This window comes from Homarus americanus, unplaced genomic scaffold, assembly GCF_018991925.1.
Source record: "Homarus americanus isolate GMGI-L3 unplaced genomic scaffold, GMGI_Hamer_2.0 scaffold367, whole genome shotgun sequence".
In the NCBI taxonomy this organism is placed as follows: domain Eukaryota; kingdom Metazoa; phylum Arthropoda; class Malacostraca; order Decapoda; family Nephropidae; genus Homarus; species Homarus americanus.
In genome coordinates this window covers 7,810,606-8,058,297 of record NW_024743709.1, presented here as the reverse complement: position 1 = coordinate 8,058,297, position 247,692 = coordinate 7,810,606, and the positions used below count along the sequence as shown (strand labels likewise).

Here is a 247,692-nt window from a genome sequence, read left to right as displayed (position 1 = left end):
ATAATGTGGTACAGGTGTGGCGTGGTGCAGGTATGGTGTGGTACAGGTGTGTATGGCGGTGCAGGTGTATGGTTTATTAGGTGCGTATGGTGGTGCAAGTGTGTAAATGTAGTACAGGTGTGTATGGCGTGGCAGGTGTAGCATAATGCAGTACAGGTGTGCATGGTGGCAAGTGCAGGTATAATGTGGCATGGTATGGTGTGGTGCAGGTGTGCATAACGTACAGGTGGCGGCACAGGTGTGTACACGTAGTACAGGTATGGCATGGGTGCAGGTGTTTACATGGCAATAGGGGTGCATGGCGTGGTGTAGGTGTGTGCATAATGTAGCACAGGTGTGGTGTGTGTATATGGCAGGTGTGTATAATGGGTACAGGTATGATGTGGCACAGGTGTATAATGTACAGGTGTGTGTATGTGGTGCAGGTGTGTATGGCGGTGTAGGTGTGTATAATGTGGCACAGGTGTGTATGGCGGTGCAGGTGTGTATAATGCAGTAACAGGTGTGGTGCGTATGGCGTGGCAGGTGTGCATAATGTACAGGTATGTCGGCACAGGTGTGTGATGGAATGTGGTACAGGTGTGGTGTGAGTGGTGCAGGTGCAGTATGGCGGTGCAGGTGTAGAGTGCAGCATGGTTAGGGTGACACCCGGAGAAGCCTTTTTGCACCTCAACACCTGGAGAAGCTACCTCAACACCTGGAGACCCCAACACCTGGAGAATTCCACTTCAACACCTGGAGTAGCCTTACCTCAACACCTGGAGACTCCCAACACCTGGAGAAGTATCTCACCACCTGGAGACCCTAACACCTGGAGAGAAGCTTTTACCTCAACACCTAGAGAAGCGACTCAACATCTAGAGAAGCTTTTACCTCAACACCTGGAGAATCTTTACCTTAACACCTGGAGAATCTTTACCTCAACACCTGGAGACCTCAACACCTGGAGAAGCTTTACCTCAACACCTAGAGAAGCTTTACCTCAACACCTGGAGAAGCTTTACCTCAACACCTGGAGAAGCTTTACCTCAACACCTAGAGAAGCTTTATCTCAACACTTGGAGACAACACCTAGAGAAGCTTTACCTTGACACCTAGAGAAGCTTTACCTCAACACCTGGAGAATCTTTACCTCAACACCTAGAGAAGCTTTACCTTAACACCTAGAGAAGCTTTACCTCAACACATAACACAACTCCTATACTTGACTTGGTTCAGTATTATGATAGGAAAGTCTTACACCACTTGGTCTGTCTGTCTGTCTGTCTGTCTGTCTGTCTGTCTGTCTGTCTGTCTGTCTGTCTGTCTCTCTCTCTCTCTCTCTGTCTGTCTGTCTGTCTACCTATTACCATGTCTGTCTGCCTGCACCATTAACTACCAACACCTGAAGAGATATTGAATTCCAACGTTTTTGTAAGATTATTGGTGGTGGAAATGGTGGTGATGGCAGTGGTGGTAGCGATATGTGGTGGTGATAGGATTGGTGATGGTAGCGGTGGTGATGGTAGCGGTGGTGATGGTAGTGTTGGTGATGGTAGTGGTGGTGATGGTAGTGATCGTGATGGTAGTGATGGCAGTGATAGTAGTGGTGGTGATGATGGTAGTGTTAGTGATGGTAGTGGTGGTGGTGATGATAGTGGTGATGATGGTAGTGGTGGTGGTGATTGTTTATGGTTGAAGAAGAAGAGGAGGTAGGAGGAGTTAAGAGGAGCAGCAACGTGACCTGGGCTGGATGGAGGAAGGAGGAGGTGGTGAGGAGGAAGGGTATCTTAGAGATCCTCCTCCTCTTCCTTCTTCTTCTTCTCCTCCTCCTCCTCCTCCTCCTCCTCCTCCTCCTCCTCCAGCGGCTCAGGTCTTCAGTGCTCGTCTCCCTCCCTGCACTAGGACCTGGGCGAAGGTCAGGGGCGACAACGACGACTTTCACCACACACACACACACACACACACACACACAAACTCCTCAGGTCTTGTTCAGAGGGGCACTTTTTCTGCCTCCCCCTGCCTCCTGCCTCCCCCTTGAACCCCACCGTCCTCCTCTCCCTGTCCACCCTGTCTCACAAGCCTCCTCTGTATCCTTCCCCTGCCTCCTCCCCCTGCCTCCTTCCCCTGCCTCCTCCCTGCCTCCTTCCCTGCCCAACTCCCTGCCTCCCTTCCTGCACCTCCCCTGCCTCCTTACACTATCTCCCCTTACTCCCTACTTCTTCCCTGCCTTTTCCCCTGCTTTTCCTCCCCCTGCTTCCCCTGCTGCCCGGCTTCTCCCCATGCCCCACCTGCTTCCTCCCCCTGACTCCCTCCCCTTTCCCCCCACCTGCATCCTTCCCCCTGCCTACACCTGTCTCCCCTACCCCATTCCTGCCTCACCCTCCCTGCCAACGCTACATTGCCTCTCTCGTAATTAGTTTTACATGAGTTTAGCAAGTGTAGGTGTGTTGTTCAGTTGTGGGGCGGGTGTAGGGGAGGTAGTGGGGGTGTGGGGAGAGTGTAGGGGTGTGGGGAGAGTGTAGGGAAGGTCGTGGTGTGTTATCATGTCCGCTGTGGTAACTAGTTCTTTATCTTATCTTCCCTCACTCTTTTCTTCATTCAACTCTCCCAAATCCACTGTTTACTGTATTCAATTTAGCATCCAGGAGAGTTAATGTTCGTTCCATTATTTTTTTGTTTCCGTGTTGACAACCAAGTATTGTCGTTTGTCCTTTATTTCTCGTTTGTTTGATTGTGTAAGTCAAAACAACCTTCACGACTTCTTCAGGAATTCCTAAGGGTTTAGACCACAACTTGACCACCTGTCCTCGTGTTGGAACAGACGACCACAAGAGACTAAACTAACTCACTCAATCACTTGAATTATTTTTTTCCTCTGTCATTTTTATCTTTATTTTCTCATTTATCTTCATAATGAGGTAAGTAGGATTAGGTACTAAGATCAGGTGATGAGATTTGTCGTGACAAAAGTGAGCAATAGCTAACAGCAATAGCTGCAGCTAACAGCAATAGCTGTAGCTAACAGCAATAGCTGTAGCTAACAGCAATAGATGCAGCTAACAGTAATAGCAGCAGTTAACAGCAATGACAACAGTTTACAGCAATAACAGCAGTTACCAGCAATAACAGCAGTTAACAAAAATAGCAGCAGTTTACAGCAACAGCAGCAGTTTACAGCAATAACAGCAGTTAACAGCAGTTAACAACAATAACAGCAGTTTACAGCAATAGTAGCAATGAACAGTATGAAGCAGCAGCAGTAAACAGCAAGAAGTTGCAACAGGGAATAGCAAATAACAGTAGTAGCAGCAGTAAACAGTAAACAGCAAGCATCAACAGCAACAGCAGCAGCAGTAAACAGCAAGTAGCAGCAGCAGCAGTAAACAGTAAACAGCAAGCATCAACAGCAACAGCAGCAGCAGTAAACAGCAAGTAGCAGCAGCAGCAGTAAACAGTAAACAGCAAGCATCAACAGCAGCAGCAGCAGTAAACAGCAAGCAGCAGCAGTATACAGCAGGCAGCAGCAGCAACAGCAGCAGCAGTAAACAGCAAGCAGCAGCAGCAGCAATAAACAGCAAACAGCAGCAGTAAACAGCAAGCAGTAGCAGTAGTAGACCAGTCACAACGCCGTGTCCTCCATAAATCGGAACTATCAATTTCATTTTTTATGGCCGCCTCCTGGTGGTGGTGACCCCTGGCATGGCCCGGGTCTGGCCCCTGCTGTGTGGACCCACCACTGTGTAGCCCCACACACCCATACACAGCCTCACACACTCACACGCACCCTCACACACTCTCATACACCCTCTCACACAGACTCACACCCCATACACAACCTCACTCACAGCCACACAACCCAACGCACTATCTCACCCCCACACATACCCTCACTCACACAGCCACCCCACGCAGGCACACACCTTCACACACCCTCACCCGCCCCCACACACTTATTAATATTGTTATCATATACAACTACAGAATAAGCACTATCATTGTCATTATCATTTTTATCAACGTTTTTACAGCTTAGTACCACGTTTACATAGATTACCTCGTTCACTGGTAGCATCTCTGTATTCTGTAGTACTGTACAATACACAATTACACGTGTCTAAAAATCAGCAATTGAAAGATATGATAAAATCGTATTTATCTAGTTTTAAAACACTTTGCTGAACCACCCTGAGGTATGGCGCCTGACAGAGTTCCAGTAATATCTAGTAGAGTGGTTAGTGCGTCTAGTGATGGAGTGGAGGGCGGAGCTATGTCCCCAGGCTGAATGTCGTGTTCTCCTGCAGGAATGATGGCGCCCAGGGAGACACTGGGGTCCTCACAACACTTAGAGAAGCCAGTAAGAAAATAAAAGTATTGCTTAGTTGAGTACCAAGGAGAGGAAATATGCTGAGTTAGGTAGTGGTAATGTGCGTTTACTTTTGTGTACGGGAAGCAGAGGAGTGAGTGTAGGTGTAGAGGTGTTGTGGTCATGTTTCAGTACTGTGAGAGTCTGAGAAGGACACCACTACATACGGAGAATTCATATTGTCGTTTTACCCTCTGTTGCGGCCTGTACGAAACATGCATGGACATTTTTCATCATTTAATAATTTTTCTTAATGAACATTGTGTGGTCAGGAACATTTTCTTGTGGATTTCGCTTAGTCCATTACGGTGTCAATAGAAAAAGCAAGAAATTTGTTTTCATTGATAAAGTTGATTATTTTATTTTTGAAACAAAACAAAATATGGCTGTAAATCTTCCTATGTGACAACGTGACTCAATGACCAACAACCAGTTAATTTCTCAAGTGTTGTTATAACTGCTAAGGACGCCAAAATTAGTGAACCCATGGATAAGTGAACTCTTACTGCCACACATCAGTTGTACACTGGCAGACCCACTGACCCGCTCTGCCACGCCAGACGCTCGTTCACCAGTGTGGACAAACACACTTCACTGCAGTTAAGAAATTCTGATATCTAGCCACAACAAACTCAATTTTTGCCTTAAGTCACGGCTACATATTTTGGCTGTCTTATAGATTTGTGAATACGAACGCTGACTGACTGAAAAAAACTTATTTACGGTTTAATAAGGCAGACAAAAGTTATTGTGAACATTTTCGGTACTTTTACCCGAACTGATTTATGTTACCAAGGATAAACACGTCTACCCTCAGTACCTCACACACCTAATGATAATCCTTGTTTTTTCAGGTCGAGAGAGAGAGAGAGAGAGAGAGAGAGAGAGTGGTTGTGGACAGCCTGTGTAGAGGACGATCTAATGGCCAGCATGTGTCCAGGACGAGCTAGTGGCCAACGATGCACCTGACCTGTTCACACGAGGCTGGGGTAAAGGTCCTGCAGTCAGAATCATGACCACGGCAGATGAGGCCCATGCTGTTGACATATACAGTACTGCTACAACACTTAACCCCCCCTCCCCCTTCTCTCTCTCTCTCTCTCTCTCTCTCTCTCTCTTTTATTGTTTTTACGAAAAAATGAGTGACAATTATAAGAACGCAAGACACATGAAGGGACGAAACATATAACAATTTGGACGAGAGAGAGAGAGAGAGAGAGAGAGAGTTTCGTCACTTGCAAATGGTAGTAAGAAGCAACACGAGACGGTCGTAACTCTTTACGACACGCGATTATTTTTGCGAGTACCAGTAAGGGTGTGTGACTCAGGCGGTAGATGAGGGTACGCCAGGCGATGGTGTGTGACCCAGGCGGTAGATGAGGGTACGCCAGGCGATGGTGTGTGACCCAGGCGGTAGAGGAGGGTACGCCAGGCGATGGTGTGTGACCCAGGCAGTAGAGGAGGGTACGCCAGGCGATGGTGTGTGACCCAGGCGGTAGAGGAGGGTACGCCAGGCGATGGTGTGTGACCCAGGAGGTGGAAGAGGGTACGCCAGGCGATGGTGTGTGACCCAGGCGGTAGATGAGGGTACGCCAGGCGATGGTGTGTGACCCAGGCGGTAGATGAGGGTACTCCAGGCGATGGTGTGTGACCCAGGCGGTAGATGAGGGTACGCCAGGCGATGTGTGACCCAGGCGGTAGAGGAGGGTGCGCCAGGCGATGGTGTGTGACCCAGGCGGTAGAGGAGGGTACGCCAGGCGATGGTGTGTGACCCAGGCGGTAGAGGAGGGTACGCCAGGCGATGGTGTGTGACCCAGGCGGTAGAGGAGGGTACGCCAGGCGATGGTGTGTGACCCAGGCGGTAGAGGAGGGTGCGCCAGGCAATGGTGTGTGACCCAGGCGGTAGAGGAGGGTACGCCAGGCGATGGTGTGTGACCCAGGAGGTGGAAGAGGGTACGCTAGGCCATAGTAGGAAGGTCAACACTGGCGCAATAAACTTCGCCAGCATTATAAGTGAATTGTGCGATCTACACCTTGAGTATTGCCAAGTGGATAGTAATGATTATACTTGTTATGTTAGTACACCTGTCCTGCTATTACACCTGTCCTGCTATTACACCTGTCCTGCTATTACACCTGTCCTGCTATTGCACCTGTCCTGCTATTGCACCTGTCCTGCTATTACACCTGTCCTGCTATTACACCTGTCCTGCTATTACACCTGTCCTGCTATTACACCTGTCCTGCTATTACACCTGTCCTGCTATTACACCTGTCCTGCTATTGCACCTGTCCTGCTATTACACCTGTTACACCTGTCCTGCTATTACACCTGTCCTGCTATTACACCTGTCCTGTTATTACACCTGTCCTGCTATTACACCTGTCCTGCTATTACACCTGTCCTGCTATTACACCTGTCCTGCTATTACACCTGTCCTGCCATTACATCTCTCTTGTTATTTACACCTGCTCACTTATTACACCATCCTTGTTATTACACCTGCCCCTTTAATGCACCTGCTCTGATGAAGTTGTAACACTCTACCACACCACCACCACCACACCACAACTCTACCACACCACTACTACACCACTACCATACCACAGCTACACCACTACCACAACACCACCACACCACTACCACACTACTACCACACCACTACCACAACACCACTATCACACCACTACAGCACCACCAAACTACCACCACAGACATTACCACACTACTACACCACTACATCACCACTACCACACCACTACATCACCACTACCACACCACTACAGCGCCACTACCACACCACTACAGCGCCACCACAACACTACAGCACCACTACCACATCACTACAGCGCCACCACAACACTACAGCCTAGAAAACAGTACGTTAATGTTCGAAATAAGGCAAACAGAGTATTGGGTTTTATATCTAGAAGTGTAAGTACTAAGAGTGCGGAGGTCTTATTGCAACTATATCTTGCGCTAGTCAGGCCGCACCTCGACTATGCTGTTCAGTTCTGGTGCCCTTATTATAGAATGGATATCAATTCACTGGAGTCGGTGCAGCGAATAATGACGAAAATGATTCCGGGACTTAGAAACCTTCCATATCAAGATATAGATACAGTTCTTATAATATCCGAGCAGGATAGGACTCGTAGCAACGGATTTAAGTTGGATAAGTTTAGGTTTAGGAGGGAGATATGAAGGAACTGGTTCACAAATAGGGTGGTGGACGAGTGGAACAAGCTTAGCAACTTTGTAGTAAGTGCTGGAACGCTGGAAAATTTTAAAAGGAGGCTAGATAGATTCATGGATGATAGAGAGTGGTTGTAACTCTCGACAGGAGCTGCCATGCACAAGCCAACCGGCCTATTGCAGACTCCTTATTTTCTTATGTTATGTTCTACCACACCACTACAGCGCCACAACAACACTACCACCACAACACTACCACACCACTCTAGCGCCACCGCAACACTACCACCACAACACTACCACCACAACACTACCACACCACTACAGCGCCACCACACCACTACAGCGCCACCACAACACTACCACACCACTACAGCGCCACCACACCACACCACTACAGCACCACAACACTACCACACCACAACACTACCACACCACTGCACCACCACACCACTACAGCACCACCACCCACTACAGCACCACCACAACACTACCACACCACAACACTACCACACCACAACACTACCACACCACTACCACACTACTACAGCACCACCACACCACTGCCACACCACTCTAGCACCACCACAACACTACCACACCACTACAGCACCACCACACCGCAAACTCCACACACACACGCCACCACCACATCACCACCACAATACCCCTGTCATCCTGATCTACAACAGCTTGACTTACTGAAGCTGTGAAGTGCGGTAGCAAATTCAAGTGTCGGACGCAAACTTGTTTCTTAAGCTGATGACTCGTGCAGCTTCATCACGTAGATCATCATTATTTTAATTTGCATCATTGTTATCGTCACTATGATCATTTTCACCAATTTACTATCATTAGCGTCGTCTTCATCACCATTATTACCGTTATCACCATCACCACTGCTATTACATTATCATCATCACTATTATTATTATTATTATTATTATTATTATTATTATTATTATTATTATTATTATTATTTCCATCATCATCATCATCATCATCATTATTATTATCATCATCGTCATCATCATCACCACCATCATCCAGGTGACCGTGTGAGGGTTCATCTTCTGCCAAGTGACTGAATCAAATAACTATTATTACTCTTGACAAATTTCTACAGTATCTTATTTTCAAGTTTGTACACAGGGTTAATAGGTGTGTGTGTGTGTGTGTGTGTGTGTGTGTGTGTGTGTGAGACTAGGGATCGCTTGTGTTACATCACTCTCAGCCACAAATACCTACCACAAGTACTTCCCAGTCTTTGCCTCCAGCTAGACCTTGTCAATTCACACAAATGGTGAACTTAAGTGGACACGTCGAGTACTGTCTGGCAAATAACTGGGCAGTCCGCTGTGCAAGTCCTCCTCCGTTCACCACTGGCAGTAATCATACCTCCGCTCGGGGGGGAAGGGAGATTACGGTACCAAAAATGTGAAATATTGTTAGGTTTACTGGGTACACTTTCTGCGAATTCGGTAGAAATTGGACCGGTGGATGTACTGTACTAGGAAGGTGGTGGTTCTAGGTAACCAGTGGGTATACTAGGTTATCAGTTGATGGAGGTAGTTGTCAAGTGAGTGTAAGTACTAGGTAGGTGGGTGTAGGTACTAGACAGGTTAGTTTAGCTATAGGTAGGTGGGTGAGTATAGGTACTAGACAGGTTAGTGTAGGTACTAGGTAGGTGGGTTTAGGTACTAGACAGGTTAGTGTAGGTACTAGACAGGTGTAGATACTAGGTAGGTGAGGTACTAGACAGGTTAGTGTAGATATAGGTAGGTGGGTGTAGGTACTAGATAGATGGATAGGTGTGCGCACAACGCGGCCCCGTCATCAGAGCAGCGCGACGCTACACATAAGCTACCATGCCATCCTCTTTACCCCGCCGTGGATCAGAGCAGATTACCGCCACGGCAGCAGCTCTCGGGTTCGCTAACAACCAAGAGGGGCCAGGAAAAAAAAGGTGTCGGCTCCAGCAGAGTATCTATTATGGCAACAGGGACGGGCGGCAGCGGCTGTCATTAAGTGTGTCATAGTTTGGCAGACAGAACCTGCCACTCCTACTGGAAAGTTGCGGCTGCTCCACACAAAGGCCACGTAATTGTTGCCTCTGTCTTGCTCAACAATTTTTTACCTACCAGCCTCCTCCTCCACCACCGCCCACCACCATTACTACTACTACCAGCCTCCACCATCAGTTCTACCAGCCCCCTTCCACCACCACCAATACTACCAGCCCCCTTCCACCACCACCAATACTACCAGTCCCCTCCATAATCACCACCAGTACTACCAACCTCCAGCAGCAGCACCCACCACTAGCAGCCCCCACCACCTTCACCACTAGTACTACCAGCCCCCTCCACCATCACCACCACTACTACTACCAGCCTCCACCACCACCAGCCTCCACCACCACCAGCCTCCACCATCATCAGCCTCCACCCATCACCACCACTACTACTACCAGCCTCCACCGCCACCAGCCCCCTCCACCACCACCAGTACTACCAGCCCCCTCCACCACCATCACCACTAGTACTACCAGCCTCCACCACCACTACCGTCCTCATCCGTTATATGTGGTAGAACCTTGGTAGAACCTTCCGTTACAGGAAATAGAACCCAAATATACCAGGAAGAACCACTACCGAGTTAAGAGACAGTTAAATGTTAATTTGAGGACAGAACCCAAGTTAATTAGTAGACAGAACCCAGGTTAATTAGTAGACAAAACCCAGGTTAATTAGTAAACAGAACCCCAGGTTAATTAGTAAACACAGGGATACAGGTGAGACGGAAATGATAGGACCTCGTCAGACATTGTAGTGTAGTTATCTTCCTCATTAAGACGTATGACCAAGCACCCCACATTAAGGAAGGGGGGTGAGGGTGAAGGGACCCAAGGGAGGGTGGGAGGGAAAGAGGGATGGAAGGGTGGGGAGGACAGAGAGAAGACACGAGCCTCTCTCACCATGAGAGAGAGAGAGAGAGAGAGAGAGAGAGAGAGGAACCTTCGTCAGTATGTGGGAGGTAGTGAGAGGTCCTTGATGAAGACCCCACACGTCTCTGGAGGAAGCCTGGGGCACCAATCTCCCTCAGCAGACCTTGACAGGAAGCGGGGAGGAAGGGAGAGAGAGAGAGTGTGTGTGGAGAAAGAGAGAGGGGATGTGATGAAGAGTATTTGGGAGATGAGAGCGAGAGATGTGGAGACACAGAGAGATGTGGAGACAGAGAGATGTGGAGACAGAGATGTGGAGACAGAGAGATGTGGAGACAGAGAGAGATGTGGAGACAGAGAGAGATGTGGAGACAGAGAGAGACGTGGAGACAGAGAGATGTGGAGAGAGAGAGAGAGAGAGAGAGAGATGCTGCCGCAGGATAAGATGTTGTCACTCTCGACAGACGAGTCAGGTGTATTCAACAGGTAGAGTAATTTTCCTGTAGTGTGTGTATCATAATGATTGCTCCTTAACCTAGATGCGAATAGAAAAGTTCCCTCAGAATTACTTCGTCATATAGGTATTGTAATGGTGATGCCATAACCTAGATACAAGGACCAGCCAACACGGTTTACAAATTAGCAATGTTCAGTAGGATATAAAGGTAGAAGAACCACATGTGTCGGTATTATCTCCCCTTACTTCAAAATATAATCACTCGTCCTTCAAACACACACACACACACACACACACACACACACACAGTGCCAGTCTTAAGTCTTCCAGGAGGAATGTTTGTCAAGGGTGAATGTGCGTTGGGGGAGGATGTGTGTGGGTGGATGTTAGGTAGAATGTTTGTCAGGAGAGGGAAAGTGTGTGTATGTGTGAGGTTTTTCTGTGTGTAACTCTGCATATCATTAGCAAGTAAAATTCTCACTGATTACCTTCAAAATCGAGGCCAAAAGTAATTAACCTTAATCCATCCATTCTGAAATCATTATGACCTCTAACCTATAACTGTGATGTTAACTCTTAAATCTTCACCCAAAATTAAATGACCTACATCAACCACCCATCAAGACTGGCCCCGTCCATACATTATTTACTATTACGTTCACACTAAGAAGAGAATACCCTCAGATTGGTTAACTGGGATAAAAATATTAGGCCTTAAATTGGGATCATACGGTGAGGTGCTTGAAATAAATAACTGGATTTATCATGCCAAAATCTATTAAATTTATCAGGGAAAGATTCTTGATCAAAATCTAATGACCTGGGGCGTGATTATGTCAAAAGGGGTGGAGAGGGGGGGCGGGGATAACAAGCTGATTCTGTCTTTTCAAAATCTGTTAAACTGGTTGGTAGGAAAAACGTGAAACAAAAACTACACAAAAAGCAAAATATCTGACACAAGGTATGACGCGCGACACGGCAGGTGGAGTTGGACAGTCAATAATGCTTGTGGATTGAAAAGAACTTAAAAAAATATTTATATATATAAAAAATCAATCGATCAATTCCGTACCATCTCCCCCCACCACCAAAAAAAGAAAAATTCCTGACCACAAAAAAATCTGGACACGAGGGAAGAAAACACATCATTACAGCTTAAATAACATTCGTAAATACAGAGTGAAGGAGAATAGTACAGTAGTAGTAGTAGCGGTAGTAGTCAGTCTTCATAAGGGTAGTTCTCTTGTAGTTTATCATCCGTCAAGCGTCTTTGCTCGGCTTCAACTCTCATTACCATCAATCTCTACCTACCTACCCAGCTGCTTCACCTACACAGAAACGCTATAAATGTTTTCATGTGAATTTATCAAAAATTGTCGGTTTTTATTTTATTTAATTTTGGGAGGAGAATCTCATTACCGATTAAGGTTTTCACCCACCGACAATGGCCCTTGTGTGTGTGTCCTGAGCATGCGGATTGCGAATCTATGGTAGACAGTTCGATTGCGGGGTAATTAGTGGCCTTAATATTTAGGAACATTTCTTGAAGAGCATGTTTCTTTTAATTTTGAAAAAGATATTTTTATTTATTAATTTTTTTATTCAAAACATTTTTAATAACGTTTTTGAAGATTTTTCAGAATATTTTAAAGAACATTTTAAAATCATTTATAGAAACATATTAGAATAACTATTTTGATGATTTATTGATGAAATTTTTGAAGAACACCTTTCGAAGAACATTTAGGTTAGGTTAGATTAGATTCTTCAAAAATATTCAAAATTGTTGACAAATATTCTTTAAGAAAATGGTCTTCTAACCCAACCTTACCTAACCCAAATGTTCTTCATAAAGTGTTCAAAATGCTCAAAAATGTTCTCCAATAAATGTTAAAAAATTTTCTTCAGGCACTTCAGGTTTTGAAATAGATGCTGCTTGCTTGGGGTCAGGTCTGGAATGTAGGGAGAGAGATGTGGACCAACACATTGTCACGGACCAGCAGCAGCGGCTCAGCAGCAGTAGTAGCAGTAGTAGCAGCAGCAGTAGCAGTAGTAGCACTCCTCCAGTTAGGACTCCCGTTGTTTCTCTCGGATGACGTCACGCATTTTCGCAGTAGGCAGCAGAAGTGAGTGGTGATCATGGCGGGTAGTGGATCACCAGACTCCCCTTGATATCCCTGAACAACGAGGCCATGATCTTGCCGGCAGATGGTTGACTTTTAAACTTCTTGTAGGCCGCAGTATCCAAGTGCTTCCATTGCATGAATTCTTTTTTTTGACTCTTGAGTCTCGGTGTTACTACCAGGTCTTATCTCCCGCCACCAGACGGGAAAGAAAGTTGGCTGGATTGGCTTCGTGCAGTTCAAGGAGCTCATGACTTGAGGTCATCCACTCTTGTCAATCTGGGCGCTGAGTTTCGGTGAACCAACTTGGAGAAACGTTAACACATCCCTACATGACCACAACATTGCCACGTTCAGTTTATATTTCATCCACTTTCATGCACAAGTCCGTCGTGACCAAGCTCTCGGGTCGGGCACTGTTGCCTCGTGGGTGGCATGTGAAGGCCATCCTAACCCGAGGTCATCCTCAAGGCTCTCACGCCCACACTTGGCTCACCTTACCACAGTCCCACCATTGCTTTAGAAACTTCTTTTGTTCAGTATTATATCAATCACTTCCTCAGTTTTGTCAAATAGGAAATCTTCCCAGACGTTAACTTTAAGCCTTAACTCATTAACAACAAAATGTATCTTATTAGTCTAAACAGCTGAAACATAGACCCGAGTGTATTGCTTAACTCCTCCAGTGCAAAGCCTTCTGATACCTCTTCTTATGAATACAAGAATACATAGTAACTCCTGAACTTAGTCACCTACACGGTATCTTAACTTAGTCACCTACACGGTATCTTAACTTAGTCACCTACACGATGCCTTAACTTAGTCACCTACACAGAGTAATAATAGCACCTCAACCATAGTCCTACCCTCGCGTCACTGTGTCTACCTCACCTTTCATTCACTCAACCTTACTCTATATTCCACCTGGGTTCTCCTCTTAACTGTTTGATATGTAAAGTGTAAAGTATTGGTGTGGGTAGCTCTTAGCATTGGTGAGGGGCCACATCATAATGGTTGTGTAGTGGACCAGGTGTGATGGCAGGTGGTGGGTGAGGGGTATTGTTATGCCAGCTGCCTCTTACTGCTTGATGCTGACCGAATTGTACAGTGAGTTGCCTTACAAGTGCCGCACCAGACCACACTCTGTTGGTGCTCTGATAGAAGGAGACAACTGTATTTATGGGAAGGATTGCTTTATTGCTTGTAATGGTAACAGGTGAATGGTAATGACGTAATTAGGTGACTGGCCAATAGTTATGACGTAATTAAGTGATTGGTGTATAGTTATGACGTGATTAGGTGACTGGTTAGTGGTTGTGGCGTAATTAGGTGACTTGCAAAAAGTTATGATGTAATTAGGTGACTGGCTAATGGTTATAATGTAATTAGATGATTGACCAATGGTTGACTTAATTAGGCGACTTGCCAATAGTTATGACGTAGTTAGGTGACTGGCTAATGGTTATAATGTAATTAGATGACTGGTCAGATAATCTTTCTTGTGAAATGAGGCCTGAAATAACCGTTAGAACTTGGGCTCATTCCTAATGGGGACCGACTCTTATGGAACACACACGAACAATCTCTCTCTCTCTCTCTCTCTCTCTCAAGGAGTCTTCAGTTTTATAATATTGAATATATATTGTAAATCATCCACTGTGTTGCATGACTGAGCAAAACAGTGGGCTGCTGACTGCTGTGAAGATTATATCAGGGTGAGGCACAAACTCGCCTTAAATTAACCAATCAATCAAGCTCCACGTACTTTTGTCTGTCCGTATCATCCATGACGGTTCAGACACGTGATCAGTTGCTCGGGTCATAATGTTCCTCAATAATACCTTTTTTTAAACTATTTTGGCCTCATCTTATTTGTTGTCAAAGTAAAACATAGTGTTACTGTATGTGATAATCCGAGGTAAGTATCGTTATCGTCGTCAGGTTTTGGTTTGAGTCGGGCTCCTGCGGGGAAGGGAGTCTCTGGTGTAAACAATGCATTACATTCATATCTGGATGAAACCAACACTCACAAATGAATTAGAAAAAAAAAAAAATAATCATCGTCCCATGAGCATTGGGGAACTGACATCAAACTAAAAAATAGTTGATTAATTCATAATCTCTAATTTAAACATTAGGAAGAGAAGAGTATCTATGGGGTAATGTACGGCATTAACACTAGGCTTTTGTTTTGACAGTATGTGATGATGTGTTCCTTTGGTGGCAGCGTCACCTTGTGGTCACAGAGAGAACCAGGAAACAGCGGCCTAACAGGTGACCTTACGAGTCGTTCTTTTGTTGGGAAGTATTAATTATCCTTTGATTATCACGGCCAGTCAGTCAAGGGAGGCTTTTACAGATCTCACTAACTTACCTAAATGACTGGTCAAGCTGTATGTGGCTTCCTCATGCTGGACAATGCATCCGAAGGCTTCATTGTGGTGAAGCCTCGACCTGCGGCGAGGTCTCGGAGTCCTGGGGCATCATTGTGTAGTCTCACCCCGGTGATAAACTTACCGGGAAGACGAGGCGCTCCTAGGCTAAGAATAGAACTGGGAAGATTTCATGTACGTGTATAGAGATTAGGGTGTGTGTGGGGTCTGTGTGGAGGAGGATTTGTGGGTGTATGGAGGAGGATTTGTGGGTGTATGGAGGAGGATTTGTGGGTGTATGGAGGAGGGGTTGTGGGTGTGGGAAGGAGGGTGTGTGGGGGCGGGTTGAGGTGGTGCGTCATCTTAACAAGTATTTCCCTTAGTTACTTCCTGTCACCTGCATTAACATTACCGAGTGTAAACATTGCATGGTAGACTCCTGACCAGCTCGAGTCTCAGAGTATGGAGGCTCCCTGTATTATCCTGTTAGGTTAAGTTGCCTCATGAAGTTTTTGACTCGTGTATATTAACTTCACCCGCCTGAGTTACATGTGTATTTAAATATGAGAGTAAATAAAGCGCTGACACCATTCTATTGTCCTCTCTGTTCCCGCCCGTCGGTGAGAGACAACTGGACAAACACTTGGTGGACTGGCACACCATCCCAATAAAAGCAACACAATGCGGCCTTTGTCCATCGCTTCCCTTGGTGATGTTACCATGTCTGTGTGTGAGGTGAGACAATGTGGTGGTCAACAAGTGTTTCTCGTCCTGGCCATCCGTCTCTCTCTACATGGCCACCCGTGTCGCTACCTGGCCACCCGTGTCTCTACCTGGCCACCACTGTCTCTACCTGGCCACCCGTGTCTCTCCTTGGCCACCCATCTCTCTCTCTCTCTCTGCATACTCCAATATCTACTTGCCTCACCCTTCCCCCACCCCCCTTTTCTACCCCTCCCCTCACCCTCCTCCCCCTTCCTCCTTCACCCCCCCCCTCATCTTCCCCCCCCCACCTTCTCCTCAATGGCCTGCCCCTGTAAATGTCAGCCCCCCCCGCCCCCCCCGTATCCCCCACTGGATTAGGACGGTGGTGATGAGAACAGCAGCTTACACCGTGCTCCCACCCTGGCATCTCCCATCCATTTTTTACCTTCTACTCCCTCACTCTCTCCTCCTCACTCCCTACCTCTCCTCTCCCTCCCTCCCTCTCCTCCCCTCCCTCCCTCCCTCCCTCCCTCCTCCCTTTCTCCCTCTCGTTCCTCCCTCTTTCCTCCAGTTCTCCCTTCCTCTCTCCTTCACTCCCTCCTTTCCTCTCTTCGTCTGCATATCCTTCCCTAACCTTCTTCTCTCCCTTCCTCCCTCTCTCCTTTCTCCTTACCCCTCTCTTTTTCCCTCCCTCTTTCCTCCCTCCCCTTTCCTTCTCTCTCACTCTCCCATCCCTATACGAAATCACCTGGAGAAGCACCGATTGATCAATGATTCCCAGCATGGCTTCACAAGCGGACGTTCTTGTCTAACTAATCTATAAACATTCTTTTCATCAGTTTTCGAATCGGTGGACGAGGGGCACAATTATGATGTGGTATATCTCGACTTTAGCAAAGCCTTCGACAGAGTCCCCCACGAAAGACTAATTAGAAAGATAGAAGCACATGGCATCAAAGGTAATATCCTTAAATGGATTAGGGCGTGGTTACAGGACAGGAAACAGCGAGTGAGCATTAACGGCACTAAGTCCCATTAGAGCAACGTCACAAGTGGAGTTCCCAAGGCTCAGTACTTGGACCATTATTATTTATTATATACATAAACGACATAGATATCGGCATAGACAGCAGCATAAGCAAATTTGCTGATGACACTAAAATAGGACGTGTTATTAAATCTGACGAGGACTCCGCAAAACTACAGGAAGATCTAAACAAATTTTTCGAATGGTCTGAAAAATGGCAGATGAAATTCAACGTGGACAAATGTAAAGTACTCGGTATAGGAGATATAAACAGGAAAACCAGATACGAGATGAACAACGATGCCATAGAGAAATCCGACTGCGAGAGAGATTTAGGAGTAATAATAAGTAGGAACCTTAAGCCAAGTAAACAATGTGTTTTTGCTCGTAACAAGGCTAATAAAGTACTTGGGTTCATACAAAGGAGTGTTAGTTACAAGACTAGCGAGGTCATCCTAAAACTGTATCTTGCGCTTGTGAGACCACACCTGGATTACGCAGTTCAGTTCTGGTCACCGTATTACAGGATGGATATAGAATCATTGGAAAGAATTCAGAGGAGAATGACAAGACTAATCCCGGGCATTAGGAACCTTGAGTGTAGAGACAGGTTAAAGCGTCTTAATTTGCACTCCCTCGAGAGACGTAGACCGAGGGGCGACCTGATAGAGGTGTATAAGTGGAAGTCAGGGCTAAACAAAGGGGACATTACAAAGGTACTCAAACTATCCAACCAGGAGCGAACTCGTAACAATGGTTTTAAATTAGACAAATTTAGATTTAGGCGTGAAATTGGTAAACACTGGTTTAGAAACAGAGTAGTGGATGAATGGAACAAGTTACCAAATATCATCATTAACTCGAATACGCTGAATAGCTTCAAACATAGGTTGGATGCTCATATGAGCAATAGGGGTTGGGTGTAAACGGGACTGCCCAGTATGGGCCAATAGGCCCGCTGCAGTTTCCTCCATTCTTATGTTCTCTCTGCCTCACATTCCCCTCACACCTTTACATCCACCTCGCCATAGCCTTACAGGTAGACTCATAGACACGGGTAGACTCACAGACACGGGTAGACTCGCAGACACGGGTAGACTCACAGACACGGGTAGACTCACAGACACGGATAGGCTCGCGGACACGGGTAGACTCGCGGACACGGATAGACTCACGGATACACATACAAATATACTCTTCCAGATGATACTAAATGTTACATAATACTTCCTTGAGATAAATGTATAGTATATATCAGGTGCCTCAAAGAGAGCTCAGGTTCTCAACTGGCTCAGCCATGTTAATATTGTTATTATTATCCACTCTGTATCTGTGTTTTTCTGGCTAAATAAACTGTTTCAATTCAATTCAATCTAAAGAGAGACTCCAAAATAGCCTTAGGCAGACACAGACAGACTCGGGCTAGACTCAGACACATGCGGACTCTGACAGACTTGTGGACCTACAGTTACGTCAGTAAAACAAACACTAACATGGATAATGAAGCAAACAAACACTGATATAGATAGTGAAACAAACAAACAAACACTGATATAGATAGTGAAACAAACAAACAAACACTGATATAGATAGTGAAACAAACAAACACTGATATAGATAGTGAAACAAACAAACAAACACTGATATAGGTAGTGAAACAAACAAACACTGATATAGGTAGTGAAACAAACAAACAAACACTGATATAGGTAGTAAAACAAACAAACACTGATATAGGTAGTGAAACAAACAAACACTGATATAGGTAGTGAAACAAACAAAAACACTGACATAGATAGTGAAACAAACAAACACATACCTGCAGATAGTGAAACAAAAACAAACAGTTGCCTAAATAATTGGAGAAAACAGGTGAAGTCACACAAATGCAGATAAAGCCTCACAAACACAAATAAAGTCACACAAACACAGATAAAGTCACACAAACACAGATAAAGTCACACAAACACAGATAAAGTCACACAAACACAGATAAAGTCACACAAACACAGATAAAGTCACACAAACACAGATAAAGTCACACAAACACAGATAAAGTCACACAAACACAGATAAAGTCACACAAACCCACAGAAAGTCACTCAAACACAAATTAAGTCACACAAACACAGATAAAGTCACACAAACACAGATAAAGTCACTTAAACACAAATAAAGCCTCACAAACACATATAAAGTCACACAAACACAGATAAAGTCACTTAAACACAAATAAAGCCTCACAAACACATATAAAGTCACACAAACACAGATAAAGTCACACAAACACAGATAAAGCCTCACAAACACTAAACCACACAGTCACACAAACAAAGTAGAAGAGGAAAGATTGATTCGTTATTGTGTAAAATAAACAATAAAACACTAAAACTTATTAAAACAAGAGAATAAAACAGAAGACACAAGGACAATAAAACACAGACTAAAACAAGAATATAAATCAAAGTGATAAAACAGTTATGAAGTAAAAATAAAATAAAACATGCGAATAAAACAAGGAAATAAAACACTAAAGCATTAATAAAACAGACTAAAACAAAATATATATGAGACGAAAAAGTACTTAATTAAATAAATAAATTAAACAAAATAAAGAAAATACAACCCCACTAAAACAAAGACAATAAAACCCCATTAAAACATAAGTAAATGAAACTCACTAATCCCATGAAATAAAACACTAAAACAAAAAGACAATAAAACCCACTAAACAAAAAAACAAAACACCACTAAAACAAAAGAAATTAAAAACAACTAAACCCAAGAAATCAAACACTAAAACAAAAACCTAAAACAATAAAACAAGGAGAAAAGAGGAGGGGGGAAAGTGAGGTAGATGACCACCTTGGGGAATGACCTCGTCTGGCTTAACCCGTCTATTTCACAAGAACTATATACTGAAGGCTCCTAGTGACGCTAGTTATAAATATATCTAGGTAAAAACCACACTGACGGGGGTTATATAAATAGAACTAGAGGTTATACTGACGGGGGTTAGCTATATATAGTATTAGAGGTTATACTGACGGTGGTTATATAAATAGTACTAGAGGTTATACTGACGGGGGTTATATAAATAGAACTAGAGGTTATACTGACGGAAGTTATATATAGTACTAGAGGTTATACTGACGGTGGTTAGCTATATATAGTATTAGAGGTTATACTGACGGAGGTTATAGAATATATAGACAGTACTAGACGAGAGTTATACTGACGGAGGTTATAATTAATACTGACAAATTATACTGAAAGTTCTCAATGGCTAACTATAGATTGGGTTCACTCGGTGGGATTTGTTGATGTGGGTTCGATTCCTTTTCGGGTCTTTATTTTATGGGTTTTGTTTCCATTTATATTTTCCTGGGTTCCATTTATATTTTCCTGGGTTCCATTTATATTTTCCTGGGTTCTATTTCGTTATTTTTCCCGGGTTCTATTCCCATATAAAGCTTGGGTTTATTTCCAAATTTTCCCGGTTTCAGTTTCCACGGCAGGTTTTTATTTTTCCCGAGTATAAATTAATTTCTTTTTTTCATACCACAATTTCTTCTGTTTTCTTTCCTTAGATTTATTTCCTCAAAGATTTTTTTTTTTCAAGTATTATTACCATGGTTGGTTTGTTAATGCATGGTAAGGGGTTAACGTTAGGATATTGTAACGTTAACGACATAAGAATACATAACCTAAGCTAATGTACCTTTAACCTTTACTTAGATAAGGAACCTATGTTGCTATGTTAACCACTTCGTATGGCAGTGGTTATTGATATTAAAATTGAGAAAGATGCTAATAGATTTTTATTATGATTAGCACCGCTGTTTATCAATTCTGTTCACTCGTGTGTGTGTGTGTGTGTGTGTGTGTGTCATGTATTGAATAAAGTATTTGCCAATTCCTTTTATCTTTACACAAACATCAAGGGACTCGGTTATCATCAAGAGACTCTTTAGTATGAACACAAACATCAAGGGACTCGGTAAACACAAACATTAAGAGACTCTTTAGTATGAACACAAACATTAAGAGGCTCGGTAAACACAAACATTAAGAGGCTCGGTAAACACAAACATTAAGAGGCTCGGTAAACACAAAACATGAAGGGACTGAAAACACCAGCATCAAGGGACTTTGTAAACAGCAGGTAGGGCTGCTGTGGGTTTGTTGTGTTGGCGGCTCGTGGCGGACAACACAGGAGATAATGACCAGGTGTCCGGGAGAAATGTTCACCCAGAATGTTTTATCTACAGAGCCAGGCTGGAGAGGGACCCCGCGGCCGTGCACGAGAGGAGAGGAGTGTGCCAGCTTAACGACCGGTTGCTGTCGTTCCAGATGGCTTATTGATTCCGTAATTGGCCGGTAACCACCACTTGATGAGCGCCCCATCAACCACCGTGTGAGTAGTTGTGCAATATATATTTTTTGGTTCATTTTATTACTGTGCACACACACACACACACATGTATGCGCGCGTGCGCGCTATATTGTACTTAGTGAAAATCTTTCAATAAAGTTGGATCAAATTAAGTTCGTTTGTTGGGTGTGTTTGGTTCTTGGTGGAATCGTGTGTGTGTAATAATAATAATAATAATTAACGGTTTATTGAAAAAATTCTGTGTGTGTGTGTGTGTGTGTTATGAATGGTTATAACTGGAACTCAGTCTGGATGTACAATTTATGGCAAGTGTTGTACAGTATTTATCAGTCTGCTTCATCACTGGTCAGCGCCACAAAGCTGTGGGATAAATACACAGACACTCTGCTGTACAGTGCAGACCTAACACGTGCTTCGTGATGTTCTTTTGTCTGTCAGCGATATACTCTTCATAATATCCATTACCTGTGTTCTAGATCTGTAAAAATATCTGGCTTCTTGAATGAGTTATCATGATTGATATGGTGAGTGAGAGTCAGGGATGAAAATGTGTACCGCACCATAAGCCTGACACACCACAAAGCCTCAGTGTACACAGTGTAGCCCGGCACACCACAAAGCCTCAGTGTACACAGTGTAGCCCGGCACACCACAAAGCCACAGTATAGCCTGACACATCACAAAGCCACAGTGTAGCCTGACACATCACAAAGCCACAGTGTAGCCTGACACATCACAAAGCCACAGTGTAGCCTGACACATCACAAAGCCACAGTGTGTAGTAGTTGACACATCACAAAGCCACAGTGTAGCCTGACACATCACAAAGCCACAGTGTAGCTCTGACACACACACACAGTGTAGCCTAAACTACACAAGTAAAGCACACAGTAGCCTAGCACACATCACAAAGCCACAGTGTAGCCTGACACATCACAAAGCCACAGTATAGCCTGACACATCACAAAGCCTCAGCGTACAGTGTAGCCCGGCACTGTACTCCACCACCTTCGCTTCCAAAATTAAAGATATTAGTACCCATTCACAGCTGGGTCAGTTGGTAGGTGCCCCGGGCGTGAACCAACGACTTGGGGCCCAGTCTTAATGTGTGGTGGAGGGGTGGGGGAATTTGATCAGGCACTGTCACTGGATGCCTGTCAGTCGTCACTTACCGTCTTAGCAGTCTGTCTGTTTGTCTGTCTATCCAAAACGCCAACCTGAGTGAATCAATTTTCTGAGCCTCATAGTTGGAAACCTTTTTTTTTATCTGGGGGGAGGGACTTTGGTCACGATAGGTCAGAAGTCAAGGTGAGAGGCCAAGATGAGAGGTCATTCGAACTCGACTTGAGGCATCGTGTGAGTGTTTCTTCTGGGTTACAAATGATTTTTTTTCCTCTGTAAGTGTGATCCTTAGGTGGCGCTCCATGAGTTGACAATATCTTAATGAGTGTATCTGTTCGTACATATATATACACACACCTGCACCACAACTATGGCGTTAACACGACCAGTCAATAGCGCTTGGTCCCCCCCCTATGACTCTTTTATCAGCATCGCTAGACAAACAACAGTAATCTCTTTCGCCAACATGTCGCTGAGGCAAATACATATTAACCCTTCAGTGTGCAGAGGAAGGACGCTGGTAGCCGGAGCTCTCAACCTTGACACATCACTCTAAAAAAAACCGTTTATATTTATCCGCCAGTCAATGGTAGAGTGGTAGAGCATAATAAGTATGGTTATGAGGATGACCTAACATTTATGTGTATGTCTTACCACTTTATCTTACGGCTGACTTAAGTTACTGTCTTCAAACTCTCTTACTCTGCGTCCTGGATTAGCTCTCCCTGGATACCTTCAGAGTCAAGGGAACTACTGAGGAAGGGGAAGAGAAGGAGGAGGAGGAAGAAGAAGAGGAAGAACACGTGGATGATGGAAAAATCCCGAGGGACTCTTAACTGCCACACGCTATTTACTATTACCTGTGGTCAAGATTTAGTTAAAGGTTGGTGCCACACGCTCCAAAGATCACTCGTCCATAACTGAGTTCGCGTGTTGGTTGTCTGGTTGGTTGTATCTCTCGGTTGACAGGGGGGGGAAGGGAGGCATCTGTGAGCCTCTTAGCGTAGGGGATCTGTTCCTTGTCTTCAGATTATTATGGTCATCACTTTTGAATAAGATCTGGAGTTAATTTGATTCCTTTGATGGCTTAACCCCTTGTGTACGATGGTTTAACCCCTTGTGTACGATGGTTTAACCCCTTGTGTACGATGGTTTAACCCCTTGTGTACGATGGTTTAACCCCTTTTGTACGATGGTTTAACCCCTTTTGTACGATGGTTTAGCCCCTTTTGTACGATGGTTTAACCCCTTTTGTACGATGGTTTAACCCCTTGTGTACGATGGCTTCATTCCTTGTGTACGATGTTTTAATCCCGAGAGTTAATATTAAAGAGGGTTAAGACATTGCACTCAAGGGTTAAAGTTATTTTCATTCCAACCATCCTGGGGAAAAAAACGCTTTCTGGTGTGTGTGTGTGTGTGTGTGTGTGTGTGTGTGTGTGTGTGTGTGTGTGTGTGTGTGTGTGTTTCCTCTCACGTCTCTCTCTCTCAACGCTCAGACTACCAAACACCCCAGAGCTATTGACCACAGAACTTTCAGATGTTAGTTCAGAACACTCCAAGGTCAATGTCAGGTCAAGAATGTAAATCCTGATCTTGTAGAACAGGTTAATGTAAAGATATATGTTCGTCTTGTTTATATTAGTCAAAGTTCAAGGTCAGAGGTTAAAGTTTGCTGGGTCAAAGGTCACATGATTTGACTGTTTTAAGCCTATGTTATCACAATTACTGATTAGATCTTGATCTTCCGCTGACAACTTGTCTTGATTGAATGGCCAATCATGACTACTAAACTCAGAAACCTTCCTGACCAATTGACGTAGGTTAGGTTAGGTTAGGTTAGGTTAGGTTTGGTTAGGTTAGGTTTGGTTAGGTTTGGTTAGGTTAGGTTTGGTTTGGTTTGGTTTGGTTAGGTTTGGTTAGGTTTGGTTTAGTTTGGTTTGGTTTGGCTTGGTTTGGTTTGGTCTGGTTTGGATTGACTTGACTTGACTTGACTTGACTTGACTTGACTTGGTCACACTTTGAGGGCTACATCTTGAGAGTTCACACCTTACAGTCACACCTTGAGTCACATTTTGAGTCACACCATGAGAGTCACACCTTGAGTCAGCAGGATGTGAACAGGTACAGAGGAAGTGGCAGCCGGATTTTACCGCTGGTCAGTGAGTCAGTGAAATGTCAGGGGAAATTTAATTGATCAGAAGAATGAGGGAAGTGTCAGTGAAGTGTCGGCGGATTGTTAGAGAAGTATCAGGAAAGTGTCAGGAAAGTGTGAGCGGATTGTTAGAGAAATGTCAAGAAAGTGTCAGGAAGTAAGAAGAAATATTAGAGGTTAAAAAGTTAGATAAAGGATAGGAGGAAGTGAATGACAGTGATCAATACAACAACCAGGAAGTGACTGACAGTGACCAACAACCACGAAATGACTGACAGTGACCAACAACTAGGAAGTGAATAACAGTGACCAAAGATCAGGAAGTGACTGACTTAAGTGAACCTTGCACACCAGCTAGGCTAATGTAAGCGTATATTGCAAGTGGAATTAAAATGTTGCAAAGTTTAGAAAATCAATAAATAAAAATTCAGGGCATTTTATTGTATCAGTCAATCCTGGTGCCATCTGAGGGTTGGCGACCACTGCCCACCACCCCAAGGAATTTTCTCCGGACGGTCTTAAACAATCCTCCTAGATGTTCTTTCTCCCCGTGGACCACAACTTGTAATTCTACCTATCCATCCTTGTCTCTGCCTTCCCCTGACCCTCTAACTTGCACCTAACCTTGTATAAGTTATAACCCCCCCCCGTAATATACTACGATAGACACCCATGACTTAGGCTCTGTACTTAGTGATCTAAACCTGTTTATTTAGTTTAAAAACAGTTTCCAAGCTACAGAGTCAATGATACACACATGGCAAGTACCGTGTTGAGGTCCCCTGAAGGTTCATCTCGCACACACAACACACACTTAACTCTTAAATTATAACCAAGGCTATACGGCGCTGCTCCTACACCCAAAACTGTATATTATTATATTATGATTACATACCAGGACCGGACACACACACTTCTACACCCTCGTCCGTCCAGCTCCAGGCCAGGACTTGATGAGAGATTGGACACCCACTGGGCAGACTCAGAAATTAACTGCATTTGAATCATTTTCATGACATCCGAGTGAGGTTAGTTTGATCCCTTGCTTTATTTTGGAGAAATATGTGTATCTCTCTCTCTCTCTCTCTCTCTCTCTCTCTCTCTCTCTCTCTCTCTCTCTGCCTGCTTGTCTCTCTCTCTCTCTCTCTCTCTCGTAGACATCATGATCAACAGTGGCCATCAGACTTACAAAGTGGCAAGATGACTGTAGCCTTAGTAAGCAGGGGTACACTTGTTCCCTCTCATCTGCCTCCTCCTCCTGCTCCTTTTCCTCCTCCTGCTCTTTTTCCTCCTCTTGCTCTTTCTCCTCCTCCTCTTTCTCCTCCTCCTCTTTCTCCTCCTCCTCTTCCTCCATCTCTTGCCTCCTCTTATCGACCTCCTCCTGTACCGGCCCCTCCTCTTTTCCCTCTTCTTCCTACCGGCCTCTTCCTCCTCCTCGCTGGCCTCCTCCTTCTCTTCCTACCGGCCACCTCCTCCTCCTCCATACCTCTTGAATCATCATGGCCCTTCAACACCCTTCTACTTCTTTATATCTCTCCCTCCCTCCCTTTCCTAAATCTCTCCCTTTCACTCCTCCCTTCCCTCCCTCCCTCCCTCTCCTCCCCCCTCCCTCCCTCCTTTCGCGTTAAAATCCTTAGCTCAGAACAAATAGTTGGGAGGACTACAATCGTCTACATCCACCTTTTAACCGAGCCGAGGACTGAGAATAACGACCCGGAAAGTTTTTATTAAGTTTTACGTCTCTGGTAAAGGGACTCCTGTCTTACCCAACACAGTTGTTGAAGGAGAACTGATACTACAAGACAGAAAACATTGATCCTGCGTGACCGTCTTAGTGGTAAACGGGGACGGGACGATAGGACCAAGTGATTCGTTGGCCGCCATGGACCTACGTTGTGCTAACTCACAAGGAACAACTCTGTAAAAAGGGTATTTCTGTAAATCTTTCTCACCGTGTGTTAGCGTCTTGGTCTATACACCTAACACGCGGCCTTCAGCCACTCTGACGAGGGATGGGGCGGTGAGTAGACCCCCTTGGCGGAGTCCTCAAGGTCCCTTGCTGTTAAACCCAAGTTTTATTTACATTTCACACGGGCACACACACACACACACACACACACACACACACACACACACATACATGCACATATACACACGCGCGCGCGCGCAAATATAACAACAATACAGATTCACTTTACGACCACCATTTTCTCAGTTTTGTGTCTTGTTGAATTATTACAATAATACCTGGCAGCTGCTGACCAATGGTTCCACTTGGAGCCTTCCGCTGTTGCTGACAGGGAAGGACTGGCCAAGACGCCAAACTATCTATGTGTGTATGATAAGTATAAGTGTGTATGATAAGTATAAGTGTGCATGATAAGGATAAGTGTGCATGATAAGTATAAGTGTGTATGATAAGTATAAGTGTGTATGATAAGTATAAGTGTGCATGATAAGTATAAGTGTGTATGATAAGTATAAGTGTGCATGATAAGTATAAGTGTGTATGATAAGTATAAGTGTGCATGATAAGTATAAGTGTGTATGATAAGTATAAGTGTGTATGATAAGTATAAGTGTGCATGATAAGTATAAGTGTGTATGATAAGTATAAGTGTGCATGTATAAGTATAAGTGTGTATGATAAGTATAAGTGTGTATGATAAGTATAAGTGTGTATGATAAGTATAAGTGTGCATGATAAGTATAAGTGTGTATGATAAGTATAAGTGTGTATGGTAAGTATAAGTGTGTATGATAAGTATAAGTGTGTATGATAAGTATAAGTATGTGTGGTAAGTATAAGTGTGTATGATAAGTATAAGTGTGTATGATAAATATAAGTGTGCATGATAAGTATAAGTGTGTATGATAAGTATAAGTGTGCATGATAAGTATAAGTGTGCATGATAAGTATAAGTGTGTATGATAAGTATAAGTGTGTATGATAAGTATAAGTGTGTATGATAAGTATAAGTGTATGATAAGTATAAGTGTATCATGCATCGTTAGTCTCGTCTCGTGTACTCTATAAAGTGCCTTTGTCCCCTGAGCAATAATACAACGCCATCGTGGGAGTAAATAGTGGAATATCTGGACACAACTCATCACAACCTTACTGTATCGCTGTGAAGGAATAAAGTCACGTGAATTAAAATTACACTATACCTCTACTGCAACGATTGACACATGATGGAATATTATATCAAGGATGTTTATTAGTATTTATGTATGAATGGTAATATATGAAACATGGTAAAATAAACTAAAAATAGCTTTGTTGATGACAATGTTTATAAATTGTTAGAGAAAATACTAATTTAAGGTTTACACATTTTTTTTTTGGAGAGAACATATTGGTAGTGAACATACTGGCAGTGAACATACTGGTAGTGAACATACTGGGAGTGAACATAACTGATAGTGAACATGACTTTGAAGGTAGAAACAGCGCCATAGCAACAACATTCAAAACATCCCACAAATATTGGTTAAAATCTTCAAGAATGTATAAAGATAATGTTATACACTAGTTGGTACCTATTTTATAACATTCTTGAACACCTTGAACAAAAGTACAATGTTCAGCTGGATGACTTGTAAGAATACACCCTGCAGCAGCACACCCTGGCGACTCGGTTGGAATCCCGCCAAAATGACCTGCTGGTACTGAAGGTGCAGACAAATACTGTGGTTAGTGAGGTGGATTTCTTCTTCTTCGTCTGCCTTGGTACCTGAGGGAGTAACACAGGGCAGTGGTCTGGTTCCTCTGATATTTTTTTTTTCTTGGTAATGCTGCAGAGTCGGGGAACTGGCTCAGTGAGTAATTATGTACTTGAACACCGCAGCAGCTTGAGGCAGGAAGTGTTGGTGGGGAGGTGTTGTAGGAAGTACTGGTGAGCGCCTTACTCTCACACACACTTCCAGGATCTCATGACTCGGGGGAAACAATAATACTAAGGTCAGGGACTATTAGGATTGAGGCCCTTACTGAGGCCCTTTACGACTAACCACCATAATATTAAACAACTATATTTCCCCCTTCAACTAAGAACCCGCAGGTAGGAGTCGTTCTTTCAAGAGGTAGTACCAAACCACCCCCCTCCCTTTCCCCCTCCGTGCTGGGTCGTCGAGGGTAAGATTGGTAAGCCTGTCCCCTTCGCTGATGTATTATGGGTCGTCCTACTCTTGTGGTTGGTATGTTGGAGGTGTGTGTGTTTACAGACGCTGGTGCTAACACGTGGGTCTGGTGAAGATAAAAAAAGCTGAGATGTTGAATAAATTATTTTAAATGTACAGCTTACGTGATTAATAACAGCCTTAGTAAAACGAGACGTCTCCAGTTGCTGAACAGGCATGCCCTTGGCGGTAGACACGACAAAAGTCTCTTGAATAGTTCATAATATTGACCATAAAAACAATATTGTAAAAAAAAAAATATATATATATATAAAACGGGTTTATAAAATTACTGATCTGTTTTTCTTTGCATTAATAGTATGAATTATCACGATCCAAAAAGACAAACAAAAAATTATGATCGGGTTGACTGAGGAGAGCTACCTGCCACTCCTTCAGGCTCTAGTATTATTAGTTCGTTTTACCGCCACACTTCCCCGCGTCCTCCCGGTGACCTTAGCGACTCATTTTTTTTTTAATACTAAGACTGTTAACACGACGACCCCCGATGACAGAGAGGTGTATTTAATAACACTGAGGTGACGGGGGAGGAGGAGTAGAAAGAGGAAGAAGAAACTTAGGAAGATGAAGGGAAGGAAGAGGAGAAAAGGAAGAGGAGAATGAGGAGGAGGAAGAAGAGGAGGTCAGCCATGTAAGGACGGGGTCACACGGTCAGGGTCCAGCGTTATGAAGTGTGAAGGAGGCCACAACGTCACACTCAATCTACCACACCGCTCTTACCTCTGTCACCCTCCGCATGGCACTTGACCCTCCAAATACCCAACATGGCACTTGACCCTCCAAATACCCAACATGGCACTTGACCCTCCAAATACCCAACATGGCACTTGACCCTCCAAATACCCAACATGGCACTTGACCCTCCAAATACCCAACATGACAGGTTAGATTAAGTTAGTGTTTAGGTTAGGTTAGATTATGTGGCATGTGTTTGAGTTATGTTACGTGTCATGTGTCTTTGAGTTATGTTACGTGTCATTTGTCTTTGAGTTGTGTTATGTGTCATGTATTGTGGTAAAGAGTATTCTGGATACATGAAACAAATTCGATTGGTGTTGTGGTGTGTTGCGTTGTACTGTGTGAGGTGTCTCCACTCCTCCTTCCCTCCTTCATCTCACTTTTGTGGCTGTAGTGATTATCCAATTTTCTCTCTCTCTTCAAGGATCAGCGGCGCCTTTCCCATGAGTTACGATGTCTCGGCCGCCGCTGTGATAGCGTGCATGTAGTTAGCGAGCCGATAGCCAGCTCTCTATACGTTGACCTCTAAGTTCCCTCTAAGCTTAACACATCCCTCTAAGCTTAGCACATCCCTCTAAGCTTAGCACATCACTAAGCATAGCACATCCCTCTAAGCTTAACACTTCCCTCTAAGCTTAACACTTCCCTCTAAGCTTAACACATCCCTCTAAGCATAGCACATCTTTCTAAGCTTAACACTTCCCACTTTATTAATTTGTTTGTTTATGATGGTGAGTCACCTAAGCTGTTTTGATAAGCTTAAACTGGGTTTTTTATTTTCTGAGATTAAGGAAACATAACTGAGACACATCGATCTCAAGCTTCCAAACCAAGAGTACCGGTGTGAGTGACGGTGTGAGTGACGGGTGAATGACGGTGTGAGTGACGGATGAGTAACTGAGTGACGGGTGAATCATAGTGAGCGGCGGTATGAGTGACGGGTGAGTGACGGTAAGTGACAATGTGAGTGAAGGGTGAGTTGCAATGTAAGTAACAGTGTGAATGACGATGTGAGTAACAGTGAGTGACGATGTGAGTAATAATGTGAGTGACGATGTGAGTGACGGTGTGAGTGACGGTGGAAAGTGATTGAGATACTTGTCACGTCTTGGGGGGGGGGGGTCCTGTTTGTGATGCCTCGCCTGGCTAGATGGCTCCTTGTGCTGGTGAGGTGACCGGGGTGTTTATAAAGTCCCTTGTTGTTTGTGTTTACTGGGGGACTTAATGTTTGTGCTTATTGACTCCCTTATTGATTTTGTTTACTGATTTCCTTGATATTTGTGTTTACAGAGTCCTTTGATGGTTGTGTTTATAAAGTCCCTTGTTGTTTGTGTTTACAGAGTCCTTTGATGTTTGTGTTTATAAAGTCCCTTGATGTTTGTGTTTATAAAGTCCCCTGGTGGTTGTGTAGAGAGGTCGACCTTTCCCTAACCCGGTCACCTGGTCAGTCTTTTCGTAAATATGGTCGAGTTTGCTGTAAAAAAAGAGAACGTTAGGTTGTATATGCGAGTGGTAGAGACTGTAAATTCGTATATGAATATAAGAGGAGAATCCAGTATGGTATGGCGGGAGAGAGTGGTGTTTGAGGCTCCGTATATGTTGGGATTTATACCCTCCTGCCGACACACTATTAACTCGCCGCCTGATGCTCGCTTGTTTTTTCTTCCTCTGCCTTATAATGTATAGATGACGAGGCCGCCTGATCTTTGCTTGTTTTTGCTTTTTGTCTTGTTCCTTAGAATGCATAGATATAATTTATAGACGATGTTCACTTGTTTTCTTCTACCATATACTGTATATACGATTCGGGCGTCCAGATGCTCACATGTGTTTCTTCCGTATCTTCCTCTACCTTATAATGTATACAGACCATAACTTCTAGATGCGCTTTATTTTCTCATTCTGCTTTAAATTATTTAATTGACGGGGCCTCCTTTTGAATTTTTTATCGTTTTATATCCTATTATCTATAGACGTCAAGGCCTTCAGGTTCTCACTTAGTTACTATTCTATTTTCCTCTACCTTGTAATATATAGACGACTGGAAGCCGCCTGATGTTCACTTTTTGTCTTTACCTGATAATTTATAGACAACGAAGCCTTCAGATTGTCACTTGTTTTCCTTTTTCCTTATACTGTATAGACGACAGACCCTCCGGTTGTTCTTTTTTTTTTCTACTGCTGCTTTATAATATATAGACGCCGCGGGGCCTGCAGATGCTCATTTTTTTTTAATCTACCTCATATAACGTATAGACAACGGAACCTTTTGATGCTCACTTATTTTTGTTATCTCCTCCAGCTTTTAATATATTGACGTCGGGGGGGCCACCATCTTTGGTTATTGTGTATAATTTGGCCCCGGACGCTGCATCTCTCTTCTCTACTTTCTCTAATGCATCACGACGCTGTAGCTCACCTCGCTTGTCGTGCTCGAGGTCTGCTTCTGCCTTCATTGCTTCGCCTGTCTCCTTAACTCCTCTCCTATTGCACTTTCCTTGATGAGATTTGATTAAACCAGCGGGTGAATGGGAGACTGTTGCAATCTCTTTGACTGTCTGTGTGTGTGTATAGGTCTGACAGTTGTGTAATAAGAAAGAACTCGTTTTACGTAAATTTTAATGGTTGTTGTCACCTAATTTGGAGTGCGATAGATAAATAGATAGATAGATAATAGGTAGATAGATAGATAGATAATAGGAAGATAGATAGATAGATAATAGGTAGATAGATAGATAGACATTTGTACAATAAAATAGGTAAACAGTACACATCGATTGGACCAAAGATAGATCATCGTTATTGAAACACAAACATACAGATAAATTACAATAGCATTACCTTAGATGACATTATTTACTAATTATAATGAAAAGATAAGGTTGTAATGTCTTATCGTTGAACAGATTATAAACCAAGTTAATCCTCAAGTCAAAAGTTTAAAAGGTCAAAAGGTCAGTTATGTTGAAGGCCGCAGGAAAGGTCTGATTTTTTTTTTTTTGCTTATGTTGGCGTGAATGATTAAGGTTATGCCCAGGTGAAGTCTTAATTGTGCATGAAGAAACAAAAAGGTAGATTAAGTAAGGTTATCGTGATAGGTCAAGGTCAGGGGTCAGCAGGTGAGGGTGTAGATGTGGGGACTTGTACGGGGCTGTTCTGGGGAGGAGGGGGAGGGAGGGGGTGTGTCTTACTGTGTTTAAAGATGGACTCAGTCTTGGACCCAAAATAGAACCTTACTTAACCTAACCTAACCTGTGTACAATCAGTTTTATTTTTCCCGGCTGAAATTAAGAGGTCATACTTAACTAGTTCACTTAGCCAACGACACGGAGACAATGAACCCAGTGGAGAGAGAGAGAGAGAGAGAGAGAGACTAGTCTAACATGGAGGCGGCTATCTTGCCTGCTTCCCTCGACATGATAAATAGCCCCCTCCCCCCTTCCCTCCGGACAGTCTCTACCGCCAGAGGTCTAACTAAACTCAACCTCCACATAACTAATTACCTCCCGTTGGTCTTCTCCATTAACGTTACTAATGATCTCCGTGTTTAGTCTCACCTCCGCCAGGTATACAATGCGACCCGGACGCCACAGGTAGATGGAGTGTATTCGTGTGTGTGTACTCTGTATTTGTCGTAATTGAAATGAATTTGTTCATGTGTATTTACTATTATTTGTATGTTTTGTGTTTCTTTTTGTAAATGAGATTATGATTCGGGGTTGTGGGGGGAGTTGTTAGGTTATATTTGGTTGAATTAATGTACTGTTTATCATTGTTTGCCTGTATTGTCTATGTATATTGTTTGTATGCCCTCTCTCTCTCTATATATATATACAGCGCCTATATATTAACAAACAGCTTTCTCTAACAGCCATAGTTTAATAGCGGGAGAAAGTAATTAACCTGACCAGATTATAACATGAGAGTAATAACCAGGTTTTTAACGAGGTATTAAACAAGCATCAAGATCATATAATAAACGAAACCCTGACAGTCACATTTTGGCCTCTCTCTCTCTCTCTCTCTCTCTCTCTCTCTCTCTCTCTCTCTGACACGGGTAACTAGGTCCAGTAATTCGTCGTGGCGATATCTTAGTCGGGGAAGACCTCTGGTTCTTGGGGAGACCAACCGAACCCAACCCAACCCAACCCAGCCCAACCCAACCTAACCTAACCTAGCCCAACCCAACCCAACCCAGCCCAACCTAACCCAACCCAGCCCAACCCAACCCACCAACCCAACCCAACCTAACCTAGCCCAACCCAACCCAACCCAACCCAACCTAACCCAACCCAACCCAACCTAGTCCAACCCAACCCAACCCAACCCAACCCAACCTATCCCAACCTGAACCCAACCCAACCCAACTCATCCTAGCCTAACCCAACCCAACCTGTCCCAACCTAACCCAACCCAACCCAACCCAACCCAACCAACTCCAACCCAACCCAACCCAACCCAACCAACCTAGCCCAACCTAACCCAACCCCAACCCAACCCAACCTAACCTAACCCAACCCAACCCAACCCAACCCAACCCAACCTAACCCAACCCAACCTAACCCAACCCAACCCATGTAATGTGTGTGTGTAAAGTTTTAGGTCTTTTAACTGTTTCCGTCTTGGTGATGTGGCTGAAACAGACGGACACACAGACAGACAGTTATTTTATTATTATATTTAGAAGATATTAACAAGTAAAGCTTTTATTAGACATATAATTATTTGTTATTAATTCATTCAGTATTATGGCCGGGGTTTAATGGGGTTAAGGTGTATTAGTTTTTCCCAGGACAGTTTTAATTACCATTGTTGTTGCCGTGGTTTATTGTGAGCCAGTAGGTTAACTAAAGGCCCGTAGTTATGTAAGATAAGGTTAGCAAGAAGCCGTAGTTTTGTTAGGGTAAGTTAACGAGAGGCCGTATTTGGGTTAGGGAGGTTAGTGAGAGGCCGTAGTTAGGTTAGGGAGGTTAGTGACACGCTGTTTTGTGTTGGGTGAGGTTAGTGAGAGGCCGTAGTTAGGTTAGGGAGGTTAGTGAGAGGCCGTAGTTAGGTTAGGGAGGTTAGGTGAGAGGCCGTAGTTAGGTTAGGGAGGTTAGTGAGAGGCCGTAGTTAGGTTAGGGAGGTTAGTGAGAGGCCGTAGTTAGGTTAGGGAGGTTAGTGAGAGGCCGTAGTTAGGTTAGGGAGGTTAGTGAGAGGCCGTAGTTAGGTTATTGTCAGGTAACACGTCCGCTTTACCTGGTCATTGTCAGTAATTTACTCACCTTCAGGTCCACCAATTTTTTTTATCTACCGGTAAATCAGAAAATACCACGAATGATTCTTTTCACCTCTTCCATGAATATTTGAGTGAGAGGCAGTGTGAGAGGTGAGGTATACACTCCCATGACCTACGTGCACCGTTACCTATAATCATTCTGAACTACATAACTGCTAGTTTATAAACATACTTACCCATTTGTAAACCTGTATAACAACTTTACTGAATAATAATAATAATAATAATAATAATAACTTACTATTATTATTAGTAGTAGTAGGTTAAGTTATTTCAATTTATATTACATTAGGTTAAGCTAAGACAAGTCAGATTAGGTTAGGTTATATTAACTCAAGTTAGGTTAGGTTATATTAACTCAAGTTAGGGTAAATTATTTTGAGGTCAAATTAAGTTAGGTTAGGTCAAGGTAGTAACATCAGGTAGGTTATAATCATCAGGTGAAATAAACTGAAGTGAGGAAGGTTAATGTTCAGGTGATCCGATACTTGGATGATTATATGAGTAGACAGAAAACCTATAAAAAACCCGTAAGGTTCTGAAGTGTTCCGAGTATTATTCTTATTACTTATGGCGGGACTCCCAGGAACCAGTCCAAGGTTGTCATAGCAACATCAGAGTGAGAGAGGTTGAAGTTAATGTGAGAGGCGGAAAATCAGAATGAGAAGCGGAACATCAGAATGTGCGACAGAAAAATTAGAATGAGACAGAAAAGCAGAGTGAGTGTCAGAACATCGGAATGAGAGGCAGAAAATCAGTGCGAGTGTTAGAACATCAGAATGAGAGAAAATCAGGACGAGAGGCGGAAAATCGGAGTGAAAAAATCAGTGAGGAAATCAGAGAGAGACGGAATATCAGAGTGAGTGATGGAACGTCAGAATGAGAGAAAATCAGAATGAGAGGCGGAAAATCAGATTGAGAAGCGGTACATCAGAATGAGAGGCAGATAATCAGGATGAGAGGCAGATAATCAGAATGAGTGGCGGAAAATCAGAGACGCGGAAAATCAGAGTGAGAGGCGGGATAGCGTGAGAAAGAGTCCCAAGACAGTGGGCGTTTACTCTAGGGTAGTTAATTAAGGCGGTGGTGGTTAAGTGAGGGGACTGCCCATACTTAAGATGGTATCTTTAACAATTGGGAGAGGCAGAGGTGACATGCTCTCTGATGGTCATATTGTCTCCTTCACTCACCCTCCCCTCACTACTCACTCACCCTCCCCTCACTACTCACTCACCCTCCCCTCACTACTCACTCACTACTCATTCACCCTCCCCTCACCACTCACTCATAAGAACATAAGAAAATAAGGAGTCTGCAATAGGCCGGTTGGCCTGTGCATGGCAGCTCCTGTCGAGAGTTACTACCACTCTCTATCATCCATGAATCTATCTAGCCTCCTTTTGAAACTTTCCAGAGTTCCAGCACTTACTACAAAGTGGCTAAGCTTGTTCCACTCGTCCACCACCCTCTTTGTGAACCAGTTTCTTCCTATCTCCCTCCTAAACCTAAACTTATCCAACTTGAATCCGTTGCTCCGAGTCCTATCCTGCTCGGATATTATAGAACTTTATCTATATACCTTGTTAAGTTCCTTTCACCCACTTAAATACTTCCTATCATATCCCCGCACTCTTCGTCTTTCTAGGGAATGCAAGTTAAGTTCCTTTGTACCCTATCCTGATATGGAAGGTTTCTAAGTCCCGGAATCATTTTTTGTCATTCTTCGCTGCACCGACTCTAGTGAATTTATATCCATTCTATAATAAGGCACCAGAACTGAACCGCATAATCAAGTGCGGCTGACTAGCGCAGATATAGTTGCAATAAGACCTCTGCACTCTTGTTACTTACACTTCTAGATATATTTAATACTCTGTTTGCCTTATTTCGAACTTGTTAACTTGCACTGTTTTCTGGGCGTAGGTCGGAGCTTCTAGAAATGCCCCTAGGTCTCTTTACGATCGACTTCTCTAGGTTGATGTTGTTAAGGCTGTATACAGTAAGTATTTGTTCTTCCAATATTAAGTACGCTGCACTTGTTGGTGTTGAATTTCATTTGCCATTTTCCAGACCACCCCTGCAGTTTATTTAGATCCTCCTGTAATGCATTTGCATCCTGCCCTGAATTAATCTGCCGCCCTATTTTGGTGTCATCCGCAAACTTGCTTATGTCACTGCTGATCCCAGTATCTAGATCGTTTATGTAGATTATGAACAAGAGTGGGCCTAGTACTGACCCTGGGGAACCGCTAGTTGCAGCCCCACTCAGATTCTTTCATCTACGCTGACCCTCTGCGTTCTATCGGTGAAATATGATTTTATCCAATTTAAAACTTCCCTCGATACATGAGCCTTAATTTTTTCTCAGATGCCTCTGATGCGGTACTCTGTCAAATGCTTTGCTAAAGTCTAAGTAAATAACATCGTAATTTTCGTCATTATCTACTACCTCGAAGACTTTCCTAAAAAACGTTAACCCAGATTTGTTAGACAAAATTTTCCCTTTGTAAACCCATGTTGAGAGTCGTAGATTAATTCGTTGTATTGTGTTGTGTTTACTTGTTATTATGATGATGACGATAGATATTATTATTATTATTATTACTATTATTATTATTATTATTATTATTATTATTATTATTATTATTATTATTATTATTATTATTATTATTATTATTATTATTATTATTATTATTATTATTATTATTATTATTATTATTATTATTATTACCCTGCTCGAAAATGCCGTACAGGGTATTATTTTCATCCCTGTCTGTCTATCTCTGTCTGTCTGTCCCCAAAATTACTCAATAACTGGTTTATAAATTTCCCCAAACTTGGCAGGTTTGATCAACATGTGACAAGGTCTACCTGACAGATGTCACTAAGCGTCTCCTCCCTCCCTCCCTCCCACACCTGGTCGACGGGTCACCTGTACACTTAATGATACTGGTAGGATTGTGTAAAGACCAGATTTTTGGTTCATTCATTTAAGCGTGTGGATGACTGTACATTATTAAGTAAGTGAAGTAATATTTACACACACACTTGGGAGTCTTGGTGCTGGTATTGACACACTGTAACTCGCTATTCACTCTTAATATTTCCTCTTAATCAAGTCTACGATATCATTAAAGTTATAGAGAGGATTAAGGTGTGTGTGTGTGTGTGTGTGTGTGAGGGGGGGGGGGCACGGACACATGACATTCCTAGGTGTACATAGGTCTTGAGTCACAGTTAGTATGCAAAACAACACACAATGGATTGTTTAAAACTCTGCTGCGGTCACCCCGTTGTCACTGCTGGTGCTACACGCGGTGGGTAAGTGGCGGGGTGTACGTATGGGTAAGTGACGGAGCGTAGGTATGGGTAAGCGGCTGGGCGTAGGTTTGGGTTAGTGGCGGGGCGTAGGTATGGGTAAGCTGCTGGGCGTAGGTTTGAAGTGGCGGGGCGTAGGAATGGAAGTGGCGGGGTGTACGTATGGGTAAGTGACGGAGCGTAGGTATGGGTAAGCGGCTGGGCGTAGGTTTGGGTTAGTGGCGGGGCGTAGGTATGGGTAAGTGGCGGGGCAGTGGATAGACAGGGAGAGTGTCAGTGAGGAAGAGTGTCAGTGAGGAAGAGTGTCAGTGAGGGAGAGTGTCAGTGAGGGAGAGTGTCAGTGAGAGGGAGGGGCAGCATGAGGGAGAGACAGGCCCTTGTGTCGTGTAGGACCACCAACACAGTCAAGTGTAGGGGAAAGGGAGAACCGAACCTTCTTTGAGGACCCTCTGCCCACCCACCCTCTTTCCGCCCACCCACTTCCCTCACACCCTCTTCCCACCCACTGTCCACCCACCCACCCTCTCCCTGCAGCCATCACCACCCTTACCAACCACCACTACTATTGACCAATGCCCATCACCATTACCACAACCACTACCTGTCATCACGACGACCATTTCCACCACTACCACCGTTAAATGGTTGCCCCTTGTGTACGAGGATGGCCGGCCCAAGGGTCACCTAGGCATGAATTTGTTTAATATGTAGAAGCTGTCGCCAACACAACAACCACACCCTGAGTTAACTAGTTGCAAGACCCAGTATCAAGGAATAGTCCGAGAATACCGGACAACTCGCCAACTGCACTGGCTAACCATTACCCCAGAACACGACCCGCAAATTTTTTAACATCCAGGTTCCCAAATACTGCTGGGTAGACAGAGGCAAATGGCGTAAAGAAATTTGCCCATAGTTACACCTTTCCTGGGAATCGAACCCGGGACCACTCGCTTGAGAGGAGATCATGCTAACCATTACACCACACCACAGGTCGCCACCATTACCACCACTACCACCATCACTACCAACGATTACCAACACAAACGGTGGGGAAATATCACACACTTAACCAATCTCTTGAGCTGACCATGTTAAGTGTTGTTAATTTGGTGGCACTTACTAATGCTCACTTACTCTTACTTAACTGGTGGGGCCACTGACAAGTAGTTAAGTCACACACACACACGCACACGCACGCGAACACACACACACACACACACACACACACGCACGCGAACACACACCCACCAGCATCCTTCAGGGCGGTAATCTCTCCCTCTCCATCTCACATCAACCACACTAATTGAGACCGAACCTTACCTTTAGCCGCCGCTGATTGGTCAACTAATCCCTAATCCTAATGAAACCTTCGTACCATTCACCCCCCAATCTTATCGTACCTAACCTAATCCTGTTCAGCCTCCAGTCCTATTGAAATCCAGTTCCAACCAATGATTATTACTTGAGGGATAGTGACCAACCACAAGTGCTGTAGATAAGTCTGTACCAAGTTAAGGTTCTGTATTGTGGACCGAGTTAAGGTTCTGTATTGTGGACCGAGTTAAGGTTCTGTATTGTGGACCAAGTTAAGGTTCTGTATTGTGGACCGAGTTAAGGTTCTGTATTGTGGACCGAGTTAAGGTTCTGTATTGTGGACCAAGTTAAGGTTCTGTATTGTGGACCAAGTTAAGGTTCTGTATTGTGGACCAAGTTAAGGTTCTGTATTGTGGACCAAGTTAAGGTTCTGTATTGTGGACCGAGTTAAGGTTCTGTATTGTGGACCGAGTTAAGGTTCTGTATTGTGGACCAAGTTAAGGTTGGATTTTATTGTGGACCAAGTTAAGGTTCTGTATTGTGGACCAAGTTAAGGTTCTGTATTGTGGACCGAGTTAAGGTTCTGTATTGTGGACCAAGTTAAGGTTCTGTATTGTCTGTATTGTGGACCAAGTTAAGGTTCTGTATTGTGGACCAAGTTAAGGTTATTTATTGTGGACCAAGTTAAGGTTATTTATTGTGGACCAAGTTAAGGTTCTGTATTGTGGACCAAGTTAAGGTTCTGTATTGTGGACCGAGTTAAGGTTCTGTATTGTGGACCGAATTAAGGGTTCTGTATTGTGGGACCAGGTTAGGTTCTGTATTGTGGACCAAGGTTAAGGTTCTGTATTGTGGACAAGTTGGGTTCTGTGTGGACCAAGTTAAGGTTCTTGTGTGGAACAAGTTAAGGTTCTGTATTTGGACCGAGTTAAGGTTCTGTATTTGTGGACCAGGCCAAAAGTTCTGTTGTGGACCGAGTTAAGGTTCTGTTGGACCGAGTTATTAAGGTTCTGTGGACCAAGTTGGAGTTCACCTTGTGTAGGATAATTCAGGGATGCTGTTGTGGAACAGGATTGAGTTCTGCATTGTGGACCGAGTTGGTTCTGTTCTTGGACCGAAGTTAAGGTTCTGTATTGTGGACCAAGTTAGGGTTCTGTTATGGACCGAGTTAAAGTTGTTGTTATGTGGACCAAGTTAAAGGTTATTTATTGTGGACCAAGTTAAGGTTCTATATTGTGGACCGGTTGGGTTCTGTATTGTGGACCGAGTTAAGGTTCTGTATTGTGGACCGAGTTAAGGTTCTGTATTGTGGACCGAGTTAAGGTTCTGTATTGTGGACCAAGTTAAGGTTCTGTATTGTGGACCGAGTTAAGGTTATTTATTGTGGACCAAGTTAAGGTTATTTATTGTGGACCAAGTTAAGGTTCTGTATTGTGGACCGAGTTAAGGTTCTGTATTGTGGACCGAGTTAAGGTTCTGTATTGTGGACCGAGTTAAGGTTCTGTATTGTGGACCAAGTTAAGGTTCTGTATTGTGGACCAAGTTAAGGTTCTGTATTGGACCAAGTTAAGGTTCTGTATTGTGGACCGAGTTAAGGTTCTGTATTGGACAAGTTAAGGTTCTGTATTGTGGACCGAGTTAAGGTTATTTATTGTGGACCAGATTTGGGTTCTGTATTGTGGACCAAGTTCAGGTTCTGTATTGTGGACCAAGTTAAGGTTCTGTGTGGACAAGTTAAGGTTCTGTGTTATTAAGGACCAGTTGGGTTCTGTATTGTGGACCGGTTAGGTTCTGTATTGTGGACCAAAGTTAAGGTTCTGTATTGTGGACCAAGTTAGGGTTCTGTGTTGTGGACCGAGTTAAGGTTTATTTATTGTGGACCAAGTTAAGGTTATTTATTGTGGACCAAGTTGGTTCTGTATAGTGGACAAGTTAAGGTTGTTGTGGACCAAGTTAAGGGTTCTGTATTGTGGACCAGTTAAGGTTCTGTGTGGACCAAGTTAAGGTTCTGTATTGTGGACCAAGGACAGGGTTCTGTGTGGACCAAGTTAAGGTTCTGTATTGTGGACCAAGTTAAGGTTATTTATTGTGGACAGAAGTTAAGGTTCTGTATTGTGGACCAGGTGGGGTTCTGTATTGTGGACCGAGGATGAGTTCTGTATTGTGGACCAAGTTAAGGTTTCTGTATTGTGGACCGAGTTAAGGTTCTGTGTGTGGACAAGTTAAGGTTCTGTATTGTGAATGAAGTTAAGGTTCTGTATTGTGGACCAAGTTAGGAGTTCTGTATTGTGGACCAAGTTAAGGTTCTCACTGTGTGTGTGGACCGAGTTAGGGTTCTGTATTATGGACAGAGTTAGGTTCTGTATTATGGACCAATTAAGGTTCTGTGTTGTGGACCGAGTTAAGGTTCTGTATTGTGGACCAAGTTAAGGTTCTGTATTTGTGGACCAAGTTAAGGTTCTGTATTGTGGACTGGAATTTGGGTTCTGTATTGTGGACAAGTTAAGGTTTATATTGTGGACCAAGTTAAGGTTCTATATTGTGGACCGAGTTAGGTTCTGTTGTGGACCAAGTTAAGGTTATTTATTGTGGACCAAGTTAAGGTTCTGTATTGTGGACAAGTTAAGGTTCACCAATATTTGCCGTTTATGTCTATTGTAACTGTTGGTCATGTTAGAGGTCAGGGACAGAGGTCAGGCGGTTAGAGGTCAGGCAGTTAGAGGCCAGGGGTTGAGGTCAAGGGTTAGAGGTCAGGGAGTTAGGGTCAGGGTGAGTCAAGGTCAGGGTTGAAGGCGTCAGGCTACCCACTTGTATATCCTGAGGGTGTTAATTTCAGAGACACAATCCCTAAGTTCCCTCCCACCCACCCCACCACCCACCCACCCCCCACCCTCCTTCCCCACCCCCGTCCCGACGCTGAAGGTCAGACAATAACCCGTCATATTTTCACTTAATATATTACATCACCTTTGATCACTGATACCATAAAATTATTGAATTAGACTTGATATTTCTACACCTCTATGATATCAAACTACATAACCTAACATAACATACATAACAACATAAGATAACATAACATACATAACAACATAATGTAAATGACCAAACATAACAACATAATGTAAATGACCAAACATAACATGACCTGACCTAACCTAACATAACATGACCTGACCTAACCTAACATAACATAAGATAACATACATAACAACATAATGTAAATCGACTAAACATAATATGACCTGACCTAACCCTAACATAACATGACCGACCCCTAACCTAACATAACATGACCTGACCTAACCTAACATAACATGACCTGACCTAACCTAACATAACATGATGACCGCTAACCTAACATAACATGACCTGACCTAACCTAACATAACATGACCTGACCTAACCTAACATAACATGACCTGACCTAACCTAACATAACATGACCTGACCCTAACCTAACATAACATAAGATAACATACATAACAACATAATGTAAATCGACCAAACATATGACCTGACCCTAACCTAACATAACATGACCTGACCCTAACCTAACATAACATGACCTGACCCTAACCTAACATAACATAAGATAACATACATAACAACATAATGTAAATCGACCAAACATAACATGACCTGACCTAACCTAACATACTATGACCTGACCTAACCTAACATGACCTGACCCTAACCTAACATAACATGACCTGACTAACCTAACATAACATGACCTGACCTAACCTAACATAACATGACTGACTAACCTAACATAACATAGATAACACCATAACAACATAATGTAAATCGACCAAACATAATATGACTGACCTAACCTAACATAACATGACTGACCTAACCTAACATAACATGACCTGACCCTAACCTAACAACATGACCTGACCTAACCTAACATAACATGACCTGACCTAACCTAACATAACATGACCTGACCCTAACCTAACATAACATGACCTGACCTAACCTAACATAACATGACCTGACCTAACCTAACATAACATGACCTGACCTAACCTAACATAACATGACCTGACCAAACCTAACATAACATGACCTGACCCTAACATAACATAACATGACCTGACCTAACCTAACCTAACATAACATGACCTGACCTAACCTAACATAACATGACCTGACCCTAACCTAACATAACATAAGATAACATACATAACAACATAATGTAAATCGACCTAACATAACATGACCTGACCTAACCTAACATAACATGACCTGACCTAACCTAATATAAAACGATCTAAGTTAACATATCATAACCTAATGTAATCAGACCATGACCATAATTCATATAACTTATTACAGTCATCATCATCATTACTATTATTTTAACTCTGAAACATTTACACAGGTACAGATACAAGTACAGGTTTGTTACACGTACAGCGATATAAATAAGTACAGGTACAGACAAAAGAACACCTGTATAGGATTTTTTTTCGGTTTTATTACAATAATTTCTTTAATTGCGTTGAGCGTTGATTTCGTTTAATGTGAAATCGTTGAGTATAGGTTTCGTTAACAAAGACTTCGTTTAATGTGTGTTTCGTTTAACGGATATTTCGTTTAACTTTGGTTTCGTTGAGCGACTGTATCCTCAACACACTCAGTCAATATACCCTGCCTCCAACACACTCAGTCAATATACCCTGCCTCCAACACACTCGGCCAGTGTACCCTGCCTCCAACACGCTCAAGTAATATACCCTGCCTCCAACACACTCAACCAGTGTACCCTGCCTCCAACACGCTCAACCAGTGTACCCTGCCTCCAACACACTCAGTCAATACCCTGCCTCCAACACTCTGAACAGTGTACCTGCCTCCAACACACTCAGTCAATATACCCTGCCTCCAACACACTCAACCAGTGTGCCTCCATAACGCTCAACCAGTGTACCCTGCCTCCAACACACTCAGTCAACCCTGCCAACATAACCAGTGTACCCTGCCTCACACGCAAATAATATACCTGCCTCAACACACTCAACCAGTGCCTGCCTCCAACACGCTCAACCAGTGTACCCTGCCTCCAACACACTCAGTCAATATACCCTGCCTCCAACACTCTGAACCAGTGTACCCTGCCTCCAACACGCTCAAAATAATACCCTGCCTCCAACACACTCGGCCAGTGTACCCTGCCTCCAACACGCTCAAATAATACCTGCCCCAACACACTCAGCCAGTGCCCTGCCTCCAACACTCTGAACAGTGTACCCTGCCTCCAACACGCTCAAGTAATATACCCTGCCTCCAACACACTCAACCAGTGTACCCTGCCTCCAACACTCTGAACCAGTGTCCCTGCCTCCAACACACTCAGTCATATACTCTGCCTCCAACACACTCAACCAGTGTCCCTGCCTCCAACACGCTCAACCAGTGCCCGCCTCCACACCTCATCAAATACCTGCCTCCAACACACTCAACCAGTGTGCCTGCCTCCAACACGCTCAAATAATATACCCTGCCTCCAACACACTCAACCAGTGTACCCTGCCTCCAACACGCTCAACCAGTGTCCCTGCCTCTAACACTAGTCAATATACCTGCCTCCAACACCTAACCAGTGTACCCTGCCTCCAACACGCTCAAATAATATACCCTGCCTCCAACACCTCGCAGTGTACCCTGCCTCCAACACGCTCAAATAATATACCCTGCCCCCAACACACTCGGCCAGTGTACCCTGCCTCCAACACTCTGAACCAGTGTACCCTGCCTCCAACACGCTCCAAATAGTATACCCTGCCTCCAACACACTCAACTAGTGTACCCTGCCTCCAACATGCTCCAAATAATATACCCTGCCTCCAACACACTCGGCCAGTATACCCTGCCTCTAACACACTCAACCAGTGTACCCTGCCTCCAACATACTCAAATAATATACCCTGCCTCCAACACACTCGGCAGTGTACCCTGCCTCCAACACACTCAACCAGTGTACCCTGCCTCCAACATACTCAAATAATATACCCTGCCTCCAGCACACACTCGGCCAGTGTACCCTGCCTCCAACACACTCAACCAGTGTACCCTGCCTCCAACACACTCAACTAGTGTACCCTGCCTCAAACATGCTCAAATAATATACCCTGCCTCCAACACCTCGGCCAGTGTACCCTGCCTCCAACACACTCAACCAGTGTACCCTGCCTCCAACATGCTCAAATAATATACCCTGCCTCCAACACTCTGAACCAGTGTACCCTGCCTCCAACACACTCGGCCAGTATACCCTGCCTCTAACACACTCAACCAGTATACCTTGCCGCCAACACGCTCAGCTGCCTCCAACACGCTCAGACAGTATACCCTGCCTCCAACACACTCAGTCATTATATCCGGCCTTCAAAGCATACTCAGACATAGCCATAATCTCCCCATTAACACACTTAAGGCAGTTTCATACAGTATAGGTCAACACTGCCCACTTATTTCACAATTCTTCGTGGTACCCCAGGGAGGTATTCTGCAACCCCTGGCTTTCTGTACCGCTGTGTGGGCGGGAGGGGGTGAAGGTGGTGGTGGAGGAAAGAAGGAAGGGGTTGAAGGAGGCGGTGGAAGGGAAGAGGGAGGGGGTTGAAGGAGGCGGTGGAAGGGAAGGAAGGGGTTGAAGGAGGTGGTGGAAGGAAGAGGAAGGGGTTGAAGGAGGTGGTGGGAGGGAAGAGGGAAAGGGGTTGAAGGAGGTGGTGGAAGGAAGAGGAAGGGGTTGAGGAGGTGGTGGAAGGGAAGGGGTTGAAGGTGGTGGAAGGAAGAAGGGAAAGGGGGGTTGAAGGAGGTGGTGGAAGGGGAAGAGGAAGGGGTTGAAGGAGGTGGTGGGGAAAGAAGGGGAGAGGGGTTGAAGGAGGTGGTGGAAGGAAAGAGGGAGGGTTGAAGGAGATGGTGGGAGGGAAGAGGGGTTGAAGAGGTGGTGGGAGAGGAAGAGGGAAGGGGTTGAAGGAGGTGGGAGGAAGAGGGAAGGGGTTGAAGGAGGTGGTGGAAGGGAAGAGGGGAAAGGGGTTGAAGGAGGTGGTGGAAGGGAAGAGGGAAGGGGGTTGAAGGAGGTGGTGGATGGGAAGAGGAAGGGTTGAAGGAGGTGGTGGAGGTAGAATAGGGATGGAGGGGAAGGGGTGGTGTTAGGAGAGGGGTTAGTGTAGAGGGGTTAGTGGGGATTTGAGGGGAGTTACAGGGGAGGGGTGGAGGGGAGACTATGGCACAGGGAGGGTGTTAATGGACCATGGTGGGTAGATGAACCTTAATGGTGGGCCATTGTGGGTAGAACAACATTTTTGGTGGGCCAGGTGGTTAAAAGAATCTTGTTGGTGGGCCATGGTGAGTAAGGGATCAGTCAAAGTGGGTCAATGGAAAGACTATGGGATAAAAGTGGGCCGGCCATAGCATTGAAAATGATAGTGAAACAGTTTACTTAGCCAGAAATAAACAGATACAGAGTGGACAATAACAACAATATTGACATGGCTGAGCCAGTTGAGAATCTGAGCTCCGTTGGTGGCAAAGTGGATGGGCCATGGTGGGTAGCGGACGGGCCATGTTGGGTAGTGGACGGGCCATGGTGGGTAGTGGGTGGGCCATGGAGGGCAGTGGGCGGACCATGGAGGGCAGTGGGCGGGCCATGGAGGACAGTGGGCGGGCCATGATGGGCACTTGGAGGGCCATGGAGGACAGTGGGTGGGTCATGGAGGACAGTAGGTGGGCCATGGAAGACAGTGGGAGGACCATGGAGGACAGTGGGAGGACCATGGAGGACAGTGGGAGGACCATGGAGGACAGTAGACAGGCTATGGAGGGCAGTGGGCGGATCGTGGAGGGCAGGCAGTGGGTGGGCCATGGAGGACAGTGGGCGGCCATGGAGGGTAGTAGGTGGACCATGGGGGGCAATGGGTGGGCCATGGAGGGCAGTGGGCGGGCTATGGAGGGCAGGTGGGTAGGAGGCAGGTGGCCGGGCACAGGGTCAGTGTATATCTAACTAGTGAGCTGTTCACTACCGCGTCGCTCCTCGCTGCCCAGCCTCAGGTGAGTCTCAACCCCACCTCACACACTCTCTCTCACTCACGCACCCTAACTCTCACACTTCCGTATTTGTTACTCTCATACATCTCTATCATTCCTCTCACACCTCTTTTGCTCTCACTTTTAACACACTCTCACGCTCTCACACACTCACCCTTCGCACTCTTTCACCCTCGTTCTTGTATTTTAATATTACACATCTCTCACATATTCGCCCATTTTCATTGACACTATCACACACTCGCCTCACACACACTCACGCACCCCCCCCACTCACTCTTCCACCACTCACACACACCCTCGACCCTCTCTATATCTCTCTCTCTCACACACACACACACACACACACCTTTCATACCTCTCACTCGTTTTTCTCATTTTCACACCTCCCACACACTCACTTTCACACATGTACCTATTAAACACACTCACTCCTTGACACAACCCCATGTGCCTTACAGTATTCTCACACCTTTCACACACTCACTCACACTTATCACACTCACGCCTTTCACACTCACTCTCACCTTTCATTCGCTCGTAACTTTCGCACACCTACACTTCTCACTTCTTGCACTTTCACAGCTCTTACACTCTAACTTCACACTCTCACGCACTCACTCACACCTTTTACACATTATCACCTCCCTCTCATTACGCACTTACATCTTTCGCACACTCATCTAACTTTCCTCACGCACACACTCATATATTCACCTCGCACCACACACACATACACTTTCACACTCACACACTCTCACACTCTCACACTCTCTCACACTCACCTCACGCACTCGCACACTCCCAAACACTCATTCTACTCACACACAAATATCTTTCACTCTCACTTTTCACCCCATCCAGCAATCTCCCGATACCTTCAGTATGTATACACCTTCAGCATAAATACACCTTCAGTATGAATACACAGGTATCAATATACCTTCAGTATGAATACACCTTCAGTATCAATACACCTTCAGTATCAATACACCTTCAGTATCAATACACCGGTATCAATACACCTTCAGTATCAATACACTGGTATCAATACACCTTCAGTATCAATACACCTTCAGTATTAATACACCTTCAGTATCAATACACCTTCAGTATCAATACAAGTTCAGTATCAAAACACCGGTATCAATATACCTTCAGTATCAATACACCTTCAGTATTAATACACCTTCAATATCAATACACCTTCAGTATCAATACACCTTCAGTATCAATACACCTTCAGTATCAATACACCTTCAGTATTAATACACCTTCAGTATTAATACACCTTCAATATCAATACACCTTCAGTATCAATACACCTTCAGTATCAATACACCTTCAGTATTAATACACCTTCAGTATCAATACACCTTCACCATCAATACACCTTCAGTATTAATACACCTTCAGTATTAATACACCTTCAATATCAATACACCTTCAGTATCAATACACCTTCAGTATTAATACACCTTCAATATCAATACACCTTCGGTATCAATACACCTTCAGTATTAATACACCTTCAATATCAATACACCTTCAATATCAATACACCTTCAGTATCAATACACCTTCAGTATCAATACACCTTCAGTATCAATACACCTTCACCATCAATACACCTTCAGTATCAATAGACCTTCAGTATCAATACACCTTAGTATCAATACACCTTCAGTATCAATACACCTTCAGTATCAATACACCTTCAGCATCAATACACCTTCAGTATCAATACACCTTCACCATCAATACACCTTCAATATCAATACACCTTCAGTATCAATACACCTTCACCATCAATACACCTTCAGTATCAATACACCTTCAGTATCAATACACCTTCAGCATCAATACACCTTCAGTATCAATACACCTTCAGTATCAACACACCTCAGCATCAATACACCTTCAGTATCAATACAAGTTCAGTATCAAAACACCGGTATCAATATACCTTCAGTATCAATACACCTTCAGTATTAATACACCTTCACCATCAATACACCTTCAGTATCAATACACCTTCAGTATCAATACACCTTCAGTATTAATACACCTTAGTATCAATACACCTTCAGTATCAATACACCTTCAGTATCAATACACCTTCACCATCAATACACCTTCAGTATCAATACACCTTCACCATCAATACACCTTCAGTATCAATACACCTTTAGTATCAATACACCTTCAGTATCAATATACTGGTATCAATACGCCTTCACCATCAATACGCCTTCAGTATTACTACACCTTCAGTATCAATACACCTTCGGTATCAATACAAGTTCAGTATCAAAACACCGGTATCAATACACCTTCAGTATCAATACACCGGTACTAATATACCTTCAGTATCAATACACCTTCAATATGAATACACCTTCAGTATCAATACACCTTCAGTATTAATACACCTTCAGTATCAATACACCTTCAGTATTAATACACCTTCAGTATCAATACACCTTCAGTATTAATACACCTTCAGTATCAATACACCTTCAGTATCAATACACCTTCAGTATTACTACACCTTCAGTATCAATACACCTTCGGTATCAATACAAGTTCAGTATCAAAACACCGGTATCAATACACCTTCAGTATCAATACACCGGTACTAATATACCTTCAGTATCAATACACTTTCAATATGAATACACCTTCAGTATCAGTACACCTTCAGTATCAATACACCTTCAATATGAATACACCTTCAGTATCAATACACCTTCAGTATTAATACACCTTCAGTATCAATACACCTTCAGTATTAATACACCTTCAGTATCAATACACCTTCAGCATCAATACACCTTCACCATCAATACACCTTCAGCATCAATACACCTTCAGTATCAATACACCTTCACCATCAATACACCTTCAGTATCAACACACCTCAGTATCAACACACCTCAGTATCAATACACCTTCAGTATCAATACACCTTCAGTATCAACACACCTTCAGTATCAATACACCTTCAGTATCAGCACACCTTCAGTATCAATACACCTTCAGTATCAGCACACCTTCAGTATCAACACACCTCAGTATCAATACACCTTCAGTATCAATACACCTTCAGTATCAACACACCTTCAGTATCAATACACCTTCAGTATCAACACACCTCAGTATCAACACACTTCAGTATCAACAGACCTCAGTATCAATACACCTTCAGTATCAACACACCTTCAGTATCAACACACCTTCAGTATCAATACACCTTCAGTATCAATACCACAAGGGCCACCCACACAACAACCACACCCTGAGTTAACGAGGTGTATTACACATTGGCAAAGAATACCGGACAACTCGCAAACTGCACTGGCAAACCATTAACCCAGAGCACGATCCACTAATTGATTAACATTCAGGTTCCCAATTACTGCTGGGTAGACAGAGGCAAATGGCGTAATCACCCTGCCCGGGAATCGAACCCAGGACCCCTCACTTAAGAGACAAGCATGCTGACCTTTACACCATGTATACAGTATGCTCTATTAATACACACTGCATCAGTATACTATTTATTAATACAGCTTTTTTATAATTACACTTCTGTATTAATAGATTGTTTATAAATGCACTTCTAAATGAATACATCCTGTATGCCTACGACCACTATGTCAGTACAGCCTTTTATCATTATACCTTTATGTCACACACACACACACAAGTGGCACAAGATTGGCAGTGACTCATTGTTGGCACCTGATATGGTCATAGGGTCCTATGTGGGTCACTGTTGGCACCTGTTATTATTAGTGCCACCATATGTCAGTTTTGGCACCTGTCATTAATAGCTCCACCATATGGCAGCGTTGGCACTTATTAGAGTCATAGTGCCACCGTGTATGACAATTAGTACTTGTTACAGTCACTGGGGTACCGGATGTCAGTTTTGGCACCGGTGACAACCTCAGTGGCATTGGGTGTTAATGATGGCACAAGTTGGTAATATTAGCGCTTGTTACAATTTTAATGGCACCATATGTCAGTGTTGATACCTAATACAGTGGTACCAGAGACCAGTGTTGTCACCCGGTAAACTGACAATGGCATTAGACCCGTGTTTTTATGAGTGAGCTGTGGAGTGTGCCAGGTTATGTTGTCAAGTAACTCTTTGGTGTGTTGAAAGTAATATATGATTGTTTGAGTGAGTGAGTGAGTGAGTGAGTGAGTGTGCCTCAACATATACCCGCTGTCTATCTATCTATCTGAACAGGAACCTCAAGTAAAGGGCTATAGATAGGCAATGATAAAGAGAATAATGCGAAACAAGTGTAGAAAGTGAGAATAAAAACTGCTAAGACAAAACTAGAAATATCCACATTTACTTATTCATATCAACAACTAACACACACACACACACACACAGAATACAAAGTAAATCTCAATCACCTTCATTTATTCACAACACTTCACACACCAGTTCACTATATTTACTAAGTCGAATCGTCAGGGTGTTAGGTCATGCCAACACAGCAGGTATCAATCGCCTCCACTGTACACGATCAACAGATAGTATTCCAACACTACATGACGCTTCTAGACCTCACTGTGGTATCATGAACTTCTTTTAAAACAGGCTAAACTCTCCAACCAAACCCGACGACAGGTTAGGTTGGTTAGGTTAGGTTGGTTAGGTTAGGTTGGTTAGGTTGGTTAGGTTAGGTTGGTTAGGTTAGGTTGTATTGGTTTGGTTAGGTAGGTTAGATTTGGTTGGTTAGTTGTTTTGATTAAGTTCGATTGGTTAGGTTAGTTAAATGGGCTTGGTTATTTGACGTTACGTTTGGTTGGGTCGGTTTTGGTTAGTTTTGGTTGCGTAAGTAAGCTAGCTAGGTTAATTTATGTTAGGATTGGTTGATTAGGTTAGGTTAAATTGGTTAGGTTAGTTTAAGTAGGTTTGGTTAATTCACGTGAGGTTGGTTGGGCTGGTTTTGGTTAGGTTAGGTTGCGTAGGATAGGTTAGCTTAGGTTGATTGGTTGGTTTGACGGGCAGGTTAGGCTACCTTAAGTTGATTAGCTTATTATCCTGGTTAGAATTGGTTGGGTTAGGTAGGTTAGGTTTGGTTACGTTATGTTGGGTAGATAAGGTAGGGTTAAGTAAGTCTTGGTTAGGTTACGTTAGGTTAGGTTGGTTAGATTTGTGTGGGTTAGGCAGGTTAGGTTTGGTTACGTTAGAATTTTCTTTGGTTCGGTTGGTTGGATTTGGTTAGGTTAAGTATGTTTTGGTTAGATTAAGTTCTTCCGTTGTCTGTCGTTTGGTTAGGTAGGTTAGATTTGGTTGGGTTAAGTAAACATTGGTTAGGTTACACTCTTTCGTTCTGTCTGTCGTAAAAATAAGGTTTTCTAAAGTCTCCTCTAATACCTGGGAAAATATCATCGTTTACGACAGAACCTGATAAGTTCAACAGCAGGTTCTACCTGTTTAAACCTCTCTCTCTCTCTCTCTCTCTCTCTCTCTCTGCATAAAGACCTCAGTTGTCGAAGCAAAGAAATAATAGTAAAATTCCCATCACATATACATATTAATCACATGAATATTCATACACATTTTATACACCTAAATATACTGTATAGATAATAATGGTTGCCCCTTGTGTAACGAGGATGGCCGGCCCAAGGGCCACCTAGGCGTGAATTTGTTTAAGGTGTAGAAGCTGTCGCCAACACCACAACCACACCCTAGTTAACGAGTTGCATGACCCAGTGTCAAGGAATAGTCCGAGAAGACCGGACAACTCGCCAACTGCACTGGCTAACCATTACCCCGGAATACGATCTGCAAATCGATTAACATCCAGGTTCCCAATTACTGCTGGGTAGACAGAGGCAAATGGCGTAAAGAAACTTGCCCATAGTTTCACCCTGCCCGAGGATCGATCCCGGGACCACTCGCTTGCAAAGCGACCATGCTTTCCATTACACCACAGGTCGCCATACTGTACACAGACACATATTTCATTATACTGTATATGTATTTCGGTATGCATATACATATTATCGATATGCATATGTACTAGTCTCCAGCTCACAAGGTACAACAAGCCATATATGTGTGTATACGTCAGGTACTTCATCTATAAGATCGCGTGATACTGTGGGGGCGAGCGTCCGTCCGTCCCCGGGGCGTGGTGAAGGGAGAAAGTGCTCACCCGTTATGGCAAGGGTATACTGTTTACGTAATTATGGTGGGTATGGTGTGATAATGGGAACAATTATATGGTGGGTATGATGTGATGATGCCCATAGGCTGATGTGTTATGGTGGGTATGGTGTGGTAATGGAAATTATGTTATGATTATAATGTTGTGACGGGTATGGTGTTATGGTGGGTATAGTGTTATGAGTAATAGTGTTATGACAACTATAATGTTATGCAGGGTATAGTGTTATTATGGGTATAGTGTTATAATGGGTATAGTGTTAGAGCATGTTTATAAAGAAAAAAAATCGTATCAAATGCTGTATATCTTTCGAGTACAACAGTTATCTAAAAACACATACATACATACACATACATACATACATACATACATACATACATACATACATACATACATACATAGTCTCAAAGAAAATATGTAGTAATTTCTTAAACACCTAATTTCAATACTAAATCAGTGTGAAAGGAAATATTCTTCTTTAATATGTTAGTAACAAACTCCGCCTCCCAGCCACTTGTCTTAAACACAGTCATCGTCTCAGTTCCATATATGTGTACTGTACCCTGCTCGAGGTACCACTGCTAATGAAGTTTGTCCGCTAGATTTATGGTAATAATTGTAAGGAGCTTTGTGTGTGTTGACTGTGGATATGTGCCCCACCCACCCACCCACCTACTCACTCACCTACCCACCAAACCCACCCACCCACCCACCTGTAGTGTACTTAATCTAATCTAATCTAGTCTAATCTAACCTCTGTCCTTCCTCACCCCTCATTACAGTTACACACTCGTACATCGGACACACACACACATACATACACACTCCTACACCCCCCATACACACTCCTACATCCCCCCCCACACACTCCTACATCCCCTCCCACATACACACTCCCACACACCCCCCCACACACACTCCTACACCCCCACACACACCCCACATCCCCCCCCACATACACACTCCTACACCCCACACACACCCCACACCCCCCCCACACACACACCCTACATCCCCCACATACACACTCCCTACACCCCCCCACACACCCCTACACCCTCCCCACACACACCCCACATCCCCACACACACCCCACACCCCCACACACACTCCCTACATCCCCCCCACATACACACTCCTACCCCCCCCACACACACCCACATTCCCCCACATACACACCCACACCCCCCCACACACACTCCTACATCCCCCCACACACACACCTCCCTACACCCCACACACTCCTACACCCTCCCCACATACACACCCCACACCCCACACCCCACACCCTCCCCACATACACACCCCACCCCACACACTCCTACATCCCCACACCCCACACCCCCCACACACACCCCACACCCCCACACACCCCACACCCCCACACACACACTCCTACACCTCCCCACACAGACACCCCACACCCCCACACACACCCTACACCCCCACACACACACTTACCCCCCACACACACACTCCTCCACCCCCACACACACCCCTACACCCCCCCCACACACACACCCCTACACCCCACACACACACCCCACACCCCCCACACACACACTCCTACACCCCCCACACACACACCCTACACCCCCACACACACACTCCTACATCCCCCCACACACACTCCCACACCCCCCCCTCCCCACACACACACACACATAGTCCCTTACACTCCAAAATACCCACTCACCTCCACACACATACACCCACGTACTTTCACACTCCCTCGCACACTGCCTCCCACACTCCACCATACTGCCGCGCACCCCCACACACTCTCACACTCCACCACACTCCACCACACTTGGGTAATTCTAGTCATGATAATCATCCATTAGCCTTCAGAAATACTTATGCGTCATTAGTCATCACCAAGATACTGCAGACAACTTGTACAGCCTCGGGTCCTCTCTCTCTCTCTCTCTCTCTCTCTCTCTTCCATTTTCTTTTCTCAGGTTAATTAAATACATTTTGATAGATAGATAGATAGATAGATAGACTTATAAGTAAAGGAAATAAATGATAGATAAAATGAGACAAAGATTAAAAGAGAAATAAGAGAGAATGACAGAGTGAGATAGAAGGAAATTGAAATATACAGACAGACAGGGAAATAGAGATAGACAGGAAGAAAGACAGACAGAGAGAGAGAGAGAGAGAGTGAAACAAACAGATAGTCATACACACATACAGACAGCCAGATAGGCATACATAAAGACAGATAGACATACATACATACAGACAGATAGACTTACAGATAGACACAGACAGACAGACAGACAAACAGACTGACAGAGAGAGACTTACACAGGCCAGTAAATACGGTTCCTAATATATTTTTTTTCTTATGTTTATTTGTATATTTTTCACGTTTCTTTATTTTATTCTTTATTTTCTTTTTTCTTTTCTTTTTATCTTTGGTTTATTAAATTTTGTATTAATAATTTTTTTTTCACTTTCTTTCATTTTCTTATTTTCTTTATAATTTATTGTGAATTATATTATTCTTTATGTGTTGTGGAAATTGCTATAAAATTATGATGATGGATGGTGGTAGTGATGATTAGAGAATGTATTGATGATGGTAGGATGATGATGGTAGTGATGATGGATGGTAGTGATGATGATGGTAGTGGTGATGATGGTAGTGATGATGATGGTAGTGATGGTGGTGGTAATGATGATGATGGTAGTGGTGATGATGGTAGTGATGGTGGTGGTAGTGATGATGATGGTAGTGATGATGATGGTAGTGATGATGATGGTAATGGTGATGATGATGGAGTGATGATGATGTTAGTGATGATGATGGTAGTGGTGATACAGAAGATAAGACAAAATGGCGTCAGATACAGTTTTAGACTATAAAGAGAGAGGCAGGCAGGCAGGCACCTATTACGTTGTCCTGGGAGGTGTGGAGGCCAGCAAATACCTGACCTCCGGCTACCTCCAGTAATTGGTGTGCCCTAGTGCACAACACCTCCTACAAGCCTCCTCCCCCATCCTCCCCCATCATCTATCTCCCTCCGTCCCTCTCTCCCCATTATCTCCCCCTACCTCACTTTCCCATCTCTCTCACTTCCCCTTCAACTCCTCTCACCCCCTTCACCCTCCCACCTCATCTTCCTTTCTCCTCCTTCACCTCCCTCCCTCTCCCCCTTCACCCTCCCTCCCTCCTTCCCTCACCCCTTCACTTCCCGTTCTTCACTCTTCTCCTCACTTCCTCTACCGCTCTCACCTCCCCTTCACTTTCTCCTCCCCCCTTCCCTCTCCCTTCTCCCCTTACTCCCCCCTTCCTCTCTCCCTTCCCTCTCCCCTCTCCCTTCCCACTCCTTCTCCCTTCACTTCCTCCCCTTCTCTCCCCCTTCTCCCTTCACTTCTCCCCTTCACCCTCCCCTTCTCCCCCTTCACTCCTCCTTCCCTTCTCACCCTCCTCTTCTCCCCTTCTCCTCTCTCTCTCCTTCTCCCCTTCACCCCCTTCCTCTCCCTCACCCTCCCCCTTCTCCTTCCTCTCCTTCTCCCTTACTCCCCCTTCCCTTCACCCCCACTTCCCTTCACCTCTCCCTTCCCTCTCCCCCTCCCCCTTTCCACCCTCCCCTTCTCCCCCTTCACCCTCCCTCTTCACCTCTCCCCTCACCTCCTTTCCCTCCCCTTTCTCTTCACCTCCTTCAACGAAAAACTTGTCGTCCAATTAACTATTGTTCTTGACAGGATGTAGGTGTGGTGTGGGTGGTGGTGTGGGTGTGGTGAGGTGGTGTGGATGTGGTGAGGTGGGTGTGGGGTGTGGTGGGGAGGTGTGGTGGTGTGGGTGTGGTGGTGTGGGTGTGGTGGGTGGGTGTGGTGAGAAGGTGGGGGTGGGGTGAATGTGTGGGGTATGGTGGGAGGAGGTGGTGTGGATGTGGTGAGGTGGTGGTATTGGTGGGTGTGGTGTGGGGAGGTGGTGTGGATGTGTGTGGTGGTGTGGGTGTGGTGAGGAGGTGATGTGGGTATGGTGAGGAGGTGGTGTGGTGGTGAGGAGGTGGGTGAGAGTGGTGAGGAGGTGGTGGTGGTGTAGGTGTGGTGAGGAGGGGAGGATGGGGAGGAAGGTGGGGCAGGAGGGTAGGAAGGGGCAGGAGGGTAGGGAAGGTGGGGCAGGAGGGTTAGGAAGGTGGGGCAGGAGGGGAAGGTGGGCAGGAGGGTTGGAAGAGGCAGGAGGGTAGGAAGGTGGGGCAGGAGGTAGAAGGTGGAGCAGGAGGGTTAGGAAGGTGGGGCAGGAGGGCAGGGAAGATGGGGCAGGAGGAGGAAGGTGGGGCAGGAGGGAAGGTGGGGCAGGAGGGTAGGAAGGTGGGGTGGGAGGGTTAGGAAGGTGGGGCAGGAGGGTAGGAAGGTGGGGTGAGGGAGTTAGGGACAGGCAGGAGGACATGGGGGTTCCATTATGAAGCACTGGCCGCACTGTTAATACCGGGAGATACAAGGTCGCGCTGGAGAAAATTATCTCCCCAGCGAGATTCCTCCCACCTTCATCCTCCCACCTCCTCCACCATCCCTCCTCCCATCCTCCATCTCTCCCACTCTCTCACCCCTGCAACAGTCTCCCAACCTCCACCATCATCCTCCCACCTCCAACAGCTCTCCCACTTTCACCCTCCACCACCCTACACCTCCACTCCACCACCCCTCCCCACCTTCCACTACCCCTCCCACTCTCCCACTACCCCTCCCCACCTCCCCACCCTCCCCACCCCCACATGATTGAGAGATGATCATCAACACCACTGACGAGGTTCGACAATCGGACACGAACCAATTAAAAGCGACGCTGTGAGGGTTGTTGTAGGCGGGAGGTGGTCGGTGGCGGTAGTGTTCCTCACGCTGCGGGAAGATTTACTCACCTGCCCCTAACCTCACTCTGCGGGAAGACTCACTCACCTGCCGCCACCCTCACGTTGCGGGAAGACTCATCTGCCCCCACCCTCACACCTAGTAACCTTTTATACCGACGTGGAGGTGGTGGGGAGGCAGTGGAGGTGGTGGGGAGGTGGTGGGAGGTAGTGAGGATGGGGAGGTAGAGTGAGGTGGTGGGAGGTAGGGAATGGGAGGTGATGGGGAGGTGATGAGGGTGGTGGGGAGGTGTGAGGTGGGGAGGAAGAGTGGAGGTGATGGGGAGGTAAGGATGGATGGTGGAGGGAGGTAGATGTGGAGGAGGAGGGGGAGGTGGAAGATGGGAGGTGGAGGGAGGTAGAAGACTAGGTGGGAGGGTATGATGGGAGGTGGAGGGGAGGTGGTTGATGAGGAGGAGGGGAGGTAAAGATGGGAGGTGGTGGGGGGAGGAAGATGAGGGAGGGGATAAAGATGTGGAGGTGGTGGGGAGGTAAAGATGTGGAGGTGGTGGGGAGTAAAGATGTGAGGTGGGGATAAGGATGTGGGAGGGAGGGGAGGAAGATGTGAGGTGGTGGGGAGGTATGATGGAGGTGGTGGGGAGTGTATGATGAGGTAGGGAGGTAAGGATGTGGAGGTGGAAGGGAGGTAAGATGAGGTGGTGGGAGGTAAAGATGTGAGGTGGTGGGGAGGCAGCGTGTGTATGTGGAAGAAAATAGAGCCTCACCATACAAGAACAACAACCACCTCTTCCCTCACCTCACTCCTCACCACGCATCCCTCTCACCACTAATCCCCCTCACCACTCATACCCGTCACCACCCATCCCCTCACCACTCATCCCCCTCACCACTCATCCCCCTCACCACTCATCCCCCTCACCACTCATCCCCCTCACCACTCAAGAACCAAAGTTTCCTCAGGATGTATTCATAAGAAGTGTTTTTATATGGTGAATAAATTATAATCGCAGTGAATGGTGGTGATGATGATGGTGGTGACTGAGAGGAGAGTGGTGGTGACTGTGCGAGAGTGATGGTGATTGTGCGAGGGGAGAGTGGTGGTGACTGTGAGAGAGAGAGAGAGAGAGGTCAGGTCAGGTCTCGACTAACACAATACATCACACACAAGCAGTTGCCAACCTTCAAGTTATTTATGTTGGTAATAACTTTTATGGCTGCTAGATACGTGACCCTAGTTTGTGGCCCTGCTGTACCCCCGCTGTACCTGTGTTGCTGTACCTGTGTTGCTGTATCCCCACTGTACCTGCGTTGCTGTACCTGCGTTGGCCCTACTGTACCTGTGTTGGTTGCGCTGTACCTGTGTTGGTTGCGCTGTACCTGTGTTTGTCGCGCTGTACCTGTGTTGGTCGCGCTGTACCTGTGTTGGTCGTGCTGTACCTGTGTTGGTCGCTGGTACTTCTTGTGTTTGTCTGCACAGGCCTGTGTTGGCCAGGCCACACCTGTGTTGGTTGCGCTGTACCTGTGTTGCCAGGTTGTTCCGTGTTGGTCGCGCTGTACCTGTGTTGGTCGTGCTGTACCTGTGTTGGTCGTGCTGTGCCTGTGTTGGTCGTGCTGTACCTGTGTTGGTCGTGCTGTGCCTGTGTTTGCCCAAAGCTGTTTTTCTTGCCCATTTGTGTTTTTCATCTACCCATCTCTTGCCCACCATCTACCCACCTCTTGCCCACAATCTACCCACCTATTTCCCATCTACCCACCCCTTGACCACCATCTACCCACCTCTTGCCAACCATCGACTCCACCTTCTTGCCCACATTCATCCACCTCTTGCCCACACACCTACCCACCCCTTGCCCACAATCTACTCCACCCTGCTCCATTATCTACCCACCCTTAGCCCACCACATCTACCAACCCTGCTCACCATCTACTCCACCTCTGCTCCACCACTCACTGTCCTCTGCCCACCTCTGACCACCACTCACCACCTCCTTGCCCACCTCTTGCCCACACATAATTAATGCCATAAGTCTTACCATGATGGGAGTTAATCTTTGAGTGTTTAATTAAGTCATGTTAATTCAATGTTAACTCAGTGATTAACTCTTAAGGTTGTTGCTGTCAGTTGCTGTCTGTTCATAAGGTTGTTCCTGTCTGTTGCTGTCTGTTCATAAGGTTGTTGCTGTCAGTTGCTGTCTGTTCATAAGGTTGTTGCTGTCTGTTGCTGTCTGTTCATGAGGTTGTTGCTGTCAGCTGCTGTCTGCTGCTGTCTGTTCATAAGGTTGTTGCTGTCAGCTGCTGGCTGCTGCTGTCTGTTCATAAGGTTGTTGCTGCCAGCCGCTGTCTGCTGCTGCTCCGCCATTCATAAGGCTGTTGCTGTCAGCTGCTGGGCGTCTGTTGCTGTCTGTTCATAAGGTTGTTGCTGCTTCAGTTGCTGTCTGTTCATGAGGTTGCGCGTCAGCTGCTGTCTGTTGCTGCCGTTCGTTCATATAAGTGTTGTTGCTGTCAGCTGCTGGCTGCTGCCGTCTGTTCATAAGTGTTGTTAAGTGTCAGCTGCTGTCTGCCGCTGTCTGAAACCATAAGGTTGTTGCTGCCAGTTGCTGTCTGTTCATATGTTGTTGCTGCCTGCTGTCAGTCTGCTGCTGTCTGTTCATAAGGTTGTTGCTGTCAGCTGCTGTCTGTCTGTTCATGAGGTTGTTGTTGCCTGTTGCTGTCTGTTCATGAGGTTATTGCTGTCTGTTGCTGTCTGTTCATGAGGTTGTTGTTGCCTGTTGCTGTCTGTTCATGAGGTTATTGCTGTCTGTTGCTGTCTGTTCATTACCTTCTTCCTGTCAGTTGCTGTCCGTTCATAAGATTGCTGTGGTTAGTTGCTGTCAGTTCATGAGGTTGTTGTGGTCAGTTGCTGTCAGTTCATATGGTGGTTGTGGTCAGTTGCTGTCAGTTCATAAGATTGTTGTGATCAGTTGCTGTCAGTCAGTGTCAGGAGGAAACAGGTGAGGTAGGGGGGGGGCAACACTGACTTATCACCTGTTCGTCAAGACTCCTTCCGGGGAGACCAACTTCTGGTCCCCCGCTCCTCCCTACAGGTTGGCTTCCTCCATGCCCGTGCCTGGCCCCTCCATGCCCGTGCCTGGCCCCTCCGTGCCTGGCCCCTCCATGCCTGGTCCCTCCATGCCTGGCCCCTCCATGCCCGTGCCTGGCCCCTCCATGCCTGGCCCCTCCATGCCTGGTCCCTCCATGCCTGGCCCCTCCATGCCCGTGCCTGGCCCCTCCACACCCACGCCTGACCCACTCGTGTTCCCTGGACCCCTGGTTGCCACACCCAGGGAATGTGTGGTCACCAGCACGATGCACGGCCAGCCAGCCCCGCGGCGTGTGGCGCATCACAGACGCCAGGGTGTCTGCTGTGTGAATGACGTCACTATTGTCTGGCTACCACCCCCATGAAGTCTCACGCCTGATCAGGACGGGGCGGGGGCGAGGGAAGGTGGAGCCGGGGGGGAGAGGATGCTGGAAGAGGAAGGTCACGGTTGGGGGCTAGAAGAGGAGTATAGTTGGAAATGGGGGAGTGAGGGTGAGGAGGGGGTGAGAAACAGATGAGAGTGAGGGTGGTGGGAGGAACAGGGAGCACCGGGGTTAAGAATGAACATAAGTCTCGGTGATGTGGGTGTGAGGTGGGGAAGGGGCGGGAGAAGATGCAAGAGTATAGTCTCAACTTAGGGTGGCCAGTCCCCCCTCACATGTAGGTTGGCAGTCTCCCCTCACCTGCAAGGTGATGGCGCCCGCTCATCTGTAGGATGGTAGATCTCCCTTACCTACAGTATAAGATGGCGGGGCCCCTTCACCTGTAAGGTGATACGGCCCTCCTCACCTGTAGGGTGGCAAGCCCCCCCCCCTCGCCTGTAAAGTAACAGGGCCTGTCCCCTCACCTATAAGGTAACAGGGCCTGCCCCCTCACCTGTAAGGCAACAGGGCCTGCCACCTCACCTATAAGGTAACATGACCTGCCCCCTCACCTGTAAGGTAACAGGGCCTATCCCCTCACCTGTAAGGTAACAGGGCCTGTCCCCTCACCTGTAAGTTAACAGGGCCTGCCCCCTCACCTGTAAGGCAACAGGGCCTGCCACCTCACCTGTAAGGTAACAGGGCCTGTCCCCTCACCTGTAAGGTAACAACCTGTCCCCTCACCTGTAAGGTAACAGGGCCTGTCCCCTCACCTGTAAGGTAACAGGGCCTGTCCCCTCACCTGTAAGGTAAGAGGGCCTGCCCCCTCACCTGTAAGGTAACAGAGCCTGTCCCCTCACCTGTAAGGTAACAGAGCCTGTCCCCTCACCTGTAAGGTAACAGGGCCTGTCCCTTCACCTGTAAGGTAACAGGGCCTGTCCCTTCACCTGTAAGGTAACAGAGCCTGTCCCCTCACCTGTAAGGTAACAGGGCCTGTCCCCTCACCTGTAAGGTAACATGACCTGTCCCCTCACCTGTAAGGTAACAGGCCCTGTCCCCTCACCTGTAAGGAGACAGGGCCCGCCCCCTCACCTGTAGCGTGAAGGCCACACAACAGTACAAGGTGGTCATGTAGTGGGTGTACAGTACGTGAGGTTTACGCATGAACAACGTCCAGGTATCTGGTACTGGATCACTGACGGTCGGCGTTATTTACGATTATTAATCCGGCGCGGGCGAGCGGCTGGGCGCTGATGGTATCACAAAAACAACCTTGGTTTGTAATTGAAAGGCGGAAAGGAGAAAAACATTTGCGTACTCTCACGGCAAGATTTGATTGTGTTCTGCCACTCTGGTTCCTGTAGGGATTGTAGAGCAATCCACCCATTAGGTTTAAATATTTTCAAATGACCATCATCGTCTGGATCATCACTCTTAACTACTATTATCACCATCACTTAAGACAAAGATCACACTACCATCATTATCATAAATTGTGTTGCTTTTATCAACAAAACCCACCACTGATGACTCTCACTATATGACACAATTGACTCTCTTGTTCTAAACCAAATGTATATTAATTCACATCTGTTTCCTCCCTCAGGTAAGTACCTTGTACACTCCGTCAGGTTACACTCATCTGCTTCAGGTAGGTCGGTGCTGACCCTCTTAAGACCCACCTGTGATAATAGCAGGTGAGTGAGGGTGTGTCCCCTACTGTCAACACTGCCCACTGTGAAGGACCACTTATGCCTCATGACGCTGGCCGAGTTTTTGAGGTGTGCTGTGTGTCTAACTCACTCTTAACACACACACACACACACACACACACACATACACACATAATGTTCGTTACATAATGTTTCAGAGATAATGAATTTATATGAGGATAAGTATTTACCCAAAACATAAGAAACTTGGTGTGTGTGTGTGTGTGTGTGTGTGTGTGTGTGTGTGTGTGTGTGTGTGTGATGGCCAGACGAGGGCCCAGGAGAGAGTTGAGATGGCCAGACCAGGGCCAGGAGAGAGTGAGGTGGCCAAGGAGATAATGATCGAGGGGAGGGTGTGAGTGGATCATCAGACACAAGGACTCACTCCCTGGCCGACACTTGCTCCTCCTCCGCCAGATATTAATAAACACGATCTTATCTTCTAACTCCTTATTGGTAGTGAACACCACACACCTCCACCCCCCCCCCCCACTCTGTGTGGGAACGTTGACTGCTACTTCTTACACCTCCTCCTCCTCCTGTGTGTGTGTGTGTGTGAACGTTAATCATGTGAACGTTGACCAAAATGAACATTGCCCATTACATACGTTAACAAAGTGAATGTTTTTTTTTCCCTTCTAAGATAAATACGATGTTTTTGTGGGTAGTGTACATATCGTCTCTCTGTCTGTATTAACAATTACATGGTTAAACAGATTAGTATTAGAATTTATAATAAAACAATACCTTGTAACCTGATGTTTTATAATGGTGGTTTAAAGTATATTATTGACATAGAAATTACTGTGGTTTATTGTGTGTGTGTGTACGAGATACATTAATATTGTTTCTATATTTTTATAGGAAATAAACTGTACACACACACACACACACACACACCTTCTTCTATTCGTGTTTATTCATTTTATTCCTTGTGTTCTTTTAATCTTCTCTTCTCTTTTTCGTCTTTCTCCTCCTATATATTTCTCTCTTTCTTCTCTGTTTCTTTCCTTATATTCCTTCTAATCCTCTTCCTTCTCCTCCTCCTCCTCCTCTCTTATCACTTTTATTATGTAATCACAGTCTTGTTCTCTCGTGCGGCGCTGTACAGGCGAGGGAGGTACGTCTAGTAATTACCTTCTAACCTAATGACACCTGCAGCAGCGATAATGACAGGTGAGGTGTGGAATGTCGCCACCTGCCAACACGTATTGCAGGTGACACGCTAAGTAAGGGGTGTCACGTCAAGGGTACAGAGTTAACACGGTGTTTGTTTGTTTGTCGGTGTGTGTCGGTGTGTGTATGTATGTTATATATATTTAGGAGTTTAATGTTGGTATGATACTGAATATTTGGCTCATTCAGATATATATTTTTTTTTCTTGTATATACACACACAACACAACACCAAACCGCAACGCAACGCAACCCAACCCAACCCAACCCAACCCGAACCCAACCCAACCCAACCCAGCACAGCACCATACCCAAAATAGTATCATGTCAAGAGAAAAAAAACAAATTGTGAGCCCCTTAAAAGTATATCTGACTCACAAGTATATGGTTAGCGTTTTCTCTGGTCAACACAAATATTAACGTGTCATAGATCTCTCAAGATTATATTATTCATTACTCATACCATCACACCCAGAGACCTTGAGTGTATCGTCTGAGCTTTACCCCCCCACAACACTTACCATAGGCGATTACCTGAAGAGTCTCCACCCATTTTACCGAAAGATTAACCACCCTGACGCTTAACCTAACCTAACCTAACCTAACCTAACCTAACCTCAGCCCTGTAATAAACCTTAGAGTGGCTAATTTTCACGTGAAATAAGATGGGGTGGTGATGCTTTAGGTGGACTTGTCAAACGAATGAACTGTTACTCACTGCTGTGTTTATTTGGCTTCGTCATACATTGGTAATTGTCTTAGTGTTGTTTCGGTGTGGTGTTATGGTGTTGGTGTGGTGTTATGGTGTTGGTGTTATGGTGTTGGTGTTATGGTGTGGTGTTATGGTGTTGGTGTGGTGTTATGGTGTTGGTGTTATGGTGTTGGTGTTATGGTGTGGTGTTATGGTGTTGGTGTGGTGTTATGGTGTTGGTGTGGTGCTATAGTGTTGGTATGGTGTTATGATGTTGGTGTGGTGCTATAATGTTGGTGTGTTATGGTGGTGGTATTGTGTTATGGTGGTGGTGTGTTGTTATGGGTGGTGGTGTGTTGTGATGGTGTGTGTTATGGTAGTGGTGTGTTGTTATGGTGGTGGTGGTGTGCTATGGTGGTGGTGTGTTGTTATGGTGATGGTGTGTTATTATGGTGGTGGTGTGGTGTTATGGTGATGGGGTGTGTTGTTATGGTGTTGGTGTGGTGTTATGGTGGCGGTGTGTTGTTGGTGGTGTGTTATGGTGGTGGTGTGTTATGGTGTTGGTGGTGTGTTATTGTGCTGATGTATCCCGTTCACTGTAAAGGTTCCTAGGTTGTTTTAGATGGTGAACACCCTTCGTCTCACATTGGCCTCAAAGACATCACTTTTCTCTCTTCACTATCACCCTTCCCTCTCTCCCTCACCTCACCTTCTCACTCTCACCTTCTCACTTCAGCCTGCTCTCCCCTGCCAGTCACTGTTGAACGATACATAATAGGTTGGTATCAGTGGTGACATGTGAGGGTGATGACAGGTGAGGTGTGAAGGTGATGACAGGTGAGGGTGATGGTAGTGACAGGTGAGGGTGATGGTGGTGACAGGTGAGGGTGATGGTGGTGACAGGTGAGGGTAATGGTGGTGACAGGTGAGGGTGATGGTGGTGACAGGTGAGGGTGATGGTGGTGACAGGTGAGGGTGATGGTGGTGACAGGTGAGGGTAATGGTGGTGACAGGTGAGGTTGAAGGCGATGATAGGTGAAGGTGATGATAGGTGAGGGTGAAGGCGATGACAGGTGAGGGCCGAAGGTAATGACTTAAGGGTGAAGGGGTAGAGAGGTAAAGAGGTAGCGAGCGAGAGAGAGAGAGAGAGAGAGAGAGAGAGGGAAGGGCGGGGTCGCGGCTAAGGGTTCAGGAAGACCTACTGAGGGTGATAAATTATATAAGATGGCAGCTGATCACATATTAATTGGCGCAGGTGACCCAGATATTTCACTCTTGTGTTCGTCGAGGTGGAGAGTGCAGCAGCTGAGTGGTTTCACGTCGCTACAGGTACGGCTGCTAGCTAACTCACTCACTCACCCCACTCACTCACCTCACTCACTCACCCCACTCACTCACCCCACTCACTCACCTCACTCACTCACCCCACTCACTCACCTCACTCAACTCACTTACTACTCGATCAATCAATCAATCACTCAATCACTCACTCGTAATCGACTTTTTGGTATCGAACGGGACGAGTATGCTGTGTCATCCATCTTGATCACGTCAGCCACCTGAGAGGAATGTATGAAGGATCAAGGCCTTAGTGGTGAGGTGTGAGGGCAGGTGTGAGGGTAACTGTGAGGGCAGGGGTGAGGGTAACTGTGAGGGCAGGTGTAAGGGTAGGTGTGAGAGTAAGTGTGAGGGACGGTATAAGGGTAGGTGTGAGGGTAACTGTGAGGGCAACTGTGAGGGCAGGTGTGAGGGTAACTGTGAGGGCAGGTGTGAGGTACAGGATGACTCGCACGATCATATCAGCGTTGTGGTGGTGGCCTCCCGGGGTGAACACGACCGCCCACAGCCGCCTGGGTCAACCTCGCGACAAATCATTGAGGGACGACTGTGTTCCCCTTGACACACACACACACACACACACACACACACACACAGCTAGAAGGACTAAGACGACTCACAAAACTCTTAGTCGTGTATAATGTGTGGGACTCAACGTCATACCTGCCATGGGAGAGAGAAAAACCTAATCTAAAACTGTGCGTATGTGTGTTAGGATTTCCCTCACCACTGGTCAACAGCCTCAATCGATGGACCGGAACCAATTTTTCCTTCTTTTTTTTTCACGGCTTTAAAAACACTGGAGGCTGGCAAACGTTCGTCTGGCTCAACTCTCTTAAGTGTGTTATTAACTGGTTACAAATTGAACGCCGGGCGATATTGTTATAGCTCGCACTGACATTGTGTTTAAGGTATAAGGTTCGAGTTATGTATTTACCCATAGGTTGTGACTGTTGATACTGTCCCTATACCGAGCATAGTGAGAACGTGTCTAGTAGGAGTCAGGACGTAATTCTCCTGCGAATTTGGATACTATTTTTATATGCTAGCTTGAGTTAACCGAATAGCTGCTATTTTAAATTGTGTTTTCGTTTTAGCTGGAATTCACAAAGTTACATTTCGTTTGTATCTTCAGCTACGAAACAAAACCCTCACCTTACGAAACTTTCTGAAACAGCAACTGAAGGACATAATATATTTAGCTGATGGTTCTAAATAGCCCGTCAGCTGTCGCTATTAGTTATGCCTTTGTTTATTTTACTAACGCGTGTCTCTTTACTTGGCGTAGATAAGGACCCGGTCAGGTATATATTGTGTGGCCGGGGCCCTCCTAACAGGTACTAGTCCCACACTATATATCAGCCGACGTCGTTAATAGATGTCTCAGGCCTCACTCTTCTGGTCGTGTAGTCATCTGGGCGTCTCTGTATCGTCTGAATCAGTGTTTCTTGTGGGTCGTTGTGCCGACTAGTGTAAGAGTCTCTGGTTGTGTGTTCGTGATGGTCATGGGCGTGAATTAGTGATGGTCGTGTGGTCGTGGGCATGAGATCGTGGTGGTCGTGAATTCGTGGTGATCGTGGGCGTGAATTTGTGATGGTCGTGTGATCGTGGGCGTAAATTGGTGATGGTCGTGTGATCGTGGGCGTGAATTCGTGGTGGTCGTGTGGTCGTAGGCGTGAATTCGTGGTGGACGTGTAATCGTGATCGTGAATTGGTGGTGGTCGTGTCATCGTGGGCATAGGATCATGGTGGTCGTGGGATCGTGTGGTTTTGAGTTCTTGTGGTCGCTGTTGTGTGGTCGTGGTGTCGTGTAGTCGTAAGGTCGTCTCAGTTCCACGTGACCACCACTACTCGAATCTTAAATTAAAAAAAGAAAGGAAGAGTAAAACTGAAATATTTAACTGGAGACGTACAAAATGTGAACCCAATTACCGCCGAAATGAACCCTAGTATCTCCCAAATGAACCCCAGTGGCACCCAAATGAACCCTGGTATCTCCCAAATGAACCCCAGTGGCACCCAAGTGAACCCTAGTATCTCCCAAATGAACCCCAGTGGCACCCAAGTGAACCCTAGTATCTCCCAAATGAACCCCAGTGGCACCCAAATGAACCCTAGTATCTCCCAAATGAACCCCAGTGGCACCTAAATTAATTCCTATGATACCCAAAAGAAACCCATCAGAACCCAATGAAACCCACGTCTGTGCGGGTACAGATTGAGCAGGTGGAGGAATAGGAGGAGGAGGAGGAAGAGGAAAAATGAAAGGAATAGGATAAGGTGGTGAGGATGGGAAAGGAGATGAGGAATAGGAGGATAGGAAAGAGAAACAATGTTAGTATGAGGGAAATATACCGTCAAAAAGTGTCTGACTAGGATTGGGTATGACCGGGTATATGTGACTAGGATTGGGTATGACCGGGTATATGTGACTAGGATTGGGTATGGCCGGGTATATGTGACTAGGATTGGGTATGAACGGGTATATGTGACTAGGATTGGGTATGAACGGGTTATCTGGCTAGGGATTGGGTATGGCCGGGTTTATCTGGCTAGGATTGGGTATGAACGGGTTTATCTGGCTAGGATTGGGTATGAACGGGTTTATCTGGCTAGGATTGGGTATGGCCTGGTATATGTGACTAGGATTGGGTATGGCCGGGTATATGTGACTAGGATTGGGTATGGCCGGGTATATGTGACTAGGATTGGGTATGACCGGGTATATGTGACTAGGATTGGGTATGAACGGGTATATGTGACTAGGATTGGGTATGAACGGGTATATATGGCTCAATCGCGAGACATAAGAGGGTGTTGGTACATCACACACCCATGAGAGAGAGAGAGAGAGAGAGAGAGAGAGAGAGAGAGAGAGAGAGAGAGAGAGAGAGAGCACACACACACTTATACTACATACTAATATTCCAATTCGTTAATACACAAACAACAAGCGTAAAGACAAACTAAATCTTAAAATAAAAACATAAGTAAAAAAAAACACTAATTTTTACACCTGAATATGTAAATAAACAGAAGAGGAGTGAGTTGACCCTGGAGTGGCTAAGGTGTAGGTAAGTATTGTGGTGTGGTAGGTGTAGCGAGGTCTGTGTTTACGGCCGCAGGTGAGCACCGTGTATATGACTCCGTTGATGAAGATGAGATGAGAAGCGAAGGAAGGAGGAAAGAAGAAGAAGAAGAGGAGAGTGGGAGAAGAAGAAACGAGGAGGAGGTAAAAATTATAGGAATACTATCGCCATTACCAGATAACTCCCCCCCCACACACACCTGCCTGCCGCCACTCACCGTCCTACACACCTGCCACACACTCACCTCCACTACCACCTTACTATTAACGTTACCATCACCACCACTAGCACCAGGTGTAGACAGGTGAGTGTAGCCCAATACACAGTGTGGGTCGTCAGCATCTGTGTTCTGCTGGTAAGGGAAGCGAATGTCCAACAGTACCCAGGTGAAGGCAGGTGCGTCCTGTAGGCGTATCATAAATAGACAACAACAATTATTAATGTTGTTGTTGTGTCATTATTATAGGTCATTAAATTGTTTCTCCATGTATATGAGGTTTAATATGTAGTCAAGTATGTTGTAGTACCTGAAGAATACCTATCCCATCTTTCTCATCCTCCCACCCAAACAGGGGAATCGAACCTGGGTCACAGTGGGAGTGAGAGGCGAATAAGCTGCAAAATGTTTCGGTCAAAGGTATACGAAGCTTTATTTATTTACAAGTTATGAATCAACAGAGGGAGAGTACGAGCGTGTAAATATCAAAGCTGTCATGAGTCTACTTCTTGTATAGTTACCACTGCCAACTCTTGTTTTTGTGTGTGTGTGTGTGTGTGTGTGTGTGTGTGTGTGTGTGTACTGTGAATTTCTTGCTGATAGAGTCGTAAATCTTAATCATACACCAAGCAACATCACCCTCACACGCACATAAACACGCAAGGTTAACACAACATCCTGCACTTGTTTTTTTTTCTAATTCAGTTAAATTTTTTGCTTGTTCCGGTGTTACTCAGGAGCTAAGAATAGACATACCTGGAGGCAACACTTACCCAAGCCTATGACGTCACCTCAGACTAGACCCATAAACACAGTTGCTCAGCGTCTAGACACCTTGTTGAGAGACTTGCAATAAGGTAAACAGTTAAGTCGATTTTGTTCCTGCTTAGTAGATGTGTTCCTGCTTTACCTCCTGCTTCCTTGGTCTGCCTGCTACCCCCGAGGTCTGGACAGTGGTGGAGGCAGGGGGAGTTGTAACCTTTAGTCTGCCGGCCACAGCTAAGATGATATATCAAGGTTTTCTGACTGGCATTCTGACTCTTGTGGCTGAGACAGACAGACAGACAGACAGAGGGAGAGACAGACAGACATAGTCAAAGAAACACACACACAGATAGGTAGATAGATAGACACACACACACACACACACACACACACACACACACACACACACACACATATACTACTACTACTACTACTACTTTGCTGTTACTCGGAATCGAGTATTACGATCATCCAGCTATCATACACTGATAGGAGTTATTAAGATTGTCACCTACGTCGGTGAGTTCTGAGGTGACTAAATAGGCCGATACGGGACCGGCAGGGTCGATCACAGATTTTGCACATGTGGGGGGCTACATCTAGTGCGGGAGGGGCGTCGGCAGCGTCTTTCCGGCGTTGGCGCTTGTGTGCCTCGTTATGCAGTCGGCCTAACTCGAAGGTATTGACACCTTCTTGTATGGTGCTCCTCCAAGCGTTACCGTGTAGAGTAATCGTCTCACAGGTGAGGGGGTCGATTTGGCACTTTTTCAGGTTTGTCTTAAGACTATCCTTAAAGCTTTTCAGTTGCCCGCCAGCGTTACGTCTACTATTCGTTAGGTGACTGTAAAGTAGCTGCTTTGGCAGTCTACTGTCGTCCATGCGGGTAACATGGCCAGTCCAGCGTAGTTGTTCGTGGATTATGGTATTCTCGATGCAGTTGGTGTCAGCAAGAATACTAGCATGTGTTCTCTTGTCTTCTCAGCGAACTCGGAGGATGGAACGTAGACTAGGATGGTGAAAGTTTTCAAGTGCCTTGATGTGCCTCTCTGTATATGACCCATGTCTCGCTGCCATACAGAAGGGTGGGAAGGACCACTGCTCGATATATGTGTAACTTTATAGATAATTTTAGCTCCCTACAGCTGAAGACACGGTTTCAAAGTCTGCCAAAGGCTTGAGATGCACATCTGATCCGATGCTGAATCTCTTCGTCGATTTCCGCGGTGGTGGACAGGTGGGAGCCGAGATACCGAAAGTGGGAAACATTAGTGAGGGTAGTACCGTTAAGCTGGATGGATGGTGGAGGTGTGGCTGAACCAGGGGCAGGCTGTAAGAGAATCGGAGTATTACGCACATTCACCTTTTTACGGAAACTGAGCAATGAGGAAGGCAAATGTCTAAAGTTTCCTTACTTTAACTTTTAGTTTTATTATAATCTCAAAATTTAAATGATTCTATGTGTCTCTAGGGGCTTTTTTTTTAATTATTTAGTTATAATACCTTGTAATACTCATGCCCAATTACCGAACAATGACAATGTGTTTGTACTCTGAGTTTTCCAGTTAAGTTTTACTGTGGGTTTAGTTAATTAGAGCATTACTTGGCTTAATTAAATATTTGACACCACACTCATGGTTCACATGACAGCACCCAACACAATATAAACAGTAGGACGTGAAAAATATGCAAGTGATTTTTCTATAATATTCTTAAAACAAAATCAACACAAAACACATACACAAGGGTGAAAAATAATGTACCCAGCTATACTAATACACCTTACAAATAGCTGACCAGTAGATTCTGCGGTACCCAAGTAGTGCAAGTAACAGTTACTTAATCTTCACGATAGAGTAGAGAGTAGGACTGACTTGGTATCCCAGGGTTAGAGTAGACATCACCTGTCATAGATGATGCCCCCAACAGCCGGCGATGGTTTTTCACCAATCAGGAGCCATCTCATGACTCTTGTTCTTACTAGTTGACTGCTAGTTAACTAGTGGTTTGGGTAGTGTGAAGAAAGCCGTGCAGATAAAGGTGACAATGCAGTGTATATACATGGAAGTGTAACCCTTCTATGTTACAACCTCAAGGCCGAAGTTTGCATACGCATCTGCGTAGGTGTTCAGGATCTCCTGTAGGTTGCGTTCAGTGTGAGCAACAAGGGTGAGGCTGTCTGCATACAGAATCTCGGTAATGGAAGCTGCCGACACCTTCGTTCCTGCCTGGAATCGTCTTAGGTTGAAGAGACCTTACATCTGGTACCTGATGTCCACCCCGCCGGCAAAATTTGCACTGGCACGAGTAAGGAAGACAGCCAAGAAAATGGTAAAGAGTGTTGGTGCCAGTAATGCACCCTTGTTTAACCCCAGTTTGGATGAGGAAGAACTCGGACTGGGTGCCATTGTGCAGGACACTGCCGTTCATGCCACCGTGGAACTGCCTCACAATGGCGATGAATTTTGATGGGCAGCCAAAACGGCTGAGGGTCCACCAGAGGGCTTCCATGTTGACCGAGTCGAAGGCCTTGGTTAGGTCGATGAAGGCCATGCACAGTACAGTACAGGTCACGATGTTGTTCTCTGCACTTTTCCTGTATATGACCGGCAGCAAAGATCATGTCAGTGGTGCCACGTGATGGTTTAAAGCCACATTGAAATTCTGGGAGGAAGTTTTCACCCTCAGGGAGAAGTCTGTTTAGGAGGACTCGGGCGATAATCTTGCCTGCTACGGACAACAGCGAGATCCTGCGGTACTTGCCACAGTCTGACCAGTCTCCCTTGTTCTCATAAGAATTGATGATGGAGGCGTCTTTAAGAGCTTGGGGGATTTCCTCCTTTTCCCATATATTCTCCAGGAGAGGTAAGCAGAGGTGCTCCTGCTTTATACACCTCGGTTGGGATTCCATCAGGCCCTGAGGCTTTATTTTTTTTTTCATCTGTTAGATGGCAATAACTACCTCATCCAGGGATGGAGGATAGCTGAGGTGGGTCAGTTCTGGATGCTGAGGCACCTGCTGGGTAGTCAGGACATCCACACCAGTGTTTTGTTAGAGCAATGAATGGTAGTGCTCTTTCCAGCACTGAAGGAGGCCTTCATCGTCTTTAATTATGGAGTTACCGTCGCATGAACAGAGGGGGGTTGCACCACGAATGATTGGCCCAAAAATGTTTTGGTGGAATTTATACATTCACACATCTTGTGCTCATCTGCAAATTTTTGTGTTTCACATGCATTATTTCTAAACCAGTCGTACTTTAGATTGTGAAGTTCCTGCTGGGCCGCCACTTTCTTCTTGCGGAAGGTATCAGCTTTAGTCCGAGACTGAGGGTTGTTCTGCCAGTCAATTAAAGCACCACGTTTATCATTGACGAGTACATTGATTGCCAGGTCATTTTCATGAAACCAGTCTTGGTTTATTCTTTGGATCTGGCTGAAGGTCTCTCTACAGGTTATTGCCATGCCAGTGTTGAGAATATCCCAATCGGCACTGGGATTTGGTTTGATTGTTGTTGGGTTGTTTATCAGTCCATATTCGAGCTGCTCTCCGAAAGCATATGCTACTGCTGGATCCTCCAGACGCTTAGTGTTAAAACCTCTTCTGGAGGCTTGCTGCCTTCGCCGTTTTGGGGTGACGTGAAGTGAAAGTTGGATCTGACGAGCCTATACTCAGTGTCACAGTGGTCTGAGCCAGGCATGGCATGGGTGATGAGGATATCTCGGAGATCTCTTTCTCTGACAATGATGTAGTCAATGAGATGCCAGTGTTTGGATCGTGGGTGTCGCCAATAACCCTTGAACTTGTCGGCCTGCCTAAACAAGGTATTGGTGATAGTGAGGTTGTGTGCAACACACTTGCTGAGGAGGAGTAGGCCGTTGGGATTACACTACCCTCGTCCATTTCTCCCTGTGGTTCTCTGCCAAATGTCAGCATCTCTGCCAACTCTGGCATTGAAGTCCCCAATGAGCACAACCCTATCTTCTCTGATGATAGAGGTTAGCACTCTGTCGAGGTCGGCATAAAAGGTCTCCTTGGTGTCATCCTCTGCATCCAGTGTTGGGGCATATGCACTGATGAAAAAGGCATGACGTGAGTGATTCAGTGGGACTCGGAGCGTCATGGGGGCGCTCGTTGATTCCAATAGGCATTTCAGTTTGCCTGTGTAGGATGTGTTGGCGAATGGTAAAGCCAACAGGCTTACCCTTCCAGAAGAAGGTATAGCCAGATCCCTGTTCTGTGAGTTGACCATTGTCTGGGAGCCGGGACTCACTAATGATTGCTATGTCGATGTTATACCTAGCCAGCTCTTTTGCCACAAGGGCAGTTCTTTCAGGATGCTCATTTGTGCCAGTATCCAGAAGGGTCCTGACATTCCATGCAGCGACCATACAAGGTTGTGTAGTTTATTTTTGTTTGGATATGCAATTTTGATAGTGTTTTCAACTGCGTAAGGATGACCTTCCTGGGTGCGGTTGCCCAGTCAGGTTTTTCTTTTCGGCAGGCTATGTTTAGGGCACCTTTTCTAGCCCCCTCCCCATGTGGGGTGAGCAGATTGGCTACTCGAAAGAGCTACTTAGTCGCACAGACAGGACTGGATTGCACTGCTGCCTAGATCCCAGTGCATAAACGACCATGTTATCTGTGCCGCCCATGTGCCTGTCCCTGTCTCCACTCGTCTGTCGAAGGACTTTTTGGGGTATAGGGGTTTTGATGATGATGAGAGATATGATGAGCTGGATGATGGCTGCGCCTGAGTTGATTTATGTGGTGAGGCAGGAGCGCAGGCTGCAACCACACATCTTGGCTCTCCCTTTTCCTGATCCAGTGGTGCAAGTGTTGCAACGACTGGGGAGAGGGAGAGTTGCAATGGACTGCCGATAGCCCAGTTTGTTGGGTTTCACCTTTGTAACCTGTCCATCTTGTACTGCCCACGTCTGCCAGTGTAGTCGTTGGGTTCCCATGGTGGTCACCTCTTCCGCCTATACTGCCGTTGGGTTCTTGTTGGAGCTCTGTAAGCATGTCTGCCTGATGCAGGGCTCTACCGCAGATTTTTCGTTTGGGGTTTACTCCCGTAGCCTTATACCTACCAAGGTTAATCCACAAGGCAGTGGCGCAATGGTTGGTAGGCGCCAGAATGTGTCCACATGCCAGTGAGCCTAGGCGACGTCCCACTGAGGCCCACTGCTGATCTAGCTTGGGCCCACGAGGCACCCAGTTTCCGTGTGTTGCTACGAGGTGGCACAGCAGGAGTCTTGATGGTGAAGAGGCTGTGTACTTACTGGCAGGGGAAGACTTATGCAAGTTGCTTCCCTGTTCACCACGAGGGCTAGCCAGCAGTGGTAGCTGAAAGCGAGAGGGAGAAACACTGACATAATGCTGCCACTCTAGACGCATTTCACCACCTTTTCACGAACACACACACACACACACACACACACACCAGTACTGTTGAGTGAGTCACCAGTACTGTAGTGTGAGTCACCGGTACTGTAGTGCGAGTCACCAGTACTGTAGTGTGAGTCACCAGCACTGTAGTGTGAGTCACCAGCACTGTAGTGTGTGTCACCAGTACTGTAGTGTGAGTCACCAGTTCTGTTGTGTGAGTCACCTGCATTGTTGGGTGAGTCACCAGTACTGTTGGGTGAGTCACCAGTACTGTTATGCGAGTCACCAGTAATATCACCATTATCCCAAAATCAAATCTTCGAACCCTGAATCTGAATCCTCGAGCCCTGAACCTGACTCCGAACCACCCCTTAAATTCAAATCTCCTAGTCAAATCTCACTTCCCCGAACCCTAGTCCCCGAACCTTGAATCCGAATCCTGAAACACTGAACCCGAATCCCTAAACACTGAGCCCGAATTTCCAAACACTGAACTCAATTCACCGATCTCAAATCTCCGAACCTTAAACCATAACCTTGAACCCGAATCCCCAAACCTTGAACCCGAATCCCCGAACACTGAACCCGAATCCCCGAACACTGAACCCGAATCCCCAAACCTTGAACCCGAATCCCCGAACACTGAACCCGAATCCCCGAACACTGAACCCGAATCCCCGAACACTGAACCCGAATCCCCGAACACTGAACCCGAATCCCCGAACCCAGACGAATTATGAAGAAAACAAAATCATATTTCTTAAAGAGGTGTTGTTACCTGACGTTGATGATAATACTTTACTATCAACTCTGCTTATAAACTTGGTCTTAATTTCTCGGTGGATTTAAAAGACAAGGAACCTGAGTCTTGCCTGATTTTTTTTTTGCCACAGTTTTTGGATCACAAGAAAATTAAACACCCCAGCTTATTTTACCTGAATATTAGACACCCCAGCTTATTTTACCTGAATATTAGACACCCCAGCTTATTTTACCTGAATATTAGACACCCCAGCTTATTTTACCTGAAGATTAGACACCCCAGCTTATTTTACCTGAAGATTAGACACCCCAGCTTATTTTACCTGAATATTAGACACACCAGCTTATTTTACCTGAATATTAGACACCCCAGCTTATTTTACATGAAGATTAACCACAACGCTACCTTGGGGGTTAGGTTAGGTTAGGTCAGGTAAGCGTTAGAGTGGTTAGGTTTACGTTAGTGTTAGGTTAGGTTAGCGTTAATTTTGGTTAGCATTAGGTTAGTTTAGTTTAGGTTAGGTTAGGTTAGTTTAGTTTAAGTTAGGTTTCGTTTGGTTAGGTTAGTTAGGTTAGGTTTCTTTTGGTTAGGTTAGGTTTGGCTAGGTTAGGTTAGGCTAGCATTATTTTAGGTTAGCATTAGGTTGGATTATGTTTGAATTAGGTTAGGTTAGGTTCGGATTCATAGTTCGGGTATTTGGTTTGGAGGACTCAGTGGCGGGTTTTGTTGTGGAGGTGAGCGTGAAATCGTAGCCACCAGAGGATGTGTAGACGCGGCCCTCCTTCCCTGCCACCACACATAAACACACACACACACGAGCCTAACAATGACCTGACCTACCGTGGTATATCCATGAAATTCACTGTATAAGAGACTGGTGACTGGTCGGGAGGTGATGGGGGGGGGGCGGTGCAGTTGTCACCTCCGCACATGATAAAGTGTTATGGGGTGTCGACTCAACATTCCCAGGTCACCACGTCGATTCTTCACCAACCTGAAGGTCTCTCTCTCTCGCTCTCTCTCTCTATAATTACACAATAGAGGAGGTACCAGGAGGAGGTGGCTGTCCCATTGATTGTAAAAGGTTGACCAAGAGAATTTTATACCAGGCTACTCCCTGTCCCCCCCTCGGGCTCTCACCCTACCTCCCAGGCCTCCACCCTATCGTCGTCGACCTCCACCTCCCCCAGAGACTTTCCCACTACCTCCCCCCCACCCCTCCCTAATAGAACTTCCCCCACCCCTCCCTAATAGAACTTCCCCACCCCTCCCAAATAGAACTTCCCCACCCTCCCTAATAGAACTTTCCACCAACACTACCCCCAGAGACCTTCCTCTACTCCCAGATAGGTACCCCCCCGTACACCCCAGGGTGGTTAAGGTAAGCTGGGGGGATCAATTACAGTGGCCAACGAGGTTACTGTCGTGTATAACCCACACCTGACCTTTATATTCAAAGAGCAGCTGATGGCCGCCTCTTGTCCAGGGCTGGTCGACCTATCTGGCTCCCTGGCTGCCTCTTGTCCAGGGCTGGTCAACCTATCTGGCTCCGTGGTCGCCTCTTGCCCGGTCTTCTCGACCCAGAGTGTGGCCAGATCTGAATGACTTTGTTTGTGTAGTTGTGTTCTGATTGTCTCTTGTCGTTGAAGAGCGTAGTAATTATCTCTGATGGGCGATAATTAGCTGTACTGTTGTCCGGAGACAGGTGTCACTTATCTTATTTGGTGTCGCTGGTAGTGAGGACCTGTTCTGATTGGTTGTAATAAATGAGGCTGTCCCGCGGTCTAGATCATGAACCTGTCCCAATGTCCCATGGTCTAGCTCATGATGCTGTCCCTGGGAACATGTCACACTATGATGCGTAACTTGGCCAGGAGCCAACAGGACCAACTGGACCAGTCCACCCAGTGGCTGTCACAACCTGTGGTGACGTGAGGTAATGATGACTGTGGCCCAGAAGGGTGGAGGTAGACGCCAGTGTGTGACCCAGGGTGGAGTGGATTGAAACTAGTGAGTCGTCCACCCCCCTCCCCCATCCCCTTCGCCACCCTCTCCCCCCAACCCCCCACCCCCTCCCTTCTCCTCCACCCCCACTCCCCCCAACCCCACTCCTCCTCCTCCTCCACCCCCCACCCCTCCCCCAACCCCCCACCCCTTCCTCCTCCTCCACCCCCCACCCCTCTCCTCCACCACCCCTACCCTCCTCCTCCCTCCACCCCTCCTCCTCCACCCCCTCCTCCTCCACCTTCCCCACCCCCTCATCTGTTCGTGCCTGCAGTGGGTGTTCAGTTAACTCGGTTGTACCAGAGGGTGATGGCAGGTCACCCTAGCCACCTCACCTCACCTGACCTTATCTTCCCACACTCACATAACGCCCACGTCCTACTGTTGAAGTATTTCTTAATATGTACCGCTCTATTAATACGTTTGTGTTTCACCAGCCAGCGTCTAGAAGACCCGCTCACTGAGTAGAGGTTTCTTCACTAAACAACTTCGTAAGAGTTAAAAAAAATCTTTTTGTCTTTATATGGATGTTTTCCTCTGTATAAACCTTGTCAGAGCAGAAGGGTAACTGTCTGTCACGTAAATTAAGCAGGGAATTGTGTCAGTATTAGCAGTACTGCGTGTGTGTGTGTGTGTGTGTTAACTCTGCTCTTCGCCAACACTATTTGGTGCGTGAGAAAGATCATTACCTCAAATGCTTAACACAAGTCATAGACGCAACCGGAGATTGGCTGATGGAGCACACACACACACACCTCCCAGGAATGATTTAGTACACACCATCACCAACAAAAACAACTTTATCTCTTTTGTAGTAATCGATTTTTTTTTTTTGAGAGAGAAGTTGATAATGAAGGCCGGAGCTGCCTTGTGAATAACAGCGAAGTGTACCTGTCGACGCCAAGGTCTAGTGAGGCCCCGGCCGGCTCCCCAGACGGCGGCTACCTTAACACGCAGCTACACACACACACACACACACACACACACACACACACACCAGCGTGCCTCCACTCGTGTTAGTTGGCGCACTTCCAGCCAATCACGGCCGCCTCGCCTACACCGGAACCACCCCGGGGCATGGTGAAGGAGGGACTGCTGCCTCACAACCATCTCAGCTCCACCTCACAACCATCTCAGTTCCACCTCACAACCATCTCAGCTCCACCCCACAATTATCTCCGCTCCGCCTCACAATTATCTCGGCTCCGCCTCACAATTATCTCAGCTCCGCCTCACAACCCTTTCAGCTCCACCTCACAACCATCTCAGCTCCACCTCACAATTATCTCAGCTCCGCCTCACAACCCTCTCGGAACACTTAGTCCCTCATGAAGGATAGATATACCATATATCCGTGTGCGTGTGCCTGTGTGGGTTCCTCCCTCGCCTCACTCCTCACTGCCTCATGTTGTTGCTGCTTCTGCTTCATGTCAGCGAACGAGTTTTGTCATGGGATTAAATAACTCAATCTCATGCAAGGGAGCGAACCCAGTGTATCACGGGGAGAGGGGTGGAGAGAGGAGGGGGTAGGGGAGGGGGTAGAGGTAGAAGAGGGGAAGGGGTAGAAGAGGGGAAGGGGTAGAAGAGGGGAAGGTGGGTGGCGAGGGGGGAGGAGGGGGAAGTTCTGTCGGTGGCGGTGAAGTGAGGGACGAGACGAAGGGAGGAGGAAGACGGACGAACACCTCTGAGAAGGACTGGTTAGGCAGCCTCCACGGACCGACTCATTCAAAGCCTCGCCTGGCCAACCTTCACCCGCGTACAAGTGCTTTTTACACCACCTCCGTCCTGCCTCTGTGTGTGTGTGTGTGTGTGTGTGTGTTTTACCTGGTCGTTAGGTAGACACACACACACACACACACTGGGTTCATTTGACTGTATAATACACTCAGCGATAATTATAAATGCTGGGAGTTTAACTTGCTGGTAGGAGTGGCAGGGAGTGCCAGGGTGGGGCAGGGAGTGTCAGGGTGGGGGCAGGGAGTGTCAGGGTGGGACAGGGAGTGTCAGGGTAGGGGCAGGGAGGTCAGGGTGGGGGCAGGGAGGTCAGGGGTAGGGGCAGGGAGGCAGGATGGGGGCAGGGAGTGCCAGGATGGGGCAGGGAGGCCAGTGGAGCAGGGAGGTCAAGGTAGGGACAGGGAGGCCAGGGTGGGGCAGGGATTGGCAGGGTGGGAGAGTGAATGGTGGGGTTAGAAAGGGGTGGCAGGAAGAAGGAGGAGTGGCAGGAAGGAGGAGGGAGTAGCAGGAGGGAGGAGGACTGTGAGGGAGGGAGTGGCGGGGAGGGAATGGTAGCTGGTAGGATGAGGGAGGGAGTGGGAGGCAGTATAAACACATAATAGAAACATCAATAATAATAATAAGTCATCTATATATGGTACACAAATACAGAGGAACGTCAGGATAGTACAGACTGTATTATTATTATTATTATTATTATTATTATTATTATTATTATTATTATTATTATTATTATTATTATTATTATTATTATTATTATTATTATTATTATTATTATTATTATTATTATTATTATTATTATTATTATTATTATTATTTAAGATTTAATTGTATTATTAAACTGTATTTAAGTTTGTTAGATTAGACCAACTCGGGTCAAGTTAGGTCAGGTTTGGCTAGGTTAGGTTAGGTTATAAGATTGTAAAAGTGTGCAACGACTTGATCAGATTCCCCGTGGCGCGCAGTAATTCAATGAGACTCCCTGCAGTTCACCTGTGGTAATAAGACTCCCCCAGGGCTTGTGGTCAGGTCATAAGATTCCCAGAAGTAAGGTGAAAAGACAGGGCGGAAAGTGCAATTAGATGATAATGCTCACTGGCCCGTGTAATGAGGCCACAAGACTCCCTGTGGCGGTCAATAGGACTCCCTAGAGCGTGGCGTTGGCTTTTAAAGACCGTTGGATGTGCAGGTAGGGGTAATAAGACTCCAGAGCAAGCAGCGGAATAGCTAATATAAGACTCTTTACGGAGGGGAAGAGTATAGGTACTGAGGCAAGGAATAATACTCTGAAAAATGTATTCAGTGTATAAGAACATAAGAATGGAGGAAACTGCAGCGGGCCTATTGGCCCATACTGGGCAGTCCCGTTTACACCCAACCCCTATTGCTCATATAAGCATCCAACCTATGTTTGAAGCTATTCAGCGTATTCGAGTTAATGATGATATTTGGTAACTTGTTCCATTCATCCACTACTCTGTTTCCAAACCAGTGTTTACCTATTTCACGCCTAAATCTAAATTTGTCTAATTTAAAACCATTGTTACGAGTTCGCTCCAGGTTGGATAGTTTGAGTACCTTGTAATGTCCCCTTTGTTTAGCCCTGACTTCCACTTATACACCTCTATCAGGTCGCCCCTCGCTCTACGTCTCTCGAGGGAGTGCAAATTGAGATGCTTTAACCTGTCTCTATACTCAAGGTTCCTAATGCCCGGGATTAGTCTTGTCATTCTCCTCTGAATTCTTTCCAATGATTCTATATCCATTCTGTAATACGGTGACCAGAACTGAACTGCGTAATCCAGGTGTGGTCTCACAAGAGCAAGATACAGTTTTAGGATGACCTCGCTAGTCTTGTAACTAACACTCCTTTGTATGAACCCAAGTACTTTATTAGCCTTGTTACGAGCAAAAACACATTGTTTACGTGGCTTAAGGTTCCTACTTATCATTACTCCTAAATCTCTCTCGCAGTCGGATTTCTCTATGGCATCGTTGTTCATCTGGTATCTGGTTTCCCTGTATACATCTCCTATACTGAGTACTTTACATTTGTCCACGTTGAATTTCATCTGCCATTTTTCAGACCATTCGAAAAATTTGTTTAGATCTTCCTGTAGTTTTGCTGGAGTCCTCGTCAGATTTAATAACACGTCCTATTTTAGTGTCATCAGCAAATTTGCTTATGTTGCTGTCTATGCCGATATCTATGTCGTTTATGTATATAATAAATAATAATGGTCCAAGTACTGAGCCTTGGGGAACTCCACTTGTGACGTTGCTCCAATGGGACTTAGTGCCATTAATGCTCACTCGCTGTTTCCTGTCCTGTAACCACGCCCTAATCCATTTAAGGATATTACCTTTGATGCCATGTGCTTCTACCTTTCTAATTAGTCTTTCGTGGGGGACTCTGTCGAAGGCTTTGCTAAAGTCGAGATATACCACATCATAATTGTGCCCCTCGTCCACCGATTCGAAAACTGATGAAAAGAATGTTAATAGATTAGTTAGACATGAACGTCCGCTTGTGAAGCCATGCTGGGAATCATTGATCAATCGGTGCTTCTCCAGGTGATTTCGAATAGAGTTTGAAATGATTGCTTCCAGTAATTTGCCTACTATTGATGTTAGACTGGTTGGGCGGTAGTTAGAGGATAGTGATCTATCCCCCTTCTTGAAAATCGGTATTACATTCGCGATCCTCCAGGATTCTGGTACTACACCTGTTTTTAAGGACATGTTAAACAACTTTGCCAAGGGCATACTAAACTCTTCCTTACATTCCTTTAATACTCTGGCAAATATCTCATCGGGACCAGGTGACTTATTAGGCTTTAGTTTGCCTATTTGCTTACTAACATCGTTACTAGTCACTACTATCTCGCTTAATTTGTTTTCTTCACTATCTCTGAATAGAGTCGGTGCGTCGGGTATCATGTTTAAATTTTCGGTGGTGAAAACTGTTGAAAAATATTTATTCAAATTATTGCTCATTTCTCCGTCGTTATCAGTGAGCTCGCCGGTATCTGACCATATTGGTCCAATCTTTTCTCGTGTTTTAGTTTGATACATTTAGTAGAATCCTTTGGGGTTTGTCTTCGCCTCCCTTGCTATCCTTACCTCATTATTCCTCTTGGCTTCCTTATCTCGGTTTTAACCCAACTCGCCAATAATACCGTTTAGAAGCATACTGATGGCAGGAAGTGAGGAAGTCTTGTAATAATAAGACTGAACATTTAACAAGATAAGGACATGAATCAGGGTTTTAACTACGGTATGAAACTTATAAGACTCCCTGAGTGAGTAATGAGGCGATTAAAAAAAATAAGACTAATCACTAAGAAAAAATATACACAACATTTTTTTCGAGCATATAAAAATTTAATAAGACTCCCTGGAACTATTACTAAGGAAATATTACACACTGCGACGTGTAATAAGGCTCTTTCGATAACTCAATAAGCCTGGAGGAAGATATAAGTCTCCCTATCGCTTCATAATACTAAGAGAAACCTGGAGTGTTGACAGAAGTAATTAAAGACTACAAGTTCATTTGGATTTCAAGGAGTCTTTTAAGTCTTCTTACATTAAGTGAATAATCCACACACACACACACACACACACCCCGGTACTCTCATCAGTGTCAATAGCACTACACTGAGACACCTTTACCTGATCTTATTAAACAGGTATGTGCTGCCGTGTGTCCCTACCCAGGTAGATGACCTACAGGTGTGTGTGTGTGTGTGGGGCCATAATATCCTACAGGTGTTATGGCCATAGTATCTTACAGGTGTGTAGAGCCAGGGTACAGTATCTTACTGATGTGTAGAGCCATGGTACAGTATCTTACAGGTGTGTAGAGCCAGGGTACAGTATCTTACAGGTGTGTAGGGCCATGGTACAGTATCTTATATGTGTGTAGGGCCAGAGTACAGTATCTTACAGGTATGTAGGACCAGAGTAGCCTGCAGATGTGTAGACAGAGTATCTCGCAGGTGTATAGGGTGAAATGACTAACCTCGTATAATAATGTCAACATAACCCTCCCTCCCGCCACGTCAGGAGAACGAATCTTGATCACCACACGTTTACCCTCATTCCCGCCGCGTCAGGAGAACGACTCTTGATCACCACACGTTTACCCTCCCTTCCGCCGCGTCAGGAGAACGACTCTTGATCACCACACGTTCACCCTCCCTCCCGCCGCGTCAGGAGAACGACTCTTGATCACCATACGTTCACCCTCCCTCCCGCCGCGTCAGGAGAACGAGCCCTTAATCACCACACGTTCAACAATAAAAATCATTCAAGGTATTTAATTTTGAATGAGTCATTGTGGCCCGTATCTCTCTGCTCGTAAACATGGCCGTCATTGTTTATATCAGCCAATCACAGGTTAGTGTTTAGTTCCTCTCAACCAATAGGGAGAGAGATACATGAGGGTCAGGGTTAGGTTTCGGACCAATAGGGAGAGAGCAAGAGAGGAAGGGGTCCGTGTGCTTTCATTCATAAAGGCTTAGAGGTGAATCGGCGCCATCAAAGACTACGTGTATATAATTAATTCCTAAAAAATATGGGTGATTTTTTTTTATATAATTCATTAATGGGAGGGTAAGAGGAGGTGATCTTAGTGGGTGTTAAGGTCTTTGTCAATCAAGAGGGTGTCTAATGGCGGTCTTAATGGACAAGTAAAACCAGAATATTTTGTCTCTCTATTACTCTTTGTATGTTCATTATAATTAACCCTTATAAATCTCTCTGTAGTGTTGGTGTTTTCATCTCTCTCTCTCTCTCTCTCTCTCTAATACAAGATCAAATTTAAACATTAACCTACTTATTTTTGTTTTAATTTGATGTTAAAGTTTGTGTGTGTGTGTGTGTGTGTGTGTGTGTGTGTGTGTGTGTGTGTGTGTGTGTATGTACGACGTCAAACATATCACTCCCTGTTTTGCCACTCACTATATTTATTACCGTCTCTCCTTCATTCTTCGTGGCTTATCGCGTCTGTGTGTTTCCCGATGTGTTTACAAGACGCGGCCCAGGTTGTCAACACGTGTTTGTCACCGAGTTCACTTTGTCATGGTAATTGACCTCGCCAACACGCACAACTCTTTACAGTGACATCTCTTGGTTTCATTATATTTGGACGGTGATTTATTGTAGCTTAGGGTGATTTATTGTAGCTTATGGTGATTTATTGGATCTTAAGGTGCTTTATAGTGTCTTATGGTGTTTTTTTTTGTGTTATGGTATTTTATAGTGTCTTATGGTGTCTTATGTTTTATATTGTTTTAGGATGTTTTATGGTGTTTAATGTTGTTTTATAGTGTCTTATGGTGTTTTATATTGTTTTATGAGGTTTTATGGTGTTTAATGTTGTTTTATAGTGTCTTATGGTGTTTTATATTGTTTTGTGATGCTTTATGGTGTTTAATGATGTTTTATAGTGTCTTATGGTGTTTAATGTTGTTTAATAGTGTCTTATGATGTTTTATAGTGTTTTATGATGTTTTATGGTGTTTAAAGATGTTTTATAGTGTCTTATGGTGTTTTATGGTTTTATTATAGTGTTTTATAATGATTTGTGGTGTTTATAATATTCAATAGCGATTACTAACTAGTGATATACAGTAAATAGTTTAATGTTGAATTTTCTGTAATGTATTGTGAAGTATTTGCGCTTAGTGAGCTATAGTGTATGGTGTGGATGTACAGTGCAGTATAGTGAATTGTAGTTTATATTGATTCAGTTTTTTGGTGATTAATTTATGGTGTTTCGATGGTGATCAATAGTGATATATAGTGATTTACAGTGTTTCATAATGATTTGCAGTTGCATTATAATAATTACTGTAATAGTGTTTTGCGTCTTTTTCAAAACACACACACACACACACACACACACACACACACACACACACACACACACTAGCATCACCGTGCCATAGTGTGTCCTTAATAATAAGTTGTGAGATATAGTGAGCTTATTAATGACTCTCACCTGGGGAGGGAAGGTCATACTCCACCTCACCTGGGGAAGGAAGGTCATACTCCACCTCACCTGGGGAAGGAAGGTCATACTCCACCTCACCTGGGGAGGGAAGGCTTACTCCACCTCACCTGGGGAGGGAAGGCTACACTCCACCTCACCAGCGGGAAGGCTGCTACCTGACTACCTGGGGAGGGAAGGCTGCACTCCACCTCACCTGGGGAGTGAAGGTCATACTCCACCTCACTTGGGGAAGGAAGGTTATACTCCACCTCACCTGGGGAAGGAAGGTCATACTCCACCTCACTTGGGGAAGGAAGGTCATACTCCACCTCACTTGGGGAAGGAAGGTCATACTCCACCTCACTTGGGGAAGGAAGGTCATACTCCACCTCACTTGGGGAAGGAAGGTCATACTCCACCTCACCTGGGGAGTGAAGGTCATACTCCACCTCACACAGATTTCATTTGCTACTGAGAAATACAATGAATTTTTCGATATCCTGAAGATTAGCTGCAGACTATTTCACCATAAATTAACTACGCAAACGTAACCTAATCTAACCTGGCTTAACGCTAAACTATCGCTAACCTAACCTAACCTAACCTAACCTAACCTAACCTAAAGGTAACATCATCTAACATAGCGTACCCCTCTCTCAGGTAGAGTTAAGGTGTTTAATCAACCAGTTATGATGAGGCTGCTAATCTACAGGTAACTTCGAAAGCCTTTTATTCCCTATTAGTAATAGTTATTGTCTAGCTTAATGACCTAATGAGTCCAGAAACACTTGTGAACAACACACTATTAAAAGAGTTTATTTCTGCGTCTGCCCACTGCTTATGTAGTCGTTTCTCAGCGGGTCTTAATTGTAGAGGCGGGGCGGGGCTGGGCGGGGCGGGACTGGGTGGGGCGGGGCGGGGATGAAGCTTCAGCCCAACCAGCAAGACCCGAATGTTCACACTTAAATCCGCGGTCTTGGTGTAAGTTAAATTAGGTTAGGTTAAATTGTTTAGGACAATTTCACTTCGGTTTAGGTTAATTTTAGGTCAATAACCTTTGATGGCTCATAGATTTGGAAAGCAGGTGGTGATGGTGGTTGTGGTTTTTGTGGTGGTGGTGGTGGTGGTAGTAGTTGTAGTGGTGGTGGTAGTAGTTGTAGTGGTGGTGGTAGTAGTTGTGATAGTGGTGGTAGTAGTTGTGATGGTGGTCGTAGTTTTTGTGGAGGTGGTGATAGTGGTAGTTGGTGGTTGTTGTTGTGTTGTGGTGGTAGTTTTGATAGTGAGACTTGTTACACCAGGATAACACACACACACACACACTCTCTCACCAAACTCGCTTTAATAAGATAATTGTGATGTTGCTCTGGTTATAAGTTGCTCCACTCACAAGAAAATAACACAGTACAGGTGAAGTTATTAGCGACACCTGCCCAGCCTTCTAATACTCCTCCTTTATACCCAACTTAATTTAAACTAACCCAACCCAGCCTAACCTAACTTAAACCCAACGTAACCCAACGTAACCTAACTTAAACCCAACCTAACTTAAACCCAACCTAACCTAACTTAAACCCAACCTAACCCAACCTAACCTAACTTAAACCCAACCTAACTTAAACCCAACCTAACTTAAACCCAACCTAAACTGACCTAACTTAACTTAAACCCAAACCAAACCAAACTAAACCAAGCTAGTCTAACCTAACTTAACCTAACCTAACTCAACCTAAGTTAACTCAACCTAACTTAACTCAACCTAACTTAGCACTCACGAATTATATTGGGTAAAATCGTGTGTGTGTGTGCTTGCGTGTGTGTGTGTGTGTGTGTGTGTGTGTGTGTCGTAGTTAGTTTCGTCAAGGTGAGCTAAGGTGGACGTAGGTTTAATTAGGTCAAGTTGTATCACTGAAACAATTAATGAAAACACCTGATATTACTAAATGAGAAAGTGTGTTAATTAGTGGACATTAAAGGTAAATGGTAATACAAGTGCCGAGTTGAGCAACACATTGACACCGTTCACCTGTACCGTAAGCCCTGTACCACAACACCTGTACCACAACACCTGTACCACAACAGATGTACCACAACACCTGTACCACAACACCTGTACCACAACACCTGTACCACAACACCTGTACCACAACAGATGTACCACAACACCTGTACCACAACAGATGTACCACAACACCTGTACCACAACACCTGTACAACAACACCTGTACCACAACACCTGTACCCACAACACCTGTACCACAACACCTGTACCACAACACCTGCCACAACACCTGTACCACAACACCTGTACCCACAACACCTGTACCACAACACCTGTACCACAACACCTGTACCACAGCACTTGTACCACAACACCTGTACCCAACACCTGTACCACAACACCTGTACCACAATACCTGTACCACAACACCTGTACCACAACACTTGTACCTCAACACTTGTACCACAACACATGTACCGTAACATCTGTACCACACAGCATCAGTACCGTAACATCTATACCACAACACCTGTATCACCTGTGCCACAACACCTGTTCCGTAACATAATACCTGTACCGTAACACATCTACCACAACACCTGTACCTTGATGACGGGAATTTAACAATGGTTAGTTAATTAGTTCTGTGTAAAGGATAATTTAACATTATCTGGGTTAATATCTCAGTGAGGGAGCATTAACAAAATTAACCTGACGATAAATTAACATTAACCTGATCTTAACAAATTGAACATTGCCTGGGTTAATAGTCGAGGCCAGACTAAAGGAGAATTAGGCGCCAGGGAGATAAGCATATAAGGGAGAGTAAGGGAGGAGGGAGGAGGTAACTCTCTCTCTCTCTCTCTCTCTCTCTCTCTCTCTCTCTCTCTCTCTCTCTCTCTCTCTCTCTCTCTCTCTCTCAATGTAAGAGTTACTGTTATTAAGACAACACAGACGTTACCTGGAGCTGTTATATGTTTTTGTTGGAGGTCAAAGGTCAAGGTGATGTGGTCAGGGTGTAGAGGTGAAGGTCAGTGGGTAAAGGTCAGAGGTCAAGGTGATGCAGTCAATGGATAAATGTCAAGGTCAGGAGGTCAAGGTTAGAGGACAAGGTCAGTGGGTAGAGGTCAGGTCAGGATTAGAGGATAAGAACAGAGGTCAGGAGGTCAAAGCTTTGATAATGGCACCACAGGGCGTGAGACGTTGCCTTGCTCGAGTGAATTATGAACTTAGCATGCACCCCTGTTGGGCACTGTAAACGCTTCTGCGCTTCACCTTACACATGTATGTATAAATAAATAAAATAAATAAAAAATGAATAAATAAATAAAATAAATAAAATAATAAATAATAAATTAAATAAATATTGAAGTGATAACCGTGGTAACACTGTGAGATGTTCTTATTACCACCATGCTATTGTACTATTCCAGATGATACTAAAAGTTACATAATACTTCCTTGAGATAAATGTATAGTATATATCAGGTGCCTCAAAGAGAGCTCAGGTTCTCAACTGGCTCAGCCATGTTAATATTGTTATTATTATCCACTCTGTATCTGTGTTTTTCTGGCTAAATAAACTGTTACAATTCAACTAAAATTCAAGGATGTAGGGGGGGGGGAATGCCTAATAAAAAAAAATTATAATATTATTATTATTATTATTATTATTATTATTATTATTATTATTATTATTATACATAATTTTTTTTAAATTACAGTACTTATGCTATTTCCTTTCTTGCAGCAATCCGTCCACTACTTAAACTTTGACCTAAACGTCACGGAACAAGACAACGAAATATAACATAAGGTAAGACTTACACCTTATTGTTTACATCATACAGCTGATCAATGACGTCATTCCGAGAAATTATAAAAGATAATTTAGATTTTACGACCTAGGGAGGAAGGGGTGAAGGCATCTGTCATGATTTTATTAATTAATCTGACACCTCGTGCAGCCACAGGGGAGGGGGAGGAAGGAGGTCATTGGGGTGGTCATAGGGTCAAGAATATTTGTCAGTTGATAAATTACTTCGGTTGTCAACATCACAACTGGCCGAACCAGACGACGCCGCCGCTGAGGGACTGGCGTGGTGTTCACCCTCTGTGTGTGTGTCTATGTGTCTGTCTTGTTCGTCTGTACGTGCGCGTGCGTGTGTTCATTATGTGAGGGTACACGTCACCTCCTTTCCCCCGCCCCCTGTGGTGTGGAGGCGCCGTGGTGGTGATGGTGACGAAGCCTTCACCACACTGTCACTCCCGGAGTTGATGAAGTCACCAGGAGTGGCCACTAGGAGACGCCGCTCATCACACCACCAGACAGGGAGGAACCGGGTAGAGACCTGACGTGCTTGCGTGTGTGTGAGGCAAACCGGAGGCGGGAGAAGTAGGATATATATTAGTACATTAAGGCATTATACATGAGGGTAGGAGTGGAGGAGGTGTGTGTGTGCGTGCGCGGGCCAACAGGAGTCATGACTTGGGGCGACCGCCTGACGAATACTAACAACGGGCGCGCGCTTTGATCCTGGTCAGAAAAGCTCCACTCACGCCGAGCCAAGGATGTCGGCCGGCCAGCCCTCCCACCCGGCCACCACACGGCCGAGAATCCTGCAGCAGCATCAACAGATCCTCGACCTAACCTTCAGCACACTTTCTTTTCTCGCGTCTTTTTTTCATTCGCCATCATCTTTGGAAGAAGAGGAAGAGCGGGAGCAAGGAAGGAGGAGGAAAGAGTAGGAGAGGAGAAACAGAGGAAGGATGATGAACAGGAAGAGGAGGAGAAACAAAGGAAGGATGAGGAGTAACAACAGCAACAGCAAAGAGAAGATGAGAAGGAACAGGGAGCAAGGAAAGGAGGAGGAGGAGGAAAACAAGAAAAGCAAGAGAGGAGGAGGAGGAGGGAGCCATGTTTTGAGGTTAAGCAAAGATAATGTATCGTCATCTCCTCACCCCCTTACTGATCATCATCCCAGGCTGTGATGAGAGATATGTGGGGCCGGCCAGACGTTAAGCAGGACCTTAGATTGGCCAGGCGTCAAGGTGGACCTTAGATTGGCCAGGCGTCAAGGAGGAACTCAGATGGACCAGACGTCAAGTTGGACCTCTGGTTGGTTAGGTGTCGTAAGGAAGGAAGAGAGAGAGAGAAGGTGCTCTGTCAGCCACAGAAGGTAGAGTCATATACAAATATTTATATAATATTTTAATGACGTGTCTACCAGTGCATTAATGTCTACAAGTCCTATTATTGTATACACCACCTGACACTACACATACACCACCTCACACTGCACATACACCACCTCACACCACACATACACCACCTCACACTACACATACACCACCCTCACACTACACATACACCACCTCACACTACACATACACCACCTGACACTACACATATACACCACCTGTCACACACATATACACCACACCTGTCACTACACATATACACCACCTGACACTACACATATACACCACCTGACACTACACATATATACCACCTCACCAACACCACACCACACTACACATACACCACCACACCACACATATACACCACCTCACACTACACATACACCACCTCACACTACACATACACCACCTCACACTACACATACACCACCCCACACTACACATACACCACCTCACACTACACATACACCACCTGACACTACACATATACACCACCTGTCACTACACATATACACCACCTGACACTACACATACACCACCTGACACCACACATATATACCACCTCACACTACACATACACCACCTCACACCACACATATACACCACCTCACACCACACACACCACCCCACACTACACATATACACACCTCACACTACACACACCACCTCACACTACACATACACACCACCTCACACTACACATATACACCACCTGACACACACATATACACCACCTGACACTACACATATACACCACCTGACACTACACATATACACCACCTGACACTACACATATACACCCACCTGACACTACACATATACACCACCTGACACTACACATACACCACCTGACACTACACATATACACCACCTGACACTCTACACACCACCTACTACACATACACCACCACACTACACACACACCACCCACACATATACACCACCACACTACACATATACACCACCTCACACATACACCACCTGACACTACACATATACACCACCTGACACTACACATATACACCACCTGACACTACATATACACCACCTGACACTACACATATATACCACCTGACACTACAATACACCACCACCACACATATACACCACCTGACACTACACATACACCACTCACACTACACAAACATCACCTGACACTACACATACACCACCCCACACACATACACCACCTGACACACACACCACCCCACACACATATACATCACCACACATACACCACCTGCACTATACACTTTCAGAGGTACAAATTTTCACCTGCTTCTTACCTGTCTAGTCTAACTCAGTTGATTAAAGTTACGCTCAAGATAGCTTTGCTTCTCTCTCTCTCTCTCTCTCTCTCTCTCTCTCTCTCTTACACCACATGAGAACATAATGAGATTCATAATATACAGGTACATACATATATACACACATACGTACGCACATGCACAAATTAATTGATGTGTGTGTGTCTGTGTGTGTGTGTGTGTGTGTGTGTGTGTCTGTCTGTGTGTGTGTGAGTCATGTGTGTGTGGTCATGGTCACTGTCGCCACGCATTGTACACCATTTCCTATGTACTTGTCCTTATCCTTCTCCTCTTCCCCTAACTCCCCCTCCTCCCCCTCCCCTCCCCCCTCCCTCCACCCCCCACACACACACTTAAGTCAACAAACAAACATGGAGAGATCGTCACCCAGGTATATCTTAGTTAAGTTTGGTCACGTTCTGTTCAGATGCTCCTAAGACCCTCCAGGTGTTGTGGTGGTGATAGTTGTTGTTGTTGTTTTGTTGTAGGTGGTAGTGGTGGTGATAGTTGTTGTTGTTAGTTTTTGTTGTAGGTGGTAGTGGTGGTGATAGTTGTTGTTGTTGTTAGTTTTTTGTTGTAGGTGGTAGTGGTGGTGATAGTTATTGTTGTTAGTTGATGTTGTTGTAATATTTTTATTGTTGTCGTAGGGGTTGTGTACAAGTGCTGTAGTTCCCATAGTAGTACAAATAGTAGTAGTAACAATTATTAGTAGTAGTCCCTCTCGGTGTCGGGGGTGGGGGAATTAGGGGCTCACTAATATTAATACAGAGAAGCTTTCACCAGGAGACCAATTTGTGTTATGGTGACCGTGTTGGTGAATGGGTGTCCTCTGTCCAATCACTCACTCACTCATGGATGATAACGCACTCACTTCCAACATTACTCACCCAGTACGGATCTCTACGTTTTTATTTCACCACACTGATATCTAATCATTCACCTCAATAAACTCGTCTGGACACACTCATTTCAACATACTCACTTCAAAACACTCACCTCAGCGCACCCACCTCAACACACTTACTTCAACGCACTCACTTCAATACACTCCACAGAGCACATCATTGGTCGTCATTCCTAGTACATCTGGCCCCCAAAGCTAATTGTGTCTGTCTGTCTGTCTGTCTGTCTGTCTGTCTCAATGGTTATAGCTTAACTTGCCCAGGTGATGATTTAACCACATGACGATGATAGTGTACCCAATGGAATAGGTCATCGTACTCTAGGAACTAAGACATCGTACTCAAGGAACTAAAACATCGTACTCAAGGGGTTAAGACATCGTACTCTAGGAACTAAGACATCGTACTCAAGGGTTTCATCGTACTCTAGGAGACATCGTACTCAAGGAACTAAAACATCGTACTCAGGGTTAAGTCATCTTCTGGAAAAATCGTACCAGGGGTTAAGTCATGCTCTAGGAACTAAGACATCGTACTCAAGGGTTAAGTCATCGTACTCAGAACAGACATCGTACTCAAGGGTTAAGTCATCGTACTCAAGGAACTTCATCAAGGGTTAAGTCATCGTACTCTAGGAACTAAGACATCGTACTCAAGGGGTTAAGTCATCGTACTCTAGGAACTAAAACATCGTACTCAGGGTTAAGTCATCTACTAGGAACTAAGACATCGTAATAAAGGTTAGTCATTACTCTAGGAACTAAAACATCGTACTCAAGGGGTTAAGTCATCGTACTCTAGGAACTAAAACATCGTACTCTAGGCTAAACATCGTACTCAAGGGGTTAAGTCATCGTACTCTAGGAACTAAGACATCGTACTCAAAGGGTTAAGTCATCGTACTCAAGGGATTAAGTCATTGTACTCAAGATGTAAAGTCAAGACAAGCGTAGAAAGTAACAGTTAAGTGCTAAGACAACAAGTAAAAATATCCACAACACTTCTTCAAATCCTTAACATAATGGTTAGGTTAGGCTTTGGTTAGGTTAGGTTAGATTACATTAAGTTTGGTTAGGTTACGGTAAATTAGGTTAGATTACGTTAAGTTTGGTTAGGTTACGGTAAATTAGGTTAGATTACGTTAAGTTTGGTTAGGTTACGGCAAATTAGGTTAGATTACGTTAAGTTTGGTTTAGGTTACGGTAAATTGGGTTAGATTACGTTAAGTTTGGTTGAGTTACGGTAAATTAGGTTAGATTACGTTAAGTTTGGTTGGTTTACGGTAAAATTAGGTTAGATTACATTAAGTTTGGTTGGGTTACGGTAAATTAGGTTAGATCATTATTTACCAGTTAGACTATATAGGGATTAGGTAACGTTAAATTAGATAAGATTAGGTCAGTTAGTTGAGCGTGGCTTTGAAGTTAGCTGTGGAAAGAGTATTGTTACAGTTCTCACATACTGGTCCCACACACACACACACACACACACACACACACACACAAACCAGCTACCAACCTTGAGTTCTAATAATACTTGTGATATTATTGGCAGTATTTTATGCGGGCTAAAAATAATGAATGTGCCGGGTTACTGTGAGAGAGTGTGAAAATGCCAGTAGTTGACCGTAATTATTTTCCTCCATCCTTCCTCCCGCCCACATCAGCTACTTTTCCATCCTTTGCTCCACCAGCTACTTCTTTCATCCTCTCCGCCCACCAGCTACCTCCTTCATCCTCCTGCCACAACAATCCTCCATCCATCATCCACTTCTACTCTTTCTTCTTTCTCTCCTCCACTCGTCCCTACTTCTTTCATCCTTCCTCCCGCCCACATCAACTTCCTTTTCATCCTCCACCCAGCTACCTCCTTCATCCTTCCTCCCGCCCACCAACTGCCTGCCGCCCACCCAACTACACTCCTCTACCCAAGTCTTTACCACTCACTCCATCAAAGTAGTTGCCGTTCCCTAGTGGTCAACTGTGGTAGTTGCGTCTAGTGGTCAACAATAGCAGTTGACGTTCTAGTGGTCAACTGTGAGTAGTTGCCGTGCCCAGTGGTCAATGTGTGGCAGTTGCCGTGCCCCTAGTGGTCAACAATGGCAGTTGACGTGCCCTAGTGGTCCTTTCTGTGGTACGGTTTGCGTGGCAGTTGACGTGCCTCAGTGGTCAACTGTGGTAGTTGCCGTGCCTGGTGTCAATGGCAGTTGACGTGCCTCCGTGGTCAACTGTGGTACCGTGCCCTGGCCAGTGCAATGGCGTTGACGGCCCTGGTGGTCAACTGTGGTGCGCGTGCCTAGTGGTCAATGGCAGTTGACGCGCTAGTGGTCAACTGTGGTAGTGTGACGCGTGCCCCTGTCAACTGTGGTTTCAGTGAGTGGTTGGGCGTGCTGGTGGTCAACTGTGGTAGTTGCCGTGCCTAGTGGTCAGCACTGTGGTAGTTGCCGTGCCTTAGTGGTCAACTGTGGTAGTTGCCGTTCCCTGAGTGGTCAGCATGGTAGTTGCCGTGCCCTAGTGGTCATTTGTGGCAGTTGACGTGCCCTAGTGGTCAACTGTGGTAGTTGCCGTGCCCTAGTGGTCAACTGTGGTAGTTGCCGTGCCCTAGTGGTCAACAATGGCAGTTGACGTGCCCTAGTGGTCAACAATGGCAGTTGACGTGCCCTAGTGGTCAACTGTGGTAGCGGCCGTGCCTATACACGAGCTCTATATAGTAAACACTACCTGAGCTTACCAAATATACCGATTGACAAGGTGAACATGAATCTCGTCTTTGATTGGCTGGGGAAGCAGGCATTTTGAAGTCTATTGGCTGAGTAAACAATCTTACCGCTCATTGGATGAAGGTAGAATGTTCTTATCAACCAGAAAACTAAGTGAGACTGTGACTGATGTGGTTATTATTGGAGGATTATGGGAAAACGTTAACCAATTAAATTCTGACCACCTAAGAGTTTATTTTGAAGATTAGTTACTAAACTTTCATCACAATTAAAAGGCAAAATAGAGAAGGTAATTTGCTTACAGTGTTAATGTTTACCGAGACAGACAAACGGTTCTCTACACAGAACCGAACAACACCTGGAGGAGGTTGTGTGCCTCACCTGACGTAGTACTAAAGTTTGTTAAACAAATATTAAGACAATATATTACACCAGGATCTGTGGTGTGTCGCCGTCAAACAAGAAGATTTAAAAAGCTATAGACCAGCTAACCTTGTGCCAATTATATATTTTTTCCGTAAATTCTTACCAACATATTTGAAACAAAAAGTAACTTTCACTCGGCCGAGAGTTAAGGCTGAGGCTGGTAATAAGAGTAATTATAACAGCTTAGATCATTACCAGGGTGGTCAGGCTGTGCTAGTTATCACAACACTTGAGGTTCCTTAGACAAAAATAATAGTTAATGTGGATCCCATGGGCATTACTGCCCGTTAGGGACAGTGTGGATACAACACACTGTACACTAAGCCTTCGGTACACAAGCAGGCAGTGTGGTCGGCACTACACTCCACCACCTTTACTTCCCACACTGTAAAGTTATGCACCATTAATAGCTGTGTGGACTGGACGTGTCCCAGGATCGAACCAGCGACCCTTAGGACAGGAAGCAAGCGCTGTGTCAACTCGGCCACCACACCCCTCAATGCCAGTTACTTCGGTAAATCCCCCGAGAAACAGTGACCCGAAGGCACTCAGTGTGTGTTTTAATGACACAAGAATGACACTTACCAACACATTACTCTGAGGTGTCTGAAAAGGGACGTACCTCCTCCCCTCACCTCCCTCACTAGTGTTGGAGGACGTCATCACCTCCTCCCCTCACCTCCCTCACTAGTGTTGGAGGACGTCATCACCTCCTCCCCTCACCTCCCTCACTAGTGTTGGAGGACGTCATCCCCTCTCCTCCCTCACTAGTGTTGGAGGACGTCATCACCTCCTCCCCTCACCTCCCTCACTAGTGTTGGAGGACATCATCACTTCCTCCCCTCACCTCCCTCACTAGTGTTGGAGGACATCATCACCTCCTCCCCTCACCTCCCTCACTAGTGTTGGAGGACATCATCAACTCTTCTCACCTCAACTCAAAATATAACTGACCAGAAAATGTTGGACAAATAGAATACCAAATGAACTCGACTCAAGAAATCCTGATCCAGTTCTCACACTCCCAACTTATGGTCGTCGACTATTTACACCCAGACGGACTCAGGGACCAAACATCGTTAAGACAGATACCATCACCAGTTGAGGATCCATCGAGTGAAATACGAGACATCACAATAGCCCGAGGATACAACAGAAACATTTTGACCAGCGTGTGTGAACCGTTGACTCCTGTATCTGTGACATTAATACTGAATACAGAAGTAATACAGGATCCTATATGTGAGTACAACAGCAGCTGGAAACAGCAGATACAGCGTGAGTACAGCAGGAGACAACACACACAGCTTGAGAGGAATATAAACAGAAGAGTTAGCCAACACGTGAAATACCTCAACAGAAAGTCGACATACCTCCACCTTCCTCCTCCAGGCAGTACCACCTCACTTCACCTCAAGGGGAAACCTAACCAGTTCTTCCACTTTCATCGGTGTGGGGAGGTAGGGATGGGGAGGAGGGTGACGGAATCTGAGTATACCTCCTCCCTAAAAGCCCTCCACAACTCCCCCTCACAACCCCTCTCACAACCCCCAACCCTTGAACCTAGCCAATCATATAACAATATAAGATAGATATGGTTTAAAGACTCGAATCTAAGAGAAGTGGTGAGGGAAGTTTGGGGGGGAGGGGGAGGAGGGGAAATAGGTAAAGGGAGGGGGACGGGGTGAGGAGTGGAAGTAGTTTATGGTAAGGAAATGGGGAGGGTGAGGAGGGGGAAGTAGGTAAAGAGAGAATGAGGAAGAGGATGGGGTGAGGGGAGGGGGGAATTAGGTAGGGGGTGAGGAGAGGAAGTAGGTAAAGAGAGGTTCCTCTTATTTGTCTCTAAACCTCTCGACAAGATTCTGGGGAGAAAAATTAGTCAGAACACTTCCTGGGATCTCATTATTTTTATACCTCTTCTCCATCTCACCCCCAGAGAAATACTTTACGTACCTGAGAACACGGTTGGGGGGATTGGGGAACGGGGCAGGTTGGGGGATCTAGGGAGTTGGGCTATAGGGGCAGACTAGGGTACAAACACATGGGGCCTGTTGGGGTACAGACATGGGGGCAGGCTGGGGTACAGACACATGGGGCAGGTTGGGGTACAGGGCATGGTTGTATTAATAACCAGATTGTCCCCTTGGCCCTGATTGCTGGGGGGTCGTGTCTCTACTAGTGATGATCCCTGAGGCTACACCACGACCACACACGACTTGTTTCTTTCTGTCTACAATGGCTATTACTACTACTACTTCTACTACAGTACTCCTATTATTATTATTTTTTAAACGTGGCCTCCAGCCTCCCCCAATAGCCACACCTTCGCCGCCATTTTATTACCTTAAAATCAAATATCCTAATACATAAGTAGCTATCCTAGCTGTGTTGAATTAGTTGAGCCCCAGATATATGCGGCATTCAGTGACTGTAGCCTCATAGTCAATATCTGCAGCTGTTGTCGGCTTACTGCTACTACTGCTATTAGAAGTAATAATAATAATAATAATAATAATAGTCTTCTTTCAAGTAACTGGTGACGTAAACACGCAAAAAAAAATTGCTACAAAACGTAAATTTCATAGTTGGTGTAGCGGAGATCCATATTGCTGGGATGATAAGTTATATCTCATTAAGTTAATGTACTCGTGGGCCTGACCCGAGGGTGGGGGAGGGAGGTTTTCTCTCTCAGATTGTCAGTCGGAAAAGGTGCGCGCACACACACACACACACACACATATTTCAGAAGTATCTCTCTGGATGGATCCGATGAATTTCAAAATGAACACTGCGACTCCTGTTGTCATGGTAGGGTTGTCAAAAATCCTTCGTCCATTTTGTCATATTGTCTAACGCAAAATTATAAAGATACTTTGTTTTACTGTGTATATGGTCTTTGTGCCCGGGACACTTGTGTGTATACATACACTTTCTACAAAAAGTATCTGCAAACTTTTTTGCTAGACAATGTAACACAATGGACCTAGGATTTTGACATCCATCGGACCCCACCTTGCCGATACTTTCCGTAGCGTTTGTACACCCACCAAAAAAGTATCGTGACCTTTACCGTACTTTGCATTCTGGAACACAGGAAGAAGTATTTTGATATCCCGAGTTTGATGGTGTGTTGGCATGCCTGCTGTCCTTACCCGACACTTCCTTTTGTTCGAGAAGCGAGTCATTTATTGGTTAAATATAGAGGATGTAATTGTTGGTGTGTGTCCGAGCAACAGTATCGAGCTGCTGTATCTCCATTACTTGCTGACGTCTGTGCGCCAATGATCTTCACTTTGTGTATTTTGTTTCCCCAGTGTATTATATTTTATCATCACAGCGTTATGAGTAACATCATCATCCTCACCACAACCACAATCATCACCACCACCACCACAATCATCACCACCATCACCACTATAACCAACACCATCACCACTATAACCACCACCATCACTATGACCACCACCATCACTATGACCACCACCATCACTATGACCACCACCATCACTATGACCACCACCATCACTATGACCACCACCATCATCACCATCACCAAGATAGACCTTTCTACCTATGACAGATTTCTAATTAAGGAAGGTCAACCTTGTGTCAAGTTCCTTCAGTATTTTTTTCCACCTCCCAGACGAACATTTAAATGCACAAGAACAATCCAGGAATCCTAATGAAGTGGTAATATATTTTAATAATAATAATAATAATAATAATTGGAGGGGATTATCTATTGGTCAAGAGAATCACCCAGGACAAAAAGTGGTTTGAAGGAGATTAGTTCATGGCCTGGGTCTCTGGCTACCACACTAATGATGATCAATAGTGTGAATGATAAACAATAATGATAATGATAAGATTAATTAATTATGATACTTGGTAATAGTGAGGAGGAGGAGGATAATATTGATAATGATAAAATATTAGCAAATACTACTAACAACAACATCATTAATAGTAAAAATAACAACAATAATAATAATAATAGGTACAGTATAATATTTAACCACCATCCAACATGAGTGACCGACACACACACACAATCACAAGAGGTCGTGGTCTGTGAAGGCGTGAAGCTGTCATAAGAAACCTTGGTGTGTCCGACCTCCCACTGTTTCTTATGCTTAACACGAGTGATTTCAACACCTATTTTCCTCTCTGTAACATTTATCGGTGCGCTTTCTAATAGTTATCCCTTGAAAGTTAGAGAGAAAACGAGGACAACGGGAGGGGGCACTGTGGTATTTGTGGGTTAGTGTTGTGCTTTGGATTTCTTATGTGACGTGGTGTAATGATGTGATGTGGTGATGTCTGCTGCTGTGTTGATGTTGATGTTTTCTATGGTAATGAAAATTGTTACTTGGGTGTTTCCTACGATCCATGTTAAATATCATTCGGGTATGTTAACTAATATGTTAACTAAGTCTTTTAAATATATTATGTGTATGTTAACTGTGTCCCAAGTTAACTCACAGGCCAGAGTCGATTATTATGATACTGTGAGGGAGTGTTGGTGAGGTGTGAGGGAGTGTTGGTGAGGTGTGAGGGAGTGTTGGTGAGGTGTGAGGGAGTGTTGGTGAGGTGTGAGGGAGTGTTGGTGAGGTGTGAGGGAGTGTTGGTGAGGTGTGAGGGAGTGTTGGTGAGGTGTGAAAGTGTTGGTGGGGGTGTGTGAGGAGTGTTGGTCCAGGTGTGAGGTGTTGGTGAGGTGTGGGGAGTGTTGGTGAGTGTGAGAGTGTTGGTGAGGTGTGGGGAGTGTTGGTCAGAGTGTGAGGGAGTGTTTGTCAGGTGTGAGGTGTTGGTCAGGTGTGAGGTGTTGGTGAGGTGTGAGGTGTTGGTGAGGTGTGAGAGTGTTGGTGAGGTGTGAGGTGTTGGTGAGGTGTGAGGGTGTTGGTGCAGTGTGAGGAGTGTTGGTGAGGTGTGAGGTGTTGGTGAGGTGTGAGTGTTGGTGAGGTGTGAGGAGTGTTGGTGAGGTGTGGGAGTGTTGGTGAGGTGTGTGGTGTTGGTGAGTGTGTGAGGTGTTTGGTGAGTGTGAGAGTGTTGGTGAGTGTGAGGAGTGTTGGCTGAGGTGTGAGGAGTGTTGGTGAGAGTGTGAGAGTGTTGGTGAGTGTGAGAGTGTTGGTGGGGTGTGAGTGTTGGTCAGGTGTGAGAGTGTTGGTCAGGTGTGAGGAGTGTTGGTCAGGTGTATGAGGAGTGTTGGTGGAGTGTGAGGAGTGTTGGTGAGGTGTGAGGTGTTGGTGAGAGTGTGAGGGAGTGTTGGTGAGTGTGAGAGTGTTGGTGAGGTGTGGTGTTGGTGCAGTGTGAGAGTGTTGGTGCAGTGTGGGGTGTTGGTGAGTGTGAGGAGTGTTGGTGGTGTGTGGTGTTGGTGAGGTGTGAGGCGTGTTGGTGAGGTGTGAGGAGTGTTGGTGAGGTGTGAGGTGTTGGTGAGGTGTGAGGAGTGTTGGTGAGTGTGTTGGTGTGAACAGCTACTATTTACCACAACAAACGTCTCTTCCTTCTGAGTAATATTATATTATTTTGTATATCATTCTATTTGGTTAGAGTTAGGTTAACACAGGTTAGATTAGTCAGGCAGGGTTAGATTAATTTATATAGAGACTAAATTAGTGGCTAGGTTAGGTTAGGTTAACACAGAGTTAGATTAGTCAGGCGGGGTTAGATTAATTTAGACGAGGATAGATTAGTCAGGCTGGGTTAGATTAGTCAGGCGGGGTTAGTTTAATTTATGGGAGGTTAGATTAGTCAGGCTAGGTTAGGTTAGGTTAACACAGGGTTAGATTAGTCAGGCGGGGTTAGTTTAATTTAGACGAAGATAGATTAGTCAGGTTAGGTTAACGCAGGGTTAGATTAGTCAGGCGGGGTTAGTTTAGTTTAGACGAGGATAGATTAGTCAGGTTAGGTTAGGTTAGGGGATATGTTATATCTGGTATACGTTTATTAAGCTGAATTAAGTAAATCAATCCCTGTTTTTAAGAATGAATTGATAGTGTTTAACTGCCGCCCATTATAATATTGTTCCCCGTGTATCATTGCTCCAGTGGTGGCACAGTGCCAACAAGGAGTGCTGTAGGTTGTAGTTCATGGACCTGTTTCACGGTGGTTGGCTGGCGGGGGTCGTCAGTAGCCAATCATGTTAGAGGCGGTGACCTGAGATGACCTTCCACTACACTCTCTTGTTTAACACCGGGAGATGTGATGTGGTTGAGGTGATTATACACGCTTGAGCTCTCTCTCTCTCTCTCTCTCTCTCTCTCTCTCTCTCTCTCTCTCTCTCTCTCTCTCTCTCTCTCATCTTCCCTCCTCTCTGCCCATCTCCCCCCCGCTCTCTCCCCCCGTCCCAGATGTCACACAACTAACCGCGTGTGTTGTGTATACCTGTCTGTGTCTGTGTGTGTGTGTGAGGGCACCAACACCTGCCAGAGACACTTGTCCAGGTATTCAAACGTGATTACCTCGACACCTGTGTAGCTGAGAGAGACACTTGCCCAGGTGCTCTTGCAGGTGTTTTGTCATTACAGGTGTGCTTCCATATTCGGGAATTACGGTGTTTTATCTTGGGATTATTATACTCCAACTTCCTCACTCCCTCCATCATCCATTACCTCACTCCCTCCATCATCCATTACCTCACTTCCTCCATCATCCATTACCTCACTCCCTCCATCATCCATTACCTCACTCCCTCCATCATCCATTACCTCACTCCCTCCATCATCCATTACCTCACTCCCTCCATCATCCATTACCTCACTCCCTCCATCATCCATTACCTCACTCCCTCCATCATCCATTACCTCTCTCCCTCCATCATCCATTACCTCCTCCCCTCCATCATCCGTACCTCCTCCCCCATCATCGTTACCTCCTCCCTCCATCATCCATTACCTCCTCCCTCCATCATCATTTCCTCCCCTCCATCATCCATTACCTCACTCCTCCATCATCCATTACCTCCTCCCTCCATCATCCATTACCTCACTCCCTCCATCATCCATTACTCACTCCTCCATCATCATTACCTCCCTCCCATCCATCATCCATTACCTCCTCCCTCCATCATCCATTTCTCCACTCCCTCCATCATCCATTACCCCTCCCTCCATCATCCATTACACCTCCTCCCTCCATCATCCATTCACCCCTCCTCCATCATCCATTACCTCCTCCCTCCATCATCCATTACCTCCTCCATCCATCATCCATTACCTCCCTCCCCCTCATCATCCATTACCTCACTCCCTCCATCATCCATTACCTCACTCCCTCCATCATCCATTACCTCACTCCCTCCATCATCCATTACCTCACTCCCTCCATCATCCATTACCTCACTCCCTCCATCATCCATTACCTCACTTCCTCCATCATCCATTACCTCACTCCATCCATCATCCATTACCTCACTCCCTCCATCATCCATTACCTCACTCCCTCCATCATCCATTACCCCACTCCCTGCCTCACTCACACACTCCCTCACTTACTCCCACAACCGCTTCCTCCATCACTTACTCTCCCAGTCATTCCCTCATTCACTCCCATAGTCACCCCGCCATTCCCCCAATTACTCTACTCCTGCACTTCCACAGCCACTTCCTTACTCCCACAGTCACTCTTCATTCCCCCAGTTACTCCTTCACTCCCCCGGTCACCTACACACTCCCCAGGATAATAGAGTGCCTATGATGCCTCTAAATGTATGGTAGAGTGCACATGACTGCTCAGACTGTATGGTAGAGTGCACATGACTGCTCAGACTGTATGGTAGAGTGCACATGGTAGCTCAGACTGTAGGGTAGATTGCACATGGTAGCTCAGACTGTATGGTAGAGTGCACATGGTAGCTCAGACTGTAGGGTATTGTGGAGTGCTCTATTGTAAGGCTTCCAGTCGCAGTCATGATGTCATAGGGAAGGAGAGAAGTGGCAGGAGCCTCTAGTGATGGTATCGTCCAGAATGACTCCGCGAAGAACCTCATTACCTGTCTGCCGCTTATCTCCAGCCGTTTTCGTGAGGTATGGGTGAGCGGCTCACTACGCCCATCCGCCCGCCCGCCCGCCTACCTGTCCGCCCGCCTACCTGTCCGCCCGCCCGGCACCGTCGCCCGCCACCTGTCGCCCCGCCCCACCTGTCACTAGCAATAACCGCCCACCCACCTCCCCCCTCCTCCTGGCCTTATTCATGTTAGTTATCTTGTGGGTATCTGGGGCATGTTGTACCCACGGTGAGGAGGAGGAGGGGAGGGGAGGCCTGGGGCTAAGTTGAAGGATAGGCTAGGGAAGGAAATGGTGTAAGGTGAAGAGAGTTTATAGAGGCAATTTGCTGGGGGAGTAGTGAAGGGAAGAGTGTGGTGGCCACCCTCGCCGGTCGTCTCTCTCTCACCTAGAATCCTAGATGATGCTGATCTACCCAGGGGAGGGATGAGGGGGGGGGGGGGAGGCGGTAAAGGGGCAGAGATCACCACCTTGATAACATCTAGTATCAGGGCAGTATCTGACCTCGGCCTCCGCCCACTGCACCAGCCACACTCACACTTTCCCGCCAACAGTGCCGTCACTGCTATGACCTGGCACCGTAGCCTCCCTCACTCACCCTCGTCATCTGCTTCCTGCCCAACACTCACCTTGTGTCTTATCCTCCTGTCCTAATTACACTGTTTCTCTCCATTTTTTCACGTTTCCTTATTGTTTTGTTTATCGTGAGAAGCTCCTCTAGATGGGCTGTCGTCATCATCATCTCACCACCTTGTGTACACACGTCATCAGCCTCCTCCTTCCCTACGTGCATGTCCCTGCGTGTGGCTCTTGTGGCCCATGAATCCTTGTCACATCTTGGTAAATGTCTTCTAATAAGAATAAATATTTAACCTGATATCTTACTCGCTACAAATAGTCGTCCAATATTTATGAAGAGGTCGCAGCCATCACCAGCTACCATGTTGTTATCGGGAGGAACGGTGACCTGGACACGAGTCCACCCTCACAAACAATGATTTTGTCACAAACAACAGCAACAAGCAATAAAACCCGACCTGCCGACAGAGGCTTGATCTGTCTGTCCTTCTGTCGGGCGAAAGTCGAGCGGGCTGTCGGGTGTTTCATTGTGCGTCAGCTCGGTGATCAGTGCTTGACTATGCATCAAGGCTCTCTCTAATTATCGTAGACAATAGACGGCGGCCAGGGGTAATGTCAGGATGGTCAGAGCCGCTTCCTCCCTCCCTCACCACCATGCTAACTTACCTCCCTCCCTCACTCACCACCAATCTTACTTACCTCACTCCCTCCCTCACCACCATTCTTACTCCCTCCATCCCTAACTCCCTCACCACCACTTTTACTTACCTTCCTCCATCCCTCCTTCACTCACCACCACCATTTATTTTACCTCATTCACCACCATGCCTTTCATCCTTTATCACCGCTACCTTCTCCTCCTCCTTTCTTACCTCCCCCATCTCTTGCTGGACTCTCTCTCTCTCTCTCTCTCTGGTGATAACTGTAGTTTATATATAACAACTTGTCTCATTTAACCCCTTGAGTACGAAAACTTAATCCTTAAGTACTATGAATCAACCTCAAGAGTACGAAAACTAACATTTTATCCCCTTGAGTACGATAATTTAAGTTCGGCAATAACGGACTCTACTTTAGGTGCGATCTCGTGTGTGTGTGTGTGTGTGTGTGTGTGTGTGTGTGTGTCAACCACCCCCCTACCCCCTCACACACACACACACACACACACACACACACACATCGTAAAATCATGCAAAAATGCCAAACACGAGAGACAGGTAGTTTCGAACCAGTGGTCCTCTTTGTCACTGTTTGACCATCTGTTCCCCATCACCAGACTAATTGGCAGTCGTGTAGTGCTCTCCATCTACAGCAGGCAACAGTAGATGCTAGTAGATTAGGGCTAAGCTAGTAAACAATGATGTTCTACCCCTTGGATTGAGATGTTGGTAAATTAGTGGATTAATAGTGTAGATTTTAGTAGATTAGGGGGTAGATGTTGGGGGATTGCTGGTAGATGCTGGTAGATTAGGGGTAGATGTTGGGAGATTGCTGGTAGATGCTGGTAGATTAGGGGTAGACGTTGATAGATTAAACAAGGCTGATATACAAGATGCTCACACACACACACACACACACACACACACACACACATACACACACACACACACACACACACACACAGAGTGGTATTTTGAGGCCAGGGACTAAACGCTGACGTCATCTGTTACCAACGTGGCCACTCCCCACACCACCTCCATCACCCCCCGCATAGTCCAGGGTCCTCTATTATCATTCTCCAGAGCCACTAATATGCTCCAGGGGCCCTATTATCATGCTCCAGGGCCTCTAATACTGCTACAGGGCCCCTAATATGTGCTCCATGTCCCTAATTGTCCTCCTGGTTCCCTATTATGCTCCTGGGCCTCCTAATATGTACCAGAGCCCTTAATATACTCCCTGGCCCCAATTAAGCTCCGGGGACCCTATTATGTTCTAGGGCCTCCTAATATGTTCTAGGGCCTCCTAATATGTTCCAGGGCCCCTATATGCTCTAGGGGCACCTTTTGTGTTACAGGGGCCCCTAGTATGCTTCGGGAGCCTTATTATGCTACATCGGCCCCTGTTATGTACTAGAGCCTCCTAATGTGTTCCAGGGGCCTCCTAATATGTTCCCGGGGCCCCTATTATGCTCCACAGTCCCTATTATGCTCCAGAATCCCTATTATGCTCCAGAGTCCCTTTTATGCTCCAGGGGCCCTATTATGCTCCATGGTCCCATTGATAAGATTATTACTTCACTAAACAATTGTTATATTCTGTCAGATATCTACTAGGTCTATCCCTGTGTTCTACTGTGGGTGTTCCCTGTCCACAACCAGGCACCAATATCTACTTTCTTTGTCTTCCCGTTCCTTAAGCCACCCGCACCTCCCTACCAAATTTCATCTCTCTTTTTTCAAAACAATGCAATTACCTAAGGAACATACAGACGCACCCAGGATGTATTTTATATATAGATTGGTTAATATCTGTTTTTGTTTTGAATAGAAAAAAAAGTCAGAGTAATTATGTGTTAAAATTACAATCCCTTCACCTACACGATCTTAAATACAGTACATGATGACAAATGTGTCCAGGGAATATTGTCCACTTGTGTTGTTATTATTAATATTATTATTATTATTATTATTATTATTATTATTATTATTATTATTATTATTATTATTATTGTTTTATTATTTTATTATTATTATTACTATTATCATTATTATTATTATTATTATCGTTGTTGTTGTTGGTGTTGGTGTTGTTGTTGTTGTTGTTGTTGTTGTTGTATACAGTATGTGTACACTGTTAAATACACAATAATGAATTAAACAGTATACACACACACACACACACACACACACACACACACACACACACACACACACACACATGAAAAACGAAGACAACTGTAGAGTCAGGTGGCAGGAGTGTACCCACACCTTGAACTTTGACAGTGTTGGAGGCTCTGTTGGTGATGTTTCCACACCTGTACACCCTTGTTGACAGTGTTGGAGGCTCTGTTGGTGTAGTGTTGGTGTTGTGTTTTCGTATGCCCATCATATAACCTAACCTAACCTCATTCTACCTTAATCGAACTTAACTTAATCTAACCATAACTTGATTATGAAGGTGAGGTCGAAGTGTTTAACTGAATTTACCTAAAAACACAATATTTTTTTTTGGGGGGGTCAGGTTGTTGTGATACTTTGAGGTCAGTTGCTTCAATGTAAAAACAACACAAAAACTATCTTTACAGTTTGGTGTGAGACAATATGACACAGCGGTCGAAGGATTTTGACAACCCTACTGAGACAACGGGAGTCACAGTGTTCATTTTGCATTTCATCAGACCACACCGTACAGATACTTTTTTGGCTGTGTGTATGTCGGTTGGAATTCATTGTCTTACATGGTGAGTTATTCTTGTGAGAGGCAGCTAGTTTATTCTTGTGAGAGGCAGCCAGTTTATTCTTGTGAGAGGCAGCCAGTTTATTCTTGTGAGAGGCAGCCAGTTTATTCTTGTGAGAGGCAGCCAGTTTATTCTTGTGAGAGGCAGCCAGTTTATTCTTGTGAGAGGCAGCCAGTTTATTCTTGTGAGAGGCAGCCAGTTTATTCTTGTGAGAGATGGTTTATTCTTGTGAGAGGCAGCCAGTTTATTCTTGTGAGAGGCAGCCAGTTTATTCTTGTGAGAGGCAGCCAGTTTATTCTTGTGAGAGGCAGCCAGTTTATTCTTGTGAGAGGCAGCCAGTTAAGAGAAATTAATAATAGCAATAATTCGGACCACCTGAAGATAAGTCTCCCTTAGCTTATTTTACCTCATGATTAAACAATTTAAACTTTACCTGGATGTTGACACCAATTACCGCTTCCTCTTGACAGCTAAACAGTGATGATGTGTCAATTTATATGTCTGTCACCAACACTACCACCTGTACCAACTGTCTGTCCTGGCCATAGTGCGTCACTACCACCTGCACCAGCTGTCCCGTCTACACAACACCTGAGCACCACACACACCACCTGAGCACCACACACACCTGAGCACCACACACACCACCCTGAGCACCACACACACACCTCACCTGAGCACCACACACTCTCACCTGAGTACTACACACCACACACACACTACTCTACACACACAGCAGCTCACTTGAGTATTTCACACACACACACCTGAGCACACACACACACACTACACACACACTACCTGAGCACTACACACACACTACCTGAGCACTCACACATTTCACTCTGAGCACTACACACACACAGCCTGAGCACCACACACACTACCTACACACCTCACACACATTGAGTACCTCACACACACACACCTGAGCACCACACACACACACCTGAGCACCACACACACCACCTGAGCACCACTCACCTCGTATCCTTGAAGGTGGTGCGTTTCTAACTGGGCTCGCGGCCAGTCCACTGACGTCACCATTAGCCTGGATAAGAACGTTTAGTCAAGTGTTGAAGTATGACGTCAGTGTTGGTGTGGATGAGCCCTGAAGTGGTGGAGAAGTGATGATATGGTGTTGGAGATGCGTCGACACTTATTAACAAGTGTTGGTGGGGATTTAATACTTACCATCACGTTTTGGGGATACGAGTGTGTTGGTGGAGTGTTGGAGTGCTGGTAAGGCGATGGAGGCGTGTTGGTGAAGTGTTGGAGGCTAAATTACCCTCAACTCTTAAGGCCACATATAGCCACCTCATTCAGGTTCTCTCCCAAATGTAATAATATGACCTACCAATAGTTGACCTAATGATGACCCCCTCGAACTGTGTGTCCAGGTCAGGTCACGTACCGGAATCTGTGTGACCACTTCTGGGTCACTGAGGTCGAGAGACTTCACAGACAGACAGACAGACAGACAGACAATGAGACAAATAATAAACTCTCTCTCGGCCTTGTGTTAGGTCGTTCCGTCAACTTCCCGTCTGGCTCAGCTCTCACTGGGCGGAAGTGGCCAATCCAGTCTGTGCTGACGGCGGTGCTGACAAGTGCTGACGGCGGTAAAGACAAGTGCTGACGGACGTGTTGCTCGGTGTTGCTGGGTCATACTAGGTGTTGCTGGGTCATACTAGGTGTTGCTGGGTCATACTAGGTGTTGCTGGGTCATACTAAGTGCTGCTGAATGATACTATGTGTTGCTGGGTGATACTAGGTGTTGCTGTGTGTTCCTAGGTGTTGCTGGGTGTTATTATGTGTTGCTAGGTGATACTAGGTGTTACTGGGTGATGCTAGGATTTGCTGGATCATATTGGGTGTTACTGTGTGGTGTTGGGTGTTGCTGGATCATATTGGGTGTTACTGTGTGGTGGTGGGTGTTGCTGGTCATCTTGGGTGTTACTGGGTGGTGCTAGGATTTGCTGGATCATATTGGGTGTTACTGTGTGGTGTTGGGTGTTGCTGGATCATATTGGGTGTTACTGTGTGGTGTTGGGTGTTGCTGGGTCATATTGGGTGTTACTGTGTGGTGCTGGGTGTTGCTGGGTCATATTGGGTGTTACTGTGTGGTGCTGGGTGTTGCTGGGTCATATTGGGTGTTACTGTGTAATTGGTGGGTGTTCACTAGGTCATATTAGATGTTACTGTGTGGTGTTAGGTATTACTGGAGTCATATTAGGTGTTACTGTGTGGTGGTGGAGTGTGCTAGATCATCTTAGATGTTACTGTGTGGTGCTGGGTGTTCACTGGGTCATATTAGGTGTTACTGTGTGGTGGTGGATGTTAACTGGAGTCATATTAGTGTTACTGTGTGGTGGTGGAGTGTGCTGGAGTCATGATATGGGTGTTACTGTGTGGTGCTGGGTGTTACTGAATCATCTTGGCGGTGCTGGGCGGTCGCTGGGTGGTGCTGGGTACACCCAGCGGTGCTGGGCGGTGCTGGGTGGTGCTGGGTACCAACGGTGCTAGGCGGTGCTGGGTGGTGCTGGGTGCAGCGGTGCTAGGTGGTGCTGGGTGTCTGGGTGCGGCGGTGCTGGCGGTGCCTGGGTGGTGCTGGGTGCTAGGCGGTGCTGGGTGGTGCTAGGTGTGCTGGTGTTGCGGCGGTGCTAGGCGGTGCTTGGTGGTGCTGGGTGTTACTTGGCGGTGCTAGGCGGTGCTGGGTGGTGCTGGTAATAGAGTAAGACGTGCTGAATATAACCTTAGTAATTTTAGCCTAATGTCTATAATGATGAACTGTGTGATTGTGGTGTTGTTGAGTTATTACTATTATTAGTGGTGGTGTTTACTGTTCTTATTTTATTATTGTTATTGGTGTTTTATTTTGTTATTGTTTGTTATTGCTTACATTATTATTATTATTATTATTATTAGTAGTAGTAGTAGTAGTAGTAGTAGTAGTAGTAGTAGTAGTAGTAGTATTGTTATCGAAACACTAGTGCCCAACACTTGGCAGGAGTTAACCTGGTAGCCCCCCTCCCCCCAACCCCGGACAGTCAACCACGAGGGCCCGGCCCGGCCAGGCCAGGCCAGGCCAGGCTGGGCCGGACCGGGCCGGCCCGGCCTGGCCTGGCCGGTGAGCCGCCACTTGTCTTCATAACTCCAGGCTATTTTAGTCCGTGAAGGCCGGAATGCGCAGCTAAAATATATTGAATAGTCGCCCTCCGTGGGTGGACCGGGCTGATACTGCCAATGGCGGCCGGGCTCTCACCCTCCATCATCTTACGGTCGCTTTATACTGACAAACGTCTTGTAAGAGTGGAACTTTATCTTCAGCCGAGGCGTGTTGTGTAGGAGAGAGGTGAGGAGGTGCTGGTAATAGGTAATGGAGATATATAACAGGCGGAGAGGTGTTAAATCATTGAGGGTGTTTTAGGCAGGGAAGTTGGTAACACTGGCGGACGGGCGGCTGGGCAGCGGGTCGCTGCTTTACTATGTCAAGGTAAATTGTATTATTGCCAAATTTGTGATATTTCCTCCAGGCTGCACACCACTTTCCCGCCTCATAGGTTTTATGGTACATCGTTTATTTGTTTTGTTTTAATGAGTTGTATATTGTGTGAGTTTGTGAGAGTGTGAAGGACAAGTAATACAGAAGGTGTTGTCACAGGGTTACTCGCCACCTTAACTTGGTAACACTGAAGACTCGGGGGTTGCTGCAGGATCTCACCCAGCAAGACGACCACTGTTACAGAAATACCACGAACATCATTGATATATTATTAATTTTATTTTCTTAAGCACACGACCATAACCTACACTTATCCTAACCTCACGCCGCTAGGATTAGTTCTGGGGTAGCTTAGGGTAACTGAGGTTAGTTAATGTCACTGTGAATAACAAATATGAGAGTAGTTTTCATGTTCGTGGTAATTTTATGAACATTTATGGTTTTATTCACTGCCCCCCCCCCCTAAACAGAAGTGGTTGTTTTTTACCCCTAACTTACAACGCCTTGCATTAGTTACTACAATGAATTACCTGTTTTAAGTATCTACACTGTAATTTTGTAAGTAATAAGTAACTATACATTACCAACACGCAGTCCTATACACTTACTCGTGCCACACATCATTATTAACTACTTAAAAGTATTGGCGTATTGTTAAGTATCGAATATTGTAAGTAATTAGGTACTTATATTTTCTCAACATACACAACTTTACACTTAACTTACATTCCATTATCTACTTAAGTAAATTACCTCTGTTAAGTAATTAATTGTGTTAGTACTTGTGATAATTATTCTTCACTTATATTGTCTTCACCTGACCAGCTCTTAATTACAGGTGAGGAGGGTGAGAAATGAGGAGAGTGAGTAAGATATGACAGGTGGGGAGAGTGAAAGGTGAAGAAAGTGAGAGGGTGAGGATAATGAGTATGAGATGTGATGAAAGTGAGAGTGTGAGAATGAGTGTGTGAGAGGTGACAGGTGGAGAGAGTGAGTGCATGGGGGGTGAAGAAAGAGGTGCGAAAGGTGAGGAAAGTGAGAGGGTGAAAAGTGAGGAAAGTAAGTCTAAGAGGTGAGGAAAAGGAGAGTGTCTTCTTCATGACAGAGTTTATTCACTCTGGCAACACTAGAACTACAGTACGTTAATTGAAGTTTGGCTTAACTTAAGTTAGTTTTTTTTACGGGATTAGCCCACCAGGCCACAGGTCAATGACCCACATCAGGGCCTGGGGGCGAAAATATACTGATAATAATAATGATAATGATAATAATAATGATAATAATAATAATAATAATAATAATAATAATAATAATGATAATAATAATAATAATAATGATAATAATAATAATAATAATAATAATAATAATAATAATAATAATAATAATAATAATAATAATAATAAACAAGATCAATAGTAAGAGAAACAATTGAGACCCAACAATTGTGTGTAAATGAGGCAGAAAGTTAGATCAGCAACCTAGAACTTGGTCACAATTTTCGTGATGCCATATGGGTAGGTTAGGCGAGGTTAGGCTAGGTGAAATTAAATTAGGTGAGAGTAGGTTAAGTTAGGTTAAGCTAAGTGACGTTGGTTAGGTGAAGTTATATTAGGTGAGAGTAGGTTAGGTTAGGTTAGCGTGTATAATCAGCAGGTGAACTTAGGGGTGTAGTTTGTTAGACATATTTGTTTACTCCTATCGTATGCCTGGAAAAGGTAAAAGACCCGTTACAGCATTTTGACTTCTTGGTACAGCATACTTACATTCGTTACAGCATTTCGTCTTCTTTTACAGCATACTGAACTTTGCTACAGAATTTTGAGTTCTTGATACAGAATACTAATCTTCGTTACAGCATTTTGACTTCTTGGTACAGCATACTTACATTCGTTACAGCATTTTTATCCCAGTTATGACATAGGCCCTACTGACCCCTATTAACGGCATTACTAAATGACCTGTTACATCATTATGACCCCTGTTTCAGCATTATGACTCTTGTTACAGCATTATAACTCTTATTACAGCATTATGACCCCTATTACAGCATTATAAATCTTGATACAGTACTATTACCTTTGTTACAGAATTATGACCCATGTTACAGCAATAAAACTTGTTACAGAAATGTGACTTGTTACAGCATTGACCCCGTAATTACAGCATTGACCCCCTAATTACAGCATTCTGACTCGTTACAGCATTGACCTAATTACAGCATTATGACCTCCTAATTAGAGCATTATGACTCTCGTTACAGCATTATGACCCCCTAATTACAGCATTATAACCCTCTAATTTCATCATTGTGACCTCCTAATTACAGCATTATGTCTCTCGTTACAGCATGAGTGGTACCCGGAGAGCCGCGATGCTGCTGCCGCTTTTGCCTCTGCTGCTTCTGGCGGCATTGCTGAGGCCGGCGAACTGTTGCGAGTACCAGGCCGTAGACTCCCGCCATACCATGTGTAGCTTCCGTCCTGGACAGTGTTCCGGCAAGACCCTCTTGCGTGAGTACCCTGTCTGCCTGTCCGCCTGTCTGTCTGTCTTTTCTTGTCTGTTTTCACTTTCTATCTTTTCTCTCTCTTTCTTCACTTGTCTGCTCTTCCTTTCTCTTCTCGTCTCTCTCTCTCTCTTTGTCAGGTAGCAACAGCATATTCAGAATTTTCTACCCTGTAAACTAGTTCATGATTTCGCCACCAGAGAGAGAGAGAGAGAGAGAGAGAGAGAGAGAGAGAGAGAGAGGGTGTTTCTCAGACTCTTCTCTCATAAACCTTGGCCTCCTCCTCATCTACCTCACTGTTATGTATATTTATATTATCATTGGTCTGTGTTCTTCTCTGTTCTTTCTTCAAGCTTTAAGAACTGATGAAGAACATAGATGTGTGAGGTTCAATAGCATATGTTATTGTAATCATATAAGGGTTTAAGTCATAGTACTCAAGGGGTTCTAGTACTCAAGGGACTAGGTTATAGTACTCAAGGGGTTAGGTTATTGTACTCAATGGATTAGGTTATAGTACTGGAGGGGTTAGGTTATAGTACTCAAGGGATTAGGTTATAGTACTCAAGGGGTTAGGTTATTGTACTCAATGGATTAGGTTATAGTACTGGAGGGGTTAGGTTATAGTACTCAAGGGATTAGGTTATTGTACTCAAGGGGTTAGGTTAAGGTACTCAAGGGAATAGGTTATGGTACTAAAGGGGTTAAGTCACAGTACTCAAAGACTGTAAGCGTCGTTGTCTACGGGTTAAGACGTCGTACTCGAATGGTTAAGACGTCGTACTCGAATGGTTAAGACGTCGTACTCTAAGGGTCAAGACGTTGTACTCTACGGGTTAAGACGTCGTACTCTATGGGTTAAGACGTCGTACTCTACGGGTTAAGACGTCGTACTCTACGGGTTAAGACGTCGTACTCTACGGGTTAAGACGTCGTACTCTAAAGCTAAGACGTCGTACTCTCGGGTTAAGACGTCGTACTCTAAAGGCTAAGACGTCGTACTCTACGGGTTAAGACGTCGTACTCACAGGTTAAGACGTCGTAATCTACGGGTTAAGACGTCGTACTCACCGGGTTAAGACGTCGTACTCTCCGAGTTAAGACGTCGTACTCTACGGGTTAAGACGTCGTACTCTGAGTTAAGACGTCGTACTCTAAAGGCTAAGACGTCGTACTCTATGGGTTAAGACGTCGTACTCTACGGGTTAGACGTCGTACTCTACGGGTTAAGACGTCATACTCTACGGGTTAAACGTCGTACTCTCCGGGTTAAGACGTCATACTCTGAGTTAAGACGTCGTACTCTACGGGTTAAGACGTCGTACTCTACGGGTTAAGACGTCGTACTCTAATGGTTAAGACGTCGTACTCTCCGGGTTAAGACGTACCTCTAAAGCTAAGACGTCGTACTCTACGGGTTAAGACGTCGTACTCTGAGTTAAGACGTCGTACTCTACGGGTTAAGACGTCGTACTCTGAGTTAAGACGTCGTACTCTACGGGTTAAGACGTCGTACTCTCGGGTTAAGACGTCGTACTCTACGGGTTAAGACGTCGTACTCTCTGGTTAAGACGTCGTACTCTAATGGTTAAGACGTCGTACTCTACAGGGTTAAGACGTCGTACTCTACGGGTTAAGTCGTATCTCTAATGGTTAAGACGTCGTACTCTGGGTTAAGACGTCGTAATCTACGGGTTAAGACATCGTACTCTAAGGGGTTAAGACGTCGTACTCTAATGGTTAAGACGTCGTACTCTATGGGTTAAGACGTCGTACTCTACAGGTTAAGACATCGTACTCTAAGGGGTTAAGACGTCGTACTCTAATGGTTAAGACGTCGTACTCTACGGGTTAAGACGTCGTACTCTGAGTTAAGACGTCGTACTCTACGGGTTAAGACGTCGTACTCAATGGTTAGAAGTCGTAATCTACGGGTTAAGACGTCGTACTCTACGGGTTAAGACGTCGTACTCTACGGGTTAAGACGTCGTACTTCGGTTAGACGTCGTACTCTACGGGTTAAGACGTCGTACTCTGGGTTAAGACGTCGTACTCTGGTAAGACGTCGTACTCTAATGGTTAAGACTTCGTACTCTACGGGTTAAGACGTCGTACTCTACGGGTTAAGACGTCATTACTCGGGTTAAGACGTCGTACTCTACGGGTTAAGACGTCTTACTCTCACGAGTTTAAACGTCGTACTCTACGGGTTAAGACGTCGTACTCTGGTTAAGACGTCGTACTCTACGGGTTAAGACGTCGTACTCTACGGTTAAGACGTCATACTCTACGGGTTAAGACGTCATACTCTACGGGTTAAGACGTCGTACTCTCTGGGTTAAGACGTCGTACTCTCCGGGTTAAGACGTCGTACTCTCACGGGTTAAGACGTCATACTCTACGGGTTAAGACGTCATACTCTACGGGTTAAGACGTCATACTCTACAGGTTAAGATGTGCTCTATAAGGTTAAGACGTCGTACTCTACGGGTTAAGACGTCGTACTCTACGGGTTAAGACGTCATACTCTACGGGTTAAGACGTCGTACTCTACGGGTTAAGAGTTTATCACTATTTTCAGCTTATTAATATTCAGTTGAGTGACACAGAATATTATGATGAATAAGATTTTACTCATTGTGCCTGTTAATATTAGCATCCCGTTGAGTAAGAGTTAACCTAACGTATTGTTTTATGGTGTGTGGGTGGGTGGGTGTGTAATAATAATAATAATAATAATAATAATAATGATAATAATAATAATAATAATAATAAACGGTTTATTAAGAGAATTGTGCCGGTGGCTGAAAATATACACTTACATTTGATTTAGACATAATGATATAATATGCATTGAATACATTTACAGGGCTGTACAGTACATAAATCAGGCGTTGTGTGTGTGTGTGTGTGTGTGTGTGTGTGTGTGTGTGTGTGGACGCAAAAGAAATCATCACTGCAAAAATATAATCGGTAAAACTTTAATGTTTGTTACACAGCTGACCATACTAATGATGACCTTTGTGAGTATAATGCATGTACCACGACACTACCCTCAGGTGTACCACGACACTACCCTCAGGTGTACCACGACACTACCCAGGTACACACCGTCCGACTCCCGTAACACCACCACCCCCCGCACCCAGGTCCACGACACACCGGTGCCACAACCCTCAGGTGTACCACGACACTACCTCAGGTGTACCACAACACTACCCCAGGTGTGCCACGACACTACCCCAGGTGTACCACGACACTACCCTCAGGTGTACCACGACACTACCCTCGGGTGTACCACAAGACTACCCAGGTGTACCACGACACACCCTCAGGTGTACCGACACTACCCCAGGTGTCCACGACACTACCTCAGGTGTACCACGACCTACCCCAGGTGTACCACAACACACCCCAGGTGTACCACGACACTACCCCAGGTGTACCACGACACTACCCCAGGTGTACCACGACACTACCCCAGGTGTACCACGACACTACCCTCAGGTGTACCACGACACTACCCTCAGGTGTACCACGACACTACCCTCAGGTGTACCACGACACTACCCCAGGTGTACCACGACACTACCCTCAGGTGTACCACGACACTACCCTCAGGTGTACCACGACACTACCCTCAGGTGTACCACGACACTACCCCAGGTGTACCCGACACTACCCTCAGGTCACGACACTACCAGGTGTACCACGACACTACCCTCAGGTGTACCACGACACTACCCTCAGGTGTACCACGACACCCTCAGGTGTACCACGACACTACCCCACCACTCCCATCCACGAACTCCCAGGTGTACCACACCCCTCAGGTGCACGACACTACCCCAGGTGACCACACTACCCCGGTGTCCACGACACTACCCCGGGTGTCCACAAGACTACCCTCAGGTGTCCACGACACTACCCTCAGGTGTACCACAAACCCCAGGTTCCACGACACTACCCAGGTCACACCAGTGTCCAGACACACCCGGTGTACCACAAGACTACCCCGCCGCCCTCACACACAGGTGTACCACGACACTACCCTCAGGTGTACCACGACACTACCCCAGGTGTCCACAACACTACCCTCAGGTGTCCACGACACCCCGGGTGTACCACAAGACCCCCAGGTGTACCACAACACCCCGTGACCCACTACCCTCAGGTGCCACAACACTACCCTCGGTGTACCACGACACTACCTCGGTGTACCACAAGACTACCCCAGGTGTACCACAACACTACCCTCAGGTGTACCACGACACTACCCTCGGGTGTACCACAAGACTACCCCAGGTGTACCACAACACTACCCTCGGGTGTACCAGCACAAGGGAAGAGGTGGTGGATGGCGTGGGCAGGTGTACCGTCACACACCAATACACCTCAATGGGTGGCTCAGGTCACGGAGCCAACACCCTCCTGAACAACCACCAGCCTCTGAGGGGGAGAAGCGTCTCTATGTAAAGCTGTGACAGAGGCAATAATGGCGCGCCCATCACCAGGTCAAGCTTGAAAGTGGTGCAGCTTATTGAGAATTACTGCTGGGCCAATACCTATTAACGGGAAGGTAGGGGGGAGTCATTAGTACCCACAATTAGGAACCACTTGTCCATTGACTAAATTACACCCCTCCCCCACAACCCCTAATTACCTCATTATAATACATACATATATATATATATATATATATATATATATATATATATATATATATATATATATATATATATATATATATATATATATATATATAAAAGAAAGTGTGTGTGTGTGTGTGTGTGTGTGTATGTAGTATGTATAAAATATATTGTGTTACGAAATATGAATAAATTATGGTTACTAAATTTAATAATACGCATGTTAGTGTTTAGTTTTCCTGGTGTCAGGGAGTGTCTGGTGTCAGGGAGTGTCTGGTGTCGTGCTGTGTCTGGTGTCAGGGGAGTGTCTGAGTGGTCAGGGAGTGTCTGGTGTGGTGCTGTGTCTGGTGTCAGGGAGTGTCTGGTGTCAGGGAGTGTCTGGTGTCGTGGAGTGTGTCCAGTGTGTCATGAGTTGGGTGGTGTCGTAGGGTGGCTGATGTCATGAGGTGGCTGGTGTTGTGGGGAGGTGTGCCATGTGTGGTTGGGGTGACCGGTGTGTCATGGGGTGGCTGTACATTTTCATCAGCTTAAGAGGCGAAATGTTTCTGACAGACAAATATGAGCTGTTGTAGCCACACTCTCTCGCTGTGTTCATAATAATTAATATAAAAAAATGGCGTGTGTGTGTGTGTGTGTGTGTGTGTGTGTGTGTTGAATACTAGATGTACACACACACACACCTATACCCGTGATTTATGGTGTTTGTCGCTTTTGACATTAAAATGAGGGAAACAGAGGAACGAGAAAGTGGGACGCTGGAGAGATAGTGAGACACGGGAGATGGTGAGAGATGAGAGATAGTGAGACACGGGAGATGGTGAGATATGAGAGATAGTGAGACACGGGAGATGGTGAGATATGAGAGATAGTGAGACACGGGAGATAGTGAGACACGGGAGATGGTGAGAGATGAGAGATAGTGAGACACGGGAGATGGTGAGACACGGGAGATGGTGAGAGATGAGAGATAGTGAGACACGGGAGATGGTGAGATATGAGAGATATTGAGGAGACAGTAACTTAGCCAACAAGAGAGATACGATATAAGCAACAGTTGTCTCCTGGGACCCCCAACTCATCTAGGACCACAAGGGTTTCATTCATCGTACTCAGGGGGTTAAGTCATTGTACTCAAGGGTTAATTTATCGTACTCAATGGGTGAAGTCATTGTATTCAAGGATTTGCTATCTTACTCGAGGGGTTATCATTGTACTTAAGGTGGTGATGTCTGTCTGTCTGTCTGTCTGTCTGTCTGTCTGTCGTGTTAACCAGAGTGAATACACCCCCATAATAACTGTCCCGCTTCGTGTCCTGTCGTCTCTGTGTGCCTTAGCTTATTATCCAGACAAGTATTACAGACACGGGCCTTGAAGACAAATGTGTGTGTGTGTGTTTACAAGAGCAAGTGCATCTGTCGTCACTTTGAGCCCACAAGACGCGTCGCTTCAGGTCATACTCGAGCATCTAGTGTGACGAGTACTACTTTAAACCTCCACTTAGCTTGGTAAACATTGACTTTATTTGTTTAATTCTCTAGCCTTTATAGCACAGCTCATTAAGGCTACATTGTCACTACCTCTTATCTGGCTCCTGGATCTATCTGACACACACACACACGGGCTGGTTTTCATCCCTGTGTGTGTTTTGCTTCCTATTCTTCGTTTTCTTCACTACTTAAGATGATTGTCTTCCTTACAGCTCGTGTCATCAACTGTTGAATGATATTTATAACCTGTTGTCTGCTGTAGAAAACAGACTCGATGAACGGTGCTTAAGAGACTTGTGATGTTTTGTTTATCGTAGAAAACTTATGAAAAAGTGGCAGTAAGGAAATTGGTGGTGGTGGTGAGAGTGGTGATAGTGGTGGTGAGAGTGGTGATAGTGGTGGTGGTGACAGTCAGAAATTGTAGTGGTGGTGGTGTTGATGTTAGTGGTGGTGGTAGATGGAGAAGCAGGTGAGTAGACCTCAGGTAACCTACCACCAGTCACGCACTGGACACACACTCACCTTCACCTACCCCCTCTTCCTAACCTCTCCTCTCCCCATGAATCTCCCCAGCATATTATTTTCCACCATAAGCCCCTCCCTCATCTCCTCTCTCCCTCCATCCCTTCTCAGCATCACTTACTCCAACACTCGCTCCTCCTCCTCCACCAACGCTCTTCCCACTCCCTCGATATTAACCCTAAAAATACTGGAGTCTACAAATACCGCCATTTTGTCGGTGAGAGTTGGATGTGTAATGATGGGTTTTATGTGTGGAGGGAATTCCTTCACATTACAGTATTTCCACACATATATTCCGTTGTGCGTCAGACTCGGAGAAGGTGAGATCCCAAGAGAACTGATGTCACCACTATTGTATATTACATTATGATCAGACTATTATTTTTGTGGGTACCGAGAAAATTGTCCATCTTGTGTGTATATCTTGGGATTTCTCGTCATTTTTTTCCCCACTTTTATGTGACTTTATAGTTGTTGTTGTGAGGGGCGCCTTCACCTCGCTCACAGCTACAGTAAGGTTACAGAAGTATTTTGGGGAAGTATGTAACTTTGTGGGCAGTAATCCACCTTGTAGGGTCTTTGTTTATTACACTTTCAGCTATACAAACACTATGTGGAACTCCCTGCCACACAGTGTTCTTCCTAATTACCTTGGGAAGATAGGAAGTGACCTAGGAAGGGTAGGGAGTCACCTGAGGAGGGTAGGGAGTCACCTAGGGTAGGGTAGGGAGTCACGTGGGGAAGGTTATGGAATTACCTGTGCGGCTCACTACTAATTAGAGACAAGAGGCCCACCACTGCCCCTGGCCACTATTACCTTCACCTGGCCGACCCACCCACCCAAGAACACCTGTCAGCCCCCACCCCCCAGGAAGCCCAGGTATATAGGGCAACACCCCTCCCTCCCCCCTCTCCACCCCCCAAACAAGACTAACATTAGAGTAACCCTTTCATGTTATTGCTATTATTATATTTTATTATTATTATTATTATTTTTGTTGTTGTTACCTGGTAGACTTTCACAGGTAGGTCAGGGTGCACAGAACAACTTCAGGTACAACAGGTAGCTAACAGAAACGGAGACAAGTAACAAAAGACTGAATGATAAGGGATATTGTAAGATAAAGGGGAAGTTAGATGAATAAAAGAGATGATGATGGAAAATAGTGAATTAGGGTGTAGTAACAATGTTGGTTTAGGACAACTGAGAGTCTGGTCACTGAAGAGGATATTTCACAGCCACAACCACAGCTCACAACCACAGCCTCAACCACTGCCACTCTCACAACCGAAACCACAGCCCACAGCTCACAACCACAGCTCACCCTAACCTCAACCCGCCTCTACAGCCGAAACCACAACCACTCACAGCTCACAACCACAGCTCACATCCACAACCTCAACCACAGCCACTCTCACAACCACAACCCGAAACCACAACCACTCACAGCTCACAACCACAGCTCACGGTTACACTTATATGTCTGGCTGGACTGGACTCTCGCGGAAAGAGCTCCACTGAAAACAGACGCTGGGGATAAATATCTTTTAATAATCACAAATTTGCCATAGAAGCTTAGGCGTACTGTAGGTCTTCATCCACCAGACCACAACTAGAGGTATGTAGCCACAAGTGGATTGCTATGGCGAGTGGATTGAGTGGGTTATATAGGGCCAGAGGGATCCAGTCCGTATTGGAGAGTAAACCCTTCGACTGTCATCATTTTCTTTTCAAGTGATGATGCGCTTTGTGTGTGTGTGTGTGTGTGTGTGTGTGTCAGGAGATAGTGGTTTAGGAGAGGCGTTGTGGTACTACTATCCTATCTATTCTATCCTCTCTTCCTCCTCCTCCTCTTCCTCCTCCTCCTCTTCCTCCTCCTCTTCCTCCTCCTCCTCCTCCCTCTCTTCCCTCCTCCTCCCCCTCTTCCCTCTCTTCCTCCTCCTCCAAAGATAACCAACTCAATAAACATACATAAATCATCCATAAATTGTCTATTGATATAAACACAATCAATTATCATTCTTACTTACAAAAATAAAAAAATACATTTATACATTTTGTCCCCTCATTGATAACTGCTACGTGTGTGTATTACCAGGAGACTCAACACACACACACACACACACGTACACACACACACACACACACACACACACACACACACACACGTGCATCTAAGAACAAGCTGAGATGATGAAGGTTCCCCACGATTTATATTACAGATAAATATTTTTATGGGGTGAATTATCGAGGTATGACTCAATGGTGCATTTCTTATAAGTAGGAGGTTAAAAGTTTATAAGTGTGAGTGGTAGTGTGGTTGTTAAGTATAGCGACGACGGCATCCTAAGTAAAATTGCTTGAGCTGTGAGAAAATAAAAATCAAATTGTTGCTTATTAGTGTTTAGGGTTTTTTTTTTTAAATGTTCTTTTAGGATATTTAATTTCCTGGATGATGATTTGTGACGTTGGTGTTTATCTTTTGGTTTTTCGTGTGGTGTTTTAGTGTTTATTTTTCGTGTGTTTTTTTTGTTTTATTGTTGTTTATTTTGGTTTTAGTGTTTGTTGTGGTTTTTTTACTTTTGTTGTTATTCATTTATTTGTTTATTTATTTTTTGTTTTTGTTTTTTAAGATAAATTTTAAAACATTGGCTGTGTTGGGTGATGATTTTAGCCATGTTTGTTTGTTTGTTTACACCAAGTGGTAGATGACGCCAACTTAACCTAACCAACAAAAACAAACCTAAGCCAAGCCAAGCCAAATTAAACCCAGCCTAACTAATCCTAACCAAATTTAAACCTAACCTAATCTAACTAACCTAGCCAAATTAACCTAATCTAACTACCCAACATAACCAAATCTAAGGCAAGCCAACCTAACTATTGACCCTAACCAGCCTAATCTAAGTCAAGCCAACCTAACTAACCCTTATCTAACTAACCTAACCTAACCAAATTGAACGTAAGCCAACCTACTGTAACTTTAAATAGGTTTGGTTAAATGACTTGGGTTAGATTAGGTTGCCTTAGGTTAGGTTAAGCCTCTGCACTCTGCCTTCACCAGAAATAAATTCCTACCTTCCTGATGTTGTGTTTACCTGTGTTTTACTGATGACCGAAAACACTCGCTAAAGGCATAAACCGCTTACTAAATACCGAAAACGTTCACTAAAGGCATAAGCCGTTTACTAAATACCGAAAATACTCACTAAAGACAAACTGCTTACTAAAGATCGAAAACATTCACTAAATACCGAAAACATCTTAAATATTATATACATCAATAAAATCTCCCCAATCATCCCCAACCTCTCCCCAACCTCTCCACAATCATCCCCAACCTCTCCCCAATCATCCCCAACCTCTCCCCAATCATCCCCAACCCCTCCCCCAATCATCCCCAACCTCTCCCCAATCATCAACCTCTCCCAATCATCCCCAGCCTCTCCCCAATCATCTAACCTACTCCCCAATCATCCCCAACCTCTCCCAGTCCTCCCCAACCTCTCCCCAATCATCCCCAACCTCTCCCAATCGTCTAACCTCTCCCAATCATCCCATTACCTCCCTGCACCTCCCAATCATTTTTAAGAATAGTGCAATAATTAATGAACGATTGTGGTGGCTAATAATTGATGAACGATTGATTAGTGATAATTATAGACGGTGGTAATGGTGGTAGACGATGGTGTCAGTGATGGTGGTAGATGATTGTGGTGGTAATGGTGGTAGATGATTGTGGTGGTAATGGTGGTAGACGATTGTGGTGGTAATGGTGGTAGACGATTGTGGTGGTAATGGTGGTAGACGATTGTGGTGGTAATGGTGGTAGACGATTGTGGTGGTAATGGTGGTAGACGATGGTGTCAGTGATGGTGGTAGATGATTGTGGTGGTAATGGTGGTAGACGATGGTGTCAGTGATGGTGGTAGACTATGATAAGTGTGGATGGTGATATTGGTAGGTAGTAGTGATACAATAGTTAGTGTGTGTGTGTGTGTGTGTGTGTGTGTGTGTGTGTGTGTGTGTGTGCACCAGCCCACACCACCACGGCTCTTCATATGTGGACTCAGTGACCCAGATATGAGGGTTCGAATCCTGGTCACCACTTGTGCATATTCAATGATGTGTGAATATATGGTAGACACACACACACGCACACACACACACACACACACACACACACACACATACATACATGGCCGGCTCAAGGACCACCTAGGCGTGAATTTGTTTAAGGTGTAGAAGCCGTCACCAACAACACAACCACACCTTGAGTCAACGAGCTGCATGACCCAGTGTAAAGGGAAGAATCCAAAAAGATCGGACAACTAGCCAACTGCACTGGCTAACCATTACCCTGGAACACGATCAGCAACTTGATTAAACATCCAGGTCTCTAATTACTGTAAATGGAATAAAAAAACTTGCCCATAGTTTCACCCTGCCCGGGGATCGAACTCGGATCTACTGTCTTGCGAGGATAGTATACCCCACAGGTTGCCACATTTATACACACCCACACCCCCCGCACACACCCACACACCCCCCGCACACACCCACACACACACGGACAGTCATTCATCACCACTTAAATGTCTCTATGTCTCACGTCTGTCTCACGTCTGTCTCACGTCCATGTCTTGTTGATCATCTTACGTCTTATCACCATCTCCTCTCATCCCTGACCTCCTCCTGTCTTTCTGCTGTTATTGCTCACCTGACCTACTTTCCTTTATGTGTCCTCTCCTACGGCCTCTTATCTCTATCCTTGACTTGCTTCTCCATGTGTCCTCCCGGGTATGTGTCCTTTTACATATTAAATGTTTTCTTATGTGTCGTGGGTATTTTTCTACCTACATTTTAAGAGTTTCTTCATGTTTCCCCGTAGGCATGTGTCCTCCTGGGCATGTGACCTTCCTGATATGTGTACTCTCGGTTATGTATCCTCCCGAGTATGTGTTCTCCACACCGTATCGCTTGGAAGAGCACCACGCGAGGTGTCAATACTTTCTAATTAGTCTGACTACATACCGTGGCAGACGAGCGCCAGCGCCGGGAAGACGCTGCCGCTGTCCCTCCCGCAGTAGATGTAGCCCCCCACACGTGCAACAGCTGTGGATGACCCTGCCGGTCCCGTATCGGCCTCTCGAGTCACCTCAGAGCTCACCAATGAAGGTGACATCCTTAATAACTCATATCATTGTATCATAGTTGGACGATCGTCATACTTGATTCCCAGTGACAGTACAGTGAAGTAGTAGTAGTAGTGTCGCCCTAGGTATGTTTCCTCTTGGGTATGTGTCCTTCCTGGTATGTGTCCTCCAAGGTATGTTTCCTCTTAGGTATGTGTCATCCCTGGTATGTGTCCTCTCGGGTATGTTTCCTACCGGATATGTGTCCTTCCTAGTATGTGCCCTTCCTAGTATGTGTCCTCCCAGGCATGTATCCTCCCGGTTTGTGTCCTGGTATGTCTCCTTCCTCGTATGTGTCCTCCTGGGTATACTTCCTTCCCGGGTATGTGTTCTCCCAGATGTGTCCTGGGCATGTGTCCTCCCAGATATATGTCCTCTCTGGTATGTGTCCTCGCAGATATGTGTCCTCTCAGGTATGTGTCTTCCCGGGTATGTGTCCTCCATCATATTAAGAATTTATCCATGTATCGTCCCGAGTATGTGTCCTCCCTGGTAGGTTTCCTCATGGGTATGTGTCCTGCTACACATTAAAGAATATCTCCATGTGTCCTCCTGCATAGTGAAGGTTCGCCATCTTGTTTAATGAGGAAGTTCCGGATGTATTCTCTCTCTCTCTCTCTCTCTCTCTCTCTCTCTCTCTCTCTCTCTCTCTCTCTCTCTCTCTTCTTCCTGTTTCCTTGTTTATTTGTGTCTCAGGAGCTATGTGTTGATGGTGTTGTAGGAGGGAGGAGGTGTAAGAGGGGAGGTGTTGGAGGAGGAGGTGTTCGAGGAGGAGGTGTTCGAGGAGGAGGTGTTGGAGGAGGTGGTGTTGGAGGGCAGATGTTGGAGGAGGAGTTGTAGGAGAGGGAGATGTTGACGGGAGAGGTGTAGGAAGGAGATGTACACTGGGTGGAAGTGTAGGAAGGAGATGTACACTGGGAAGGAAGGAGATGTACACTGGGTGGAGGTGTAGGAAGGAGATGTACACTGGGTGGAGGAGTGTAGAAAGAATGTACACCGGGTGGAGACAGGAATGTACTGGGTGGGGAACTGCAGGAAGGAGAGGGTCTTCACTGGGTGGGGAGGCAGGAGAGGGAGATGTTGACGGGAGAGGTGTAGGAAGGAGATGTACACTGGGTGGAAGTGTAGGAAGGAGATGTACACTGGGTGGAGGTGTAGGAAGGAGATGTACACTGGGTGGAGGTGTAGGAAGGAGATGTACACTGGGTGGAGGTGTAGGAAGGAGATGTACACTGGGTGGAGGTGTAGGAAAGGGGATGTACACTGGGTGGAGGTGTAGGAAAGGGGATGTACACTGGGTGGAGGTGTAGGAAGAAGTACACTAGGTGGAGGTTTGGGGAGGTGAAGGAGGGAGACACACTGGGTGGGAGAGCAGTACAGGTCATGTGCCCGGATCACAACACAAGGTGACCACCACCACACCAATATTTTCTCACTCATCAAGATGGTGGGTGCAGCTACCTTATTATTGCTTATGAAGAACCAGTTAGGTTGTAAATAGTTTTAATAAGTGTCTGTCCGTGATGTGCATACTAATACCCTCATGTGTAAACTTGTTTTTGAAGGCGTGTCTCTCTGTCCACTATCTTACCACCTCTCTCTCTCTCTCTCTCTCTCTCTCTCTCTCTCTCTCTTCTAGTGTTCGTTTGTCTTCCTCAGTGTCCCCGCAGGGCTACAACTTGCTGCCTCCGCTCTTCTTGTTCTTACTTGTTTACACCCACTTAACACATCTCCTCTCTTCCAGTTTTGTTTATTTTATGTATTATTCTATTGATGTACTTGTTGTGTTTGTTTTTATCTTTGTTTTGATGATCTAAGTGATACTATTGAGACGGGGGATAATTTTACCTCTATACAGTATTTTAATGCTTTCTGCCCTGTTTGAATCATCTAAGTGAGACATCTAAGTGAACCATCCAAGTGAACCACCTTTTGAACCCTCTTTGTGATTACGCCTGGTGAACCTACTAAATGAACCTTCAAGTGGGACGTCAATATGAAACAGTTGGGAGGAGTTCACGACGCTGAGTTGACCATGACTTAACCTCCCCTAACCTAACTTAACATAACCAAACCTACACACTACTAAACCTAACTTAGCTTAACCCCAGCAGAGATATGACAAGTACACACCATATACATACTGAAATAGATAACCATTGCTCGTGGTGAATTTTATGAATATTCACTGTATATCAAAATGGTCTTCCTTATGTGGTAATAAAATCAAGTAGCTAGTTGCATCATTGGGTTTAGTGTTCCGTTTTAATACTAAGAGAAGAAGTGACTTTTAAGATATGATTTAAAGGAAGTGAGTGTTGTGTTTCCCGGAATGTTTTGTGGTATAATGATCCACACCTTGATATATTATGATGGTTTGGGGCTGAGAGGAGAGCATAGGGATGGTCTTAGTAGGTCTGTGACTGAGATAAATACTTATGAGGATGGTGTATGGAGTCTATGGCAGAATAAGAACATGGGGAAATTGGTCTTAGGTTTGGGGCTGAGAGGAGAGCATAGGGATGGTCTTAGTAGGTCTGTGACTGAGATAAGAGCATGGGGGTGGTCTTAGTAGGTCTGGGACTGAGAGGAGGTAATGTCTGAGTGGTGCTGGAGGGCTAAAGAATGGTGTATGACAGGTGTACAATGGGTTCTGAGGTGAAGAGCAGTTGTTACACAGGTGCTGGAGTAGGAGGGATGGTTAACAAGGTCATCAACACCTGTCAAACTTATGTAACCCAAGTAACCTGCAGCCAGGGGTCAGGTCCTGTCTATAGTGAGGTGATGAGGAGTGGTATTGAGGTGATGAGGGGTGGTATTGAGGTGATGAGGGGCGGTAGTGAGGTGATGAGGGGTGGTATTGAGGTGATGAGGGGCGGTAGTGAGGTGATGAGGGGCGGTAGTGAGGTGATGAGGGGTGGTATTGAGGTGATGAGGAGTGGTAGTGAGGTGATGAGGAGTGGTAGTGAGGTGATGAGGGGCGGTAGTGAGGTGATGAGGGGCGGTAGTGAGGTGATGAGGGGTGGTAGTGAGGTGATAGAGGGTAGTAGTGTAGTAGTAGAGTGTGGTAGTAGAATAGTAGTAGTAATGTGATAGTAGATTGAGGTGGTAGAGTGTGGTGATACTGTGATGGTAGAATGTGGTGGTAATGTGGTAGTAGTGTGAGGTCGTAGATTGTGGTCGTAGATTGTGGTAGTAGTGTGTGGTGGTAGAGGAGCGTGTTTTTCTGGAAATAAGAAAACTCAATCTTAATTTACGATGACATTTTGAGAGTTAGAGCTGAGAGAGAGAGAGAGAGAGAGAGAGAGAGAGAGAGAGAGAGAGAGAGAGAGAGACGTCAGAAGGTCAGCCAGTACTGGTGTTGACTCATCTTCATCCCAGCCATTCTTCCTTACCCCCCCCAGCCCTGGACCCTCCCATACACCCACCCCCTCCCATACCCCCCACCTCCCATACCCCAGCCCTCATTCTCCCATAAATTCCCCAGCCTCACCCTCCTAATTGTTTCAGGTTTAAATGTTAGTAATTATCTCGTTGGGTCCAAGTGTTGAAGGAGATCACCTGAAGAATCGCCACCCTAGCTTATTTCACAATAAAGATTAACCGCCCTAATGTCAGCCTAACCTAACACTAACCTAACTTAATCTAACACTAACCTAACACAACACTAACCTAACTTAATCTAACACTAACCTAACACAACACTAACCTAACTTAATCTAACACTAACCTAACTTAATCTAACACTAACCTAACCTAACACAACACTAACCTAACCAAACACTAACCTAACTTAATCTAACACTAACCTAATCTAACACTAATCTTTAGGTGAAAAAAACTGGGGTGGCGATTCTTCAGGTGATCCATTTTATGTCACTCTCCTAACACTGAGAGATACTGTCCGTCACTCTCTTAACACTGAGAGATACTGTCCGTCACTCTCTTAACACTGAGAGATACTGTCCGTCACTCTCTTAACACTGAGAGATACTGTCCGTCACCCTTAACTCTGAGAGATACTGTCCGTCACTCTCTTAGCACTGAGAGATACTGTCTGTCACTCTTCAACACTGAGAGATACTGTCCGTCACTCCCTTAACACTGAGAGATACCGTCCGTCACCTTTAACACTGAGAGATACTGTCCGTCAAATTCTCTTAACACTGAGAGATACTCAACCGTCACTCCTTTAACACTGAGAGATACTGTCCGTCACTCTTCTTTAACACTGAGATACTGTCCGTCACTCTTAACACTGAGAGATACTGTCCATCACTTTCTTAACACTGGAGAGAGATACTGTCCATCACTCCCTTTAACACTGAGAGATACTGTCCGTTACTCTTAACACTGAGATACTGTCCGCCTCTTAACACTGAGATAGTCCGTCACTCTCTTAACACTGAGATACTGTCCATCACTCCCTTAACACTGAGAGATACTGTCCGTCACTCTTCTAACACTGAGAGATACTGTCCGTCACTTTAACACTGAGAGATACTGTCCGTCACTTTAACACTGAGAGATACTGTCCGTGACTCCCTTTAACACTGAGAGATTTCCTTAACACTGAGAGATACTGTCCGTCACTTCTTAACACTGAGAGATACTGTCCGTCACCTTTAACACTGAGAGATACCGTCTGTCACTTCTTAACACTGAGAGATACTGTCCGTCACTCTTCTTAACACTGAGATACTGTCCGTCACTTTAGCACTGAGAGATACTGTCCGTCACTCTTCTTAACACTGAGAGATACTGTCCGTCACTCTTCTTAGCACTTACTCCCTTAACACTGAGAGATACTGTCCGTCACTCTCTTAACACTGAGAGATACTGTCCGTCACTCCCTTAACACTGAGAGATACTGTCCGTCACTCTCTTAGCACTGAGAGATACTGTCCGTCACTCTCTTAACACTGAGAGATACTGTCCGTCACTTCCTTAACACTGAGAGATACTGTCCGTCACTCTCTTAACACTGAGAGATACTGTCCGTCACTCTCTTAACACTGAGAGATACTGTCTGTCACTTCCTTAACACTGAGAGATACTGTCCGTCACTCTCTTAACACTGAGAGATACTGTCCGTCACTCTCTTAACACTGAGAGATACTGTCCGTCACTCTCTTAACACTGAGAGATACTGTCCGTCACTCTCTTAACACTGAGAGATACAGTCCGTCACTCTCTTAACACTGAGAGATACTGTCCGTCACTCTCTTAACACTGAGAGATACTGTCCGTCACTCTCTTAACACTGAGAGATACTGTCCGTCACTCTCTTAACACTGAGAGATACTGTCCGTCACTCTCTTAACACTGAGAGATACTGTTCGTCACTCTCTTAACACTGAGAGATACTGTCCGTCACTCTCTTAACACTGAGAGATACTGTCCGTCCAGGTGAGAGAAAAAAAACGGTGTTGGTTCCCCGAAAGGATGTGAGTATGGTGTGTATATTACAGGTTAGGTGCCTCTCTCAGCATAAGTAGGTACCATCACCCCCCCATCTCTCTCAAAGTGCAAGTAGGTACCATCACCCCCCCACCTTCTCTCTCTCTCTCTCTCTCTCACACAGGTACCGGAGGACTTACCTGTCAGGACAAGGAAACCATCTTAGACACCCACAACAGCCTGCGCCAGAAGGTCTCTATGGGCCACGTCCATAACCAGCCTCCAGCACTCAACATGCGGACATTGGTAAGTGTGTGTGTGTGTCTCTCTGTCTCTACCTCGCTGACAGTTAACAGCGTCACCAGTTGGTTTATAGACAGATAAATTAAAGTTTTTGTTATATATTTGATGAATTCGAGTGAAGAGACAGTACTGTACATGTGTCTGTGTGTTAGGTTGGTATCTGTAGAGGCGTTGAAATCCCCTACAGTAATTTTTTTTTTTTTTTTTTAACGTCCACCTATTAAAGACGATGGTTTAAACTATAACCCTTTGTGGACATGCTTTGTGGTTTAATCAATAACCCTTTAAGGACTACGGTTTAAGTTTCAATTCCTTACAATAACCCCTTTAATACACCAGAGTTGATCCTTGAACCCCCTGATCTGACCCTTAAGCCCATAAATTGACCCTTGAATCCCAGAGCTGACCCTTGAACCCATAATTTGAACCTTGAACCACTAAACTGACCCTGGAACCCTTGAGCTGGCCCATGAACATTATGTAAGGGTCAATTTGAAAGTTCAGAGTTGACATGACGCAAATTTTTAAACCCAAGAGAGAGAGAGAGAGAGAGAGAGAGAGAGAGAGAGTAAAACCTGCATTTCCTTAGTCTCATTCACATATGGCACAAGTGTTAGGTATATTGCTCGTTAAGTGTCTCATGGGGAAGAAACACTTGGTATATTGCTCGTTAAGTGTCTCATGGGGAAGAAACACTTGGTATATTGCTCGTTAAGTGTCTCACGGGGAAGAAACACTTGGTATATTGCTCTTAAAGTGTCTCACGGGGAAGAAACACTTGGTATATTGCTCGTTAAGTGTCTCACGGGGAAGAAACACTTGGTATATTGCTCTTAAAGTGTCTCACGGGGAAGAAACACTTGGTATATTGCTCGTTAAGTGTCTCACGGGGAAGAAACACTTAGTATAACGCCACACTGAGTTAAGTGCCCCCACGTGCCCACCTCAGTACTTCACCTTCCCAAACCTTAGTATAATTCAGCTCACTCCCTCAATGTGTCTTTTTTTATCATCAACTTTTCTACTATTTACTCCAGGATATACCTCGGGAGGCATCTCAACCACGCTATCACAACAAATACTAACCCGGGAACGATAACAATGGATTCCCAGCCATGTGAGTTAGTGTAGTATGGGCGGGAGTGGTGTGACGAGCGCAATGAGTTAGTGCCTTCTGCAGCTGACACCCCCTCGCAGTTTCAGGGGTAGAACGCGCCTCGACTAACGAGATTTCCATGTTTAATGTTCCAGTTTAATGTTAACAGCGTCTGCCAGTTAGATACCATCCCTAAAGGAATCACCGCTCGTGCTGTACATGTCCAGCGAACAGGCGGGGATTGTCCAGACCTGGTTGTGATGGCGGTGGCGGTGATGGCGGTGGCTGCGGCGGCGGCTGCGGTGGCGGCGGCTGCGGTGGCGGCGGCTGCGGCGGCTGTAGCGGCGGCGGCTGCGGCGGCTGTAGCGGCGGCGGCGGCGGCTGCGGCGGTGGTAGCGGCAGTCTAACACACACACACACATGCTTATCAATGATGTCTTAAGAGAAACCTCTGCTCGCTGGAAATATGTCGACGACTCCCCCATTGGGATCAGTGTCAACAACTCGGCTCCCGACTACACCGCCCTCCAGGATTTATTGAAGTCTCCAAAATTGGGCCACCAGCAACCACGTAACCATCAACCATACCAAGACCATGATTATGCAAATCAACCTCTCCTCCGACGTTGTACCACCTCCCTCCATTACTTTGGACCCCAACACACTCCAGGTTGTGGACTCCACTAAGCTCCTCGGCGTCAATATAGATAAAAAACTATATTGGAAACCACACGTCAGTACAGTTGTCAAATCCTCCAGTTTTCGTCACCACCTCCTCCGCCGACTCAAGTCCCTCGGAGTTCCTGCGCCCGAGCTCCTCAGTGTTTACTCAATATTCATACTTCCCAAGCTCAACTATGCCTCTCCTGCCTGGTCTTCCTCCCTAAATGCCACACAACGTAAACACCTAGAAGAAGAGCAGAAGAGGACATGCAAGATTATTCTCTCCCCCTCCTACTCAACATATTAAGAATCGTTCAACACATTGACCATCTCGGCTCTCTCTGATCACCACGACCCCATCTGCAAATTTGGTGAGAAGCTTCTGCACCATCCTCGACACCGACTCCTGCTTTCACCCGAGATCCCTCGTCCGCAAATTGCTGTTTGACGCCACAACCGCATCCAGCCCATACGAGCACGTACTGATAGCTATAAGAACAGCCCAGTCCCAACCATTGTAAAAGTTATCAACAACTCGTAATCAACCAGTGTGTTCCCTCCCATCCATTCTTACCTTTTTGCGCTGTTACTATGTTGAAATATCTCTCTGTAGTATAACCTTCTCCCCACCTAGTTATTATATATCATATTTGTATTACTTATGTTACTTGTATATAATTTGTAAATCAAGAAACCCATTCCCCAATTATGCAACTGTATATTTTCAGCCTTGCGGCTGCCATGCTCTTTCAATAAACCGTAAATTATTATTATTATCACACACACACAACTGTCATGTCAGGAGTCAGGCGGGGTGACAAGAGACAAGAGCAATAATAAACACAATAGATAATAAATAACAAGTGATAAGCGACTTGTGATTAGCAATAATTGACCACTGATGAATGACTAGTTCTCAACCCCCTTAAGTAATACAAGTCATTAGCGTGGGCCGCCTTAGTTGATGGTCACCCCGGAGAACCAGTCATCAGTCGTGGCCAGTCAGGGAGGAGGTAACTGGCCGCCAGCATTATGGTCCAGTTAGTTTCCCCGTTAAAGGTGAATGTGAGCCTTACGTGAGTGTGGAGGGTTGGCTCCTTCTTGCCCCCAGCTGTTTTTGACGAAGCGTGACCCCTCATTAATGGTATTTGTGAGTGATGACTCGCTCACCTGCCTCACCTCTCCTCACTTCCCACCTCTGTGTTATGGCGAGGACACATGTATCATGACGAGAGGACACCTGTATCATGACGAGGACACCTGTATCATGACGAGGACACCTGTATCATGACGAGGACACCTGTATCATGGCGAGGACACCTGTATCATGGCGAGGACACCTTCATCATGGCGAGGACACCTTCATCATGGCGAGGACACCTGTATCATGACGAGGACACCTGTATCATGACGAGGACACCTGTCTCTTGGTGAGGACACCTGTATCATGGCGAGGACACATGTCTTTCATCCCTTTCTGCTGCTGATCTACTGCTGCCACTGCTGTTATATCCACTGCGCGTGCTCTGGCCATGCTGCTGCTATGCTGCTCCTCCTCCGTCGGTTAGTTCAGATCTTCACCCTTCTCAACCTACGGTGTGTACCAGTGTGTAGTGTACCAGGGCGACCTGTGGTGTAATGGTCAGCATCCTCGCCTCGCAAGCGAGCGGACCCGATTTCGATCCCCGTGCAGGGTGTAACTACGGTCAAGTTTCTTTACGCCATTTGCCTCTGTCTACCCAGCAGTAATTGGGAACCTGGATGTTATTCGATTTGCGGATCGTATTCCGGGGTAATGGTTAGCCAGTGGAGTTGTCCGGTCTTTCGGACTATTCTTTGACACTGGGTCATGCAGCTCGTTAACTTAGGGTGTGGTTGTTGTGTTGGCGACAGCTTCTACACCTTAAACAAATTCACGCCGAGGTGGTCCTTGGGCAGGCCGTCCTTGATTCCGAGGGGCTTCGATTATTATTAGTGTACCAGGCTGCAGTGTATCAGGCTGCACTGTACCAGGGTGTAGTGTACCAGTGTGTAATAAACCAGTGTGTAGTGTACCGGGGTGTAGTGTTGGCTGGTGAGACACACACTTAGTATTCTGGCAGTGTGTTCCTCTCTTAGGCACACAACACTAACATGATTTTTTACCTTTGAAGGCAGACCTGTACGAGGACTTGCCCGTGTACTGCACAGGGAAGACTACACCGTGTATTCACTATATAAACATGATGATTTATAAGCTTTGTTTACTTTTGTGTTTAATGATAAAATATGAGGAAATGCTTATAGTGTTGAATTTTCTATCGTATTTAAATATCCTTGTTTGGTTTGTGAAGTATTTTTTTTTATTGGTGGATGTTGCGCTAAGGATTTCTTAAATGTAAAAGAAACATCACAGATAGTTTGTATTATCTGTATATTGGCATATAACCTTGTTTGAACTGTAAGTAAGTGGGGTCAGGATACTGGTTCTTAGTGTGAGGTCCACTTGACACACACATACACATACACGAGGAGACAACATAATGATCAGCTCTACTGAACCATTAATCAGTATGAAGCCTCTTGTCACAGTGCTGAGTGCAAGTACTGTATTGAATGCACTTTTTGTGTGTGTGTGTGTGAGAGGGGGGGAGTCTTTGTGTGTATATATCAATATGTATGTGTGTGTCTGTCTTTGTGGATATATAAATATGTATGTATGTATACGTGTGAGTGTAAGAATACCAAGTTAAAACACTATACCTCACACAGCGTCGTCAGCACACCTGGGAGGTATTATAGCTGGTGATATGTACAGTACACATCCCCGAAGACAACATTATCCCAGGCAACACGGGGAGGAGCGGTGAGACGTGAAGACAGCTCCTAGACGTCAGGGTGAGGTTATTTATATTGATGCAATGGAATGTAGAAGTGACTTAGGTGAGGTCACCAGTAAAGACTACCTTCATCACCACCACCACCATAACCACTACCTTCATCACCACCACCACCATAACCACTACCTTCATCACCACCACCACCATAACCACTACCTTCATCACCACCACCACCATAACCACTACCTTCATCACCACCATAACCACTACCTTCATCACCACCACTACCATAACCACTACCTTCATCACCACTACTGCATCACCACCACCACGCCCTTTTCACCTTCACATCACCACCACTACCTTCATCACCACCACCACCATAACCACTACCATCACCACTTACCACCAACCACTACCTTCACCACCACCATCACCACCATAACCACTACCATCACCACCATAACCACTACCATCACCACCATAACCACTACCATCACCACCACCACAACCACTATCATCACCCCCACCACCATCACCTCCACTACCATCACCACTACCATCACCACCACCATAACCACTACCATCATCACCTCCACCACCATCACCCCACTCACATCACCTCCACCACCATCACCTCCACCACCATCACCTCCATCATCTCCGCCACCACCATCACCACCACCAATCATCACCACCATCACCTCACCACCACTCCACCACCATCACCTCCATCACCGCCACCACCATCACCTCCACCACCACATCACCTCCATCATCTCCGCCACCACCATCACCTCCACCATCACCCCATCATCTGCCACCACCATCATCCACCACCACCTCCACCATCTCCGCCACGTCATTCGCCTTCTAATAAACTTTCATAGTAATGTTATAGATCAGGTGAACATGTTGTTGTGATTATGGTTGTTGTTCTGGTGGTGGTGGTGGTTGTTGTCCTGGTGGTGGTAGTGGTTGTTGTTCTGGTATGTTGTTGTTGTGGTGGTGGTAGTGGTTGTTGTCCTGGTATGTTGTTGTGGTGGTGGTTGTTGTCCTGGTATGTCCTGGTATGTTGTTGTGGTGGTGGTTGTTGTCCTGGTATGTTGTTGTGGTGGTGGTTGTTGTCCTGGTATGTTGTTGTGGTGGTGGTTGTTGTCCTGGTATGTTGTTGTTCTGGTGGTGTGGTGTAGTGGTTGTTGTCCTGTATGTTGTTGTTCTGGTGGTGGTTGTTCCTATGTTGTTGTTCTGGTGGTGGTAGTGGTTGTTGTTCTGATATGCTGTGGTGGTGGTGGTGGTTGTTGTTCTGGTATGTTGTTGTTCTGGTGGTGTGTGGTTGTTGTCTGGTATGTTGTTGTTCTGGTGGTGGTAGGGTTGTTGTCCTGGTATGTTGTTGTTCTAGTGGTGGTAGTGGTTGTTGTTCTGATATGCTGTGGTGGTGGTGGTGGTTGTTGTTCTGGTATGTTGTTGTGGTGGTGGTGGTGGTAGTGGTTGTTGTCCTGGTATGTTGTTGTTCTGGTGGTGGTAGTGGTTGTTGTTCAGGTATGTTGTTGTCGTGGTGGTGGTTGTTGTTCTGGTATGTTGTTGTGGTGGTGGTGGTGGTGGTAGTGGTTGTTGTTCTGGTATGTTGTGGTGGTGGTGGTGGTAGTGGTTGTTGTTCTGGTATGTTGTTGTTCTGGTGGTGGTAGTGGTTGTTGTTCTGGTATGTTGTGGTGGTGGTGGTGGTGGTGGTTGTTGTTCTGGTATGTTGTTGTTGTGGTGGTGGTAGTGGTTGTTGTCCTGGTATGCTGTGGTGGTGGTGGTGGTGGTTGTTGTTGTTCTGGTATGTTGTGGTTGTGGTGGTTAGGGCGGTGTGTCGTGGCCGGCTATATACATGACCTTACTGTATTACACATGAGCGGTCAACTGTACGCCTACTTATACATGCTGGCCACGCGCCCGTCCCCTCACCCCGGCCACACGAAGATCACTATCTATTTATAGCCAATATTGATATAAAGTCTATTGTATTGTCACTACGATAACTTATACAGTCTCATAAAGTAGCGGCCGGTGTGTTGCGTCAGTGTAAATATGGAGGAGGGGTGAGGGTGCCAGCAGCCTCCCTCACTTCACAGCCTTGATAGGGTGGAGAGCCGCGCCCCTGAAGGCTCCTGCGTTAAAAAAAAAAATGCAACTGGAGGTATAAGACCGTGTGTCCCTGATGCACTTAATCAAGAGTAGGTAAATGAGCTTCACAATAGCGTAGATCTTGAGCCAGGACTCTTAACGGTGTGCCTTGCTTCTCTCTCTCCATAGTCAAAGTAATGAGATTTAATTTATGAACCTATGATACTGCACACTACCACTCCCTGCACTCCCCCCCCCCTCCCTTTGACCGCCACCACCACCACCTGCACCTCCCCTACCTGCCTCACCACCACCACCACCACCACACCCCACAAACCTCACCACCACCACCACCACTCCAACACCCCTCACCTACCCTTCACCACCATTACTCCAACACCCGCCCACTGCCCCTCCCACCACCACCCACTCACCCCCACCTACCCTTCACCACCATTACTCCCACAACACCGCCCCACTTGCCCCTCACCACCACCACCACCACTCCTTTACCTACCCTTCACCACCATTACTCCCAGCACCCGCCCCTTGCCCCTCACCACCACCACCACTCCCCTACCCCACCTCCCCCCACCCCCTCACCCACCACCACCACTCCCTAGACCTCCCCCACTTGCCCCTCCCACCACCACCACTCCCAACACCCACCCCACTGCCCCTCCCACCACCACCACTCCAGCACCCCCACCCCACCCCTCCCACCACCACCACTCCAGCACCCCCCCTTGCCCCTCTACCACTCCCCACCTCCCCTACCCCTCACCCACCACTCCCTGCCTCGCCCCCATTTGCCCCTCCCTGCACCTCACTCACTCAGTAAGTCATTTATATTCCTGAACCAAATGAGATAAAATGTTCCCGCGGCTATGAATCAAAGTTGTCAGTTTAATCACAAGTTTTTACAAAAATCACCCACGTAAATTGTTAAGATAATGAGAGCCCACCCAAGTCATGGCCAAGCTCAATTATTCGGAACGAGGAGAACACTTAATGTCAGCTCCATGTATCGAGGAGTCGTCTCTTATAGGCTGGGCTACAGGTATATGTTTGTTATTGCATACAGGTGAGGTCCCCCCCCGTCTCTGTCCCCTTCATATTGTAAACAGAGTGTGTTGTCGTGTTCAGGAGATGATTATAATCCTTCACATCCTCTAACCTGTCTCCTCACACCAATCCCTCATACTGCCTTACATCCTCTCCCTGCTTACCACGAGCACTTTATACTCCCCCACACCACCACCTTATACTCCCTGACACCTCCTCCGTGCCTGACACCACGTTTATCACCACATGTCGAACACTTACACCAGAGGGGTTGTTATCGAGTCATGGTTTTCTACAACTTACAACATTCTATAGTCAGTGTCCCATTGTGTTTCTTAATGGTGCAGGATAAAGGGGTTGTATTAAGCTTTACGTAAGTTGTTTAATGGTGCAAGATAAAGGGGTTATGTTTAGCTTCAATAATTTGTTTAATGGTGCAGGATGTGATTGTTGTCTTTAAAGGTGTTGTGGTGGACCATTAGGATAGCCAATGTTTCTGTCACCAACACACACACACAGTACAACTTTTTGAATACTAAAATCTGAAGTAATATCAACATTATTTTTTAATTTGTAAATCAACCAACCAACCAGCCAGTCAGTCAGTCAGTCTATGAAACACCCCATCAGATAGCCTATCCCCTCAGTCAATGACAGAATAAAACAGTAGATTAGACATTCAAGTAACAGTCAGTCAAACAGAGGAACAGTAGGTTAAGTGGTGAAGGATAGGGAGAAGGAGATTGAGAGGGGGTAGAGGGGGGAGACGGACCCAGTCAAAATACCTCTCGGATAAAAAGAAGAAAAAAATATAGAGATTAATATTTACAAAACAAATATACGTGGTGGAGTTGAGGTCGGTGAAAATGCGAAAGTCACTGGTATGACCTTGGTGGAGGGGTCAGAGGTCACGGTCAGGAGGAGACGTCATTTTAGGGATGGTTGGTGAATTAATTTTGAAGGTGTGTTGACATTATGTTGGTGCTACATTTTCTTCTGAGTAAATAAGGGGGGTGACTCGTTACTTTGAGGACCACAGTTTGGTACCTTAACCTTACCTAATCTAACCTAGCTTAACCTAACCTAGCTTAACCTAACCTTACCTTATCTAATCTAGCTTAACCTAAACTAGTTTAACCTAACCTAACCAAACCTTATCTAATCTAGCCTAACTTAAACTAGCTTAACCTAACCTAACCTTATATAACCTAATCTAGCCTAACCTTATCTAATCAAAGCTAATCTAACCTGACTTAACCTAACCTAACCTTATCTTATCTTACCTAACCTAACTTAACTCATCTTACCGAACCTAACCTAAGCTAACCTAATTTAAACTAATCTAGCCAAACCTAACCTGACCTAAACTAATCTAACCTAACCTTCTCAGCACCTCTGCCAACACTACCACACTCCACCTTCCCTCCACCTCTACCAACACTATCACACTCCACCTCCCCTCCACCTCTGCCAACACTACCACACTCCACCTACCCTCCACCTCTGCCAACACTACCACACTCCACCTTCCCTCCACCTCTACCAACACTTACCTTAACCCTCTTCCTCTCGGTGTGTGGGCGGGATCTGGTGTAGACATAGGGCGGCAGGTGTATGGGCGGCGGTTGTAGTGTTTGGTGTTGTGTGGTGTGGTATGTGGTGTGGTGTGGTGTGGTGTGGTGGCAGCCAACACATTACACAATATAAATAGTGTGTCAAAAGCGAGATCCCGAGTGACGGCTTGTTGATGAGGCTGAGGGACCAGGGGGAGGGACCTGGGGGAGGGACCAGGGGGAAGGACTAGGAGGGACCACAGTTGTGTTCTCCACCTCTCCACCACCACCACTCACTCCACCACCATGTAATCCACCTCTCCACCACCACGTACTCCATCTCTCCACCACTGTCGTGTACTCCACCTCTCCACCACTGTCGTGTACTCCACCACCACCGTCAGGGAGTGAGGCAGAAGTTTATGTCAGGTGGTGATGGCGGTGTAGTGCTTGTCGCTTATCACCAGCCAGGGTGTAAACATGGCCACTCACCCAGACACATTACCTCCACAGTCTTCAACTTAAACCATTATCTTACCACGGCCGTACACCATTAACCATAAGGGCGGCCAACCTTCATAATTGATAAGAGTTTTCGTCCCTTAGGTGGGTGTCAGAATCTAGTATGGAGGTTCCCGAGGTCTAAATTTGGGCGTGAGGATACTGAAGGTGGGCCATCAGCTGCCACAGTGGGTGGGTGTGGTGGTTCTTCAAGGGCCGTGTTTATCACCTGTTGAGATAACTTTACTGTCTCGAAGGGTGTTTGGTGAGGGTGTCTCATCTATTATAAGGAGGTGCACGTGTTGTGGCTGTGGTTAGGTTAGGTTAGGTTAGGTTAGGTTAGGTTAGGACAAGTGATTCGTCAGCATAATTCGCCAGCGTGAGTGTTGTTAGGAGCGATAAAAATGTATGATTGTTATTGTTTCTTTTTCATAAAGATTGAAAGGCAAAGTTTTTTTTTTCCAGGCGTATAATGACAGTGGTGTAGTTTGGTGTTCACAGGTGTGTTAAGATGGTGTTTTGGTGCTGACAGGTGTGTTAAGATGGTGTTTTGGTGCTGACAGGTGTGTTCAGACTGAGTTTTGATAGCGCCAGGTTTGTTATACGGGATATTTACAGATGTGTTAAAACAGTGTTGTATTTGCAGGTGTGGGATGAAGAACTAGCCACAGTAGCCCAGCGGTGGGCAGATCAGTGCATGCCAGGCCACGACCGAGCCAGGAATGTGGGTAAGTTATTATTATTATTATTATTATTATTATTATTATTATTATTATAATTATTATTATTATTATTATTTAGTATTATTAATGGCTAGTATTATTAATATTATTATTATTATTATTATTATTATTATTATTATTATTATTATTATTATAATTATAAATCTCTCTCCTCTCTCTCTCTCTCTCTCTCTCTCTCTCTCTCTCTCTCTCTCTCTCTCTCTCTCTCTCTCTCTCTGAATTTGAAAGTAGACTGCAGAAGAATAAAGATAATTTCATATACAGGTAATTATATGCATATACAAATAATAATAAACACATTTAAAGGTAAAACACACACACACCTACACAAATAAATAATCACATACAATTAAATAAACACAGAAATAAACAAAACACACAAAATAAGCGGCACGTGTAGAGAGTAAACAAAACAAATAAACAAAAGACAGACAGGTAAACACAGTATTTACTCAGACAATTACAGGGTGTGTGTTAGCCTGGCAGGCGTGACCAGAGATACAATTTCTTGCTGGGATGAACCACGCTAAGTGTTCCTCGTGACTAATGGCTCTCGACTGTCATATGATTCAAAACTAGTTTTTTCCTCCGTGTGTGTGTGCCAGGTACACCTTACTAAGAGTACTATGGTTGGCATGACACAGCACATTCTACACCAGTGCGCCACTGTTCTTATTGCCCCCACTGTATACCCCTGGCCGAATGCTGTTGTGGCGGGCCGAGAGTGCTGGCCTGGTCAGCAGAGTGCTGTTGGCCTGGCCGAGTGCTGTTGTCCGAGCCAGGTGTTGTTGTCTGGACCAAGTGCTGTTGTGTGGGCCGAGTGCTGTTGGCCGGGTGGAGTGATGTTGGCCTGGCCGTATGCTGTTGTGTGGGCCGAGTGCTGTTGTCCGTGCCAGGTGCTGTTGTGTGGGCCGAGTGCTGTTGGCCGGGTGGAGTGATGTTGGCCTGGCCGTATGCTGTTGTGTGGGCCGAGTGCTGTTGGCCTGGCCGAGTACTCAACCAGGCCCAGTTTTCTCTGAGACAGAGCGGTCCAGCCCCTTAAAGTGAGTGGAGCAGTTACTTGAGCCATGACTGTCGGTAAACTGACCCATGAGTGGCAGCTTGACCTCTGACCCGATTCAATGTTGACCTGACTCTCGACTCTGCTGACCACCTCCTACCCCTCCACCCTCCTCCCTACAACCCCACGAGCCAACCACAAGGCCAGGCAGGGAACCATAACCTGTCTGGTAATTTTGTGGTATGTCATAAAAATTAGCGCAGCCATAACTTACCCGCAATCTATTGTTGTTGTTGTGTGTGTGTGTGTGTGTGTGTGTGCTTGCTTGGGGTGGGGGGTGGGGGGAGGGCGGGCGGCCACAAACACCAGCTGACACTTAACTAGTTGGCTACATTATCACCCGGCATCAGTAGCGACGCCCACACGTTCTCTCACTAAATCTTGGGTTAAAATTTATCTCCCTAACACAAGTTTTTATCTGAGGAAGTTATCTACCTCCTCCTCCTTCCCCTAGCCCCCTTCCCCTCCTCCCCCTTCCCCTCCTCCCCCTTCCTCCCTTCCCCTCCTCCTCCTCCTTCCCCCCTCCTCCTCCTCCTCCTCTTGGTGACAGCATCACTCATCAGCCTTCAACTACATTGTTCAATTGGTGGTAGTAATTCCACCTCACACTGCCTCATTCCACTTCTCCACCTGACACTGCCTTGCTCTCCCTCCACCTCCACACTGCCTCATTCTACCCCTTCACCTCACACTGCCTCACTCCCTCTCCACCTCACACTGCCTCATTCCACTTCTCCACCTGACACTGCCTTATACTCCCTCCACCTCACACTGCCTCATTCTACCCCTCCACCTCACACTGCCTCACTCCACCTCTCCACCTGACACTTCCTTATACTCCCTCCACCTGACACTACCTCACTCTACCCCTCCACCCCAGATTCACCCCTCACCTCTATCTCCTCCTCCTTCCACCCTCCTCCTCGTCTCCTCTTCTTCTTCGTCGTCCTCCTCCTCTCCTCTCCTCTCTTTTTCTTCCTTTGTCTTCGAGCCTCTGCATCTCCCTTTTCCTTCCTCCGCCTCCTCCCTACCTCATCTTCTTCATACCTCCTCCTCCTCCCCACCTTCCCCTTCCCCCTTTGGCCTCCCGCCTCCTCCCTACCTCATCCTGCTTCCACCACCTCCTCCCCTCCTCCTCCTTCCCACCTTCCCTTCCCCCTTCCCTCCCCCTCCTTCACCACCTCATCCCTCTTCCTTACCCTTCCTTCCTCCCCCTCCTTCACCACCTCCTCGACTAACTCTTCACCTCTCGGAGTGGACTGGACAAATAGTGACTTTGGACCAACAAGACCTCTGGTTATAACATGAATTGGCTAAGTTAGGTTTGGTTACGTTACATTAGGATTAGGGTGGTTAATCTTTTGGTGAAATATACTGGATTAGGTTAGGGTAGGATGCTTTGACGTTAGGTTAGGTTAGGGTAGGATGCTTTGACGTTAGGTTAGGTTAGGGTAGGATGCTTTGACGTTAGGTTAGGTTAGGGTAGGATGCTTTGACGTTAGGTTAGGGTAGGATGCTTTGACGTTAGGTTAGGTTAGGGTAGGATGCTTTGACGTTAGGTTAGGGTAGGATGCTTTGACGTTAGGTTAGGTTAGGTTAGGTTAGGGTAGGATGCTTTGACGTTAGGTTAGGTTAGGGTAGGATGCTTTGACGTTAGGTTAGGTTAGGGTAGGATAAAGTAGAGTTTATTTTAAGTTTGATGAGGTTAGGTTTGGTTTAGTTTGGTTAGCTTAGATTTGGTTTAGTTTGGTTAGGTTAGATTTGGTTTAGTTTGGTTAGCTTACATTTGGTTTAGTTTGGTTAGCTTACATTTGGTTTAGTTTGGTTAGCTTAGGTTTTGGTTACTTAAGCTACCTAAGGTTTGGTTTGGTTAGCATTAATTTGGTTTAGATAGTTTAAGTTATCTTCCGGTCAAATAACCTGGGTGTCTAATCTTCAGGTGATCCGAATCTATGGTCTAACACCTTAGTAGACTCTTAATAGGCTTCAAGGGAGACGACTACGAGTGAAGAAAAGAAGCATTAAATGGTGTGTGTGTGTGTGTGTGTGTGTGTGTGTGTGTGTGTGTGTGTGTGTGTGTGTGTGTGTGCGCAGAGAGAAGGGCGGGTCAGCCTGCTTCTTGCATATCAAGTTTACAGATCAGGGTAGATGAAGCGAGATAACGACTTGCCCACACACACACACACATACACACACACACACACACACACACACACACACACACACACACACACACTTACTTATAACTCTCCCTGATGACTAGACAGGTGTGGAGGACAAGATGTGGTAGACAGGGTAGAATACAGTTGTGGTGGACAAGAGAGGTGGACAGGTATGGCGGACAGGTGTGATGAACAGATGTGGAGGACAGGTGTGGTAGACAGGGTAAAATACGGGCATGGAGGAAGGGTGAGATGAACAGGTGTGAAGGACAGGTGAGGTGGACAGGTGTGGCGGCCAGGTGTGGCAGACAGTTGGCAGTATTATATGAGGGGAAGAGGGGACAGTTCTCTCCCCCACCCCATACATGTTCCCTCCCCCACCCCATACATGTTCTCTCCCCACCCCATACAGTACATGTTCTCTCCCCCACCCCATACATGTTCTCTCCCCACCCCACATGTTCTCTCCCCCATACATGATCTCCCCACCCCATACATGTTCTCTCCCCCACCCCATACATGTTCTCTCCCCCACCCCATACATGTTCTCTCCCCACCCCAAACATGTTCTCTCCCCATCCCATATAAATATCATTACTTTCCAACACTTATAAAAACAATTAAGTAATATAAGTAGAGAGGGACGAAATTCACCATCCTTGATAAGTGATTAAGTAATTAAATCTGGTAAGAAAACATAATTATACTCTTACCATTAATTTAATCTCTTATTTTTTTTCTTTACTTACAAAATTAATCCCTTAAGTAGAAAGGTATGTACCCGCTGTCCCTTGATATGTGTCTGTAACACTTGAGGGTCTGGCCATTAGGTAGCGCTCAAGGTACAGTGCTAAGGTGGTAATGACGGCTGGTGTCGACCTGATTAAAACGGTGGCTGTATCATCGCCAACCCAGCAACGGAAAGTGTTGTGTTGGCTCACCTGGACGACCTAGTGAGGTGTGAGGGGTGTAAGGGTGGTGGGTGTAAGGGAGTGTGTGAGGTGTGACGGTGGTTGGTGTAAGGGAGAGTGTGACGTGTGACGGTGGTGGGTGTAAGGGAGTGTGTGACGTGTGACGGTGGTAAGGGTGACGGTGGTTGGTGTAAGGGAGTGTGTAAGGGTGGTGGGTGTAAGGGAGAGTGTGAGGGGTGTGAGAGAGACGGAGGGGGGTTGTAATCGTTAGGTTAGGTTAAGCTAATGTTAAGTTAAGTTACATTTGGGTGAAAGTATGACCAATAGTCTCTTTGAATTGTGTCATCATCTCAGTGTTGTATTCTGGTCTCCTGGTCCGAATTCACACACACACACACACACACACACACACACACACACACACACACACACACACACACACACACACGTCAGATAGAGAAAGTTAATTTTCTTTACTGACCCCGAATTATCACATCAAAACCGCGGATTTGGTTAACTTAAGATTAAACTGGTTAGATTATGTTAATTGAGAAGTAGATAGGAATAGGTTAAGTTTGGTTAGATTGGTTGGTTGGGTTAAGGTGTTAGATTTGGATAGATTAGATTAGATAAGGTTAGATTAAGTTAAGTTAGGTTTGGGTTAGATTGGTAAATGTTAGGTTAATTTGAGTGGATAATGTTGTTAGGTTAGGGTTAGATTGAATAAGGTTAGGTTAGGTTAGATTAAGTTGGCGTTGGGTTAAGTTAACCCACACCTGACCAAGAGTACTACTACTATGTCCCCAGCACTGTGCCACCATGTGTCCCCAGCACTAACTGTGTCACCATGTGTCCCCAGCACTAACTGTGTCACCATGTGTCCCCAGCACTAACTGTGTCACCATGTGTCCCCAACACTAACTGTGTCACCATGTGTCCCCAGCACTAACTGTGTCACCATGTGTCCCCAGCACTAACTGTGTCACCATGTGTCCCCAGCACTAACTGTGTCACCATGTGTCCCCAGCACTAACTGTGTCATGTGTCCCCAGCACTAACTGTGTCACCATGTGTCCCCAGCACTAACTGTGTCACCATGTGTCCCCAGCACTAACTGTGTCACCATGTGTCCCCAACACTAACTGTGTCACCATGTGTCCCCAGCACTAACTGTGTCACCATGTGTCCCCAGCACTAACTGTGTCACCATGTGTCCCCAGCACTAACTGTGTCACCATGTGTCCCCAACACTAACTGTGTCACCATGTGTCCCCCCAGCACGCTTCACCGTGGGCCAGAACGTGGCAGCGGCCTGGACCTACGAGAGGGATGAGGGGGACACGCCGGACTTCGCTACACAGGTGGAGGCGTGGTTCAACGAGGTCAATCAGTACGGCTTTCCCAAGGGCAGTGTGGACCCCTTCAGATTCAACAAGGCAACGGGTCACTACACACAGGTGAGACTCCACCCGGGTGACGCCTCTAATGACAAGGTTTACCTGTGTGTGTGTGTGTGTGTGTGTCAGTCAGGGAAGGTGTTGTCGAACAATCTAAGTGTAGGAGAATAATGTCAAAAATCCTTGTGAGACACACCTGTGATACAGTCCTTACACACCTGTGATACAGTCCTTACACACCTGTGATACAGTCCTTACACACCTGTGATACAGTCCTTACACACCTGTGATACAGTCCTTACACACCTGTGATACAGTCCTTACACACCTGTGATACAGTCCTTACACACCTGTGATACAGTCCTTACACACCTGTGATACAGTCCTTACACACCTGTGATACAGTCCTTACACACCTGTGATACAGTCCTTACACACCTGTGATACAGTCCTTACACACCTGTGATACAGTCCTCATACACTTGTGATACAGTCCTTACACCTGTGATACAGTCCTTACACACCTGTGATACAGTCCTTACACCTGTGATACAGTCCTTACACACCTGTGATACAGTCCTTACACACCTGTGATACAGTCCTTACACCTGTGATACAGTCCTTACACACCTGTGATACAGTCCTCACACACTTGTGATACAGTCCTTACACCTGTGATACAGTCCTTACACACCTGTGATACAGTCCTCATACACTTGTGATACAGTCCTTACACATCTGTGATACAGTCCCACACACCTGTGATACAGTCCTACACACCTGTGATACAGTCCCACATCAATTCCGTGATACAGTCCCTTACACACCTGTGATATAGTCCACACACCTGTGATAGCAGTCCTTACACCTGTGATAGTCCTTACACATCTGTGATACTGTCCTCACACACCTGTGATACAGTCCTACACCTGTGATACAGTCCTTACACACCTGTGATACCGTCCTTACACCTGTGATACAGTCCTTACACAATCTGTGATACTGTCCCCACACCTGTGATACAGTCCTTACACCTGTGATACCGTCCCACACACCTGCATACAGTCCCACACCTGTGATACAGTCCCACACACCTGTGATACTGTCCCACACCTGTGATACAGTCCTTACACCTGTGATACAGTCCCACACACCTGTGATACCGTCCTTACACACCTGTGATACAGTCCTTACACACCTGTGATACAGTCCTTACACACCTGTGATACAGTCCTTACACACCTGTGATACAGTCCTTACACACCTGTGATACAGTCCTTACACACCTGTGATACAGTCCTTACACACCTGTGATACAGTCCTTACACACCTGTGATACAGTCCTTACACACCTGTGATACAGTCCTTACACACCTGTGATACAGCCCTTACACACCTGTGATACAGTCCTTACACACCTGTGATACCGTCCTTACACCTGTGATACAGTCCTGGCTATCAACTGTGATACAGTCCTCATACACTTGTGATACAGTCCCACGTTCCGTATACAGTCCCACACACCTGTGATACAGTCCCACACACCTGTGACACAGTCCTTACACCTGTGATACAGTCCCTACACACCCAGGATAAGGTCCTCACACACCTGTGACAGTCCTTACACCTGTGATACAGTCACACACCTGTGATACAGTCCTTACACACCTGTGATACAGGTGATACAGTCCTTACACACCTGTGATACAGTCCTCACACACTTGTCAGTCCTTACACACTGTGATACAGTCCTTACACACCTGTGATACAGTCCTCATACACTTGTGATACGACCCCTTGCTTCTGCAATACAGTCTCCACACATTTGTGACACCCTCACCCCCCCCCCCACACACACACACCAAGCACACTGTGTGTGAAATGGCACAACACTTCATCTCTAATGGCAAGATAGCCGACATACTAAGATTGTATCCACTTTTTTGCACTAAGTAACTATATTAGTTCTCATGCACAGAACCAAATACACAATGTGCTTGAATACTTCTCACGCAAATGTGAATAACAAAGTGTGCGGCCAGACATACTGCCTCACACGCCTGTACTCACGCAGTTGTGAATAAGTTACCCTTTATGTATAGAACTGAACAAATAATGTATTTTAAATACTGTGTAACATTCAGTGCCATAATATCCTGACCACGGGGGTTAATTATTATGACCCTTTGTAAACTCTACTCTGTAATCCTTTTGCGCTACCGCTCACAGATGAGTATGGGGTGCACAATAAACTAGCCGCTGTAATCGGCAAAATCAAATCAATCACACACATCCTCACTCCCCGTCTCTCCCACATACATATTCTTACCCATTCTTCCACACCTACACACCCTCCCTCCCACACACCTGCCCTCACCCTCCCTCCCACATACCTACCCTCACCCTCCCTCCCACATATACCCTCACTCCCTCTTCCTCCCCCGCCCCCTTCCCCCGCCTCCCGGTGGTCAACACTCAATAACACCAAACCATTGCGTGGTGACAGGCCACATAGGCCCCGACCTTACTTAACCAGCAGGAGTAGTGGTCTAGTCCTAATGGGCTTCAGTCCAAATTATTAGGTTAAGTTAGGTTAAGCTGGGTTAGGTTAGGGTAGGTCAAGCTGGGTTTGGTTAGGGTAGATCAAGCTGGGTTTGGTTAGCGTAGGTATAGTTACGTTAAGTTGGGGTAGGTTAGGTTAAGATTGGTTAAGTTATTAGGCTAGATTTTTTTAATTTTGGTTAGGTTTAATTACATTTGGTTAAATTACGCTAGGTTAGGTTAAGTTAAATCAAAATAGATTAAGGTATGTCAGGTTAAGGTAGGTTAAATGAAATTCGGTTAGGTTAGGTTAACTGGGGATATTTTTGGACTGACTTCATTTCACCAGCAACTGTAGATACAATGGGCGGTTGTGTTACGTCAAACACCCAACAAACTGCTTATAATATGTCGTAATTTCTTAAGTGTAGGTAGAAAACATCACTCCTCCACGGGGAATTACAAGCGGTCATCTCTGCCTCCTCCTCAACTCCAACAGGTGTCGAGGACGAGGTGTGGAGACAATGTAATAAAAGTCCAAGGATATTTACTGCCACATTTCACAACCTAAGAAGCGGTGGTGTTTTTTTTTATTTCGACTATTTGTTGCTGATGCCTTTACGGAGTGAGGGCAGGTGAAGAGGGTAGTGAGCGTTAACAGCTGTGTGGTGTAGTGATGTAAACATGGTACTGTACTGCACTGATGTTATTCCTTGCTACCACGAACACACACTTCGTCGAGGGTGGGTGAGGAACGAGTAAGGGTGCACTGGGGTGGCGAAGCATAACCAGGGTGCACGGGGAGTGGCGGTGCATGATCAGGGTGGGCAGAGGATGGCGGGGCAGGACCAGGGAGGGCAGAGGATGGCGGGGCAGAACCAGGATGGCGGGGGGATGGCGGGGCATGACCATGGTGGTGTAGGGGGTGGCGGGGCACAACCAGAGTGGGCGCGGCGTGGTGGTGCTTGACCAGGGTGAGTGGGGGGTGGCAGTACATGATCAGAGTGGGCAAGGGGGTGGCGGGGTATGACCAGGGTGGGTGGGGTGTGGCAGGGCATGACCAGGGTGGGCGAGGACTGGCGGGGAAGGTCAATATTAATGACGGTGTGTGATGGTTCTCAGTTGGTCTTTGTATTGAGGTGTTTTCTTAGGTGAGAGAACCGCACCCATCCTCATCCTGCCTTCTTCACCTTCCCTCCGTCTCGCCCTCCATCACAGTCCCTTACCTTCTCTCACAATCTTTTACCTTGACCATTGCGTTAATGAATAAAAAAACTCTAACGTAACCAACCCATAGCACTCAACTTCCGCCTCTTCCTCTTGTTGACAACGGTGACACCCTTTAACGCTTGATTCATCTGTGGTAAAGTCAGCCGACGTGGTGACATGCCAGTCCAATCCTCGGCCACTGGTACTGCTGGTACACACACGGACGCTTAGGACAGTAAACCGATGGCTGCACACAAGACGCTAGGACAGGGCCACAACTCGTGTCCCAGAAGTGGCCAGATATTGTTAACTGAGGGACCCCCAGGAAGCTCATGGCCGAATAAGAAAGGGAGAAAAGATGGAATAGAGGGAAGGAAGGAGAGAGAGAAAATGGAAGAAAGGGAAGGAGGGAGGGAGAGAAAATAGAAGAAAGGGAAGGAGGGAGGAAGAGAAGATAGCATGAAAGGAAGGAAGGAAGGAGGAAGAGATGGAAACCTCTCAAGGAACTTTCATTATTACGCCCCCACCAAGGATAGCCACCCTAAGTCTCACTATACCCCGTTCTCACCACCCCGTGTCTCACCACCCCGTGTCTCACCACCCCGTGTCTCACCTCACCCCGTGTGTCTCACTACCCCGTGTTTCACCACCCCGTGTCTCACCACCCCGTGTCTCACCATGAGTCTCATCACCCCGTGTCTCACTACCCCGTGTTTCATCACCCTGTGTCCCATCACCCGAGTCTCACCACCCCGCGTCTCACCACCCCATCTCTCACCTCACCCCGGTCTCACCACCCCGTGTCTCACCACCCTGAGTCTCACTCACCCTGTGTCTCACCACCCCGTGTGTCTCACTACCCCTGTTTCTCACCACCCCGTGTCTCACCACCCTGAGTCTCATCACCCCGTGTCTCACTACCCCGTGTTTCATCACCCTGTGTCCCATCACCTGAGTCTCACCCACCCCGCGTCTCACCACCCCATCTCTCACCACCCCATCTCTCACCACCCCCGTCTCACCACCCCGCGTCTCACCACCCCGCGTCTCACCACCCCAAGTGTCTGCCACCCCTCTGCTACCCCGCGTCTCACTACCCCGCGTCTCGACTACCCCTCGCCACCCCGCGTCTCGCTACCCCGCGTCTCAATACCCCGTGTCTCACTACCCCGCGTCTCACCACCCCGCGTCTCACCACCCCGCGTCTCACCACCCGGTGTCTCACTACAAAATTTAGTTAAACTATAAAACAAATTAGGTGATAAATTTGTGGGTGATTCATATAGTGTACGTGTGTGTGTGTGTGTGTGCGCCTGTGTGTGTGCGTGCCTGTGTGTGTGTGTGCCTGTGTGTGCGTGTGCCTGTGTGTGCGTGTGCCTGTGTGTGTGTGTGTGTGAGAGAGAGGGTCAGTGTCGTGTGGCACTCGGCAGGTCGTCTGATTTTAGCTGTAGATTGAGGTTGGAATTTCTCCAGGGACAGCCAGTTTTTCCCGGTGGCTTCAATGATAATACCGCTGCTCTCTCTCTCTCTTGATCACTGCTCTCAAGGCCACCAATTCATTATACCACGTAACTATTCCTTAAGGATTTTCAAGAAGACGAAATATATCAAAATGGCCGTTTGATACTTTTATCTTACCATTTGGTGATGAATCTTAATAACTATTAGAGTCACAACCTGTATCTGTCATCCTATAGGTATCACTACACAGGTGCCTCATTACTCTAGTGTACCTTTGTCACCTTTGTCAGAATTTCAAGTATGTTTATTTTGTAGTGATGCTGTAGTGTGTTCCTAAGTTATGGTTATATATTTGTTGATGTCTAGGTTAAATTACTCTATGTATGTATTTTACTGTAACCACTGTACCTGTATTATATGAGTTCAAATGTATAATTGTACAGGTATTTCTGAACAAAGTTATTAATTTGTATTATTTTTTTTCTTCTCTAGGTAAAGCCATGACGCTGGTCCACCCCCTCCCCTCCCCTCGCCATTACCCTCGCCAATGATGACCCGGCAGGCACCTCTCTCTCTCTCTCATTCCCATATCCTTTTCCCTCACTCACTCCCCTTCTCGTCCTTTTCTCTCATTCCGTCACTCAAACTCTCTCTCTCTCTCCAACCTCCTCCTTGAGTCACTTCCTCGGGGCCTGCCGGAACTCATCTCCACCTCGAGTCAGCCTTCCTCACCCTCGATCTTCAAGTTGTTCCTCATCAATTTTTTAACATACTTGAATACTTTCCTCTGTAGTTTTTAATATATATGATAATTAAGGTCAATAGTAGAGGTTATGAGACCGACTCTTGGTTATTGGTAAGTGTGTGTGTGTGTGTGTGTGTGTGTGTGTGTGTGTGTGGTTAATGTAAGTTTCCTCTTCATCAGTAATCATTGCTTTCTTTGGTTGAGGCCAGAATGTCTACAGCCTTCCTTCATACTCTCGCTTATTCTCCCTTTTTCATCACCTTGAGTACGATGTCAACCCCCTGAGTACAATGACTTAACCCATTAAAACGATATCCCATCCTCTTGAGTACAATGATGTTATACTCAGTGGATTAATTCATTTTTACTCACGAGGTTGACATCGTACTCAAAAGGTTAAGTTATTATACTCAATGGACTAATTCATTATACTCGGCGGATAAAGTCATCATATTCCGGGATTAATTCTCCGCTCTTGAAAACCAACTATTCAATATGTCTCATCTTTCACACACTTAGGTATGTCTCAGATCATACACACCTCAGCCTCCTCCCTCCCCAGAAGACATTAATCACTTCAGCCAAAGAGTCAAACTTCGCCATATTTCCTTATAAACACACGTAATGTTGGGTGTGTTGTGTATGTTTACTGTATGTGTTAATATATAATCATGAAGGTCCTTGTGTATGTTCTGGTTGTATGGAGAGTTCATCCATACGTGCTACCCTGTCCTTCCAAACCTGTCCCTCTATCTTCATTTACATCTTCAAGTCATGTCCTTAAAATTGGGACATCACCCATCACTATTACCACTACTACCACTACTACTACCACCACCACCACCACCTCCATCACCACTAACACCTTCACCCCTAACATCACTATTACCATCACCACCACCGTCGTCACCACCACCACCATCACCACCACCACCACTACAGCCTCACCCTGGTCCTGCACCACCACATCCTTACTTGTACCCTGTCGACCTGCCCTCGTCCTTCCTCCCCTGTCAGTCTCCTTCATGACACTGTCTCCTAAAGTCTCCTACAGCATGCGTTATTATCTCTCTCCTTATTCGTTAACTGTGAATAATCTTCGAGAAAACAATACTATTATGTAATCTGCTCCCATCAAACTCACAACAACATATTGGTAATGATAACAAAAAGTCTTCCTTAAGATACTTCAATTTCTTGGTAGAGCCCAGCCCTCGACTCTGTATAGTCTTAAGATGATACACAGTGTTAACAGCAGCAGTGAGAGACTACTCTACTGGTGCTGCTTCATCACAAGTGTCCTCACCATAACCTAGTGTGTCCCCACCGCCCCTCACCCCACTTCACCTCACCACCCATACCTGCCCGACCCCCCCCCCCCCCCCACTCACCCCTCTCCTTACTGTGAATCTCGTTGACAGACACAGCAGGTATTGTCTGTCTGTATTAATTTATCTTGTCATTTACACGCCAGCTTACACGTCAACTTCATCTACTTGGTTTAGTGTTTACCTGATTTCACTTTATATCAAATGATTCAACTTTACTGGCAGCATCAAAATTGTACTCAGGTATGACTACCATTATCTGATGACCATGATGGTGATGGTCAGCTGGCGTGTGTTAGCTTCACGTACTGGCTTCAGTCTCACTGGCCTGCGTCAGTAGTAAATGCTGAAAACAATATCCCCGGGCTCACTTCATCACGGCTCGGAGACATAAAATGGCTCAGAGATGCGACACCCAGTCACCCGGCGTAGCATCGGTCGAGAGGCGCGGCAGGTGTAGCAATACACAGGTGTCATTAACATGTGTAGTCTCCCTGTGTCCTCCATAGTGGGTAGCTCTTGCGCCACCACCTGTGTTCCCTACACGAGCAGGTGTGAGGCAACACATGTGGTGAATGTCAGGAGGTGCCCGGGGTAAGTAAAGTGTAAGTAACAACACAATAAGACCTACCGTGACCTACACTATGTGACCAGACCATGCCACATCCTCCTACATGCTACTGTCCCAGGCCTGAGAACACGGTATAAGCCAGACAACCTAACAGTATATATGGACGACTATATGACACTTCCGGGCTCCACGACGTTCTTCCAACTAGACAGCGGAACTCTAGACACAAACATAAAGTCTCAGATCCGACAAGGTCATTCCACAGTGGGAAAATCCAGCAACAGGCTAGACGAGGTCATCCTCTTCCCAGTGTTGACAGCTACATGCCGGGCGAGCAGACGTCATACAACAGTCTCGACTCCTACGACAAATTTTGCCGCCCACATCACACACATCTAGTAATCACTCTCGGATCTTTTCTGTTCTTCAGATGAACTGACCAGAACTTGAGAGGTCTTGCTGGTCTTATACAGGGGTCGAGTATGTGTTCTGTGACCTCAACGCTCATGTTACCCCAAGACACTTTTCCCTCAGTTACTGCCAATATACAGCTTTTGTTCGTTGTGTCGTTTAGTCCGACTCTCTCTCACTGTTACAGCACGGACTCTGAGGACTACGTGACACTGCTTGGACCTTTCTTGTGACTATGTCTTTCCAATGTTTTGTTTATTACTGTTTTTCTGAACTATTTCTTGAAGATTTATGGAAACCCCAGTCCACTTTCTATTTGTATAATAAGACCATAAGATTTGTCTAGATTTAGAGATGATTATGATATGTGTAACACAGTACAGCTAAGTGTTAAAAGTTATTTAGTTAATAGGCAAAGATGTTTTGTAGTACCCATAGGTAACAGAGAGTGTGTTAACTTTTATCAATATACTGTTCAATACAAGGTGTCCTCGCCTATACTATTTCTCAAACTATATTCTAAATTGTAAGGATGTTTCCCAAGTAGTCCTGTAGTTCGCTTGAGTGAGTTGTAATAGACGCCTTCAGTCAGTGTGTGAGCGTCATGTTGTAGAGACAGTGTTTATTTTTGTTAGTGGGGTGTAGTGTTGACCGACACACACACACACTTACTATAACATCCCATCAATGCCCGTCTAACCTGCTCTCTCTCATCTTCTTCTACTGACAACTTCTGCTACTGGTGCACCTACCGGTACTGGTACACTTCCTGGTACTGGTGTCGTCTCTGCTACTGGTGCACCTACCGGTACTGGTACACTTCCTGGTACTGGTGTCTCTGCTACTGGTGCACTTACCGGTACTGGTGACGTCCCTGGAACTGGTACACTTGGCGGTACTGATTATGGTGCCGCCTCTGCTACTGGTACACTTCCTGGTACTGGTGACATCCCTGGAACTGGTACACTTGGCGGTACTGGTACTGGCGACGTCCCTGGAACTGGTGCGCGTGGTTGATGGTGCTGGTGACGACGACGACGGCGACAACAACGAAGATGGTGTGGGCAGAGACATACCTGGTCGGGTGTGGCTACGCCTACTACAAGGACCCTGCCCTGGGCTACACCAAGATCTACGTGTGTAACTACGCCCCCGGGTGAGTGTGTCCTCCCTCCTCCCCTCCCTTATCAAACACCATCAACAATCCTTGTGACTGAAGATAAAAGATTACACGTAGTTGATTGACTTTACCTAAAACACAAAAAAACAATGCACCAAAATCACCTCAAAGTTACACTGACACTCAAATTAGATGCCGAACGTTCATTCCCCTTAAAAAGACAAAATTTTATATACAACATAAGACTCCTTGGAAATAATCTCCACCTCAATTAGATGTCCTAACTGATCCTAAGTGATCTAGTTAAGGTAGTATTAGAGTAATATTTAGATGTATTTTTATTAATATTCTACTTTTGTGTTTTAGTTTTAGTTGTCGAGTTCATTATCCCATCATCAGTTTGGTAAGAACGGTGCAGCCTAATCTAAAGGGCACCTGATAGTGTTCTTACCTCAGTATAGCCAAAAGACACTTTGTAAAACTAAAGTTACCCAATGAATATAATGTCTTGACTCAATATGGCGGAAGGATATATTGATTTTTAACTTACCAGAAAAGAAAATTTTTGACATGATAAACCCGAAAAGAGACAATTTTTTTTACTTAATATACCCGAAGAGAGATAATTTTTTACATGATTTATCCGAAGAGACATAATTTCTAACATGATATACCCAAAGAGATATAATTTTTGAAACAATATCCTACCTGAATATTTCAACAGAGGCAACGTGATAGGAGGCTCCCTGTACAAGCTCGGGTTCCCTGGCCAACAGTATTGTGTCAACGACGGGCTCCACCCCTCAACTGCCTACCAGGGCCTTTGTGGTGAGTCTCTCTCTCTCTCTCTCTCTCTCTCTCTCACACTATTGTAATATTTGTACATGAAACAATATTCGCTTTTTGAGTACAGGTAAGAGAGATAATCACAGGTATTTCAGGTCTCACCATCAACACACTCACTCAAGTCTAATATATGAACTTTTATTTCAAGATAAAGTAACTTTGTGTACTCCAGTCTTTTCCTATTTATAACACTGGTATATATTTATTTGGTCCAAAGTGCTTATAGATTATCGGTCAGAGTGATGCACAAATACCCTAATCCAGAACCTAACCTAACCCTAGCTAACCTAACCTAACCTAACCAAATTTAACTTCACCTATCTATCTACCTTAACCTAACCAAATCTAAACTAACTTCACCTATCTATCTACTCTAACCTAACCAAATTTACCTAATCTATCTCTACGTATATACCCTAACCTAACCTAACCAAACCTGACCTTAACCTAACCTCTCTCCACTTAACTAATTCTGTCATTTTGCGCCTGGGAATTAATTACTGTGCCACATTAGGAAGTCTTCAGGGAATAAAAGTTTTCTTCACAAGACAGTTTATGAACACACTTAGAGTTTTAAATCAAATGCCATGACTTTGAGGTCAGTATTTTTATTAACTCAAGGATCAACACTAATTAGGTTTGTGTACGGTGAACTATTGATGTAACACTCAGGAGTATTGTGTTTTAATATTTTGGCTTACTGTATATTTATCAGTCGAGTGAAAATTAACAGTGTACAGTAACAGCCGAAATTCCTTGAACACTTGACAATATCTCTCCCCTTCTCGTTCATGAGTCATACGTGTGATTGGTTGTAACTAGTGAATGTTACTTTTCATATGTACTTTATGTTACAGCATGACAATAAGTATACGAAAAATATGATAAAACATGTAAAAATCTCAGAACCCCCCCCCCCTCCTCCCCCCCAAAGCCATCCTCCCCTACCTACATAACCCTCAAGTAGGTGATATTGTCAGAAGGGTCCAGGGAGTTTTGTCTACACCTGTTCATTGAGATATGGAGCATAGTGTGATGACTGATGGTAGCCTAGTGTGATGGTTGTTAACATCAGCATGACAAGGGGTATCAGAGATGAGTGTTGGATAGTATGAAGCAGGTATGGGTAAGATGAGGGATGCCCAGTATGAGGTATAGGATGAGTAAATGTGGTGGTGAGGGGTGATCAGTGATGGGGTAGTATGAGGCAGGAAGAAGTGAGTAATATTATGAGGGAGGATCAGTATGAGGAGACATGTGTAAAGTAGTACTGTATAATGTTTATCACTCCGGCAGATAAGGACGCGGTGAGCCTGCCTGGGCCGTGCGGCAAGGGCTACCATCACCCACCAGCCTCCAACAGCATATCATCAGGTGGCCATCACCCCATGATGACGCCCCATCAATCCCCCCACCACATGATGATGCCCCATCCCGCCCCCCACCACCCCATGTCTGCCCATGGACCCCCACACGACTTCATGGACCACGACGATCACGACCTTATGAGACCCTCCGAGTTCCTCATGAAGGGAATTCAGGAACCTTTCAAGGGGCTCATGAAAATTCTCAACCCGTGGAACATACTGAATCGCTTTACAGGATAGAGACCGCCATATTTTCCACTACACACCGTGCCCACCGCCCTGGCGTCCACTGCTGTTTGAGCTCCTTCCTGGGAGCTCACAAACTCAAATTATTCTCGTCGTTTCGTTACCAATATTTTGTACTTATATCTGTAAGAGTCGTGATTGTAGTGTCTTAGTCATGATGTGTGTGTGTGTGTAAGCGTGGCTTGAAGTGTCAATTGAATTTTGCCGAGTGATTAAAGCATTCAAAGTACAACTGTTAAGAAGTGCAGTGCTGCGGTGCAGCAAACTGCCTGTGTGGTAGTCTGTGTGAAGGCCACTCCTTGTTACCCTACAAGAAGACAACTACACGTAAGAAACTCATGAAAGCAAATATCATATATTACGAGACTCAGGTAGCACTCGAGAAACATATACAAGTGGAAGACATGCATTTAAAACAATTCATATATCATATTACTATTATGGGTGGCTTGATGAAGTTTTGGCAGTGGCTTTTTAATAGTTTACCTGAGTGTTGGTTAAGTGTTAATATATGTATGAGGAGGAACTGGGGGGATACTTTGTAACTTGTCTTCTAGGAAGACTTAATCTCCTCATAACTTATAGTCGGGTAAATCTGTGGTGAATCTTAGCCAGAAAACACGTATTGTGATTTATTCTTCAATAGATCATTGATGAGTGTTAAATCAATTTAACGTAAACAAGCAGACTGACTTTGGGTCCTAGAGTGTTCCAGGCTCGTCTGACATATTTTGTGATACTCATGTGTTCGAGGCAAGACAGATGCACCGCACAGTCACGATGGTTATGTTCTAATGTATAACTTGTCAAGATGGGCCAGGAAATAAAATTTCATGGCTTTGCCACAGATGTAATGTACAATATCCATGCAGTTTGGATAAAGTACTGTATGGTGGGTGATGTACTTGTGCCGGTTAGGGATGGTTCACCGCCTCAAGGTTGTCTGAGAATCACACGAATACTACTGTACATATTCGTCAGCTGATTGCACTGTAAATATTCGTCAGCTAATTGCACTGTAAATGTGCTTGGGGTGGCTCAGAATATTATTATATTAATGTACTATGTTTGTCTGTGCATCATGTTGTTAGTTTGATGCAGTTATATACTGTGTGTAAAGTATAAATGTAGACTGTTGTTTGCGGAACAAGATTCACAATCAGTCATCACAATAGTTTTCATGAAATTTTATACTAAACGTTAGCTGTCATGCCAAGGAATAATCTTCCCTTACACGCTTTCCCTCCTAAAATTGTCTACTGTACTTATATGTGGGTTTACATTTTACCACACTCTAAAATGCTTTTATGAAACGTAAATAAACTGCCAGGGTTCTTAAATATGTACTTTTGTATGTTGCTTCAGCACAATGTACTGTATAGTACTGTTAAGTTCTTTTGCGTCTGCTAGCAGTAAACAAAAATGTTTTCTTGGTTATGTTGAGAGGAGCCATATTTAAAAAGTATTATATTTAATTAGTATACAATAAAGTTTATTTAACTTGACCTTAGAGGTCACTTCGGCAGATATTTTCTGGATAAAAATATTTTCATTTTTAACTCCTGGAGATAATCTAAAGGTGATGTGGCCTCCCTTGACAAATAATACCTGTTATAAGCAAAAGATTAAACATGATTTTTACTGATGTCTTAAAACATTCTTACCTCTTATAGCAAATATTTATGTGTAGTCGCTCTGTAAACATTAGAATAAATTGCGTCAATGGGCAGGTCACCCTGCAGTCTTCCCGGGTCACTATGAGGCTGACCCCCAGGCTAACGGGCCACATTACGATTATTCCAATGGCATTACAAAAATATGAGAAACAATTATGTCGCGAGTATTATCTCTTGATCTTTGTAAGGAATACCCAAATGTATAGTTCATATTACTGTAGTTAACTTCATAACCATTTTCATCCCAAAACAAAAAACCTATAAAAAGTGTAGTTTGATGAGTGTATCTTGTATGTGTTTGACAGTGTGGCGACCTGGAGAGCTACGAGGAGGTCCTCAAAAGACACACAAACAGAAGAGGCTATTTATTGTATTTATAGATACAAGCTTTATATTGTAAGTGATCAACTTTATAAATCAATACAACATATCACTTTACTTTACTTATCCTTTCTTCTTCAACATATTCAGGTGTGTTTCTTTCTTTATGTATTCTTTAGATTGTAAACATTAATCCATCCCACAGTTGCGTGTATATAATGGAAGATCAAGATTCAAAACAGCTTGTGAACGTATGCCTAACGTACAGCCAGGTTGAAGAATTGTGAATCACTGTTATCTAGTTACTGTTATCTTGTCCTTATTGTTATCTCGTTACTGTTGTTATCTAATTACTGTTGTTATCTAGTCACTGTTGTCATCTTGGCTTTGATGTTATCCAGTCACTGTTATCTTGTCATTGCTTGGCATTTTTATCTATATACTGTTGTTATGTAGTCACTTGTTATCCATTCATTGTTGTTACTTAGTTACTGTTGTTATCTTGGCATTGTTGTTATCCAGTCACTTGTTATCTTGCCGTTGTTATCCATTTACTGTTATTATCTTGGCATTGTTTTTATATAGTTACTGTTATTTGGTCATTGTTATCTAGTTACTGTTGTTATACTGACATTGTTTTATCTATAGTCACTTGTTATTTACTTACTGTTGTTAACTAGTCCTGTTATCTAGTTACTGTTGTTCACTAGTCACAGTTGTTATCTAGTTTAATATTATCTAGTCACTAGTTATCTAGTCACAACAATCTGTGTAGCTGGTGATCAGGAAATTTGTTAAAGACATTAACTGATGTACCATTTTCTCTCTCTTTTTTTATTAGTTTCATATTATGTATGATGGCATCAGGTGGGACAGCCTCAAACACAGTGGCTTTCAGGTCAGTCGGATCGGATCAAACGTTGGCGTTAAAATAGCTTCGGGAATTTATAAATTAATTCCCTAGTCAGGACAGTAAATAATTCATTAAAACACTACCCCCCCCCCCCTCCCGGTCTGACAAAACAACGAAAAGAGCATTGGGGAAGAATCACTCGTTATGATAGAAGTTAAAAACTCTAAGAACATCTTCAAGCCGGTATGTGGACACCAGACAGTATTAAGTACAGCCACACTACACGAGTCAGAAAACTCCTAAACAAATTTCAAAGAAATTATTCGTGGGTCTCATAAACATGGCTGCAGATTAGGGACATTGTGAGTACAGTACACTGTATATTAAACCTTCAATACACAGGAAGGCAGTGTAAAGAAACTAAATCTAATACCAAACTCTAGTACAGATGCAACAGCTTTAGCTGAAAGTCAACGACCATATAAGTAGCTTACATAACTCTGATAATTATGTCCAATGCACAGTTAGAAAGAAGAAGCAAATGAACGGCACAAAAACGACAGGGATGTTTCCATTCTCAATTATTCTTCTACAATATACAGGAAGCTATGTGCGCACTCCTTTCTCCTTGTACTCCGGATGTACCGCAAATTCCAAATTACCCAACTGATGTGTACTGAAGATAACATTGACTCCCCGAGAGTCAGTCAGACGAGATTAAGAATAACAACTCCTGACATAATGAAATGTCAGAACACTTATAGAGACTACCTGAAGATAACAATTCCGCTAAATTAAGTGACTAAACTGGGGATTAAACAAAATAATCCTGCACGTCCCCTCGGGTTTACAGTAGAGGATGAGAAAACAGGTGACATTTATTCCTCTGGCATAAAACCCAAGCAAGGAGACAGAACCAAGCCTTCCAGGACACTCATAGTCCAGATCACACGGTAGTGCAAAGGGAAATGCACGAAAAAATCCTGGCACTCTTGAAGCAGAAGGTAGGGATTCTCGCCCCACATGATGCCGCCTACACCAAGGAAGAAATAGTATAAGTATAGTATAGTCCTTGGCCTACACGAGAACAACGAGCTCTCGTTGTCCCGGCCGAGAATTTGCTGACGGAGGCCAACAAGGAAGGCCGCCTAGAATTTGGGTTGCGATACAGTGTGCCGTTTGATTTCTGTAAGAGGGGCAAGGCAGTACTGGAGGACAAAAAATACTAGGTTTGAAGATAAATACATCCAACAACGAGCAGATAGTGGAAGAGTCATTACGTCATTTGGGGCGGGATGTGGGCGTATAGACAGGCAAGGAGAGCTGATAGAAATAGACGGCCGATTAACGGGTGCACATAATGTTAAAATACTAGAGATAGTGCTGCCAACCACTGCTCATGCCATGGCCATTCCTGTGATTAAAATAGTTATTTTGGTTCAGGACAGATGCCCTATTAACACCATCAATGTTGTCAATGATTGATTTCGTGTCCACCCAGATATTGGGGTGTTTGACTGACCGACAAAAGGATTTGATTTGAATCCCATTAAAAAATCTTTGAGTCATATTGTGCAGGAAAAGGAAAGTGGGTGTTAGTAACCGATAAGCAAATGAACAAACAGCACGGAAGGTGTGGGAGAGAGCTCGATGGCGGCGCCCTGAAGTCTTTGTGAACCTGTTCTAATCAATGCCGAGGAGGGTAAACGCTGTGATTGATGTTGGTGAGGGTGGATATCCTATTAATAGAGTGCAAATAAAGTGTCACCTGTCTGAATTGTGTCAGTGGTTTCTATGACATATAAATGGCAATATAAGTACAGTATACAGCTTGCACAGTCTAATTACGCAATAAAGTGACATTACAATTACTGTTGTAGACACTTTGTTCACCAGTCAGATACCTTAAGAAATGAGCTGATTCCCTGTTTGAAGACTGCCCCCCCCCCTCCCCCGCGAGATATGCGAGAGACAGTCAGTTAGTTGATTGAAAACGTCCAAAAGAAGGGCCCCGGACTGGTGTCTGCAGTACGGCACTTCATGTACCCAGGTTCGTTCAGATATCTAGACGGTCCATCCCTCGTAACGATCTTCAGGAGTGAAGTGCTTCCCCATCTGGAGTACTGTCACCCCATCTGGTCCCCGATATATGCTAAGGACTGTCAGTTGGTTGAAAATGTTCAAAGGAGGGCCACTAGACTGGTGCCTGCACTTCGGCACTTCAGCTACCCTGAGAGAGTGGAGCGCTTGAACTTGCCTAGCTTATACTACAGACGGGCAAGGGGGGACCTAGTTGAGGTGTATAAGCACCTCAGGGGGCACTACTCAGTTGAGTGTCGTTACTTGGAACTGGCGGACGCTCGCCCCACAAGGGGTCACAGCTCAAGATTGAAGAAGCCGCAAGTCCAGAAAACCGTGAGGGCAAACTTTTTCGGAGTGAGGGTTGTAAACTCTTGGAACAATCTACCAGAGAGTGTTGTGACGGCACCGAGTGTGAGCTCTTTCAAGACAAGGCTTGACCAACACTGGAGCAGGTTCAGGTACATTCAGGAGCCGGTGCATGCCCAGTATTTGCCAACAGTGCGTGACAGAGACGTGACCGATCGCCCGGGCGGCAAGCGAGCCGATCTTTTGATGAAGAAGATAAAGAAAAAGTAATCAGAGACGTGACCGATCGCCCAAGCGGCTAACAAGCCGATCAGTGGCGAAGAGGATAAAAGTAAAAGTATATATTTTTTCTAGGCATTTCTTTTTATGAAGCGCGCTATTAGCGTCGGTTAGACCCCGGCATGCGGCGCTAGAGAGCCCAATCCTTCCGTGGATGGCTCCCAGTTGAATTAAAAACATCCTGCCTTGGACATCTTGCTAATAGGCAGCTACCATTCCTCAGTAGCTGCGGATAGAAGTCACAACACACACCATGCCTGAGATACGATGAGAGAGCATCAGAAAGTCGAAACTCATATAAATTATCACATACTTCTGGCAAGGAAGACGCATGGCATCGGCACTAACGATGTCTAAGTTATGTCTATATTTTTTGGAGAAACTAGTAGAAAAAGTACTGAAAATTATAACAAAATTAAAGATATAGGGCTCCGAATAGAGGTAAAAGACTAGCAGTTATGTTATGATATTTTCGGTGTTTAGTATGTGATAGAGGTAGTGTTTAGGAAAGCTTAGGCAAGGTTTTCAAAGGTTTGTTGATGTTACTAAAAAAAGAATGGAAAACTACATCAGATTAATGTGTTTTTATTAAAAGAAATTGTAGTTCATCAAACCGAAAAGATCCATTCCTGTCTTTATCATTTATCACTGAAAAATGCGTTTTAAGCTAAAAAAAATATCCCATTCTCTATGATTGATGGTTATAGTTACCCATTATCAGTCACTCATTTACTTTTCCCTATAGCATGTTGTCGGCCTCCAGATCCCTGCTCAGCTCCCTAAGGTGATTATTTCGTGTTAGTTATGCTTGTAGAAGAGAGATTTTGATTAATATGACTTAGTGGGAGAATAGTAGCAGTCATTATTTAATGGCGTTTTCTTTTATGTTGTAAGATAGACCGCTAATTAATTTGTGAATGTGATTAGTTGACATATAACTACGGGTGTTGTCGGGCAGCTGGACACTGTCAGTTATTTGCTGTTGTCAGGAGTCACTTTAATGTTTTCAATAATAGGATATTAGTTGTTAACTTGTAAATTGTCAGAAAGCAGGTGATACGTGTTGCCAGTCTCAGTCAGCTGATAATTGTTGTCAGGAGTAGCTTATCGGGGTGTGTGTTAAGTGGCAAGCCAAGGTTTGAGGACTTTTTCTACCGGTTTACAGGCGTGTCATAGTGTGTGCCACAATTGGTGTTTAAAGAAGTGTTAGATTTATAGAATGCATTGTATTTGTACTATATTACAGATATTGGTCTTAGAGTTGTGGTGTTCGTCTGGTGACCAACTGATAGTGCTGCTTTGAACTGGATTTGTAATATTTTTTTTTTTTTTATTGGGGATTTTTAATAGGACATTTGTTTTAATTTGTAAGTTACAAATCATGGGCACAAGGACAAAAATCAGCTTTGAATATACTGTAGTGTACAGCACTTAACAAGCAACAATAGGCTGTTGCCACTGTACCTTTGATCTTTTTGTGAACTGACATAAGGCTATACTGATAATACTGTACATGTTTAAGTATCACTAAAACACGGGTCCAATTTAACCAACTACCAAAGAAAAATCTTTACTGAAGAAGATTTAGTATAACCTGAATTGATTGCAGGAATAGCAAAATACTAAGTGATATTCCTCCACCTCATTTAATTTGTTATTGGAGTAAGAAAGAACGGTATTAGTGTAATTTAGTTTTGAACGTCCGGGGAATCCTAGGAATTTAGATTAGATATAGTTCATGGGTTCTGTGGCTAGGTTAGGTTAGGTTGGTTAGGTTAGGTTAGGTTAGGTTAGGTTAGGTTAGGTTAGGTTAGGTTGGTTAGGGTAGGTTAGGTTGGTTAGGGTAGGTTAGGTTGGTTAGGGTAGGTTAGGTTAGGTTGGTTAGGGTAGGTTAGGTAATATCAAAATCATTCAAAACGAGTTAAAGCCCATCGGAAAACATAGGGATGACTGAAACTAAAATTTTGCTGAAAGAAGTTTTCTACAGATATTTTTGTTAGGTAGCTGGTTAACTAGGACCACTGTCCTTTAGTGTAACCCGGACCACTGTCCCTCAGTGTAACCTGGACCACTGTCCTTTAGTGTAACCCAGACCACTGTCCTTCAGTGTAACCTGGACCATTGTCCTTTAGTGTTAATCTTATTTAACCTCCCGAGTTTGTCCTTGATTGCCCAGGAGAAGACTGAAGTTACTGGAGAATACTTGCCATTTTTGATCGGTTCACACAGGATAACCCTTCTCACATCCAATGATCCAACCTAGGATTTGATCCCTGGATGCTGTGGTGGGAGGCAAATATACTACAGGTACTACAATACCACTGTACTGTACCACCAACACCCATATCTGGTTTTAGCAAGATGGACCACTGAGCAATGTACTGCCAATTTGAGTACAGTAAGTAAGCTTAGGCACAGAGGCCGATGCTTACTTCTTTTTTCCAAAGTAAATTCAGTTGTTTATTTTTTCAGAGTCACATAAGATAAGTTCATTCCAAAAGCAGTACAGTACGTATTGTATAGTGTACTGTGCTGTATTCAAGTGCAGTAACAAATATTTTCTCCCAAGACTCACTTGACTAATTCACATCAGGTACATTCCTGGCGAGTAATGTAACACATAAACGGACCATTTTTCATCAGCATACCAGGATTAGTGACCAATGGCAGATATAGGTAATTTATCTCTAGTCAGTTGATGTCAAATTGTCAACATTTCAAAGGAACCACCAAACTGACAGCCTGTAGATGTAAGGTGACAGGAGTTATAATCCCACATGAGAAGGGTTACTGCCACTGACTCCAGACTATGGGGGATGGGTGGAAGTTAGGGTAGGTGATTCACCACTCAAAGGAATTAGACATCAGCAAAATCATGGACAAGTTTGCCATCAAGTAACCCAGGTGGATGCTGTCAGCATCATGCTGATATATAAAAGAATAATTTATTTAAGGGCTATTATGCAAGATTTTTATTTTGCCTATTTACCTCACCCATCTGCATTCTTCTTCCAAGTTAAGATAGAGTCTTTCTTTCTCTGGAAGGTAAATGGTCAAAACCTCTTTTTTTAAGGTTAATACAGTACAGTACTGTATTTCAATAAATCTCAATGAAGTAATGCACAGAATTTACTTACCAAATCTTTAAGATAGCAAAATTAAAAAACAATCTTAAATGGATTGCAGTAAGTCAGGTGAGGTCATTGGGATGACGGGTTATCTAATCCAGTAAATTTTCTTGACCAGGAGTCGAGTTCTGCTGTGCTTTGTTACCCCTTGAGGTCAACTGTATTACATACAGTATAACCAAATTTGACTAGTTTTGAATGATTGATGGACAAATTTTGGCTGAGGCAGGTTCGCTTTTTTTTTTAGGGGGGGTGGCTGGTTATTGAGTAACATGTGATATTGATTAAATTTATGGCAATAGTGGAGCAGACTGTTAGCATCACAACACGTTTATACAGTACAGAGTAGACTATTTTGCCTTGATGATCCTTGGTGCAGTTTTATCTGAAAAACTTACCCTGCCTTCCTTAACAGAGGAAGTTGTCGACAACTGGAAGTGAGAATGGCATCGTTAGCATCAGGACAGCGCTACGATCTGGTAGTCTTCGGAGCGACGGGCTTCACCGGGCAATATGTGGTGGAGGAAGTGTCTCGCGTTGCCCAGCAGGAAGGAACAGAGAGAAAAATCCCGCTATCCTGGGCTGTAGCTGGGCGGTCCAAAGACAAACTGATGAAGACCCTGGCAGCGGCAACCAAAGAAACTGGTAAGAGGCTTTAATGATGCTCCTCATCCTCCTTACTGTACTATGCTTGATGTGTGGAGTTAGTGTACAGTATTTTGTATAAATTTATTGCTTATGTGTCCATTATTATTCAGTAGTAAGAGTGGGGATAATAAGAGGCATGATATGGGCAGACATACATAGTCCTCAAGTCCTCTTTTCAAACTGGAAGTTCATTGAAGTTTAATATTTTCCTTGTAAGAAGAACTCGGTTTGCTTTCAAAGTTTTGTACAGTACAGTAAACTGTATAATATTGCCTCCTTATTTTTTTACCTTGAGGGGTGAGGAGGGGAGAAGTATTGGAGTTGCTTGATCTTTTGTACCTAATGTTGGTCTAAATGAACATAAACTACCTTTACTCTTGAACGATGTAATTGTGATCACATTACCTTTTGATCAACCAAGGTGAGGGTGTAGGTTCTTAAGATTGCTTTTCATATTTGCACAGGTTTGAACTTGGAGGAAGTGGGAGTAATTCTGGCTGATACATCTGACCAAGAGTCCCTCAATAAGATGGCCTCTCAGTCCAATGTCGTGATAAATTGTGTGGGACCAGTAAGTATATAAGACTCTTGGGTGTTTCAGTATACAGAACAGTATTGTAATTAGTTTTATTGGAAGGTTCTGATTTGCGAGTGATGTTTATTCCTGATAAATGCTCATTTGATGAATGCTCGTTCAGTGGGTCCAATTTTCCTGCAGGATCCCATGTTAAAAGATGAGATGTGTTTCAGCTTTAAAAGAAGTCAAAATACAGTACAGGTACCATTTTATATATATATATATATATATATATATATATATATATATATATATATATATATATATATATATATATATATATATATATATATATATATATATATATATATATATATATATATATATATATATATATATATATATATATATATATATATATATATATATATATATATATATATATATATATATATATATATATATATATATATATATATATATATATATATATATATATATATATATATATATATATATATATATATATATATATATATATATATATATATATATCACACACACACATATACAGGCAGTCCCCGAGTTACGACCGTCTGACTTACCATCATCCGCACTTATGAACGGGATCCCAATACAGTCACTGCAATTTTTTTAATTAAAATCCCAATTTTTTCATTATTTTATCATTACAGTATATATTGTTTAACATCACTTTATTTACAATATTTTTTATAAATGGGATATTATTGTTGTTTTGTATGGGCTTTAACCTAACCTAAACTATGGGTCCAGGAACTTATCCCTGTATAGTATTGATAAAATCAGACAGGGAAAAGGGAAACAATGGAGAACCTTAGCTTTCGTCTTTATTCAAGACATCTTCAGAGGCAACTGAATTACAAAGACTGAGAGAGAGCTTTTGTACGCAGGGTGACCTTACAAAACATGAGGTCAGGTAAACTAACATGACATCCACTAATCCGCACACCAACCACACAGCAAACATAAGAAGAGATTATAAGAACGGGCGACATAACTAGTCATGTCACGTCAGGTAAAAAATATAAGACCCACTATTCATCTATCATACATCTACCTTACATGTTTTCAAAGCATTTTTAACCTTGGGCCTCTGCCAAATAAATTTGTGTAACATATTATCAGTTTTTTCTGACCATCACTAAGGTTTAAAGAATACATTTCTCTAATCAAACTTGATTCAACTTATCGCAATGAATTTGTCCCGTTAGTTCAGTCCCTTAAATTTTTAAACAATGTTGTTTTTAAGTATGACTCAACTATTATTAATATATGTTTTAAAGTATGACTCAACTATTATTAATATATTAATTAAGAATAGCCCAACCTTGAATGTAAATGGAAGTGTTTACTGTATTCCATGTAGCAATTGTAATGGAAATTATGTAGGGACAGACTGGGAAAGCATTGCAACTCAGAATTAAACAGCACAAGTATACAATATTAGAACGGCATCTGAAAGCAGTGCACTTTTCGTTCATATAAGGAACAATAATCATCCTATAGATTGGGAAAACAGTTTAGAAGTGTTTAAGTCATCATGTGTCACAGAAAGACACAGAAATTCCAGAATGAGAGGCGGTGGATAGGTGAGATGTGAGGTGGGTGAGATGTAGAGGGTATTGTACAGTATTGCTCTGTTCTGGGTGAGGTGAATCTGTCTTCATCACTGAATATGTGTACGTAACTGTAATCACTTATTACATGTAAACACTATTTTAATGCTGCTTTGACAGTATTCTTGGCTGATTGTATCCTGGTACAGTAATGTGCAGTACTGTACTGCACAACACAGATCGTATGCAAAAGCAGTAGTGAGTGAACAAGCTTGTACACTTGGTAAAAAAGTATCATTCAGGACGGGTCCAATGAATGATAAAACTGAACAATCCTGTTGTTTCACTGGGGATGGTAGGCTTGATTGTGAGACATTTCCTACCTATTATGGTTGGCCTAATTTAGTTATTTCATTCAAAATATAAAATTAGTTTGATGCATTATGATTGGTGAATAACAGTATGCCTCATGAGCCTTCATCAAAAATCTTCATTCGTGGTGTCATTTTGTTAAGCACAAGAATTGTAAAGATACTTTTTTTACCGAGTGTACAAGCTGCATCCCATGCCAATTTATAATACAATCTCTCAGAAATTTATTTGAATCCCCTGAGCAGAGAGATTTTTCTCGGAATGCTAAAATTTTATTTACCTGGTAATGGAAAGCTCTGTGATTGAAGATTCCAGCTAATGGGGTTATTACTGTACAGTACTGTAGTATATAGTTATTTTAATAGCAAAATATGGTTCCTAAACTATATTATTTTATTTTGTGAGAGCCTTCCTTATTTTCTGCGTCTTCCAAATTTTCGGAGACTTCCTTATTTTATGAGAGTTCCTCATTATTTTAGGGATTTCCTTTATTTTTTAAACTTCCTTCTTTTCTGAGGGGCTTCTTTATTTTCAGACTTAACTCAAATTCCTTTGTAAATCTACACACAGGACATGTTGGACTATGAACTTGTCTCATGACTGACGCAATTGTTTTATTCTTGGCAGTATCAGCTGTACGGTGAGCCGGTGGTGCGGGCTTGTGTGGAAGCTGGAGCCAATCATGTGGACATCTCTGGTGAACCACAGGTAAGGTTCACAGTACAATTAGTAATTATTTCCTTGTGACCATTTACATATTGATATCAATTGTTTTAGTTTAACATTTCTGAAATACAGTATAGAATGTGATAATAATCTCATTGAGAACATTAGGTAGGATGTATTGTAGCTGAAAGCTCTACTCCTTCCTCCCAGTTTTTTAAACAGGCTCTCCCAAGGAAATAAACAGTATGAATTCCTTGTTTCCATTTTGAGGGCCCATTAACATGACCAGTACACACCCTCTATCACTTCTGTTGGCATAACAGATCTATAAGTCACATAAATATACCTTTTATGTTTGGTTTATTTATTTTATTTTATTAATTTTTTTTTTTTTTTTTGCATACCTACAGTCAAGAGTTATCTTCAGTGTGGTGTAGCTCCACAATCAGAACAAATAGCTTCATGTTAGTCACACAAGAGCTCTGTTAGTTGTGTCTTTCTAACTTCCAGAATTACCAACTAGCACACAGGATTGTGTGCAGCTTACAGTATAGTACAGGACAATACTATACGGAATTATTATTGTAATTACAGCCACTCCTCGACTTACGACCACCCGGACGTACGACCGCCCCAGTCGTACCAAAAAAAATTTCAAATTATGTATTTTCAAGTCCCGACGTTAGTGATTGCGCTGTGTACTGACAAAATTTTTGTTTGCAATTCACTTTAAAATGGCTGGCAAGCTTAAAAGTGAGAGTTTTGTGGTGCTGAGAAGAAAAGAGACACCCATTTTAGATTTTCTATGTATTATTTTTGCATTTCGACTTGCGACCAATTCGACTTACTACGTGGATTTGGGTCCCTAACCCGGTCGTAAGTCGAGGAGTGGCTGTATATGCAATCTCGGTAACAGATATCCTAGTTCTAAGTAATGTGCTAAATTTTCAGTAATTTATTTCATCTTGTGGTTCAAATTAAAGGATTGTTAATACTTCATGATTAGTTTAGTTGAGAATAAGATATACAGTAGTACTATATTATGAAAATGATGTAAATTTATAGTTCTTGGAGAGAATGCAGTTGAAATACAATAAGGCAGCAGAAGAAGCAGGAGTTCACATTGTTGGTGCTTGTGGCTATGACTCCATTCCCGCAGAAATGGGACTAGTACACATGGCCAAGAACTTCAAAGGTATGGCTGCCAACTTTTATTACGTTGTGTCACAGCTTATTTCTTATATACTGTAATTCACTCATGATACACTATAATCCTAATACAGTACCGTACGTACCTGGCCTACTTAACACTTGCTACACTAAACCCTTGATAACTCTTCCTACTATAGGCTCTCTGGTCTTGCCAATATACTGTACTGTATTTGGCAGACTAACTCAAATTTCAGATTTTTGCATATATTTTGGCAAAATGCTGAAATTCACCTCAATTTATCAGGAAACATGGAGATAAAAAAAACTGTGAGGTGTCTAAGTACAGAGTTTTGTGGCTTAATATAATTCATTTAGTATTCCTATATTTCATTCATCTTAATCTATTTCATAATATTTTACTGTAATAATATTATAGATTATTGTTTATTGTATGATTTGACTCGATAAATCTGTCATGTTCTTTGATACTATTTCTTCTGGTACATTTAGTATTAAACATAACATGTATGATAATATAACTTAATAAATCTACCTATCTAAACTCAAAAATCAATACGTTATCAGAATTAAAGGTAATGTCCAGTAATTACAAGATTTGACCTTAGGGTTGTGTGGTTGACCACCTTACATTTCATATTCTGCTGTCACCTGTACAGCCACACTACAGACTAGTTAGCTGTTCTGTCCACAACCACTCACACTTTAATGTAATAGATGACTTTATAAAGGTTTGCTTGACAAATTAACATTAGGCACACACACATCATTTTTATCATCTACTGTATTAAGTTTTTAATTTTAATTTCACTATTTTATTGAGTTATTTGGTAGATATAAGTAGGTACTGCACTGTAATGCAAAAAAAAAAAAATGTGGCAACTTTGTAGTGGGCTGCCGCCGGCCAGCTGCACGGACTGTAGTTGGAGAAATTTACTTTACTTATACATAAATATTTATGGCACTTGATGCAGCTACTGAATTTGGGTACTTTAATACTTGCAAGCATGAAAACAATATATTCTTGTCCGGTATTTATTATAAATACAGGAGTACCAAAATTCCAAGTGTATCAAGTGCCATTGTACAGGTATTTGTAAGCAGGATAATTGGGCAACATATTAACACCACCACTCCACACCCTTGACAGATAGACATTTATTGAGTTATATGCCTGAAAGGTATTATAGTTAGCCACTAAACAAGCAGGAATAGAATGATAGTGGTGGTAATACACAACCACAATTCTTACATATAGTTGTGGTAGCTCATATAAATTTTTTTCTCTGGGAGGGGGGGGGGCATGCTTAGGGCTTAACAGCGCAAGTGAACCGCCCCCAAAGCACGGTTAAACGATCATAGTCACTTCGGACTATGTTGGCACATAGCTGATTAAATCCCTTATTATTCCAGAACCAGATACAACAGACCTATGGCTTTAACAGACCGGCTTTCCCCAATTGGTCTGTTTTATCTGGGGTTTACTGTACTTGTAATCATAAAATCCCTCAGTGGTAAACTTGTTCCTGGCAGCATGACCAGAGTTACCTTCAATAAGAGTGTCTCACACAGTCAACCAACCATCATAGTTCTTAAAATAAAATTTTTAGTATATAAGATACATGGCCATTTTTAGGGGGAAAATATATCTGATAGTACACTGGTAAAAATGGTCCAGACTGTACAGTATACTGATTTGAATTGATGAAAAAAAAATGCAATTTAAATTGCTTATATCTAACCAGCAATCAGTTCAGCTACACCTGTCCATCACTCCCTCCTCTCTGTAAAAGGAGGTGTGCATGCACATGTACCAATGTCTCTGCAAGAGGAGGAGGAGGAGGTACACCTAGAATATTTGCTAGTGTTATCAGTAGAAAGGAGGTATGAGTAGCTTCTGTGCCAGTGCCCTTTCCTCTGCAAGGGGAGGGCTTGGAACAAGTACTGTACAGATTAAAAAATATTCACTTATACTTCCCCCATTTAACTTCGCAACATATCAACACATTTCACTTAGTGGCCTAATGTGGACAAAGGTACTTGACCTAACACACCCAGAGCATCACTTCATACTCACCTGCCCTCCTTAGCTGTAGACCAACCCAGACCTCATGCTACGTGGTCATTTTTTTCTGCATTTCATTGTGATGCTACTCTAGTTACTGCACACACCACCCATGCATCTTGTCCCAGGCAATGGGCAGCCTCACCGAACTCCCTGACCTCTCCATTACAACTGATTACCTGCCTTTGCTGTAGTATTGTATGCAGGAGGTAAAAATTGTTCTGATACAATTTATTAATGGGCCACAAAGTAGTGGTCATGATATTTTGGGGAACTACTCTTTCTTACTTTGCCCTTTGATCAGTTCTCTCTTATGCCTTTTACAAATCCATAGATGTCATGAACAAATTCTTATGTTTTTCCATAACCCATAGTGTAAACACCTGACCCACTTGTCTTCCATTTCTCCTTGTGTGATCCTATTTTCTTTTACAGGAGAACTTAATTCTGCAGAAATGTTTGTTACCGTCAAAGGTAAGGTAAGTAACCACTACGTACTTAAATTATTACTTTCTACTTGATTTACAGTATTTCCATCACCTTTCCTCCTTATCTGGTGTAAATCCTTTGCTGACTGGAGATATATTTAGTGAATGGACAATCATGGACCTTTGGCCTTATCTGCCTCCTTTGTTAAGGCATTAAATAGAATACATTTTAACCCTCTCATGCATTATGATGCAAATTGCATCAAATCATTGGGTAGCACTATTTGTATCAGTGATGCAAATGTGTCATTTAACTTTAATAAATTCACCAAAAAGTTGTATCAAATTTTCTGCATGAGAATGAGATCAATAATAAATTGTTGTGATGTGAGGAGCTACCCCTTCCCTCTTAGAGAAACTTTTTGGACTGGGTTATAGAACACTGAATATTTATGAATATTTTAGTAATTTGTTGTTTGATGAGTTATCTTGTTCCCCTACAGGGTGCAGTTCACACAGGCACCTTGGAGTCGGCAGCCCTTGCCGTTGCAAATCAGAATGAGATTGCAAGAATCCGGCAAGAGCTTTTTTCAGAATCATTGCCAAAACCCAAACATAAGATTACGAAGAAGTAAGTAATATTAATCTCAGATGTAATAATTTTACATATGTTATGAATAGTAGAGTTAAAGTATGAAGGAACTAGACTGGTAGATCAGAAATATGGAAAGGACTGACATATAGGTACTGTACTGTGCCTGTAAAGGTTATCTGCTATTGCTGAATGGCAGGATACATTCTCACTGCATCACCATTTGGTTGTCAAACACAGTTTCTCTTACACCACATTTTCCCTATAGGTAATGCCACTTTCTTCACCAATTGTTTTAGCTGTTGATGTTGAGTCTTAAGTACAAAAAAGTGTTGATATCATCTGTGATGTAAATGTTGAAGAAAGCTTTCATAAGTGGCTCTACCTCAAGTGTGCAGAAATAAGATGTAAAGCTGCACATTGTGTAATTATCTGGGAAAAAGTTACACTCAGATTTGTTACAATTTTATTAGAATATTTACTGAATTTAGATAGTTCTCTAATTTTAGATATTCCAACATTCTTTATTCTTTTATCCTTTACCAATTAACTTGGTAGCCAACAAGATATCGGGGGATACCTACCGGTATGTTTATGTATCATGGTACAGTAAAATATCTGTGTATCATGGTTCAGCAAAGTATCAGGGGTAGATCCCAGAATATCAAGGGGGGGGGGAAGGGGGTCCAAGAAGTTGTGGGTGGAGGAACATGGCGAGCATAGCTAGCCCACCCAGCTGGGGGATTTTTTTTGGGGGGGTGGGGGGCTGTAAGCATCCTCCCCTTTCAGATTTATTTATTTATTATTATTATTATTTTATTTATTTTTTTTAATCTGACCAATGTCATAGGCATTCTGAGGCCATGTGCACTTGATATTAGGAGATATTCTGAGATGAATATTAATTACTTTTTACTACACCAAAATGCCTTAGTACAATACTGCATTAAAGAAAAGGTTTTGAAATATTCTGATGAAAAGGTGGGGGTTATAGACCCCCAAGACCCCTCCTGGATCTGCCCCTGAGTATCTGTGTTTCATGGCTCAGTAAAGTACAGTACTGTACTGTATCTATTTATCTTGATAGACTCATCACTCACACCACCACACACACAGTCACTCAGCCAGTTGCCTGATTATCTAATTTCTCCTTATTTACTCATCATGTAATATGTGGAAGTTTAGAAGAGTAAATGAAAATTATAATGTATTCTGTACAAAATAGGTGTAGAATTGTAAGAGAAAGTGTGGAATTTGAAAGCAAAGAAAAGTTTGGAGGAGTGGAGACCAACAACACACGAGACATGAGGCAGTAATTCACCAGGGGCCAAACGTGGGCAAACACAGAATGGGAATTTAAACAGCTCTAATCTTTCATAAAGTAGATTATTTCATGAAATATATTTTGTTGTACAATATTCTGAAGTGAAAATCCACATTGTATTTTTTATTTTCGTTTTTTGATTTGTAAATTTTAAATTAACAAGAATTTACACTAAACTTTTCACTGTTACCGGGTTTTATTATTATTAATACTTTTATTATTAAAGTTATTAATATTAATGTTATATTATATTTATCCTTTGTATTCCAGAGGGGCTCTTCACAAGAATGATAAGTTAGGACTGTGGGGAGTGCCTTTACCCACAGACGAGCCAGTGGTGTATCGAACACAGAGATACTGGTATGATGTGCTCAAAAAACGCCCCATCCAGTTTCAACAGTTCATTGGTATCCGTAGTTTCTTCCAAGGTGTTGGAACATTGTTGGGCTTGGCTTACTTTGCACTACTGTGTTATTTCTCCTGGACCAGGCATCTTCTTCTCAAGGTACACTAGTATAGTAGAATGAAAATTAACAACTTTTTTTTTATAACTTTTTAAATACTGTACTCTAATTTATCAATATTAAATTAATTTTTTTTAAGGCATGAATCAATCTTTTGTGAAGCTTTAGTGTCGTAGGGTTAGGTATGATGGAGCAGGCTATGGAAAAACTCTCCTTGAGAAGATGGTTGTAGGCTGACATTAGTAGGATGTATCAACTGAATTACTATTTGAGAGACAAGTTTGACAGAGCAGACCCTTTATTGTTACAATGAAGAGAATCCCAAAAAGAAGATGGCTACAAGAAATAGATAAAATTGTATGTGAAGAACTTAAGCTAGAGAAATAAAAAGCCATTCAAAATTATGTGGATGAGAGGTGTCATCTGAAGAGTATGTGGATGAATTAGGTGTCAGAAGAGGAGTACTGTATGTGGATGAGAGAAGTATCAGAGGAGGAGTATGTGGATGAGAGGTGTCAGAGGAGGAGTATGTGGATGAGAGAGGTGTCAGGGGAGGAGTATGTGAGTATGTGGATGAAAGGTGTCAAATAAGGAGTATGTGGATGAGAGGTGTCAAATAAGGAGTATGTGGATGAGAGAGGTGTCAGGGGAAAAAATTTAAGCACAGATGTGGAATGTTCCCTTATCGGCAGGTAGCTATCGGACTGCTGAGTAACAAAAGACTAGCTTGATCCTTCATAAGATACATTATTAGGATATAGGTTGCAGCTTTATATTACACAGTACCTACTAACCATGAGTGACTTTGACCATAGTACCCAGAGGTGCTGACTGCCGGTATGTTCAGACGTGCTGGCGCTGACCGAGAGGAACTGAGGCGAATGAAGTTCACTGCCACATTGATTGGTCATGGATGGTCACAGCCCCTGGCAGAGGGATGTGACCAGCATGTAGAAGCTCCAGATTCTTCCATTGTTGTTAAGGTAGTGTGAGACCTCTCAGGTGTGTTCGTTTTACAAGTTCACAAGTCTCTCATAATACAGTGAACCCTCGAAGATCCGGACTAAAGGGGGGGGGCCACCAGTCCAGAAAACTGGCAAATAATAAATGATATAAGGAACACCAAAAATACAGTACTAATGTAGTGATAAACAAATTACCATATATAAACCATGCATTTACCTATGGTAACATAATAAGAAACATTGTATCATAACTAGAGTGAATGAAATAATATTCCCACAAACAACAATTCTCAACTCTGTTTATGTTTCCTCCTCCTCGGGCACATGTGTCCAAGCAACTGACGGGTCAAGCAGCACCCACAGGCCTAAAATGTTCTTTGCTCTGGTTTGGGAATGCTTCTTAGGGAAACTTCTAGAAGGCTTCCTAGCCCAGAACTCCCAAATTTTTTGTCCGGATCTTCCGAAATCCGGATTTCCCGGGTCCAGGTCTTCGGGGAGTTTACTGTACTATACTGTAGTACCTGATTTATTATGATTGATGGATATGAAATGACACAATAAAAAAATTAGTAAATTAAAAAATTTAAGTTGAGTCATCAGCTTATTGAGGTAAATTGATGGCTTTAGTCTAAGTTAGAAGGGAGAGTCAAATATCGTATCATAATGTATGATATTGTTTATTCAATTTGCACAGTACAATATTTGATTTGAATACTTGCAGGTAACTGGGCCAGATCCTGGGTATGGAGCCACATCCCTGATGCTAGTCTCATCTGCCATGAGCATACTGCGGGAAAAGAACCTCTGCACCGGCAAGTAAGTCATCATTTTGTAATCCAGTTGACTCTAGTTTTTCTTGAATGCACTACCATAAGTATTCTTCCTCTGACTTAGCTTGGTGGTCCATGAAGTATAAAACAGCTTTGCAATTTAAGAAATTATTTAAAGAATGTTTGGTTGTAGAAAAAAAAAAACTATGAAAACTTTTGACAATATTTGACATCTACAAAAGGGTCATGTAAGCAAGGTTATTCATATTTTCAACATTTTTCCCTTTTTTTTTATGTAGTAGAGGGTGTTTTTGTTACCCTGAAGCAATTTATAACAAAAAGCAACATTCACCAACTTTAAACCAAATACATATTTGGCCCACAAGTAGTTGTCAGATGTTCCCAGGAGTCTAGGTAATTTGGGTTACAACTGTATATGTGAATAAAGTAAGTGGGATTAAGAATAGTGGAAGATCTAAGATAAGATGGAGAGACATGTAAGGAAGGGCACTTGTGACAAATAGGTGACTTAATGAAGAAGTGTAGAATTGTACTGAGAATGTGGAGTGTGTGGGAAGTTGGGTTAAGATAATCACTGGTGTACAAGAGATGAGTTTTAGAATATAAATGGCAAGTAAGTTTGGTTCTCTCTTAGAAAGGTCACAAAATTATCCATATCAAGTCTAGTTAATTTCCTCTTGATTAAATGAATAAACTAAAAATATAAAGAATAAGTGTGTGTGAATGTAAAAGAAAGGTAAATGTGAAAGAGTTTAAGATTTGCCTGTAATCACTGGTACTGATGACTTAGTGCTGATAGCAGATAATATTGAAGAGTAGTGGTGAAATTTATGAAATGGTAGGATGGAATGGAGTCAAATGATATAAGTGTAAATTTGGCAAACAAAAGTACTATGTAATAATTTGTGGCATGGGTGAAAGGTCTGTGGTGGAAAGTGGTCATGCTCTGACCGTTAAGCTGCAGTCACACAAGACTTTTCCGTGCAATAAATCCACGACAGCATTTCATCCACAGGCAATAAGTCAGCGATACGATCCGCACACTGGTCACACTGGTGAAAGGAACCATCGGCCAGGCGCCCAGCTCGCGCGGCTAGTTTGAGCCCGGTTGGAGAGCAGGATGGCTTCATTTTATGTTTTTATGGCAGCATTTACTGCTTTAGTGAGATGTGTGGTCCTGTTAAAGAAGACCAAGACAAAAAAAACCGTTTGTGGGTATGCTATTGGTTAACAAAGGCAAAATTTGAAGAATTACTGCCCCAACGAATACTAGCAGTATCCATCTTGGAAATTTGGTGTGTGTTTGTAGTGTACAAGCGATGTTTGTTTACAAAAGTGACACAAGTACTCTAGAGTCAAATTAAATTCCTGTCGTGATGTATTCTTATTATTTTTTTTTTATTTACTACGACAGTTTTGCTCGTGTTTTGTTATTGAAAACACCTTTTATAATTTTGGTACCTTTTAACATTAATAAGAAAAAAGAAGAACGATGCAAATTTTATTAACTCAAAGAGACTCCCTATGGCAAATTTCAACCCACGGGACCAATGATTTTCAGCCACTCCGTATCGTCCTACTTTTGACAAAAAATAAGTTGTCACTGTAGAGACAACTTGAGGAGTTATTGAAAAATTAATGCTACAGTGGATTTATTCTGGGTAGAAAGTCTAGTGTGACCGCAGCTTAAGAAAGGTGTTGGCAGCAACTGAATAATGTGTGGAACTTTTGAAGGAGGGTACACATGAGGTGCAGTGGTATAAATGGCTGACCACAGAGTGTTGCTGACTTTAAGTGTCTGCATGTGCAGGTAACCATAACCATGTGGCCTTCACATGACTAGTGGTGAAACTTAACATTGGGGAAACGTTTTATCCCTGGAATGTGTGGAGGAATTTTGCTACTAGGTGTGTGAGTGTGTGTGTGTGTGTGTGTGGGGGGGGAGCATTACTGTGTTAAGTGTGCGGGTGTGCTCTCAGGCAAGGTTACTAATATGATGGAAATAACCCTCCATATAAATATCCTAAGTATTTGTTTCTTCCCCTTGTGTCTCACCACTCTCCCTCTACCCATCTTCTCCTTCCTTCCCTTTTATCCCCTCCTTCTTCACCTCCCTCCTTCTACCCATCATCTCATTCCTTCCCTTTTATCCCCTCCTTCTTCACCTCCCTCCCTCTACCTTTCACCTTCCTCTCTCTTGCCCCACACCTCCCTACCTCTACCCCTCCCTCCCACCTTCCTCTCCCCTTCTACCCTTGATCTCTCTCCCTCTTCCACCTTCTACCCCTCACCTCTTCCTCTCCTTTAACCCTTCACTTCCTCCCATTTACCCCTCACTCCTTGTCCTTCCCCCCCTCACTCCCTCTCCTTCCTCTCCCCTCCCCTCTCCTTCCTCTCCCTCCCTCTCCTTCCTCTCTCCCTCTCCTTCCCTCTTCCTCCTTCCCACCTCCCTCCTCCCCACCCCCTCACCTCCCTCCCTCTCCCCTACCCCTCACCTACCTCCCTCCCTCCCCTCTACCTCCTCTCCCTCACCTTTCTCCCTCCTCCTACCCATCACCTCCCTCCTACCCATCACCTCCCTCTCCCCCTACCCCTCACCTACCTCCCTCTCTTCCTCTCCTCACCTTTCTCCCTCCTCCTACCCATCACCTCCCTCCTCCCTCTCCTTCCTTATACCCCTTCCTCCCTCCCTCCTTCTACCCCACCCCTCACCTCCCCCCTTTACCCCACCTCCCTCCTTCTACCCTTCTATCTCTCCCTGTTTTAAAAACAGTTTAGGTCATGGTATTAGTGAGTGCTCAAGGGTTGGTTGATAGTCTGGCTTAGGGGTGTTGGCTGTTAAAACTCCACAGTGTCAGTGAGTTGGACAAGTGAGTGCTAATCCCTCAGGTTCCCTCTAGATATTTATCAACTTTGTCTTCTGCAGAGGAGGAGTCATGACGCCAGGAGCTGCATTTGCCAACACCAAGCTTATTGAACTCATGGTTGATCGTGGCATGACTTTCACAGCCCTGCCAGAGTGATGACCATTGATTATTGTACTCAAGAGTGGCCTTCCTTGTGTATCTTATATTTTATGGAAGTCAGACATATACCATAGCACAAAGGAGGGAATATTGTATATATATGTCTGGGAGCAGAAGTTTTACCTATTTACTTACACATCTGTTAAGAAAGAAAGTGTTTTACTTGTTTGTTATTAAAACTTATGTATATCACTAGTGAAGTTTATTAACCGCTTAAAGACTTTGATACTTGTTGAGAGATAGATTTATCTACTGGTCTTACACTTCAATGATTATTATAGCGATTAGCAGACTCTTGCGACTTCATGTAGATCCAACCAGCCTCTCTTGGCCCTATCATTCTAACATAATCCCAAGGAACCTCCTCTGCCCCTAGCAGCCTCCTCAGCCCCTAGCAGCCTCCTTAGCCCCTAATAGTCACCTCAGTCCCTAGCAGCCTCACCATCCCCTAGCAGCCTCCACAGTCCTTAGCAGCTTTCTTAGCCCTTTGCCACTTCACACAGCCCCTAATAGCATCTCACAGCTTCTAGCAGCCTCACATTGCCCCTAGTAGCCATTTCAGCCCCAAGCAGCCTGCTCAGTCCCAAGTAGCCCCCTGAACCCCTAGCATCTTCAGCCCATAGCCTCTTGAATGTCCAGCTGTCTCCTCAGCCCATAGTAGCATATGGTAGGAGAGGGGGATGACCAAGGAAATGGGTGGATGGTAGGAGGGAGGTGACCAAGAAGATGGGTGGGTGGTGAGGGGGGAATGACCAAGGAGATGGGAAGCCATGAAGAAATTAGGTTTTAAGGGAGTTCAATATCCTTATAATCCTTCCTTTATAACCCTTGTTCTACTGTAATGGCTGTCTAAACAAAAATGCAGAGGCTTCTGCACTGAGTTATAGATAATGACATCCATATATATATATATATGAATGATTACCCTAAAAACAGTATGCTCTCATGTTTTAATCAGGGTAATCATTTATGGACACACATATATATATATATATATATATATATATATATATATATATATATATATATATATATATATATATATATATATATATATATATATATGCAAGTAAATCACTGTAGGTGCACGTGATCCAGGTATATGCTGATAACCACAAGGAAAGAAGAAAACACGAAGTTCCCAAGCGCTTTCGTGTAATTCACATCTTCAGGGGTGAGTACAGACTAAAGAGGAGTACAAAACAAGGTGTATATATACAGAGGAGGGTGAGACCAGGTCCACCATTTCACAAAAATTTCTCACACATTCCTTTACAACTAAAAACCTGGAACGTCAATGTGGCATTTAAAATTTCATGCACTGTTAAACAAATGTTAATCAAGAACTCCCCCCAACAACACAATTGGTTGCATTTATAAAGTTCCTTGCAAGGAATGTAATATGTTTTACTTTGGCCAGACAGGTAAAGATCTTGTAACTAGACTTAAGCAACATAAATGCAATGTTAGGACAGGCCAGGAATCCAATGCTCTGTTTGTTCATTTGAGGGATAACAAGCATTGCATTGACTGGGATAATGCCTCCTCAATATTACCTTGTAATTCAATTGATAGTAGGAACATCATAGAATCTAGTCTCATTAAACATACCGAAGCCTTCAACATGAATTTGAGTAATGGCATGTACAAACTGGACAATTTTGTAATTAAGAAGATTTGTAACCAGGTGAGAAGGTTGGGTCACCTTACCCTCTGACCTGACTACCCACCGTTGCCGTGCTATTTAAAGATTAGTAGGGTCATTACCTAATACCTGACCATTGTGGACCTGGTCTCACCCTCCTCTGTATATATACACCTTGATTTGTACTCCTCATTAGTCTGTACTCACCCCTGAAGATGTGAATTACACGAAAGCGCTTGGGAATTTCGTGTTTTCTTCTTTCCTTGTGGTTATCAGCATATACCTAGATCACGCGCACCTACAGTGATTTACTTATATATATATATATATATATATATATATATATATATATATATATATATATATATATATATTACTTGCACTCATTTCTAATGATACACTCCGCCCCCACAAGGAAAAATGCCAAAAATATTCCTTCACAACCAATTAATAAACTCGTAAGTATTAAAACAAGGAGCTTTCATAAGACATACTTTATTGGCAAGTATTTTGTAATTGTAAGGAAAGGAATTATGTTTAAAGTGTAAGTAATAATGTACTTTATGGATGTTGTCTATAGCGCTGTACGGGAGTCTCTGCGCTCTTGTTCAGACCCATCAGTCGAAGGACCACGTGAGAACCATAACAACAACACATGGAACAAGCTTAGCAACTTTGTAGTAAGTGCTGGAACGCTGGAACGTTTTAAAATGAGGCTATATAGATTCATGGATGATAGAGAGTGGTAGTAACTCGACAAGAGCTGCCATGCACAGGCCAACTGCAGACTCCTTATCTTATGTCAACACATGCTGGGTGACCGACCTGCGTGGCTAGGATGTTCCTGTTGTAAGCGGGGAGGTAGAAACTTGGTTAAATTCAGTAGTAATAAAACAGGTTAAATTCAAATGTAATAACACTGTATTTACCAATTACACTTTCCAAAATAGATGGTCTCTACCAATCACATTAAGGACGCAGTCATTCTACCAAATTCGGTAATTGTAAGGAATAACCCATGAGCGAAATTGATTGAAAACAATTATAAAAACGCCGGATTTTCATAGTTATATTTTAGTGGACACTGCTGTAGTTTGTGGAAATATGTAAAAATATTGATATATTTAAAATAAACACTACTTAACATATTGTGGCTGTGAAGAACAGACCTAACCAACCAAAGCAAACAAACCTACCTAACCTTACCTAACTTCCCCTGTATATTAAACAGAAAGAACTGACTATGATATGGTAAAATTTGAGGCATTTTCTGGACGTGAGATGATACGGCCGCATCGGCACTATGGGGTCCGACTTATTACCCAATTGTACCCAAATGTAGCCGCAATGAAGTCAAATGATGGTCCTACAAGCGTAAATCGGGCTGTGAATCACTTCTCGATTATTATTTGGTGTCATAAAGTCACAAAAAATTGGTAAACTTAATTTAATCTGAGTTGTGTTAGGTTAGGTACATGCACTCGATCTATTAACTCAGATAAAATTAAGTTTACCAATTTTTTGTGACTTCGTGACACCAAATACCAGTCGAGAAGTGATTGGCAGTCCGATTTATTCAAATGTAGTACCCATATTCAAAAAGGGAGACAGAGCATCAGTGTCAAATTACCGGCCGATCAGTTTGACGTCAGTAGTGGGGAAATTTCTTGAATCAATTATAGCAGATAGCATCCGATCGCATCTAGAGAAAAGCAAATTAATCTACGACTCTCAACATGGGTTTACAAAGGGAAAATCTTGCCTAACAAATCTGACTTTTTTAGGAAAGTCTTCGAGGTAGTAGATAATGACGAAAATTACGATGTTATTTACTTAGACTTTAGCAAAGCATTTGACAGAGTACTGCATCAGAGGCTTCTGAGAAAAACTAAGGCTCATGGTATCGAGGGGAAAGTTTTAAATTGTATAAAATCATGGCTCACCGATAGAACGCAGAGGGTCAGCGTAGATGGTGTTAAATCTGAGTGGGGCCGTGTAACCAGTGGGGTTCCTCAGTGGTCAGTACTAGGCCCACTCTTGTTGATAATCTACATAAACGATCTAGATACTGGGATCAGCAGTGACGTAAGCAAGTTTGCGGATGACACCAAAATAGGGCGGCAGATTAATTCAGGGCAGGATGCAAATGCATTACAGGATGATCTAAATAAACTGCAGGGGTGGTCTGAAAAATGGCAAATGAAATTCAATACCAGCAAGTGCTGCATACTTAATATTGGAAGAACAAATACTGATAATGTATACAGCCTTAACAACATCAACCTAGAGAAGTCGACTTGTGAAAGAGACCTAGGGGTACTTGTAAGCCCGGACCTACGGCCTAGAAAACAGTGCGTTAATGTTCGAAATAAGGCAAACAGAGTATTGGGTTTTATATCTAGAAGTGTAAGTAACAAGAGTGCAGAGGTCTTATTACAACTATATCTTGCACTAGTCAGGCCGCACCTCAATTATGCGGTTCAGTTCTGGTGCCCCTATTATAGAATGGATATAAATTCACTAGAGTCGGTGCAGCGAAGAATGACAAAAATGATTCCGGGACTTAGAAACCTTCCATATCAGGATAGGTTAAAGAAACTTAACTTGCATTCCCTAGAAAGGCGAAGAGTGCGGGGAGATATGATAGAAGTATTTAAGTGGGTGAAAGGAATCAATAAAGGGGATATAGATAAAGTTCTTATAATATCCGAGCAGGATAGGACTTGGAGCAACGGATTCAAGTTGGATAAGTTAAGGTTTGGGAGGGAGATAGGAAGGAACTGGTTCACAAATAGGGTGGTGGACGAGTGGAACAAGCTTAGCAACTTTGTAGTAAGTGCTGGAATGCTGGAAAGTTTCAAAAGGAGGCTAGATAGATTCATGGATGATAGAGAGTGGTAGTAACTCTCGACAAGAGCTGCCATGTACAGGCCAACCGGCCTATTGCAGACTCCTTATTTTCTTATGTTTCTTATGTAGGACTATTATTTGACTTCATTGCGGCTACATTTGGGTAATTAGTCGGACCGGCACTATGCAGCCCTGGCGGGTTAGTCCTATATTTATTAACCCCAAATTCTAAAGTAGGTATGCTAGGCCTCACAATTTCCACTAATGTCAGGGAAGCCACACGTCTACAACATTGCTAAGGGTGCCTCCCGAAAGCTGGGAAAGCTGTACAGATGCCGCAGCTACTTCACTCCTGAGCAGTTGCTTCAAGTTTATAAGGGATTCGTTCGTCTTAACTTGGATTACTGCTCTCCCTCATATCTGGGGTGACTCTTCTGTCCAACTGTTAGATAGTGTGGAATCAAAGAAATGTCGTCTTATTAACGCTCCTCCTATAGTTGATAATCTCTCTTCGCCGCAATGTTGCTTCACTCTCTCTTTTACAGGTACTTAAACGAGCAATGTTCGGTGGATTTGGCATCCTGTGTACCGCTAGCAAGGCTGTAGGCTCATATCACTCGTCTTGCGTGCAGTGTCCACCATTTCTGTGTGGATGTCAGTCACACTAGAATAACCTGTTATAGTAAATCTGGTAAATTTGCACTTGCACACCACACTCTGTTTAATATAGGCCACCCCGGCCAGGAAGTTAGGAAAGGTTAGGTAGGTTGGTGAGGTCTTCTAACAATGCCTCTATTGCTGTTTCTCATAACTAAGGTTAGGTTTAAGTTAGAAATAATCTTTTTTTTACATATTTGCACAAACTATGAGTGTACTACAGGGGGGTCCCTGGGGTATTTTCTTGAGGATGTTCGTAAGTCGGATTTGTACATACGGTAAGTCAGAACACATGCTATATGAATTGAATTGAAACAGTTCATTAAGCCAGAAAAACACAGATACAGAGTGGACAATAATAACAATATTAACATGGCTGAGCCAGTTGAGAACCTGAGCTCTCCTGTAGGCACCTGATATACAGTATATAATATTGTAATTAGTAGATGGTTGTTTTAAAAAAAAAATTCGAATTTTAGAAACAATACTTTCTTATGAAAATGCTGTAGTACAATAAGTTTTGGATGAACACACTATATTTATCTCTAGTACTGTATTTTTTTTTTTCAGGATTTTTAAGCGGAGAATGATATGCTAAGGGTAAGAGCATAATGTACTGTAAGTGGTGAAGAAGAAGTTAACCATAGCTGCAGTAAAACATCCAGGGTTAAGAACATTGTGAAGGCTATAGTTAGAAGACACCAGCAGAATGGGCAAGAAGAATAAAACTGTAAAAAGCCATGGGGAAAATTCAGTAAAGGAAGTCGGGAGTGAGATACAAGATGAAGGAATGGATGAGGAGGTGATTGGTGCAGTAGAGGAAGGCAGACATAAAAAGAAAAAGGTTGGAAAGAATAAATCAGTAAAGGAGTTGAAGGAGAAGAAGGTTAAGGACTCAGTTACTGGACCACTCAAGAGAAAGATTGAAAATGGAAATGTGACTGAGGCTTCTGGAGACACTCAGCCCAAGAAAAAGAAAAGTAAAAAAGATGGAAAAAAATCCACACAAGACAGTAAAAAAGAAGAGAAGGTTGAAAAGACAAAAAAGAAAAAAAAGGCAATAATTAACCAAAACGAAGAGAAACGGAACTTGAAAATCCCACCAAGTGGAAAGCCAGCGGTGAAGTTTGATTTGCATTTTGAAGAGAACGATTTGATGACCAATTGCTCAGGTGTTTGGATATTGAGGGAAGATGTTGAGAAGCTGCAGCAATTTAAGGCTTCCTTGCAGGATAAAAATGAAGAATCGGTAAGAATATTTTTGATCTTTTTCCTTAATATTGTTGTAGAATACGTTTGTAGGTTCCTGTTGATATTTGTATTTTTCAGTACTGATGTCGGTTATGTTTCTGGGTTCTTGTTTTTAATCCAATCATCACTGATGTGTCAGAGCAGACTTAATACATTCTGTAGATTACCTGAATATTACACTGTACATCCATCCTAGCCTATTTCTCCTGAAGTTTAACCACCATTACTGTACTCCAAAAATAGGCCGATACCACAGATACCGATACATCGGTACATCCCTAGTTACAACAAACATAAAGCAACTCTCGGTAGCCTCAGCTGTGGTGTTGAAACAAGTTGAACATTGTACAGTACACAACAACTTTTCCAAGACTAACATATGACAGCAATTTTCTTCCTCCCACATTAAATAAGTGATTCTCTTGGGGAGTAAAGTGTGGTAGTTACAAAACGAGAATTAAATGACAAGTACTGCTGTACTGTACCCTGTAATAAGGAAAGTGATTAAACTGATGAACAGAATTGTTCTTGCCACTGATGTAATGGGCAGTTGAAGACAGAGAGAATTGAGTGTTGATGTTTGAAACGAAAGGAAGACTGAAGCTCAGGTTTTTTTGCTCTTTTTAGACCTTATTAATATTTATTTTTTGTTTTACATTTGTTTATTATACATTCTCTAAGATCTACGTAAATGCATGTGTAAAAATTTTCCTTCGCTTTATTGTGTAATACAATTGAACACAAATTTGGGTTTGAAAATTTGCATTGTATTGTTTATATTAACATGTCTTCTATAACTTGTTCTTGTATTCCACACCATATTATCCCTTCAACTAACTCTCACATAATAACATTAGTTGTGTTGCTTCAGTTACCGGTATCACTAACAACAGTTAATATTTGTTCATTGGCTGTCCGCAGGTTCCCGCCATCTTTACCTGAGACTATACTCCTTACTTAGTCACTTGTCTCCTCCTTTCCTCCTCTTCCGTGTATGGGAATAATTTTATTTTATTTTTTTCAAATCTGACCTCCATTTTTGTGCAAATTAGCGGTTTCTGTTAAAAATTAAAATACAAAAATTTTGTCTTCAAAAACTGCAAATTTGCACATTTTTAGCAAAAAATGCTAATTTGTAAAAGAAATGAATGTCAGATTTGAGTGAAACACACCATAAAACACCAATAAACCCTATTATCATACCAAAACCTGAGGACAGCCAATGGATGAATATTTATCATAACATCATTGTCAGTTATGGGAAATTATTTTTGTTATCTTTTAAATAAATTTTTTGAACAAATTAGTACTTAACACTTTTGTTTATTTTGCAGAAATATAAAATTTTATTGCATTCACCTTCATCACAAATTATACACATCCTGTTTCTCACTGAACCAGATATCAGTTTTAGAATTTCATGACCAAACCTGAACATATATCTTCCATCAAATGTTTCTTAGAATTTGTATCTTAACTATTTCTAAATTCTACAGCATGACAAAATTGGACATCTCTTTTGTAGTTTTAGTGATACTGTAGTTGTTATGTCTGTGTGTTCTTTTATTGTGGGAGGCTGGGTGGTTGTAACCTTCACTTATGCAGCTTATCATAGCCTCATAGTAAAACATTGCTACATATGACAATTGTGTCATATTATCTATCTCTAGTAAATAAGCAAACCACATTTTTGCAATATCACAACATCCAACCATACTCATTAATGAGTATACTGTAAACAGTATTTTAATGTCATAATTAGATAGTCTCAGCTCCTGCTTACAACAATCATTCCTACTTGACCTGTTAGCCCAGGTAGGCTCATTGTCGCTATATTTATTGGATGATACAATTGTTTATGTTATAAATTTTTTTTTTTTTTTTTTTTGGTTCGGAGAGACAGTTGCCATACTGTATACAGTACCGCTTTTGGGACACAAGTTTTGTGTTTGTAGTAATTCCTTTTATAACAATAGATCTGTATCAAGTTACTCTATAGTCAATCAGTATGTAGATAAACTACATCTTGCCAAACCTGTGAGGTTGTCTTGTGAATGGGATCCAAATACTGTACCTTAGACTGGATTACCTATCTTTCATCTTACTGGGGTTCCAAGGAATATCCATATGGTAAGAAGGTACCCCATAAAAGTGGATGCCTTAAATGTTCTGCTGTGAACCAAAACAAAGATACCCTGCTATGTTCATTTGTTTGTTGCCATCAGCTGTAAGGGGCTTGGTCAGGAACAATCACTTTAGATTCCAGTCATACCTCAAACCAGATGATCATACTAGCCATGGTGTGCATTTATTAGGTTATCATGCCTTTGGTTAACCTTAGACCTGGGGTTTATCTCCAAGGTACAGGATAGATTAAGTTTATTATAAGTCTTGTGTTACACAAAAATTTGAGGTTGCTCCTGGCAATTTATTTTAGTCATGACGAACAGATCTCATTTACATTAGGAAAAGCTTTGCCTCTGCATTTTCTTCATTAGTGAATCTCTAAGTGTGAGGCCACAGCACAGAGTAGTGGGAAGATTGTTGAATAATCTTAATAAATACATGATGAAGACAAGATTGACTTCATGATTTAATGTGAACCAATTCCCTTTTACAGAAAAGGAAATTGATTATGTTTAAAAAGAGGAAATTTGGAAGTAAATTGAAGAAGAAGCTGATTCAGGAAATAAAGAAGATGAATGAGGATCAAGTATCTACCCCTACCCCCACCCCTACCCCCACCCCCACCCCCTCTCCCTCCAAGCAGGAACTCGTTCCACTCATATTTGAAGAGAACCACATGATGACCATGTATGAAGATGTCTGGGTGCTGAAAACTGCTATTCCAAAATTAGAAGCAATTGCTTTAAGAAAACTAAAGCAGATTCATGGAGCTCGAACTGGTGACAACATGAATGTAGAACTTACAGCGAAGGAACAAAGTGTTTATGATAGTTTCATGAAGAAGCAGAAACGCTCTGAGAATAAAAGGTTGAGGATGCTATTGATCAAGAATGGGAGAAGACAGGCCTGGGAGGAACTTCGAGCTTCACAGAGCACCAATGGTAAAGTGCAGAAGCGTAAAAAAAAGCAACCGGGGAAGTACCTCAACATTGACTATGCTAATGACCCAAACATTACCAAATATAATGGATTTTATGTCAAGAAAGAAGCCGTGAAATTGTTGGATGATTTGAAAGGTTCGTATGTTATGGAGATCTTATCAAGTTGTTTTATAAAGTGTAGCGCAGGATATAACTAAAGGCTTTTTCATGGGTGCTTACAACTTAATGACCGTAAACCCTCAATAATCCTAAATAATTGGGAAAGGTCCATATTTCTGGGATATCATGGTAATCTTTTTTTAGGTCACAAAGGAAAGCCACACACTCAAAATATTTTAAGTATTTTTGGTATCCTCATGCATCTGTATTTCATTAAACAAAACAAATACAGTTATGTACATTGACAAGCATGTAATATGACAGTTTGAATGGAAAATCAATGTTAATCCATAGTCTCATGTGCCAATAAGTTTAATTGTCCATTAGGATATAGGGCCCAATTAGCCCTAAATCACAGTAGGTGGCCCCAAACATAATGGTCAAACTTGTTTATCATATACATATTATGCATTATCAAGATGAACTAGATCCTTGTAGGGAAGTGTCATAATTATGTAGGTGATACATTTGTATAAACTTGGATAAGTACTGGTATTGTAATAGATTATTGCGAGCTAGGTTGTGTAGTGATTGACAAAGTTGTTAGGCTAGTACAGTACTGTATTGCACATGGATCTTCCAGGTATGACATTCAGGACACCTGAATATCAAGCTATGGACACCTTGCAAGACACAATGAAGCATAGTTTTGATCCTTACCAGTGCTGTTTTATGAACCCTGTACATTGTCCTCACCAATTATTAGAAAGACACACACACACACAAATAGACTACAGTATTGGAAAAAAAAGTGTAATAAGTTTATTTCTGTACAGATAAACCAATGTTGTAAACTGAACTATTATTAATCATACTTTATTTTTATTTTTTTCAGACCAGCTAATTTTAAAGGGGATTCCTGAAAAGGAGTGGAAAAAACAACTGAAACTGGCCTCACGAAAGCAAGAGCGGCTGATGAAGACGGCCTCACGACAGCAGGAGCGTCTGATAAAGAAAGAGAGAGAATCAACTGTTGCCTCTGGTGAGTTATGATGTTTGTTGGTATTCACTGTGTTGAGTCATGTACAGATACTCTACTGTAGCGGGGAAGGTTGCTGGACATTATTTATTTTTTTTTTTTTTTTTGAAATGTGAGGGAGTACAGTGGAATCACATACAGTACATAGTATAACAAATCTCCCTTTATGTATGATATGTGTAAAGTAGCAGTGCTTATTATTATTAGACATCATGATTCTGAGTTAACAGAACATAGATTTACTTTTTTTTCTGTAAATCCAATATCTGTTGAATTAGTCTGTCACTGTAGGTATTGGAATAAAGAGTTAGAGGATGTGCCTGGCTTAGTGTTAGTCTTCAAGTGTGAATATTGAGGTTGATTGTGGCGCCTCTCTCTCAAAGGCTTTAAAACAAGTGCTGATATGCAAGTATTATGTAAATTTTGTAATATTGTGTCGATATAATTATCTTATTGACAATGAAAAGCATAAAAACAATCATACTGTAACATCATATATGAAAAAGTTTTCTAATAATATAATTATCTAAGTTAATATTACAATAATTGACTTGAATAGAACACTGAAAACTCATGAATAATTAAAACATTATGGTACTTTACAGTAATATCTTGCACAGTATCTTATACTGTACAGGTATAATTAATAATTGTACCCTCTAAAACTAAGCTGCTTCAATTTTTCCTGAATGATCATCCCCAGACTTGACCAAGCCCACTGTTAACGAAGTTGGGGAAAATGTCTACCAGAAAGAAGAGTCTTTGTCAGGTATTACTGAATGATTGTGTCAGTAAAATATGTTCTAAAGTTGTCACCTTAGTGCCACAGGAAGGCCACAATTTGTAACGTCACTTAAGGAACAGTTGTAGACAATGTTCATGAATATACAGTTCAGTATATATAATTTTACATGCGTATAACAGTTCTTACTTTGTAGATGGTAAAATTTTGAAAAGTGAAAATAAAAACTAAACGAGTACTAATGATACACCACTTAAATTAAGAGGCCCTTCTGTTTAATCCATTTTTGTATTTTTCAGGTGTAGCTGTTGACGATGGTGAAAATACTGTGGAAACACCAAAGAAGAAAAAGGACAAGAAGCAGGCGAAAAAAGCTAGCAGAGTAGGTTAGCTGGTGCCGTCTTGGAGGAGGTGAGACTTAGTGTAACTTTTAATTTTCACACAGCTTTGCTTTACAGTGCATCTCACTGTATAGAATGCATGTAGTTGGTGATGAGTGCATTGATGCAAGTATGACTACAGCAACTTGGAACCTTATATTGTCAGTTGTTGAATATTAATTATTAAACTGGTTGTAGCTACAGTACTATGTGTGGTAATGTTTTTATGCCCCTGCCATGATGTTGATAATGATTATTAAGTGATACTACCAGTGTTATTCTCTCTTCATTCATTCTACTCTAACATCTGCATTAACCACTCGCTGCTAAGCTCTACAAGTATTCACCGACACTTCCTTCCTGGATATGCTGCCCACCTCACTTCACCACCTACTTGGTGTCCCTCGTTATCCAAATGTTCAGTATCCAAAAATTCGCTTAACCAAGATATGTATTGATACACCCCTTTTTCACTGTGTGAAAGATGTCAGATAAAAAATTCATATAAATTCAAACCAGCCCACCCTTCCTCACCCTCTATGTTGAGCCCTGACAGCTTTCCGATATGGTAATGTACCAACTGTACATTATATTTGGTTTTTATTGTGGAACCACCCCTTGACCCGGGGAATTGAATCAGACATAGCTAGCTTTTTTATGTAGGTTGGCTAAGATAGTCTTATTACTGCCTACTTTGGAGTTGGACAAACTTGCATATTAGATCCATTATTTCTTTTTCCTTTGGGTTAAGTGTTAAATTATCCATGAGTCCCTCAGAGGTTCTGTCAAACCAAGGTTAGGGAGATTTGGGTCACCGAGCCCATTTTCAGTACTAGAGATTTCTGATATCCTCCTACGTATTTCCACTAAAGCTGAGGTACTCCCCACATAATTTTTTTATACCATGAAATAATATGATCAGTAGTTCCAGCTGGTTAACACCAGAGGACATTGGCTGGCTATATATGGTTCAGAAATTTCCCATTGATTTAATGAGGAAATTGCTCATAGGCTTTCTAGGTTGAAAATCTTAAGGTTGAAATGCATCACCCTTTGGGAAAATAAAATCTGTTTAGTGAAAATATACCTAGTGAACACTTTTTCAAGAGCACATGTTGTTTATTAAGCAGGAACTTATTGTATAGTCCCATTTTATAACTAGGACTGGACTGTGGGATCCAGTAAAAGGGAATTTTGGAACACTGCTTGTGTGACAAAAACCTGAGTTCTACTTTAAATGGTAATAGCCTGAGAGTGTAGCTTATCTTTTGTTTAGTCCCTAACCTTGGTTATTGTGGACTACTCTGGGTTAGTTCTGACAATTTGACTTACCTGTCTTTATAACATTGGTCCCTCAGTCTAGCTTCACTTACAAAATGAGGTATCAAAAACACTCCATAATTAAAACACATGAATAGTCCTTGTCTTAATCACCATCATCAACCATGGCGCCTGTGTGTAGGGTCACCCACACCATCAGTGATCATGTAGTTGAATAAATGTTTTAGAATCATATTTTTGTCTTGTTACATCCTTTAACTAAGGAACAGTCCACCAAAAACGTATCATTAGTTTTTCCGCCACTACAATTTGAAATGCTAGACGAGATTTTGAATATTATTCCCAGTGCATCATCATAAGTTGGTAGGCATTCTTGCCATATCAGCAACAGCTAGAGATGGGGGTAGGATTGTGGGAGGGAGTTGTCCTTTTATGACATACTATCGTAAATACTTTAATATAACAAGAAATTCATTAAGCCACAGTATATTAATGTATGTATCATTTGAAAATGTATACTGTATGCTCATTCATGCACAAAGATCACGGATGTACAGCTACCAACCATTCAGAAACAGGTTGAGTAACATTGCTCAGAAAGCCTGAAATCACATTGACCCCCATTGCTAATTAAATTTTTTGGGGGGACTACAATATAAGCACTGCTTGAGGTGTCATACATAGGCCAAAATTTCTCCTGCATCACTGTGTTTCCTCTCACAATGTTTCATCCTGTATTGGAAAAAGCATTGTCTACATTAACACTGAAAGTAAATTTCTGTTTCACCTTGCAGAATATGAACCTACTGAGAAGATAGAAAATCTGAAATAGAAAGGTAGAGAAAAGTTGATGCAAGAGACTCAGTCTGAGTATAGTCCCTGAGTAAAAGAAAAAGATGGGTGAGAACGTAGAAGTGCAAGAACGAGAAATAAATGTGGAAAAGAACAGCAGGTTGAGAGCGTGCCACCACAGGGAATTACTGTATCAAAAAATAAATGACATAGACGCAAAAACTGGACTTTCAAATCTCCATACTTAATAGATCATGAATAATTTTGATAATTCAGTCATATTGCCATAGTAGCCTTTTATTAACAAGAGTTATATTACATTTGGTGTGTGTGACCAGAAAGCAAGTCTCTTGTATTTATTGTATATCATCAGGGCTACTCTAGATAGATGAGAGGTAGAATCCTGAAATCCCACTTTATAGCAGAATCTGGATTGGGTGACTCGGGTATACAGTAAAATGTCTCCTCATCCTCTCGGCCAGACAGACCATGTTAATCTGTCAGTTGGGAGCCTCTTGACAAATCCTCTCCCTGCAGCACTGTCTTGACAAAGGCCTTCAGCTAAATAAGAGTGACGCTACAAAGTCTGAAATATGAGGAGTGTGAAAACAGTGAGAGTGCACTGTACTTAACACAAGCAGACAATGTGAGTAGCAGTTTGAAACACTCTAGCAAATGTAGTGGTGTATCAAATGCATGCTGAGACACATAAGAAAACCTTGTGCAGGTATAACAGTTTAGATGCATTCCTGGAAAAGGAAACACTGAAAAAAACAGCTTTAAGAGGTCAGTATATCAGGGTTCTAAAACACTGCTCTTATTTCTTGCCTACTGTAACCTTTGGGCAATGTCATATACAGTACTGTACTGTTTATAAGTTATTGGGGTAATCGCTCTAATGATAGATGCCATACACATTACAACATTTTGTAAATAAAACGAATAAAATATCTGTATTATAATAATGACACAAGAAAGTTTATAAGTTGTGTACTCACCTGCCAGCAAATTACCAGGGCCTCAGTTCAGGCAAATACTTTTCTACACATGTGATACCAAAAAGTGCTGCTGCTCTATAAAAAAAAATGTATGAACTATACTGTTTAAGCTGATGCTGCCTAATGGTGAACATTCCCATAGGACAACCTTTCTGTCTCGTCTCATTGGCTGAGCCATCCCAACTGTGGTTGGCTTCTAATGACAATTTAAAAATATCTTTGATTATCGGAAGCTGATTAATGGACTCGTGACCGCAGACATTTCACTTACCACAAGATATGTTCTAATCGATAGATACCTGTTGATGGGAGAGTGATATTTTTGGTACAGGCTATCGAGAAACCCCTAGGTAAAGTTTTGCAGTACAGTACAGGATATTTCTGCAAATTTATTGATACAACATTGATACAGTGATACATGAAATATTTTCTTACTTAACTAGTGATCATTTTGAAATACGTACTGTATGTGGAAGCTATGATAAAACATGGAAAGCTTAAATAAAGAATTATTATTCTAGTGAGTCTTAAAAGAAGGAAAAAATAATACTATATACATGATTGATGGGGAGTAAGACAGGATAAGGGGCCCAAAATAAAGAGAGAGACTAGGGCCTAGGATTTATCTCCCAAGCCCTTCTGTGTAAAACTGAACACATCAGCTGTTGTTCCTCATGTGTTCCTACCCTTACATGAAACCCAACTGACTCCAGCAAAATGATCCTTGAATAAGTTGTCTTAGTTGCTGCTAACAAAGTGGTGGATTGGTTAGAAGCCCTTGACATAGCCAAACCCAAGCTACTATCAATAAGTTGATGCTCACCTGTGGTGGAATGTGAGGAAAGACTGTCCGCTTTCTCTAAAAAAGGGTGTTGGCAATAATGTGCTGTGAGTGGAAGGTGGGTGCAGTGGAGTAGATGACAGAGTGCAGGATGTTGAATTTTTCGTGTTCAGGTAAACACAGGCCACAGGCTTTAGAAACTTAACATTAGGTAGGTGAGTTCTGTTACCTGGGTGACATGATCAGTGCCAGTAGGGATACTGAAGCCTGCTCAGTTGCAAGAGTCGGAAGTGGCTGGAGGAAGTTTAGGGAGTTGCTGCCTTTATTGACGGCAAGAGGACCTTTTCTCGGAGTGATAGCAAGAATGTTCAGGAGTATGCTGCTGGTGTGAGAAGTGTAAAGTTGTATGGTAGTGAAACTTAAACAGTTAATAAAGGTAGTATAAGAAGACTTTAGGGAGCTGAAATGAGAAAGGTGAGGTGGATATGGAATGTGACCCTAAAAGACAAGAAGCCCTGTTCAGAGCTAATAGGGCTGCTGGGTATTGGGAGTATTGGTGAGGTCCTGCATAGAGGCAGTGTGAGATGGTTTGGGCATGTGGAGAGAATGGATGAGCCTAAATGTGGAGGGGAGGAGAGCCAGGGGTAGGCCAAGAATGACGTGGGTAGAGGTAAGAAATGACATTAGAGCTAGGAACCTGACAAGAGAAACTGCAAGACCATACAGCATGGAGAGCTGCCATCCGGTAACCCACACAAGCGTGGAAAATAGCTGTAAAATTTATGATGATAGAGAGACCTCTTAAATGTAGATTTTTTGTAAGAGTTGTTATTCTTGTCTAAAAATTAGGTACCATTATCACATCTTTCCTCCATATTGAATAAAATCCCATATTTAAGAAGAGTCTTGGGAGCAAATTCATAATATTTACTGTTCGGAAATATAATTTGTTTTTCTTTAAGACCAGTATTGGGTTATGTACCCTTAAAATTATAGTGAAATTCAGTACAACACTGGATGCAAAAATGGCATCAACATTGGTATGTACAAGATGTTGATTATAATATAGTTTCTGGAAAACTTGAGGAAGACTTAAATAATCTTTTAACATTTACAAAAAGAAATCTAAAGATTATGTAGATATAAAGAAACTTGGAATAATGGTTAGTAGACCTACTACAGCAACTACAGTATGTGCATATGCAACGAAAGGATTATAAGTACGATACCTGTACTGGGTTTTATATATATGAAAGCACATTCAAAAGTGTACAATTTATCTGATATCAGTGAGACCTCAGGTTATGCTGTTGAGTCTCCATTGGTCACTGGAATATTGTACAATATATAATAGATATAAGTTCTCTGTGAAGAGTAATATGATTAAGGTGTACAAATACACTCTGGAATCAGTACATCCCCAGTACTTACCATCTATGCTGCACAGAGACGCTCGCCCCACAAGGGGTCACAGCTCAAGATTGAAGAAGCCGCAAGTCCGGAAAACCGTGAGGGCAAACTTTTTCGGAGTGAGGGTTGTAAACTCTTGGAACAATCTACCAGAAAGTGTTGTGACGGCACCGAGTGTGAGCTCTTTCAAGAGAAGACTTGACCAACACTGGAGCGGGTTCAGGTACATTCAGGAGCCGGTGCATGCCCAGTATTTGCCAACAGTGCGTGACAGAGACGTGACCGATCGCCCGGGCGGCTAGCGAGCCGACCCTTTGGTGAAGAATATAAAGGAAAAGAGTCGTGACCGATCGCCCAAGCGGCTAACAAGCCGATCAGTGGCGAAGAGGATAAAAGTAAAAAAAAGTAAAAAAAGTAATAATATGTTTAATATGTATTGTGGTAATCGCACAGCCTTTTTAAAAAAAAATATTTGGAAAATATACAATTATCTTTCCTACTTTGGTGGGTGTTGAGGCCAGACAGGTGGGAAGGGTGTTATCCAGTGTGATTACCAGACATCACAAGTTTTCTCCAGGTACAGTACTCCGATTTCCATTCTGGACTAACACTGGAGAATAAAGTTCGTAAGAAGTAAAATAGAACAAAACTCAAAAGTATCCCCTTAGTGACAACGTGAGTAAAGTAGGTCATCGTTATCAGCAGCATAAGAGGGGAGAACCAAGAAATTATGTGAGTTAAATAAGTCACACATTCAATGTTAGATAAATTTGAGTCGGTAGTTAAATCAGGCACACTATACGATTAACGAGAGATAAAAAATATTAGGCTTGTGGTGTATTTTGGCGGGAAGGAGAACATGTAAACAAATGTCGTGTGACTGTAGGAGACTGTGGTGTCCTTAATACTGTTCCGTGTTACTTTATTCCCGGGAGATAATAAGAAATATTGTTGAAGATGCCACCAGTTCGCGTTAAACACGTTACTTCCTTTTCTTCTCAGGTGTGTAACGGTTAAGATAAACTATTGTGTGGCGTCCAATGTTGAAATTTGGGTCAAATTTCAGTTTTACTAAGGCCTGTTGTGTGTGTCGACAAGGAACTTAATTGTTCTGGTCATTGTAAGAAAAAGGGGATTCAGGCAGTGAAACTATTATAGTAGGTTTTATAAGAAGGTTGTTTGGATGGCCCATCGCTCATCACGATCTTCAATAGTGAGGTGCTTCTCTGTCCGGAGTACTGTCACCCCGCCTGGTCCCCGAGGTATGCTACCCAGAGAGATAAGAATGCCTGTAACTGCCTAGCTTATACCACAGATGGGCAAGGGGCGACCTAATCGAAGTGTATAAACATCTCGGAGGGCACTACTCGGTCGAATGTACATACCTGGAGTTGGTGGATACCAAGTGCCTGCCCCACAAGGGGTCACAGCTCTCAAGGTTGAAGAAGCCACATGTCCAGAAAACTGTGAGGGCAAACTTTTTTGGAGTGAGAATTGTGAACTATTAGAACTCATGCCAAAGAGCATTGTGACAGCACCGAGTGTGAAGGCCAGATTTGACCAATACTGGAGCAGGTTCATGCCCAGTTTCTGCCTACAGTGCGAAACAGAGACGTGACCGATTGCCCAAGCGGCTAACAAGCCGATCAGTGGCGAAGAGGATAAAAGTAAAAATATATATATACTTTATATAAAAGTAAAAGTAAAAAACACAAAGAACATTGCTGAAACCAATTGGGAGTGAAACTGCCAAAATACCAATTTTTTTTGTAAAATTTCACTTGTTGCCACCCAAATAATTTTGAAAATTTTATGGTTGCAATCAGTATTTTAAATGGTAAGGGTGGAACAGACAGCTAACACCAGAAGGAGAAGTTTGATTTTGCTAATTTTTTCCATGTGTTCTTTGGATGATAGTAAGTAATAAAAATGATACAACAATGCATAGAACCTAATAGAATCTGACTTAATCAACCTAACCACAGGAACCTACCTAACCTGGTAAAATTGTCATTTCAGTCATCACCTATTTGGAAGTTTCAGTAAAACATAATTTCAACCTAACAGAACATAATCGAACGTAACCCAACCTAACCTAACGAAACTTAACGTAACCTAACCTAACTAAACTTAACCTAATCTAAACTTAAAATTGTAAATTTCACAGGATGATTGAAATGATAATAATACCCCTAATTTTATCTAACTTCCTAGCTGGGGGCTCTTAAGTGGTATGGTGTAATTTTATGTTTTTTGTGGATGTGAGAGTATAGAAAGTAACAAAGAGCCAACGACAACACACGCTGACGTGGTAGATTTTGGCGAAATATTTACAGTTAAATAATTAATTTCTCCGCATAAAAAACACGTACCCTGCCCGCAACAGGTTATTTATAATCGCAGAGAAAACTAAAAAAAATCAAAACAAATGTGTACCTTGTATACTTATAATTAAACTAAAAAGCTATTGTATAGTTTTTATTACTTATTATCATCCAAAGAACATATGTTGAAAAAATGAACATAGGTACAGTGATAGAACAACAACTGGTGTCAGCCGTCTGCTCCACTGCACTGTATTACTTCTAAGATGCTTTTTTGTATAACGTTTCTCTCACAAACAACCTATCCCAACCTCTTAACTGCATGCATAAATAGTTTGCAAGGGAAACGTTAAGGAAGAAAAGTCTCTTAGAATTGTCTAAACTATTGTTTGCGAACATAAAATTCACAAAATTCTTTGGGGTGGCAACAAGTGAAATAATACCAAATATTGTATTAAACTTGTACTGTATTGTATATTGTTTGGACATTAAGGTTATTAGGCTTAATAGGTATATTATCTCAGCAGTTTGTTTAGTAATACAGTAAACTGGAAGAGTTACAGTGAGTTCAGACTGTGGTATGTTTGACCCATTGTGAGTTGGTCTGAACTACCTTGCTCAACTTCTGTAAGTTCAGACCATATATTACAAGATGATTATTTGTAACTAAAGTATTTGTGACACTGCCATACATGCAAAGAGAATGTCTGCTTTATCCTCTTTACCACTGATTGGCCTGTTAGCCGCTTGGATGCATGCAACAAATTTTTAAGTTTCCATGACCACGACAAGTTATAAGACCACTCAAATGGGGTCTGGTCATCTTTGTTCTGCAGCCAGTATATCCCACAAGAATTATTTATTGTATTTATTTACAGTATTTTATTTTATTAATTTTTTGCATGATTTATGCATCTTTGGGTTTGTCATTGTTTTGGGTTTTAATACAAGCAAGGAAATAATAAAATGAAAACAAGACTATATTTTTTCACCAAATAAAGAAAACAAGGATTTTTTGTTCCCTCCAGCATTATATCTTTGATATTTTCCCACAAACCTACCAAGGTATTATATAATTATAGAAATGGAATTTACGAGCTTACCAACTGTGGCTTTAAAAATTTTATATAATTAATTGTGAGGAGGGTGGGAGAGGAAATAGAGACAAATGCAACCTACCAACACGGCTGACGGGAGGCAACTGACGGACACCGTAATTTTACCCACACTTTGGCACTTTCTTTCTGGAAGCTTCCCTCACAAATCATGCAAACATCTATGATGCAAAAAAAATTGACGTAATTATATTGAAAACTTTTTTTTTAGAATTTTTTAAAGTTTAATGATGTATTCACGTCACCGATGCACATAGTGCTACCCAATGATTTGGTGTGATTTGCCTCATAATGCGCAAGAGGGTATATATAGCGAACATCGTTGGACCCTATCTCGCTATATATCCCGACCCTACTGTACCCATTATGCTGCTGTGTTGGCTGGGGGTGCCTCATGGCTGGCCTTGAGTCTCAGACTAATGACTCCTGGTTTATGAGGTCAGTTTATGTCTAGTTGGCCACTGCGCTCTATGATGATTATGTGATTTAGGACTTTTATCCATATTTATCCATATACAATACCTGTATAATTTATATACAGGTATACAGTACTATATATTTTATTTTTTCACAAAATCAGGTGGATGGGAATTGTACACAGTATCCCCTCAACCCACCTGAATACTTTTTTGATATATGGATAATACTGTTGCCTTCTAAAAATATAATATAAAGCATTATCAGAAAAATTATGTTTAATTTCTTGAAAATATGTCTGTCATTTCTTATTAAAGGTGTTTAGTGTTGGAGTTTAGACTTGTCACATGACTTAAATCACCCTGGATCTACATGTGAGTCTGTGTCTGTACAATAGAATTTCATTGTTCTCAGTTTAAAACAAATAAAATAGTTGCTTGATGTACAGTACATAAATGAAGATGTCGATGGAAGTTACCAATTAAATAAGGGTTGTGTAATTTGAAAATAAATTTACTACATTGTCCCACTTAAGACAACAGTCACTCATGTTTATTTATGTTAATGATTATATGGATTTTGTTACCGAATAGGATCCTAAACACCCGGTTGAGGACTTGGTGAAGGGTCGTGGGTCATGGCTCAGTCATCCCGGGGACAAGTCATGTCGGCTCCAGGCAGACTTGCAGCTGGATTGGGCAACAACAATTAACTACATTGACATAGGTGATAACCCATGGATTATTTTATGTTTTGCCTGGTACTTTTTTCCAGTATCTTATGTAAATTTTTATCAGTTATCTCTCAGATTTTATTGACAAACTGCATTCATCTTCAGGGTTGTACAGTAGTATCCACAACGTACCTTTCTTTCTTTTTCCATGTAAGTCTTTACCTGCCCTACTGTGAGGTAACTGAAATCAAGAGCAACAACAGACTCTCACCTTTATCCTTTCACTCCAACTGCCAAGACATCCCCGAGAGCCATTAGATACTATCATTCACACTGCTGCTTCCTGGATGTTCATTCTCATAACTGTTAGTACCCATCTCCTTGATCATCTCCCCCCTCCCCTCTCCTACCATCCATCCATCTCCTTGGTCATCTCCCTCCCCCCCTCTCCTACCATCCATCTCCTTGATCACCCTCCCTCCACTATCTCCTACCATCCATCCATCTCCTTGGTCCCCCTATCTCCCACCATCCATCCATCTCCTTGGTCCCCCCATCTACCATCCATCCATCTCCTTGGTCCCCCCATCTACCATCCATCCATCTCCTTGGTCCCCCTATCTCCTACCATCCATCCATCTCCTTGGTCCCCCCACCCCATCTCCTTAGTCATCCCCCCTCCTCCCTTTCTCCTAACCTCCATCTCTGAATTCTATTTAGAAATATTTTGTAAACTTTTCTATTTGTTGTTAAATATTTTGGATCATTTGTTCCCATTTTCAGATATAAACCCTTTACATTGGCATATATGATGCAGGGGCTGCAGTGTGTTATGGAACAGTTTTGTTTTTGTGGATGTTGAGTTAACTTTGTGTTATGTGTATGAGATGAATTGTAAGCTGATTGAGTGATTTTTTGGGTAGCTTCTGCCTCCATTTAAAAGTCATTTACGGTACTGTACAGGTGACCCCCAACACAATTACTGTTATGTCTAATACAGGTACAGTACAGTATATGGAAATCCATTTTAATGAAAGTGACATTTTCACACCTTTTTCTCGGTACAAAATTCAAACATTCACTTTAATGAATAACAACATTTTGACACCCTTTCTTCTTTAAATAATGCAAATTTTGCTTTAACATGTTCTGCTAAAGAAATTTTCAAATTGCACATGAAGAACTACTTTTTGCAGTTACAATCACCACCCAGGATGTGCAGAAACACACTTATGCTCTACTACTCAATGCAATAGTCATTCACACGTGCCACCCCTCAGGCCATTAATGTGCAGCTTTCTTTCACTGCTTCCATGTGTCTCCGCCTATCCTTTTGTAAAGGCCCTATATATACTGACTAAGTTGCCTAGTCAGTGTGAGGCACAACATTCCATCTGTCTTCACACCCATGCCAAAAAGCAAGACAAAGCAGTTAGTCTGAAAACAAAGTTAGAGGTGAGCATGTGTTGATGAAGAGCCAACAAGAATCAGTCAAGCCTTGTTTTTATCACCCTTTACTGTTGGCCTTTCTCTTCATCTTCATCTTTAGTTGTAATGGTACTTAAAAAAACAGACTCATTGTCAATGTAGTTTTGCTTTCATTATTTTTACAGGAAAAAATCCTAGTTGATCAATATTTCCCTTCCCTGGAACATACCCCTCAATAATACTGCACATGAATTCTACCACTTCATATACAGTACAGGTACATTTTTCCACTTAAATGGATTTATAGGAACAAAACCCCTTTGTAAATTGAGGGATGTACTTGTATAGGTTTAAGGCACCACCATTTTTGTTATTTAGTACTCCACAATAGTTAAATCAATTGAACACTGACTTGTCACAAGTTAGTGCACCATATTTTTTTTTATGATACTGCAATTATGTACTCTACATTCCATTGTGAAATCACAATCTTTGCACTACTGTTTAATAAATATTTAATCATAATTGTATATGAGGTAAAAACTATAACAGTAAAAAATTTATGTACTGTATCTGTATACAGTACTGTATTTAACTTGCATGTACTGTGTACAGTATAGAAAGTGACACTAACATTGTATACCTTGACATGCATTTCCATGAGCTGCCATTTTGTGTGTGCAGCTGTTGGAACAGGAAGTCTTAACAAAAATAACACAACCTCTTCCTTCTGGGTTTCATATCTTTATCTTTTGATTACTAATTTGATTGTTTGCAGGTAATGCTGGGAGTGTGATGGTGAGTGTAGAAGTGGGGCGGTCCTCGTGGCCCACAAATCAGTCTCTTGTGACGTTGCTGCCAGCAGTGTCCCTCATGACCCCCGAAGATTGGCGTGCAGGAAAAAATAAAACTACAGTTCGCATGTTTAAGCAAGGTCAGATTTATGATGACACTTTGTGACACAAGCACAAATGCAGTACAGTATAGTCTCGATTTACACGGATTTGGTTTACGCGTTTGGTCATTTACGCGGCACCTTGCCAGACCGACAATTTTTATTTACACGGTTCATTCCACCATTTACGCGGGAAGCGGCGCGGGCAGGGTGCGCACAAGGTCGCCCAGTCATCAAAACATTACCGAGTTCTTCACCCGCTACCCACCACAGCCGGCCCAAGTTAGCGATAGTGAGGATATGGACTTTGAGGGGTTTGACAAAGAGGCCCTGCAAGCCTCTGTGTTGGATATTGATACAATTGATACAGGTGAGGGCCAATAATCTGCCCTCTGCCTCGGAACCAACCCCCCCATCCCAGTGTGCCCAGTCATCTTTTCTACTAACGTAAGTGTTAAAAAACCTAATATTATTGATATTTCTCTTAAATATTAATTGTGTGTGCATACCATCATAAAATTAAGATGTTATTTTTACTACAACGTAGGTATTGTGTCTGAAAAAGTGGAGTTTGGGGGTCGGCCCTGTCTCTATTTCAATTAGTCCCATATGTTATGTTGTTCACTTTACGCGTTTCTCACTTTACGCGGGCCGCCGTGGGTTCAATTGACCGCGTAAAGTGAGGGTTCACTGTACTGTGTTGTTGTCCTCTTCTCACTCCTACAAACTTTGTAGTGTCCAATTCTTATTTATTTACTAGTTCTTTATTTTATCATTTATTTCTAATTATAGGTATTAAGATTATCTCAAGTGCTGGGAAACATTTTTTTTTCTCTTCCTGTACATCTTGTACACTATTGTTCATTATTATTTCATTCTAAAGGACAGGTATTGGTAATTTTTGCACTTTCGAAATGTCAACTTAACACACACATAACCATCATGTAAGTTTTTCCTTGTTTATTGCAGATGATATGAACAGTGAAGCCTTTAAGGAGAAATGGGACAGAGTGAGGGTAGTGTGTATACATCCATTCAGGAGAGATGCACAATTTGGCCTCTCCCTCTTCCGACTTCATACCAATGCTGAGGTAAATTGATTATTGATTTACCATCCAGTCTGCATCCAATAAGATGTCTCTCACTATTTGTATACCATTGTTGGTTTCTCGACCCATTCTTGATTAGTGTTTAAGTAGTATAGTCCCTTTGCTGGTAGTATCATATGTGTACTTGTAATGTGATGACTTACCCATTAGGATGGTATGTGTATAGTATTAGTCACTCATCCTTACTCTTGTTTAACTCATGGTAGAGTATATGTGTACACCTCTCACTCTCTTCTCTTCATACATACCTCTCAACTTCTCCATTCCTAGTTTATCCACTCTTCTTACACCACAGTTCATAGTTTATCCACTCTTCTTACACCACAGTTCATAGTTTATCCACTCTTCTTACACCACAGTTCATAGTTTATCCACTCTTCTTACACCACAGTTCATAGTTTATCCACTCTTCTTACACCACAGTTCATAGTTTATCCACTCTTCTTACACCACAGTTCATAGTTTATCCACTCTTCTTACACCACAGTTCATAGTTTATCCACTCTTCTTACACCACAGTTCATAGTTTATCACTCTTCTTACACCACAGTTCATAGTTTATCCACTCTTCTTACACCACAGTTCATAGTTTATCCACTCTTCTTACACCACAGTTCATAGTTTATCCACTCTTCTTACACCACAGTTCATAGTTTATCCACTCTTCTTACACCACAGTTCATAGTTTATCCACTCTTCTTACACCACAGTTCATAGTTTATCCACTCTTCTTACACCACAGTTCATAGTTTATCCACTCTTCTTACACCACAGTTCATAGTTTATCCACTCTTACACCACAGTTCATAGTTTATCCACTCTTCTTACATCACAGTTCATAGTTTATCCACTCTTCTTAAGAAACTGAGAGATGATGTGAATTTACCGAGAGATCATATATGGGAATAATTGAATGTGTAAGGAAGATATATAAACCATATGGGAAGTGGACAAGTGTGTACGGAAGACCCTGATAATGTATTGTAGATGGGTATCTGACAAGTACAGTAATGGGGAGCTCTCTGGCTATCTCACTTCAGCCAGACAGCTTTAAGTATTACATGGAGACTTGTAAAAGGGCATTAGTATATATCTTAGGATCAGCACCCAGTAATATGATCAGCTGTACAGAGGGAAGGGAGGGGTTAAACCTGGGGTGGGCAAACATAAGCCAATAGCCACATGTGGCTATCTGCCAGAAATGTGTGGCTATTTTGCCTTCTGGAGCTGATTTACTTGACAATTTTCTAGAGGCTGCAAAGTAGTTTGATCTGAATATGACAAAATTGGTATCAGTGACAACGGATGGTGCACCATCCATAGTAGGGAAAAAATCAGGTTTTGTTGCTCTATTGCAGAAACATTTGGAATAACTTGATGGCATCATTTCTGTTTCACCTTCATTCCACAGCATCTTGCCCCAGGAAAGTCTTTGTGCAAAAATGGCTGGAGATGACTCTTTGAATGACTTGATGAAGACCGTCTTTCAAATTGTCAATTACCTTCACAGCAACAGTGTTCTGGTTCATCTGCAGCTGTGGATTCATTGAAAGAACTTGATGAATGTAATTTCGATGATGTACAGTAGTTTACTACACAAATGCTCATTGGCTGAGTCTTGGTAAGGTTCTGGAGCAGTTCGCTGCCTTGTTTCCTCAGATTCAAGAGTTTCTTGTTCAAAAGCTGCAAATGGAGAAATTCTCAGGAATTGTAAGTGAAGATTGGCAGTGCAATTTGTTGTTTTTGTCTGACATTATAGGTCACTTTAATCGTCTCAACACTAAACCTCAAGGAAAAGGAAAACTCATTTGTGAGCTAACTCAAATGATTAGTGAGTTCAAGTTGAAACTCAGTCTTTGTCTTATACAAGTCCAGAAACAGGATTTCACACACTTTTCCATTCTCATGCAGGTACAAATACATTCTGGAGCACAAGCAGCTGATGAGCTAATCAGTAGCAAAGAGGATAAAAGTAAAAAAGTTATTCTGGGGTTTTACTTGTAAATCAAAGCTTGAGACAAAATCGCTTTTCTCGTACAGTGTCTGCAAATTTGATTCGGCGGTAATGTGCGTTTCTCTCACCAATATGTCGAGAGTTCGAGTCATGCGTGGCTCGGACACAAGTGAGAAGGGTGTTATCCAGTGTGACCTTACCAAACATCATAGGATTCCTTTGGGCACTCTGGTTTCCTACTGTACTAACACTGGATAGACCAACTACAGTACATACCTGAATGGCGAGTAAGCTGATAAAGGGTGAAATGATAAATACAAAAGAAAATGAGGTTGTGCCTGTATATACTCTAGTACAGTACAGTACATCATGGATGACACTGTCCAGCTATATTATAGTTTAAGTTCCAGCCTGTGTTTCTTCCCCAACACCCGGTCACCTCAGTGAAAGTGCTGACGGTGGCCCCATAGGACCTACGAGAGGAGCAATTCTGTCGTTACTTCCTAGGGATCAAGGCTGATGTTAATGAAGTGATGGCCAGGATGTATTTCCAGGAACATGCAACTCAGTGCATGTTTATACAGATGGCTCCAAATCCGACACTGGTGTTGGGTTTGGAGCAATCTTCCCTCATTTTAGCCGCTGTGGGAGACTTCCCACCTTTGCATCTAATTTTATTACAAAGCTCTCTGCCATATGCCTAGCCCTTTAAGAAATCAACAAGCATAAAGCTTGGAGTTTTACTATTTTTAGTGATTCCAGAGTAGCACTGTCTTCTCTGTTGTTTTAGTTATTTTAAACTGGCTGGTGGTACTCTGTCAGCAGGGCCATATAATGTTGATTTCTGTTGGGTTCCTGCCCATGTATCTATACGAGGTAATAAGGGGGCTGACGATTTAGCCAAGTCTGCTTGCTACCTCTCATCATGCACCTTTATGCTCCCTGCCTCACAGAGATTTCTTCCCTGAAGTCAGGTCAGTCATCCTGACCTCCTGGTAACTACAGTGGGACAATTTATCCATTCCCAACAAATTGCGAGAGATTACAAAAAAGATCTATCTGTGGGAATATACTTGGATGTCCCCCACTATGAGACTGCCTTTACCCGCCTACGTGTTAGACTCACCCACCTAACCCAGAATTTCCTTATGGCTGGAGGACCACAACCCTATTGTGATGATTGCCTGGTGCCACTGACTGAGACACTAGCTGGTAGTGTCCCAGTCATGGGGAATTGAGGAGTCGTATTCTGGCCAAGTGCTGGCAGGAGGATGGATCTTTCTCCATCCCAAAAGTGCTCAGCGGGAGAAGTTCAGCGCCTGATGGTGGACTTTTTAAATTTTTACTTGTATTAAAGGTACTTAACCATTTGTAATTTTAAATAAATACATGATTTTATATTATTATAATTTTTATATTTAAACTTAATTGGATTTTATTTTATTTGTAGTCATAGTTTTAAATTATGTTTAATTTCCGGCATCAAATGGCCACAGGCTGCATTGCCAGATATTTTACCCAATCAATCAATCCAGCCTCTGTCCCATGAACATACTTAAGATTATTTTAGTTTTGCTCACTTAAGAAATAGGTCTCTCTCTCTCTCCCTCTCTCTCTCTTTCTCTCTCTCTCTTTTTTGATAAAGCAGCCATTGGTTAATACTGATATTGTTTTTACAGGCACTGGTAGGGGGAGAAGGTCGCACTAGAGATGTTATGAATTTGGCCATCACCACTTCTCACACTGACTTGAAGAAAGAGCTGGTGTCCAGAATGAATCTTTCTGAAGTGAAGAAAAAAACAATTTCTCAAAAGTAAGATGCAAATGTTATTATATTACTATATCTATTTATGATTTGATAAAGAAAATTAATTATCATAGTTTTGTCTGATAAATCCAAATATTGTAAGTAGCAGACATAAGTTCTAACTACAGAGTTCTGGCATTCTACAGATTTTATTTAAAATGCATGTTGCTGAAATCCCTACAGATCTTTAGTGTACAGTCAGCGGTCGCTTTTTGTACGTTTGATATACCTATGATTGATGATCTGAGCATTTTCTACTGTTACCATATTTTTTCTGTTATGTACAGTCATCTTCCGGTATAATGTTACCCCCTACCAAGTCTTCCTTGCTTATGTGGCAATCTCACACTCTCATGTGGCTAGGGAACTGAGTGATAGGGCTGTTCCCTATTACAGTGGTCCCTCGGTTAATGAACGGTTCAATTAACGAAATTTCGGTTAACGAATTACCTCCCATAAGGGTCTTCAATTCGGTTAACGAACAAAACTTCGATTACCGAAATCCTTACGAACAACACGTTTTGTTGTGAGCATCAGCTGATCAGCTGATGGGCTAGTCTGCCAATTCAGTAATATGTTCCATGTTTACATTCGTTTCCAGTGGAGTAAATATCAAGAAAGTTGTGCTCTTTAATATTTTTGCATTTTTTGTTAAAATCTTATTGTAGTCATTTTAAAATTTAGTTAACTTATTGATAATATATGCAGTACAGGGGACTAGTATTTTGTGCGCCTATCAGCCGCTTGACTCGGCCACCAGGCTTCAATGTGGCTTTGTTGACAGTGGAGTGAACATCTATTTTGTTGGTGTCTTGAATATTTATGCATTTTTCCATTGAAATTATTGGTCATTCTTAAATTTAGTTAACGTATTGATAATGTATAGCACAGTGCAGTGTTGATTTAAATAAAATAATCTTGAATTACACCTAGTGAACTTAAAATTTTATGGGTGAAATGACGGCATTAAGCATGGGTCCCCTGAAAGGTGATTTCTCTCCATCCCCACTTCCTTCTCTTCTCCCTTCTCCTCCACCCCTACTTCTAATTCCTATCATCATCAATCAGGAACCTTCTAAATACACACCTCAAAGTAAGTGTACTTTATTGCATTTTTTTTTTTTTACTTTGTATGTACTTTTCTGTGAGCTGGAACCAATTACCCAATATCCCATTGAAACAATGGATTCGGTTAACAAACGACTCTGTGGAACGAATTGTGTTCGTTAACCAAGGGACCACTATACTTGTTTTTGTCAGTATTTGTATATTGACGATCGAAAGAACAGTCATCAATGCAAATAATACATATTTTGGATTCTGTGATATGATATATGATGTCACTTACAAAAATGAAGTAAGAAAACTAAAGCAGACATACAAAGCAAGCATAATAAGCCTTAAATAAGCAATGTAAAGCATAATTTGAGACTGTTATTTACTTGTGTTGAAGATGGTAGAGATAGTCTATGGTGGTAAATTCAAGTCTCTACCACTCTTTGCTGGTCCTTCACCACTTTAATTATGCCTTATCACATCAAATCAAGCTGCCCAGCACAAGAGGAACTATCACTGGGGCATTTGGACATGATTGAGTAACACACTAAGTCAGAAATAACAAAACAATACAAAGTCAGGGACACATAGTCAGTGTAAACAAGAGCAGAGGTGGTGGGAATGAGTCACGGCAGTGCTCAGAGCCCTCTTGTGGCAAAAATTCGCATTATGCCACCGCCTGCCAAATTCAAAACAGCTCTGCTGCTCCTCTCCCAATCGTCAGATCTCCGGGGTATCAACGAGGTATTTCTCCTATATGTAATCGTTGGTTATATGAATCGGCAGTTAACAGGACATTGGTTTTCGGAGTACACCAATACATGTACATAATAATTAAAGGCATTTGAATTTTGCAATGAGATATTGGAATATCTATAAAATGTTTGAAAAAGTGCATTTTACCTTTGGACTGCACAGTTAAAACATAAAACCTACCAATGTTTAGTGGAATATATAAATCATGTAAAATATACAGTACCAAGGTGGACATTTGGACTACATATTATTGAAGAGAATAAAGCTTAATCAGAGCTGGTCCACCCTACAGGTGATATATGTAGTTGCTTGGGGCCCCAAGCGATGTATTTCTAATTTATTTGTAGGTACCCTTTTCAACAAATTCTCGAATCGGTAAATGATTTCCAAACTGGTCAGGCTCACAGCTGGGCTGATGAAGTGTGCCAATGCCAAAGGTATGACAATTGTCTATACAGTTTGAAAAATTACAGTACAGTATATCATTTGTTTGTTTTTCTGGTCAAATGAAATTTATTTTCACAAATTTATAAAAAAAAATATGAATTTATACAATTTCTATACAATTGCCAACAATTTGTCATGCTTTACAACAATGTTTACTGTTATTTATTGTTCATTTTCACTTAGGCACATTGTGCCAATATGTATGGTGTATGTATGATAGTATGCAATGAAATTCAGATATCCTTAAATAAATGATTTAGGCCTATATGAGTTTGAATGCCACTGGGTAGAGTGAGGGAGGGGCCCCCTAAAGTATAGTACCAGCCCTGATGCTTATCCATATTTATTGGAACATCTAGACCATGTGAAATATATGCTGAACAAGGCTTTTACCTTTAGAGTGCCTACAGTTAGAGAAATATAGACCCTTCCGGTGTTTATTGGAATACTGTACTGTACATCCAACGTGTATAATGCGTAGGTGTTTTACATTTGAACTGCATATAATTAAAAAAAATAAAAAGAACTACATTACAGTACTTATTCTCACATGGCATACTGTTGTGGCATTTGGAATTACAATACAGATTTCCTCTTCTTACATTGGCACATGTTGGCTGCACAGTGTTTTGTATGTACCCAACATAATATGATTTTTGGTTCTGTCTTCCTTTAGAATTGGTTGGCTGGAGAATAAGGTGTTAAACAACTGTGAGAAAGACAGGACAGGGCCACCTCTCAATCCCCTAACCTCTCCTGTGTCTCGGGCTGCACACTTGATATCCCTGGCAGCAACACCACCAAGTTAGTGGTATCTGGAGCATTCAAGTTCTTATGTTAACTTTTTTATTTTTCGTTCTTAAACTTGAGCATTACAAGATGCATATTATCCCATGAACTTTGTTGTACAGATTGTATTACCCTCTACACACCTTAACTCAACTGTCTCTTACTGCTAGTGCCATCTCTTTGGGATGTTTCTATCTCTAAGCCCATGATACACACAAATAGTAGAATAGTAAAGATAATACCCTGTACAGTCACCCACAAAATTCCTGTCTCCTCTCCTTCTTAACCACAAACCCCGAGATTCAGACTCGTGAACCCGAAGCAATAGACACTGATGCATTATTCTGTCCATAAATGCTTTGGCTTCACGAGTCTGAATCTCGGGGTTCGTGGTTCAGGAGGAGAAGCGACAGGACTTTTGTGAGTGACTGTACATACTGTGCTCTGAGGCTGATTATAATGCTTGTGTAAAAGTTATACTCAGTAATGTTAGTCAGCGACATATGTGGTGGCGTACTTTGATATTAGTCACAATTAGCCAAGACTCTTCGATCCGGACCATAATCAAAGTCATAGGTTCTATTGTGACCCACAGGCCACCATTAATGCACACTGGCATCATCACCATTTGCTACACCTTATATACCACCTGCACTGGCTCAAGTTAAGTGTGCCCGCAGTTGAAACAGCCAGTCACAGCATGGGGTTGTTCAAACTCTGGCCACCATGATCCTCTCCATTGGTTATTTTAAGGGTGTCTTCCATCCATGCAAGAAACTTATTCTATAGGATCAGCGACATTACCAACAACCTCTTCTGTGACAGTTACAGCTAGAACCACCCACTGTAACTCTATGCCAACAACTTAATCATGCATCTCCACCTACCTCACATAGTCTACAGCCAGTTATTCAATTTCTTAGTTCACCTTTACAAACACAGATTTTGTAGACTTGTAAAGAGGTTTTGTCTTGTATGAGATTAAAAAATAGAAGTGTATTTTTTTTTAGCTTGAGATTCTTTATCCTTTTTATTGTTGGTCATTTCATCACCACACAGAAAACACCATAGATTTACAACTTAATTTCCTAATATGTACAAACAAAACACTGCCATTTTGAGCATTTTATTTGACATTGTAGTAAGCATAGCAGAGAGAAACCAATACATTGCCTTAGACTTGCTCTCTTTGAAATGCTTTCTCTACACTTGCTGACACATCTAGTGAAGTAAGGGGTCTGCTTTTGGATCTTAACTGATATGGTGGTACTGATTCAACCAGTATTTCCCATTTTTCCTTGAGAAAAGAGTTGAACTTTAACCTATGCCAAGTGTTATTTTCTGTAAACATATACAGGGCGTCCTCACTTAACACTCTTAGAATGGACTTGCCCATAATGCTGCACTGTGATTGGTTAACTGTAAGTTCAACACATATTCAGCCACAAGAAATGGTAAGATTTTAGGTAATATAATTCAAACATTGGTGATGGTAATCCTTCCGGGAAGAGAGCAGAAGACTAGCATGTAATGCGTCATCCAGACCACACACACACACACACACCTGTCGCAGTCAGGCGTACTAAGTGACCAGATGTAGTCATTGTTACACTTTCAGTATAATCTACTAAGTTTTAATATTCATTGGCCAAAGCTGGAAATACATTTGCTTAACTATACATGAGGAACAAGCTGCATGACCCAGACCCTCTTGCCTCTTTCTCATGTTCTTACGAAGGATCCCAATATGACGGCCTATGAAGGATTAGTGTCTATGGGTGAGTGACAAACACATTACAGTATGTAACTTGGTGCATTCTGTGGGTCTAACAGTCTGTAACACTAGATTCATTTAACTTCTTTTTTGTGAAATCTGGAGACTGAATAACTCAGTGTAGGACTTGGCTGTACATTGAAGTGTATTAAGAGGTCTATGAACTTGCAGGTTTGGAGTTGACATTACAGGCCACAAAGTGTGTCCCTCATATTCCACAAAATTGGAATTTATTTACATTAATCTTTTTGGTTTCAGGTAAGAAGGCTGCAGATTCACATAAGGTAAAATTGGAGTGTGAGGCACTGGAGTTCCTCATCTCCCTTGATCTCTCCTTGGAGGATATATGTTCCCTCAAAGTTTTAGGTGAGATAAAACACTAATCTCAGTCTGTTATGTGTCTTTGTACAAATGAAGTTTGAGTCCTGTGGTGCAGATTATGTTTATTGTATGTCACAAGAAGTATGGAAAGAGAAAATTCAGGAACTTGAGGTGTTACAGCACACACAAGCCTTCCAGTAAAGGTGTATCACCTCCTTTACCTTAACTATATTTGTATCACTCTCTTTGATAACCTTCAGCAAAGTTTGTGAATGATGGTAATTTGCTATCACTTTACTGTGCATTAATAAATTTAAAAAACAATTCAGGTCTGTTCGTTGATGTGGAGTCAGTGACACATGTTTATTTTTAGCATTGCTGACATTAGTTATTTACTAAAATATTATGTAAGGTGAAATGCTGTTACTAGGGGGAAAGTGTACTTATCTAATAGTAAAATGGCGCCTTCTTTAAAACTACTCGGGTAATGTTTTAAATTACTGAAGTAGAAAAAGTAAAAGTAGTGTTCTGAAATTTACTTTGTGCAAGATTGATGAATACTTTAAATAACTTTTGAATAACATAAACAAATATATAACCTCAACATTTAATTTTTTCAGGAGTTCGTCAGCAGTTTGAAAAAAAAGAAAAAAAAAGCTTGAATCATGATGAAAAGGTGATCTTTAAGAATATTGCTCTGGACTATGCTAAGCAGAGACTTGAAAACTTAGAGAAACAACAAGAAAATTCTTCGGTTAAATCTTCTCTTGAAAATGGAGTCTTAGAAAATCAAAGAAAATCAATTAAAAATGAGAAAGAAAATCATAGAAGACATGTATTAAAATCACCAGAAAATAATAAGAGAGAAGCAGTTGCTAATGTAAAAATGCTAAAGCAAGTTGGAGACAGACTGAGCAAAGGAAGAGTTCAACACAAAGAGGGCACTAATGAAACAGCCACGTCTCCTTCTCACCCTCCTCGTAAGTTTACATTTAGACGTGCAGAAATTCCCCCGGGAAGCCCTGTAGATTTACTAAAGAGAAAGACCAACTCTTCTCATAGTGTGAGTAATGATAGACTGAAGTTAAGGGAGAATGATGACTTATCTTCTGATTCATCTCTTCCATCGTCCCACAGAAATAATCTTGCTCTCTCTGATTCAAAGGTGATCTCTCCCAAGAACTTCTCGAGGGGAAGACACAAGAGGAAACTTATTCAACAGTCTTATTTAAACAAACAGTCTCAGTTAGATGTCTGGATAAGCCCAAAGGAAAAACGAAAAAAGCAAGATAAATCATTTACTTACTCTAATCATAGCAAGAATCAGTTTACCTCAGAATTAAATATTGTTGATGATGATCTCATTGTGATTGATGATGAGGACGATAACAAAACATCAGGCACTTTCAGTAAATGTGACACAGGTGGTGGTTTCATAGATGATGTAACAGCTTGGCAAAATGCTAATCCCCTTCAAAAATATAGCAAAACTGAGCACCAGGAAGATGGTCACCAATTAAATGGGTGGATTTCAAGAACATCACCAAAGTGTAAAGTTGATAAACCTGGTTTTTGCCTTGGTGCTTCACCTGCTGATAAATTTGGCACATCCAGAAAAAAGAAACAGTCACAAGAGGACAACTTAGAGATTCAATCATCATCTTTGGCCAGTGATGGTGATCCAACCATGGTAGAATGTCCTCTGTGTTCAGGTAAGTTTCATGGATGTCTGAAGTTTTCTTCTTAATATCAATATTTATACTGTACAGTACAGTATTTTACTTCTTAATTACTGTATCAGTGTTTCTTATAGTGTACTGGAAGGAAGCTGCCTTATAATTGTTGCTGATTAATTAAAATAAATGATTTTTTTTTACTCTCATCATTACTGTTTCTGTTTTTAAGTTATCATTTTCTGCCAAAAGTATAAAATCTTCTAAATTGTATTCAACTTCAGTTATAAATTATTGAGGAGAAATTCAGTCAATCAGTCACTTGCACCATGGGTTACTCATCACTGAAGCAAAATAATCATCACTACTTTCACTTAATTATCCATTATTTGTTGCTATATATTACATCATACTGTACTATATAAAACATCAAAAGTACTGCAGAATATAATTTTTATTATTGTACTGTACTCAAAATAATTTGAAAATTTTCTCCTCTGTACCCAGAACTTTTCCAGTCATCAGAAATAGAGTCTCATGCTGCCTCATGTGGCACCACAGTCTGCCTGGAGTCAGAAGCAGGTGGTGCTCACTTTCAGCGGAGCCTCACTTACACAGAGGTGTGATGTAAACAATATTTTATTGTTTTATTTGCCCACATTGTCAGAGCTTTCTTATACTGTAGTAGTTCAGGTATTGTACTGTACCATATTTCATATTCTACTGCACTGCAATATTAATCTTGGTCAAGAAGGATCAGTTTAGGTCAGTGAGATGAGGATGAAAGCCTAAGCTGTATTTCAGAAAATGGCACTGCCATACCATGCTTTTAACACTGTCTACTTTCTTTTGACAATTATTTTAGAATTGATTAATATTTCAGTGTACAGTATGTACACACTTTTTTTATATCCGCTGTTTAGTACAGCTTCAGGTTCCTTTTATAAGAGAGTAAACTTGTATACATTACCAGGTGTCTTTGTTTAAATGTGTCAATGTTATGTTTAAGTTTTAGATGTGTTGTGATGTGAGTGTGGAATCTTGCTCTTTCAGTGTTTATGTTTTCAATCATGTCTTTGTAAGTCATAGAGTGAAGGCCCTACGCGGACACAGTATGAGACAGAATTAGGAAGTGTTGGCTATAACTTTATAAGTGAACTCCTATGGGGGTTACGTTGAAGATTGGCAAAGGATCTGTTTGCTTACAGTAAAAGTGTTATTGTGTAGAAGTGTACCTCAGTTATTTTTGAGTGGTGGTAAGTTGTCAAGGATGGCTTTGAAGGTTGTAGTTGTGAATAGTAAGGTACTGATGCAGATGAATTGGTTGACTTGACTTTTGGCTGAATGAACATTGTTATTACATCTTGAATTTTATTCTATCACATTTTAGGGGGACAATACAAGGTTTGAGCATTTGCTGTACTACTGTATTTGAAATACAATATAACATTAAGAATTTGTTTTTCAGGACAAGGCAGATGAAGTGGAGGAATGTCCAGTGTGTGGTGATTGGGTCAGAAGTTGTGACATTGAGGACCATGCAACAGACTGTGCCAACTCCATGTTTGACTGACACAGATAAGAGTTTGTTACATCTGGTTGTATGTTTTATTGTTCCCAAGAATTTATTCACTTGATGCAAAAGGAGCCAAATCAAATGATGTGCTGTTTGATGTGATGACATTGACTCCATCATGTTGATACTTGCTTCACTGTTGGTGCATCACAACACACATCACATCACTCACCATACTAATGGAACTCCCATCAGTGCAAATCATCAAGCCATCTCATATTTTTGTTTGTTTCATCATTATTTAAAATCAAATCAAATTTCTCATTTGCTGTACTTTATATAGAAAATTGGGTTGTTATGGATTGGAGGATAGGATTACTGCTTCAGGAGTGTCCGCCTGTGAGTCTCCTCAATCATTCGCGAACATTCTTAAAGAGGAACTGAAGGTGTTTAAAAAAGATCAGGGTGATACTAAATGATAATAATAATAATAGCTGGACTTTTGTTTCTCAAAAGTGCCATTTCTTCTAAAAGAATTCATTGGTATTCGAAACACTACAAAGTTAAAGACTTGAGAGTAAAAATAAATACTGCACTACAGTAAAAGATCACAAAAAGTGACAGTTCAACTAATATCATTCATATACCCTTAATTTTTAATACAGATAAACCTCTGTTTATGACCTCCCAGTCTACAAAAATTCGCATTAACGATACCATTATATTAAGACCACTTCCCTATTTGTGATGTAAACAACTTGCATAATGATACAATATTCGTCATCCCGCCAGCTTCCCAAGTCGGCATATGGAACACATTACTCACTTCATTTGTTAGCTGAAGCGTCATCTTCCCGAACACCATCTCATGGCCATCTGGTGAACTACAGTCCAAGCATTGTTTCTTCTTGGTTACATGTGTGTAAGAAAGGGAACTCGGTGTTTATCGGTCATCGTCGGTGTTATTATTTTTACCTTACAGTGAGAGGACATCACGAAAGTTCACATTGTATTGTACTCTGTTTTAGTGACTGTGAAGTCTTTTCCCTGTTTTAATGACTGTGAAGTAGTACTTTTGCTTTATGAAGTGCTTTTGCTCTGATCCCTCACCCTGACAATGGGTGACCTGACATTGCATCAGAAGGTTGGTATGAGACCACTAATCCCGCCATCCCAACTTCACCACAAATGAGAGAAGAGTTTATATACAATGGGTGGACCTGACATTGCATCAGGTCAGGTCAGTTAACAGGAGACCCACTAATCCCCTACCACACCTCCATCACAAGTGTTAAAAACCATAAAAAGTGATTACAGTTATGTATTACATTCAGGAGATTGGACAGTATACTCCTACTGTAGGCTTAAGACGACAGTAGTAATATACCCTGTACTGTACATTGTTTTGCTTGTTTGTAATATATTGTACGTGTACAGTGGTATTTGCATAAATAAATACACCTCTTGAGTCTGTTCATGTGAGATGCGCCACTTAGATTTAAGGAAAACAGTGGAGAATTCCACTGTGATACACAGCTCCATTCATGAGGTGCCTCATATGCCTGTATCGTGTGGATTCATGTTACTTGTATATTATTTGTAATTCGTAACCCATTCCCCAAATATGTAACTGTATATTTTTAGCCTTCTGGCTGCCAAGCTCTTTCAATAAACCGTTAATTATTATTATTATTTTATTATTATTATTTTTAACTTTTAAATATATTTATTTAAGCAAACTTTTAGATAAATTAATCAAGATTATTTTAGTAAAAAAAATATACGGTGTTTCTAATTTAATTAGAACTGATTTTATAGACATTTCATTATACCATGTCGAAATATTTTGTTTAAGGATCTTTTATTTGAAAAGTCTGATAGAGAATTTATTCAGGATCATTATGGTATCAAATTCATCTCTTTATCACAGTTAGCAGATGCTAGAGTATAGGAGGTAGTGGAGTGAGGTAGGAAGGGAAGCTACCTTGGGAGGAGAAAGTGACCATGGACCTCTTCAACCCCCCCAAAAAGGTTTGCCTCCCATTTGTGACCCCTGCCTTTTTCACTCATTCTCCTATAACTACAAATCTGCTAACGTTTTTTAGGAAAGTCTTCGAGGTAGTAGATAATGACGAAAATTACGATGTTATTAACTTAGACTTTAGCAAAGCATTTGACAGAGTACCGCATCAGAGGCTTCTGAGAAAAATTAAGGCTCATGGTATCAAGGGGAAAGTTTTAAATTGGATAAAATCATGGCTCACCGATAGAACGCAGAGGGTCAGCGTAGATGGTGTTAAATCTGAGTGGGGCCGTGTAACCAGTGGGGTTCCTCAGGGGTCAGTACTAGGCCCACTCTTGTTCATAATCTACATAAACGATCTAGATACTGGGATCAGCAGTGACATAAGCAAGTTTGCGGATGACACCAAAATAGGGCGGCAGATTAATTCAGGGCAGGATGCAAATGCATTACAGGAGGATCTAAATAAACTGCAGGGTGGTCTGAAAAATGGCAAATGAAATTCAACACCAGCAAGTGCAGCGTACTTAATATTGGAAGAACAAATACTTATAATGTATACAGCCTTAACAACATCAACCTAGAGAAGTCGACTTGTGAAAGAGACCTAGGGGTACTAGCTCTTGCAACTATATCTTGCAGTCAGGCCAGATTATGCGGTTCAGTTCTATTATAGAATGGATATAAATTCACTAGAGTCGGTGCAGCGAAGAATGACAAAAATGATTCCGGGACTTAGAAACCTTCCATATCAGGATAGGCTTAAGAAACTTAACTTGCATTCCCTAGAAAGACGAAGAGTGCGGGGAGATATGATAGAAGTATTTAAGTGGGTGAAAGGAATCAATAAAGGGGATATAGATAAAGTTCTTATAATATCCGAGCAGGATAGGACTTGGAGCAACGGATTCAAGTTGGATAAGTTAAGGTTTAGGAGGGAGATAGGAAGAAACTGGTTCACAAATAGGGTGGTGGACGAGTGGAACAAGCTTAGCAAATTTGTCGTAAGTGCGGGAACTCTGGAAAGTTTCAAAAGGAGGCTAGATAGATTCATGGATGATAGAGAGTGGTAGTAACTCTCGACAGGAGCTGCCATGCACAGGCCAACCGGCCTATTGCAGACTCCTTATTTTTTTATGTTCTTATGATTAACTCATTTATGATACAGTATTGTTTTTTGTTCTTCATTAATTAGTAAAGATATGTTAATGTAATAATGTACTGTTATTAATATCTGCGCCCTTCATATACAATACCCTGTACCTGTACCGTATGAGTATATGTCTCATAGGTAAAAAATAACATCATCAGGATTGCATCTCCATATATGCAATGATCCCAAATTCATTCCTCTAACACAAATAAAGTAGATGGTGTGACTAAATATTAATACTGTACACTCTTTTCCTGCACCTCAAAAATACCCGCCTGGGTCGCACATATTATGCCACTGCAAGATTGCGTCTTCATATCTTGGAATACTGCAAGCTATTGCACATCACTTTTTCATAGTGACAATGCAGGAAAAGCATTTGGGTAGCCATCAGGTAGCGACCGTCAAAAATATGATCTTAGCCATTGCATAGCAGTATTTGTTGTTAATTTCTTAACATCGAAAAACTGATCGATCGTATATCAATCAGTCGTATATTGGCCAACACCTGTACTATCTTCCACATAGCATAGGGAAGAATACACATTATACCCATGAAGTACAGTATAGGTACCCAACCTAATCCAACCCAACTTGACTCACTTTACACAACTCACCTCATCTAATCTGAACTACCTCCTTCCCAATCACATTTTCCTTCAACCAGTCTTGCCACTGATGTCTCATATCACTTTCGTTTATTTTCTCAAATTTCATTTGACTTTCACTCTGACTGTGTTGTCTTGGGTCTTCTTTGTCATCATTTTCTCTTCCTTTATCTAATGAATATTGTATGTCAAATAATTGATCATGTCATGTTGGTGTTTCATATCTGTGTGGCATATCTTTACCAGTAGTTTTAGCCATACATGTACAAGATATATTAATAAAGAAGAACTCACAATATTTGTTTTTTCAAACAATACAAGCTTCTTATGTGGCCATGCAGATATCAAAGCTGAATTGTTTCCCTCCATACATCTTGTAGCATATCACACTGTACTACACTGTACTGCACAGGGGTTTTTAATAGCCCCATGTATATTTTCCTTCAGATTTTCCAAAGTGGCTGGCCCTGGTGAAAAAGGAAATTATATTTTTTGCAGTCCCAGAATAAAATGTAGTTGATTTTTTTTTTTTTTTTAGAAGATAGTTTGTAATTACCCAGTATGTAAGTACAGTGAGGTATGCTATAACAAATCTAATTGGTTCTAGAACCTTGTTCGTTATAGCATTCGTTCGTTATAGGATTAATCCGTTCCAAGCCCCCAAATACAACCACTTAACACTGAAAAATACAATATAAAATTGTAAAAATTGTAAAAAAGTGCATAAATATGCATTTAAACCCCTGAAATAAAGAATATCATTAATACTTGTAATAAAAAAACAATAAATTAGTAAAAAAAAAAAAAAAAATGTTCGTTGTAGGAGTTTCGTTCGTTATAGCATTCTCAATTTTATATGTAAAACCGTTCGTTATAGGAATATTCGTAGTAGGATCCGTTCATTATAGCATACCCCACTGTACAGTCCAATAATAGGAAATTATTAAAATTGTTAGTTTTTCAGTATACAGGAGCTCCTCTACTTAAGAACATTCAACTTACAAACTTTCAGAGATACAAACATCATCACTGAAGGGGGTTACCTGCCAGAACAGGTGTTTAATGTGGATGAGACTGGATTATTTTGAAGAAAATTCCAGATAGAACAAACATTACCTAAGAGGAGAAGAGCGAGCCAGGTTTTAAGGCTGTATTAAAGGGTATAGCTGTACTAAATATCCATAATCTTTTAATCTTTTGCAATATGTTTGGTATCTACAAGAGTAAAGTTGGACTTACAAACAAGCCTCAGGAACGTAACTCATTCGTAAGTAGAGGAGCACCTGTACTGTGTGTGTGTATATATATTTGGTATATACATATAGTATATATATTTCATGTAGATCCACAATGGAAACATGGACAGGATAAATCTCAATAAAATCACACAGGAAAAGGGAAGCAATGGAGCACCATTGTTTCCCTTTTCCTGTGTGATTATATATATATATATATATATATATATATATATATATATATATATATATATATATATATATATATATATATATATATTATATATATATATATATATATATATATATATATATATATATATATATATATATATATATATATATATATATATATATATATACATACAGGCATCCCCGCGTTACGGAAGGGTTGCGTCCCTGGAAAATTGACCGTATCGCGAAATTCTGTAACGCGAAACCTATTTTCCCATTGACTTCCATTATAAAACTGGAGATGCGTTCCTAAGTATTTTTTCGGCCCCAAGAAAGTAATTCAAACACTTTTATGAATGAAAATAAACATTTAAAAACACACACAATACAGTACATTAAATAATTTATGATATACATGTAATATGAAGAGAAATAGTTGGAATAAATAAAAATATTGTACTGTACTCACCACAAAAGATGTTGACTGCTGTGTGAGGATAGGTGGTACAAAGAGAGTTTTTGGGAGGGATTGTTCCCACTGTTGAAGTAGCAATACCTAATGTTTTTGCAATCTGGCTAAGTTTTTCTCCAGCATCAAACCTTCTTAAAACATCAAGTTTAATATCCAATGTAATGCCTTTGCCGCTTCTTTTTGCACTACTGCGGTCACTTCCACTTGATGGCCTCTTTCCAGTCATCTTGAATAAGGGTAATGCACTGTACTGTACTTACTGTATATTTGTAAAAGTTAAATCCAACTGCTGGGGCGAGAAACATGCGCGCACACTGGATGTAAACAATGGAATGACTCCGCGTAGCAAACACCAAGAAATCCACACCAAACAAATTATAATTTTAACACAAATTTTTAATTTTATATCGTGATTTTTTTTTTAAATTGTTAAAATTTACCCCAATTTCCATGAGGACGGATTTACGGGCCTTATCACGAAATTACTGGTCATAATTTACAAATTCCGTAAGAGCGAAATTCCGCAACTCGGGGTTCCGTAACGTAGGGGATGCCTGTGTATATATACTGTACAGTATATATATAGAGAGAGAGAGCAAAATAGAAAATAGAAGGCTTATGACAAGACACAACATCACAGGATTTATAAAGTGAGCCTGTACAAGAGTAGCCATTTGTCGCAATCTTTGGTATTAATTTGTAAAGAAAGAGAAAATGCTGTTCTCTCATATTTTATTCCAAGTGTTTACAAAGCTCCTCTCCATCTCCAACTACAAACCCAATATTACTTTTTTGCACCACACACAATATACAGTTCAGTATATAGGCACAAACATTATATGTACTGTACTGTACAAAACTTCACAAGTCTGTTAGAGTATGATGAACAGTTTGTGTTATTCCAGTACAGTTCTTTGATAATAAAGATATATTTTAATACAGTAAACCATAGCTCAATGCACATATCAGTAAGTATATGATTCTGGATGTTACTTTTTTTTCCTTGCCTTTTTCCATTCGGGATTATACTTTTGTATTGCCCTCAAATAATAAATAACAAAAAAGGGGGGTTAGGGGCAATTTTGTTTTGGGGAATTTCCTTATGGAAAAAAGATAAAGCCTGTGTGAAGTAATAAAATTAACATAAATGGCAGTACAGTACTGTACTGTACCCAATTTACATAGATCTGGTTTTTGAAAGTCTGAATTTACAAAAAATAAATAAATAAAATAAAATCACTTTTGATATACTCGTACTGTACAACGGTGCATACAAAAATCTGTTTACAATATTTTTTCTTTTTCTCTCACACACACACACACACACACACACACGTGTGTCTGTGTGTGAGACAAGCAAATGCTTCGAATTCACACTTCAAAGTTCCAGTTCACACCTCCGGGAGAGAGATTATTGGTATTGTTAGCTGATAAATACAGGAGTGGAGCCAACTGTACTTATTTTGACTATGGTAGCTAATGTGCTTAATATCCCAGAAGTTGATGTGATGTTAATGGAAACAATAAAATATGAAATGAGTGAGTAGGATTTCCTCATAAAATAATATCTAAAATCAAATCCAGTGAAAGCAAAACATTTCAAAATGTATATACTGAAGTACAGTACTGTACTATTTATACCTGTACTGGTACTCTTCATGTGTGTCACTATGAAATTAAAACCATGTTTTGGCATAGTCACACAGTCTGGCACTGCTTCACAACCAGCAGTGTTGCAATTTTTCAGCAACTTCCATGAACTGCTTGTACATATATACACCAAATATTTTCATTGTTAACATATTGTGTAGCATTTTAAGATTTTTTTTATTTTTTTTTCTTGGGAATATATCTCTGCCTTTATAATTGAATCATATGAGGAAATGTGATCCAGTTTACAATAGGTTTTCAGGAATGGAATCCTTTTGTAAATTGGGGAATGTCTGTAATATGCAAGAAAAGAATATGAAAATTAACTTTTCCTTCTTGTGGCATTGTGGCTATCATTTATTCCACAATAATGATGTGGTGATTATCAAACCATTAAGAAGTTTAACATATCACATTTCATAAAACAGAAAATGGTTAATAATAATTTCCTGGTGTGAAGAACAAATAAGATAAGGGAGAAAGGGTGAATGAATGTGGTGTTCACTCTAGCCTAAGAACTTTGTGAGAAATTGCTTTATCTTCTGGTAGGACTGCGACACATGGCTCGCCTGGGCAGTGGCAATGTTGAATTTATCATCACACATTTAATCGAGGTTGAAGTAACTAAGCACTTGTTTACTTGAGTTATTAGTCCAGTTGTGGTTCCTTAAACTCTTTCTTAGTATGGATAAAGGGTTTGCTCTTGAGAACGATACCTTCAGCCCACGTCAACCCTATGAAGAAATTCCTCTGATCACCTTGTTCGCCATATCTTGCTTTGTTTACCCCAAAACTATGCATGAGCTGTCCTACATGGCTATACTTTGCTTGAATCATACCTTTGCCTTGACAAAATTTTTTGTAGTTCTTTGTAAAATCCCTCTGGAGAACTAGATCAGTGGTCTTATTTGTAATGACAAGTTTTTCACCAAAAAATTTCAGGAATGATAACTTGGCAAGTGACTGGTCATTGGAATGCTTTGCAGTTGGTGTGCAAGGATTGGTTTGATTACTTGTTATATCCTTTACCCATATTAATCCTCTGTAACCATACATCTGTTGAGATCCATTCTTTCCACTACGTCTGACATTGGCACGAACCCCCATACTGCTAAGGATTCGCCCCATAGTTCCTGTACTTGCTAAAGGCACCTGCTGTTCCGTACAATAATTTGTGTAGATTTCAACAAGTTCCTTCCTCATAATGACATCACCATCCAATCTTGTAACATAAACATTTTCTTTGAGAAACTGTTTGAATGAGTTTATATATAATTCTCTAAAATTTTCAAGTTTATGTTGCAGAGATTTAATGGTAGTGTGAAGTTGAATAAGGTTTGGTTTAACCCAGGAGAGATCTGTACAAGTGATTAATTGATGCTTGATGGTTACTTGTACACCCATATCAGCAAGATGGCCCCAAAATTGGTTTTCAGTAGCTGGCTTGATACTGTTAGCCTTGCAGTAGGCCATGTAAGCTTTCTGGAGATCCACGTCCTCTATCACATCATCACACCCGCCAATGTTTTGGATCATTTGAGAGGGTAAATCACCTGAAGATTCCTTTCTCTGACAACTGCGTGCGGATGGTCTTTTCTCCATAAGTACAAGTATTATGAAGCTGAAAAAAAAAGAATAAATAATTTATTGTTACATTACAGTGGGCTGCCAAATCTGCAATAAAACATTAATATTGTAGTTAAGTCCAATTCTTAAGGCATTACAGTGGTCCCTCGATTAACGAACACAATTGGTTCCAAAGAGTCGTTCGTTAACTGAATCTATTATTTCAATGGGGTATTGGGTAATTGGTTCCAACTCACAGAAAAAGTACAGTACTGTACATACAAAGTACTGTGTTCTGGTAATAGAATTAACAAAACATTAAATATAAACTAAATACAGTACCGTACTGAACAGTATACTGTATAATAATAAATAAAAAACAATAGAATACTATATTTTAACTTACTTTGAGGTGTGTATGTCATATTCCCAGCAGCTTTGTTTACATATCAAACAGCTGATTGTAGAGGCAGTCGATGATGACATGCCATATTCTTTTCAGAGTGCATTGGTTCTAATGCCTTCTTCATGTTTCATAATAATTTCTGCACTGTATATTATCAATATGTGAACTAAATTTTAGAATGACCAATAATTTTAATGTGAAAATGCAAAAATATTCAAGAGACCAACAAACTGGATGTTCACTCCACTGTAAATAAAGTTAAACTGAGAAGCGTTGGTGGGTGATTTGATCAGCTGATTGGCACGCAAAAACTGTTCCCTGTAATGTACAGTATATATTATCAATGTTAACTAAATTAGAATGACCAATAATTTTAATATAAAAAATGCAAAAATATTCAAGAGCACAACTTTCTTGATATTTACTCCACTGGAAAAGAATGTGAACATAGAACCAATTACTGTTTTGGCGGACTAGCCGATCAGCTGATGCGCACAGCAAAGCGTGTTTCTCGTAAGGCTTTCGTTAATGGAATTGAAAATCCTTATGGGAGCTAATTCGTCAACCGAAATTTCGTTAATTGGACTGTTCTTAACTCAAGGGACCACTGTATTACTAAAATAATTTACCAAATCACTGCCAATATACAAGCTACGTAGAAAGAATTTTGGAAGCTGCACTGGTGAATGTCACAACATTAGATTTTTCAATATTCTCTATTATCAATATATTATCACGATAATGGACTTTGATATTTTTCATATAGTGTACTGTACTGTACTATACTGTACAGGTATCCGAGGCTTAACAAAAATTGTACTGTAAGCACAAATACCTGTACAGGTACTGTATTAAAAAAATACGAATTTCGTACAAGAGATGGCGGTAGCAATGCGTGTGATGGGGGGTGTGGGAGGGGTTTTGAGAATTGCAATTAAATGCCAGGTAGCGATGTGTCCTCCTAATATTACGTATTTAAGTAATTATTAGATGTTTTAATTGCTTGTATGTTGGCCTGGCGAGTTAATGTACATACCTAGATACTATAAAGCTAGACGTCGCATTCTGGACTACAGTTGTACCCCGCTTAACGCGGTTTCACTTAACGCAATTTCTCATATACGCGGTGCCTCGCCAAAACCGAACTTTCACTTAACGCGGTTCATCTACTCATATACGCGGTGAAGTATAATATTTTTTTTTTTTATTTAGCTCATAAAATTCATACAAATTACCCGGCCAGAATATAATTTACATTGCTGGAATTCTTACAATATGATGATCATTTTGAATATAAACATCATAGATTTTGCATTAGACATACAAATTTTAGATATAATGTTTACTCTGAGTAAATATGTTATCTTTTGTGCAAAATATATGACATTTATATTCAAAATATTCCTGGTCTTACAAGGAATCCAGCAATGTCAATTATATTATCCTAACTTTAGTTTGAGGTATTATTTATTACTAAAAAGGTAAATATTCTGGTTTTCCCACACATCTGGTAGGGAGGGTTGGTGGGGGGTGGGGGGAGGAAGGGACCGACCGACCATCTGGCACGGTGTGAAGAATAAATTTTTTTTTTATTAACTGAAGATATTTGCTTTAGCTCATAAAATTCATACAAATTACCCAGCCAGAATATAATTTACATTGCTGGAATTCTTACAATTTGATGATCATTTTGAATATAAACATCATAGATTTTGCATTAGACATACAAATTTTAGATATAATGTTTACTCTGAGTAAATATGTTATCTTTTGTGCAAAATATATGACATTTATATTCAAAATATTCCTGGTCTTACAAGGAATCCAGCAATGTCAATTATATTATCCCAACTTTAATCTGAGTTATTATTTATTACTAAAAATGTAAATTACTATTTTCTCCCAAAGCTTCTCTGGTAGGGAGGGTTTGTGGGGGGTGGGGGGGAGGGTTGGGACGGACCAACCATCTGGCGCGGTTGGAAGAGGGGGGGAGGCAAGGTGGGGTACTTTGATTGACAGATAGTGTCGTGAAGAATATTCTTTTTTATTAACTGAAGATATTTGTTTTAGCTCATAAAATTCCAGCAAATTACCCGGCCAGAATATAATTTACATTCCTGGAATTCTTACAATTTGATAATCATTTTGAATATAAACATCATAGATTTTGCATTAGACATACAAATTTTAGGTATAATGTTTACTCTGAGTAAATATGTTATCTTTTGTGCAAAATATATGACATTTATATTCAAAATATTCCTGGTCTTACAAGGAATCCAACAATGTCAATTATATTATCCTAACTTTAGTTTGAGGTATTATTTATTAAAATTTAGTGGTTTTCCCCCAAAAATTTCTCAGAGAGGGAAGAGCCAGCAGTGTAGTGTGAGAAGAGCGGGAGGGAGTCGAGTCCATTATTTGAATGGACATTAACTTGGCGACTGTATTTCTCTATTTCTCTTAAGTATTAATTGTGTGCATGTACCATCATAAAATTAAGATGTTATTTTTACTAGAACATAGTTGTGTGTCGTCAAAAAGTGGAGTTTGGGGGTCGGGAATTAATCCCATATGTTCTGTTGTTCACTTAACGCGGTACCCTGTGGGTTCAATTGACCGCGTTAAGCGGGGTACAACTAATATCACAAAAACTGGTTTTTAGAAAAAACGGCTTTTTCAGTTAATGAAAAGCTCCCCACATATACGAATTTAAGCCCCAGCAAAACTTCAAATCAATGCCCCAGGAGTCAGCTGGGGTGCCCATCTTGGAGAGATGGGCAGAGATGTATTCTCTCTCAATGACCATAAACCTCCTCCCCCTTTCTCCTGCATCTCCTACTAGCCCATGTCTTTCGGTCTGCCATTCCCTACCTTTAGTGGACTGCCCTCCCTTAAGGTAATTGCTCCCGTCATTCAGTTTGTTTGTTTCAATTCACAGCTGAAGCTGAAGATGTGCTTATTTAAGTGTTACACTTAATGTCACTGGTGACATTGTTGCCAATTTAGATTCATCACTGTAGTGACATTCCCCTAGCCCTATTGCTTTCTGGCCAACCTGAAAACAACATTATGGTTATTATGCAACTCATAATTTTAGGTAGGTAAACTTACCTTTTTTCATACTTTTTTGCTCAGTTACATGCACACACAATCCTACATACAAATTGTGCAAAAGATAAAAAATAAATAAATAACTATCATAAGGTCAAAAACATTCTTATGAATAAATATTACTTCGCTCACCAGTGAGAGTTGGCAAGCTGAGAGGAAGAGCTATGTTATGTAAAGTTATGTCAAGGGTTCAAGCCTGAGCCTGGACACATATGAGAAGGGTGTTATCTAGTGTGACCCTATCAAACATCACTAGCCCGATTGGCTAGTAAGCTGATAAGTATCTAAAATTGTGAACCATTAATCATCCCTTATGAGTCAATATGAACCAAAAAATAAACGAGTGTAAAATTCATGAAAACTTTACCAACCCAATCTAACATAACCTTGGGAGCTGATTTCCTCAAATTTTCTTACTTTAAATCCTGAAGATTGAAGAAAAATCCCATGTGGTTAGTGTCAAAGAAGTATCTGAAGATAAAGGAGGCAAAGGGAGGGGGGGGTATAGCTTTATTGCTTACAGCTGCTCTCAAGAAGGCAGAGTATTGTCACCCCATCTGGTCCCCGAGGTATGCTAGAGACTGATAATTGATTGAAAATGTCCAAAGGAAGGCTACCAGATTGTTGCCTGCTCTACAGAACCTCAATTACCCAGAGAGATTGAAGTGCTTGCAACTACCTAGCTTATACTACAGACAGGAACCTAATCAAAGTGTTTAAACATCTCAGGGGGCACTACTCAGTTGAATTGACATAACTGGAGCTGGCGGACATCCGCCCCACAAGGAGTCACACCTCAAGGTAGAAGATTCCACAAGCCCAGAAAACTCTGAGGGCAAATTTTGGGGGAGTGAGAATTCTGAGGTATTGGAACTTCTGCCAGAGAGTGTTGTGACGGCACCGAGTGTGAGCTCATTCAAGGCCAGACTTGACCAACACTGGAGCAGGTTCTGATATAGTCAGGAGCCAGTGCTTGCCCAGTATCTGCCAACAATGCATATCGGAGACGTGACCGACCGCCCAAGCAGCTAACAAGCCGATCAGTGGTGAAGAGGGTAAAAGTAAAGCATTTAACACAGAAGAAAGGCATAATGTATTGTCTAATGGTAGACCCTGCTGCCATATGGCATCACAAAAATTGTGACGGAGTCGCAGGTAACCAGGTTGGTGATCAGACTTTCTGCCTTATTTACACACAATTGCAGGGTTTCAATTGTTTCTCTTACTTGACAACACAACATACATACAGTACAGTGATCCCTCGGTTAACGAAATTTTGGTTAACGAATTATCTTCCATAAGATTCTTCACCTCGGTTAACGAAAAAATTTCGGTTAACGAATTCCTTACGAATTTTTCCCAACATGTTTTCGCCTGTATTTGCCTGCTCACCAGCTGTAGTATTAGTCCGTCAAGACAGTAATCGGTTTTAGGGCTTAAATTCCTTACCATTTTAGTAAATATCAAGAAGGTTGTACTATTCAATAATTTTAAAAGTTTTATATTAAATTTTTTAGTCATTTTAACAATTATTGAACATAATTGAAGTACAGGAAACTAGTTTTTTGTGTGCCAAAAAGCCACTTAACACACCAAGCTTGTCGTCAGTTTTTTTACCAGTTTAGAGGAAGGAACATCTTGTTTGAGACTCATCAACATAAACGCTTTTTTCTGTGTTTCCAGTCAAATTATTGGTCATTTTGAAATTTATTTTACATATTGATATATAGCGCAGTGCAGTGTTGATTTAAAGAAAATATTCTTTATTTACAGTAATTAAGCTTAAAATATCACATGTTGAAATTGTTTTTGAATCCAGCATGGGTCCCAAGAAATCAAGAAAAGCGATTTCAATTCAGGTGAAACAGGAAATTATTAAAAAACATGAAGAAGGCATAAGAACAAATGTGCTTAGCAAGAAATATGGCATGTCGACATCAACTGTGTCGACAATTCTTGCACAGAAAGACAAATTCAAGGAAGTGAAAGTGAGAGACAAATCTACCAGAGTGTTCAAAGGTAGATCCCTAATAGCAGAAACAGAGAGGTTACTTCTCATTTGGATTACCCGGTAGGGAAAAACAGATGAAAGGTGATTCAGTTTCTACTGAATATATTTGTGAAAGGGCCAGGGAAATATACGAACATTTAAAGGTAGATCAAACTGGTTCTTCAGGCACAGACTTTGAAGATTTTAGGGCCAGCAAGGGCTGGTTCGAAAATTTTAAGAAAAGAAGTGATATATTTAGTGTTGTTAGGCATGGTGAGGCTGCCAGTGCTGATAAGGAAGGGGCAGCAAAAATTTTAGTGGAATTTAAAGAACTGGTGGATACAGAAAATTATCTGACACAGCAAGTGTTCAATGTGGACGAAACTGGGCTGTTCTGGAAAAAGATGCCCAAAAGGACATTCATCACCAGAGATGAAGCCTCTTTACCCGGGCATAAACCCATGAAAGACCGTCTCACTCTATTGCTTGGTGCCAATGCTTCAGGAGATTTCCGACTGAAACCTATGCTTGTCTACCACTCTGAGAACCCCAGGGTGTTCAAGCAACAAAAAGTGGTAAGAGGACGGCTTGGAGTTTATTGGAAGTCCAACCGTAAGGCATGGGTAACAAGACAGCTCTTTAATGAATGGGCTGTTGAGGTGTTTTGCCCTTCTGTGGAGAGCTACCTAACCACCAATAAACTCCCTTTAAAGGCTCTTCTCCTTACGGATAATGCCCCTGGTCATGACCCTCAACTTGCCAGCACTTTGGAGTCTCAGTTTGACTTTGTGAAAGTGTTGTTTTTGCCTCCCAACACTACATCAATCATACAGCCAATGGACCAGAATGTGATCAGCAACTTTAAGAAGCTGTACATGAAGAAAATGTTCAGGAGGTGTCATCAGGCAACTACCACTGATCCTGATCTATGACTGTCACAGTTCTGGAAGACACAATACAACATCCTGGAAGCTGTAAAATTGATTGTGTCCTCATGGCAAGAAGTCTCCACTAGATCTCTCAATTCTTCATGGAAAGCACTGTGGCCATCAGTAGTCCATGATTTTGAGGGATTTCAGGAAGAAGCAGAGTTGGACCAGGAGATTGTGTCCATTGGTCAGTCATTGGGCCTTGAAGTGGAGGAGGATGATGTAGAAGAGCTTGTGATGTCTCATGAACAGGAACTTACTCCTGAAGACTTGCAGCAACTGGATGAGATGTTAGAGGCTGACAGTGGTGAGGAGGAAAAGGAAAGTGATGACCCTATGTCAACTTCAGAGTTGAAAGATGTTGTTGACCACTAGAAGAAGTTGAGGAAACTGGCTTCAAGGCACCCAGATGTGGAAAAATCTGAATTAGCTTTGTGTCATGTTGAGGACACAGTGGTCTCCTTCAAACATCAGTTAATGATGAGGAGGAGAGATGCCCCACAGACAAAAATTGACAGTTTCTTCTCTAAAAGGCAGCGGGAACAAGATGCTAGCCCTCAGCCTTCCACTTCAAGAAGGAGAGAGGATGTTCCTGGTGGAGATTCTGTCAGTCCAGAGGTTCCTGACATTTTCATGGAAGGTGACTCACCTTCCAAGAAGCAGTAAAATGCTTCTCCTCCACCTCCACTTCCTTCTCTTCTCCCTTCTCCTCCTCCACCTCCCACTTCAAATTCACATCAGCAGCATCATCCAGGAGCCTTCTACATACACACCTCAAAGTAAGTGTACTTTTCTACCTCTTTTCTTGACTTTAGGCAATTTTCGGTGAGCTGGAGCCAATTACCCAAAAACCCATTGAAACAATGGTTTCGGTTAACGAGCAACCTTCTGGAACGAATTGTGCTCGTTAACCGAGGAACCACTGTACTTTTATTGTTTCTCACTACAGTAGTCTGGATTTACGCGGTTTTTGTTTATGCGTTTGGTCATTTACTCGGTGCCTTGCCAGAATGAAATGTTTAATTACGCGGTAAATTTGGTCATTTACGCAGCGAGGTCCAGACGTGCCGCGCCATTTTTTACTCACGCGGTCCATTCTTGACCATACGCGGTGAGGGGTGCGCATTAGGCCGCTCTTACGTTATCGCTGACATCATATGACGTATCGGACTGTGATTGGGCCACGCATCCTTACCACCCACGCATTCCCTCCGCCGCTAGCTGTGATTGGTCTAATGTAACATGACGTGCCCTGCCACCAGAGGGTAGAAGTTGCTGACCTAGTCGGGCCAGTCTCATTGTTCTCATTCCGCGTATACAGTTCTCTCTTGTGCCCGCTATTCCCCTCACAATGGCTTCCTCTGGACCCCCACCACCTGAGAAAAACCTTGAATTACCTGGACCAAGCCATGATTGTGTGAAGGAAATCATCGAGTTGGGGGAGAAAATTAATCTCATCCTTGACAACGACCCAGACAAGCATCGGTATGAAGAGTCTAATAACCATCTGACGAAAGTTATGGAGCCGTATATCCAGATCTATCTCGACAACATCAATGCTAGTCATCAACGTAGTATTTAGGACTTCTTCGCCCGCAACCCACCACAACCACAGCCAGCTCAAGTCAGTGATAGTGACAGTGAGGATATGGACTTTGAGGGGTTTGTCTGAGAGGCCCTGCAAACCTCTGCAAGTAGTGAAAGTGATTCACCGGAGGGCAACTAATCTGCCCTCTGCCTCGGGACCAGCCGCCATCCACGTGTGCCGACCCATCTTTTCTACTAACGTAAGTGTTAAAAAACATAATATTATTGATATTTCTCTTAAATATTAATTGTGTGTGCATACCATCATAAAATTAAGATGTTATTTTTACTACAAGGTACGTATTGTGTCGGAAAAAGTGGAGTTTGGGGGGTCGGCCCAGTCTCTATTTCAATTAATCCCATATGTTCTGTTATTTCGTTTACACGTTTTTCGTTTTACGCGGACCTCCACAGGTTCAATTGACCGCGTAAATGCAGACTATACTGTATTGATTTTTTTTTTTGCATTTATTTATGGTCCTCTATTATCATTATTATTATTATTATTATTATTATTATTATTATTATTATTATTATTATTATTATTATTATTATTATCATCATCATCATCATCATCATTATACTGTACGTATTATTGTATTTTATTTAATATATTTTTTTTTATTAATAATTATTATTATTATTTTATTTTTGCCCTCAGGCTCTGATGTAGGTCAACCTGTGCCCTGGTGGGCTAATCCTGTAAAAAAAAAAAAAATCCAAAGTGCTGTACAGGGTAGGGTTGCCATACATCCGTATTTTCCCGGACATGTCCTCCATTTACGTAGGTCTCGAAATCTTCATCCGGAAGGAATTTTTAAAATTCTTCAAAAGTCCGGAATTTCAGCTTCCATCATTTTCTCCACGGAAAGAAACATGAAACTGTAATGACGAGAGAAAGAGAGAGACTGTGAGAGAGGGGAGGTGGAAACCGTAGAGATCTTGTTCAGTTTTCGTTAGCTGATAAGTCACGTGTACGCCTGTATGGTGTTGTCAACTTAGCTGCTAGCAGTTTTTGGGGTAACCTGTAGTGCCATGTACTGCTTTTCCTTGTTCTTCAGCCACGTGCATTATTAAAAAAAAAATTTTGTATTTAGTGCTATTACAGCCATAAATGAAATGTTGAAAGTATACCATTTTTTTCTTTGGTTTTTTTTACACTGTAGCATTTGTTTTTCTTGTCCTGCATTTAAGGCATTTTAGCAATTTTCAGCCATAATCTAGCCACTTTCGCTATATTATTTACGTGTGTTGACAACTATGACGGTGACCGGTGGTTGACCAGTCTTTAACCTGCAGTGACAGTGTTTGATCTTAGTCTTTGTTGTGGGTTTGTCGCTTGTTGCCACAGCTAGTGCTTATGATTTGTTGTACTTTTCCAGAGCATAAAACGGTCACGGCTGCATCAAGGTTACATAGCGCCAAAGTGTGTGCCAGGCGGGGGGGGGGGGCGGCGGCGGCACATGATGTTGTGGGGTTTTTGATTGTTTGGTTCACACTCAGGATGGAATGGAGAAAGGAAACTCACAATGTGCTCTCTTTATACATGTTGTATTGGATGTACAATGCAGCTTGGTGCTGGGAAGGCATCATGGTTACAAGCGTGATGTAGAGAGAGCTGATTGGTGAGGATGCTCACAGGAGGACAGCTTGTGGGTCGCCATGCTCGCCGGCGGGAGCGAGGACCGCCAGGCAGGCGGAGGAGGAGGTGGTGTTGCTGGCTGGTTGGTGTAGGTAGAAAGAGAGATCACCACGAGGTCAAGTCTTAAATAGCGGTGGCAGGCGTGGCTTAGGAGTTGACCTCCGTGATGTATGGCGGCACTGGTTGACCTAGACCACGAGGCATACACTGGGGAATTGGTGGGGTCGGCTACTCAGCGACAAACAGCGTTTGTAGGGGAGAAATCCACTACAATACTCCCTCCTTCCCTCCAGGCGGTGTAAGAGACTTGTTGTCTGCAGGGTTGCATAGCACATGTGAGGCAGAACGGGCGGTGCATGCCTCATGTGAGATAACGGCGGTGGCGTGGATGAGCCGGTCGCAGGAGACAACTGTCTAGATACACAATGTCTGTGGGAGTAGAGAGGGAGAAAAAGGGTGTGTGGAGGCGATGAATGTTGTGCTTCCCTCACGGCAGGTACAGAGTCGTCAGATGCGCCTGCTGGGGTGTGTGGGCCTGGGTCAGGAGCAGGGAGAGGAGCGACTGTCTGCTTAGAGTAGCAGAGCTGCTCTAGGGTGTCTGACCTGCGGTGTAGAGACAGTAGCTGTAGAGCCGATGAGAGCTGCCTCTGCGTGGATAAGCCAGTCTTCCATGTTGCTTGAAGACTGGGAGAGTGATCGGTTTCTCCTCCATCCTGTGTGAGTGCGAATCTCCGGGGGTCACCATTTGTGGGGTATGGGATGTTTGGTTCACACTCAGGATGGGATGGAGAAAGGAAACTCACAATGTGCTCTCTTTATACATGTTGTATTGGATGTACAATGCAGCTTGGTGCTGGGAAGGCAGCATGGTTACAAGCGTGATGTAGAGAGAGCTGATTGGTGAGGGTGCTCACAGGAGGACAGCTAGTGGGTCGCCATGCTCGCTGGCGGGAGCGAGGACCGCCAGGCAGGCGGAGGAGGAGGTGTTGCTGGCTGGTTGGTGTAGGTAGAAAGAGAGATCACCACGGGGTCAGGTCTTAAATAGCGGGGGCAGGCGTGGCTTAGTAGTTGACCTCCATGATGTATGGCGGCGCTGGTTGACCCAGACCACGAGGCACACACTGTGGAATTCGCGGGGTCGGCTACTCAGTGACAAACAGCGTTTGTAGGGGAGAAATCCACTACAATGTCTTAGGGAACGTCCTCTTTTTTTTAATGTTCAGATATGGCAACCCTAGTACAGGGTATTAAGTCACAGAGGCTGTCCTAAAACGAATGCTAACCATGTTTTGGCTGTTACAGCTGAATCATACAAAGTTTGAGTTCTGTACTAAGTTTAAGCTATACTGTATAATAAACTTAAGTATTTGGTAAAGATTCAGTAGAGTACAACCAAGGAAGTCTATGTGTTTTTTTTTAGAGAGATAAAAAAAAATACTTTATTCAATGCGTTTTCATAATTTTGAATCTATTGTACTAAAAAAAGGTTGGTCATCAATAAATTAGCTTTTAAAAACAGTGATGTACTTAATAACGCGAATAAAATAGTAGCCTGTAAAAAAACTACAATAAAGTGCATTGGTTAATTAAATGTCTGATATATATTTTTTTTTTCATACTGTACCTAGTGATGTTAAACTGGTATAAAGCTGTAGCCTTTATCATCGCTCTTAGCTACTGAAGAACCGAGTGGAGTAAAGTACTGTACTGTACTGTGTATTCCCAAAAGTAGGCAAATAATTAACTTTTTCTGCCAAATAATCAATGTGTTGCTTTGAGACATTATTCCTAGATATCTAAATTTATATATCAATAACCTACAGACTATATATACCTGTACTGTAAATTGTTTTTACAGTACAGTATTAAATAATCTGGTGTTATCACACTATAAAGTTTAAAGGTGAAATAGGTTTAACTGAGTTCATACTTAGCAGCCGCTTGGGAGCGCCACCGCCGTGGTGAATTAAAAAAAAAAAACATTGAGTTGACCATCCTCTTAGACATAGAGTAATGTATAAGAATCTTTTATAACACCCTCCCCACGTGTCCGGGCCAAGCGTGACTCGAACCCATGACTTGATATATATACGCGCGTTATTGCAGTGTTCCTTTGAAATGATTTTTTTTGTTTTACAAATAGTTTAAATACTTAAACTTGAAAGTACAGTATTGGATATTTATTTTCAAGTGTCAAATATATCATATATCGTAATATTTGAGTATTAATACTGTGCCACACTTTCCATGAGCAGAATATAATTATATACTTTTATCCTCTTTGCCACTGATTGGCTCGTTAGCCACTTTGCCACATATACTTTTACTTCATACTTTGACTTTTATACTTTTATCCTTTTCGCCACTGATAGACCTGTTAGCCACTTGAGGGGTTGGTCACGTCTCTGTCACGCACTGTTGGCAAGTATCTGTACTTGCACAGGTGTTCAAAGTGTTGGTCAAATGTTCGAAAGAGCTCACGTGAACCTCACACTCGGTGCCGTCACAACACTCTTTGGCATATTGTTCCAAGAGTTTACAATTCATGTGTTATTCTTTGAAGTGTATAATAAAGTAATAAAGCATAAGAGCTTTCATTGGTCTTGTAAGGTATTGAGAAAAAAGGGGCATACCTATATGCCTGTCATGAAAACCACACATCCACAACACTGATAAGCTGCCTTCCGAAAGCTGGGAATGCTGTACAGATGCCGTAGTTTCCTCACTCCTGAGCAGTTGCTCAAGTTTATAACTTGAAGTACTGCTCTCATATCTGGGGTGGCTCTTCTTCTGTCCAACTGTTAAATGGGGTGGAATCAAAAGAATTTCGTCTTATTAACTCTCCTCCTTTAGTTGATAATCTCTCTTCCTTTCTCTTCGCAATGTTGCTTCACTCTCTCTCTTTTACAGGTACTTTAACGGGCATGTTCGGTGGATTTAGCATCCTGTGTACCGCTGGCAAGGCCGTGGGCTCGTAACACTCATCTTGCCCGTGGTGCCCACCATTTCTGTATGGTCGTCGGTCACACTAGAATAACCCGTTATAGTACATATTTCTTTCCTCACACAGCCAAACTGTGGAATGCTCTGCCTTCTGTGTTTCCATACTCTTTCAATATGCCTCACTTCAAAAAGCTGGTTTTCCGGCATCTTCGTGGTGTAGATTACCATAGTCTTTTTCTCCTCTATAAAAAAGATGTACAGTATACAAGTGCGTAGGTTATTGCTGTTCATTGTACTGTACATCTTAAGAAAACAAAGTCCATTTTACAAGATTTCATTACCTAATACTTCAAATATAAGAGATTTTCCTACCCATATCTCCATTTTATACTAATTCGATACTTTTAAGTAATTTGTAAAGACAATCAATAATTATGTAGGCGGTAAGTGGGTAAAGTGGTGTTTAAAAAAATTGACTTACCTTCGAGGCTTCAACACTGGAGAAGAATAGTTAATTTTACTTCCACACTTCTTTGTCGTGTGTTGTAGTGCGGTGTCCTTCAGAGAGCTCAATCTATTGCTCGACTCAGTTTTTTTAAACTTTGCTGGTTGTAAACACGATGACCCCCATCAACTGAAGAGTGTGAAAAACTCCTGGCGCTACGATAGACGAATTCCTGACCCCCGACTCGTATATTTCATACTCGCGTAATCGCGTTTAATAAAAGGATGGCATTTCAGAGAAGTTTGTGTAAGCAATTATGGAAATTCTGAAGACCAAGTGCATTTTTATAACGCCTATTTATTATATATATATATATTGTAAATTTTATTCTAAGCTAGGGGAATGTCGATGAGTTTTATTAATCCACTTAACTCGAACGATCATTTCACATAATACGAAAGGGAAATTAAATTGTTATATAAGTTTTTATGGTGCCAATGTCATTAATAACGACCTTTTTTGCCTATTCTAATACTCAAAATAAATATAAATGTACATTTAGCATTTTTCATAATAATGCATTGCCCAGTTTTATTAAATTTTGGGTTGAATTGGGGTTTGTGAATAAGCAATAATTTTGATGAATAGTAAAGATAATTTATGGACCGATTTCTGTGCTGAATGTTAAATTATAATGTTCTGATTTAATCTTTGCGCTATTGTACATACACACAAAAAAAATTATTTGTTCCAACTCGGTAATAGAGAAGAGAACACCAAGGCCTTTCATTATTTTTCATGGGATTAACCCACCAGGGCACAGGTCAATGACACATCGGGGCCTGGGGAATATAATGATAATATAAATAAAAATACAATTAAATAAAAATATATTAATAATAATAAAGGACCATAAAAAAAGATCAATAGTGAGAAATTATATATATACGTTGTGTTGTCAAAGTAAGAGAAACAATTGAAACCCTGAAATTATGTGTAAATGAGGCAGAAAGTCAGATCAGCAACCTGGGACTTGGTCACAATTTTTGTGATGCCATATGGCAGCAGGGTCTACCTACCACAATCATCCAGTAGATAATACAGTACATGGTAATTATCTTTTAAGACTAGATATTCCTTGGCCCACAACTTACAGCAGTACAGTGACCAGCCTCCTGATCAGCAGCGTGTTAATAACAATAATAATAATAGCCTAATAATATCTGTTCAGTAAAATTGTCATACAGAATATAAATAAATGTACATTTGGATAGACAAGTATATAAATTAAGCAGTGAAGCTAGGATTCCATTCATGCGGTAGCAGTCGTGTTAGCGCCAAAAATAGATCATAATGAAATGTACACGGTTGTTTCCATTGGCAAGGTTGCGTTAGCGGTACCGTTAGCGTTATGCGTTTGCAGTACATTTGAGTCAGTCCCTGTAGCGATTGAAAACGCAACCGCATGGAAACAGGAGGGAATCCCACTGTGACGTCACTAGTTTTAGATATCATCTAACTAGATCCATACATTTTTGACACATTTGTCTTAAAATGAAGGTTCATAGTCTCAATGAAAGGATTCCTTGCAATAAAAAAAAATTCACGTATTATTTATCTATGGTCCCTATTATTTCCTATGTTATAATTAAGCATGAATTACTTTATAAGTTATACATATTGCAAGTCGTTGCCTTTGGCAAATGACTCCTCTGTTCCTGCAGTGTTTCACCAAATCCTCCTCAACCAGGGAGAGAACATGTGCGAATTGTTGTCTGCTTAGACGAAAATATTCTTTTAATTTTTCTTCTTCCAAGTTTAGCTCTTTCACCAAAGTGTTGTAGACTCCAAGTTTGGACTGATTCAGCAGCAGTTTATGCACCCACCATCTATGTTTCCTTGACTGTTTTCCCTTTGCATCACTCATGATCTTATACAAAACCAGGATAATAAATAGCAAATCTCCACATAACATAACTTCGATGCACTGGGAGCCATCTTTCCTGTCCTGTTCAAATGTGTTAAAGACTATATGCAATTGCAAATGGAATCAGGGGTGTCCGTTTTCCAAGGCAATTTAACGCCATCGCTCAATGCAAGCGCATACCGCAAACGCATATATGGAGTCCTATCTTAATGCAGTTCAGCATGAATATAAACAATAAGTATACATTGCATAGTACATATAGGCCGTGGGAGAATAATTTTCAATGTCTAGACAAGTGCAAGTAAGGCAATTTGTCCAAGGATAGCTAACAAAGTTGTCGTGCGCTCCAGCACCACAGGTACCCAGAGAGATTAGCACTGTTGACAAGTACCTGTACTGGGCATGCACCAGCTCCAGAAGATATCTGTAACTGCGCCAGTGTTGGTCAAGATGAGCTCACGATCGTTGCTCTCGCAACATTCTCTGACAGATTATTCCAAGAATTCACAACACTTCTTTTTCATAGTTTCACCACTTATTAACGTATTAGCCATAAAGCTTGGAGAAAACCTGTGATGTTTGGTAGTCACACTGGATAACACCCTTCTCAAGTGTGCCCAGTGAGTTTGAACTAACATTTTCTGAATTTGTGGCTTCTTTAACCTGAGGCTGTGACCATTAGTAGGGAGGGCATCCGCTATTTCCAGTTATGAACAGTTAGTCGCCTGAGTAAAGTCCTTTGAAGTTCTAGTGCTTATCCGAGAATATTACTCACTGAGGTGCTTATCGAAGAATTTTAATCTGAAGTGCTTATCGGAGGATATTATTCTGAGGTGCTTCTCGGAGAATATTACTCTGAAGTACTCATCGGAGAATATAACTCGCTCTGAGGCGCTTATTGAAGGATATTACTCTTGAGGTGCTTATCAGAGGATATTACTCACTCTGAGGCGCTTATTGAAGGATATTACTCTTGAGGTGCTTATCAGAGGATATTACTCTGAGGCGCTTATTGAAGGATATTACTCTTGAGGTGCTTATCAGAGGATATTACTCTGAGGCGCTTATTGAAGGATATTACTCTTGAGGTGCTTATCAGAGGATATTACTCACTTTGAGATACTTATCGAAAAATATTACTCGCTCTGAGATGCTTGTCGAAGGATATTACTCACTCCGAGATGCTTATTGAAGGATATTACTCATTATGAGTGCTTATCAAAGAACATTGCTCAGTCAAATGTTCATACCTGGAGCTACTTTTCACTGTCCTTTCGCCATTGATCGGCTCGTTCAAGGACTAATCTTATCCCTGGGCTCGTTATCTGGTTGGGCGCCTAGTCGGTCACGTTTCTGTTACACACGGTTGATAAGTACTCGGCATGTACTGGTTCCAGGATCTATCTGTACCTGCGTCTGTGTTAATCAGGTCTGGTCTTGACAGGTTTCTGAACATGAACATGTGGTTTCTTCAACCATAAGCTGCTACCTTCTGTGGGGCAGGCATCCACTAGCTCCAGGTATGAAGAGCATTCGACAGAATAATGTCCTCTGAGGTGTTCATAAACTTCTATTAAGTTACCCCTTGCCAGTCTATAGTATAACCTAAGCCTTTTTAGGTGTTCTGATCTCTCTGGGTACCTGAGGTGCCGTAGTGCAGGCACCAATCTGGAGGCCCTCCCTCATTTACCTTTACTATATCTTCACAACTGATCGGCTGCTCGCACTGTTGACAAGTACTGGGCCTGGTACAGTATAGCCCGGCCCCGTCTGTATAGGTTCCAGAATGCATCTGTAGCTGAGCCAGTGTATAATGCATTTAGTAATATAGTACATTATTTATTAAATTTATTTCAACTTAATACTCATGGGCGGATCCAGGAATATCAAAAGGGGGGTTCAAGCTTCAAGAAGTTGTGGGTGGGGGAATATGGCAAGCACAGTGAGTCCACCCAGCTAGGGGATTATTTTTTTGGGGGAGCTGTAAGCCCCCTAGAATATTTTTTTTATTCTGACCAATATGATGGGCATTTTAAGACATTTTTAAAGCCATGTGCGCTTGATATTAAGAGATATTCTGGTCAATAATAATTACTTTTTACTATACAAAAACGCCTGATTACAATACAACTTTAAAGTAAAGGTATTGGAATTTTCTGATGAAAAGGGGAGGGTCAGGTCCCCCCAGGACTCCCCCCTGGATCCGCCCCTGGTTATCATTTGAGATATGACTGGACAGCCACGAGGCAGGTCAATATGTCGATGAAGATATGGATGTACGGGGGGTTTAAGTTTCTTCTAGGACACACCTAAAATAACGTCATTAGTATGCATTTACAATTTAAATATGGAAGTAGCACTTGACTGTCGATAGATATTTCATGCTCT

General features: G+C 43.0%; 5 protein-coding genes across 13 annotated transcripts; all 5 read left to right on the top strand.

The window, feature by feature from the left end:
- Positions 1 to 47,254: 47,254 nt before the first annotated feature.
- Positions 47,255 to 62,230, top strand: LOC121877460 (cleavage and polyadenylation specificity factor subunit 6-like). The gene is made up of 2 exons (XM_042383225.1): positions 47,255 to 47,667; positions 61,870 to 62,230. Exons 1-2 carry the CDS (start codon positions 47,255 to 47,257, stop codon positions 62,228 to 62,230), a joined length of 774 nt encoding a protein of 257 aa, XP_042239159.1.
- LOC121877277 (venom allergen 5.01-like) lies at positions 47,703 to 163,228 on the top strand. Its single transcript, XM_042382955.1, has 9 exons — positions 47,703 to 47,760; positions 90,850 to 90,915; positions 115,485 to 115,648; positions 133,080 to 133,201; positions 143,651 to 143,732; positions 149,159 to 149,337; positions 158,599 to 158,699; positions 159,388 to 159,491; positions 160,806 to 163,228. The coding sequence occupies exons 3-9, from the start codon at positions 115,486 to 115,488 to the stop codon at positions 161,114 to 161,116; spliced, it is 1,062 nt and encodes a 353-aa protein (XP_042238889.1). The 5' UTR covers positions 47,703 to 47,760; positions 90,850 to 90,915; position 115,485; the 3' UTR covers positions 161,117 to 163,228.
- Positions 163,229 to 167,308: 4,080 nt separating this feature from the next.
- Positions 167,309 to 184,585, top strand: LOC121877271 (saccharopine dehydrogenase-like oxidoreductase). 8 transcript variants are annotated; one of them, XM_042382932.1, is made up of 11 exons: positions 167,309 to 167,423; positions 170,183 to 170,412; positions 170,880 to 170,986; positions 173,530 to 173,610; positions 174,634 to 174,763; positions 177,239 to 177,282; positions 177,735 to 177,862; positions 179,418 to 179,652; positions 180,427 to 180,594; positions 181,298 to 181,392; positions 184,294 to 184,585. In XM_042382932.1, the coding sequence occupies exons 1-11, from the start codon at positions 167,386 to 167,388 to the stop codon at positions 184,388 to 184,390; spliced, it is 1,353 nt and encodes a 450-aa protein (XP_042238866.1). In that variant the 5' UTR covers positions 167,309 to 167,385; the 3' UTR covers positions 184,391 to 184,585. The 8 variants fall into 8 exon arrangements, with proteins under 8 accessions (XP_042238866.1, XP_042238874.1, XP_042238867.1 ...); XM_042382940.1 differs by lacking the exon at positions 167,309 to 167,423 and adding an exon at positions 167,559 to 167,606; XM_042382933.1 differs by lacking the exon at positions 167,309 to 167,423 and adding an exon at positions 167,680 to 167,775.
- A 2,016-nt stretch (positions 184,586 to 186,601) lies between these two features.
- LOC121877248 (transcriptional regulator ATRX homolog) lies at positions 186,602 to 198,419 on the top strand. The gene is made up of 7 exons (XM_042382899.1): positions 186,602 to 186,718; positions 190,116 to 190,794; positions 193,417 to 193,999; positions 194,859 to 195,005; positions 195,706 to 195,771; positions 196,044 to 196,155; positions 198,200 to 198,419. The coding sequence occupies exons 2-6, from the start codon at positions 190,255 to 190,257 to the stop codon at positions 196,133 to 196,135; spliced, it is 1,428 nt and encodes a 475-aa protein (XP_042238833.1). The 5' UTR covers positions 186,602 to 186,718; positions 190,116 to 190,254; the 3' UTR covers positions 196,136 to 196,155; positions 198,200 to 198,419.
- Positions 198,420 to 202,244: 3,825 nt separating this feature from the next.
- LOC121877347 lies at positions 202,245 to 223,128 on the top strand. Of its 2 annotated transcripts, none has more exons than XM_042383066.1 (10): positions 202,245 to 202,388; positions 205,836 to 205,968; positions 208,122 to 208,277; positions 209,208 to 209,329; positions 212,981 to 213,114; positions 216,044 to 216,171; positions 218,189 to 218,296; positions 218,872 to 219,963; positions 220,432 to 220,544; positions 221,393 to 223,128. In XM_042383066.1, the coding sequence occupies exons 1-10, from the start codon at positions 202,344 to 202,346 to the stop codon at positions 221,495 to 221,497; spliced, it is 2,136 nt and encodes a 711-aa protein (XP_042239000.1). In that variant the 5' UTR covers positions 202,245 to 202,343; the 3' UTR covers positions 221,498 to 223,128. The 2 variants fall into 2 exon arrangements, with proteins under 2 accessions (XP_042239000.1, XP_042239001.1); XM_042383067.1 differs by lacking the exon at positions 202,245 to 202,388 and adding an exon at positions 202,513 to 202,648.
- The last annotated feature ends 24,564 nt before the right edge of the window (positions 223,129 to 247,692 follow it).

Coding starts and splice junctions, on each gene's coding strand:
- LOC121877460 (XM_042383225.1), top strand. CDS start 47,255: ATGGTGGGTAGCGGACGGGCCATGTTGGGTAGTGGACGGGCCATGGTG. Junction 47,668..61,869: donor GGGCGGGCTATGGAGGGCAG/GTGGGTAGGAGG, acceptor TCCTCCCTACAG/GTTGGCTTCCTCCATGCCCG.
- LOC121877277 (XM_042382955.1), top strand. CDS start 115,486: ATGAGTGGTACCCGGAGAGCCGCGATGCTGCTGCCGCTTTTGCCTCTG. Junction 143,733..149,158: donor CGACCGAGCCAGGAATGTGG/GTAAGTTATTAT, acceptor GTGTCCCCCCAG/CACGCTTCACCGTGGGCCAG. Junction 159,492..160,805: donor TGCCTACCAGGGCCTTTGTG/GTGAGTCTCTCT, acceptor TCACTCCGGCAG/ATAAGGACGCGGTGAGCCTG.
- LOC121877271 (XM_042382932.1), top strand. CDS start 167,386: ATGTTGTCGGCCTCCAGATCCCTGCTCAGCTCCCTAAG. Junction 177,283..177,734: donor TTGTTACCGTCAAAGGTAAG/GTAAGTAACCAC, acceptor GTTCCCCTACAG/GGTGCAGTTCACACAGGCAC. Junction 177,863..179,417: donor AAACATAAGATTACGAAGAA/GTAAGTAATATT, acceptor TTTGTATTCCAG/AGGGGCTCTTCACAAGAATG.
- LOC121877248 (XM_042382899.1), top strand. CDS start 190,255: ATGGGCAAGAAGAATAAAACTGTAAAAAGCCATGGGGAAAATTCAGTA. Junction 194,000..194,858: donor ATTGTTGGATGATTTGAAAG/GTTCGTATGTTA, acceptor TATTTTTTTCAG/ACCAGCTAATTTTAAAGGGG. Junction 195,772..196,043: donor GAAAGAAGAGTCTTTGTCAG/GTATTACTGAAT, acceptor TGTATTTTTCAG/GTGTAGCTGTTGACGATGGT.
- LOC121877347 (XM_042383066.1), top strand. CDS start 202,344: ATGCCACCAGTTCGCGTTAAACACGTTACTTCCTTTTCTTCTCAG. Junction 202,389..205,835: donor TTACTTCCTTTTCTTCTCAG/GTGTGTAACGGT, acceptor GTTACCGAATAG/GATCCTAAACACCCGGTTGA. Junction 219,964..220,431: donor AGAATGTCCTCTGTGTTCAG/GTAAGTTTCATG, acceptor CTCTGTACCCAG/AACTTTTCCAGTCATCAGAA.